Below are 288,358 nucleotides of genomic sequence, written 5' to 3'. Positions count from 1 at the left end.
CAACCAGAGGGACAGTTACAGAATTTGCTCTCACAAAAATGGATACTGTAGAGAACAGCTCCCCACAATGATTCAGCACTCACATATGCATCTCTGCCAATGTATATTGCTGGGGTACAGGTCACCCAGCAGTACTATACTTTGGTGTTATACATTACTCACTGTGTAACTGTCCAGATTTACTGTTTATTCAGCAGGGTAAAGGGAACAATTTTGCAAACTAGCTATCATGGTTCAGAATTTGATGTTACAGCCAGCTATATCGAGAATCTGGGCAGAGGTGCCTGTGCAAGCTGCGTGGTGTCCTCCCCATAATGTACCCATTTGTAAAATTTGCTCCTTGATTTGAAAACTATGCACATGAGCAGGAAAGGAGTGTAGGATGATGAAGTAGAGTTTAAAAGGAGCAATAGGGGTTTCGGGGACTGATGAGCACAGTACCGTTGATGAAACAGAGGGAGAGACAAGAGCCCTGTTTGTAACTCGGAACAAGCAAAGACCGTGAGGTCACTGGGCTGAGTGTGATCCCCGCAACCTTGACACAAGGCTAAGGTGGTATGGGATGAGCGAATGCAGCAAAACAGCCCCCAGAAGTCGGCTAAGTAGACTTGGCAGGGGAATGCAGGAATAACAAAGGCCATGACTGGGGTAGGAGGGAGAGTAGGGGAAGCCTAAGGTTTACAAGGAGGGTTCAGAGGAGCCCTCCTTAGTTGCAGGATTCCCTAGAGAGGCTGACATCAGGTTCCCATCCCATGACACAAAGTTAAAATAGTATATCAGATCCGATTGATGCCACTAAACCCCAATTTCTTAATTCCCTAGGAGGTTCTTTACACCCCACCCCCACCACCCCCCCCACCCGCCCACACACCCCCCCCCCCACCCCCCCTTGGGCAAAATGTTTGCACATTCAAAATGGTTCTGTTAAAACACACATGTTAAACACACAGCTTGGCTCCAATTTTTGGCCAATATGTTAAAACCATCACCACGTTCAGCCCACATGCTGCCTTCATGTATGGGGGGAAGGGGAGGGTAAGGATATGTGCTCAAAATTGGAGCAGAGAGGTTGTGATGTCCCGAGAGAGATTGGAAGCTGGAGGCAGAATTTGAAAAGGTGGATAGAGAGAAACTACTTCTCCTGGGGGGGAGTGGAGGGTAGAGCCTTCAGGCCATTCAGGGGCGATGTCAGAAAACAATTCTTCACTCAGATGGTAGTGGAAATCCGGAACTCTCTTCCCCAAAAAGCTGTCAATGCTGGGGGTCAATTGAAAATTTCAAACCTGAGTTTGATAGATGTTTGTTGGATAAGGGAATTAAGTGTTATGGAACCAAGGCTATAGTCTGGAGTTAGATCCAAATCAGTCATGATCTAATTGAACAGTGGAACAGGCTTGAGGGGCTGAATGGTCTCCTTCTGTTCCAATGAAAGGAGAAGTTCCAGATATTCGGAGTGAATGATCAGCTTTAATACAATTTCATGATAGCCTTGAGAGTTGATTTGACGTTTATATTGGCCCACAGTATGTTCTACAATAGAATTAGCATCAAAATGAGGGAGCACGGTTTAATTAACAACTAGCTTAGTGCCAATTTGATATGTGTCCTGTAATTGGCCAGTTACCTGTCAGGCTTCTGGTGAGTTTTATCTCTGGACTGGGTGACTACCATTAAGAGGTCATCAATCCATGGCAGGTCTGCACTGTGGACATGAGGGTCAGCAGGTCAAGTGGTCAAAGCCAGCGTGAATCTACAAACTATACCCACACCCTCTGCTGACTGTCTTGACTCCAGCATCTATTGTTTAATGTTGTGAATATAATTTCACCAACTGGCCTTTATCCCCAGTCCCCGGCAAATGACCAAATGAATTTGTGCATTCCAACTACATGGATACATAGAGCTTCCACCCTAAATGGACCCCCCGCCCCCACCCCTCTGTAGAGTTGCATTGGTTGCATGTAATCCTGGGGATTCCATCACGTGATCTTCTTCATGGAGCCCATCCCCACATTCCTGGCATTGGTCACCCAACATAATGGACCAATGAATAATATCAGAGAATATAGAGTCAGGGGACAAGGGACAGAATGGATTGCTAGCTGGCTTCAAGGCAGAAAGCAGGGAGTGGGAGGAAAGAGTAGTTATTCAGACTGGTAGAGAGTGGGGACCACTGGGACCACTGCTGTTCACAATTTACATTTATGATTTGGATTTTAGAATCAAAAACACAATTTCTAAATTTGTGGATGACTCCAATTTGGGGACATAGTCAATAGAGGAGCTCTGCAACAAATTACAGGAGGACATTTATAAACTTACAGAATGGGCAAATAAACAACAAATGAAGCTCAACACAGATAAAGGTGGGCTAGCACATTTTGTTAGGAAAAATAGAGAGGTCACATTACTTGGAAGGTCGAGCTGGTGAAGAGATGATGGGCTGAATGGCCTCTTTCTGCACTGTAACTTTTCTATGCTTCTATGGTGTGAATCTGGGTGGGGTAAGGGAACAAAGGGGATCTCTCAGTACAGACACACCAATTACTAAATGTTGTGTCACAGGTTAGCACGGCCAGAAAAAAGCAAATTAAGCACTAGGTTTTATTTCTAGTGGGATAGAATTGAAAAGCAAGGAAGTTATGCTGAACCTGCATTGAACCTTGGTTAGACCACACTGAGTACTGTGTGCAGTTCTGGTCACCATATTATAAAAAGATATAGAGGCACAGAGAAGATTTACAAGGATGATACGGCAAAGAACAGTGGGAAACCAGGGGATTGGGAAGCTTACAAAGACTAACAGAGGACAACTAAAAAAGAAATAAGGAGGGAGAAGATTAAATATGAGGGTAAACTCGCCAGTAACATAAAGGAAGATTGCAAGAGTTAATTTAGATATATAAAGGGTAAGAGAGAGGCAAAAGTGGACATTGGGCTGCTGGAAAATGACTTTGGAGAAGTAGTAGTGGGGAACAAAGAAATGGCAGAGAAACTGATTAGGTACTTTGCATCAGTCTTCACAGTGGAAGACACGAGTGACATCCCCAAAGTTCAAGAGAGTCAGGGGGCAGAGGTGAGTATGGTGGCCATTACCAAGGAGAAGGTGCTAGGAAAACTGAAAGGTCTGAAGGTGGATAAATCACCTGGACCAGATGGATTACACCCCAGAGTTCTGAAGGAGATAGCTGAAGAGGTAGTGGAGGCGTCAGTGGTGATCTTTCAGGAATCACTGGAGTCAGGGAGGTCCCAGAGGACTGGAAAATCGCTAATGTAACCCCCCCTGTTTAAGAAGGGAGTGAGGCAAAAGACGGGAAATTACAGGCCAATTAGCCTGACCATTGGTAAGATTTTAGAGTCCATTATTAAGGATGAGATTTCAGAACACTTGGAAGTGCATGGTAAAATAGGGCGCAGTCAGCATGGTTTCATCATGGGGAGGTCATGCCTGACAAATCTGTTAGAATTCTTTGAGGAGGTAACAAGTAGGTTAGACAAAGGAGAGCTAATGGATGTTATCTACTTGGACTTCCAGAAGGCCTTTGACAACACAGGAGGCTGCTCAGTAAGATAAGAGCCCATGGTGTTAGAGGCAAGGTACTAGCATGGATAGAAAATTGGCTGTCTGGCAGGAGGCAGAGAGTGGGGATAAGGGGGTCCTTCTCAGGATGGCAGCCGGTGACCAGTGGAGTTCCGCAGGGGTCAGTTTTGGGACCACAACTTTTCACTTTATACATTAATGATCTAGATGAAGGAACTGAGGGCATCCTGGCTAAGTTTGCAGATGTTACAAAGATAGGTGGAGGGACAGGTTGTATTAAGGAGGCGGGGAGGCTGCAGAAGGATTTGGACAGGTTAGGAGAATGGGCAAAGAAGGGGCAGATGGAATATAATGTGGGGAAGTGTGAGGTCATGCACTTTGGTAGGAAGAATAGAGGCATAGACTATTTTCTAAATGGGGAGAGAATTCAGAAATCTGGAGTGCAAAGGGACTTGGGAGTCCTAGTCCAGGATTCTCTTAAGGTTAACTTGTAGGTTGAGTTGGTAGTTAAGAAGACAATGCAATGTTGGTATTTATTTCGAGAGGACTAGAATATAAAAGCAGGGATGTGCTATATGAGGCTCTGGTCAGACCACATTTAGAATATTGTGAGCAATTTTGGGCTCCGTATCTCAGGCAGGATGTGCTGGCCCTGGAGAGGGTTCAGAGGAGGTTCACGAGAATGATCCCAGGAATGAAAGGCTTAACATATGAGGAATGTTTGAGGACTCTGGGTCTGGGACGATGGAATTTAGAAGGATGAGGGGGGATCTGATCGAAACTTACAGAATACTGAAAGGCCTGAATACAGTGGACGTGGGGAAGATGTTTCCATTAATAGGAGAGACTAGGACCTGTGGGCACAGCCTCAGAGTAAAGGGAAGACTTTTTAGAACAGAGATGAGGAGAAACCTCTTTAGCCAGAGAGTAGTGAATCTATGGAATTCATTGCCACAGAAGGCTGTGGAGGCCAGATCATTGAGTGTATTTAAGACCGAGATAGATAGGTACTTGATTGGTAAGAGGATCAAAGGTTACAGGGAGAAGGCGGGAGAATGGTGTTGAAGAACTTAGCAGCCATGATTGAATGGCGGAGCAGACTCGATGGGCCAAATGGCCTAATTTCTGCTCCTATGTCTTATGGTCTTAACTGTGGGTTTACAGATCAGGAAAGGATTGACAGGCTGGGTCTGGCTGAAGGGTGGCCTAATGGAGGTTTTTAAAATTTTGATAGGTTTTGATTGAGTGGATACAGAGAGAATGTTTCCTCTTGTGGGGAAGAGCAGAACTAAAGGTTATCAATATAAGATAGTCACCAAGAAATCCAATAGGGAATTCAGAAGAAACTTCTTATCCAGAGAGTGGTGAGAATGTGGAACTTACTACCACAGGTAAAGCAAATGGTATAGATCTATTTAAGGGTACACTAGTCAGGCATGTGATGGAGAAGGGAATCGAGGGTTATGAAGATAGATTTAGATGAGAAAAGATGGGAGAAGGCTCGAGTGGAGCATAAACACCAGTATGGACTGGTTGGGCTGAATGGCCTGTTTCTGTGTAATTCTATGAGAAATGCCCATTCTTATGAAACTCCTCTTTCCCAGCTAATTGGAAAGCAAAAACACTGGTTACCAGATTGAATGATTCTTGGCTGTCAGTCAAGCAGCCTTTTCTCCTCCCACCACATCCAATATTTCTGTAACTAATAAACAAAAGTGTTCAAAGAAAAGTTTTTTTTAAAGTACAAGGTTTTAAATACCCCTATATGATTCTAGAAGGTTGGCAACCATACCCTCACATTAAAGGGCATGAGATCACACCAAAATTTATGAAGTAGGAACAGGAGTCGGCCATTCGGCCCATCAAGCCTGCTCCACCATTCAATAAGATCATGGCTGATCAGATTTGTGGTCTTAACTCCACTTTCCTGCCTGCCCCCCATTATCCTTTACTCGCTTGTATTTCAAAAAATTGTCTGACTCAGCCTTGAATATATTTAATGACCCAGCCTCCAATGATCTCTGAGCTAGAGAAATCCAAAAATAAACCACCCTCTGAGAGAAGAAACGCAAAGAGCCACATCCACATCCTGATTCCCCAAAGCCTGTCCACCATCTTCAAGGCACAAGTCAGGAGTGTGATGGAATACTCTTCATTTGCTTGAATGAGTGCAGCTCCAACAACGCTCAAGAAGATTGACACCATCCAGGACAAAGCAGCCCCGTTCGATCGGCACCCCATCCACCATCTTCAACATTCACTCCCTCTACCACCGATGCACAGTGACATCAGTATGTACTGTCTACATGATACATTGCAACAACTTGCCAAGGCTCTTTTGACAGCACCATCCAAACCTGCAACCTCTACCACCTAGAAGGACAAGGGCAGACGATGCATGGGAACACCACCATCTGAAGTTACCCTCCAAGTCACACACCATCCTGACTTGGAAATATATCGCCATTCCTTCACTGTCGCTGGGTCAAAATCCTGGAACTCCCTCCCTAACAGCACTGTGGGTGTACCTACACCACATGGACTTCAGCGGTTCAAAAAGGCAGCTCACCACCACCACCTTCTCAAGGGGGCAATTAGGGATGGGGAATAAATGCTGGCCTAGCCAGTGACAGCCACATCCCAGGAATTTTATTACCGTTCATTGCACCGGAAACAGAAATGAGGAGAGAAACAGTCTGCTAATATGTTGTTACCCATTTTACATTGTCACAGAGAATGAAGATCTATCCCAGGTGTCCATATCACTGACCATTTACTTCCCATGCCTCTGACCACAGCAACACAGTAATAACTGGGCCGTTTGGACTATGTGCCCATTGCTCGGTAAAGATATTATATATGAGGACCTTTAATCAGACATGAAGAGAGCATGGTCACTTGTATGGAGTTGTAGGGATTTTATTTCACTATGAGAGAGCAGGCTATCATGTGACATTTTTTATCCATATTTTGCAGACTTTCACAGTGAATGCTGTATAATTTTGGGTTTGATGTTTGTGAGTTTCAGTCCATGAACTATAATTAGCTTGAAAGCTCAATGCATTTTTCAGGCCTCCAACAATGATTTTTTGACATGTGGCGGAGATGCTCAAACAATCTCAACTCAACTAGATGTCTGTATTTGTGTCTATCAGTTTGTGAGCTATAATTAATGGCACAATACACTATGTCACTCTGGGCCGTTGAGAAACTATCCCATATCCATTTTAAACAGTGGGATACTGCCTCCTCGATAAATGCCCTATAGTCTTGGTGTCAGCTTGGCCCTGAAGATTTTATTGTCATGAAGTATCATCCATTTACCCTTGTTGGTATCTGTAACAGGGTCTGGCTCTTTCAGAAGGCTCCAAACAAGAAATTAATAGCAAGAATGAGAGAGCACAATGAAATGTCTTGCCCTGAATTGTCAGACTTGAATTGTTCCAGTTCTTACATTTTACATTCTAACCGTGTATCTTGATCACGGAGGAATTGGCACCCTCTCTAATGACTGTTGGAGCATGGTAAATGGAGACGTTACACTGTGCCATCATGGAACAGAGCCTCCTGATCTCATGTGAAAGAGAGGAAGAGCCAACAGCCACAACAACTTGCATTTACATAGCACCTTTAACATTGTAGAAATCCCAAGGTGCCTCACAGGACTGATTATCACACAAAATCTGACATTGAGCCACAGGAGATATTAGCTCAGATGACCAAAAGCTTGGTCAAAGAGGTTGATTTTAAGGAGCATCTTAAAAGGAGGAGAGGGAGAGGTGGAGAGGTTTAGGGAGGGAATTCCAAAGCTTAGGGCTGAGGTAGCAGAAACCACTGCTGCCAGTGATGGAGGGATGAGAATTGGGGATATGCAAGAGGCTGAATTGGAGAAGCATGGAGATCTCAGAGGGTTGGGGGCAGGAGGAGCTTACAGAGATAAGGACGATTGTGGCCATGGAGGAATTTGAAAACAAAGATGAGAATTTTTAAATGGAGACCTTGTCAGATGGGGAATCAGGTCAGCAAGCAAATGAGGTGATATATGAACGGGACTTGGTGCAAATTAAGAAAGGGACAACAGAGTTTTGGATGAGCTGAAGTTAATGGAGTGTGGAAGGTTGGAGGCCGACCAGGAGAGTATTCGAATAGTCAAGTCTAGAGGTAACTCAGGCATTGATGAAGGGTTTTGCAACAGATGAGCTGAGACAGGGGTGGAGATGGGCAATGTTATGGAAGTGGAAGTAGATGAATAAAAAAAGACAAAGAAAGAATTGCATTTCTATAGCAACTTTCACATCCTATGATGTCCCAAAGAACTTTACAATAAATTAGTACTTGTGAAGTGTAGTCACTGTTGTAATGTAGGGAAATGTTGGAGTCAGTTTCTGTACAGGAATATGCCACAAACAGCAGTGATTTAGGAGTTGGTTGAGGAATAAATATTGACCAGGGAGAACTCCCTGACTCTTCTTCAGATAGTAGGTGTGGAATCTTTTGCATCCACCTGAGGGGCCAGACAAGGCCTCAGATTGGCGTCCCATCCGAAAGACAGCAACTTCTGACAGTGCAGCGCTCCATCAGCCTGGATTTTGTACTGAGGTCTCTGGCATGAGTCCTGAACTAACAACCTGCTGACCCAGATGCACAGGAGTGTTATCCACTGAGCCAAGGCTGACAGAGTAACCACATGAATACAAATCATCTTAACATAGGGGATCTGGGGAAAATACGAAGAGCTTACTTCTTCATGAAGCCCCTTTGTTAGTTAATATTAAATCATTCTAGAAGGAGTTTGAAGTCGAAAAATATTAAACATGTTCGTACATTCTCCTAGGGGTAGCATGAGCAGGGCTGTGTTTAAAAACAACTGACTTGGAGGCATCAAGACTATGCTATTGACTTTGAAATTCTTTATTTGGTTTACATTTAGGTGAACACTAGTGACTTCCATCGTTTGCACCATGCTGGATCCAAACACAGCTTCAGCGAGAGTAACCCTTTCACTGAGATAGCCATGACCAGCTGCAAGTATAACGGAGGGGTGGTGAGACCCCTCAGCAGCCTCGGCACCTCGCACAGGAACCTTCATGATCTGGACTCAGAGACTCAGCCTCTACAGACCAACTCGGGCCTGGAGGTGGTAGTCTCCAAACCAGACCAGAACAACATCTCCAATGACAGTTTGGTCAACGAAGGAAGAAAATCGCCCAAAAAGTCGCAGAATATCGGCCATAAGCTGGGACATAGGAGGGCCCTGTTTGAGAAAAGGAAACGCCTGAGCGACTATGCACTGATATTTGGAATGTTTGGGATTGTTGTTATGGTGACAGAAACAGAATTGTCATGGGGAGTTTATACCAAGGTAAGTCTAGCTTCCTTCTCTTAATGACATCGTTCCTGAAAGACTTTCCCCGGACCCAGGATGCAGCCTGTGTGCTAAATCTAACAAAACAGGCTTCAAAAGCACAAGTAAGACCCTGGATTGTGTAAAAGCTTAGCCCTAGGTCTCTGAACTGGTCTCAGATGTTAAATTGAGTTCAATAAATAAGGTAACTTGTTGGCAAGCATCAGGAAAATGACTAGGAAAGTTGTCAAATTGTCATACAAACCCAACAGGTTCACGAATGTCCTTTGGTGATAGGAATCTGCCATCCCATCCCCAGCAGCTCTGGTTTACACAAGAACACAAAACCACAAGAGATTGGAGTAGGAGTAGACCATACGGCCCCTCAAGCTTTCTCCACCATTCAGTACAATCATGGCTGATCTTGGACTTCAATTCCACTTTTTCCCCTGCTTTCCATATCCCTTGATCCCCTGAGAGACTTAGGCTTGACTCCAGCCCCACACTCTGTGGTTGACTCTTGGGGCAGAAAGCACTTGCCAGTGTCACCCACACTCCCCAAAAAATATATGCAAAAATGTTCACTGGAACTCCTGGTTGTCAGTGTAAGGGTTTTTACAATGTTTCATATATTTAATATCTAATGGTGTAGCAGACACATTCGTTAAGATGTGAGATAAAGCCAACCAGATCAGAGTAGCAAATTTAATTTCTGATAATTTCTGTGGAAGATGCAGCATTTGATAAATGGTGTTCCTAAACTAAGATTGATAAGTTTTGTTAGGCAAAGCTATCGAGGGTTATGGAACCAAGGCGTTTGAAAGGTGTTAAGATACAGATCAGCTGTGATCTCACTGAATGATTAAAGAGGCCCTCGATGGGCTGAATGGCCTCCTCGTCTTCTTATCTCCCTCTGTCCTATGTGGCAGTGAGCCATTCGGACCAGAAAGGTCCCAGGTGCGTATCTGGTCTTTACCTGAATCAGCTGATCTCCATCAAGATGCCATGAGCAGGTGGGGTGAGTTTGGTAGGGACATAATTGACCTCATGACTGAAAGCTTGGGAGGAGAAAGTAAGTGAAATGGGACCTGCAGTTCTGATGGTTACGAGTGGTCTTGTTGGGAAGTTTGCTTGTGAGTACGTCAGGTGGGATTTACCTCAGCTATGATGTTGATGCTCACTCTCTCACGTCGAGTATGAAGAATGATATGTCTGACAAGGTTCTATATAGTGGTCAGCGCAATCCAATAAAACCTTGTGGAATCCAAGATGGAGAACCCCTCCCCTCAATGTGACATTGCCTGTTTCGAGCCGTTGTTCCCAGAGGCATATTGTCCTCACAGCGGGGATAGAAACTCTTGGTTTTAAACCATTAAACCAAATGGGCCAAAACTCCCTGGAGTGAGGGATCACAAGGCACACATCATTAGACTTCCTCCATCACCCTTCAGCCCAAAATGTTTTGCCCTAGAATTGCTGAAAGTACTAATAGCGGCATGGCAGGGGCTATGGGGTACCTGAGATTTCAGTGAACGACAGGACCAACAGCCTATCAGGCAGAAAGGAAAAGTAAGAAATAAGTGCAAAATTTTATAGTGTAAAAGAAAAATTTAATCACTCAGAAGAAATTTCTATCTGCAGGAATGAGATTAAGCTGTTTAAATTCTTCTCTTTCTTGGCTGGAGAGGTTGATTGACATTGTATTGTTAATGTTCATGCTGTTAAAGAGGTATTTACACTGTTCAATTCCAGCCCGAACTTTCTGCAGGAAGTTTAATTTGTGTTTGATGTGCCATACCTTAAAAATAATGGGGAGGCAGAGGGGGGACATACCATTTTTGTGAAGCCAACTGTGGAGTGATGTAAATCAAGCAGCAAGTTCTGAAGACCTGCAACTCTGAGTGTAACTCTTGTAACTCGCTGACCAATTCGTGGATTAATACCGGTGGTCATCGTAAACCCAGCATTTAGCTTTCCAGAAAGCCACTGATTCTGAAATTAGCATTTCAAAAAGTATATCTGGAGCAGGAAGAATGGTGAAGATGAGCGAGGGACCTACCAAGTTGAAGAGCTTTGTTCCAGACTCAGTGGGGGTAAAACTGGAATTCCCCATAATATAATTTTGCACTATCCAGTCCAATTTTACCCCTATTGAATGGACACCTGTGGCTCAGTGGATAGCACTCTCACTTCTCAGTTTTAAGGTTGTGGGTTCAAGTTAACCTTTCAGGGACTTGAGTGCAAAATCCAGGTTTATACTCCCAGGGCAATGCTGAGGGAATGCTACGCTGTTGGTTGTGTTGTCTTTTAGATAAAACATTAAACCGATACTCTGTCTGCCCTCCCAGTAGAAATAAATAATTCCTTGGCACTATCTCAAACAATCCTGGCCAATATCTAACACTCAACTGGCATCACCAAAATTATTTCCTCATTAGCTCATTGCTGTTTGGGAGATCTTGCTGTGCACTAACTAGATGTGCTGTTGCCAATGTTACAACAGTGACTACACTTCAAGCTATCCAGCTCTACCTGTCCCACCTCCCTCAACCAGCTTATATTTCACCTCATTTCTATTTTTCCTCAGTTCTGATGAAGTATCATACAGACTCGAAATGTTAACTGTACCCGTCTCCGCAGATGCTGTCAGACCTGCTGAGTTTTTCCAGCTATTTTTATTTTTGTTTCAGATTTCCAGCATCCGCAGTATTTTGCTTTTATCAAGATGTTCTTCATTAGCTGCTAAGTGTCTTGGAATGCCCTGAGGTCATGAAAGGCGCTGTAAGATTGTAAGAGCATAAGCAATAGGAGCAGGAGTTGGTCACTCTCCCCATTGAGCCTGCCCTGGTATTCAATAAGATTATGACTGATTTGATTGTGATCTTAACTTCACTTTCCTGTTTGTCCCCATAACCTTTGACTCCCTTATCATACAAAAATCTGTCTAACTAAGTCTTGAATATATTTAATGACCCAGCCTCCACTGCTCTCTGGGGAAGAGAATCCCAAAGACTAATGACCTTCAGGGAAGAAATTCCTCCTCACTTTCTTCTTAAATGGGAAACCCTTATCTTTAAATTGTGCCCCCTAGTTCTAGATTCCCCCACGAGGGAAACCATCCTCTCAGTATCTACCCTGTCAAGTCCCCTCAGAACCTTATATGTTTCAATAAGATCACATCTCATTCTTCTAAACTCCAATGAGTATAGGACCAACCTGCTCAACCTTTCCTCATAAGACAAACCCTTTATCTCAGGAATCAGCCGAGCAAATCTTCTCTGAACTGCTTCATTGCAAGTATATCCCTCAAGTAAGGAGACCAAAACTGTACACAGTACTCCATATGCGGTCTTACCAATGTGTTCTACAATTGTAGCAAGACTTCCTTACTTTTATATTCCATCCTCCTTGCCATAAAGGACAACATTCCATTTGCCTTCCTACTTACTTGCTATTTTTGCATGTTTTTTTGTGATTCACATACCAGGACACCCAAATCACTCTGTGCTGCAGCATTCTGCAATCTGTCTCCATTTAAATAATTTGCTGCTTTTCTATTCTTCCTGCCAAAGTGGACAAGTTCAATTTTTCCCACATTATACTCCATCTGCCAAATTGTTGTCCAATCACTTAAACTAGCTGTATTCCTTTGCAGACTCTTTGAATTCCCTTCACAACTTGATTTCCTACCTAACTTTGTATTGTCAGCAAATTTGGCTACAATACAGTCTGTCCCTTCACCCAAGTCATTAATATAGATCATAAATAGTTGAGCACTGATCCCTGTGGCACTCCATTAATGACAGTTTGCCAATCTGAAAATGACCCATTTATCCTGATTCTCTGTTTCCTGTTAGTTAGCCAAACCTCGATCCATGCTAATAAATCACCCCCAACTCCATGAGCTCTTATTTTGTGCAGTGACCTTTCATGTGGCACTTTATTGAATGCCTTTTGGAAATCCAAATACATTACATCTACTAGTTACCCTTTATCCACCCTGCTTGCTACATCCTCAAAGAACTCTAATAAAATTTGTCAAACACCATTTCACTTTCATAAAATCATGTTGACTCTGCCTGATTGCATCATGATTTTCTAAATATCCTGCTACTACCTTCTTAATAATGGATTTTCCAATGACAGATATTAGGCTTACCGGCCTTTAATTTTTGGTCTCTGTCTCCCTCCTTTCTTTTGCATAGAGGTGTTACATTTGCAATTTTCCAATCTTCTGGGATCTTTCCAGAAATGGGGAATTTTGGAAGATTACGACCAATGCATCCACTATCTCTGCAGCCACTTCTTTAAAGACTGTTGGGTTCAGGCCATTAGGTCCAGGGGACTTGTCAGCCTTTAGTCCCATTAGCTTTCCTGGTACTTATTCTTTATGATTGTTTTAAGTCCCTCCCTCCCTTTTGCCCCCTGCTTTTCTACTATTCTTGGGATTTTTGGGGGTTTTCTACTGTGAAGACAGATACAGAATACTTGTTCAAAGTCTCTATCATTTCCTTGTTTTGCATGATTAATTCCCCAGTCTCATTCTCCAAGGAACCAGCTAATCTTTGGCTACTCTCTTCCTTTATATATACTTGTAGAAGCTTTAACTGTCCATTTTTATATTTCTTGCTAGCTCCCTCTCATGCTCCAATTTCTTCCTGCTTATTTTTTTAGTCATCCTATACTGCTTTGTTAAATTTTCCCAATCTTCTGGCCTACCAATAATCTTTGCAAGATTGTGTATCGTTTCTTTCATCTTGATGCCATCTTTAACTTCTTATATTGCTATATGAATGCAATCATTCTCTTATGATACTGGAATGTACATATTGTACAATGAATATTCATGGCACAATATAGTACAGAAGATTCACTAAAAACCAAATGCACATATGCTTAAATAGAAGTTGAGTGTAAGCCATATCCTAGTTCCTGATTGAGCTGGCAGAAATTTTTGTGATTGTGACAAATATTAAGCAGTTCCATCTCATTTTGCCTCAAACATGGTAATAGGGGCCCGTGTGTTAACCCCTCGAGCCTGTTCCACCATTTAGTTAGCCCATGGCTCACATGTCCTGTTTTATTTTGTCAAAAAAACTTAGCTATGAGGAGAGATTAGGTAGGCTGGAATTGTTTCTTTGGAATCGAAAAGGCTGAGAGGAGATTCAGCTGAGGTGCATAAAATTATGAGGGCATAGACAGAGAGAATAAGGAGGGTTTATTTCCCTGAACATAGAGGCCAATAACCAGGGAAGAGATTTAAAGTAATTGGTAGAAGGATTGGAGGGGGCTTAAGGAGAACGTTTCACCCTGAGGCTGGTGGGACATCCAGAACTCACTAGAAAGGCAGAATCCCTCATCGCATTTAAAAAATACTTGAATATGTATTTGAGGTGCTGTAACCCACAGGGCTTACAGACCAAGAGCTGAATCATGGGTTTAGACTGGATAGCTTTTTCTCGGTTGCCACAGAATGATGGGCCATATGGCCTCCTCCTGTGCCAGAAATTCCCATGATTCTATGGGCAGAATTTCATGCCCTGCGGGTGGATGCGCGCCTGATCCAATCGGGCATAAAATCACGTGACATGACGCCGGGTAAGCGTCCCAACGTCTGCACGCACCCACGCGATATTTTGCTCGGTGGGCGCGTGAAAAAGTCGGAGGCGCCCGCCGACAATTAAGAGGGCAATTAAGCCCATTAACGGCGCAGTTGGCTCTAACTTTTCATGGCCCCTCCCACCTTACGGTTGGCGGACTGGCGAATCAGTCAGGAGGCCTTCATATTTTTCATCAAACCTCATCCAAGGGCAGGATGAAATGAAATAAAAATAAATATCTGTGGACAGCATTTTTATGAGGTGTATTTTCAGGTGCTTGATTGTGAAGCATGGACATTTTTTTTTGCAGCTTTTTAAACCTTTATTTTGACACGTGGATGTCTGCAGCTTCCTGAGGTAGCTGTCTGCCTTCAGGAAGCTCTCTCGCAGCCCTCACCCATGCCCGTGGTGATGTCATCGCCCGCCTGCTTCCTGTCCCCACCCAGGCAGCGCTGAGCTTTTCAGCACGCATTTCACGCTGGCTGGCCGTCAATTGGCTAGCCAGTGTGAAATCGTGGTTGGGGGATGATCGCGGTGAGCAGTCCGTTTCCTGGCCGCTCCTGAGCCCGCTAATCATGCCCGCTAAAGGTAAAATTCATGCCGATGATTCTGTATCTCTATTTCATCTACTCGCCCCAGTTCAAAACTCCCTTGCCCAACAAAACTCTATCAATCTCAGTTTTGAATGATTGGTAACAAGCTCCTCCCAGTCGGTAATGTCAGTGCTGCCCCCTTGTTCTGGACTCTGCCCGCCATGAGAAATACACCCTTTCTTGTGGTGGGCAGAAACCAGAACAAGGGGGCAGAATCTTGAAGTTAGCCAGGCCGTTCAGGGGCAATGTCAGGAAGCACTTCTCCACATAAAGGGTAGTGGAAATCTGGCTTCAAGAAGGACATTAGTGTTTGTTCGATCTTAAACACTTTGATTAGCTCACCCCTTAATCTTCAATATGTAAGGGAATACAAACCTAGTCTATGTAACTGGCCCTCGTAATTTAACCCTTTTCGCCTCAGTATCCTTCAGTTTTGAAATTTTCAATTGACATTCCAGCCTCAATATTCTTTTATGGGGAGGGAGTTCCAGTTTTTCATTATCCTTTGCGTGAAAGATGGCCTCCTGACTTCATTCCTATACACGAATGGTGAAAGATGCCCTTCACTTTGGAGTTCCAGGGAACATCTATCACATTCTATCAATCACTCCATTTATCCCCACACCCTGTCCCTGAAATGCCACTCTCTTTTGTGCCACCTTATCAAATGCTTTCTGAAAATTCATATAAGTAACATCCATTGACTCTCCCCTGTCCACGTGCTAATAACCCCTTCTAAAGAATTCAACTAGATCAATCAGACATGACCTATCTTTCACAAACTCAGACCGAATCATTGTCCAGGTTCATTACAAAGTATTTACAGTGTAGAAACAGAAAGATATGTCAGCCTTACTGTGAATGCAGTGTCGGATTACCAGAATGATACCTGGGCTCCAAGGATTAAATTTTGAGGAGAGATTACGCAAACTAGGATTTTGTTCCGTGGAATTTAGAAGCTTAAGTGATGATTTGATCAAAGGTTTCAAGATATTAACGGTAACTCATAGGGTAGATAGAGAGAATATATTTTCACTAGTTGGGGAGTCTAGGCCTAGGGGGGCATGGTTTAAAAATCAGAGACTGATCTTTCAGGGTTGAAATTAGGAAACACTTCTACACACAAAGGGTAGGAGATGTTCCACAAATGGCATTTGATTCTAGATCAATTGTTCATTTTAAATCTGAGGTGATTAGAGTTTAATTCACCAGAGGCATTAAGGAATTTGGGGCAAAGGTAGTCGAATGAAGTTAGGTCACTGATCAGCCAAGATCTCACTGAATGGTGGCACAAGCTCTAGGGCTGAAAGGCCTCATATATTCCTATGCTCCATGAGAGTCTGCTCCCACACGATCACAGGGTTGGGGATAGGGGCAGGAAAGGCAAGTGGAGCTCAAGGATCAGCTCTGGTCCTATGAATGGCAGAGCAAATTCAAGGAGTTGAATGGCCTATTCCTGCTCCTATTTCTAATATTACCTGTATTGTTTTTTACTTGTTCATGGGAGATGGGTGTTGCTGGCTAGACCAGCATTTATTACCCACCCCTAATTGCCCTGGAGAAGGTGGTGGTGAGCTGCCTTCTTGAACCGCTGCAGACCATGTGGTGTTAGGGAGGGAGTTCCAGGATTTTGACCCAGCAACAGTGAAGGAATGACACTATATTTCCAAGTCAGGATAGTGAATGATTTTGAGGGGAACTTCCAGGTGGTGATGTTCCCATCTATTCGCTGCCCTTGTCTTTCTAGATGGTAGTGGTCGTGGGTTTGGTAGGTGTTGTCAAAGGAGCCTTGGTGAATTCCTGCAGTGCATCTTGTAGATGGTACACACTGCTGCTACTGTGCCTCGGTGGTGGAGGGAGTGAATGTTTATGGATGGGGTGCCAATCAAGTGGGCTACTTTGTCCCGGATGGTCTCGAGCTTTTTGAGTGTTGTTGGAGCTGCACTCATCCAGGCAAGTGGGGAGTATTCCATCACACTCCTGACTTGTGCCTTGTAGATGGTGGACAGGCTTATGGGAGTCAGGAGGTGAGGGACTCTGACCTGCTCTTGTAGCCATAGTATTTATGTGTCTAGTCCAGTTCAGTTTCTGGTCATTGGTAACCCAAGGATGTTGATAGTACGGGGTTCAGTGATGGTAATGCCATTGCATGTCAAGGGGAGTTGGTTAGATTCTATCTTGTTGAAGATGGTCATTGCCTGGCATTTGTGTGGTGCAAATGTTACTTGCCACTTATCAACCCAAGCCTATATACTATCCAGGTGTTGCTGCATTTGGACATGGACTGCTTCAGTATGTGAGGAATCGTGATTAGTACTGAACATTGTGCAATCATCAGTGAACATCCCCACTTCTGGCGTTATGATGGAAAGAAGGTCATTGAGGAAGCAACTGAAGATGGTTGGGCCGAGGACACTACCCTGAGGAACTCCTGCAGTGATTTCCTGGAATTGAGATGATTGACCTCCAGCAATCACAACCATCTTCCTTTGTGCTAGGTGTGACTCCTATCAGCGGAGATTTTTCCCCAATTCACATTGACTCCAGTTTTGCTAGGGCTCCTTGATGCTACACTCGGTCAAATGCAGCCTTGATGTTAAGGGCAGTCACTCTCATCTCACCTCTGGAGTTCAGCTCTTTTGTCCATGTTTGGATCAAGGCTGTAATGAGGTCAGGAGTTGAGTGGCCCTGATGGAACCCAAACTGGGCATCAGTGAACAACTTATTGCTAAACAAGTGCCACGTGATAGTACTGTTGATGACCCCTTCCATCACTTTACTGATGATGGGGAGTATACTGATGGGATCGTAATTGGCCGGGTTGGATTTGTCCTGCTTTTTGTGTACAGGACATGCCTGGGCAATTTTCCACATAGCCGGGTAGATGCCAGTGTTGTAGCTGTACTGGAACAGCTTGGCTAGAGGTGCAGCAAGTTCTGGAGCACAAGTCTTCAGTATTATTGCCAGGATATTGTCAGGGCCCATAGCCTTTGCAGTGTCCAGTGCCTTCAGCTGTTTCTTGGTATCACGTGGAGTAATTCAAATTGCCTGAAGACTGGCATCTGTGATGCTGGGAACCTCCAGAGGAGGCTGAGGTAGATTATCCACTCAGCACTTCTGGCTGAAGATTGTTGCAAATGCTCAATGATGGGAATATTTGTGGAGCCTCCTCTCTAGTGAGTTGTTTAATTGTCCACCACCATTCACAACTGAATGTGAAAGGACTGTAAAGCTTACGCCTGATCTGTTGGTTGTGGGGTCATGTAGCTCTGTCTATCACTTGCTGCTTCTGCTATTTGGCATGGAAGTAGTCCTGTTTTATAGCTTCACCAGGTTAACACCTCATTTTTAGGTATGCCTGGTGCTGCTCCTGGCATGTCCGCCTGTACACTTCATTTAACCAGGGTTGATCCCCTGGCTTGATGGTAATGGTAGAGTGAGGGTTATGCCAGACCATGAGGTTACAGATTGTGTTCAAGTACAATTCTGCTGCTGCTGATGGCCCACAGCGCCTCATAGATGCCCCATCTTGAGTTGCTAGGTCTGTTTGAAACCTATTCCATTTAGTATGGTGGTCGTGCCACACAATGCGATGGAGAGTATTCGCAACGTGAAAATGGGGCTTTGTCTCCACAAGGACTGTGCGGTGCTCAGTCCTACTAATACTGTCATGGACAGATGCACCTGTGGCAGGCAGATTGGTGAGGTTCAGGTCAAGTATGTTTTTCCCTCTTGTTGGTTTCCTCGTTGCCTGCTGCAAACCCAGTATAGCAGGGTCTAGCAGAGTCTTAGGACTCAGCCAGCTCGGTCTGTACTAGTGCTACCGAGGGACTCCTGGTATTGGACATTGATGTCCCCCACCCAGATGACATACTGTGCCCTTGTCACCCTCTGTGCTTCCTCCAAGTGGTATTCAACATGGAGGAGCACTGATTCATCAGCTGAGGGAGGGCGGTACGTGGTAATCAGCCGGAGGTTTCCTTGACCATGTTTGATCTGATGCCATGAGACTTCATGGGGTCCGGAGTCGATGTTGAAGACTCCCAGAGCAATTCCCTCCTGACTATATAGCACTGTGCTACCACTTCTGCTGGGCCTGTCCTGCCGGTGGGACAAGACATACCCAGGGATGGTGATATTGGTGTCTGGGGCATTGTCTGTAAGATATGATTCTGTAAGTATGACCATGTCAGGCTGTTGCTTGACTAGTCTGTGAGACAGCTCTCCCAATTTTGGCACAACCACCAGACGTTACTAAGAAGGACTTTGCAGGATCGACAGGGCTGAGCTTGCCGTCGTCCTTTCTCATATGGTCTATGCCAGGTGTCTGCCCGATTTCATTGCTTTTAGGCTTTTTGATACAACTAAGTTGCTTGCCAGGCGATTTCAGAGGGTGTTTAAGAGTCAACCACTTTGCTGTGGGTCTGGAGTCACACGTAGGCCAGACCAGGTAAGGATGACAGATTTCTTTCCCTAAGGGACATGAGTGAACCAGATGGGTTTTTACAACAATTGACAATGGTTTCATGGCCATCATTAGGCTAGCATTTAATTCCAGATTTATTAATTGAATTTAAATTACACCAGTTGCCATGGGCCTCTGGATTATTCGTCCAGTGACATTCCCACTACACCACCACCTCCCCCAAAAATTTACAGTAAGTCATAACAATTCCAGACTCTAGAGAATTATGACTGCTGCATCTGCAGTTTCCTGAGGTTTTTTTTTAAACTCACTGCATTGGAAACCATAATGTCCTGAAGATTTATCTATCTTTCATTTTTTATTACTTTTTTTCTGCCACTCTTTTTTTTTATAGATTCCAGCTTCCTGGGTTTCCATTTTTCCTTTCATGTCAGTCTCTTCTTGATCACATAATCATATGAACATACAGCACACAAGGAGGCTCTTCGGCCCATCAGGCCTGTGTTGACTCTTTTAAAGAGCAGTTGTGCTACATCTCACACCCCCTGATTTTATCCCATAATACTGTAAGTTCCTCACCCTTGGGTATCTGTCCAGTATTGCTGTTAAAATCTTGTCTACTTTGTCTGATTGAAAGCATAACTGCAAGGCCTAAAGAGAACAGCTTCATACTTGCCACAGTCTTGACCAAAGAATCTTCACTCTTTGTAGACTGATGTGTAAGAACATTGTTGGGACCAGTTAGATGGGGCTTTTCTAATCCCTGTCCTGGGATGGTTTGATGGGGACAGTGTAGGGGGAGCTTTACTCTGTATCTAAACCCGTGCTGTACCTGACCTGGGAGTGTTTGATGGGGACAGTGCAGAGGGAGCTTTACTCTGTATCTAACCCCGTGCTGTACCTGTCCTGAGAGTGTTTGATGGGGGCAGTGCAGAGGAGCTTTACTCTGTATCTAACCCCGTGCTGTACCTGTCCTGGGAGTGTTTGATGGGGACAGTGCAGAGGGAGCTTTACTCTGTATCTAACCCTGTGCTGTACCTGCCCTGGGAGTGTTTGATGGGGACAGTGTAGGGGGAGCTTTACTCTGTATCTAATCCCGTGCTGTACCTGTCCTGGGAATGTTTGATGGGGACAGTGCAGAGGGAGCTTTACTCTATATCTAACCCCATGTTGTACCTGCCCTGGGAGTGTTTGATGGGGACAGTGTAGACGGAACTTGACAATTGACTCTTTTGACCTTTTCAACAGTCTATTTAAAACCTATGTTGTGACGATGTTTTGGCTCCCTCCACATATCCTCCTTTTTAAGTTTAATGTCCAATCTCGTGTGAGATAGTTTTGGATTAGGTAACGGACAATTGTTGCCATGTCCAGATACTTTGTTGTCCCCATTCCTCATCTGCAGTGCCCGGTGAAGACAGTACTGTCTGTGATAGGAGAATGTACCTTTCCCCGGGCTTTCTTGTGCTATCATGACTGAGGTGTACGACCCCTAGTCTACTGATCCCACAGAAAGTGCAGAACATGATGTTACCCCATTCGATGTTCAAAGTGTTTCAACCACTGGGAGGGCCTATTGGGAATTCTGATGTGTATTCCTGACTTTTTCCTATTGCTCCACCACTGGCGGCCATGCCTGCTGCTGCCTGGACCCTAACCTCTGGAATTCCTTCCATAAACATCTCCATCTCTCTCTCCTCTGTTCAGTCTTTTTATAACCTCTTTGATCAAACATTTAATCAACTGCCTTAATATCTCTTTCTTTAGCTCGGTGTCAGTTTTTTTTGTCTGATTCCATCCGTATGAAGCACCTTGGGATGTTTCGTATCTTAAAGGTGCTACATAAATGCAAGTTGCGCTGTGATTTCCCATCCTGGGTACATGTCTGCCAATCCAGCATTACCCTCCGATGGGTTCAGTTGTGAGCCAGGGACCTGCGTTATGAAATTAACTCTTCATTTCCCCTCTCCAGAACCAGCACTTAGAAGAAAGCCTCCGCCTCTCTCCCCAGCTCCAATTTGTAGCTGAAAGTGACAAAGACACCAGCCCCCTTCAATGGCCTCAGCTATTAAAAAGTGTGAGTCCACACAACGTGACTGTGGGGATGGGGGTGTGATTGAGGTGTTACATTGATACTTGCCAGTCTGGAGGTTCATTATAACAATCATTAGTGAGAAGCTTGGCGCATTTCTCTAAACTCATTAAGCCAAGGCCAATATTGTGTCCTCTATCACCAAGATCAGCTGCCTTGGCACATTGAACCTGGATGTTTTCTGATCTGTTTGGCTCTGCTCTGCTTTTAGATGAACCAGACACAGTGATGAGTAGGGACTGTGATGGATGAGGTTTAGGAAGAAGATGTGCATTTATATATAGCATCTACCACAGCCTCAGAACACCCCAAAGCATATTAGAACCAATTAAATACTTGCAAAGTGTCGTCACCTGTTGTGATGTATTGAAGCGCAGCAGCCAAACTGTGCACAGCAAGGTCCCACAAACAACAATGTGATAACAATCAGATAATCCGGTCTAGCTGGGGGTTGGTTAGCTCAGTTGTTTTGCAGCGTGACACCAACAGTGTGGGTTCAATTCCTGTACCAGCTGAGGTCATCATCCTTCTTGACCTCACCCTCACCTGAGGTGTGGTGACCTTCAGGTTAAGCTCACCACCAGTTGTCTCTCTCTAATAAGAGGGCAGCCTATGGTCCTCCAGGACTATGGAAACTTTCATTTCATTTTTTTCAATCTGTTTTAGTGATATTGGTTGAGGGATTAATATTGGCCAGGACACTGGGGAGAACTCCCCCTGTTGCCCTTTGGAATAATGATGTGGAAGCCTTTACATCCACCTAAGAGGGAATATGGGGCGTTGGTTTAACATCTCTCCCAAAAGGTGACACCTCTGATAGTGTAGCACTCCAGCAACACTGCACTGCAAGTCTCTGGAGTGGGACTTGAACTCATGACTTTCTGATTCAGAGGTGAGCCACAGATGTCAAACCCATTCCGTTGGTTCAATAGCCACACAGGCCTGCAAACTGATCCCAGAATTTGAAGACAGGCAAACTTGAGACAGAGGTGTGTCCCTCAAAACCATGTTGCTCAACCTCAAAATGACTTGGGACCGTCATGACCCCTGACCTTCACTGACTCTGCCATTGCATTCCATTGCTGTTTGCAGAACCTTACTGTGCGTAAAAATGGATTCTACTCTTGGCCACCTAACAAATCACTGCATTTTAAAGTAATTCCATTTACATGAACCCTCTTGAGATATTTCTTAGCGACGTGCAAGTCTTTTAACTAAGAAACTGTACAGTCTTGTCCCTCTTTGCCAAGTAATCTCTAATGTGTCACACTTGGAGTCTCCAGCTATAACACATGATCTCTATGTTATACTCTATAGGGTACAGAATATTTCAGGTAATGTCACTCATTCATTGATCTGCAAAGCTCCAGAAAGACTGTTTTCACTCAGGGTCTTTAAGAATGCTCCAAAGATGCTCATTCTTTCTTAAAATAAAGTACTTACAAACAGCAATACAATAATGACCAGACAACCTGTTTCAATATTATGATAGTTTCTGCTTAAACAGAGGTCACAGGAAGCTGCTTGGGTGTTTGCAAGAGAGGGTAAGACAGAGAGGGTGAGAGACAGAGAGAGAAGTTGAGGTGGAGAGAGAGGATGAGAGAGAGGTAGAGAGATAGTAAGTGAGAGAGAGAGAGAAAGAGAAAGGACAGAAGGAGAAGAATAGAAAGAGAAAGGGGAGAGAGTGGGAATGAGAGGGCAGGTGAGGACCCGGAAGGTGTGTGTGAGAACGAGAGCGAGAGAGTGAATGACTGAGGGAGAGAGGGAGCATGAGTGAGAGACAGTGTGTGAGGTGGAGCAGAGGGTGAGGGAGAGATAGAGAGAGATAATACAAGGCTGGACTGGGAACCGAACACTTGTATCAAGTTTCCTGGTGGTTAGTTAATGGTTGGATGAGGTGTCAGGAGTACCAGTGAACTGACACTAAGTACTGTAACCAGAGACCCTGACATCCTGTCCCTCAGTCAAGGGAACAACAGACGGGGATTTTGTGCAAAAAACAAAATTAGTAGAACAGGAAAACTCAAAAAGAAGATAGCGAAGAAACTCAGCAGATCAGGCAGCCTCTGTCGAGAGAGTACACATCAGATTTTCATCTAAAGTGTAAGATGTTACAGATAAACAACATTTAAAAAGAAATGGAACAAAGGGGAAGCGGAGAAGAAACACAAAACCATTGCATCAAGGGTACCAACTCTGGTTGCAAGGATTCCTGGAGTTTCTGGTACATGAGGAAAGACCTGTCTGCCTGGTGAGCTATTGTGATCTGGAACTTGCTGTCTGAAAGGGCGGTGGAAGCAGATCCAACGGAAACTTTCAAAAGGGAATTAGATAAATACTTGAGTGGGAAAAACATTACAGGGCTACGAGGGGAGTGGACCTAACTGAATAACTCTTTCGAAGAGCCAACACCGGGACAATGGGCTGAATGGCCTCCTTCTGTGCTGTAAGATTCTATGATTTGCTACTGTAAGGAGCTCTCAAAAAAAGCATGGGAGGGTCATTAAAAATAGTTGTTTTTTTCATTTCGTTGAATACTGATGTATTGGGAGATGGGAAAATGAGGCCAGTTGACAGTTTTGCATCAAGCAGTGTGGTAATGAAAAGGCCTTTTGCTTTTCAATTAGCCGTATTTGGGGAGGATGCATGAGGATGAACATGTCAAGTGGGATTGGAGCATTGGGAGGAAGCTGGGTGATGTTAAAGCTTCCAGGAATGCATCCAACCGGAGGTGGGAGCACCAAAATTGCATCTTCTTTCACTCCTAGGGTGGAATCTTGTGGAGTTAACAGGGGTCTCAGCCACCAGCTGGAGAGCCAGTGAGAACCCCTGTTGCCTCTTTTCAAGAAGGCCCACTGCGTCCTGATCCACTGCGTCCTGATCCACCGCGTCCTGATCCACTCTGGCACTTGACAAGCCAGCAGCAGGGCCCGCTCCCGGGATCAAGGACCCCAAGGACAGAAGTCCCACCCACTGAGAGCTGCCGACCAATCAGAGGCTGGCAGCTCTGTTGAACAGCAGCGCCACTGGAGAGGCGGTGGCAGCCACCAACACACCCACCCATTCTACCATCGTTGCTGGACCCCAGGCCACAGGTGAGTGATGGGGATGGTGGGGTTCGGGTGGGTTGGGGCTTATGGGGGAGAGTGGGTTAGCAGCAAAGGCAGGGGTTTGGCTCTCGATGGCCCCTCCCCACTTCCCGATGCCGGATCTGAATGATGGACCTCCTTTGGGAACCCGCAGGTAACCCTGCGTAGGTTTGTTTGTTGTGCCCCCAGCCTGGCAAACCCCCTACCCACTGTTGGGTTAGTACCAGCGGCTGTGGAATGAGACCCTTTAATGGGCATTAATTGCCCACTTAAGGACTTCAGTTGGCAGTGGGGCAGGGAGCCATCCACGGGCATAATTGGGGTGGAGGTGAGTTTTTGGCGGGGTCCCTACCCACCACCCTCCTTCCTGATTAAAGGACCCCCCCCACCTCTCGTCACTGGGAAGAGCACAAGATTCCGTTCCTACAAAAGCAAAATGCTGCAGATGCTGGAAATCTGAAATAAAAGCAAAATAATGGAACCACTCAGCTGGCTGGGCAGCATCTGTGGAGAGAGAAACAGAGTTAATGGGGAGGACTTTTCCCTTGTCGGGCGGGCCTGGCAAGAGCAGGAGGGGGCGGTCAGGAAGCTGACCGCCGCCCACAATTGGGGCTGGACTGAGATTACACGCTGGTGAGCCAATTAAGGCCCGTCCAGTGTGAAGCGCGAGCGGCGGCGCTCGGTGCTGCCTGTGGGGGAGGGGGAAGGGGGGAGGAGGGCTAGCGCGAACTTGGCGCATGCGCGGGGGGTGAGCGCTGGAAAAGCCCCCTGAGGCAGCACAGAGCTGCCTCAGGGAAATGGACAGTTTAAAACATTAAAAATAAAGATTTTAAAGGTGTTATAAAACATGTCCCCTCATCATGAGCAGGGACATGTTATAAACGAAATGTTATAAATTTTTAGTTTAACTTTATTTCCTGTCGGAAACCTCATCCCGCCCGTGGTTTGAGGTTTCCTAAAAAAATGTAAAGGCCGGTTGGCCTTTTCACCTGCCCCGCCAACCATAAGGCTGGACGGGCAGAGAAAAATTTATTTCAGTTATAACTTTAATGACCTTTAATTGGCTTTTAATTGTCGGCGGGCACGCAGCCGACTCCCACGCCCGCCCGGCAACCAAAATATCACGTGAGTGGGCGACGACTTCGGGACCCTTGCCTGGCGTCACCGCGCGTCATTTTACGCTCGGTCAGGTCCAGCGCATGCCCGCCCGAGCTGATCGTTCTGGCCAATGTTTCAGGGCGATGATCTTTCATCTGAACTGGACAAAGTTAGGGATGTAACAGGTTTTAAGCAAGTGCAGAGGCAGAGCTGTGGGTGGGGGGGGAAGGTAGGGCTGAATAAAAGGGAAGGCCTGTGATATGGTGACAGGCAGGAGAGATTAGATAACAAAAGGTATGTTGGTGCAAGACACACAAGGAGATGGGAATGGGATAAGGAAAGAGTCCACAGAGGGAGGAGTAAGTGGGAAAGGCAGGATCATCGCCACCAGCCCCCATCCAAAAACAAAAGAACATAAAAAATGAGGCAGAGGCTATGATCTGAAATTGTCGAACTCAGTGGGTGGGATTTTACGGTCCTGTCACGGTGAGGATGGGGCTGTAACTTGTCCATTGACTCCGGCAGGATTTTCCAATCCCGCCAACGTAAAACTCCAACCCTCCCCCCCCCTCCCCAAATGTTGAACCTGGAAACACTTCAAGACTTGCTTAAAATCTGTCCCACCTCTAACTTTTTCCAGTTCTGATGGACGGCTATTGACCCGAAACGTTAACTCTGTTTTTCTCTCTCCACAGATACTGCCAGACCCTGCTGAGTGTCCAGCATTTTCTGTTTTTTATTTCTTTTCACTTCTGTTGGTGGACCTAGCCCAGTGTCGAGTGAAGGCCAATACTGTACCAGAGTGTCTGTTATCAGTTTCCTTCTGAGTTGTGTCTTCCCCACGAGGACACAACTATAATTGGGAGATAAATCCCTCCGTTAATAAGATCAATCGCTGAGTTCTGACTGCTGCCAATACACAGACTGAATGTCAACGCTGACAAACTTCTGTCAGGGACAAGTGAACCTGTGTAGCAACTGAGGCCAAAGGCATAAGCACAATGGGCGAATGGGGAGAATGAGGAGGCAACACCAACAATAACTTGCATTTATATAGCGCCTTTAATGCAGTAAAAAAAAACCAAAGACATTCATAGGCGTGATTATCAAACAAAATTTGACACTGAGCCACATAAGGAGATCCATTAGGACAGGTAACCAAAAGCTTGTCCAAAGGGGTAGGTTTTAAGGTTTAAAAGTGTGCTTAAAACCTGTTGTATCTGTAAACATTTCCCAGTTCTGATGAAAGGTCATCAACCTGAAACCTTAACTCTGCTTCTCTCTCCACAGACGCTGCCTGGCCTGCTGAGTATTTCTGGCATTTTGTGTTTTTATTTCAGACTACCAGCATCCGCCGCTTTCTGCTTTTGTATAAGTTATTTCACACTTGTTTATTCCTAGTCCCAGGGTTCCCCTCCCCCTGCCCACTGACAGCATCCTTTCAAACCGGTGCTGTGACCGTTTGGAATTCAAATAGGGTTCGATTATCAGGAGCAACTTGTATTTCATGGATTATAGAAGATTAAGAGTTGATTTGGTTGAGGTCTTTTTAAGCTTTTCAAAGAAATTGATGGGGTAGGCAGAATTTTTTTTTGCAGGTGGGGTAAGTCCAGGACAAGGGGACATGAGCTTAAAATCAGATCCTGGCCAATCCGGAGAGAAGGTAGGAAACGGAAACAGAAAATGCTGAAAAAACCCTGCAGTTCTGGCAGCATCTGTGGAGAGAGAAACAGGGTTAACGTTTTGAGTCCGTATCTGAAGCGGAGTCATACGGACTCAGAACGTTAACACTGCTTCTGTCTTCACCGATGCTGTCAGACCCACTGAGTCTTTCCAGCATTTTCTGTTTCTGTTTCAGATTTCCAACATCCGCAGCATTTTGCTTTTATTCGAGAAGTTAGGAAACACTTCATCACACAAAGTGTGGAACTCTCCCACACAAAAAAAGATGCTAACTTAATCATTTTAGATCTGAAATCAAAAGGGTTTTAGACAAGGCTGTTAAAGGATATGGAACCAATGCAGCTGGATGATGTTAGGATACAGATCAGCCATGATCACATTGAATAGTAGGACAGTCTTGCAGGGCTGAATGGCCTCGTTCTGTATGTTTCTAAGTCATTGAGTTTTGTCACGGAGTTCACATTGCTTGGCACATTGCTGAACGGGTGTTGATGTTGGGATGGGACTTTTCAGCAGCTACTCTATGCGACACCTCCCGGACCAAGAAGGAGGAAGACCCTATCTTTGCATGGATTCCACACAATGCCATAGAGTGAGAGAGGGAGACCCCTCTCTCAAAAGAACTTAGAAAAAACAACAGGAGTTCAACCCTTCAAGCCTGCCCCGCTTAAGTAAGATCATGGCTGTTCTTCCACATCGACTGCCCAACCCCTTAGTACCCATAAACCTATTCATCTTCATCTTGAATATTCTCATTGACTGAGCATCCACCTTTCTCACAACCCTCAGATTGAAGAAATTTCTCCTCAGCTCAGTCCTAACTGGCCGACCCCTTAACCTGAGACTGCCTCCCCTCGTTCTGAACTCTCCAATCAGGGGGAAGCAGCCTCTCAGAACTGACCCTGTCACACCCTTGCAGGTGCTGAGATCTGTTTCCATGGATTGAAGGTTGACCTCCAGAAACTGTTTGTGTGACAAGCATCTGGAGAAAGATCATAGGGAGGGGGCATTGAATAAATAGTGTGTTTTCTTTTCATTTTCCTTGAATAATTTTGCTTATTCATCATAAAAATATTAGGAATGGAAGTTAAAGCTGTTTGACTGACATTTAAAAAACATCCAGTTGGGTGATATCTGGTTGCTTTCCAATTGGCCCAGGGGAAGACGGAACTCCACAAGACAACCAATGGTGGGAGTGGGGGATGGGAGTGGGGGTGGTGGGAGGGAGGACATTTGATGAAACATCCAGGAGAACAGTCAATCACCCCTTAGCCCCACCCCTTTACAACTGACCCCTGACCCCAGCCAACACAGCAGAGCCCAGGGTGAAAATTAATAGAAACGAAGGGTGTGGTCCACTCAGAACCTGAAGCAGTTGGGCAATTCTGATGGTTTTATTTTAAACAGGACAATTCTTGTGTGTTTCCTCTGCAGAACATATTCTCTCTCCACCCCCACACACACTCTTAGCTGGTTTATTAAAGCTGATTTCACAGCAAGGTTCTTTAGACTTTCCTTAAACTGAGTTTAAACTTCTGACTCCTGATGGCTTTCCTGCAATTTGGCTGCACATTGTGGCTCCATCACCGACTGACTGATTTAAAAATCTATTTATAATTCTAGTCAGAATATGTCAGGAGACCAAGACAAATTATTGAACAATTTATTTTTTAGAACATTGAATCTGCTGCGGAGGCTTCGGGAGCATATTAGTTTCTGGAATTGAATAAATTATGCAAATAAAAGATGCACTGATAACAGAAAATGTGTTCAGTGATTTGTGTCAGAACACAAGCGTTAGAAACGGGAATATTTAGCCTGTTCTCAGTATGTTTTCTGTAAATGTTTATCCTTACTGTTGTTTTCTCAGTCTCTATCTTCTCGTTGCTGTCTCTGTGTCTCTCTGTTTTCTCATTTTTCTTCTTATCCCAAAGTGCTTGAAACTCTCCATTCTGCCCTCCAACACTGTGCTCAAGTGTGTGTCTGAGGTTAGTGTTCTGACTGCTCAAGTGTGTGTCTGAGATTAGTGTTCTGCCTTCTCTAGTGTGTCTCTGAGGTTAGTGTTCTGTCTGCTCTAGGTCTGTCTGCGATTAGAACTCTGTCTGCTCTCGTGTGTGTCTGAGATTAGTGTTCTGTCTTCTCTAGTGTGTGTCTGAGGTTAGTGCTCTATCTGCTTTAGTGTGTGCCTGATGTTAGTGCTCTGTCTGCTTTAGTGTGTGCCTGAGGTTAGTGCTCTGTCTGCTCTAGTGTGTGCCTGAGGTTAGTGTTCTGACTGCTCTAGCATGTGTCTGAGATTAGTGTTCTGTCTGCTCTAGTGTGTGCCTGAGGTTAGTGCTCTGTCTGCTCTAGTGTGTCTGAGGTTAGTGTTCTGACTGCTCAAGTGTGTGTCTGAGATTAGTGTTCTGCCTTCTCTAGTGTGTCTCTGAAGTTAGTGTTCTGTATGCTCTAGGTCTGTCTGCGATTAGAACTCTGTCTACTCTCGTGTGTGTCTGAGATTAGTGTTCTGTCTTCTCTAGTGTGTGTCTGAGGTTAGTGCTCTGTCTGCTCTAGTGTGTGCCTGAGGTTAGTGTTCTGTCTGCTCCAGTGTGTGTTTGAGATTAGTGTTCTGTCTGCTCTAGTGTGTGCCTGAGGTTAGTGCTCTGTCTGCTCTAGTGTGTGTCTGAGGTTAGTGTTCTGTCTGCTCTAGTGTGTGCCTGAGATTAGTGTTCTGTCTACTCTCGTGTATCTGAGATTAGTGTTCTGTATGCTCTCATGTGTTTCTGAGATTAGTGTTCTGTCTGGTCTAGTGTGTATCTAAGATTATGTTCTGCTGCTCTAGTGTGTGTCCTGGACAAGTGTTCTCTCTGCTCTAGTGTGTCTGGGATTAATGTTCTGTCTGGTCTAGAGTATGTCTGCGATTAGTGTTCTGTCTGCTCTCGTGAGTGTCTGAGATTAGTTTTCTCACTGCTCTAGTGTGTGTCAGAGATTAGTGCTCTTCCTGCTCTCATGTGTGTCTGATATTAGTGTCCTGCCTGCTCTTGTGTGTCTGAGATTAGTGTTCTCTCTACTCTAGTGTGTCTGAGATTAGTGTTCTGCCTGCTCTCGTGTGTCTGAGATTAGTGATCTGTCTGTTCTAGTGTGTGTCTGAGATTAGTATTCTCTCTACTCTAGTGTGTCTGAGATTAATGTTCTGTCTGCCCTAGTGTTTCTGATATTAATGTTCTGTCTGCTGTAGTGTGTGTTTGAGATTAATGTTCTGCCTGCTCTCGTGTGTCTGAGATTAGTGTTCTGTCTGCTCTCGTGTGTCTGAGATTAGTGATCTGTCTGTTCTAGTGTGTGTCTGAGATTAGTGTTCTGCCTGCTCTCGTGTGTCTGAGATTAGTGTTCTGTCTGCTCTTATGTGTCTGAGATTAGTGTTCTCTCTACTCTAGTGTGTCTGAGATTAGTGTTCTGTCTGCTCTCGTGTGTTTGAGATTAGTGTTCTGTCTGCTCTCGTGTGTCTGAGATTAGTGATCTGTCTGTTCTAGTGTGTGTCTGAGATTAGTGTTCTGCCTGCTCTCGTGTGTCTGAGATTAGTGTTCTGTCTGCTCTTATGTGTCTGAGATTAGTGTTCTCTCTACTCTAGTGTGTCTGAGATTAGTGTTCTGTCTGCTCTCGTGTGTTTGAGATTAGTGTTCTGTCTGCTCTCGTGTGTCTGAGATTAGTGAGCTGTCTGTTCTAGTGTGTGTCTGAGATTAGTGTTCTCTCTACTCTAGTGTATCTGAGATTAGTGTTCTGTCTGCCCTAATGTTTCTGATATTAATGTTCTGTCTGCTGTAGTGTGTGTTTGAGATTAGTGGTCTGCTGCTCTTGTGTGTCTGGGATTGGCGTTCTGTCTGCTCTAGTGTGTGTCTGAGATTAGTGTTCTGTCTGCTATAATGTGTCTAGGATTAGTGTTCTGCCTGCTCCAGTGTGTCTGCGATTAGTGTTCTGTCTGCTATAGTTTGTGTCTGAGATTAGTGTTCTGTCTGCTCTAGTGCATTTCTGAGGTTAGTGTGGTCTGAATGGGCTGTTTCTGTGGTTATAAATATTGCATATTTTATTTAAAAAGACAATTGAAAGCTTATTTGGAGACAGAAAGAAGGGCTGAAGGGGATGATGAGAAGATGGGTATCGCTTGGTTGTACAGACACTTGCCCAGGACAGGTATTTGCAAAAGCCTGTAACCACAAGTTGTCAAATGGTGCTCAGTAGGTAACCTTTCTGCCTCCGAGTCCGAAAGTTGTGAGTTCCAGTCCCACTCCAGAGATTTGAGCACAGAATTCAGTCTGACATTGCAGAGCAGTACTGAGGGAATACTGCACTATTGGCAGTGCTGTCTTTTAGATGAGATATTAAGCCGAGGCCCTGACTGCCCTCTCAGCTGGTAAAAGGTCCATGGTGTGACTCAACTTAGGGGAGTTTTCCCTGGGTTCTTGGCCAACGTTTATCCCTCAAACAATATCGCTTATACAAACCTGATCACCTGGGCATTTACTGTATTGCTGTTTGTGGGATCTTGCTGTGCGCAAATTGTACAGTCGCATTTCCTACAATACAACAGTGACTATAATTCCAAAATACTTAATTGGCTGTTTAACGCTTTGGGGCGTCCTGAGGTTGTGAAAGGTGCTATATAAATGCAAATTTTTATTTTTACAATACCTTGTTTACCCAAGTGTCAGATAACCTTGATGGTCACCCAATGAGACAGTGAGTAAGTACATTTCAATACAGAGTGCTCAATTATCAACTTTTTTATTTAACCGTTTTACATGATGCCTCAGCAAGACTCGATTGATTGTGATCCTAGCTACTGAAAAGTGATTTATGACGAAAGGTTAAAGAAGTAAGGTTTCTTATCTGTCACTGTATAACACTGGGGTACAGTACTTGTGGGGACAGGTCTGTCACTGTATAACACTGGGGTACAGTACTTGTGGGGACAGGTCTGTCACTGTATAACACTGGGGTACAGTACTGGTGGGCACAGGTCTGTCACTGTATAACACTGGGGTACAGTACTGGTGGGCACAGGTCTGTCACTGTATAACACTGGGGTACAGTACTGGTGGGGACAGGTCTGTCACTGTATAACACTGGGGTACAGTACTGGTGGGCACAGGTCTGTCACTGTATAACACTGGGGTACAGTACTGGTGGGGCATAACACTGGGATATGCACTGGTGGGGACAGGACTGACACTGTATGACACTGGGATATGCACTGGTGGGGACAGGACTGACACTGTATAACACTGGGGTACAGTACTGGTGGGGACAGGACTGACACTGTATAACACTGGGGTACAGTACTGGTGGGGACAGGTCTGTCACTGTATAACACTGGGGTACAGTACTGGTGGGCACAGGGCTGTCACTGTATAACACTGGGGTACAGTACTGGTGGGGACAGGTTTCTCACTGTATAACACTGGGATACAGTAGTGGTGGGTACAAGGCTGTCACTGTATAACACTGGGACACTGTAATTGTGGGGCAGGTCTGTCACTGTATAACACTGGGGTACAGTACTGGTGGGCACAGGTCTGTCACTGTATAACACTGGGGTACAGTACTGGTGGGGACAGATCTGTCACTGTATAACACTGGGACACAGTACTGGTGGATACAGGTCTGTCACTGGGGTACAGCACTAGTGGGGACAGGTTTCTCACTGTATAACACTGGGATACAGTAGTGGTGGGTACAAGGCTGTCACTGTATAACACTGGGACACTGTAATTGTGGGATAGGTCTGTCACTGTATAACACTGGGGTACAGTACTGGTGGGCACAGGTCTGTCACTGTATAACACTGGGGTACAGTACTGGTGGGGACAGGTCTGGTATTGGGAGATGGAGGAACTTAGGGTGCTGAGTTAAAAAGATAAAACTTCATACAGTGTTTGTTTATGTATAGTGTTGGTACGGAACAACATCACAACTTTGGATAAGGAAAGAAGATGAGTAGCCGGGGTTGAGGTATTTGAGGAGAATGTGGTTACGTGACGTTGAGGGGTATGGGGAGAAGGTGGGTAGATAGTTTTGAGGAAAATGGGGAGAAGGTGGGTAGATAGTGTTGAGGACAATGGGGAGAAGGTGGGTAGATAGTGTTGAGGACAATGGGGAGAAGGTGGGTAGGTAGTTTTGAGGAAAATGGGGAGAAGGTGGGTAGATAGTGTTGAGGACAATGGGGAGAAGGTGGGTAGATAGTGTTGAGGACAATGGGGAGAAGGTGGGTAGGTAGTGTTGAGGACAATGGGGAGAAGGTGGGTAGGTAGTGTTGAGGACAATGGGGAGAAGGTGGGTAGGTAGTTTTGAGTAAAATGGAGAGAAGGTGGGTAGATAGTGTTGAGGACAATGGGGAGAAGGTGGGTAGTTAGTGTTGAGGACAATGGGGAGAAGGTGGGTAGATAGTGTTGAGGACAATGGGGAGAAGGTGGGTAGATAGTGTTGAGGAAAATGGGGAGAAGGTGGGTAGATTGTTATTCTCCATAAGCCAGGTGGTGAAGGATTGAACTGGAGCAAATCTTTACATACTTTGATAAGCTTTTATTTACAGGGCTATACATACATTAGCAACATGTACCTCCTAACCCAACCACCACCATTTTGGTCTGTTCCTACTTATAGGAGCACCAATGAATCCCCAGTTAATGCCCACAACCTGCATACAATTAAACACAATTAATACAGAACTAACTAAGTGGGATTGAGGGTTGGTGCTAAGGTGGGTAGGTGGGATTGAAGGATGAGGTTTATTAATCCAAATAGCCCTTTCTTGTTCTTAGAATACTTATCTTTGTAGCTGAAGTTGTCTTTTAGAGAGAGTCATTCCGAGATTCCTGTCAGCTTTGCTAATTGGGTTCTCTATATAAATGTAACCAGTTTTCTCTGTTGTCTTGCAGGCGTCTCTGTATTCCCTCGCACTCAAATGCCTTATCAGCCTCTCCACTGTAATATTACTGGGTCTCATTGTTGTGTATCATGCTCGAGAGATTCAGGTAAGGACCTAACCTTTCTTCCAAGTCTTTCCCCCTTACTCCTCCTCTTCCTTTTGCCTTCCCCTTCTCCCAGGCTTTGACTGGGGTCCAACAGCCTCAGCACATGGTACAGCTGACCTTTTCTCAAGTGTGGGACTGGATAGCGAGTTGTCGGTAGGTTATTTGACCAGTCAAAGCATTACGGTCAAGCCTTGGTCTAACGTGCTTGCGTTCGAGCTCTATTGCTCTTTCTGAAATGCTGCTCCTGTGTGTGCTGTGGTGCTGTGTATTTTACCTTTGCATGTTATCGCCACGAATTACTCCGTTTTTTTTCCAAAGGTCACAGGATGAGGATACTTGGGAATTTGCTACTACCTAATGGAGAGCATGAAGCCACTTGCAGCATCTCTCCCAAACTGAGCTCAGCGGCACAGGAACCTTCTTAGTCTGTGAGTCCAGCATCATCCTGGGTGCAACAAGCCCTAAGTGAGTCAGTGGGGCCTCCCTGGGCTGGATTCCTCACAGCTAGAGCTGAGCGGGAGATCAGCAGCCTCTCATTGCAAACCAGTGGCCACATGGACTGCACCAGCCACAGAATGAGCTGCTTTTGAAAGGGGAACTAATCTTTACAAGTTCCTTTTGAAACCTCTTTTGGAGCTGATCCAGCCCAACCTCAATAATTCATTTCGGATTACCATGACTTTCTTCTTTCTCGTTCTCCTCCCATTTAATCATTTATTCTGTGACTGGATTCAAAGGAACAAAGGGCGCAGAGTGCGGCTTTGGACACTGTTCTTTCAGGGTGAGGGCACCGAGCACTGAAACAAAAATTTCCCCTCCAAACCACTCATCATCCTGACTTGGAAGAATATCGCCGTTCCTTCACTGTCGCTGGGTCAAAATCCTGGAACTCCCTCCCTAACAGCACTGTGGGCGTACCAACACCACATGGACTGCAGTGGTTCAAGAAGGCAGCTCACCACCATCTTCTCAAGGGCAATTAGGGATGGATAATAACAGCCCTCATCCCATAAATGAATAGAACAGAAGAAATGCGCAGCCTATGATTATTACTATTTCTCTGGTGCTAAATTTTAGCCCCTCCAATAAGCTGGGCCTCAGGTACTTTCTGAAGGAAGGACTCCTTCATGTTGTTGTGTGCTGTTAATCATGTGTAACGAAGGTACCAGAATGGCTTTAAAAAGATCATAACAACGGTTTGAATTTATATAGCACCTTAAACATAGTACAAAACATCCCAAGGTGCTTTGAGACTGAGTTACATAAGGAGATATTAGGGCAGGTGACCAAAATTTGGTCAAAGGGGTGGGTTTTCAAGAAACATCTTAAAAGAGGAAAGGGAGAGATGGAGAAGCTAAAGGAGGTAATTCCAGAGTTTAGGGCCCATGCAGCTGAAGACATGGCCACCAATGGTGGAGTGATGAAACTTGGGGACATGTGAAAGGCCAGAATTGGGTGGGTGGATTGATCTTGGAGGATTGTGGGGCTGAAGGAGGTTACAGAGATAGGGAGGCGGCAGGGGGTGGGGGTTGGGGGGGTGGGGGGTGGGGGGGTGTTGGTTTGTGGGAAAGTCATGGAAGGGTTGGAAAACAAGATTGAAAATTTTAAAATTGTGACATTGCCATGGTGGTGATGGGTGAACAGGGCTTGGTGTGAGTTATGATACGGGGGGCAGAGTTTTAAATGAGCTCAGGTTTACAGAGGGTGCATTTGGGAGACCAGCCAAGAGAATGCCGAATCCCACAGCACAGAAGGCTTGTCAGAAATTGCTGGCTGTTTCCTTTTATCATTTTTAAAAATTATGTTAAGTTATTTGTCCTAATTAAGTTTGCCATTAAGTTTGAATTTACCAGCAGAACCACTTTAAGAACTCTTGGGGCCTTGAGCCCCAAAAATACTGGTTGCCTCTGCAGTTGCCCCTAACAACCTCCACTCCGGATCCATCCTTCTTAGGCCTACAGTGTTCTTTCCCATCACTCAGTTGCAAAGGGATTTAAAACTAGACATCTTCAATATAACATGTGAAATATGTTAATCTATCCAGTGAAGCATTAAACTTCCAATGATTTATGTCTAAACAGATGCATTAATTGCAAAACATTCTTGTTAAAATAATTTCTGGTGGAACTATCTGACAACTCTTTTATTAGCATTTCTGAATTTTAACATTCAACCTGCATTAAATATTTATTTTCCTTTGTGTGAGGTGTCAACTTTGGTTCTGTGGGCTTCCCTCTTGCCTCTGTGTCAGAAGGTTGTGAGTTTGAGACCCTCTCCAGAGACTTGAGCACATAATCCCAGTGCCAATTCTCATCTTGTTCAGGCCAATATTTATCCCATAGCCAATATTACTAAAGTGGATTATCTATTGGTCAATTATCCCATTACTGTTTGTGGAATCTTGCTGTGCGCAAATTGGCTACTGCATTTCCGGCGTCAACCATGCTTCAGTAGTACTTCCCTTTTTTAAATTTATTCTTTCATGGGATATGGGTGGCGTCGCTGACTAGGTCAGTATTTATTCCCATCCTTAATTGCTCTTGAGAAGGTGGTGGTGAGCTGCCTTCTTGAACAGCTGCAGTCCCTGTGGTGTAGGTACACCCACTGTGCTGTTAGGGAGGGAGTTCCAGGATTTCTACCCAGCAACAGTTCCACGATTTCTACCCAGCAACAGGAACGGTGATATATTTCCAATTCAGGATGGTGAGTGACTTGGAGGGGAACTTCCAGGTGATGGTGCTCCCATCTATCTGCTGCTCTTGATTTTCTAGAGGGAGGACGTTGTGAGTTTGGAAGGTGCTGACGAAGGAGCCCTGTTGAGTTTCGGCAGTGCATCTTATAGTTGGTGCACACTGCTGCTACTGGGCATTGGTGGTGGAGGGAGTGAATGTTTGTAGATGTGGTGCCAATCAAGTGGGCTGCTTTGTCCTGGATGATGTCAAGTTTCTTGAATGTTGTTGGAGTCGCACTCATCCAAGCAAGTAGAGAGTATTCCATCACAATCCTGACTTGTGCCTTGTAGATAGTGGACAGGCTTTGGGAAGTCAGGAGGTGAGTTACTCACCACAGAATTCCCAGCCTCTGACCTGCCCTTGTAGCCACAGTATTTAGATGGCTGGTCCAGTTCGCATCCTAGTCAATGGTAACTCCCAGGATGTTGATAGTGGGGGATTCAGTGATGATAATGCTGTTGAATGTCAAGGGGAGATGGTTGGACTCTTTTTAGATGGAGATGGTCATTGTCTGGCACTTGTGTGGCGCAAATGCTACTTGCCACTTATCAACCCAAGCCTGAATATTGTCCAGGTCTTGCTGCATTGGCTGCAAGGTATTTGGGATGTCCTGTCTCTTTCATTTTTACTTGTGCTCTCCATCCTTCCTCTCTCCCTCTTTAACTAGCCCTTGGAAGGGACTTAACCATTCCAATTTTCAATGCAAGGCTCCCCTTCTGTCAGAGTTACAAACGATGCTTGGACAGATTCCAGGAGGTTCTGTCCCATTCCATCATCGCAGCATCCCAACATCCTACAGCCAATTTGGAAAAGAATGAAGTCTTGGATGGCCTGATTAGATGAATCATTTTTTAAAATTCTTTCATGAGATGTGGGCTTCATTGGCTGGGCCAGCATTTTTATTGTCCATCCCTAATTGCCCTTGAGAAGGTGGTGGTGAGCTGCCTTCCTGAACTACTGCAGTCCACATGGTGTAGATACACCCACAGTGCTGTTAGGAAGGGAGTTCCAGGATTTTGACCCAGCGACAGTGAAGGAGCAGCGATATATTCCCAAGTCAGGATGGTGAATGATTTGGAGGGGAACTTCCAGGTGGTGGTGTTCCCATCTATCTGCTGCCCTTGTCCTTCTAGTTGGTTGAGGTTGTGGGTTTGGAAGATGCCATCAGAGGAGCTTTAGTGAGTTCCTGCAGTGTATCTTGTAGATGGTACACACTGCTGTCACTGTGCATCGGAAGTGGAGGGCATGGATGTTAGAGGTGGATGGGGTGCCAAACATGCTTTGTTCTGGATGGTGTCAAGCTGCTTGAGTGTTGTTGGAAATGCACACATCCAGGCAAGTGGAGAGTATTCCATCACACTCCTGACTTGTGCCTTGTAGATGGTGGACATGCTTTGAGGAGTCAGGAGGTGAGTTACTCATCTCAGGATTCCCAACCTCTGACCTGCTCTTGTAGCCACTTTTGACCTTATGATGGAGGGAAGTTCATTGAAGAAGCAGCTGAAGATGGTTGGGCTGAGGACAATACCCTGAGGAACTCCTGCAGTGATGTCCTGGGACTGAGACGATTGACCTCCAAACACTACAACCATCTCCTTTGTGCTAGTTATGACTCCCACCAGTGGAGAGTTTTCCCACCGATTCCGAGTGACTTCAATTTTGTTAGAGCTCTTTGATGCCACACTCAGTCAAATACTGCCTTGATGTCAAGGGCAGTCACTCTCACTTCACCTCTGGAGCTCAGCTCTTGTTTGAACCAAGGCTGTAATGAGGTCAGCAGCTGGTTGGTTCAAGTGGAACCCAAACTGAGCATCAGTGAGCAGGTTGTGTCTGAGTAAGTGCTGCTTGATAGCACTGTCGACAACACCTTCCATCACTTTATTAGTGACCGAGAGTAGGCTGATGGGGCAGTAATTGGCTGGGTTGGATTTGTCCTGCTTTTTGTGTGCAGGACATGCCTGGGTAATTTTCCACATAGCCGGGTAGATGCCAGTGTTGTAGCTTTCCGGAACAGCTTGGCTAGGGGCACAGCAAGTTCTGGAGCACAAGTCTTCAGTCCTATTGCCAGAATATTGTCAGGGCCCATAGCCTTTGCAGTTTCCAGTGCCTTCAGCCGTTTCTTGATATCGCGTGGAGTGAATTGAATTGGCTGAAGACTGGCATCTGTGGCGCTGGAGCCCTCCGGAGGATGCTTTCTCTCCTGGGTGGCATCTGCTGTGATGTCCTGGAGGTGAATCTTTAATTGCTAGAGATTCCAGGTCAATCCTGGAGTGTTGGCAACCCATACCTAACACATTAACTCATCCCTGTCTCTTTCCGAAAGACTAGCTTTGTGTGTCCCCAGCACCTTCTGTTACTAAAATTTAGATTTTTATCATTGATTGACCACAGTGAGGGAAGATCCTCTCAGCCACTCCTCGTGTGTGAAACTATTTGTGGTGCTTTAGCGCTGCGTTGAAATCTCTCTGAATTGATTACATTATCTACAGGGGCAACCTCAGGCGCTGGGATGGAAGTTGCAATATATGTAGGGGTGAGAGGGAAGGAGTGAGGGATGGGGATGGGTGGGGAAATATGATAGCCTAGAAGATTCTAGAAGCAACCATCAAACTATCAGCATTGTAAGAGCTGTGTCAGAGAGTGTTAGAGGCAGACTCTTTTGCATTGTGACCAGGGCTGCTCACTACAATAAATAATTGAGAACATTGCTTACGATTGAAACAATGCTTTTGAGTTTTAAACTCGGATCAGGGATTTCTCACAATGGGGATTGAAAGGGAATTGATTTATTTGCCCTCGCCCAATTAACAAGCTGGTTCCATGTGTTGGATTCGATACAAGGCCTCCGAGCCCTAGAATTCTTGGAGATAATTGATCCCAATTTCTCTCTTATGGTACCAGGCAGTTTTTACTTTTAATTCTGTCGGGCCAACACCTGAAAGAAAGAGGGGGGACAAAAAGCTAAAAACAAAATACAGTGGTTGCTCTAAATTTGAAACTCTCAGCGGGTGAGGTAACTTTTACGGAGAGAGAAACAAAGTTAGCGATTCGGATCAATAATTTTTAACCAGAACTGGACAATGTTAGAGATTTAACCATTTTTAAGCATGTACAGAGCCAGAAAAAAGAGAAATGTTCTACGATGTTCATTTTTGATTTTTAATCACTCTTTCCCTACAGCCTATGACAGACTGTTCCCTTTTTGCAATCTAATTGTTGATTAAGGGATTTGCTTTGGTAGAGAGAAACTATTGCCTCTGGCTGAGGAGTCCAGAATAAGGGGGAGAAACCTTCAAATCCGAGCCAGGCCGTTCAGGGGTGATGTCAGGAAGCGCTTCTTTGCACAAAGAGGAGTGGAAATCTGGAACTCTCTCCCCAAAAAAGCCTTTGATGTTGAGAGGGGTCTATTGAAAATGTCAAAACAGAGATTGAGAGATTTTTGTTGGGTAAGGATATTAGGTGGTTTGGAACCAAGGTGGGTTAGATACAGATCAACCAAGATCTAACTGAAAAGTGGAGCAGTCTCTCGAGGCAGAATGGTCTTCTCCTGTTCCTATGACTTCCTCAGGCCTAATCCTGCCATCTGTTTCTTGCCTTCCAGCTCTTCATGGTTGACAATGGAGCTGATGATTGGAGAATAGCCATGACATATGAAAGGATATTTTTCATCTGCCTGGAGCTGCTGGTGTGTGCAATCCACCCAATCCCTGGGCAGTATATCTTCACATGGACTGCACGTCTCGCCTTCACTTATGCGACATCAATGGCCAATGCAGACGTAGACATTATCCTCTCCATCCCTATGTTCCTAAGACTCTATCTGATTGCCAGGGTGATGTTGCTCCACAGTAAACTATTTACGGACGCCTCGTCTCGAAGCATTGGAGCTCTAAACAAGATAAACTTCAATACTCGCTTTGTAATGAAGACTCTCATGACAATTTGTCCAGGGACCGTGCTCCTGGTCTTTAGTATCTCTTCGTGGATTATAGCTGCCTGGACTGTACGCGTGTGTGAAAGGTAAGGCAAACACTCGCTGTTTCAGTCCTGCTGACCATTACCCCATCCTCCAGTACCTCATCCCAGGAATATTCTTTATTGGGAATCTAGACATGGAACTTCAATGAGGGTTCGAACTATGGCCAAAGGGGCACAAACACAATCGCAAGGTAGAATTCAGGTTAAACCCTTTTCCTTCCCTTGCAAGTGTATTTTCACAATTCTAAGTTCTCAGTGGGGGGAGGGCTGCAAAGGGGACCATTCGGCAAGATCAGCAGCTCCTCAATCACGGAATGTTAACAGGCCACTGGCAGTGTCGTGCTTGAGGAACTTACCTTCTGGTGCTTATTTATTGAATTTTATGTTTGTCAAGGTGATGTTAGACTCTGGGAAGATTTTGCATTTTTGACAACTGGTGAGAACACTAAAGATTAAAACTGTCCCCATCAAACACTCCCAAGGCAGATAGAGCACAGGGTTAGATACAGAGTAAAGCTTCCTCTACACAGTCCACATCAAACACTCCCAGGACAGGTACAGCACAGGGTTAGATACAGAGTAAAGCTCCCTCTACACTGTCCCCATCAAACACTCCCAAGGCAGATACAGCACAGGGTTAGATGCAGAGTAAAGCTCCCTCTACACTGTCCCCATCAAACACTCCCAGGACTGGTACAGCACAGGGTTAGATACAGAGTAAATCTTCCTCTACACTGTCCCCATCAAACACTCCCAGGACAGGTACAGCTTGTAGGTGTGGCTGGAAGTGTGTTCTTTGATGAAGTAACAGAGTGGGTGAATGACGGCAGTGTCACTCATGTTGTTTATATGGAATTTGAAAAGGCATTTCACAATGTACCACATAATAGAGTCAAACTTGGAGTACTTGGGATTGAGGGGACAATGACTGCATGGACACAAAATAGGCTAAGGAACAGAAAGCAGAGAACAGCGGCAAATGGTTGTTTTTCAGACGCTGGAAGGAAGTATATAGTGCTGCTCCCCAGTGGCTGGTGTTGGGACCACTGCTCTTTTTGAAATATACCTTAATGGCCTGCACTTGGGTACACAGGGAATAGTTTCAAAGTTTGCAGATGACACAAAACTCGGAAACGTAATAAACAGCGAGGAGGATAGTAACAAACTTCAGGAAGACATAGACTGTGCAGACACATAGCGGATGAAATTTAATGCTGTAAAATGTTAAGTGGTTTGTTTTAGTCGGAAGAATGAAGGGAGGCAATGTAAACTGGAGATAAAAATAAAAAAACTGCGGATGCTAGAAATCCAAAACAAAAACAGAATTACCTGGAAAAACTCAGCAGGTCTGGCAGCATCGGCAGAGAAGAAAAGAATTGACGTTTCGAGTCCTCATGTTCTGTCGAAGGGTCATGAGGACTCGAAACGTCAACTCTTTTCTTCTCCGCCGATGCTGCCAGACCTGCTGAGTTTTTCCAGGTAATAATGTAAACTGGAGGTATGGTTTTAAAGAGGATGCAGGAACAAAGAGACCTGGAGTGTACATACACAAATCATTGGTCAAATTGAGAAAGCTGTTTTAAAAAAATACAAGATTCCTGGCTTTATTAAAGCATAGAGTACAAAAGCAAAGAAGTTCTGGTCGAACAACAAGCTAAACAAGGTAAAAGGGCTGGGATTTTCCAGGGGCCGGTAGTGGGACCCACTGTGGGAGATTCGGTGGTCCAGCCAAAAGTCCAATGACTTTCTGCCGGACTGGATGATCTTGGCAGTGTACAGGGCCGGAAAATCCCACCCAACATCTTGTGTTAATATAGCACCTTTCACATTGTATAACGTCCCAAACTTCTTTCCATGGGCATTAGAAAACATAATTTCATACCGAGCTACATGAACTGCTATTAGGACCTGTGACCAAAAGCATAGCCAAAGAGTTAGGTTTCAATGGACATCTTGAAGGAGGAAAGAGAGGCAAAGAGGCTTAGGAAGGGCCAAAAAGATAAAAACAAAAAAACCGCGGATGCTGGAAATCCAAAACAAAAACAGAATTACCTGGAAAAACTCAGCAGGTCTGGCAGCATCGGCAGAGAAGAAGAGTTGACGTTTCAAATCCTCATGACCCTTCGGCAGAACGGGTTCTGTTGAAGGGTCACGAGGACTCGAAACGTCAACTCTTTTCTTCTCTGCTGATGCTGCCAGACCTGCTGAATTTTTCCAGGTAATTCTGTTTTTGTTTAGGAAGGGCCTTGGTAGCTGAAGGTGCAGCCGCCGTTGGCAAAATGATTAAATAGAGGCAAAATACTGCGGCTGCTGGAAATCTGAAATAAAGACAGAAAATGCTGGGAGTACTCAACGGGTCTAGCAGCATCTGTGGAGAGAGATACGGAGTTAATGTTTCAGGTCATGACCTTTATTTGGAACTAAGCTTCATCTGATGAAAGGTCATCAACCTGAAATGTTAACTCTGTTGCTCACTCCACAGACGCTACCTGAGCTGCTGAGTACTCCCAGCATTTTCCGTGAAACTGTTAAAATCTGCGATGCTCAAGAGGCCAGAATTGGAAGGAGAATGGAGATCTTGGAAGTTTATAAAGGGGTGGAGGAGATTACAGAGTTAGGGAGGAGTGAGGCCATGGAGAGATTTGAAAGTGAGGATAAGAGTTTTAAAATCAAGGAGTTGCTTAACCAGCAGCCAGTGTAGGTCTGCAAACACAGAAATGATGGATAAATGGGACCTGGTGCAAGTTAGGACAGGAGCAGGAGAGCTTTAAGTGACACCAAGTTTATGGAGGATAAAATGCGGGAGCGGTGTGTTGGAATAAACAAATGTAAAGGTAATAAGGGCATGGATCAGGGTTTCAGCAGCAGATGAGCTGAGGCAGCAACAGGGACAGGCGATAATACAGAAATGAAATAGGTGGTCTTAGAGATGGCACAGGTTTACAGTGGGAAGCTCATCTTGGTGGCAAATATGACATCAAGCATGCAAACAGTCCGGTTCTGCCTCAGACACACGACAAGAAGAGAGATGAAGTCAGTGGATTAGGAATGAAGTTTGTGGTGGAGATGGAAAACAATGGCTTCAGTCTTCCCAATATTTAGTCAGAGGAAATATCTGCTCATCCAGCCCAGACAGGCAGACTGACAAAGGGTGGTGTAGTGGTAACGTCACTAGACTAGTAAACCAAAGGCCAGGTTAATGTCCTGGGACAGGGGTTCAAATCCTACCACGGCAACTGGTGGAATTTAAATTCAATTAATAAAAAAACCTGGAGTCTAAAGACTAGTCTAATGGTCACTATAAAACGATTGTTGTAAAAACCCATCTAGTTCGTTAATGGCAATTAGGGAAGGAAATCTGCTGTCATTACCTGGTCTGGCCTACATGTGACTCCAGTCCCACAGCAATGTGGTTGACTCTTATGGCCTAGCAAGCTACTCAGTTGTATCGAATCACGACAAAGGCTGAAAGGAATAAAACTGGACAGATTATCCAGCATCAGCCTACGCACCGGAAATGACAACAGCAAAACCAACTCTGTCGACCCTGCAAAGTCCTCCTTATTAGCATCTGGGGGCTTGTGCCAAAATTGGGAGAGCTGTCTCACAGACTAGTCAAGCAACAGCCTAACATGGTCATACTCACCAAGTCATACCTCAGACAGTGTCCCAGATACCACCATCACCATCCCTGGGTATGTCCTGTCCGACCAATAGGACAGGACCACTAGAGGAGGTGGCACAGTGCTAAACAGTCAAGAGGGAGTTGCCTCAGGAGTCCTTAACATTGAGTCCGGACCCCATGAAGTCTCATGGCATCAGGTCAAACATGGACAAGGAAACCTCCTGCTGATTACCACGTACCACCCTCCCTCAGCTGATGAATCAGTGCTCCTCCATGTTGAACACCACTTGGAGGAAGTACTGAGGGTGGCATGGGCGCAGAATGAACTCCTTGTGGGGGACTTCAATGTCCATCACCAAGAGTAGCTCGGTAGCACCATTACTGAATGAGCTGGCCGAGTCCTAAAGGACATAGCTGCTAGACTGGGTCTGCTGCAGGTAGTGAGGGAACCAACAAGAGTGAAAAACATACTTGACCTCATCCTCACCAACCTGCCTGCCACAGATGCATCTGTCCATGACAGTATCGGTAGGAGTGACCACCGCACAGTCGTGTGGAGATAAAGTCCTGTCTTGATATTAAGGATACCCTCCAACATGTGTGGTGCTATAAACATGCTAGATGGCATAGATTTTAAACAGGTCTAGCAACTTAAGACTGGGCATCCATGAGGCATTGAGGGCCATCAGCAGCAGCAGAATTGTACTCGAACACAACCTCTAACCTCATGGCCCAGCATATCCCCCACTCTACCACTACCACCAAGCCAGGGGATCAACCCTGGTTCAATGAAGAGTGCAGGAGGGCATGCCAAGAGCAGCACCAGGCATACCTAAAAATGAGGGATCAACCTGATGAAGCTTTAACACAGGGCTGCCTGTGTGCCAAACAGCGTAAGCAGCAAATGATAGACAGAGCTAAACGATCCCACAGCCAACGGATCAGATCTAAGCTCTGCAGTCCTGCCACATCCAGTTGTGAATGGTGGTGGACAACGAAACAACTCACTGGAGGAGGAGGATCCACAAATATCCCCATCCTCAATGATGGAGGAGCCCAGCGCATCAGTGCAAAAGATAAGGCTGAAGCATTTGCTACAATCTTCAGCCAGAGATGCTGAGTGGATGATCTCGGTCTCCTCCGGAAATCCCCACCTTTCACTAATGTCCTTTAGGTAAGGAAATCTGCCGTCCTTACCTGATCTGGCCTACATGTGACTCCAGACCCACAGCAATGTGGTTGACTCTTAAATGCCCTCTGAAATGGCCTAGAAAGCCACTCAGTTCTCAAAGGCAATTAAGGACGGGCAATAAATGCTGGCCTAACCAGTGATGCCCACATCCCATGAATAAATAATAATAAAAAACAGTAGTGAATGGTGGTGGACAATTAAACAACTCACTGGAGGAGGAGATGCCATAAATATCCCCATCCTCAATGATGGAGGAGCCCAGCACATCAGTGCAAAAGATAAGACTGAAGCACTTGCAACAATCTTAGCCAGAAGTGCTGAATGACTGATCCATCTCGCCCCCCTCCGTAGGTCCCCAGCATCACAGATGCCAGATTTGAGCCAATTGAGTTCACTCCACATTATATCAAGAAACGGCTGAAGGCAATAGATAGTGCAAAGGCTATGGGCCCTGACAATATTCCGGCAATAGTAGTGAAGACTTGTGCTCCAGAACTTGCCACGCCCCCAGCCAAGCTGTTCCAGTACAGCCACAACACTGGCATCTACCCGGCTATGTGGAAAATTGCCTAGGTGTGTCCTGTACACAAAAAGCAGGACAAATCCAACCCAGCCAATTACTGCCCCATCAGTCCACTCTCGATCATCAGTAAAGTGATGGAATGGTTATCAACAGTGCTATCAAGCAGCATTTGCTTAGCAATTACCTGCTCACTGATGCTCAGTTTGGGTTCCACCAGGGCCACTCAGCTCCTGACCTCATTACAGCCTTGGTTCAAACATGGACAAAGAGCTGAACTCCTGAGGTGAGGTGAGAGTGACTGCCCTTAACATCAAGGCCTCATTTGACCAAGTGTGGCATCAAGGAGCTCTAGCAAAACTGGAGTCAATGGGAATCAGGGAGAAAACTGTCCACAGGTTGGAGTCATACCTAGCACAAAGGAAGATGGTTGTGGTCAATCATCTCAATTCCAGGACATCGCTGCAGGAGTTCCTAAGGGTAGTATCCCAGGTGCAACCATTCTCAGCTGCTTCATCAATGGCCTTCCTTCCAAGTACAGAACTTGAGCATTGCTGAAAAAAGGGACAATTTTTGTTGAAGCTTTCTGTCTTGCACGCACCAGGACAATTTGCAAGAATACCAATATGAGGGAAAAACAACAATTTATACTATATGTGAAGAGAGTGCTGATTGGTTGGCAAGTGGACTCTGGTACAAGTGTTGCCATGGAGAATGCATCAGTTGATGGTGACTGACAGTTAACTGCCAAGCATTTTTAAAATTTAAAATAGGCAGCTTGCCTTTGGTCAAGGCATTGCCCAGAGGAATGAAGCAGTGAATAGCTGTCACTTATTGTGCCTGTTTCAGCTAAACAAAATGTGTGTACATGTTCTTTCTGTCTGCAAAGGACAGGGCCCTGTGCATTAATATATGTAGCTTCCAGTGCACGCAAATGTGCCATATTGCGAGTCCGACTGACAATCTTAAATTATTTGTTAGCGTAATTCTTAGCACACTGAGGATTAATTGCAAATGTTGTCGTATTTCAGAATCACATCTAATGTTGGACATAGTGGTTGGAATTTTCTGCCCCCAATGGCATTGGACATCATGGTGGGAAGGCCAAAAATCAGTTTTATGTCATTGTGAAACCAGTTTGCGATGTGCACTCCACCTCTCAATGGCGGGGCTGTCTTTCCCGCCATCCAACATCGGGAACCTAATTTTAATGCATTTGTTTGCATCTCACCACCTTGACTGCTCGCTGGATCATCCCCCCACATCAAATTTACCACCCATGTCAGCAGGAAAACACACTGACCCAAAACACATCTGGACAAGTGTGACATACAGGAGTCGGGACTTGCCATAAGGGCCTTGCTCACATTGCAGACATCGGAGGAGGACAAGATTATGGAGCCCTACAGCTACCGGACCCTGGAGGAACATGTGCATTGCATGCTGGGTGGATTCTCATGGACATGGCTCCGCCACGAAGCAGCTCACGGGAGGTGGGGGGTCTCCGTTGATGTCTTGGGTCTGCCTTGGAACATCACGGTCTTGGCCATGGGGTGTGACAGATGATCGGCGATGGAGGGAGTTGGTGGGAGAGGAAGGTCTAGGTTTGACTGCGGGAGGAAGGTGTACCAGGGTGGGTGAGGTTGGGAGGTGGGAACTAAGGTATTGGAGGGTGGGTGAGGTTAGGAAGGGGGTGAACAAAGATGTCAGGGTGGGTGAGTTTGGGAGGGAGGGAAGGTGTCGGGCAGGGTCTAAGGCTTTGACGGGGGGGGAACGAAGGTGTCGGCGGATGAGGTTGTGAGGGGGGTGCATATGGGGGAAGAGGTTGCAATGGGGGACAATGCAGCAACTGGGGACGTAGGAAAAGAGGGAGGAAGGTGGAAGGGAAGGAGTTCAGTGGGGAGAAGTAGTCCAGGGGCAGGAAGGAGTCCAGTAGGAGGAAGGAGTCGGGGTGAATGAGGGATTAAGGGGGAGAGATGTCCAGATGAATGTGCAAGGGAAGGGTCTGTGGAGTCAATGACTGCCTCCTGGGGAGCAAACAGAGTGGGCGTGGTAGGATGGAATGGTGAGAATGAGAGAGGGCAGAGGGAGCCAGAAGGGTGGGAAGCTGAAAGTGCAACGGTAATTGTAGAAGGCTGGTTGGTGGGGTCTTGGAGGCAGACAGGGACCCTGGGTGTAGGAAGAAGGAGGTCGGGGAGGTCAATATGGATGGGGTTGGGATTCTCAGAAAGGTAGGGAACGTGCACATTCACAGAATCACATAGTGCAGAAGAGGCCCTTTGGCCCATCGAGTCTGCACTGACACGTGAGAAACACCTGACCTACCTACCTAATCCCATTTACCAGCACTTGGCCCATAGCCTTGAATGTTATGACATGCCAAGTGCTCATCCAGGTACTTTTTAAAGGATGTGAGGCAACCCACCTCCACCACCCTCCCAAGCAGCGCATTCCAGACCATCACACCCTCTGGGTAAAAAAGTTTTTCCTCACATCCCCCCTAAACCACCTGCCCCTCACCTTGAACTTATGTCCCCTCATGACTGACCCTTCAGCTAAGGTGAACAGCTGCTCCCTATCCACCCTGTCCATGCCCCTCATAATCTTGTACACCTCAATCAGGTCGCCCCTCAGTCTTCTCTGCTCCAACGAAGACAACTCAAGTCTATCCAAATTCTCTTCATAACTTAAATGCTTCATCCCAGGCAACATCCTGGTGAATCTCCTCTGCACCCCCTCCAGTGCAATCACATCCTTTCTATAATGTGGTAACCAGAACTGCACACAGTACTCCAGCTGTGGCCTCACCAAGGTTTTATACAACTCCAACATGATCTCCCTACTTTTGTAATCTATGCCTTGATTGATAAGGCAAGAGTCCCATATGCCTTTTTCACCACCTCACTAACATGCCCCTCTGCCTTCAGAGATCTATGGACACACAAGCCAAGGTCCCATTGTTCCTCAGAACTCCCTAGTATCATGCCTTTCATTGATTGCTTCCTTGTCAAATTACTCCTTCCAAAGTGTATCACCTCACACTTTTCAGGGTTAAATTCCATCTACCACTTATCTGCCCATTTCACCATCCTGTCTATATCTTCCTGTAGCCCAAGACACTCAACCTCACTGTTAACCACCCGGCCAATCTTTGTGTCATCCACAAACTTACTAATCTTACCCCCCACATAGTCATTTATGTCATTTATATAAATGACAAGTAATAGGGGACCCAGCACAGATCCCTGTGGTATGCCACTGGACACAGGCTTCCAGTCACTAAAGCATCCTTCTGTCATCACCCTCTGTCTCCTACAACTAAGCCAATTTTGAATCCACCTTATCAAATTACCCTGTATCCCGTGTGCATTTGCCTTCTTTATAAGTCTCCCATGTGGGACCTTGTGAAAGGTTTTGCTGAAATCCATATAAACTACATCAACTGCACTACCCTCATCTACACACCTGGTCACCTCCTCAAAAAATTCAATCAAATTTGTTAGGCATGACCTCCCTCTGACAAAGCCATGCTGACTGTCCCTGATCAAACCTTGCCTCTCCAAGTGGAGATAGATTCTCTCCTTCAGAATTTTCTCCAATAGTTTCCCTACCACTGGCCTGTAGTTCCCTGGCTTATCTCTACAACCCTTCTTAAATAACAGAACCACATTAGCTGTTCTCCAGTCCTCTGGCACCTCCCCCGTGGCCAGAGAGGAATTAAAAATTTGGGTCAGAGCCCCTGCGATCTCCTCCCTTGCTTCCCTCAGCAGTCTGGGACACAAATCATCCGGACCTGGATATTTGTCCACTTTTAATCCTGCCAACACCTCCAATACCTTGTCAATCCCTATATCAATTTGCTCAAGAACCTCGTAGTCTTTCTCCCCGAGTTTGATACCTTCATCCTCATTCTTTTGGGTGAAGACAGATGTGAAGCATTCATTCAACACTTTACCAATGTCTTCTGGCTCCACCCATAGATTTCCCCCTTGGTCCCTACTCTTTCCCTGGCTATCCTCTTCCCATTGATATACTTATAGAATATCTTGGGATTTTCCCTACTTTTACCAGCCAGAGCCTTCTCATATCTCCTCTTTGCTTTCTGAATTGCTTTCTTAAGCTCCACCCTGCACTTTCTGTACTCCACTAATGCCTCCACTGATTTGCTCCCCTTGTACCTGCTAAAAGCCTCTTTTCCTTCTCATCATATCCTGAATATCTCTGGTCATCCATGGTTCTCTGGGCTTGTTACTCCTTCCTACCACCCCAGAGCAAATCCTGTAACATCGTCATTTCCTTTTTGATCACCCCACACTGCTCTTCTGTAGATTTCCCAACAAGTAGCTGTTCCCAGTCTACCTTGGCCAGATCCTGCCTTATTTTACTAAAATCCGCTCTCCCCAATCCAAAACATTTTTTGGCAACTTGTCTATTTCTTTGTCCATAACAAGCTTAATCTATCTCCACTTGGAGAGGCACCTGGACTTCCAGGAAAGACGAGGGTTTGTGTTGGTAGGTGATGGTGGGGAGATGGAAGGTGGTGCCAGGGGAGTCAACCAGTGTTGGGGGAAAGGACACGGGTGTCTGGAGGAGGGGAAAGGATGGGGAGCTGAGCAGAAACGTGACGGCTACAGTTTTTCTCAAATTGAAAGTGAGCGGAGCCTCGTGTTGGACGGGTACAGGTGCTTCATGGGAGTGTGATCGGTGGGTGGGCGGAGATTCAGGTCAGCTCAGATGGACAACTGAGAAAGAACCCCAGCAGGCAGCATTGAAAATGCTCGGGACAGTGAGATGAGTGTGATAGAGGAAGGCTCTGTGTGTGTGGGAGAGTGCTCGCACAAGACTCTGAAAGGCCCTGCCACACACACACTTCTCCCTCCAGAATCATTCATGATCTGGCTGCGTGCATCTGAACTGCTAGTGGAGGTGGTGTGCGGGGAAGGGCTCATGAAGCCTGTAAATGAAGCTGAAAGATCCCATTACACATTATTCAGTGAAAGTGAATATAATTTTAGATCATAAAATGACAAAATGTGTTCACCTGTGCAACCACTTGTGATCAGAAATTTTTGATTCTTCTTGCCCACCACTTCTTCTAGGTGCTGCCCTGACATCTGCAGGAGGGGTGGAGACAGCTGGTGCAATGGTTGACCCTGTTGTCTCTGATGACTTCGGCATGCGTCGTCTGGAGATCTGAGGCCTTGAGGGTCCCAGCTTGCTTTGGCTGTCCTCCTGTGGGCCAGCTGCTCCCTCTGTGGTGACAGAGGATGAGGTTGAGCGGGGGGTCACAGGCAAAGGGGACACAGAGGGAGAGGGCAGCCTCTGAGATTCCTGAATGGATGACCCAGGAGTGTCCAACTGCTACTCCTCCTCCCTTTGGATGCCTGAGGGCCCAGGCTTGACTCCTTGAAGGGAAGGAGCACCTGGAGGGATGTTGAGGTACCTGTTTCTCTCTCACGTTGCCACTGCAAGAGCTCACCCATGGCTACCACAGTGGAGTACAGGTCTGTCTGTGCATCTCTGTGTTCTGCTGGACCAGGGTCTCCATAGCATCTGCTATCCTTCCCATGCAGACCTCCATATACACACATGTGGGCATGACTTCATCAGAGAGCAGGTGGATGCACTCCTCTGATTCACATGCCACTCTGTTGAGGGCTTCCAACAGCTCCACGTGATCTTCCCCCACCTTCTGCTGACTCTCCAGGATGAGTCCGAAGGCCGAATCCTAAGGCTTGTCATCTGACTCGGACTTCACAGATACCTCTTCTCCAGCAGTCCTCCAAGTGCCGGGGAGCTCGGCTGAACCTGCCTCCTTCTGCTGTGGACATGTGTCCATGCAGTGATCACCAGATTGGGAACCCAAGCCTGCTCTGGATCAGGGTCCCACTGAGACATGTGTGTCTCTGCGCCAGTGGAGGGTGTGGGTAAGCGCCATGATGGGTCTTCCAGGCTGCTTATTTCCTTTCTTCAATGGAGGAGGTATCGTCTTAGCTGGAAGTGATGATGTGAATGGAGCTGAGGGACTGGCTGGCTGAGGGTGTCGGTCACTTGGCAGAGCTCCCTGTGAACAAAAGTAAAGATAATTAGTGTATGGCAGCACAGTCAAAAGCAGGAGAGAGAGCGCTCACAGTTGCATTGAGAGGGGGATGATTGGGTGTTCGCTGCCAACCTCACTGTCGCTGCAGGCGCAGTCCACATCCTCACCAGTCAGCGCGATGGCACACTCCTCCAAGTGAGTGAGGGGCCTAATGTCAGCCACTCCACGCCCGGTCTGGGACCTCTCCATCCTGTTGTGACCGAACATCTCTTGCATAAAAACAGAAGGGGAGAGTGTGAGCAGGAGGCATGGCACTGTGTGGAATGTTTGTGTGTTGAGCGGTGCCATGGACAGGATGAGGACACGAGCTCTAGAGGATATGAGCCTGATGGAGATGTGAAGGTGTGTGAGAGAGAGTTAGTGGTGGTGTCCCTTGAGGTGTGAAATCCCTGTGGATGTGTGATGGGTTTGTGTGTGTGAGAGTTGAGAGTGATGAGGTGGATGACTTACCCTGGTGGAACGGATGAAATCATTCATCCTCTTCCTGCACTGGGTGCTGACCTCCCCTGTGCTCCGGTGGTGCTGACCACCACTGCCACTGCCCCCCAGGACGGATTGGTAACTCTGGTTGACCTCTTGCGGCCAGAGCGGGGGTAGGGGAATCGCAGTGACCTTCCACTGCATCCAGCAGGTACCCCAGAGGCATCACTAAAGTTAAAGCTGCTGTCTACTTTGCTTTTGAGGCTATCTGTTGCTTGGAGCAGTCTGGTCTCTAGACATGAAGTAGGCTGCGCTCTGATACACTTTAAATATGGTGCCTGGATCAAGGAAGCGCTGAGATCAGGGTGTGGCGGGCAAATCCAAGCACACCCGGCAGCAATCAGAGTGTTTCCTGTGAATGCACAATTATTGAGGCAGGATTTGCCGGGAATGGGACAAAACGGCGCAAAACGCCGCCATTTCAGCCGACGGATAAAACGTTCTTTTTCCTGCCCGCGAGACTGCGGGTGGAATCATCCCGGATTTGCACTGTGTTTTGAGTTTTGCAAGCATGGGCTGGTTGGGTATGGTCTGTACCCTGCCCATTGCAAACAGTGGCTGGGACATGCTGTTTGATATGCTCCGCCAGTCTTTGGGATGTACGGCCTACATACCTGGTATCACACTGGCACTGGCACTCCTTGACATTCAATGGCATTTCCATTGCTGAATCCCCCACTATCAACATCTTAGGGGTTACTATTGACCAGGAACTGAACTGGATAGGCCACATAAATACTGTGGCTACAAGAGCAGGTAAGAGACTAGGAATTCTACGATGAGTAACTCACCTCCTGACTCCCCACCTCCTGAAAGTGATGGCCTTGGGCCCATTCATGAGTTAGCGTGATATACAGCATGAAATGATCTGACCAGGGCAGCCATTATCCCATAAAATGTCTTTGATGTGCCCTGTCCCAGCATCAAGCTTGCATGCTGAGCAAATGGCTTGGGCCCTATTTACAAGGTTGCCGCTAAGGCCAATGTTATAGCACATGGAACTGTAAGAATCCCAATGCGTATATTGACCACTGAAGGTAGGCTTGTGGAAGACCATGGTAGAGAACCCCTTGGCAGATTTCTCAACAAGTACATTAAGAAAAAGGGAGTTCATTTGACTGCTCCATTTCAAAGGTGAATTTGAGCACAGGATGGAGCCCATTAAGAAATGTAAAGAAATTATTACATGTAGCTGCAGGCTTAAATATAGCAAACATATCATCCACATATTGGAAATATACTTGGCAGTTAACAGTCAGTCACCATCAACTGGTGCATTCACCACGGCAATGCCTCTACCAATCAGAGTCCACTTACCAACCAATCAGCACTCTCCTCATACAGTATAAATTTGTTGTTTCCCATACGTTGGTATTTTCTTGCAAATTGTCCTGATGAGTGCAAGACGAAAAGCTCTTTCTTTCAGCAAAACTCAAAAGTGAATCTAACCATCACTCCTTGACATTCAATGGCATTTCCATTGCTGAATCCCCCACTATCAACATCTTAGGGGTTACTATTGACCAGGAACTGAACTGGATGGGCCACATAAATACTGTGGCTACAAGAGCAGGTAAGAGACTAGGAATTCTACGATGAGTAACTCACCTCCTGACTCCCCAAAGCCTGTCCACCATCTACAAGGCACAATTCAGGAATGTGATAGAATACTCACCACTTGCCTGGATGAGTGCAGCTCCCACAACACTCAAAAAGCTTGACACTATCCAGGACAAAGCAATCTGCTTGATTGGCATCCCTTCCACAAATATTGACTCCCTCCATCACCGATGCACAGTAGCAGCAGTGTGTACCATCTACAAGATGCACTGCAGGAACTCACCAAGGCTCCTTAGACATCACCTTCAAAACACATGACCATCTAGAAGAACAAGAGCAGCAGATAGATGGGAACACCGCCACTTGGAAGTTCCCCTCCAAACCACACAATATCCTGACTTGGAAATATATCACCATTCTTTCACTGTCGCTGGGTCAAAATCTTGGAACTCTTACTAACAGCACTGTGGGTGTACCTACACTGCAGGGACTGCAGTGGTTCAAGAAGGCAGCTCACCACCACCTCCTGAAGGGCAGCTAGAGATGGGCAATAAATGCTGGCCTGGCCAGTGATGCCCACATCCCATGAATGCATATAAAAAAAAATCAGAGATGATGCAGGGGTTGAGAGAGGAGGTGCTAAGTTAAAGCTGGGTGTTGTCAGCGTATATGTGGAATCTGTTGCTTTGTTTTCAGATGATGTCACTGAGGAACAGAACGCAGATGAGAAATAGGGATTGATGATTTTGGGGACTCCAGAGGTAATGGTGCAGGAACAAGAGGGAAAGTAATTGCTGGTGATTCTCTGGCTGCGACTGAATGGGTAAGAATGGAACTAGCCAAGTGCAGTCCCACCCAGCTGGATGAGCAGTCACATAGAATGCCATTTGTGACTGGTATGGGCGGTTTCATTACAGAGGCAACTCCTTCAAGGATTTTGGAGAGGAAAGTGAGATTGGAGTTGGGCCATTTCCAAGGACAGAGGGATTAAGCGTAGGTTTTCTGAGGAGTAGGCTGATGACGGAAGTTTTGAAGGAGAAAAGATCATTCACAAAATCAGCTAACATGGGGGAAAGGAAAGGAAGTTGGGTGGTCAGCAGTTCAGCGGGACTAAAGCAGGTGGTGGGTCTCTTTCTAAAACCTTTATAGATCACTGGTCAGTTCCCAGCTGGACTATTGTGTTCAATTTTGACCATGACAGAGAGGATGCAGAGGAGATTTACTAGAATGGTTCCAGGGATGAGGGAATTCATGGAGAAACTGGAGAAGCTGGGATTGTTCTTAGGAAAGAGAAGGTTAAGGGGAGACTTGATAGAAATGCTCAAATACTTCAAAGGTAAATAATGAGAAACTATTTTTCAAGGGCAAGTAACAATGGGTAATGAATGTTGGCCTTGCCAGCAATCCCGTTCATGGATGAATAAATAAATGTTAAAAAAAATGAATGTATAAAATGAAATCTGAAATTCAAAACAGGTTAGCATTGGATTGGTAACCAGGGGACACAGATTTAAGGTGATTGACAAAAGAAGCAGAGGTAGCATGAGGAGAAGTAAGTTGTTGTGATCTGGGACATGCTGCTTGAAAGGGCGATGGAAGCAGATTCAGTAATAATGTTCAGGAGGGAATTGGGTAGATATTTGAAGAGGAAAGACTTGCAGGACTGTGGGAAAGAACAAGGAGTAGTTAGATAGCTCTTTCAGGGAGCTGGCACAGGCACAATGGGCCGAATGACCTTGTGTGCTGTATCATTCCGTGAGTTGGGGATTGATTTCTGCTTTGAGATACTCTTTGGTCACCATTAGTTGTAATTCAGTATTGAGTATGAGTTTGAATTGAAGGGAATATTGGAAACTATTGAGGTTACTGTTGGGTATAATTTGACAATGGAAAAGGGAAAGTTTGAAATTCATTTAAAAATAATTTAAAGGATAAAGATAAAGCCTGTTCTGTGTCAGGTGGTGCTTTAATTGTATACAGGTTTTTCATTCTCTCTCATGGTGAATTCTGGAGGCTCACAGTGTAGGTTAGAAGGAGCAAGGAAACAGAAAAATTAGAGAGTAATGGTTAGAAGACACAGGAGAATGAAAGAAAGATAGTGTGAGAAAGTAAAAGGTCTACCGACTTGCCCATGGCACCTCAAGCTAAAATGGAGCAGCCCTTCCTCCATTGTTGACATAGTGCTGAGGTCTTCCAGGAAATATGTACATTGGTGTTAAAATATCAACTCAACAGTTTGTTTTAGAGAATTTGCAAGGCTTCTTTGTCAGTGCCTCCCAAATCCTCAACCTCTACCACCAAGGGCAGCAGTCTCCATGGGAACACCAAGTCACACAACATCCTAACTTGGAAATATATCACCGTTCCTTCACTGTCGCTGGGTCAAAATCCTGGAACTCCCTTCCTAACAGCACTGTGGGTGTACTTACACTGCAGCGGTTCAAGGAGGCAGCTCATGATCACCTTCCCAAGGGCAATTAGGGATGGGCAGTAAATGCTGGCTTTGCCAAAAATGCGCACATCCCATGGATGAATAAATATGTATTTCTTAGATATCAATGTACAATAAAATTGGGACTTCACAGCAGGTTATTTGGTATATGCAGGAGAAGGGATTCAAGGTGACAGTCTTTGCTCAGTTGGTAGCACACTCAATCCTCAGTATACTTGAACGAGGGGAGCTGGACAATGGGCCAGGCTTCTTGCTCCTGATTGATATTCATGCTGGAAAGAGCAAGCATCATGGAAAGACCTGGATTCCTCCATGCTAACTCCCTGCAGTGGCCAAATTGAAAATAATGGAAATCAATCCAATTTTGACATTCTTTTCATGTGACAGGATTATTGAAGTTCTCCTTGATCTTGTTCAGTCAATCAAGAGAAACTGTGTTGGCTTTTCGTGTTCAGTGAGGCACTGGGTTTTGAGGAGTCAAATGCCAAGAAAGGAAATCAAAGGGGCTGTGAAGACCAAATCAGAACCTAATTATCTAGAAAATAATGGGTTCATTTTCTAAGAAAAATAGCAGCGTTTCTCATTATAGGAGCAATTCTCCAAGGGAACAACAGGAATGGTGCCAGTAACCAACACGTCCATTAAAAACTCACGATTAGTGCAACATGCCAAGAATATTTACAACAATGATCCCATGTTTCTTACTTGTGCAGGATTCTGGTGTCAGAACCCCAAACTGTTTCAGCAGTACCTTCAGTAACTGGATTTTCACTTCATCAGTGCCGGACCCTCATGTCATACCTGCACCCATCAGTACTATACCCCTGTGTTGTACAGTGACAGACCTGTCCCCACCAGTACTGTACCGCATCGTAATACAGTGACAGACATGTCCCCACCAGTACTGTACCCCAGTGTTATACAGTGACAGACCTGTACCCACCAGTACTGTACCCCAGTGTTATACAGTGACAGACCTGTACCCACCAGTACTGTACCCCAGTGTTATACAGTGACAGACCTGTACCCACCAGTACTGTACCCCAATGTTATACAGTGACAGATCTGTACCCACCAGTACTGTACCCCAGTGTTATACAGTGACAGACCTGTCCCCACCAGTACTGTACCCCAGTGTTATACAGTGACAGACCTGTCCCCACCAGTACTGTACCCCAGTGTTTTACAGTGACAGACCTGTACCCACCAGTACTGTACCCCAATGTTATACAGTGACAGACCTGTCCCCACCAGTACTGTACCCCAATGTTATACAGTGACAGACCTGTACCCACCAGTACTGTACCCCAATGTTATACAGTGACAGACCTGTCCCCACCAGTACTGTACCCCAATGTTATACAGTGACAGACCTGTACCCACCAGTACTGTATGCTCTGAATTGGCTGTGGAAGCCACTGGCCAGGACTTATTTCTAGCTGTGGGGGTCCAGTCTTGTATCGTTCAGCGGGTGAGGTACTATTTAACTCCCCTCAGGCACTTATCTGGTCAGTGTGGGACCCTCCTTACGATCAAGCCCCAGGTGAGCTACCGACAGCTCTCTGTTGCCATAAGCACCACCGGAGCTCTGAGCCGGCACTGCTCCCCTCCCTGTGCCGGGGCCCTCAATCAGGCACTGAGTTCCCTTGAACGAGGGGCCCCCACTGTAAGCTCACAAGCAAACCCCAAAGAGTTTACTTTTTGGGCTTCCCATGTGGCTCGTCTTCCGCCCACCATTGTGTTAATAACAATGGCAGTGGGATGAGGCCCTTTAATGGGCATTAATTTCCCACTTAAGGATCTCAACTGGAGGCTTCTCTGGGCCTTCCCACCATGGACTTAACTGTGTCAGTGATAGGAAGGCTCGGGGTCTCCACACACCATCCTCCTGCCCGATCAAGCATTAACCCCCACCACCAATCTCTCCGCAGAGAAGGGGATTAAATTCCACCAGTCTCCTCTACATTGGAGAGACCAAACGTAAACTGGGTGACCGCTTTGCAGAACACTTGCGGTCCGTCTGCAAGAAAGACCCAAAACTCCCTGTCACTTGCCATTTTAACACTCCACCCTGCTCTCTTGCCCACATGTCTGTCCTTGGCCTGCTGCATTGTTCCAGTGAAGCCCAACGCAAACTGGAGGAACAGCACCTCATCTTTCGACTAGGCACTTTACAGCCTTCCGGACTGAATATTGAATTCAACAACTTTAGATCTTGAACCCCCTCCTCCATCCCCACCCCCTTTCCGTTTCTTCCCCCTTTCTTTTGTTTTTTCCAATAATTTATATAGATTTTTCTTTTCCCACCTATTTCCATTATTTTTAAATCTTTTATGCCCTGCTAGTCTTTCCACCCCACCCCCACTAGAGCTGTACCTTGAGTGCCCTGCCATCCATTCTTAATTAGCACATTCTTTTAGATAATATCATCACCTTCAACATCTTTTTGTTCCTTTGTCTGTGACATCTTTTGATTATCTGCTCCTATCACTGCTTGCTTGTCCCTACAACCACCCCGCACCCCCCCACCACTTCTCCACCCCCCCCAACCACCACCACCACCACCTTAAACCAGCTTATATTTCACCCCTCTCCTAATATTCACTCAGTTCTGTTAAAGGGTCATGAGGACTCGAAACGTCAACTCTTTCTTCTCCGCCGTTGCTGCCAGACCTGCTGAGTTTTTCCAGGTAATTCTGTTTTGATTAAATTCCACCCTTGATTTGCAAAAGTTCACTGGCTGGATCAGAGGGACCACACAGGTGACAAAGCATAATCTGAGTCTGAGTCACTGCCTCCAGGACTGGAAGGGTAGGGAAGTAAATTGGAGCAAGGGAAAAGCTGAAGAGAAGGAAGATTGTAAGCAGAGGCAAAAGGGATAGATAGAAGACCCTCATTTCCAATTGCGAATTATTCTACAATTTCTATGAATACCACAACTTCTTCAAAATTATAAGCATCTGTGGAGATGCTTCTGAGCCCCGTAAACAATGAGTTCAGTTCTGGGCACTGCACCTCAGGAAGGATATTTTGACCTTGGAGGGTGTGCAGCACAGAATGACATTGAGTCTAAAAAGGTTAAATTATAAGCACAGGTTGCACAGACTATGCTTATATTCCCTCAAATTTAGAAGATTAAGGATGAGATTGAAGTGTTTAAGGTGATTAAAGGATTTGATAGGTTCGATAGAGAGAAACTATTGCCTCTGGTGGGGGTGGGGGTGGAGTCTAGAACAAGGGGGCAGAACCTTAAAATTTGAGCCAGATTATTCAGGGCTGGTGTCAGGAATCATTTCTTCACACAAAGGAGAGTAGAAATTTGGAACTCCCTCCCCCAAAAAGTTATCGAGGCTGGGATTATTTGAAAATTTTAAAACTCAGATTGATAGATTTTTGGTGGATAGGGGGACTAAGGATTACAGAGCCAAGGTGGATAGCTGGAGCTCAGATAGAGAGCAGCCATGAATGGTGGAACAGACTCAAAGGGCTGAATGGCTTCTTCCTGTTCCTAAGTCCCCTGAACCACAGTTTCCTGATTTACCTGATTTTCTCTCCCACTCCATTCAGCGTTATTGTACTGCACTCTGGGCTATTCATCCTTGGTGTGCCGCACTGCCAGCCTCAACTCTTCCATTAGATTCAGTGATGGAAAGGACATATCAGTTTTTTTAAAGTACCTGTTGGACTGGTACCTCAGATACTGCACTGGGATGTTTCTAATAGTCGTCTGCTCTGAACCCAAACAGATACCATGATAAACAGGAAGTCACCAGCAACTTTTTGGGAGCGATGTGGCTAATTTCTATCACGTTTCTGTCGATTGGATATGGGGATATGGTGCCTCATACATACTGCGGGAAAGGAGTCTGCCTGCTAACGGGGATTATGGTAAGATTAAATGATAAAATGACAGTGAACAACCAGCAGGATTCTACATAATGGAATGGGATTGAGGGATATGGAGAGAGGTGGGATATGGGGAGAAGGTGGGATGGAGGGATGTGGGGAAAAGATGGGAAGGTGGGGTTGAGGGATATGGGGAGAAGGTGAGAAGGTGGGATTGAGGATGTGGAGGGAAGGTGGGATCGAGGGATGTGGAGAGAAGGTGGGGAGGTGGGATTGAAGGAGGTGTGTAGACGGAACTGATCTGCTAAAAAGCATCTTGTTTGTCTATTAACTTTTTCCTGTTGATATAAATTCCCGTGTTCTGATGCCAAACTTTAAATAACTAATAAACTTAAAAATGACTTTAAAAACATGATGCAAGCATTAATTTTAAAGAGACCACACCTTCATTAAAATTTTGCACTTTATATCAGTCATTGCCCTGGTTGGTGTACCCCGGACCTCTTTGTCCTTGTCGCTCATCCCATTTCCCTTCCTGCATCTCTTCTCGTATTCCACCAGATAATTAACAGAATTGGTGACTTGCTCGACCCGGTACTTCCAGTTTGGCGTCAAATCTATTTACTTTCACCTCCAATATGTCTCCTTTTCCAACCCTGGCTTGATCCCATGGCCACTGAAACTCCTCATCCACCTCCTTGTCACCTGGAGGCCTGACAGTTTCTGTCTAAATTAACCCTCCATTAAAATAATGTAGGTGGGGAATCTTATAGGACTGCAATGATCAGTCTGGCACTGATATCTTCAGCAGCAATCTGGGCCTGTGCAATCTTCCTTCATAAGGCGTATGGGAGCTCCAGAGCTTGTAGAAAGAGAGTTGTTGGAGTTAAGCCAATGTCAGCCACTGTGAAGTGCTGAGATGCAGGATTTGGTTGATCTTTCAGAATGAATGGAACAGTCATTCAAAGATTAGCACAGAGCATCGGGAGCCACTAACAAGCCAGTGTGTAGAGGAGGAGAGGGTTGATGATTAGAACAAACAAGGCAGGCACAATAGCTGGGGGTAATGACCATCTTGAGGATCTTTACTTATTGCCAATAATGCACCAGTTGATTAAATGCAACTGTCAATGGAAAGTTAGAATAACCAGTGGGGGTGAAATTTGGTTAGGGTAATCAGAAATTGGCGGCTTATCCCTTTTATTCCTTCCCGGTTTATTTTTCCATTGAGTACATTTGAGGAATGTCTAAAACTGGCATCTGATTCACTGGTGTCCCTGCTGGGCTGCCTCCCAAGGCCAATTCCACACCCATTGAGGGTAGGAATTGCCACCAACTCTAGTTGGACATATTCCTGGAACTTTAATCGGACGATATTTTCCCTTCCAATCAGCCCATTCCCTCATACTCTCACTCGACATGCCCATCCTTACGACACTTCACCTCAGCACCAATCAGAAAGCCATTACCCAATCGATGGCTCTTGACAGTTGGTCAAACAACTAATTATTATAAAGAAAGACTTACATTTCTATAGCACCTTTCATGACCTCAGACCATCCCAAAGTGCTTTACAGCCAATGAAACACAGTCATTTTTTAAAATGTAAGCAAAATTGCTTTAAAAAAAACTAATGAACAAAAAGAATGCAAAGAAATAATAAAAATGCTTTTTAATTCCACCTACCAATATGATTTTTCTCCTGCTTTCCTCTCTGTGGGATCAACATCTATTTCCTGAAGACTCCAAGACAGCCCTGGAGTGTTGGGAGTAGGGAATGTGCTTGTTTACTTGTATATTTGTGTATTGTAATTTTGATTCTTTTGAAGGGAGCTGGGTGCACAGCGCTTGTGGTCGCTGTGGTTGCACGGAAACTAGAACTCACCAAAGCCGAGAAGCATGTGCACAACTTCATGATGGACACGCAGCTAACAAAGCGGGTGAGAGCTTGTCGTAACTGCGCACTGCAAGGGCCTGGAATCGCGTTTCCTGTTAAACACAGCACACCACCACCCCCCGCCCCACAGTGCCCACCCCCAACCCCCAAATTCTGTCTGTCTCACCCCCGAGCTGGAATCTTGCCCCCAAGCCAGCAGTCTATTCTGACCTCTGGTTGGCTGCCCAGTCCCAGGGAAAAGAGGCCCTCCACCCCTACCATCATTTGATGGGCCTTGGAGGGAGTGAGAATCGACACAAGGCACTTGTTGGCAGGATCAACATGGAGTAGGAGCCATGGCTCCTTCCTGGTCCAAAGGAGCAATAGAAGGAAAGAATTTGCATTTAAATAGCACCTTATTGCGTCCTCAGGAAATCCCAAATGTGGTATGACCAATGTAATTCTTTTGAAGTGTGGTCACTGTTGTAATGTAGGAAATGTAGCAGCCGATTTGCACACAGCAAGCGATCCCACAAACTACAACGTGATAAATGATCAGATAATTTGTTCCACTGAGGGAAGAATGTTAATCAGGATATCACGGATAACTCTGCTGCTAATTCATGCCTTCGGAAAGGAGGAGGGAGAAAATGAGAGTGAATAAATGGAACTTGGAAGCGGTAGGGCTGCACTCCAGGCACGAGTTGACCTCTTTTAAGCTTCTGTGCAAAAAATCTAAAAGATCCGTGCACCTAAACAAATTGGCCGCATGGTGCTGTACAAAAAGAACTCAAGGGTACTTTGCTTGTAACAAAGATTTCATCTTCCAACACTTGTCGCTGATTTCCAGTTCATTTCTTTCAGGTAAAAAACACTGCTGCCAATGTACTCAGGGAAACGTGGCTGATTTATAAACACACCAAACTGGTGAAGAAGATTGACCACGCCAAAGTACGCAAACACCAACGGAAATTTCTACAAGCCATTCATCAGTGAGTAGATGGCCTCAGAAGGCTTTCCTCATGTTGTTTTTGCTAACGTTTTGTAGAATTCCATCTCTCAGGCATTGACTTGTGGGGCCTCTCTCTCCCGGTATCACTGCTTCAATCAGCTCTCTCACCTTTTGTGCAGTTTCTAGGAGGTCACGGAATCTACTGTGTAATTTATCTGTCCCGCGAATGGACATTTTTGGAAATTCAACAGTAGAAAAACTCCATTGCTCCCCCACTGTCCACCCTTCAGTCCGACAGTGCTGATAATTCCTAACCTCGTTGTGTATCCATTAGCCCAGTTCTATAATCCCTGCAGTGGTTGGGGTAACTCCTAACCCTGACTCCAAATTTAAAATCTCCTTCATATGTGATTGATCTGCATTCACTGATTATTCTAGCTTTTAATTGACTGACCTGGGAATTCACCCATCTCTGCTTTATTCTCTGATTCAACTCTTTTTTTTTGCCTTGCCTTTCTATGCTTGCAAAAGCAAGGGCAGGAATTCACGTGTCTGACCTTGTGTGTATCTGTGTATCGTTCCATCTCTCAGTCTGTCCATTGAATGCATTTACTGGAAAACATTTAAATAACTCTTCAAATTTCAAGTTTCACAACTGGCCAGATTGAATCAGGAATGGTCAGGATCCATCAGTGGTACTCAGCAATTTTGTGTTTCTGATACTCATGTCACACTCACTGTAGCTATGTAAGCACACAAACTTTGAATGCTGGTCTCAGTGACTTGCATTGAAAATGGAAACAGAGAGAGTACTTTACAATGAAGGAGGATGAAGACATTACGGCCCCAATACTGACAGGGGCATGTGGGGGGCAGGTGCGATGGAGTGGGGAGAGGGTGTGGGGAGACTGGAAATGTCAGAGGAAGTCTACAAGTTAGGAAATGATGGATGTACTGTACTTAGATTTTCAGAAGGCATTTGATAAAGTGCCACATCAAAGGTTATCATGGAAAATAAAAAGCTCATGGTTTAGGGAGTAACGTATTAGCATGGATAGAAGATTGGAAGCAGAGAATTGGCATAAATGGGTCTTTTTCTGGTTGGCAGGATGTGATGAGCAGTGTGCCACAGGGATTAGTGCTGGGGCATCAACTTTTGACAATTCATATAAGTGACTTGGATGAAGGGACCGAAGGGATGGTGGCTAAATTTTCTGATGATACAAAGATAGGTAGGAAAGTAAATTGTGAAGAGGACATAAGGAGGCTACAAAGTGACATAAGTAGGTTAAGAGAGTGGGCAAAGACCTGACAAATAGAGTATAATGTGGGAAAATGTGAAATTGTTCATTTTGGCAGGAAGAATTAAAAAGAAGCTAATTATCTAAATGGTGAGAGATTGCAGAGCTCTGAGATGCAGAGGGATCTGGGTGTCCTAGTGCATGGATCACAAAAGGCTAATATGCAGGTACAGGAGGTAATTAGGAAAGCTAATAGAATGTTATCATTTATTGTGAGGGGAATTGATCACAAAAGTAGGGAGGTTATGCTTTAGTTAGACAGGGCACTGGTGAGACCACATCTGGAGTATTGTGTATAGTACTAGTCTCCTTATTTAAGGAAAGATGTGAATGTGTTAGAAGCTGCTCAGGGAAGGTTTACTAGACTAATACCAGGAATGGGCAGGTTGTCCTATGAGGAAAGGCTGGACAGGTTAGGTTTGTATCCACTGGAATTTAGAAGAGTAAGAGGCAACTTAATTGAAACCTTTAAGATCCTGAGGGGTCTTGACAGGGTGGATGTGGAGAGGATGTTTCCTCTTGTGGGAGAATTTAGAACTAGGTGTCACTGTTTTAAGACAGAAATGAGGGGAAATATTTTTCTCTCAGAGGGTTGTGAGTCTTTGGAATTCTCTCCCTCAAAAGGTAGTGGAAGCAGAGTCTTTGAATATTGTTAAGGCAGAGCTAGATAGATTCTTGATTAACAAGGGGGTGAAAGGTTATCGGTGAAGGCAGGAATGTGAAGGTTGCAATCAGATCAGCCATGGTCTTATTGAATGGTGGAGCAGGCTCCAGGGTCTGAGTGGCTGACTCCTGCTCCTAACTCGTATGTTCGAATGTATGTATTTTTCCCTCAGGTTTCCTACCTGCCCCTGGTCAGATGAATAGTCTGCTTGTCGGGCAGAAACCCAGCAGTAGGAGGGCCCTGGAGTCAGGCTCCAGTAATTGTGGAGGGTGGGGTGGGCTGTGGTTGTCTGGACAGGAGAAAGAACATTGTGGTTGGGGAGTGAGGAGGAGGCGCTGGTAGGAAGTATCTGGTATCCTTGTTCCGGCCATCATTGAGGCAGGTTTTTTATTCTTTCAAGGGATGTGGGCCTCGCTGGCTGGGCCAGCATTTATTGCCTATCCCTAATTGCCCTTGAGAAGGTGGTGGTGAGCTGCCTTCTTGAACAGCTGCAGTCCATGTTGTGTAGGTACACCTACAGTGCTGTTAGGAAGGGAGTTCCAGGATTTTGATCCAGTCACAGTGAAGGAACGGCAATGTATTTCCAGTCAGGGTGGTGAGTTGCTTGGAGGGGAACTTCCAGGTGGTAGTGTTCCCATGTGTCTGCTGCCCTTGTCCTTGTGGATGGTAGAGAGCGTGGGTTTGGAAGGTGCTGTCGAAGGAACCTTGGTGAATTGCTGCAGTGCACCTTGTAGATGGTACGCACTGCTGTTACTGTGTGTTGGTGGTGGATGGAGTGGACGTTTAAGGTGGTGGATGGGGTGCCAGTCGGACGAGCTGCTTTGTCCTGGATGATGCCGAATTTCTTAAGCGGTTGTTATTCGCTAAGCCATTCAGAAATAAATCAGTTGCAGTTTTGGACAAAATCCATCTTTCACATTCCACATCAGCACAATTGATCTCAGTTGGAAATCACCTTAATGCTGCCCTGAGCTTTGTGCTAAATGATAACTTCACAGATATCCCCAGGTTTGCAAGAGTCAGAGCTAATACACTGCAGAAGTTTCCATGTGTTCATATGCTGTTCCCAGACACAGGGAAGCTGTCAGATTGTAGCTGGTCACAATGAGTTGCAGCAAGTGGAAAATTCACAGAGCATTAAGCTCAGGTATTGCACAACCCAATACAATCAAAAACCCTTTCTTAGTAAAGAGAAAATAAAACTGAAAATTTGCAATAAAAACAAAATGTTTGAACCACACAGCTACTCCATTAGCCTTCAAGAAAACATCACAATGACAGATTGCATTTGTATAGTGCCTTCAATGTAATAAAACTGTCCCAAGGGGTTTCACAGGAACAAAATTTGACAGGAAGAGATATTAGGACAAGTGAGCAAAAGCTTGTTCAAAGATGTGGGTTTTAAGAGGTGACTTAAAAGAGGAGAAAGGTAGAGAGGCACAGAGGTTTAGGGAGGGAATTCGAGAGTTTAGGGCCCAGGCAGCTGAAGGCATGGCCGCTAATGATGGAACCATTAAAATTAGGGATGAGCAAGAGATCAGAATTGCAGGAGCGCAGGGATCTCAGAGTGTTGTGGAGCTGGTGGAAGTTAGACATAGGGAGGGGAAAGTCATGGAGGGTTTTAAAAACGAGAATGGAAATTTTAAAATCGCTCATCGTCAGCAAGCTAACCTGATAATATGATTATTGATCTCACAAAACACATCACAGCCAATGAATACTTTCATAAAATTCAGCCAATGTTGTTGCTCCAACTTGTGCACAGCGAAGGTCCACTTTGAAATGAGTGACCAGTTGATCTGTTTTTGGCGATGTTAGTTAAGAGAACAGAGAGGACCTTTGGCCAGGATACCAGGACAGCTTCTGACTCCTCCAGTAACACCATGGGCTGTTTGACATTTATCTGAATCACAACTACTCCAAACACCCTGGGTCTCAGTTTAATTTAAGGATGGCACCTCTGACATTGTAGCACTCTCTCCATTCTGGACTGGAGTGTCAAGTTAGATTGTGGCCTCAAGTCCTCAAGGGAAACTTGAACCCACAGTCCTCTAACTCAGAGGTGAGAGTGTTACCAAGTGAGTATTTGGGCTCATAATACTTTATTTATTTATCATAGCTTTTTTTACCATGTATAATCTAACATTCCAGCTTTTTCCAGTTTCTTTCCTTACATATTTCTCTCATTGTGTATGATTATAGCTCCCATTGTATGAAATGTTGCTATTCGTATATTGTACAGAAGCTCAATAAACTAGCATTAGAATTTCTAAGTTAATGTCCCAAGCAAGTCAGGCAGAGTGTGAAATGGTGTAAGTTTAACATTCTGAATAACCATGGACAGCACATTTTCATGAAAAGATTAACCCTGCTTCTTGGTTAATTCTTCAATCCAATCTTTATCTTGTTTGCCCACTTTCCACCTCCTTCAGCCTCCAGACATTCCACATATTGCGTTCCATACCTCATTTCCATCTAAGTTGGAATTCCCAGCATCATCAGTTCGTTTGACAGTTTGAACATGTGGAAAGACATTTCCAGCTTTGTTATTTAAAAGGAATTTGAGAGACAGAAATATTGAGTCAAAGTGTGATTCGTGTGAACTCATCCCTTAGGATTAATTTGAGTTAATCCTTCAAGATTGCGCAATGCTGAAATGGAATTTTGTGTTATTATTACAGACCATTACCAGTATTCCCAGGAGGAGACTCGTTCTGGGGCAGTGTGTTAGATATTAACCATGAATTCAGCTCAGACTGAGGCAACGACAGTCTTCTCTAGTTAATTATCTGAAGTGAGAAGATGTGAAGCAATTTCAAGCAAATTCCCAATGGGAAGACATTCAAAGAGTAGAACAATGCATAATTATGTTATTAATTGCTTGAAATTCAGCAGTTCTTCGAGAACCAGTGCAGCAGGAAATGGGAATGGGAGTGGGACATGGGAATAGAGTGGAGTAGAAGACACTTGTTAGAGCACTGTGTAGGGGGAACTCATAGCCAAACAAACCCCAGTGCATATGATCTTGTGATTAAAGCCAGGGAACACTTCCCTGCGTCATACTCAACAACTGGGGACGTACAGAATCAGAGGCTCCACTGAATCCAAGTGCTAATGCTCAGGGAAACGAGTATTAAATAATACACATCCTCTGGGAGCTTATTGTAGAACATTCCAACCATCAGTTCATGCCTTTGGGAGCTCTTGTGTTGAACTGTACCTATAAGACCACATCAAACCCACAGATTAAAGTTTAAGAAATGGTCCACTCACAAATGTACTCAGTATATCATGCAATAAATATTAAACCTATGCATTAACTGCAGGGGGTATTGTTCTCTGGGCTTACACATTACTATCAGATTGATGTTAAATGTTGGTTTAATTTAAACACAGTTTTACCCAGCAAAACACCTTAAAGAAAAGATTTCAAAGTCATGAAAGTTAACCATTGAAGCTCATTTAGGACCCAGGTTACCAGCCGAAATAACTTGCCATTATGCCATTTATTTTAAGTTCTTTTTTCCCTCTGTTATGTTGTATCACTGCTCTGTTACCACAGCAACAAGGCCTCTTTCACATGATATCCTAATTTTTTTTCAATTAGGTTTTTGTTTACAACATTCAAATGCAACCAAGAGGCTCTGACCTCTAGGCTTTGGTCAATTAACGTGATTTGAGATTTTTACCTCCCAATGGCTGTCAATCATTAATACCGCATTGTGGTATTGTCGCTGGACAGGGTAATGCCCTGGGGACCTGGGTTCGAATCCCACCATGCTAGAGGGTGGAACTTGAATTCAATAAAAATCCGAAATTAAAAGTCTAATAATGACCATGAAACCATTGCCGATTGTCCCATCTGGTTCACTAATGTCCTTTAGGGAAGGAAATCTGCCGTCCTTACCTGGTCTGGTCTACATGTGACAGCAATGTGGTTGACTATTAAATGGCTGAGCAAGCCACTCAGTTGTATAAAACCAATTTCCTTTCTCAAAAAAGGAATGAAACCGGACGATACCACCCGACGTTGACCCAGTCACTGGAAATTACACGGCAAACTCAGCCCTGTCAACCCTACAAAGTCTTCCTTACTAACATGAGGGGGGCTAGTGCCAAAATTGGGAGAGCTGTCTCACAGACTAGTCAAGCAACATCCTGACAAAGTCACCCTCACTGAATCATATCTTACAGATAATGGGTAGAATTTTCCCCCCGTTGGGAGGATTGTGCGAGGGCGTGGGCAGGCACGGACCCAATCAGTGCCCCCGATAGGGTCCGTGCCACGCACTTTACGTGGCCCGCCCAGCGTGACGCGTGCCCGGAAGTGCTGAGCGCTCCCTGAGCGGGTGGAGGTGGGGTGGGGTGGGGGTTCCTTGAGTCGGGGCCTGCACTCTTTCGCGCATGCGCCCCCCACCCCCACTCACCAAGCCGAAGATTCAGCCCAATGTCCCAGACACCACCATCACCATCCCTGGATACGTCCCGTCCCACCGGCAGGATAGACCCAGTTGAGGTGGCGACACAGTGGTATACAGTCAGAAGGGAGTTGCCCTGGGAGTCCTCAACATCAACTCCGGACCCCATGAAGTCTCATAACATCAGGTCAAACATGGGCAAGGAAACCTCCTGCTGATTACCATGTACCGCCCTCCCTCAACTGATGAATCAGTGCTCCTCCATGTTGAGCACAACTGTTCAGGAGCGCAGAATACACTCCGGGTAGGGGGCTTCAATGTCCATCACCAAGAGTGGCTTGGTAGCACTACAGACCGAGCTGGCCAAGTCTTAAATGACATAGCTGCTAACTGGGTCTGCGGCAGTTGATGAGGGAACCAACAAGAGGGAAAAACATACTTGACCTCATCCTCACTAACCTGCCTGCCGCAGATGCATCTGTCCATGACAGTATTGGTAAGAGTGACCACCGCACAGTCATTGTGGAAATGAAGTCCCTCCGTCGTGTTGTTTGACACTACTACTGTGCTAAATGGGATAGATTTCAAACAGATCTAGCAACACAAGACAGGGCATCCATGAGTCGCTGTGGGCCATCAGCAGCAGCAGCAATGTACTCGAACACAATCTGTAACCTCATGGCCCAGCATATCCCCCCACTCTACCATTACAACCAAGCCAGAGGATCAACCCTGGTTCAATGAAGAGTGCAGGAGGGCATGTCAGGAGCAACACCAGGCATACCTAAAAATGAGGTGTCAACCTGGTGAAGCTATAACACAGGACTACTTGCATGCCAAACAGCATAAACAGCAAGTGATAGACAGAGCTAAGCGATCCCACAACCAACAGATCAGATCTAAGCTCCACAGTCCTGCACATCCAGTCGCGAATGGTGGTAGACAATTAAACAACTCACTGGAGGAAGAGGCTCCACAAATATCCCCATCCTCAATGATAGGGGAGCCCAGCACAGCAGTGCAAAGAGTAAGGCTGAAGCCAGTATTGCCGAGTGGGTGATCCATCTCAGCCTCCTCTGGAGGTCCCCAGCATCACGGATGCCAATCTTCAGCCAATTCGGTTCACTCCACATGAAATGAAGAAATGGCTGAAGGCACTGGACACTGCAAAGGCTATGGGCCCTGACAATATTCTGGCAAAAGTACTGAAGACCTGTGCTCCAGAATTTGCTGTGCCCCCAGCCAAGCTGTTCCAGTACAGCTACAACACTGGCATCTGCCCAGCAAAGTGGAAAATTGCCCAGGTAGACAAAAAGCAGGACAAATCCAACCTGGCCAATTATCGCCCATCTGCCTACTCTCGTTCATCAGTAAAGTAATGGAAGAGGTCATCAACAGTGCTGTCAAATGGCACTTGCTTAGCAATAACCTGCTCACTGATGCCCAGTTTGGGTTCTGCCAGGACCACTTAGCTCCTGACCTCATTACAGTTTTCGTTCAAATATGGACTAAAGGGATGAACTCCCGAGGTGAGGTGAAAGTGACTGCCCTTGACATCAAGTCAGCATTTGACTAAATGTGACATCAAGGAGCCCTAGCAAAACTGGAGTTAATGGGAATCGGGGAGAACGCTCTCCACTGGTTGGAGTCATACCTAGCACAAAGGAAATGGTTGTGGTTGTTGGAGGTCACTCATCTCAGCTCCAGGACATCACTGCAGGTGTCCCTCAGGGATTTGTCCTAGGCCCAACCATCTTCAGCTGCTTCATCAATGACCTCCCTTCAATCATAAGGTCAGAAGTGGGGATGTTCGCTGATGATAGCACAATGTTCAGCACCATTTGCGACTCCTCAGATACTGAAGCAGCCCATGTCCAAATACAGCAAGACCTGGACAATATCCAGATTGGGCTGACAAGTAGCAAGTAACATTCACGCCACACAAATGCCTGGCAATGACCATCTCCAACAGGAGAGAATCTTGCCATCGCTCCTTGACGTTCAATGGCATTACCATCACTGCATCCCCCGTTATCAACATCCTGGGGGTTACCATTGACCAGAAACTGAACTGGACTAACCATATAAATACTGTGGCTACAAGTGCAGGTCAGAGGCTAGGAATCCTGTGACGAGTAACTCACCTCCTGACTCCCCAAAGCCTGTCCACCATCTACAAGGCACAAGTCAGGAGTGTGATGGAATACTCCCCACCTGCCTGAATGAGTGCAGCTCCAACAATACTCAAGAAGCTTGACACCATCCAGGGCAAAGCAGCTCACTTGATTGGCAAAATATCCACAAACATTCACTCCCTCCACCACCAACCGCACGGTAGCAGCAGTGTGTACCATCTACAAGTTGCACTGCAGGAACTCACCAAGGCTCCTTAGACAGCATCTTCCAAACCCCCAATCACTATCACCTTGAAGGACAAGGGCAGCAGATAGATGGGAACACCACCACCTGGAAGTTCCCTCCAAGTCGCTCACCATCCTGATTTGGAAATATATCGCCATTCCTTCACTGCCGCTGGGTCAAAATCCTGGACTTCCTCCCTAACAGCACTGTGGGTGTACCTGCACCACATGGACTGAAATTGTTCTTGAAGTTGTCTAAGAAGGCAGATCACCACCACCTTCTCAAGGGCAACTAGTGTTGCGCAATGATTGCTGGCCTAGGAAGCGAAGCCCACATCCCGTGAATGAATTTTAAAAAATTATAATTGGCCTTTGTGGCGTTAGGGTTGCCAACCCTTCAGGAGTGTCCTGGAGTCTCCAGGAACTAGGGATTCATCTTCAGGACACGACAATGAGCAAAACCCTGGGAGAAAAATTATAGCGTATTTCTTCGTTTTCTTTGAACAGTGTCACTAGTTGGAAAAATATTGGAAATGGGGAGAACTAGCCATTTGACCAAGAGTCAAGATTCACCCAACTAAGGCTCTGTTCTTTTTCCAATTGACTCTGGAAAGTGGGGAGACCATGAGGATGAACATGTCATATAGCTAATAGTGGGAGTTCGGGGGCAGGGTGGTTGGAAGTCATGTGATGAGCCTCCTGAAATATGTCCAAACAGAACTGGAAATTCCACCTGAGGCGACATCACTCGGAATGAGTGAGTGACCAACACTCTTCCTACTCGTAAGAGAAGTGTGCATTTGCAGAATGGCTTCACTGATAGATCTGTTGGTGAGAGCCCAGGCCCAGCATGACTCAGCACCTTTTAATTTAGAGTAAAGTAACTGCAGTGCATTGGCCACTACCTCAAGAACTGAAGGCTTCTTAGGCCAAGGGTCAGTGAATTTGCCATGGGCACAAGCAAGTTGTGTTCCAGCCAACCAAATGCCAGGAGATGTCTGCACATTGGTACACCTAATGACTCCAGTAACCAATTGGAACCATCAAGGAGTGAGCATTTCCAAGCTGCTAGGAGGGAAATACAGATTCCTTAATTCTGCTGGTCGTCATCATTAGCTGCAGTGTGCTAAGGATACCCGGGGTCAGGGTCACTGCTAATAAGCCAATAGTTTGTGATCAATTATCAACAGCTGATATTTGTTAAAACAGTGATGCCAAATGTTATTATGTCCCAGGGTTACTTTTAATATTGAGTACACCAAAATAGAATTAGCTTGCATTTTTATCACACCTTGCACAACCTCAGGATGTCCCAAAGTACTTTACAGCCAATGAAGTACATGGCAGAGTTTGCACACAGCAAGATCCCACAAACAGCAATGTGATAATGACCAGATCATCTGTTTCAGAGATGATGTTTGAGGAATAAGATACCTTTTCTTCTTCCAGATGATGCAATGGAATCTTTAACATCCATCTACGCGGGCAGACAGGCCTCAGTTTAATGTCTCATTCAAAAGATAGTACCTCTGACAGTACATCACTCCATCAGCACTGCACTGGGAGTGTCAGACTGGATTATGTACTTGTACCTCCTGAGCAGGATTTGAACCCACAACCTTCTGACTCAGAGGCAAGAACCTAAGTCATGGCAAATACATGTGACTCAACTTGAAGTGTGCTGTGGCCAGAGAGGTTCCAAAGTGCCAATGAAATTGTCACCTTGACTCCTATGTTGTTGGCGCTGGTACATTGAATCGAGTGTTAAATGGAGGGATCCCAATATCATTAGAGTGCCCTGCAGAATCTTGTGGGAATGCTATCAGTTGGGTCTTTGAATTAACTGGCACAACAGTAGAGGCAGCACAATTGCCCTCTTACCCTGACACAGGAGGGCAGCTGACTCTCGTGGAATTTTAACCATTGCAATAAGAGTCTTTGAGAAAGGAGAAGGGTGAACTTGAGTCAAGGGCGGTGGGGGCGGTGGGGGCGGGGGGGGGGGGGGGGGGGGGGGGGGGGGGGGGGGGGGGGGGGGGGGTGGGCGGTGATGGGAATACTTTGGATGCCTAGGTCCTTTGCTTTTCAGTCCAGCCCCTGGTACTTACACAGCAGCCAAATCAAGGTGCCTAAAGCAAGTTCCAATCTGGTACATGTCCCTTCCTAGCCACAGTACAAATCCTGGTCTCCTTTTGGACTGTTGGTTAGGAAGCTTCAAAGTCAGCTAAGAAGATTCATGTGAGAGCGGCTGGATTATTGTTAATTGTTGTATGTTCCTTTATCCCTGTGTCTTGTCGTATTAATCCTGTGATGTGTTTTTGTCCTTTTTTTCTGTTCTGTTTCGCTAACTCAATGCAGAGGCCAGAAGTAAGTTGTGTTTGATTTTATAATCTTCCTTTTCCTTTTGCATGGGGGGTTGGGGTACAATGATTAGGAGCTTGTGTGTGGCAGTAGGAACCAGTCGGATAGGTATGCCTGTGACCTTGCCATTCCTCTTCTACCCTGTTCATGCAGCGGGGTTGCTCTACCCTGTTTGAAAGTATGTTCTCCAGATGTGCCAACATGTTCTTGTCTCGCAACTAAATCAATTGAGGGCAAAGTTGAAAGTTTTAAATTGAATTCAAAGAAACAAAAATGGGATGGAGGAGGTGGGGTTGGAGGGAAATGAGTACCATCATCTTGGGGGAGGGGAAGGAAGCAGAGACCACCCAATGAGATGGCCCATGGTACATCCATACTAATTCCAAAATGGTTCCTACAGGCCTGATTTCCAATAATACGCCTCCTTGTACATTGATGTAGTAATGGGTGAAAAGACTAATCTTTGACATGGACTTGCCAACCTTAGTTTCCCAATTCTAAATCCCAGGTAGTCCCCTACCCAAAATCCTCTACCCTAGGGGCCCTTTTACACATTGAACTCCTCTTGTCTATTCAAAGGCTGAACAGTTGGGCCCTGAGTTATGGTTTACTGGAGAATCAAGGGTAAATCTCACCAGGCCTCGCACACGTACATGCTGCCCATGATTTTCCGCCCATTTGTTTCCATGCTCCAGCTATGTGCCTGCTATCACAGGCGGCACAGAGACTTGTGAAATTTACCCCTCTATGTGGCTTCATGAGACAGACCAAGGTCAACAAAGTAATGTTCATGTGTGGAGATCAAAGCAGGAAATGTACATGTGCAAAGTAACCAAGTCCGTTTCTTGGGCAGCCATTCAATCACAGTCAGCAATGATAATAAACTCTTCATACTCATAAACGCGGGAGGTAAGTGGTCCTTAGCTGAGTGTCATCAATGTCTCCAGGGCACTCGAACCCCATTGTTCCTTGATCTAAACAAGATATCAGCGATTCACACATTATTTCCAGGTTTGACCATGAATATGGAATATATTAATGGGCATGAGGAAATGGGAATTGAGCAGAAGGCTCCGAGGCAGAGCTAGCACTAGCATGATGGGTGAATGGCCTTCTTTAATTTGTATTTCTTTTGAATTGGAAGTTTGGTGGTCTTAGCAGAGAACACCAGTCTCAAACTAAATGTCCCTGGTGACTGAGGAGCCAAGGGCCTGAGTGGAAGCCCTTTACTGTAGGGTGAGTCTGTCTATTAAGGTAACGCTCAATTAGGAGAGGGTAGGACAACACTTATTCTCACAAGATACTAGAAGTGAAAAGTGGCAACTTAATTTAACCAGGTCTTATATCTCACTGATAATCTGCCCAAAGCACAGGGGTACAATTAGCAGAGACCCCCAATTAAACATGGTCAATATCTGAGCCTCCTTGACCTGGATTAACCTGAATTCCCATCCTCCAAATCCCCAACTCAGTCCATTCCACATGCCCAACACTTCTCCCACTGTCCCTGTGAGGAAGTGTACTGGAAAGAAGCAACAGGCACATCCATGGCTTTGACTAACATTCTGTTGCACTAAAGATGTCTTTAAATGTTTGCAAGTGGCTCTACAAGGCGGCAGTGACAGACAATTGATTGTGTCACATTGCTGGCCGAACAGGAGAAAAGCCTGTTGGTCCACTGACTGGATCAAGTGGTCTCCTGTATCAAGAAAGCATGAATGTGCCTTGGAGCCAGGAGAAAGTTGTCCTTTGCATCCTCATCGGGCTTCCCCCTTTTGTTCCTTGTGCCAGCACATCCTCAGACATGGGGGTCCTGGCCGATGGATACCAATGTCTGGAGGATAACCTCACCCACCTGACCACCTTCTGTTCTTCCTCTGCCTGCTCCAGGAAGCAAAGTTTCAAGGGGAATCCCCTAGGGAAATCCCATTCTGTGTCCTTTGTGAAATGGGTGGAGGTAACTCAGCAGGACTAAAGATAGAAAAGTAACTGGCAAAGCAAAAACTATATATATTTGGGGAAATAAGGAGGGAATTTTAACCTAACCCACTGGGTGTGCAGAGTAAAGGGTTAATGGTTATGTTAATGAGACAGTGATGTTAATGATGATGTAAGCATGACATCAGGGTCAGGTGACCAAGAGGCTCCAAGGGACCAAGACAGAAAACAGTCTGTGTCCAGAGAACTATATACTTATCACCAGGTCGTGAATGTAAATAGTTCTAAATAAATAGTTTCAAGATAAAACTGGATACTGACTGACTATCTCCAAGTCACTCATAGAGTAAGAGAAACCTCATCCAGCCAAAAAAAACCAAACAAATAAAGGGCAACAAGCACAAGCATGGTGACAGCCCAAAACATGGTGGAACGCCCTGTTCCATATTACTGTCCGTCAAGTTCAGTGGGGAATGAAATCAGGAGTTGAGAGTGCAAACCAGCATTGCACCCAATTCATTCCATTTCCTAACTCTGTAGTTAGATTAAAACTGGTCCCAAGAAGAATTCTGCAAAGCTTTCTGATATCGTTGCTTGGCTCCTTAAATTTACTTCTGCCTTTTCTCCTTTTCTTAGTAATTGTGGGCAGCATCAACAATTAGTGCTGGGCATAAATGAGGCAGGAATTTTTTAAAAATTGAGTGAAATATTAACGACTTCATTTAAATGTGACAACCCAAGAGAGGCCAAGGGTGGGGGTGAGTGGGGGTGGAGTTCCTGCTGAAAATGGGAGGGAGTTAAAGTGAGCAGGGATCCCACAGAATAAAAAATTTCAGCCTTTCCCACCTTCTCCTTCCTGAATGTTGCCTATTGCAAGTGGGAAGAGCAGGGAAATCAAAGCAATGCTTGGATAAGAATGACATCCTAGCAAGGAATTGAGGCTCAAGGAACTGTACACAGATATTCAGGGATTAGGGGCAGAGGAAAAGGTTACAAAAGGGGAGAGAGAGAGAGAGATTACCAAAAGAGAGAAAGAAGGGATAGGTGAGATTACCAAAGGAAGGGGGAAAGGCTATCGAGGGAGAAGTTTCAAAGAAAGAGGGAGAAATTACTGAGGGAGTAGAGAGAGGCTACAAAGGGAGAGGTTACCGAGGGTTTGAACTGGAGGAAAAACATTTCTGAACAGTTCGCGATGCATATCAAGGGTTTTGATAGAGTATATAAGGAGAAAACATTTCCACATGTTTAGGAGAGTCAATAACAAGAGGTTTAAGGTAATTGGCAAAAGAACCAGAGAGGAGAAATTGTAACGAGTTGTTAGAACCTGGAATGCACTTCCTCCAGGGCGATGGATTTCAATAGTAACTTTCATTCAGAAATTGAACAAATACTTGAAAAGGAGAAATTTGCAGAACTATGGAGAGAGAGCAGAGGGGAGAATCAGATAGCACTCTCAAAGAGGCATGGGCACGTTGGTCTTTTGTTGTGCTGGCCTCATTTGACAATGTAATTTAATTTAACCTCATCTCTTAAGCTTCTAAACATTAATCATTTAAAAATTATCTTTTATAATTTGAAGTTTACTGGCATCTGAATATTTGCATAAACAGGAAGTTAGCCTGCATCATAACAGAGAGTTACTGTGAGGCTTGAATAGGAAGTTATGATTAAAACCAAAACAACAAGTTTATATCTTTTGGTTCAATCCAAAAAAACAGGACAAGGTTGGGATGGAGGGGAGAGGGGCCGGGAAGTGAAAGAAGGTTTTGAGTGCAGAATTTACTGAATAGGAAAATTCATTGGGAACCTCAAAGACTAGCCCTCTGTCCCCTCACTTTGTGGGGAGGTTTAAGACAAACATAGACCTAGACTTTCATCAGCATGCAGATGTGAAAAGTCGGGAGAATTTCCGGCTCCGTGAACCCGACTTCTAAAACGTCTGACCAAACAGCAGATTTTGGTTCTGGGGTGCCAGTCGGGCCAGGTGTCCTGGGATTCGGGCCAGGTCTCCTGGGATTCGGGCCAGGTGTCCTGGGATTCGGGCCAGGTGTCCTGGGAACAGGTGTGGAGGCAGGCTGGGCAGAAAGCCTGCCTCGGTGCTCCAGCACTGCGGTGAAGTTTAATAAATAAAACAAAAAAACATAAAGCAGCCCTCATCCTCCCCTACATGCTCCCCATGCCCCATCCATACCACCTCATGCCCTTTGACCACCCACATGGTCCCTCATACACACCACGTCACCTATGCTCTTCTGCCCACCCCTCAAGGCCCTGTAAAGCCCCTGTGCTAACCAATGTCCTTCTGCCACCCCCTTGGCCTTTTTAGCCCCTATGCCAACTCTTGCCAACCCATGACTCCCCATCTATACCCCTTTTCCCTTACACTTACAATGCCAACTAACCATATATCTACCATGGGCAGACCTCAGGACCCATGCTGGGATAAAATAAAATTCCATTTATCTATTACAGACTTTATATTAAAAACTCATTCATAAAAAAACATTTACTACATTTACATTCCTTCAACTACATTATTCCTTATTACAACAAACATTTCATTCACTTGCGTAATCCCATATAAAAACAAGCATTGGAATTCATTGTCCCACTTCAAAGCTGTCCCATGGCCATATCCAAAGGGGTGCCTTACCTCTCCAAAAGGATGCCTTGGCTATCCACTTGAATCCACAAAGTTTAGATCTGTCCCTATCTGCTTCTAATCTGCACATTTTGTCCAGCTTGCATTTTAGAAATTTCTAGATGACCTACTCCAAAAACAGCAACAAAATTCCAAACGCAAACAGGATGGGAGATGGAGGGCAAGTGACCCTGTGCTATATTATTAACAGTTTTAAGCTGCTTACATTCTGCAGCGCACTGCTTACCATGCAATTATTGAACATTTTCAGAGAAGAAATATGAAAGACATGGGAACCCAATAAGAATGAGATTTGTCTCTGTGTTAAATATGAAAACATTTTAATATTCTTGACAATAATGCTGAAGGTTTAGTTCAGTTAATTTCTGTAAATATTTCCTCATAAAATGTGGTGTCACTGACAAGACTAACAATTATTGCCTATCCCTTCAGTTGCCCTTGAGAAAGCGATGATGGGCCATCTTTTTGAACCGCTGTAGTCCGTGTGGTGACAATGGTGTTAGGATGAGAAATGCACAATATTGAACCTGCGAATAGAAGTCTCCCCTTAACCTTCTCTGTCCCAAGGAGAACAGGATAGGAAACAGGGCAGGAGTAGACCAGACGACCCCCACATGCCTGCTGCACCATTCAATAAGATCATGGCTGAACCTCTAGATCAACATCATCTTTTCACCCTATCCCCATATCCCTTGATTTCATCAGTGCCCAAAAATCTATCAATGTAAAGAGGACAATCCCAGTCTCTCGACATACCTGAATTCTCTCATCCACGGCACCACTCTAGCAAAATCTCCCCTCCATCCTAAAGTTTCATGCCCAGAATTGAACACAATAATCCAGCTGAGGCCTAACCAGCAAAGGTTTAGCATAACATCCTTGTTGTTTTTAACAGCCTAATTGACTTCTCCTGCCATCTTCAAAGTCATCTTTTGTTATCTTTATTGGTGCTGGAGATTCACTTGAAAACCTTCAAACCAATTATACAAGAAGGACAGGAAAGACTAATTAAAATTGGATTTGTAGGTTATCGATATTTTCATGCCCATCAGAGCACGTGGCTACATAATCTCTTTTTACCCAGAGGGTGGTGACAATGTGAAACTCAGAGAAATGGTTGAGGCAAATAGTATGGATACGTTTCAGCAGAAGCTGGTTAAACACATGAGGGAGAAAGGAAAATGCTGATGGGGTGAGATAAAGAGAGGTCAGTGGTGGCTCATGTGGAGCATAAACACTGGCATGGACCAGTTGGGCTGAATGGCCTGTTTCTGTGGATGAGCGGGAGCAGTAAAAATGCCAATTAAATGGCTCAGCCAATAGGAATTGCCTGCTTGAGTTGAATTTTGGGCCACAAGTTTCCTACAAGTGTCTGTTGGGAGGAGCCAGAGAGCGGGGTATTCACTGGGGACATCAGCCATGAACATAAGGATTGTGCAGTTGAATATGTCTGCTCACATGACCTGAAATTGTTGATTAAATCTGTCATGCCCAATGTGACTTACTCCAAAGAGGATTCTCGCTTCTGCCCCAATATCCCCTTCTCATGGGAGGTTGTCTCGTGACCCCTGACCCCGAGCTGTTGAGTGCAGAACAGAGGCTATCAGAATCCCCAAAACTGTTCAGTTAACGTCACGCCTAAGGCACAGGGAGGGTTAATCAATCTTTCAGGAAAGAGAAATGACATTAAACCCTAGACTAGAATCCAACTGCTTGTGTCTGGGGCAGATGCTGCTTGCTGCCTGTGCCTGTAGTTTCCTTTTAGTCATTTCTGCATGGCTGTGATGAGAATTGTTCGGCATAAAATTAATGCTGCGTTTCCCACACAGATTAAGAGGTGTTAAAATGGAGCAGAGGAAATTAAACGACCAGGCGAATACACTGGTGGATCTGGCCAAGGTTGGTAACAGAATGAACTGTAAGAATCCCTGGGGAGAAATGGAGAGGATTCCCCATCAACTAGGGATTGCCAGCTCTGATTGAACTCATTCCTAGAGGTTTCATCACATGACCTCCTTCCTCCAACTGCTCCGCCCTCACACTCCCACATTGGTCATCTGGCATGTCCATCCTCATTGGCCTACCACAGCCAATCAGAGAGCAAATAGACTGGTCCTTATCTAACTGGATGAATCTTCGCCATCAATCCAGCAGCCTTCATTTCCACGTCTGATAAACTAATCAACGGGGTTTTTTTTAATGTTCCTGTGATTTTTCTCCTGAGGGTTGCTCGCAGGAGTATTCTGGAGGTTAATCTTCAACTCCTGGAGAAACCAGAGCAATTCTGGAGGGTTGGCAACCACCACCCTCAAAGAGGAGTCAGTATTCGGATCAGGTTCAATTCCCAGGCCTGTTGGGAATTCACTTGGTCAAGGGATGGCTCCAAAGGCTACAATTAGCCTCAATACTCCTGGCCTAGGCAGGGGTTGCACAAGTCACCCAGGTTTCCCGCTCTCTGTGGATTCCTGCAGCAACGTGTGGGTGTAGGGTGTGGACGTAGAGGGGATGGGGGGCTGATTGTTGGGCAAGGATAAGATTGGATTTGGCTGCGAGCCCCTCCCAAGGTTGGGTAGTTGTCAGCACTCAGTGTACACTCACGCATCGAGGCTGGTCATTATGGCAAGGCCTCGATGGGATGTTGGAACCCAACTCCAGTATAATTTAGCACCTTTGGGAGAGGGGTAAGGGTATCACAACAATGTGCATTGATATTGCCCTGGGTGTTTTACATGAGAAATTATCAAGTAGCAATTATCAAATAACATTTGACACTGAGCCACATCAGGAGATATCAGGGCAGGTGAAGAGGTCCGTTTTAAGGAGCATCTTAAAGGAGGACAGAGAGAGAGAGAGGTTTAGGGAGGAAATTCCTGAGCTTAGGGCTGTGGCAACTGAAGACATGGCCCCACTGCAAAGGCCAATGAAAATCAAGGAGGCTGAAGGAGTTAGAATTAGGGGATTGCAAAGCTTTTGGAGATTAGGAGAGGTGGAGGTGATTTTGTTTTATTCGTTTTACAGGATGTGGGTGTTACTGGCTGGGACAGGGTTTATTGCCCATCCCTAATTGCGCATGAGAAGGTGGTGGTGAGCTGCCTTCTTGAACCGCTGCAGTCCATGTGGTGTAGGTACACCCACGTGCTGTTAGGGAGGGAGTTCCAGGATTTTGACCCAGCGACAGTGAAGGAGATAGGGAGGGATTGGAGGGATTTGAACACAATTGACAGAATTTAATCAAGGTGACAGGGGTCTTGCAGGTGGAGTGGTAGCTGGCAGCAATGTACCCACTACACACCCAGGATCAGTGAGCCAGGCCTTTGGAGAGTGAGGGCGATTCAGGGACTGCAGCAAGGGCGGGGAGGGGGGTCACCGGCTAATGGGGGTCGGGAGGGCAGAAGAAAGGGCAGGATGGTGGCTGTCAGCTGGTCCCCCTTCCTGTTGCCAGGTGCCTTGATCAAGCACTAAGTGCCTTTAAATGAGGCAACACCCCCCCACCCCAATCCACTACGGGAGCCCACAAGCAAACTCAACTGAACAGGCTCCCCACATGGTGACTCCCCCAAACCATTGCTGGTTAATACCAGTGGCGATGGGATAAGACCCTTCCCGTATGGGCCTTTCCACCGCGGACTTAACCGAACCAGAGGCAGGAAGCTGACGGGGTCCTGACCCAGTTACCTCCTGCCCAACTAAATGCCCCCTCGCCTCCTAACTCACCTCGAGGCAGGGCATTAAATTCCGTCCACCGTCACCATATTACAGAAAGGTTAATGACTCAGCTGTACATAGAAACATGGAAAATTCTGGGTCCATCTAAATTGTCTTCTACCAACCTGGTAGTCACGTGATAAAATGACAGTGGAGTTGTTGACTCAACGCAGTAATCAATCTCTTAGAATTAGTTCAGGGAAGGGAGCCTGCCATCCACATGCAATCTCGGTCTATATGTGACTCCAGCCCCAAATCAATGTGGTTGACTCTTTACTGCCCTCTGAAGCAGCCTAGCAAGTCCTTCAGTTACATTAAAACCAGCTGGACAGTGGTTCAAGAAGAAAGTCCAGCATCACCTCAGGGTACAAATGAATGAAAACAATCCCAGACCCTGAGATGAGGAATCTTCCCCCTTCCATGGTGGGGAGTTTTGGGAACCATAGGCCTAAATTCGTACACATTCACAATGTGTCCCTGTCTTTTTGACATGTGTTTCTTTGTACCTCCTGTTCACAGACACAGAACGTGATGTACGACATCCTGTCAGAACTGCAGGAAAAGAATGAAGACTTAGAGAAAAGGATTGTGACGCTGGAGACCAAACTGGACTCACTAACTGTCAGCCTCCAGGCATTGCCCGGACTGATCACCCAGGCTGTTGGCCAACAGCAGCGTGACTTCTTTGAGACTCAGATGCACAGGTTTAAACCGGTCACATATAGTTCGGAAAGGTCGTGGACGCCAACGCGAAGGCGTCGATCGCCATCGACAGCACCGCATACATCTTCTGACAGCAGCTAGGGGCCTTCAGAAGTAGATGATCTGATCTCACTTGGCCATTGTATGGCTTACAATGTTAGCTTTTTTCTATAAAGCCATCTCTAATTTATAAGTTTGGTTTTAGGATACCAGAGTGAAGCTGCAGGTTACCATTAATATTTAAAAGGGTAAAGCAGCTCCCTAGGCTTCTGCCAAGGGGTTTGGGCCAGTATATATAGGTTGAAGCCATCTTCCTCAAGCCTCCTCTTCTCCACCCCTCCCTTCTCTTCCCTCCTTTCCCTCCCTCCAACCTGCCCACTGACACATGAGTTTTGGCTGTCCGGGGTTGAGCATTGTAATCCATGAGCGAGATCATCTCAGTCCCATAGTAGAACTCAGTGCAAGACCTGACAGACCTCAACTCAACTATGTGAATTGTTAGGCATGATTAAAGAAAGAATGTGGGAAGATCCCATTATCCTTGGGCTCTAGAAAAAACCACTGTGGAATCTATCCTATTTATAGTACTCAATGGACTTTGCGGGTTTCTGGGTAATTGGTATATGGACAGTCTGCAGGTGGTTTGTGAGCACGAGACTGCCTCTGCATAGCCCCAATACCTTGTATTCAAGCACAGCTGATAGCTCCCACTATGGTCAAGTCGGTATAAACTATCCCTAAGTGGTATTGTTTTATGCCCAGGTTCAATCTGTAGTCTGAGCTGAGGTAGCAGGGCCTCAGCTGTAGTAGGCACTGGAGTGGGCCTCAGCAGACCCTTGGCTCAGAGGGTAAAGGTGAGCCAGGGTTCCTCCTCCCAATTGTGAATGAGTGGCCAGCTCCCCAATAGATGGGGAACATTTGTAGAGATTGAGTAACTGCCAGGATTGGGCTGCAGTGTTGTGCTCCCCTGTTCAATACTTAATGCCTAGACATGCAACAACAACTTGCATTTATATACCATCCTTAACATAGTAAAACATCCCAAGGCACTTCACTGGAGGGAAAATTTGATGCCAAGTCTCAAATGGACAGCTAACTAAGAGCTTGCTCAAAGGGATCGGTTTTAAGTACCAACTTAAAGGAGGAGAGAAAGGTGGAGAGGTTTAGGGAGAGAATTCCAGAGCTTAGGTAGAGTCAGCTAAGGGGAAATCCTGCCAATGGTGAAATGATAAAAAGCAGGGTTATGCAAGAGGTCAGAATTAGAGGAGTGTACAGATCTCAGGGAGTTGTGGGGCTGAAGGAGGTTATTGAGAAAGAGGGTGGTGAGGCGACAGACGGATTTGAAAATAAGGATGAGAATTTTTAAATCGGGGCAATGCTGGACCGGGAGCCAATGTAGATCAGCAGGCACAAAGCTGATGGGTGAACAGGACTTGGCGTGAGCTAGGATAGGTTAATGACCATTTGGAGCATTACCAGAGACTTTCCCACAGTTGCTAGCCCAGAATAAGTGAGTGTGGGGTGAAATTGGTCTTCAGCGACAGCGAATCAGCAGCCTGCTTTACACTGCATCCGGTTTGCTACTTCCTGCTTTACGCTATCATCGTATCAATTTCACTCCCAGTGTCTTTGGGAGAAGAGAAATAGAAAAATAAAAATAAATTGGGCTTTAGGCACAGCTTGGAACTGAAATAGTTGGAAAATAATGATCTGGGACAAAGTTAATTTTTTAATATTGTGGGATTTTGCCATTTGTCCAACAACCTGTGACCAAGAAATAGAAAACATTAGGGAGGCTATAATGGCATTAGCTAAGTCCATAATGTTTACCACATGGACTGCAGCGGTTCAAGAAGGCGACTCACTGCCACCTTCTCAAGGGCAACTAGGGATGGGCAATAAATGCTGGCCTAGCCAGCGACTCTCACGTCCCAAGAATGCATACATAGTATTGGGACCATTGGTATAGCCAAATCATTGGTGCAGTCAGTGACTGGGAAGAGTAACAGTTTCTACTGCAGGCTATTGAGTTGGCCATCCCATGTGTCTCCTAGTAATGACATTGGTAGACATCCTTCAACCCACATTAACCCAAATCACCATGGGCTTCTGGGGGATATGGTTCAGGAGTTCTGGGAGAACAAGAGGAATAATAACTGTTATTAAAACAGATGGTAGGTGATTTTTTTAAGGAAAATATTATTCAGGAAAATCTAAATTTAGCACAGGTGACCAGGATCAATTGAAGGTCACTGGATTCATTTCTGCCACAGGTATCAGCAAATGTCAATGTTGAAAAGAACAAGAGTGGTACTTTCTGCTCTGGGTTTAACAATACTCTTAAAATAGCCAATTCTTCCACTGGAAAAACAGGAATCACCCCCAGAACCCCCCATCTCCCCTAGAATGCCCTCTATACTCACAACCCTGCCCCCATTACCCCTCCCGTCACTTCATTCACCAACAAACCCAATGAAATGGCCACCTGACCTGTCCATGCAAAGTGAAGTGAAATTAAAATTATTCCATTGGTTCCATTCTCCTCCCATCCCCCACCCCCTATCCTTCGCCTTCTCCATCCTACGCTTCTCAACTCTCAGCTCCCTCCTTTCCCGCTCACACTATGTCTTCCCTCTGCCACCACCTTCTCCCCACCTCCTAGCTTCCCCAGCCCCAGCCCCACTTCCCCTCCCTTTCCTCACTCTTATCCTCCACCAACCCCACTCTCCTATCCTTCCACTTCCATTCTCCCTCCCCTCTTACTCCCACCCAACTTTTCCCCTCCCCACCACTTTCCCTAACCCATCCCAACCCCTCACCCTCCCCTAACCTCTACCTCTTGGTCCAACTCACCTTAATCTCCTTTAACCCCTTCCTCTCACTTTCTTGTTCCAAACAGTGCTGCAGCCTCTGTTGATGCTGCATGATGCTCGTCTGACCCATCTGTTAATCATTCCAGTGAACCAATGAAAACTCAAATTGGCATGCTGCCAGGGTCAGGAATAAACCAATAGGAAATTGGGTTAATTTGATGCCTCCTAAAAAAATGTCAATGCTCAATAAAAATCCCAAATGTCTCAATAACTGGCTCGGTGTGTTTACTACCTTAGCTGAGAATGTGTGTAGTGATAGTAATGATTAAAGTCCGTTCTTACCCATTTCTGTTGAAAAATTCATCACTCTAATTTTTATACCTGGGCAGTTAATCAACTTAAAACCAACTTCCTCCCAAACCTGATTGAAAAGTCCCCCTTCCTCAACCTCCCCCCCACCCCACACACCCCCCACCCACCCCCGCTCCCCACCAACAATATTCCCCAAAAAGCTGGTTCTGGAGTTGTAACGCCACATCTGTGACATCAGCATGTGACTACAAAGAGCACATGTTGCAATGACATCACCAGAATGATGCAGACTCTCTCCGGATCTAATTCTGAAAAGAAAAAGATTAAAAAAAAGAAAGTGAATTCTGTTTTTAAATGGAAACAAAGCTTGTTTATATTGTGCCGTAAGCATTCAACAAGAACTTGCATTTATATAGCACCTTTAATGTAGTAAAACATCCCTAAGCATTTCAAAGGACAAAATTTGACACTGAGCCACCTAAGGTGATTTTAGGACCAATGACCAAAGAGGTCAAAGAGATAGGTTTTAAGGAGCATCTTAAAGGAGGAGAGAGAAGGGTTTAGGAAGGGAATTCCAGTGCTTAGGGCCCAGGCTGTAGAGGGCACAGTTGCCAATGGCGGAGCGATGGAAATCAGGGATGCACAAGAGGGCAGCATTGGAGGAGAGAAAATATCTCGGAGGGTTGTGGGGCTGGAGGAGCTCACAAAGACAGGGAGGGGGAGTGGGGTGGGGTGGGGTGGGGCAAGGCCATGGAGGGACTTGAAAACAAGGCTAATACTAAGAGGCTGTTTCTCCTGAGTGGGGAATCTAAAACAAGGGAGCATAGTTTCAGGATAAGGGGCCGATCATTTAGGACTGAGATGAGGAGAAATTTCTTCACTTGGGTTGTGAATCTTTGGAATTCTCTATCCCAGAAGGTTTTTTTTTCATTCATGGGATGTGGATGTGGGTGTTGCTGGCAAGGCCAGCATTTGTTGCCCATCCTTAATTGCCCTTGAACTGACTGGCATGCTAGGCCATGTCAGAGGGCATTTAAGAGTCAACCATTGCTGTGGATCTGGAGTCACATGTAGGCCAGACCTGGTATGGACGGCAGATTTCCTTCCCTAAAGGACATTAGTGAACCAGCAATTGACAATGCTTACCATTACTGAGACTAGCTTTCAATTCCAGATTTTTAATTGAATTCAAGTTCCACCAGCTGCTATGGTGGGATTTAAACCCATGTCCCCAGAGCATAAGCCTGGGCCTCTGGTCTAGTGATATTACCAGTCCCCCACCATCTTCCCATATTGTTGTAGATGTGGTATTATTGAATCTATTTAAGACTGAGATAGACTGGTTTTTGGTCTCTCAGTGGATCTAGGGCTAGGATTTTACGGCCCCTCCCACCTGGCAGGATATTACAATCCCACCAAACTGAATGGAGATTTAAATGGCTCACCGCATCCACCAGGGGAAGATAGGCTGCAGCAGGACCTGGCCTAGCGATCTAGGGAGTGGGCCAGGAAGTGGACTTGTAACCCAAGATCAGCCATGATCATATTGAATAGTGGGACAGCTCAATGGGCCATCTGGTCTACTCCTGCCCCTATGAAAATTTTAAATTCGAGATGTTGCTGGTCCAGGAGTCAGTGTAGGTCAGTGAGCACAGGAAGTGATGGCTGTATGGGACTTGGTGCAAGTTAGGATACGCGCAGCAGAATTTTGGAGAGTTTAATTTTTATGGAAGGTGCAAGGTGGGAAGCCAGCTAGGAGAGCATTGCAATAGTCAAGTCAAGTTTAGAGGCAACAAAGGCATTCCTGAAGGCTTCAGCTGCAGATGAGCTGAGACAGGGACATAGTCAGGTGATGTTACAGAGGTGGGAATTGGCAGTCATGGAAATGGAAATAGTATGGGGTCAGAAACTCATCTTAGAGTCAAATAGGACACTAAGATTGAAAACAATCTGGTTCAGCCTGAGACTGTGGCCAAGGAAAGGGATGGAGGTGATGGCTAGAAAATGGAATTTGTGGCAGAACCCTTCCTTATTGCAATAAACATCAGTCTCCAATTTCTTGTTACACTGGGAGTAAGGCAGGGCAAAAGTGGTTATGCTGCTGGACAGATATGCGGAGAAGGTAAGTTCAAATCACACCCATTAAGAAAACTGAATTCAGGTAAAAAGTGAAGTCTGGAGATGGAAAGAAAACCTCCATAAAATGAGTAGGAAGCTGTCAGATTGTCACAAAAACCCAGCCAGTTCACTAAAGTCTCTTTAGAGAAGGGAACCTACCATCCTTACCCAGTCTGTCCCTAGATGTGACTTCAGGCCAACATGGTTGACTCAACCAACAGGGTTGACGTTTGGCTGCCCTCTTGAAATGGCCTAGCAAGAGATTTGTGTAATTAGGTGGTCTGGTGAGTGACACCCACATTCCAAGTCTGAATAATCAGAAAAAGGACCTCACTTACCACCTTGATAATTCCCAAAAATTGAAGCCCTCACATCAAATCTCCCTTGTGCGTAATATTCTAACAATTTTTATTATCCCACTGTGATAGTGGCAGGTAAGTGGTTAAAGCCACAATGATTAACATTGATTTAGCTTATAATTGTAAAATCACTAGAGGTTTGGAGAGTGACTGGCGATGTGACCTCTGAAAGTGGTGTCCATGCACTGTGTAAAAATTGTGAATTTACCATTGAATGTACATTTTTAAATTGTTTGCTTGTTTTCTTGAGTTTTAACAAAGTTCAAAATGGAAAAACTTTTTTTTTACTTATTTTCTTCAAAATTAAACTGGATCTTTCATGGATGCAACATTTTTTTCTCTGATAGTCTTTTCTCTTAAACATTCAAAAAAAAATCCTAAAAACTCTGCATTTTAAATTTGGCAAAAACAGCTGATGTTAACCATCATTATTTACTTATTCCTCTTACAGAGTTTATTGCGCACAAAAAGTAAAAAAAATGTCTCTTGGATTCTTTTCAACACAACAACTGGGCAGGAGGTGTGAGGAAAAATTAGCATCTGATCAGGAATCCCGCTCTCTAGCCTCTGTCTTTCACTGTTGCACACTCCCTTATTTTATCAATGTTATATTCCTGAAGATTCTCCTGAATTTTCATGTTCCATTCAAGTTTGAAATGCGGCTCTGAAACAGCTGGGATTTATATAGCACCTTAAAAAGAGGAAAGTATCTGAAGGTGCTTCACTGGGAGTTATTATCAGACAGAATTTGATACCGAGCCAAATATTGGTGCAGGGTTTGGTCAAAGTGTAGGTTTTAAGAAGCATCTGAAGGGAGGAGAGAGTTAGGGGGAGAGGTTTAGGGAGGGATTTTTTTTTTGTTCATGGGATGTGAGTGTCGCTGGCTGGGCCAGCATTTATTGCCCATCCCTAATTACCTTGAGAAGGTGGTGGTGAGCCGCTTTCTTCAACTGCTGCAGTCCCTGTGATGTAAGTACATCCACAGTGCTGTGAGGGAGTGAGTTCCAGGATTTTGACCCAGCAACAGCGAAGGAACAGCGATATATTTCAAAGTCAGGATGGTGAGTGGCTTGGAGGAGAACTTCCAGGTGGTGGCGCTCCCATGTATCTGCTGTCCTTGTCCTTCTAGTTGGTTGAGGTCGTGGGTTTGGAAGGTGCTGTCAAAGAAGCCTTGGTGAATTCCTGCAGTGCATCTTCTAGATGGTGCACACTGCTGCAACTGTGCGTCAGTGGTGGAGAGAGTGACAATAAAGCTGGTTGCATGTTGTTGAGTATTATTGGAGCTGCACTCATCCAGGCAAGTGGGATTATTCCATCACACTCCTGACTTGTGCCTTGTAGATTGTAAACAGGTTTTGGGGAGTCAGGAGGTGAGTTACTCACCACAGGATTTCTAGCCTCTCACCTGCTCTTGTCAACACAGTATTTATATGGCTAGTCCAGTTCAGTTGTTGGTCAATGGTAACCCCCAGGATGTTGATAGTGGGGGATTCAGCAATGGTGATGCCATTGAATGTTATGGGGAGATGGTTAGATTCTCTCTTGTTGGAGATGGTCTTTGCCTGGCGCTTGTGTGGTGTGAATGTTACTTGCCACTTATCAGTCCAAGCCTGAATGTTATCCAGGCCTGGCTGCATTTGGTCATGGACTGCTTCAGTATCTGAGGAGTCATGACTGGTGTTGAACATTATGCAATCATCAGCAAACATCCCCACTTCTGACCTTATGGAGGTTAGAGCCCAGGCGGCTGAAGGCACTGCCATCAATGGTGGAGTGATGTAAATCAGGGTTGCATAAGAGGGGATAAATGGAAGAGTGGAGAGATCTCAGGGATTTGTAGGGCTGCCAGAGAAATGGAATTGTGAGGTCCCACACACTCACTCTCCTCCATGCATCCTCATTGTGTTGCAATCAAGAACTGGCACACAGCCTCCTTTCTAACCAAAATCCACATCCCTCGGTCTTCCCTCCTACCCACCACCCTGCAATCCATACACCTGGTCCTGAATCTTTAGGATGGCGGGGACTTGCTCCCACCATCCAGAGTCAGCGGGGATCCGACTGTCCCACTGCCATTTTACGCTCTAACAATTGTTGAGTGGCACAATGCAGAACGTCCGCCCCTCACTCGGGATGAAGTCCTGCCCTGGAGAGCTGCCACTCAATCAAATTGGCCAGCAGCCCTCCAGTCCCTCCAGCAACAGCGCCGCAATGGCCGGAAGAGGCACTGCGCGGAGCTGCCTGAGACTAAGTCCTGGGAACCGGGGAAAGAGGTAAATGCCTTGGGTTCCAGGGTAGCAAGGGTGGGAAAGCCTGGGGGATCACGAGGTCTCAAGGATAGGTCAGGGGGAGAGGAAGGTCCAGAGGTCACCGGGCCAGAAGAGGGCTTATGATGAGGGTGCCCCACCTCCTTTCTGCCTGAGATTGAACTCTCTTTATTTCCGGGCTTTTCCCCCCCCCCCCCCCCCCGAGCTCTCATCCGCCTGCCAGCCTAAAAATTGAGGCTGGGTGAGAAATGGCCATCAAGTGGCCACTTAAGAGCTTTAATTGGTGTAAGGCCATCCGAGGCCCTGCCCACCCCAGTATAAAATCACTGCGAGGTCAGGGTGGGTGGGAGCCCAGCGGGGATCCGATCAATGCAATTTCACACTCTCCGCCCCCCCCCCCCGTCTTAGAAACCGCCGGGGGTGGGAGGGAGCGTAAAATTCTGGCCATGGCGTCACTGGTGTTATACTTTGGGCTGGGCCCCATTGCACAACACAAGAAAAAATTCCCTAAGTTCCATATCTCCTATAAACTGGAACTTGTTGTTTTAAGCGAGCTGTGAATATAAGAAATAGGAGCAGGAGTAGGCCATTCAGCCCCTCGAGCCTGCTCTGCCATTCAATAAGATCAAGGCTGATCTTCTACCATAACTCCATCTTCCTGCACTATCCAATTTTCCTTAGTACCTAAAAATCTATCGATCTTGAATACACTGAGTGACTGAGCATCCAAAGCCCTCTGGGATAGAGAGTTCCAAAGGTTCACCATCTTCTAAATTAAGAAATTACTTCTTATCTCAGTCCTCAATGACCATCCCCTTATTCTGTGGCTTTGGCCTCATGTTCTGGATTCCACAACCAAGGGAACATTTTCCCCTGGGATGGGATTGCACTATTGCTGGATACAGACAAATCCTCACCACATCACACATGAGATTCACATGTCAATATGATTCACACCAGCCCCTTCCCCACTCCCACCCACCCACACTGAAAAGCAGGAAACACCAAAACACGAGACTGTGCTCTACAGGCTAAAATCAACAGTGAAATTTATTTACAAATAACATTTAGAATGGTGACCCTGAGGATAAAACTGATGCTGACACTCACTGTACAGTGCTGAGGGAGTGCTGCGCTGTCAGGGGTAGGGTCCTTTGAGTGAGACGTTAAATTATGTCGCTGTCTGCTCTCGCAGGTAGATAGAGAAGATCTATTTATCCCTCAACTTTTATCTTCAATTTGGTCATTGTCACATTTCCTGTTTGTGGGAGCTTGCTGTGCACAAATTGACTGGCATATTTTCTATGTTACAAGAGTGACTACACTTCAATAAGTCCTTCATTGGCTGTAAAGCACATTGGGGCCATCTGAGATCATGAAAGGTGCTAGAGAATGCAAATTCATTTTCCGTTTTCTGCCTGGACTTTTAAATTTATTCGGATCATTGGGGTTTGCAATTCAACCTCCGGATTTACTGAATCTTGTCCCGTACTTTATCCAAATGGGACAGTGTAGAGGGAGCTTTACTCTGTATCTAACCCCGTGCTGTACCTGTCCTGGGAGTGTTTGATGGGGACAGTGCAGAGGGAGTTTTACCCTATATCTAACCTGTGGTGTACCTCTCCTGAAATGCAGTATTGGGATATCTTCCCCATGCTCCCCTGCCACACAACTATTTGTGCCTTACAGGCAGAACTGTGCAGCAAGTGCAACGGGTTTTGACTCCCCACCCCCACCTGCCCCCTGACCCCTCCCCACCTCCACCCTCACCACCCCAGAAAATTACTGCGCTGAGTTCACCTGAGAATATTTATTGGGTCTGGGAAATGGAGATTTCTCCAGAAGTCTGCTTGCTCGGGGGGATTGAGAAGATTAATGGGAGCCATTGAAAAGCCATTTGCAAATAAGACATGAGCTAAATGGCTTTGTATTCTGCTTCTAATTCATGGCCTCTCTCCATCGAAGAAGCTGAAGGGGCAGAAAATATCATGGAAGGTTTGTCTTCCGGATGCTGCCTGTGGAATTTCTTTATGGGCTGAACTCCTGGTGGGTACAATTCCTCAGGATCTGTGTGTGAGTGTGTTTGCGTTAGTGTGTGTTTGTGTGCGTGTACAAGTGTGTGTGTGTATGTTTGTGTATGTGTGTCTGAGTGTGAGTGTGTTTGTAAGTGTGTGTATGAATGTGTGAGTGCATGTGAATGTTTGAGTGTGTGTGTGAGTATGTGTGTGAGTATGATTATGTGCGTGAGTACGAGTGTGTGTGTGAGTGTGACTGTGTGTGTGAGTAATAGTCTGTGAGAGAGTGTATGTGAGTGTGAACATGAGAGTGTGTGCAGGTGTGAGTAATAGTGTGTGTGTGAGTGTGTGTGAGTGTGTGTGGATGTGAGTAATAGAGTGTGTGAGTAAGTGTGTATGTTTTTGTGGGTGTGAGTAGTATGTGTGAGTAAGCGTGGGTGTGTGAGTGTGTGCGTAAGGGAGTTTATGTGTGCGTGTGTGATGATGTGTGTGTGTGTGATAATGAGTGTGTGTGTAAGTTTGAGATTATGTGTGATGGTGATTGTGTGTGTGTGAGTTTGCAAGTGTGTGTGGAAGTGAGTTTATGTGTGTATATGAGTATGTGTGTGATGGGGTGTTTGTGTGTCTGTGTGTGTGTGTGTGTGTTTGTGTGAGTGTGTGTAAGTGAGTTTGTGTGTGTGTGTGTGAGTATTAGTGTCTGTGATGGTGTGTGTCTGTGTGTGTGTGTGTGTGTGTGTGTGTGTGTTAGGCTGATACAAGCTAACTGTGTACTGACCTTTGACAGCTGTACCCACCGGGGAGGCAATTGGGAGGGTGGGGGAAAAAACACTCAGAAGAAAGAGTCTCAGCGGGAGAGAGTGGAAACCGTCCTTGTTTAACTTGCTCTGCCAATTTGATGGCATTAATATGCAATGTTCATTGCTCACAGCTGTTTAAGAAGTATTTCAGAGCCAACTCCAACCCTTTGCATTTTCTCTCTGTGGGATTTAACCTGGTTTCTCCCCACACTGTTACTATTCAATGTGTCAACTTGGCTCAGGGATAGGTGGCACTAAGGCCTCAATCAGGAACTTGTAGCTACGAGCTTCACTCCAGGGTTTGAGTGCACAGGAACACAGAAATTGCTGAACTAAAGAGAAACACCAGCGTCTGTCTTGTTCACCTTCTACCATCCTGGTCATCACGTGATACAACAATACTGGAGTTGTTGACTAAGCAGAGCAATCAATCTCATGAACCTCAGCTCATCAGCTGCTGAAACTCTCATCCGTGTCTTTATTATCTCTAAGCTCGACTATTCCAACGCACTCCTGGCTGCTCTCTCACATTCTACCCTCTGTAAACTTGAGGTCATCTCAAACTCTGCTTCCCATGCCCTAACTCAAAGTAAGCTCTTGCACCTATCACCCCTGCGCTCACTGTCCTGCATTGGCTCCTGGTTAAGCAATGTCTCAATTTTAAAATTCTCATCCCTGTCTTCAAATCCCTCCATGGCTTTGCCTCTCCCTATCTTTGGAATCTCCTCCAGCCCCTCAAACCCTCCAAGATATCTGCACTCCTCCAATTCTGGCACCTTGCACAACACTGATCTTAATGGCTACCCCTTTGGCAGCCATGCCTTCAGCTGCCTGGACCCAAGCTCTGGACTTCCCTCCCTTATCCTCTCTCCCTCTCTCTCCTTCTTCAAAATGATCCTTAAAGCCGACCTCTTTGACCAAGCTTTTACAACATGTCCTAATTTCCCCTTATGTGGGTCAGTATCAAATTTTGTTTCACAATCACTCCTGTGAAATGGCTGGGGATGTTTTATTACGATATAGACGCTATGTAAACGTAAGTTTTTGTTGATGTCAATCTCTATTAATGGGCTGCATGTGACATAAAATCGGACAGGTGCCCACCCTACCACCAGCCCACCTACCCCTGAGCTCACTCCATAATACCAAAATCGGCAGCTCCCCCCTCATCATATTTACTGATAATAAGCCTGGGCAGGAGCAGGCTGTCCAATTGTTAAAATACACCTTCAGAGGGCGGGAAGAATGAGGAGGTTTGATCCTCTGGGGCTGCCCTTTGCAGGTCGGGTGGGTGCCCCCCCCCCACCCCTAAAATGGAACTCCCGTTTTCTTCCTACCTACTCACAGCCTTAAACCCACCATCCCCTCCCTGAGTTACCTAAACCCTCTGTACCCAAGACCCTGGACTTACCAGTTTTGGAGATTCGTTGGGCCTTCTTCACTTTCTTGCAGGCCCAGCAGCCCCCACAAGCACGCTCTTGGCGCTACCAGGGCTGAAGCAGCTGCTGGCCAATCCAATTGGCCAGCAGTTCCCCAGGGTGGGACTTCCTCCCCAGTGAGGGGCAGAAGTCCCACTTGGACCTTGTTAAGTCTGCCTGCAGCATATTATGGCCGTGGGGCGGGCTGGAGTGGAGCGGGTCAGCTCCACGATGACTTTGCCTTGGGGGGATGGGGGTTGCTAAAAGTCCGCACCCCACCCCAGCCCTATAAGTCTACAAGAGATCCAGACATGAGGCACGGAAAAGCCCCAGTGGTGCAGAGTTTTGGGAACCATAGGCCTAAAGTTACCTGTTCCTCCCAAGCTTGTCACAATGGCCACATATCGTATCTCATACAGATTAAACTGAGGCCCTGGCTTCTCTGATGGGTTTAAAAGATCGTGTGGCACTATTGGAAGATTAGGAGAGTTCTCCCCAGAGTCATGCCCCAATATTTATCCTTTCATTAACATTTCTTAAATTGGATTATTTGGCCATTTCTTATATTGCTACTGTGGGAGATTGCTGCGCGCAACTTGGGTGTCATGGTTGATCACATTACAACAGTGACGACACGCTTACTGGCTTCACAGCTTTTTGAAATATATACTGGTTATATAAATGCAAATTCTTTCTTTTGTAGGTGATCTCTCATGTCTCTGATCTCTCTCCTGACCAATTTGACCACTTCTCCCCTGCACTTCCTTTTTTAGTGACGTCGCGTCTCCAGATATCCTGAACTACAGAAGCATCGGATTTGAAGGAGGCCATTCAGTCCATTGGGCCTATTCCACCATTCAATTAAAACAAGGCTGACCTGTATCTTAATTCCATCTACCTGCCTTTGTTTCATCTCCTTACCCAAAAAAAGTCTACAAATCTCAATCTTGAAAATTTCCAATTGACCCCCGGCATCCACAGCCTACTGGGGGAGAGAATTCCAGGTTTTTCCTACTCTTTGTGTGAATAAGGGCTTCCTGACATCACCCCAAAATGACCTGGCATTCAAGAGGGCATTATATAATTATTTGAATAGAAACAATGTGCCAATGGTACAGGGAAAAGGCAGGAGAAGGGCACTAATTCAAAATGCTCAGTTGGAGAGCCGGTGCAGACATGATGGGCCAAATGGCCTCCTTCTGCATCGTAACAATTCTGTGATTCTGATTCTAATTCATTTTAAGGTTCTGGCCCCTTGTTCTGGATGCCCCCCCACCCCCCTGCCCCCTTCCACCAGAGGAAATTGTTTCTCTCTATTGATTCAATCAAATCCTTTTATCATTAAAAAATAACCTCAATTATATCACCCCTTAATCTTCCAAACTCAAGGGAATAAAGGACAATTTTGTGCAGACTTTACTTGTAATTTAACACTTTCTGCCCTGAATCATTCTCGTGATTCTGCGCTGCATCCCCCCTCCTCAATTCCCCACAACCCACCTTCCCTCCAAGGCCTATATATCCTTCCTTTATACTGAGGCACAGTGCCCAGAACTGAACACAATTACCCCAGAAGGGGGTCTGGACAAGGCTCTGTACATCTGAAGCATTTTTAGCATGTGGACATTGTGATTCTGGTTGGAAACCTATTGATGGAAAAGCGCATGCTGCCAACTCTTCAATGTATTTTCTATTTGTATATCAGATATTCACAGCAGTCCACTCTGTGAGATGGCTGCTACACACAAAAGGAGGCTCAGTAGAATGAGGAATCACAGGCCAGGTGTTTGAGAGTTGAGACCTAGTCAGTAATGATGAGTTCATCATTCTTCATCCATCACTGTGAATGAAATAATTTAAAACTCTTTAAAAATTCATTATTTCAATAATGCCATGATCTTTTTAAGGCTGCAAAAGGAAGGAACAGTTCAGAAAAAAGTATCCAGGGCAAGTATTTTTTTTAATTCCAATTTTTCTCTGCCACTTTCATTAAGTTACTGACGCTCTCTCTGGAGTATGTGACCTGTCCTCATAAGTTAACCCTTTCATTCTTGATTTCAATGAAGAGTGCAGGAGGGCATGCCAGGAGCAGCATTAGGCATACCTAAAAAGAGTTGTAAACCTGGTGAAGCTATAACACAGGACCACTTGTGTGCCAAACAGCATAAGCAGCAAGTGATAGACAGGGCTAAGCGATTCCACAACCAACGGATCCAATCTAAGCTCTGCAGTCCTGTCACATCCACTCATGAATGATGGTGGACAATTAAACAACTCACTGGAGGAGGAGGAGGCTCCACAAATAGCCCCATCCTCAGTGATGGAGGAGCCCAGCACATCTGTGCAAAAGATAAGGCTGAAGTATTTGCAACAATCTTCAGCCAGAAGTGCCAAGTAGATGATCCATCTCATCCTCCTCTGGCAGTCCCCAGCATCATTGATGCCAGTCTTCAGCCAATTCGGTTCCCTCCACATTATATTAAGAAATGGCTGAAAGCACCGAATACTGCAAAGGCTGTGGGCCCTGACGACATTCCTGCGATAGTACTGTGCTCCAGAACTAGCTGCACAATTAGCCAAGCTGTTCCAGTACAGCTACAACACTGGCATCAACCCGGCAATGTGGAAAACTGCCCAGGAATGTCCTGTACATAAAAAGCAGGACAAACCCAACCCAGCCAATTACCGCCCCATTGGTCTACTCTCAATCATCAGTAAAGTGATGGAAGGGGTTATCAATAGTGCTATCAAGCAGCACTTACTCAGCAACGAGCTGCTCACTGACACAGTTTGGGTTCCACCAGGGCTACCAGGCTCATTCCAGCCTTGGTTCAAACATGGACAAAAGAGCAAAAGAGCTGAACTCCTGAGGTGAGGTGAGACTGACTGCCCTTGACATCAAGGCAGCATTTGACCGAGTATGGTATCAAGAGCCTTAGAAAAACTGGAATCAGGGGGAAAACTCTCTGCTGGTTGGAGTCATACTTGGCACACAGGTTGTGGTTGTTGGAGGTCAATCATCAGAGTCCCAGGACATCACTACAGGTGTTCCTCAGAGTACTGTCCAAGGCTCAACCATCTTCAGCTGCTTCACCAATGACCTTCCTTCCATCATAAGATGAGAAGTGGGGATGTTTGGTCATGATTGCACAATGTTCAGCACCATTCGTGACTCCTCAAATACTGAAGCTGTCCACGTCCAAGTGCAGCAAGACCTGGACAATATCCAGGCTTGGGCTGATAAGTGGTAAGTAACATTCACACCACACAAGTGCCAGGCAATGACCATCTCTAACAAGAGAGAATTTAACCATCACCCCTTTATGTTCAATGGCATTACCATCACTGAATTCTACACTATCAACATCCGAGGGTTTATCATTGACCAGAAACTGAACTGGACTAGCCTTATAAATACTGTGGCTACAAGATCAAGTCAAAGGCTGGGAATTCTGCAGAGAGTAACTCACCTCTTGACTCAAAGCCTGTCCACTATCTACAAGGTTCAAGTCAGAAGTGTGATGGCATACTCCCCACTTGCCTAAATGAGTGCAGCTCCCACAACACTCAAGAAGCTTGACACCAGCCAGGACAAAGCAGCTCACTTGATTGGCAGCCCAACCCCCACATTCAACATTCACTCCCTTCACCACTTATGCACAATGGCAGCAATGTGTACCATCTACAAGATGCACTGCAGCAACTCAGCAAGGCTCCTTGGACAGCACCTTCCAAACTCGTGACCTCTACCACCTAGAGAAGGTCAAGGGCAGCAGATGCATGGGAACAACTGCATATTCTCCTCCAAGCTACACACCATCCTGACTTGGAATTATATCAATGCTCCTTCGCTGGGTCAAAATCCTAGAACTCCTTTCCTAACAGCACTGTGGGTATACATACACCACATGGGCTGCAGCAGTTCAAGTAGGCAGCTCACCATCACCTTCTCAAGGGCAATGAGGGATGGACAATAATTGCTGGCCCAGGCAGCGAAGCCCAGGACCTGTGAAAGAATAAAACCAATCCTGGTGGATCTGCACCACCGCAACCCCACCTCCCCTGCCCCCCCCACCCCCCACAACACCCCCCAACCTGCCAAGTCCCTTCCTGAGGTGTAGTGCCCAGAACTGAACATATTTCCTCCAGATGGGGATCTGTACAACTATAATCTTATAATCCAGCCCTTTTGAGATAAAGGCCAACATTCCATTGACCTTCTTAATTGTTTTCTGTTCCTGTCCCTAGCTTTTTGTAATTTCTATAGTTGGCCTCCTCAAAACTCTCTGCTTCTGCATCATTCCCAGCTTCTCACCAAAGTACCCAGAGCAACTTTCCTCTTCTACTAACACTACTCACTTTGTCACATTAGTGTCAACAGCAAACTTGAATCTATGAATCTCTATTGTTTCATCTCAATCATTGATAAATATGGTGAAAAGTTGAGGTCCCTGTATAGCTTCCTGGGGGTACACCGCTTGTTACATCCTACCAATTAAAGGATATGGTAACACAGTGGTTATTCTATGGGGCTAGTAATCCAGAGACAAAGACAGAAAATGCTGGAAATACTCAGGAGGTCTGGCAGTATCTGTGGAGAGAGAAACACAGTTTATATTTGCTTTATATTCATTCAAGGGATGTGGGTGTCGCTGGTGAGGCCAGCATTTGTTGCCCAACCCTAATTGCCTTGAGAAGGTGGTGGTGAACTGCCTTCTTGAACTGCTGCAGTCCTTGTTGTGTAGTTACATCCACAGTGCTGTTAGGGAGGGAGTTCCAGGATTTTGACCCAGCAACAGTGAAGGAACAGCGATATATTTCCAAGTCAGGATGGAATGGCTTGGAGGGGAACTTCCAAGTGGTGGTGTTCCAATGCATCCTCTGCCCTGGTTCTTCTAATTGGTAGTGGTTTTGGGTTTGGAAGGTGCTGTCTAAGGAGCCTTGGTGAGTTGCTGCAGTGCATCTTGTAGATGGTACACGCTGCTGCAACTGTGTGTCAGTGGTGGAGGGAGTGAATGTTTGTGGATGGGGTGCCAGTCAAGCAGGCTGCTTTTTCCTGGATGGTGTCAAGCTTCTTGAGTGTTGTGAGAGCTGCACTTATCCAGGAGTATTCCATCACACTCCTGACTTGTGCCTTGTAAATGGTGGACAGGCTTTGGGGAATCAGGAGGTGAGTTACTTGCCACAGGATTCCAAGCCTCTGACCTGCTCTTGTAGCCATAGTATTTATATGGCTAGTCCAGTTCAACTTCTAGTCAATGGTAACCATCAGGATGTTGATAGTGGGGGATTTGGTGATGGTAATGCCATTGAATGTCAAGAGGCGATGGTTGGAGATAGTCATTGCCTGGTGCTTGTGTGGTGCAAGCCTGGATATTGTCCAGGTCTTACTGCATTTGGACATGGACTGCTTCAGTATCTGAGGATCACGAATGGTGCTGAACATTGTGCAATCATCAGCGAACATCCCCACTTCTGACCTTGTGATGGAAGGAAGATCATTGATGAAGCAGCTGAAGACCGTTGGACCTAGGACACTACCCTGAGGAACTCCTGCAGTGATGTCCTGGAGTTGACCTCCAACTACCATAACCATCTTCCTTTGTGCTAGGTAAGACTCCAACCAGTGGAGTTTTTCCCGATTCCCATTGACTCCAGTTGTGCTAGGGCTCCTTGATGCCACACTCAGTCAAATGCAGCCTTGATGTCAAGGGCAGTCAATCTCACTTCACCTCTGGAGTTTAGCTGTTTGGTCCATGTTTGAACAAAGGTTGTAATGAAGCCAGGAGCTCAGTGGCCCTGGCGGAACACAAACGGAGCGTCAGTGAGCAGGTTATTGCTAAGCAAGTGCTGCTTGATAGCACTGTTGATGATCCCTTCCTTTACTTTATTGACGATCGAGAGTTAACCTTTCAGATCTTCGTTTTTATTCTTTCACAGGATGTGGGGGTCGCTGGCTAAGCCAGCATTTATTGCTCATCACGAATTGCCTTTGAGAAGGTGGTGGTGAACTGCCTTCTTGAACCGCTGCAGTCCATGTGGTGTAGGTACACCCACAGTGCTGTTAGGGAGTGAGTTCCAGGATTTTGACCCAGCGACAGTGAAAGAACGGCGATATACTTCCAAGTCAGGATGGTGAATGGCTTAGAGGGGAACTTCCAGGTGGTGGTGTTCCCATGTATCTGTGTGATCTTTCATCAGACGCCAGGAATCCAGAGGCTTCGGTTAATCATCTAGAGACATGGGGCTGAATTTTACCTTTGATTTTGGGACTCTGACCTCAGGGTAAAAAATGGGTCCTGAACCCGCACTTGGCAGCCAGACCAGCTCAGCAATTTTAACACAGGCAGCCTCCTAACTGGCTGCCTGCAGGCCCGTTGTCCAATAAGGACAATAGGCAAGCTCCCTGTTGGACCAATCACGGCCTCAGCAGCATCACCGGGAAATGTGAGCATTGCTGAAACAGATCAGAGGACTTGGAGCTGTAGGGGAGGAGCAGTGGGCTAAAAAGGAGGTGTCCTTGGATAGGTACTTAGGGGGCGGAGGATGATAGGCCCTACAGAATGGAGGGGGAACCCTACCCGGGGATTGTTGGGGTCACAGGATTTGGTTCACCTGGTCTGGCCCAGAGGTGATTCTCGATTCATAGAAATCTGGTTGATTTTGCAAGAACGTAGCTCCGCATGTTTTCAGGGGCAATTAGGAATGGGCAAGTAACGCTGGTCTTGCCAGGAAATTGCCTATTCCCTACCTCTTATCTGCTAACCAATTTGTTGCCTGACCCTATGTGTTTGCTGAAACACTGGTGAATCTCTAGAGGGCACCTTCAAGGTGATTGTGTGCTTAATGTAGGACACCAGTTAATTCTGTGAGATTAATCAGGAGTGGGGAAAGGAATATGAAACTCAAATAAAGATTGAAGACAGAGATTCACATTATGAAACGTGAACCAGGTCAGATACTAATTTCAACACAAAAATAAGAAACCCATTTTCACTCTGACTCTGAATTCCCCGATCTGTAGCTGACTCTGCTTCAAGACCAGGTCTGTCACTTTATTCTCCCGTCTCTGCTCCCTGCCTCCAACGCCGTAGATTTCTGGGTCAACTAAGCCACTGACTTTAACAAGCTCAATTTCTTGGTTCATTATTCCCACAGAACTCCCAAGGTAATGTGACAGTTCTTTTTACCGCACTCTCTTTTCCTCTGGGTGTTGGAGTGAACTGTTCCATCTGCACTCAGTCCTTTCTCTTTATGAATCATTTTAATTTTGTCCTTGAAGCAAATCCACAGAAAACTCCAGGTGTTCCCATCGGATCTTTGGCCAATGAATGGTCTCCCTCTCTCTGAATCATCTTTAAGAGGGGTCAGAACTCTGCAGAACTGTGGAACCCGTACCCCAGTGAAAGTCAGTGTTTGTGGGATCCGTACCCCAGTGAGAGTCAGTGTGTGTGTGTGTGGGACCCGTACCCCAGTGAGAGTCAGTGTGTGTGTGTGTGTGTGGGACCCGTACCCCAGTGAGAGTCAGTGTGTGTGTGTGTGTGGAACCCGTACCCCAGTGAGAGTCAGTGTGTGTGTGTGTGGGACCCGTACCCCAGTGAGAGTCAGTGTGTGTGTGTGTGTGGGACCCGTACCCCAGTGAGAGTCAGTGTGTGTGTGTGGGACCCGTACCCCAGTGAGAGTCAGTGTGTGTGTGTGTGGGACCCGTACCCCAGTGAGAGTCAGTGTGTGTGTGTGTGGAACCTGTACCCCAGTGAGAGTCAGTGTGTGTGTGTGTGGGACCCGTACCCCAGTGAGAGTCAGTGTGTGTGTGTGGGACCCGTACCCCAGTGAGAGTCAGTGTGTGTGTGTGGGACCCGTACCCCAGTGAGAGTCAGTGTGTGTGTGTGTGAGACCCGTACCCCAGTGAGAGTCAGTGTGTGTGTGTGGGACCCGTACCCCAGTGAGAGTCAGTGTGTGTGTGTGGGACCCGTACCCCAGTGAGAGTCAGTGTGTGTGTGTGGGACCCGTACCCCAGTGAGAGTCAGTGTGTGTGTGTGTGAGACCCGTACCCCAGTGAGAGTCAGTGTGTGTGTGTGGGACCCGTACCCCAGTGAGAGTCAGTGTGTGTGTGTGGGACCCGTACCCCAGTGAGAGTCAGTGTGTGTGTGTGTGGAACCTGTACCCCAGTGAGAGTCAGTGTGTGTGTGTGTGGGACCCGTACCCCAGTGAGAGTCAGTGTGTGTGTGTGGGACCCGTACCCCAGTGAGAGTCAGTGTGTGTGTGTGTGAGACCCGTACCCCAGTGAGAGTCAGTGTGTGTGTGTGGGACCCGTACCCCAGTGAGAGTCAGTGTGTGTGTGTGGGACCCGTACCCCAGTGAGAGTCAGTGTGTGTGTGTGTGTGTAGGACCCGTACCCCAGTGAGAGTCAGTGTGTGTGTGTGGGACCCGTACCCCAGTGAGAGTCAGTGTGTGTGTGGGACCCGTACCCCAGTGAGAGTCAGTGTGTGTGTGTGTGGGACCCGTACCCCAGTGAGAGTCAGTGTGTGTGTGTGTGGGACCCGTACCCCAGTGAGAGTCAGTGTGTGTGTGTGTGTGTGTGGGACCCGTACCCCAGTGAGAGTCAGTGTGTGTGTGTGTGTGGGACCTGTACCCCAGTGAGAGTCAGTGTGTGTGTGTGTGTGGGACCCGTACCCCAGTGAGAGTCAGTGTGTGTGTGTGTGTGTGTGGGACCCGTACCCCAGTGAGAGTCAGTGTGTGTGTGTGTGGGACCCGTACCCCAGTGAGAGTCAGTGTGTGTGTGTGTGGGACCCGTACCCCAGTGAGAGTCAGTGTGTGTGTGTGGGACCCGCACCCCAGTGAGAGTCAGTGTGTGTGTGTGGGACCCGTACCCCAGTGAGAGTCAGTGTGTGTGTGTGTGGGACCCGTACCCCAGTGAGAGTCAGTGTGTGTGTGTGGGACCCGTACCCCAGTGAGGAGGATGAGTTGAAAATCAGAGTGGGGACATTTTCTCTGAACACTGTTGCTAAGCATCAATTATAAATCTCCTGAGAGTTCCTGATTCAAATTCTGTGATCTGAGTTGGTGGGATTACGATTCTAGTGATTATTGAACCTATCCATCTCATCGTCTTTGCACACACTGATAGAAGCTAAGCTGCTGAAAGAAGTTGATGCCTACCCTCCCCCTTCCACCCACCACCCCACCCTCACAGCCCACAATCACTTACTCTGCGAACTCCTTTGGCACTCTTGACAGAGATGATTCTGCAGCCTCAGTATATCAGTCCTTCAGTGTTTGCAGGGTCAATACCAGTTACACTACCTCCAAGGAAGCTGGTAATCCCCATCACTCAGTTATAACTGCTGATTCAGCGAATGCAGAAAACATAAGTTCCGTATGGAGATGAGGTACAAGAACATGGAATGGAAAACCAGTCCAACTGGCACCAGGGAATTGAAGAACTAGACTACATCAACATACAGTGCCTAGAGAGATGAGAAGGTTCTCCCAGGTATTCCAGTTCCTAACCAGGACTCTATCTGCCTCCATAGCCACCAGCTGAGGATGAACTAGACTGTTCACAAGCTTGTCTTTCCGCTGGGATCCTAAACTGAGCTTTCAATCCCATATCTGCTCTACTACTAAGATTGACTATTACTGCCGCTATGATATTGCCTGACTTCGCCTCTACCTCAGCTCATCTGCAGTTGAAACCCTCATCCATTCCTTTCCTATCTCCAGACTCAATAATTCCACCCTCTCTGGGCCAGCCTCACATCTGCACCCTCTGTAAATTTGAGATTATATGTCTACTGCCTGGTTGTACCCTAACTCGAGTCAAGCCCTGTTCATCCATCACCCCTGTGCTCATTGACTTACACTGGCTCTTGGATAAGCAAATCCATGATTTAAAAATGTTCAATCTTATTTTCAACCTCCTCCACCCCCCATCTCTGTAACCTCCTCCAACTCCACAAGCCTCTCAGATCTTTGCACTCCTTCAATTCTGGCCTCTTGAGGATCCCCAGTTTTAATCACTGCCCTATTGGTGGCCATGTCTTCAGCTCCTAAAGGCTTAAGCTCTGTAATTCTCTTCGTAAAACTCGCAGCCTGTTTCATCTTTTAAGATGCTCCTTAAAACCTACCTCTTTGACCAAGCTTTCTGCGGCCTGTCCCAATATCCCCTTCTTTGGCTAAGTGTCATATTTTGTTTCACAACGCTCTTGTAAAGCACCTTGGGATGTGTTACTACATTAAAGGCACTAGATAAATGCAGGCTGTTGTTACTTGCACTCTCTGATGGAAGCTTTCTGCAATATTTTAGCCTGGCTGTCCTTTCAGTGTGTGAACCTCAGACTGTACTCTTTGCCCTTGATGGGTATCTAATGAAGGTCTGGTGCATACAGAGCTGGTCAGTACTAAAATAGAGAGGACGTGATTGTTGTAAATCTGAAAGAAATAACAAGAAATGCTGGAGATGCAGATCAGGGCCATTGCAGTCTGAAAGAGAAGGTGGATTAGAGTTCATGTGCTTCAGAGTCTTCCTCAGAGCCACCAGTGTTCCTGACAATAGATCGAGCAAAACAAAGACTCGAGTGGACAACAATTACCAGTTGAGATCTGAAATCCGCTTATTGCAATAAATGGTTTGGAGAGAACTGTGTATATTGTTTTTCATTCACACATGGGATGTGGGTGTCACTGGTGAGGCCAGAATTTATTGCCCATCCCTAGTTGCCCTTGAGAAGGTGGTGGTGAGCTGCCTTCTTGAATCGTTGCAGTCCATGCGGTGTAGGTACACCCACAGTGCTGTTAGGGAGGGAATTCCAGGAATTTGACCCAGTGACAGTGAAGGAACGATTATATATTTCCAAGTGAGGATGGAGTGTGACTTAGAAGGGAACTTGGACAGTGCAGCATTCCTTCAGGAGAAGGCTGGCATTGCTGGATTGGATTATGTGCTGGAGTCGCTGAACTGGGAGTTATCTACCTGAGATCAACATATTCAGTACAAATTGTGGATGCAATTTTCCTGATAATCTTTCACTATTTCTTTCTTTATCTATCCTGTCCCTCAGACTGGCACTCTCTGTTCCTTTTTGTTTTTCTCTCTTCTTTCCCTGTCTCGATCTGTTTCTCATTCTTTCTCTCTTCTCTCTGCCTCCCCTCTCTCCACCTGTCTCTGTCCCATTCTCTCTCTGTCTCACCCTGTCTCTCTTTCTGCCTCACCTTGCATCTGAGTTGCCTGCCTCTATCTGTCTCTATCTGCCACTCTGTCTCTGTCCCTCTCTCTATGTTTCTGTCTGCCTCTCCCTCTCCTGTCTCCCTCTCTCCCTGCCTGCCTCTATTGCTGGAGTTCTCTGGTCACATTGGCTGCAGGAGTCTTGCCAGGGGTGGAGGGTGGTAGAATTCGGCAGATGGGGCAGAAATCGGTTTCACGCCGATGTGAAATTACAACGGGATCATCCAATGGTGTTACGAGTCCCGCTGGGGGCTAGCATGAGTCCAATTTGCATCCTACTAATGGGATGCAAAGGAAGGCCCAAGCAGAATCATCCCCCATGCCCAATTTACCATTACGCCAGAGGGAAAACACATTGGCTCAGAACATGTCTGGGCAAGTGTGACGTGCAGAAGTCGGGACTTACCACTAGGGCCTTGCTTACATCGCGGACATCCGAGGAGCAGAAGATGCTGGAGCCCTTCAGCTCCGGACCCTGGGAGGAACATGTGCTGGATGGATCCTCATGCACATGAGCTCCACCATGGAGCAGCTTTCGGAAGGTGGGAGGTATCCCCGCAGCAGCTTTGAATTTACTGAGGCTTTGGAACCTCACGGACTTCGCCATGGACTGGCACAAATGATTAGTGTTGTGGGGGAGGGGGAAGACAAAGGTCTAAGTGTAAATGGATGAGGAAGGTTTATCAGGGGTGGGGGGCGGGTTGGGGCGGGGGGAGAGGGTGGGCGGTGAGGTGAGGTTGGGAGTGGGTTGCCAAAGATGTCAGGAGGGTGAAGTTGTGGAGGGGGGTTGGTGCGAAGGTGTCAGTGGGGGTAAGGTTGGGAGGGGGAGAACCGAGTACGTGGGGAGGACGGTGTAATGAGGGAGAATAGTGCAAGTGGGGAGGTAGGTGTAAGGGGGGAGGAAGGTGTAAGGGGGGTGAGTTCAGAGGAGGGAGGTCAGCGCAGGGTAAGTGTCCGGGGAGAGGGGGGAGTTCAGAGGGGGGAGGGAGTATGAAGGGAAGGGTGGAAGAAGGAGTAAGGGGGGGTGGTGGAATGTGTAAGGGAGGGGTCTGTGGAGTCAATGTGAGTCTCCTGGGGAGCGGACTCAGGGTGGGTATGGTATGAGGGAATGGTGAGTGTGAGACGGGGCAGAGGGAGCCAGTAGGGTGGGAGGGTGTGGATGCATCAGTACCAGTAGAAGGGACCGCAAGGGTGGTTGTTGGGAACTCAGAGGCAGACACAGACCTTGGGGATGGGAAGGAGGGGGTCAGGAAGGTCAATGTGGATGGGGGTGGGATTCTGAGGAAGGTAGGGAATGTAAACGTTTACCTGGACTCCTGAAAAGAAAAGGGATTGGGTCGGTAGGTGATGGTGGGGAGGTACAAGGTGATGCCAGGGTGTCGGTAGCAACAGAGGAAAGGACATGGGTGACTAGGGGAGGGGATACATGGAGAAGCTAGCAATATACTTGATCACAACCATGGTTGTCGAAATTGAAAGTGAGCAGAGCCTCATTTTGGACGGGTACAGGTGCTTCATGGGAGTGTGATCGGTGGGTGGGCGGAGATTCAGGTCAGCTCAGATGGACAATTGAGAGAGACCCAGCAGGCAGTATTGAAAATGCTCGGGACAGTGAGATGAGTGTGATAGAGGAAGGTTCTGTGTGTGTGGGAGAATGGTTGCACAAGACTCTGAAAGGCCCTGCCCCACACACACTTCTCCTTCCAGAATCACTCGTGGTCCTGCTGCGTGCAGGGGAGGACTCATGAAGCCTGTAAATGAAGCTGAGAGACCCCATTACACATTATTCAGTGAAAGTGAATATAGTTTTAGATCATAAAATGACAAAATGTGTTCACCTGTGCAACCATGTGATCAGAAATTTTTAACATTTCTAGCCCACCACTTCTTCTAGGTGCTGCCCTGACATCTGCAGGAGGGGTGGAGACAGCCGGTGCAATGGTTGACCCTGTTGTCTCTGATGACTTTGGCATGCATCGTCTGGAGAGCTGAGGCTTTGAGGGTCCCAGCTTGCTTTGGCTGTCCTCCTGTGGGCCAGCTGCTCCCTCTGTGGTGACAGAGGATGAGGTTGAGCGGGGGGTCACAGACAAAAGGGACACAGAGGGAGAGGGCAGCCTCTGAGATTCCTGAATGGATGACCCAGGAGTGTCCAACTGCCACACCTCCTCCCTTTGGGTGCCTGAGGGCCCAGGCCTGACTCTTTGGGGGGGAAGGAGCACCTGGAGGGATGTTGAGGTGCCCTGTTTCCCTCTCATGTTGCCACCGCAGGAACTCACCCATGGTTCCCACAATGGAGTACAGGTCTGCACACATCTCCACGTTTTGCTGGACCAGGGTCTCTATGGTGTCCACCATCCTCCCCTGGAGACCACACATGCGGGCACCACTTCATCAGAGAACAGACAGATGCACTCCTCTTACTCATGTGCCACTCTGTTGAGGGCTTCCAACAGCTCCACGTGATCTTCCCCCACCTTCTGCTGACTCTCTAGGATGAGTTGGAAGGGTGAATCCAGAGGTTCGGCATCTGACTCAGACTTCACAGATACCTCTTCCCCAGCGTCCTCCGAGTCCCTGGAGAACTCAGCTGAACCTGCCTCCTCCTGCTGTGGACATGTGTCTGTGTGGTGACCACCAGACTGTGAACCCAAGCTAGCTGTAGATCTAAGTGCAGCCGAGGTGTGTGTCTCTCCGCTGGTGGAGGGTGTGGGTAAGCACTGTGACAGGTCTTCCAGGCTGCTTATTTCCAGCTCTTCAATGGAGGAGGTGTCCTCTAGGCTGGAGGTGAGGACTAGATGGAGCTGAGAGGCTGGATGCTGAGGGTGTCGATCGCTTGGCAGATCTCCCTGTGAACCAAAGTAAAGAGAATTAGTGCATGGCAGCAGAGTCAAAAACAGGAGAGGGAGAGCACTCACAGTTGTGCTGAGAGAGGGATGATGTGGTATAGGATCCTCATGTAGCTGCTCGCCACCGACATCAACATCGCCACAGGCACAGTCCATGTCCTCACTAGATAGCGCGATGGCACACTCCTCAGAGTGAGTGAGGGGCCTAATGTGGGTCACTCCACCCCCCCAGTCTGGGTCCTCTCCCTCCTGTTGTGAGCCAGCTTCTCCTGCATAAAAAGTGTGAGCAGGACACATGGCACAGTGTAGAATGTTTGTGTGTGAGCAGAGCCATGGACAGGATGAGGACGTGAGCTCCAGAGGATATGAGCCTGATGGAGATGTGAGGGTGTGTGTGAGAGAGTTAGTGCTGTTTTCCTTTGAGGTGTGAGATCCCTGTGGATGTGTGATGGGTTTGTGTGTGTGTGAGCTGAGAGTGATGAGGTGGTTGACTTACCCTGGCGAAATGAATGAGATCATTCATCCTCTTCCTGCACTGGGTGCTGACCTCCCCTGTCCTGCGGTGGTGCTGACCACCACTGCCACTGTCCCCAAGGCCGGATTGGTGACCCTGGTGGATCTCCTGTGGCCAGAACGGGGGTAGGGGACATCGCAGTGACCTTCCACTGCGTCCAGCGGGCACCACACAGAGTGGGCTACCTTCACCTTTGCTTTTGGGGCCAACTGTGGCCTGGAGCAGTCCTGGTCTGTAGACATGAAGTTGGCCGCACACTGATGCACTTTAAATATGGCGCCCAGAGTGAGGAAGCGCCGAGGTCACGGTGTGGCGGGCAGATCTGAGCCCACATGCAAGCAATCCGGCGTGTTTCCCATGAATGGGTTATTAATTTCACACCAGGAAGGGGACGATATGGCGCAAAAATCTGCCATTGCAGCCAGTGCGTAAAACATTGTTTTTCATGCCTGTTACCGCACTTAGTGCAAATCTGGGATGATTCCGCCCTATCTCTCTCTTTCGGTCACTCTCTGACCCTCTCTGACCCTCTCTATCCCTCTCTTTCTCTCCATCTGTCTCTCTCTCTGTCTCTCCCCCCTCTCTCCCTCTGTCTCTCACTCTCTTTTTTTCTGTCTCTCTGTCCCTCTCCCTCCCTTGCTTTCTCTCCCTCTCTCCCTCTCTCTCCCCCCTCTTCCTCTGCCTCTCTATCTCTCTCTCCCTCTGTCTCTCTGTCTCTCTCTCTATCCTTCACTCTCTCTCTCTGTTTCTCTCTCCGTCTCTCTCTCTCTCCCTGTCTCTCGTTCTCCCTGTCTCTCTCTGTTTCTCTCCCTCTCTCTCTCTCTGTCCCTCATTCTCTCTTTCTCTCTTTGTCTCTCTATCTCTGTCTCTGCCCCTCCCCCCTCTCTATCTCTCTCTCTCTCTCTCTCCCTCCCTCTCTCTGTCTCTCTCTCCCTGTCTCTCTCTCTCTCTGTCTCTCTCTCCCACCCCCACCCCCACCCCCCATCTCTGTTTCTCTCTCTGTCTCTCTCGTTCTGTTTCTCTCTCTGTCCCTCATGTTCTCACTGGCCAATTATTACTTCCTCTTTATCCATTATTTGGATCCTTCCATAAATTTTCCAGATTCAGAAATAACTGCTTCAATTTTACGGCCAATCTGTTAAAAGTGGTTTGTGAAATAAAGCGGAAAGTTCCTTAATGAGGAGATTAACTCTTCCAGATGCAGCATCACAGGATGGGGAGTGGGACTGCAGCAGACAAGGACTGTCAGCAGTGAGAGATAGCTCCTCACTAACCATTCGAAATAATGGAACAGCACAAAGGGAGATGAAATCAGACTGCAAATCAAGACAGAGAGATAGCAGAGAACAAAGCAAAGTAAGATTATACACGACACATAGACAGACAGGAACACACAGACTGACTGGAACACACAGACAGACAGGAACACACAGATAGACAGGAACACACAGACTGACAGGAACACACAGACTGACTGGAACACACAGACAGACAGGAGAAGCACAAAGGGATTTGGAGCAAGAAATAGTCACAGGATAGGATATCAGAATGGAGAGACACAGGGATAGGGAGAGAAAGACACAGAGATAGAGAAACACAGGGATAGAGAGAGAGATGGAGCAATAGAGAGACAGGAATAGAGATACAGGAACAGAGAGAGAGAGAGAAACAGGGATAGAGACACAGGGATGGAGAGACAGGCATAAAGAAAGATACAGGGACAGAGAGGCAGGGGTAGAGAGAGGCACAGGGATAGAGAGAGACAGGGATGGAGAGAGACACAGTGATACAGACACAGGGATAGAGAGAGACAGGGATGGAGAGATACACAGGGACAGAGAGACAGGGATAGAGAGACAAGGATAGAGAGAGACACAGAGTTAGAGGGAAACACAGGGTTTGAAAGAGACATGGGGAGAGAGAGACATCGGGATAGATAAAGACACAAGGATAGAAAGAAACACAGGGATAGAGACACAGGGAAATATTAGATGAAATTAACATAGAGAGAGGAGGTACTAATGGGTTTAGCGGCCTTAAAAATGGATAAATCCGCAGGCCCGGATGAGATGCATCCCAGGCTGTTGAGGGAGGCAAGGGGAAAGGTATCAGGGGTCCTGGCAGTAATTTTCAAATCCTCTCTGGCCACAGGTGAGGTGCCAAAGGACTGGAGGACTACTAACATTGTCCCATTATTAAAAGAAGGAGGAAGGGATAGAATAGGAAATTACAGACCAAACAGCTTAACCTCAGTGGCAGGAAAGTTACAAGAAAGAATTCTGAGGGACAGAATAAATCTGGACTTGGAGAGACACGGATTAATTAAGGATAGTCAACATAGATTTGTTAGGGTAGGTTGTGTTTGACAAATTTGACTGAATTATTTGAGGAGGTAACCAGGAGTGTTGATGAGGGTAATGCATTTGACGTGGTCAAGAAAGTAAGAGCCCATGGGATCCAAGGCAAAGTGGCACATTGGATCCAAAATTGGCTGAGAGGCAGGAAGCAGAGGGTGATGGTAGAGGGATGTTTCCGTGACTGGGAGTCTGTTTTCAGTGGGGTTCCGCAGGGCTCAGAGTTAGGGCCCTTGCTGTTTGTGGTGTACATAAATGATTTGGACTTAATTGTAGGGGATATGATCAAGAAGTTCACAGATGACATGAAAATTGAGAGGGTGGTAAATAGTGAGGAGGATAACCATAAACTGCAGGAGGATATCAATGGTCAGGTGGGTAGAGCAGTGGCAAATGGAATTCAACCTGGAAAAGTGTGAGGTAATGCATTTGGGGAGGGCTAACAAGGTAAGGGATTACACTATGAATGGTAGGACCCTGGAAAGCACTGAAGATCAGAAGGACCTTGGTGTGCATATCCATTGATCCCTGAAGGTTGCAAGGCAGGTAGATAAGGTGGTTAAGAAGGCATATGGGATACTCGTCTTTATTAATCGAGGCATAGAATACAAGAGCAAGGAGGTTATGCTGGAACTTTATAAAACGCTAGTTAGGCAACAACTGGAGTACTGTGTGCCGTTCTGGTCACCGCATTATAGGAAGGATGTGATTGCGCTGGACAGGGTGCAGAGGAGATTTACCAGGATGCTGCCTGGGCTGGAGGGTCTGAGCTATGAGGAAAGATTGGATAGGCTGGGGCTGTTTTCCTTGGAGCAGAGAAGATTGAGAGGGGACCTGATAGAGGTGTATAAGACTATGAGGGGCATAGATAGGAAGGCATTTTTTCCATTAGTAGAGGGGCCAATAACCAGGAGGCATAGATTTAAGGTAAGAGGTAGAAGGCTAAGAGGGGAGTTGAGGTGAAATTTTTTCACCCAGAGGGTGGTTGGTGTCTGGAACTCACTGCCTGGAAGGGTGGTTGAGTCAGAAACTCTTGTAACATTTAAGAAGTACTTAGATATTCACTGGCGTTGCCATAGCCTCCAGGCTATGGGCCAAGCGCTGGAAAATGGGATTAGTGTAGTCAGATCTTTGTTGACAGGCGTAGACAAGATAGGCCGAATGGCCTTCTTCTGTGCTGTAGACGTCTATGAGTCTATAAGAGAGATACAGGGAGATAGAGAGACAGGTAAAGAGAGAGACACACAGTGATAGAGAGAGAGAGACAGGGATAGCATCACAGGGATTGAGAGACACAGGGATATAGAGATACAGGCATAGAGAGAGAGAATGTTAGGGATAGAGAGAGATACAGGGATACTGAGAGGGATATAGGGAGCGAGACACAGGGAGAGAGAGATAGGGATGGAGAATGACACAATGCTAGAGAGACAGGGATAGAGAGAAACACAGGGCTAGAGAGACTCAGGGAGAGAGACTCAGTGAGAAGCACACACAGGGATAGAGATACAGGAATAGAGACACAGGGATAGACAGAGACAGGAATAAAGAGACGCAGGGAGGGAGACACGGAGAGAGAGAGATAGAGATAGAGAGAGACACAGGGATAGTGAGAGAGATGCAGAGATAGTGAGAGAGACACAGGGTTAGAGAGATACAGGGATAGAGAGACACAGGGAGAGAGAGAGGGATTCAGGGATAGAGTCACAAGGATAGAGAGAGACACAAGGAGAGAGTGAGAGGCAGGGATAGAGAGCCACAGAGAGAGAGCGACACAGGGATAGAAAGAAAGACAGGGTTAGAGAGACTGAGAGAGAGAGAGACAGGGAGAGAGAGAGACAGGAATAGAGAGAGAGACACACAGGGATATAGGGGGACAGGGATAGAGAGACAGGAATAGAGAGAGATACAGGGATAGGCAGAGACAGGGAAAGGGAGACGCAGGGATAGAGACACAGGGAGAGAGGTACATACACGGATAGAGAGATAGGGAGATAGAGAGAGATGGACACAGGGATAGTGAGAGCGACAGGGATAGGGAGAAAGAAAGGGATTGAGAGACACAGGGATAGAGAGAGACACGGGGATAGAGAGACACAGTGATAAAGAGAGAGACAGGGAGAGAGAAAGAGACAGGGAGAGAGAGACAGAGACAGGGATAGAGAGAGGCACAGGGATAGAGAGAGACACGGGGATAGAGAGACACAGTGATAAAGAGAGAGACAGGGAGAGAGAAAGAGACAGGGAGAGAGAGACAGAGACAGGGATAGAGAGAGACACAGAGATAGAGAGAGACACAGGGATAGTGGAAGAGACACACAGGGATAGAGAGACACAGGGATAGAGACACAGGGAGAGAGGTACATACACAGGGATAGAGAGATAGGGAGATAGAGAGAGAGGGACACAGGGATAGTGAGAGCGACAGGGATAGGGAGAAAGAAAGGGATTGAGAGACACAGGGATAGAGAGAGACACGGGGATAGAGAGACACAGTGATAAAGAGAGAGACAGGGAGAGAGAAAGAGACAGGGAGAGAGAGACAGAGACAGGGATAGAGAGAGGCACAGGGATAGAGAGAGACACGGGGATAGAGAGACACAGTGATAAAGAGAGAGACAGGGAGAGAGAAAGAGACAGGGAGAGAGAGACAGAGACAGGGATAGAGAGAGACACAGAGATAGAGAGAGACACAGGGATAGTGGAAGAGACACACAGGGATAGAGACACAGGGAGAGAGAGAGACACACAGGGATAAAGACACAGGGATGGAGAGAGAGACAGGAAAAGAGAGAAACAGGGATAGAGCTAGAGACAGGGAGAAAGAGAGAGAGAGAGACAGGGATTGGGAGAGAGACACAGGGATAGAGACACAGGGATAGAGACACAGGGAGAGAGCGACAGGGAGAGAGAGAGACGCAGGGCAAGAGAGAAACAGGGAAAGAGAGAGACAGGGAAACTTCCTACCAGAAGACAAATTCTCTGATGATTTTTTTTTTCATCGTTTGGAGCAACTGCAGAAATTGACCTTGAGTGAATCGTCCAACTTGCAAATGTGAAACAGGCTGATTATGTGGAAAATCGCAGCAGACAACTCACCAAATGTTCACAACCATTAAAGCCAATGCTCAGAGGGAAGGGCTCTTGCTTCTAACATAGAAGGTCATGGGTTTAAGTCTCACTCCAGATATCTGAGCACAAAATCTAGGCAGACGTGCCCAGTGCAGTGCTGAGAGAGTACTGCACTGTCAGAGGTGCTGTCTTTCAGATGAAATGCTCAACTGAGGATTTGACTACCCTCTCCTGTGCTGTAAAGGATCTCACAGGTGCAGTTTTTTAAAAATTCATTCATGGGATGTGGGTGTCATTGGCTAGGCCAGCATTTATTGCCCATCCCTAATTGCCCTTGAGAAGAAGAGCAGGGGAGTTCTTCGCAGTGTCTTGGTGAATATGTATCCCTCAGACAACATCTAAAAAATACAATATTCAGTCGTTTATCACTGTTTGTGGGATCTTGCTGTGCTTAAATTGGCTGCCACGTTTCTTACATTACAACAACAACTGCACTTCAAACATATTTCATTGGCTGTAAAGCTCTTTGAGTTGCTTTTGTTCTATTTTAAAGCTGTGATAAGATTGCATTATGTGAGCGCCAGCAATGTTCCAATCAGGTAGATGTCTGTCTGATAATGAGCCAGCTAACACTGTAGGGTTAAGTTTTGTGCCAGTCGCAGTGAAGGCTGCTAAGTTGACCTGAAAATCCTTGCCAGTATGAAGAGGACAAGGCAGCTAGGCCTCCCTCATCTGTCCAATTTACTTAGCCTTTCATCATAGAACAACCCCCCCCAACCCAGGGACCAATTTAATGAACCTTCTCTGTGACCTCAGCATTCATGGATGTGGGTTTGAGCTCAGGATGGTGCTTTTCTGTGTGGTTCCCATGATGAAATGTCTTGCCTAGACCTATGGGCAAGGAGTAGCCTCTGGAGTGAGACATCTGTGGGTGTATGGCACCCATCGAACTCATGCACCAGGCAAGAATCAGTTTCAGGAGAGAAGATAAATGGCAAATTAATTTCTATATCCCTCAAGGGTAGGAGGAGGTTTATGTTGAGTATAAACAGTGCCATTGACCAGTTGGGCTGAATGGCCTGTTTCTGTGTTGTATATATAACTTGGTGCAATATAGGCAGACATGAGGTGGTGTACTTGGTAAATAGAATAAGGAAGGCACACATTTCTTGAATAATAAGAGACTAATTAGAGTAGGAACAAAGAGGGATCTGGGGGTCCAGACACTCAAGAACATGAGAAATAGGAGCAGGAGTAGACCATATGACCCATTGACCCTGCTCCGACCTTAGACTGACCTTAAATTTCAACTCCATTTTCCCACCCGATCCCCATATCCTTTAATTACCTGAGAGATGAAATATCTCTCTATCCCAGCCTTAAATGTATTAACGATGGGGCATCCACAAGCCCCTGGGGTTGAGAATTCCAAAGATTCACAATCCTTTGAGTGAAGTAATTTCCCCTCATCCAGCCCTAAATGATCGGTCCCTTATCCAGAGACCGTGCCCCCGTGTTTTAGATTCCCAGATCAGTGGAAACAATCTCTCAGCATCTACCTTATCAAACACCCTCAGAATTTTGTAGGTTTCAATAAGATCGCCTCTCATTCTTCTAAACTCCCGAGAATATAGAGCCAATTTGCTCAGCCTCTCATCATAGGACAACCCCCTCATCCCAGGGACCAATTAAGTGAATCTTCTCTGTACCACCTCCAATACATGTATACCCTTTCTTAAATGTGGAGACCAGAACTGTGCACAGTGCTCCAGATGTGGTCTCACCAAAAACCCTGTACAACTGGGGCAAGAAGCATTAAGAATAGCAAAGCAGCTTCATGAGACCAGATAAAAAAAAACAAAGCATTGGGATTAATCTCTAGAGGAATTGAACTGAAAAACAGAGAAGTTATGTTAAAATTATATTGAACCTTGTTTAGACTGCACTTGAAGTCCCCCACCAGATTCTGTTTTCTCAGCTCTCAAGTAGCCAGTGTTCTGAGGGAGAACAAAGAAAACGAGTCAAAGACACTCTGATGCTCCCCTTGAAGCGTGACCACAGTGACATTAATGACTGGGAGGAGCTTGCTACCAATCGTTCAACATGGTGACACATTCTCCATCAAGCTGCATCACGCTTCGAGTCACAGCTCCTGCTGATGAGGCAGAGAAGGAAAGAAAAGGAAGCAAATCCTGCACTCCAGATCCCACTACCTCATGGGATGTCCCGCGGCTCGAGAATCGGCGTGTTCAGTCACATGAAGACACATGGCTGATTCCCGTGACCTTGAATAGACGTTATCTTCGAATTGAGAGACAGCCAACGATGACTTGGAGTCCTGAAAACAATTCTGACCCTCATATTATAAAGAAGGATCTAGAGGCACTGGAGGAGGCGCAGAAAAGATTTATAAGGATGACACCAGAACTGAAAGGTTATACTTCTCAGGAAAGTTGAACACGCAGACTCTTTTCTCTCAAAGAGGCTGAGGGGTGACTTGATAGAGATCTTGAAAATTATGAAAGGGTTTGTTGGGTAGATGTAATGAAGATGTTTCCACCTGTGTGCAAGGCCACAACTAGAGGCTATAAACATAAGATAGTCACTAATAAATCAAATAGAGAATTCAGGAGAATTGTCTTTATCCAGAGAGTGGTGAGTATTTGGGTTTTGAAATGCAACATTACTACACGTCCTATCTGGCTTGCTGTAGTCAGGTGACCTCTGCCATGAGGGACTCTCTGCAAGTAGCCATCTTACAATCAGTTCAAAAAAGACTATGCACGAAGAAACACTGCAGTCTTTGAAACATGGACCTGAATCGTACGTTCGTCGGGCACACACGATCGGCAGGCCCGGAGATGGATGCGAAATGCGCTTCCGCCCGCGATCGGCCCCAGAGCACAATTTCACACTGGCTGCCTAATTAATGGGCGGCCAGCGTGAAACGCGCACTGAGGAAGCCTCAGCACTGCCGGGGGGGTACGGGGGGCGGGAAGAGGGTGGGCACCGACAAAACAGAGGGTGCGGGTGGGTGCTTCTAGCGAGCTCCCTGATGGCAGACAGCTGCTGTGAAGTTGCATCAGGGAGCTGCAGACCTGGGCAGATTAAGTGGCAAGAAAAAATGCACCAAACTGTATCTATTCAGCACATTCAAGCACATAACAGCGGACCTCAAAAAACATCTGTCCCTGATATCATTTTTTTATTATATTTCACCCCAGACATTTTATCCTGCCCTGATAGAGGTTTCAGCAAAAATGAAAAGGCTGCCTGGCCAATTGGCCTGTCTGCCAACCGTAAAATTGGACGGGCCATGTGAAATCAATTTCAATTTCTTCCTTAATGGGCTAACTTTCCTGCTTAATTGTCAGCAGGCACACTTCCGACTGCAGCGTGTGCTTGTCAAGCAAAATATCACGCGGATGGGTGATGCCATCAGGACACGCACCTGACCTCTTATCACCCAATTTCATGTGTTGTCGGCTCAGGCACGTGCCTGCACAACCAGCATAGAATTCCGGTCCATGGTATCAGAGTGGAGCTCGAATAGAGTTTGAAAACCTGGAAAGTCTGCTGAAAAGCCACAACAACAAAAAAAGGAACACAGAAAGATTTAAATCTGCTAAAAGTTGCTGAAAAAGGACAAGGAAAAGCAAACAAAACTGAAGGCTACAAGTAAAATATTAGGTGAATCAACATAGCTGTGAACTTTCCTCTCCCTGATCCAGTAGAAATGAAAGATGATAGATGGAAGAACTGGCAGTTTTTTCACTTGCAGTGACAGGAAGGAAGATCTAGAGTTCCAGGTCATAGGTGATACTCAACAGCCACTCATTTCAGCTGGAGCAAGTCCAAAGCTTGGACTGGCAATCCTAAATGTGCCAACAGAGGTTTAAAACATGTCACAGCACACAAATCCATTGATTGCTGAACAGATCCTAGAGGAGTACAAAGATGTGTTTACAGGGTTGGGATGTCTATCTGGAGAATATCAACTCAAAGTAGATGAGATCGTAAGACCAATTCTGCATCTGCTGAGAAGAGTTCCAGCTGTCCTCAAGTCGGAGCCTAAAAAACAAAATAGAAGAGCTGGAAAAAAAGGGAGTAATCAAGAAAGTGACAACTCCTACAGATGGGATTAGCAGCACGGTAGCAGTGAAACAACCTGGAAAGCTGCGAGTATGCTTAGACCCAAAGGAAACAAATAAAGCCCTGAAGAGATCTCACTATCCCATGCCAACCATCGAAGGAATTTTGTTGCTACTTGCCAAGGCAAAGATCTTCACTATCCTAGATGTGAAGGATGGTTACTGGCGAGTGAAGCTGGATGAAAGCAGCAGCTTTCTAACAACATTCTGGACACTGTTTGGGAGATACAGATGATTGCGCATGCCAATTGACATTTCCACAGCTCCAGAAGAGTATCAGCACAGGCAGCATGAGGTAGTCAGTGATCTTCCCAGATTGGAAGCCATAGTGGGTGATCTGCTGGTCTATGGATGTGGAGACACAATGGAAGAAGCCAGAGCTGACGATGCTCGGAGTCTAGAGCTCACCAGATGAACCTGAAGCTGAACAAGAAAAAATTGCAACTGAAGATGCCTGAGGTCAAATACGCAGGTCATGTACTGACAGCAAAAGGTCTTCATTCAGATCCTGGTGAGGTGAGAGCTGTAGCTGCAATGCAGTGGTCAACAGAAGTGAAAGCAGTGCAACAATTTATTGGATTTGTGAACTATTTAACAAAGGTTTTGCCTAATTTCTCATCAGAGTATGAACCATTACACAAGTTCACTGCCAAGGATGTGCCTAGGTATTGGGGAACAGAACAAGAAGCAGCGTTCACTAAAATCAAACAACTAGTGATGACAACACCAGTGCTGAAGTACTGTGACGTAAATGATGAAGTCACCTTGCCATGTGACACCAACAAGACAGGTCTCAGAGCAACCCTCATGCAGCAACCCTCATGCAGCAACCCTCCTGCAGCAACCCTCATGCAGCAACCCTCCTGCAACAACCCTCATGCAGCAACCCTCATGCAGCAACCCTCCTGCAGCAACCCTCCTGCAGCAACCCTCATGCAGCAACCCTCATGCAGCAACCCTCCTGCAGCAACCCTCCTGCAGCAACCCTCATGCAGCAACCCTCATGCAGCAACCCTCCTGCAGCAACCCTCATGCAGCAACCCTCATGCAGCAACCCTCATGCAGCAACCCTCATGCAGCCACCCTCCTGCAGCAACCCTCATGCAGCAACCCTCATGCAGCAACCCTCCTGCAGCAACCCTCCTGCAGCAACCCTCATGCAGCAACCCTCCTGCAGCAACCCTCCTGCAGCAACCCTCATGCAGCAACCCTCATGCAGCAACCCTCCTGCAGCAACCCTCATGCAGCAACCCTCATGCAGCAACCCTCATGCAGCAAGGACAACAAGGTGCATTCAACGCAAATAGAATGACGCTATACTCAGATTGAGAAAGAGTGCCTGACTATTGTTTTTACTTCAGAGAGACAGAAGAACAGCAGAGACCAACCACAAGCCACTTTAAAGCATTTTTCTCAAACCACCAATATCTGCTCCAAAGCATCTGCAAAGAATGTTACTTCGTTTACAGAGATATCAGCTGGACGTGAGGTACAAACAAAGAAAACAGATGTACTTTGGAGACATGCTGTCAAGAACAATACTCCCCATGAAGAAAGTTGAGGGTGCTACAACAGAATGTGCAGTCTTCCAGGTTCAATGTGAAGCAGCAGCTCGACATAATCTGGAAGTCATTAACCCGGCAGAGACACTGAATCTGACAGACAAGCCCCTTGCTCAAATCAAGAGCAATACCCAACAAGATGCAAATCTCCAAGTGCTACAAGAAGTAGTGATGAAAGGATGGCCTGAGAGCATCAAGGACACACCGGTGGTCACAGGGCATATTGGGCCTACTGAGATGAATTGACAGCCCAGGGTGGCACCTTGTACAAAGGAAATAGAGTCAACATCCCTAAGGAGATGAGAGGAGAGAAGCTGAAGCGCATCCATGCAAGGAATTGAATCGAGTCTGGAAAGGCAAGAGAAGTGCTCTACTGGCCAAAAATCAGCAATGAAATTAAAGATCACTTTGGCCAGTGCAGTGCTTATAACGAGTACCAAGCTAAACAAGCTAGAGAGCCATTGATGACGCATGACATCCCAGACAGACCATGCATGAAGCTGGGAGTTGAGCTCTTCAGTATTGCAGAAACTGATTATCTTGTCATTGTAGATTACTAATCTGAATACTGGGAGAAAGACCAGCTGACTTCAATGATGACTGGTGAGATAGCACAATGCCTGAAAGCACACTTCAGTCGCTACGGCATTCTGGAAATTGTGATGAGTGACAATGGTCCTCAGTACACGAGTAAGAATTCAGCAACTTCACAAGGGATTGGGAAATTTAATACTACACATCATCTCTCACTATCCCCAGTTGAATGGAAAGGCTAAGGCAGCAGTGAAAATCACCAAAGGAATCATCAGGAAATCAAGCAAATCTAGCACAGATATATACAAGGCAATCTTCGAGTGGAGAAACACACCAACTGAAGACATGGAAAGTAGTCCAGTCCAAAGGCTAATGTCACACTGCACCCAAACTATTCTTCCAATAGCAAAAAAGCTGCTGAAACCAGAAATGGTAACAGGCGTGAGTGAAAGAACCTAGGTGAAACAACAGAAAGACAAATTTCATTTTGACAAGACTGCCAAACCATTGCCAGAGCTGAGCAATTTTTTTTAGTTCACTCACGGGATGTGAGCTTTGCTGGCTGGGCCAGCATTTATTACCCATCCATAGTTGCCCTTGAGAAGGTGGTGGTGAGCTGCCTTCTTGAACTGCTGCAGTCCACATGGTGTAGGTACATCCACAGTGCTGTTAGGAAGGGAGTTCCAGGATTTTGACTCAGTGACAGTGAAGGAAAGGCGATATATTTCCAAGTCAGGGTGGTGAGTGACTTGGAGGGGAACTTCCGGGTGATGGTGTTCCCATCTATCTGCTGCCCTTGTCCTTCTGGGTGGTAGTGGTCATAAGTTTGGAAGGTGCTCTCTAAGGAACCTTAGTGAATTCCTGCAGTGCATCTTGTAGATGGTACACACTGCTGCTAGTGAGCGTCGGTGGTGGAGGTAATGAATGTTTGTGGTTCGGGTGCCAATCAAGTGGGCTGTTTTGTCCTGGATGGTGTCCAGCTTCTTGAGTGTTGTGCACTCATCCAGGCAAGTGGGGAGTATTCCACCACGATTCTGACTTGTGCCTTGTAGATGATGGACAGGCTTTGGGGAGTCAGGAGGTGAGTTACTCACCACACGATTCCTAGCCTTTGACCTGTTCTTGTAGCCACAGTATTTATATGGCTAGCCCAGTTCAGTTTCTGGCCAACGGTAACCCCCAAGATGTTGATAGTGGGGTACTCAGTGACGATAATACCATTGAAAGTCAAGGAGCCATAGTTGGATTCTCTCTTGTTGGAGATGGTCATTGCCTGACACTTCTGTGGTGTGAATGTTACTTACCACTTCTCAGCCCAAGCCTGGATATTGTCCAGGTCTTGCTGCATTTGGACATGGATTGCTTCAGTATCTGAGGAGTTGCAAATGGTGCTGAACATTGTGCAATCATCAGCAAACATCCCCACTTCTGACCTTATGATGGAAGGAAGGTCATTGATGAAGCAGCTGAAGATGGTTGGGCTGAGGACACTACCCTGAGGAACTCCTGCAGCGATGTCCTGGAGCTGAGATGGCCGACGTCCAACAACCACAACTACCTTCCTTTGTGCTAGAACAAAAACAGAAATACTGAAAAACTCAGCATCTGACAGCATCTGTGGAGACAGAAAAACAAAGTGAACATTTCGAGTCCGTATCACCCTTCTTCAGAGCAGCATATGGACTCGAAACGTTAGCTTTGTTTTTCTCTCTCCACACTTGCTGCCAGACCTGCTGAGGTTTTCCAGCAATTTCTGTTTTCATTTCAGATTTCCAGCATCCACAATATTTTGCTTTTTTACCTTTGTGCTAGGTATGACTCTAACCAGTGGAGAGATTTTCCCCTGACTCCAGTTTAACTAGGGCTCCTTGATGCACACTTGGTCAAATGCTGCCTTGATGTCAAAGGCAGTCACTCTCACCTCACCTTGGGAGCTCAGCTCTTTTGTCCATGTTTGAACAAAGGCTGTAATGAGGTCAGGAGCTGAGTGGCCCTGGCGGAACCCAAACTGGGCATCGGTGAGCAGGTTATTGTTAAGCAAGTGCCACTTGATAGCACTGTTGATGACCCCTTTCATTACGTTACTGATGATGGAGAGGAGGCTGAAGGGCTGGTAATTGGCCGGGTTGGATTTGTCCTGCTTTTTGTGTAGAGGACATACCTGTGCAATTTTCCACATAGCCGGGTAGATGCCAGTGTTGTACCTGTACTGGAACAGCTTGGCTAGAGGTGCATCAAGTTCTGGAGCACAAGTTCTGGAGTACTATTGCCGGAATATTGTCAGGGCCCATAGCCTTTGCATTATCCAGTGCCTTCAGCCATTCCTTGGTATCATGTGAAGTGAATCAAATTGGCTGAAGACTGGCATCTGTGCAAATGCTTCAGCCTTATCTTTTGCACTGATGTGCTGGGCTCCTCCATCATTGAGGACGGGGATATTTGTGGACCCTCTTCCAGTGAGTTGTTTAATTGCCCACCACCATTCATGACTAGATGTGGCAGGATTGCAGAGCTTAGATCTGATCCGTTGGTTGTGGGATCACTGAGCTCTGTCTATCACTTGCTGCTAATGCTGTTTGGCACACAGGCAGCCCTGTGTTAAAGCTTCACCAGGTTGACACCTCATTTTTAGGTGTGCCGGGAGCTGCATCTCTCATGCCCTCCTGCACTCTTCATTCAACCAGGGCTGACCCCCTGCCTTGATGCTAATGGTAGAATGGGGGATATGCCAGGCCATGAGGTTACAGATTGTGTTTTGAGTACATTTCTGCTGCTGCTGATGGCCCACAGCGTCTCATTGAATGCCCAGTCTTGAGTTGCTAGATCTGTTTGAAACCTAAACAAAAACAGAATTACCTGGAAAAACTCAGCAGGTCTGGCAGCATCGGCGGAGAAGAAAAGAGTTGACGTTTCATATGTTCTGTAGAAGGTTCATGAGGACTCAAAACGTCAACTCTTTTCTTCTCTGCCGATGCTGTCAGACCTGCTGAGTTTTTCCAGGTAATTCTGTTTTTGTTTCTGGATTTCCAGCATCCACAGTTTTCTGTTTTTATCTGTTTGAAACCTATCCCATTTAGCATGGTGGTAGCACCACTCAACACAATGGAGGGTAAACTCAATGTGAAGGACTTTGTCTCCACAACGACTGTGTGGTGGTCACTCTTACCAATACTGTCATGGACAGATGCATCTGCGGCAGGCAGGTTAATGAGGATGAGGTCAAGTATGTTTTTTCCCTTTTGTTGGTTCCCTCACCATCTGCCACAGACCCAGTCTAGCAGCTATGTCCTTCAGGGCTTGGCCAGCTCAGTCAGTAGTGGTGCTACCAAGCCACTCTTGGTGATGGGCTTTGAAGTCCCCCACCCAGAGTATATTCTGCACCTTTGCCACCCTCAGTGCTTCCTCCAAGTGGTGTTCAACATGAAGGAGCACTGATTCATCAGCTGAGGGAGGGTGGTACGTGGTAATCAGCAGGAGGTTTCCTTGCCCATGTTTGACCTGATGCCATGAGACTTCATGGGGTCTGGAGTTGATGTTGAGAACTCACAGGCCAACTCCCTCCTGACTGCATGCCACTGTGCCACTATCTCTGCTGGGTCTGTCCTGCCGGTGGGACAGAGCATACCTAGGGATGGTGATGGTGATGCCTGGGATATGATATGTAAGGTATGATTCCATGAGTATAACTATGTCAGGCTGTTGCTTGACCCCTTGTCTGTGAAACAGCTCTCCCAGTTTTGGCACTGGCCCCCAAATATTAGTAAGGAGGACTTTGCAGGGTCAACAGGGCTGAGTTTGCTGTTGTCGTTTACGGTGCCTAGGTCGATGCTGGGTGGTCCATCTGGTTCCATTCATTTTTTGAGACTTTGTAGTGGTTTGATACAGCTAAGTGCCTTGCTTGACCATTTTAGAGTCAACCAAATTGTTGTGGGTCTGGAGTTACATGTAGGTCAGACCAGATAAGGATGGCAGATTTCCTTCCCTAAAGGACATTAGTGAACCAGATGGGTTTTTACAACAATCGACAATGGTTTTTAAGGTCATCATTAGACTTTTAATTCCAGACTTTTATTGAATTCAAATTCCACCATCTGCCGTGGCAGGTTCGAACCTGGGTCCCCAGAGCATTACGCTGGGTCTCTGGATTACTGGTCCAGTGACAATACCACTACCCCATCGGCTCCCCAAAAGGGAGAGCCAGTCAGGGTGCAAATCTGCAACGCTTTCAACAGGAGTCAGCCCACATGGAAACTTGGCACATGCGTAGAGAAATTGTCACCTCGATTGTACCAAGTGGAAGTGAACAACCAAATATAATGGCACAGCCATAGGCATATCTGAACAACTAGCAAAGTTGTTCCTTCACTGCAATCGGATGGTCAGGAAGATGGGATGTCACTAGCTATACTGAGTATGGAATTATCATCAATCCCAGAGGTCCACAGGTCCCCAACAATGGCAATAGAACAACAACAGTTACCACGGCAACAAGTGCCACGGGAACGACACTCCCCGGACAAGGAACATCACCCAGATGAACAGCCAATGACAATGCACACGTGTCCAGTTAAGAGACCTGCACAATTTAAAGATGATGTATGCAATGCAGGTGAACAGACTGACAAGTAGAACAAGCAGTTGTTAATGCATGAGAACAGTTGATACATGGTAGGTAACTTGGGGAACTCACAGTTACACATGATCATACATGCATATGTGTCTTCTGTTCGTTAGGAAAAGGGGGAATGTTTGGAACTTTTGGTCATTAGGGAAAAGGGGAGGTTTGTATCTTTTGTTTGTTATGAAAAGGGGGATGTTTGGGTTTTGAAATGCAACATTACTACATGTCCTATCTGGCTTACTGTAGTCGTGTGACCTCTGCCATGAGGAACCCTCTCTGCAAGCAGTCATCTTACAATCAGTTCAATAAAGACTCTACACTAAGAAACATTGCAATCTTTGAGCTTGAAATAGTGAGAATGTAGAACTCAATACTACAGGGAGTGGTTGAAGTGAAGTGTGGATGCATTTAAGGGGAAGCTGAACAAATATATGAGGGAGAAAGGAATAGGAGGATAGGTTGATGAGCGAGATGAACAGGAGGTGAGAGGAGGCTCGTGTGAAGCATAAACACTGGCAGAGCGCAGTTGGGCTGAATGGACTGTTTCTATGTAAATTCTATGTAACACCAGAGAAACAAATTGGGGAAAGGAAATAATATATGCTTTAAAGCCTGAATAACAAAGAGCTGGCATCACAATGGCCTTCTCAAATTGTTCCACTAATTATGCTTCAGGCCTGATTGAACAGGCTCCGAGTATAGTGAGCAGCAGAGATCTGTGACAGTCACAAGTCCAATTAATCAGTGTAACAACGGGGAGCAAAGCCAGCGAACCCTGCTGAATGAGCAAGACCTCCCTCCATCTGGCAGTAACAGAGGGCAAGGCAGCAAACTTACCACGCTAGAAGACATGTTGGGGGTTTAATGATTTACTGAAATGAGTGAATCAGTGAGAAATAGTCAGTGCCACTGCCTCAGCTCACCTGCTGCTGGAACCCTCACCAATTCTTCCGGTATCTCAAGACTCAACTATTCCAGTGCTCTCTCCCACTTTCCACACTCTCTAAACTTTAGCTCATCCAAAACTCTGCTGCCCATGTCATAACTCAAACCAACTCCTCTTCACCCATCACCCCCTGACCTACAGTGGCTCCCAGTCGAGCAACTTCTCAATTTTAAAATTCTTGTGTTTAAATATCTCCATGTCCTCACCCCCTCCCTATCTCTGTAATCCCACCACCCCCTCCCCACCCCACAGCCCTGCACCCTCCAAAATCACTGTACCCCCAAAATTCTGGCCTTCTGTATGCCCCTGATTTTAATTGCTCCACCATTGGCCAGGCCTTCAGCTGCTGTGGGCCTCGGCTCTGGAATTCCCTCCCTAAACTTCTCCAATTCTCTCTCCTCCTTTAAGATTCTCCTTAAAATCTGACCACTCTAACCAAGCTTCTGGTCATGTAATATTTCTTGATATGATTCGGTGTCAAACTGTGTTTGCTTTTGCTCCTGGGAAGCACTCTGGATCACTTTGAAGGTGTTAAAGGCGCTATATAAATGCAAGTTTCAGTCGTTGTACTAAAAAGGAAGATCCCATGTTCCCCCGCACTCTTGCAGGTAACTCATCTGCTATTTGTGGGATCTTGCTGTGTGTAGTTGCCAGACCTTTTTCCTACATTATAACAGTGGCCACACTTCAAAAGTACTTCATAGACTGTAAAGCACTTTGAGACGACCTGAGGTGGTGAAAGGTACTAAAGAAATACGGGATCTTTCCCTTCTTTTAAAACAATGGATATTTGATTCTAAAGCCTCAAATTACATTTCGGTTTGTGACTGAAGCTCAGACTGGACGTTCAATCATTGACAGTAACTCTCTGAGGGATTCTTGTCTGAGAACCAGAGTCAGTGCAGAGGATGAGTGGAAATTCCTGTCGACTGAGGGGAAAACAGATAAGCACATGAGGGAGAATGGAATAGAATGATATGCTGATGGGGCGAGATGAAGAGGGGTAGGAGGAGGCTCGTGTGGAGCAGCACAGAGAAGGTGAGCTGAAAAACGGTGTTTCTGAGCCGTACGTTCTCTGAAATTCTAAATGGTCATCAACTCTCTAGGAAGTGAATCCTTGTGGTTTTGAGAAGCACCTGAGAAGTGGCTGTTTTATTATATAATCATCACATTCCTGGTCTATTGTTGGAGTTCATGGACTGTCCATGACAGCTGCTCATTAATGAAACACTGAAGCACGGATCCTCCCGCACATTTAAATTTGTTTTTTTATAATTGAAAGCACTTAAAGCAAAATAATCTCCCAAACTGAAGCTAAAGGAACAAGACATCTGCTTCTGTCATCAGACAGTACTCTGAGATCACGAGCTCCGGCTTCACTGCTTACTCGCCTTACACTGTCAGACAGAGTCCGTTCCCAGTTGGTCCAGGTTCCATTAAAGATTTATATTTGAAAGCCTTTGGGAACAAAATCCTAATGGCCTCATCAATACCTGGCCAAAATACCCCAAACTAACTCCTTTCCCATCCCAAGGGGGAAATGAGTGCAACACAAAATACAATCAATGGCAGCTAACCGCTACAGTCCTGAGAACTGAGAGTCTTATACTGAGGGTCAGTATAACAGACAGTGTTATAACTGGGTGTCTTATACTGAGGGTCAGTATAACAGAGTGTTATGACTGAGTGTCTTATACTGAGAATCAGTGTAACAGGAGAGTGTTATAACTGAGTGTCTTATACTGAGGGTCAGTGTAACAGAGAGAGTGCTATAACTGAGTGTCTTATACTGAGGGTCAGTGTAACAGAGAGAGTGTTATAACTGAATGTCAGTGTAACAGAGAGAATGTTATTACTGAGAATCTTATACTGAGGGTTTTATAACTGAGAACCATGTTCTGAAGGTGGCGTTTTGATTTTTTGAAGTTTTGAGTAGAATGGAGGTTGGGACTGTGGCCAGGGGAGCATCGGAATAATTGCTGAGGCGGATACTGATGTTACAAAACTGAAAGTAGGTGGACTTGGCGGACAGAGAAGATTTGGGATATGGGGTTAGCTGATGTCAGGATAACAAACATTGAGTCTGAGATATTGCCAAGGGAGGGGGATGGAGTTAGACACAAGGGTTTGTGGTGGGGGTGAGGGTAAGGCTTTAGCCTGAGGAAGTAGCAATGCAATGGATCTGGTGGATGAAGAGGTAATGACAGGTGTGGTTCAGGGGATCTTACCCTCTCCTCTGACGTAGACATTTCTGTGATCGAGCCCTCACTCCAGAGACTTAAACATGTAATCTAGAACAATACTCCCAGTGCAGTACTGAAGGAGAGCTGCATTGTCTTTCAGGCAAAACATTAAATCAAAGTCATGTGTCTGCTTTCTCAGGTAAATACCCCATAGGAGTCATCTCCAGTGTCCTGGACCGATAATTACCCTCAAACAACATAACTAAAGCAGTCTGCTCATTCTCACATTGCTATTTGTGGGAATCATGCTGTGTGCAAATTGACTGCCCCATTTTCTACATTACAACAATGATCACATTTCCTAGGTACTTCAATGACTGGGCAGTGCTTTGACATGTCCTGACGATGTGAAAGGTACAATAAAAATGATATTCATTCTTTAGTCGAGGCAGGTCATGTTGAGGTCGAGCTGAGTATCCTCAGCATATATATAAACACAATGTCTGTAAATAACATCGCCAAGGAGCAAAATGTAGACGAGGAAGAGAAGGGGACCAAGGACGTGTAAAGGTTCAGGGGCAGAATGAGAAGCCATTGTGGGAGACTCAACGACAATAATTGGATAAGAATGTTTTCAGACAGGGGCTATGGCAGAGGACAGGGTGGTCAACTGTATGCAGAGGTGGGCATGGATTTGGGCGGTGACAGCACAGCCAAGGACTTTGATTGGAGCATTCGTTGCTATCCTAGCTCCATTATAATGAAGTCCAAGGCCTAACATCAAGATAATCTTGGCTCTCAGCATCTAACCACAAGAACGTAGGCTGTGCTGCCTGTGCCTGCCAGAATTTCTGGAGTTAACTTTACCCGCTGCCATAAACTCCATTCTCACACCATCGACTATATTGCCCTCCCTGCCTAAGGCTGAACCAGGACCATTCACAACCCTGGTGTCCTATCTGACACTGAGCTGACCCCATAATCCCCTCTGTCTCCAGGCAGGCTGACTGTCGCCTCCATGACATCGCCTCTCTGCACTGCTCCTCCGTTTATCTGCTGCTGGCGTCTTCACCCAGGCCTATGGTACCTCTAAACCTGACTATTCTCCTACTTGGCACCCCAGTCTTCCACTGTCTGTAAATTTCAGCTCATCCAAAACTCTGTTGCCCATATCATAACTTGCAGCAAGTCCCACCGTCGTTCCCTGTGCTCACTGATCTAACTGGTGTGGTGATGTTTCAATTTTAAAATTCTTATTGTTTTTAAATCTTTTGCAGTCTCCCTCTCTGGAACCTCCTCCTGCCCCACATGTCTCCAGGATCCCTGCCCTCTGCCAATTTGGCCTTTTGAACATAACCAATTTCCATCATTCCACCATTGGTGGCCAGGCCTTTCAACAGCCTGGGCTCTGAGCTCTGGAATTCCCTCCCTAAGCCTCTCTGCCTCTCTTTTGTCCTTTAAGATGCCCCTTAAAACCTGCCCCTTTGAGCAAGCTTTAAGTCACCTGTCCAATATCCCTTTATGTGTCTCTGCGTCAAATCTCTGCCTGATAACTCAACGGTGAAATACTTTGGGGCAGTTTACTATGTTAAAGTTACTAAAGATGCAAAATGTTTAGATTCCCTAACAGTGCTTAAAGTCAGTGAACGTGTTAGGGTCTAATGGACGATTTTGACTGTTAAATTGAAGGGAACAGAACACAATTATCAGGATTATAAGCAGATCAATAACCATAACTACTGCTGAAAAGAAGAGACATGTCAAAGGTTTTCATCTTGCACCTGTCAGGACACTTTGCAAGAATACCAATATAAGGGGAAACCAACAAATTATACTGTGTGTGAAGGGGGTGCTGATTGGTTGGCAAATGGACTCTGATCAGTAGAGGTGTTGCCATGGAGAGTGCACCAATTGATCGTGGCTGACAGTTAACTGCCAAGAATTGTTTATAATTTAAACCAGATAGCTTGACCCTGATTGGTCAAGGCATTGTCCTGAGGAATGAGTCAGCAAATGGCTGTCACTTATTTTGTTTAGCTGAAACAGGCGCAATGTGTGTTCTTACTGTCTGCAAAGAACAGAGCCCTGCGTACTAATACAAGTAGCTTCCAGCACATGTAAATGTTCCACACTCCCAACAATCTTAAATTGGTTGTCAGTGTAATTCTTAGCACATTGAGGATTATTTAGCAAATGTTGTCCAATCGCGGATTCACATCTAATGTTGGACACAGTGTTTTGTGTTTTGCAAGCATGGGCTGGTTGGCCATGGTCTTTACCCTGCCCGTTGCAAACAGCGGCTGGGGCATGCTGTTTGATACAATCCGCCAGTCTTTGGGACGTATGGTCTACATACCTAGCATCACACTGGCACTGAAATTCATACACTACATTAGAGAGGGGAGTCGGTGTTAGAGGGGAGTCGGTGTTAGAGGGGAGTCGGCGTTAGAGGGGAGTCGGCGTTAGAGGGGAGTCGGTGTTAGAGGGGAGTCGGTGTTAGAGGGGAGTCTGTGTTAGAGGGGAGTCAGCGTTAGAGGGGAGTCTGTGTTGGAGGGGAGTCGGCGTTAGAGGGGAGTCGGCGTTAGAGGGGAGTCGGTGTTAGAGGGGAGTCGGTGTTAGAGGGGAGTCAGCGTTAGAGGGGAGGCGGTGTTAGAGGGGAGTCTGTGTTAGAGGGGAGTCTGTGTTAGAGGGGAGTCGGTGTTAGAGGGGAGTCGGCGTTAGAGGGGAGGCGGCGTTAGAGGGGAAGCGGTGTTAGAGGGGAGTCTGTGTTAGAGGGGAGTCGGCGTTAGAGGGGAGTCGGCGTTAGAGGGGAGTCTGTGTTAGAGGGGAGTCGGTGTTAGAGGGGAGTCGGCGTTAGAGGGGAGTCGGCGTTAGAGGGGAGGCAGTGTTAGAGGGGAGTCGGCGTTAGAGGGGAGTCTGTGTTAGAGGGGAGTCTGTGTTAGAGGGGAGTCTCTGTGTTAGAGGGGAGTCGGCGTTAGAGGAGAGTCGGCGTTAGAGGGGAGTCTGTGTTAGAGGGGAGTCGGTGTTAGAGAGGAGTCTGTGTTAGAGGGGAGTCGGTGTTAGAGGGGAGTCTGTGTTAGAGGGGAGTCGGTGTTAGAGGGGAGTCTGTGTTAGAGGGAAGTCAGTGTTAGAGGGGAGTCTGTGTTAGAGGGGAGTCGGTGTTAGAGGGGAGTCTGTATTAGAGGGGAGTCGGTGTTAGAGGGGAGTTGGTGTTAGAGGGAAGTCGGTGTTAGAGGGGAGTCTGTGTTAGAGGGGAGTCGGTGTTAGAGGGGAGTCTGTGTTAGAGGGAAGTCAGTGTTAGAGGGGAGGCAGTGTTAGAGGGGAGTCGGTGTTAGAGGGGAGTCTGTGTTAGTGGGGAGTCGGTGTTAGAGGGGTGTCGGTGTTAGAGGGGAGTCGGTGTTAGAGGGGAGTCGGTGTTAGAGGGGAGTCTGTGTTAGAGGGAAGTCAGTGTTAGAGGGGAGTCTGTGTTAGAGGGGAGTCGGTGTTAGAGGTGAGTCTGTGTTAGAGGGGAGTCGGTGTTAGAGGGGTGTCGGTGTTAGAGGGGAGTCTGTGTTAGAGGGGAGTCGGTGTTAGAGGGGAGTCTGTGTTAGAGGGAAGTCGGTGTTAGAGGGGAGTCTGTGTTAGAGGGGAGTCGGTGTTAGAGGGGAGTCTGTGTTAGATGGAAGTCAGTGTTAGAGGGGAGTCTGTGTTAGAGGGGAGTCGGTGTTAGAGGTGAGTCTGTGTTAGAGGGGAGTCGGTGTTAGAGGGGTGTCGGTGTTAGGGGAGTCTGTGTTAGAGGGGAGTCGGTGTTAGAGGGGAGTCTGTGTTAGAGGGAAGTCGGTGTTAGAGGGGAGTCTGTGTTAGAGGGGAGTCGGTGTTAGAGGGGAGTCGGTGTTAGAGGGAAGTCGGCGTTAGAGGGGAGTCGGTGTTAGAGGGAAGTCGGTGTTAGAGGGGAGTCGATGTTAGAGGGGAGTCAGTGTTAGAGGGGAGTTGGTGTTAGAGAGGTGAATTTTTTTACTATTCATTCATGAAATATAGGTGTCGCTGGCTAGGTCAGCATTTATTACCCATCCCTAGTAGCCCTTTAGAAGGTGGTGGTGAGCTGCCTTCTTGAACCGCTGCAGTCCATGTGGTGTAGGTACACCCACTGTGCTGTTAGGGAGGGAGTTCCAGGATTTTGACCCAGCGACAGTGAAGGAACGGTGATATATTTCCAAGTCAGGAGGGTGAGTGACTTGGAGGGGAACATCCAGCTGGTGGTGTTCCCATGTGTCTGCTGCCCTTGCCCTTCTAGATGGTAGTGGTCGTAGGCTTGGAAGGTGCTGTCTAAGGAGTCTTGGTGAATTCCTGCAGTGCATCTTGTAGATGATACATACTGCTGCTACTGTGCATTGGTGGTGGAGGGAGTGAATGTTTGTGGATCGGATGCCAATCAAGTGGACTGTTTTGTCCTAGATGGTGTCCAGTTTCTTGAGTGTTGTTGGAGCTGCACTCATCCAGGCAAGTGGCGAGTATTCCATCACACTCCTGACTTGTGCCTTGTAGATGGTGGACAAGCTTTGGGGAGTCAGGAGGTGAGTTACTCGCTGCAGAATTCCCAGCATCTGACCTACTCTTGTAGCCACAGTATTTATATGGCTAGTCCAGTTCAGTTTCTGGTGAATGGTAAGCCCCAGGATGTTGGTAGTGGGGGATTCAGTGATGGTAATGCCATTGAATGTCATGGGACAATGGTTAGATTCTCTCTTGTTGGAGATAGTCATTGCCTGACACTTGTGTGATGCAAATGTTACTTGCCACTTTGTCAGCTCAAGCCTGGATATTGTCCAGGTCTTGCTTCATTTAATATGGACTGCTTCAGTATCATGAATGGTGCAGAACATTGTGCAATCATCAGCAAACATCCCCATTTCTAACCTTATGTTGGAAGGAAGGTCATTGACGAAGCAGCTGATGATGGTTGGGCCTTGGACACTATCCTGAGGAACTCCTGCAGTTATGTCCTGGAGCTGAGGTGACTGACCTCCAACAACCACAACCACCTTCCTTTATGCTAGGAATCACTCCAACCAACCAACAGTTTTCCCCCTGATTCCCATTGACTCCAGTTGTGCTAGGGCTCCTTGATGCCACACTCGGACAAATGTGGCCTTGATGTCAAAGGCAGTCGCGCTTACCTCACCTCAGGAGTTCAGCTCTTTTGTCCATGTTTGAACCAAGGCTGTAATGAGGTCAAGAGCTGAGTGGCCCTGGCGGAACCCAAACTGGGCGTCAGTGAGCAGGTAATTGCTAAGTAAGTGCCGCTTGATAGCACTGTTGATGACCCCTTCTGTCACTTTACTGATGATCAAGAGTAGACTGATGGGGTGGTAATTGGCCGGGTTGGATTTGTCCTGCTTTTTGTGAACAGGACACACCTGGGCAATTTTCCACACAGCCAGGTGAATACCAGTGTTGTAGCTGTACTGGAACAGCTTGGCTAGGGGCGTAGCAAGTTCTGGAGCACAAGTCTTCAGTACTATTGCCGGGATATTGTCGGGGCCCATAGCCTTTGCAATATCAGTGCCTTCAGCCGTTTCTTGATATCACGTGGAGTGAATCGACTTGGCTGAAGACTGGCACCTGTGATGCTGGGGACCTCCAGAGGAGGCTGAGATGGATCATGCACTTGAGCACTTCTGGCTAAGGTTATAGCAAATGCTTCAGCCTTATTTTTTGCACTGATGTGTAGGGCTCCCTCGTCATTGAGGATGGGGATATTTGTGGAGCCTCCTCCTCCAGTGAGTTGTTTAATTGTCCACCACCATTCATGACTGGATGAGGCAGGACTGCAGAGCTTAGATCTGATCCATTGGTTGTGGGATTGTTTAGCCCCGTCTATCACTTGCTGCTTATGCTGTTTGGCACACAACTAGTCCTGTGTTATAGCTTCACCAGGTTGACACCTCATTTTTAGGTAGGCCTGGTGCTGCTCCTGGCATGCCCTCCTGCAGTCTTCATTGAACCAGGGTTGGTGCCCTGGCCTGGTGATAATGGTAGAGTGGGGGATATGCCAGGCTATATGATTACAGATTGTGTTAAGTACGATTCTGCTGCTGCTGATGGCCCACAGCATCTCATGGTTTCCCAGTCTTGAGTTGCTAGATCTGTTCAAAATCTATCCCATTTAGCAGGGTGGTAGTGCCACACAACACGATAGATGGTATACTCAATGTGAAGGCAGGATTTTGTCTCCACAATGACTATCCGATGGTCACTCCTACCGATACTGTCATGGACAGATGCATCTGTGGCAGGCAGGTTGGTGCGGATGAGGTCAAGTATGCTTTTCCCTCTTGTTGGTTCTCTCGCCATCTGCTGCAGACCCAGTCTAGTAGCTATGTCCTTTAGGACTTGGCTGCTCAGTCAGTAGTGGTGCCACTGAGCCACTCTTGGTGATGGACATTGAAGTCCCCCACCCAGAGTATATTCTGCACCTTTGCCACCCTCAGTGCTTCCTCCAAGTGGTGTTCAACATGGAGGAGCACTGATTCATCAGCTGAGGGAGGGCGGTACGTGGTAATCAGCAGGAGGTTTCCTTGCCCATGTTTGACCTGATGCCATGAGACTTCATGGGGTCCAGAGTTGACATTGAAGACTCCCAGGGCAACTCCCTCCCGACTATATACCACTGTGTCGCCACCTCTGCCGGGCCTGTCCTGTCAGTGGGACAGAACATACCCAGGGATGGTGATGGTGGCGTCTGGGACACTTTCTGCAAAGGGAATCAGTGTTAGAGAGTGGAGTCAGTGTTAGAGAGGGGAGTCATTAATAGAAAGGAGAGTCTGTGTTAGACTGGGGAGTCGGTGTTAGTGGGGGGAGTTGGTGTTAGAGAGGGAAGTCGGTGATGGGGGGAGTCAGTGTTTGAGGGGGGAGTCATTAATAGAAAGGAAAGTCTGTTTTAGACAGGGGAGTCGGTGTTAGAGGGGGAGTCAGTCAGAGAGAGGGAAGTCTGTGATAGAGGAGGGAGTCAGTGTTAGAGTGGGGAGTCGGTGTTAGAGAGGGGAGTCAGTGTTAGAGAGTGGAGTCGGTGTTAGAGAGGGGAGTTGGTGTTAGAGAGTGGAGTCGGTGTTAGAGAGGGGAGTCAGTGTTAGAGAGTGGAGTCAGTGTTAGAGAATGGAGTCGGTGTTAGAGAGGGGAGTCAGTGTTAGAGAGTGGAGTCGGTGTTAGAGAGGGGAGTCGGTGTTAGAGAGGGAAGTCGGTGATAGAGGGGAGAGTTAGTGTTAGAGAGGGGAGTCGGTGTTAGAGAGGGGAGTCAGTGTTAGAGAGTGGAGTCGGTGTTAGAGAGGGGAGTCAGTGTTAGAGAGTGGAGTCGGTGTTAGAGAGGGGAGTCAGTGTTAGAGGGTGGAGTCAGTGTTAGAGAGGGGAGTCAGTGTTAGAGAGTGGAGTCGGTGTTAGAGAGTGGAGTTGGTGTTAGAGAGGGGAGTTGGTGTTAGAGAGTGGAGTCAGTGTTAGAGAGTGGAGTCGGTGTTAGAGAGGGGAGTCAGTGTTAGAGTGGGGAGTCGTCAATAGAGAGGGGAATTGGTGATAGATGTGGGAGTTGAAGTAAGGATTAGTCAGTATCTGGACATTGTCCTTCAGAGAGAGTCAGAGTTTAAAGGACAGAGCAGCAGAACTGGGTATCTTATTAAAGTGCAAAGTTAATTAGTTCATGAAATTGAATACAGATTTTATCTGGCACTACAGTTTATATCCTGCCGACACCCATGTTCCCTCACACTCTCCCCATCTCTGCATTCGTTTTTCTCCAGTTTATGTCATTTTTATTTTCTCCGTCTTTTTTGCACCTTCACTTTCAGAATTTCACTTTCACTCAGAATTCATCCTTTGTGTTTTTTCTCTCCCATTCCCTCCTGCTGCCCCCTTCTCCATTTCCCCCTCTCTCCTGCTGTATCATTATATCTCTCTTTCCCACCCTTCTATCTTTTCCACACAATCACTTCTTTGCTCCCTTCCACCTTCTCTTTCTCCGTATTTCTTACAGCACTTCCTCTTTACTCTCTCTTTCCTAACCCTCTCTTCTCTCTACATTTTTCTCTCCCTCTCCTTAGACTTTTTTTCATGTTGTTCTGTGATTATTTTATGACTTTCTTCCTGTCCCTTTGATTTTTTGCTGTTTCTAGTTTATCTCTTTATCACATACGCAATTTCCTCTCTCCATCACTCTGGTTCACTATCTCATCTCCCATCTCTCCAGTTTCTCAATGCATTTGATTAGCATTGCGTCTTTGCTCTCTCCTTCAGGCCCATAAACTGACACCTCAGCACATTCAATCATTCCAACATTTGTCAAGGTGACTCCTTGAGTTTGTACCAAAGGATAAAAATACCAGTTCTAGCGCCTCTCTCTCTTCACCACCACCACCCCCCCCACCCCCCCACCCCCCCACCAACCCAAGCACTGGCAAAGACTGGACATCATTAGTTGGTACACACTGCCCTCTGGTGTCCACTACAGAGACTTCTGCCCCATAATCCCAGAGCAACACTCCAGCACTAATACTGTGTGAGCGCCACACTGTTGCAGGTGCCATCTTCCAGACGAGACATTAAACTGAGGCACAGTCTGCCCTCTCAGGTGGATGTGAAATATCGCACAGCTATTATTTTTAAGAAAAAGCAAGGGTCAATTGCTGCTGTCCTGGGCCAATACTAATCCCTCAACCCACATCAATGAAAAAGAAATGACCTGGTCATTTGATAATTGATTTAATTATTGTTTGTGGGGACTTGCTGTGCAAAAACCAGCATTTTCTCCATCCCAACAGTGTCCACACTATTGAAAGGGTATCTCATGGGATGTGTTGAGATTCAGAAAGGTGCTTTCAAAATGCAAGTCTTTCTTTCTAATTACTATTTATCTATCACAGGCTGACTCAGGCTCATGAATGACATCAGATGGAAAATCAACAAAGTACTTGGCTGAAAAATCAATTTTATTTTACACCCTCTGAATAAACAAAAGTCAAAATTGTGGTTTACATTTCTGGACTAATAATCCAGAGATTGTGAGTTCAAATTCCACCAAATGTTTCTTCTTTATTGTTCAACAGTGAGTTAGAAACCCAAGCAACAATCTATCAAGGCAGTGGGATCAGCTTTTGATTCTGTAAAGAAAGAGCTATGCACAGACACAATGGGCCAAATAGCCTCTTTCTGTACTGTAAATTTTGATTGTTCTCTAACCCCATTGTTGTCCAATAGGATTTTGATGCTCGTCAAACTTGTGGTGATCGGTTCACCATATTCGCCGCATGATACAAAATATATGCAATATTCATAAAACAAATGTGTCATTTTTGAAAATCGGTTTGAGATTTTAAACTGCCTGAAATCAAGACCAATACACTCACTACCAGAGCCAGGAGGACAACTTCAAAAAGCTTTTGCCCCCCCCAACTGTTCCACAAAACAAGCCTGATGTATACTTGTCAAAGGGTGGTGACAATCTGTGAACTGAAGTCTTCTGTTTGTGACAGTGTGCTCCAGTTTATTTCAAAGAAACAAATTTCTTCAACAGTAAACTATATCTACATCATCAGAATTAACGTATTAGGAGACTTGGAAAGGGAAAAGAATTGACGAACCTTAACACAGTGGCTTTTGCACTCTGTCTTGCTTAGGCTCCATCGCCAGCCATTTCTGAGCACAGTGTTTGGACATTTAATAGATCCCCTAGCTCACGGCCAACCTCCTGTAATCTCTCCTTTTACACCATTAACTCCCTAATCCTTTCAATCACCCATTTCAAAGATCTAATGAAGATGAAGGTCGAACACAATTGGATGTTGCACTGCTCCCAGCTTACCACAATTGCACATTTCAGCCCTCCTTAGGAGCGATACAGCCCCGTCTATCACTCACACCTCTCAACTGTTTTGCAAAAACTGTCAACTACCAGCCATACAAAAGTTCTTCAGTTCACATCCCCTGTGTCACTAGATTAGAAAAAAACTTTGAGAGCTGTTCTTCTGAATTTCGGCCCTGCTTTTACAGCATTTCACAGAGATGTCCCACAGAACTTAACGTATCGTCATTTAGAGATACCCAAAGAGAACAGGAACAGAGATGATAACAAACAGCAAGCAATTTATCTTGTTTCAGCGGTAGCCTTTCATCTTCCAGATCACTAGGAACCTGACGACTGAATGCTATTCTGACAAACATGCTTGTGTCTGACCAAGATGTGACTCCTGCCTAAGTGGTTGATTCTATTAGGGACAGAAGGAAAATAGTGATCCAGTGAGCAACACCCATACTCATTCCCACTTCTGCAACTTTAACACAACTCAGTATTGCATAGCTCCAAAAATGAACAGCATCAATTTGCCAATTGCCTGACTGATTTGCTGCGCGTGCCAAGTATATTGGGCGATGCTGCTCTAACACAAGAAGAAGGGGAGAGCAGACGAGCCAAAGGATTACTGATCACATCCACATCAGGCTGAATTTTTCCGGCCCCAGGATGCCAGGCTTGGAGCTTGGAAGGGGGGGATGGGTGTGGGGTGGCAAGAGAAGATAGGAAGCGGGAGCTGCGCTCGGAAAGCGCCCAGATGCATTTCCGTCACGAGAGAGCTTTCTCAGGGACCCGTAGGCGAGGGGACTTGGCTGCCCACACCGCAGAGGTGGGCAGCTGATTTACATAATTAAGACTCCAAGTAGTAGCAATTGCAAGCATTTTGCCCGCAGCAGAGAGGTCTCCACCAGCTTTATGGTGGGGCCCATGATGAGGTGCCCTCGTGTTCTCCTAACTACCTCAGCAGCACCCACCTCTCTCAATGGGTCTGCCACAGATTCAGAGCTGGAGGTTCTCTGATTGGCCCAGCAGCATCAGGAGCCCCTCCATCGCCCCGTCCCTGATTGGATGGCCAGCTCGGAGGCAGCCAATCAGGAGACACCTCCAGGAAAATCACTGTGCCAGTCTCGCTACTAGCAAGTGTGGAACTGGGACCCAACATCAGGGTCCTAAAGCCCGTTGGAAAATCGTGCCCATAATGTCTTGTCTAGCTCGCTGCAGCATCAGAGATAATATCCCACAGAATATCTTTCCACAGATAATATTCCACATGCTGGCGTGTGTCCAGCACTTCTCACTGAGTGTATTATAGTGTTCAATTCTGGAACAACAAATACAAACTTACTGTACAGTGGGAGGAGAACTCACCACAATGTGAAAGAACAAAGCTGAAAGAAAGGATGAGCTGACATTCTTACAATATCTTTTACACCATCAGGACTTCGCAAAGCACTTTACAGCCAGTGAAGTACTTTTCCTTCAGTGTAGTCACTGTTGTAATTTAAGAAACACAATAGCCAATCTAGACACATCAAGGCCCCACAAGCAGCAATTTGATAGACCATAAGACCATAAGACACAGGAACAGAAGTAGGCCATTTGGCCCATCGAGTCCGCTCCGCCATTCAATGAGATCATGGCTAGTCTTTCCTACCTTTTCCCTATAACCCATGATTCCCTTACTGATTAAAAATCTGTCTATCTCAGTCTTGAATATACATAATGACCCAGCCTCTACAGCCCTCTGCGGTCAAGAATTCCACAGATTCAACTTCATTGCTTTCCATTTCTCTCCTGGTGTTTGACAAGGTGTTTGCTAAAACCGCTTTCACAGCCATATTTCCTTCCTCAGTGACTGTCTCTGTCTCTGACTTACCCCACATGGATTTCAATTGAAGTTCCATCCCTCATGTTTCGAACCCACCCAGGATTACAGGTATCTCCGGGACATACAACGCTCCTCAGACTGCTGTTCTCGTAGCATTCTGAGATCCACACTTAGTGCCATGCGCTGCCACATGAACACACTCGACCTCTCCCCACAGCAGCACCGCCGCACCTTATTTCTAAGCTGCACATGCCCCCAGTTTCATTTTATTCTTCGTCTCATCCAACGCTTCATTGAGAAACTTTGTCTCTTTCTTTCAGGTGCAAAGGAACACAAGCTTCAACAACCCACCGACACCAACACCCTCCACCCCTGCCTGTCCCTCTGTCCCCATCCACTCTTCCGATCACAGTCCCGGCCGTGTATTCACTATACCCCCTGACCTGCCCTCTCCGACGCTGAACTTTCAGTGCTCAGCAAAGGACTTAGTTTCATAACCTTACGCCCTCATCTCAATGAATTTCGGGCTCGGCACGATGCTGAACTCTTCTTCCACCGCCTTCGTCTCCGTGCTCACTTCTTTGGTCAAGAGTCCCCTTCCCGTTCAACGGATCCTTTTACCCACCTCCAATATTCTCCCTCCACCTGGACCCCTCCCTCTGGATTCTTTCCTTCTCTTGATCTTTTCATCGAGAACTGTCGGCGCGACATTAGTCGTCTCAATTTCTCTGCTCCTCTCACCCACTCTAACCTGTCTCTCTCTGAACATACTGCACTCCGTTCTCTCAGGTCCAACCCTGACATTGTCATCAAACCCGCTGACAAGGGTGGTGCTGCTGTTGTCTGGTGCACTGACCTCTACCTCGCAGAGGCTGAGCATCAACTCACAGACACTTCCTCCTACCTCCCTCTGGACCATGACCCCACCACTGAACATCAAGCCATTGTTTCCAGGACTGTTACTGACCTCATCTCCTCTGGAGATCTTCCTTCCACAGCTTCCAACCTCATAGCATCCCAACCTCGGACGGCCCGCTTCCACCTCCTACCCAAAATCCACAAACAGGACTATCCCGGCAGACCGATCGTGTCAGCCTGTTCCTGCCCCATGGAACTCATTTCGTGCTATCTTGACACCATTCTCCCTCCCCTTGTCCGCTCCCTTCCCACCTACAACCGTGATTCCTCTGACACCCTACATCATATCAACAATTTCCAGTTCCCTGGCCCCAACCGCCTCCTCTTCACCATGGACGTCCAATCCCTCTACACTTCCATCCCCCACCAGGATGATCTGATGGCTCTCCACTTCTTCCTCGAACAGAGGCCTGAACAATCCCCATCCACTACTACTCTCCTCCGTCTGGTTGAACTTGTTCTCTCACTGAACAACTTTTCCTTAAACTCCTCTCACTGCCTCCAAATAAAAGGTGTGGCTATGGGTACCAGCATGGGCCCCAGCTATGCCTGTCTCTTCATGGGGTATGTGGAACATTCCTTGTTCCAGTCCTACTCCGGCCCCGTCCCACAACTTTTTCTCCGGTACACTGATGATTACTTAGATGCTGCTTCATGCTCTCGTCTGGACCTGGAAAAATTCATTAATTTTGCTTCCAATTTCCACCTCTCCGTCATTTTCACATGGTCCATCTCTGACACTTCCCTTCCCTTCCTTGACCTCTCTGTCTCAATTTCTGGTGACAGACTCTCCACCAATATTCATTACAAGCCTACCAACTCCCACAGCTACCTCGACTACAGCTCCTCACACCCCGCTTCCTGTAAGGACTCCATCCCATTCTCTCAGTTCCTTCACCTCCGTCTCCTCTGTCCTGATGATGCCACTTTCAAGAACAGTTCCTCTGACATGTCTTCCTTCTTCTTTAACCGAGGTTTTCCACCCACGGTGGCTGACAGGGCCCTCAACTGTGTCCGGCCCATCTCCCGTGCATCCGCCCTCACACCTTCCTCTCCCTCCCAGAACCATGATAGGATCCTCCTTGTCTTCACTTATCACCCCACCAGCCTCCGCATTCAAAGGATCATCCTCCGCCATTTCCGCCAATTCCAGCATGATGCCACCATCAAACACATCTTCCCTTCACCCCCCCCGGCGGTATTCCACAGCGATCGTTCCCTCCGGGACACCCTGGTCTACTCCTCTATCACCCCTTACACCTCAACCCCCTCCCATGGCACCTTCCCATGGAACCACAGAAGGTGCAACCCCTGCCCCTTTACTTCTCCTCTCCTCACTCTACAAGGGCCCAAACACTCCTTTCAAGTGAAGCAGCATTTCACTTGCACTTCCCTCAAATTAGTCTATTGCATTTGCTGCTCCCAATGCAGTTTCCTCTACATTGGAGAGACCAAACGCAGACTGGGTGACCGCTTTGCAGAACACCTTCGGTCTGTCCACAAGCATAATCCAGACCTCCCTGTCGCTTGCTATTTCAACACTCCACCCTGCTCTCATGCCACATGTCCGTCCTTGGCCTGCTGCATTGTTCCAGTGAAGCTCAACGCAAACTGGAGGAACAGCACCTCATCTTCCATTTTACAGCCTTCCAGACTGAATATTGAGTTCAACAATTTTAGACCATGAGCTCTCTCCTCCATCCCCACCCCCTTTCTGATCCCCCCTTTTTCCAATAATTTATATAGATTTTTCTTTTCTACCTATTTCCATTATTTTTAAATGTATTTCCATCCATTGTTTTATCTCTACCTTTTAGTCTATTTCAATCCCTTCCCCCCACCCCACCCCCACTAGGGCTATCTGTACCTTGCTAGTCCTGCTTTCTACCCTTAAATGTCACCTATTATCACATTCCTTAGATAATATCACCACCTTCAACACTTCTTTGTCCTTTTGTCTGTGACATCTTTTGGTTATCTCCACCTATCACTGGCCCCCTATCCAGCTCTACTTGTCCCACCCCCCCTTAAACCAGCTTATATTTCACCTCTTTTCTATTTTTCTTTAGTTCTGTTGAAGAGTCATACGGACTCGAAACGTTAACTGTGTTCCTCTCCGCAGATGCTGTCAGACCTGCTGAGTTTATCCAGGTATTTTTGTTTTTGTTTTGGATTTCCAGCATCCGCAGTTTTTTGCTCTTACCACAGATTCACTACCCTTTGAGCGTAGAAATTCCTCCTCATCTCTGTTTTAAATGGGCGCCTCCTTACTCTGAGATTATGCCCTCTGGTCCTAGACTTTCCCACAAGGGGAAATAACCTCTCAGCATCTACCCTATCAAGCTCCCCAAGAATCTTATCTGTTTCAATAAGGTCGCCTCTCATTCTTCTAAACTCCAGTGAGTGCAGGCCCAACCTACTCAACACCTTCCCATAAGAAACTCCCTCCGTACCCAGAATCAATCTAGTGAACTTTCTCTGGACTGTCTCCAATGCTGGTATATCTTTCCTTTGATAAGGGGACCAAAACTGTTCACAGTATTTTAAGTGTGGTCTAACTAGTGCCTTGTATAGTTTTAGCAAGACTTCCCTATTTTTGTACTCCATTCCTTTTGAAATAAAGGCCAACATTCCATTTGCCTCCCCTTACCCATTGAACTTGTGTGTTAATTTTTTGGGATTCATGCACGAGGACTCCCAAATCCCTCTGTACTGCAGCCTTCTGCAGTCTTTCTCCATTTAAACAATATTCAGCTCCTCTTTTCTTCCTGCCTCTATACTTCAAAGTGCATAACCTCACATTTTCCCACATTATATTCCATCAGCCAAGTTTTTGCCCACTCATTTAACTTGTCTATATCCCTCTGGAGACTCTTTGTGTCATCCTCACCACTTGCCTTCCCAATTATTTTTGTGTCATCCGCAAACTTGGCGATAGTACATTCACTTCCCCCATCCAAGTCATTAATATATTTTGTAAATAATTGAGGCCCCAGCACTGATCCCTGTGGCACTCCACTAGTTACAGGTTGCCATCCTGAAAATGTCCCCCTTATCCCAACTCTGTCTTCTATTAGTTAGCCAATCTTCTACCCATGCTGATATACTACCCCAACAACATGTGAGGTACCTTATCGAACGCCTTTTGGAAATCCAAATATATTACTGGTTCCCCTTTATCTATCCTGCTTGTTACATCCTTAAAGAATTCTAATAAATTTGTCAGGCATGATTTCCCTTTCATGAAGCCATGCTGGCTCTGTTTGATTATATTATGCATTTCTAAATGCTCTGCTATTACATCCTTTATAATAGACTCCAACATTTTCCCAATGATGGATGTTAAGCTAACTGGCCTATAGTTACCTGTTTTTTCATCTCCCTCCATTTTTGAATAAGGGTGTTACATTGGCTGTTCTCCAATCCTCTGGGACTTTTCCAGAATCTAAGGACTCTTGGAAGATTACTACCAGTGCATCCATTATCTCTGTAGCTACTTCCTTTAATATCCTAGGATGCAACCCATCAGGTCCAGGGGACTTTTTGGTCTTCAGCCCCATTAGTTTCCCTAGTACTTATTCTCTAGTGATAGTTATTGTATTTATTTTCTCCTCCACTTTTGCCCCTTGATTATTTTGTATTTTTGGAATGGTACTCGTATCTTCTACTGTGAAGACTGAAGCAAAGTATTTATTCAACTCCTCTGCCATTTCCTGGTTCCCCTTTATTATTTCCCCAGCCTCATTCTCTAAGGAGCCAATGTCCTCTTTGGCCTCTCTCTTCCTTTTTATCTATTTAAAGAAGCTCTTACTTTCTGTTTTTATATTACTTGCTGGTTAAATCTCAAAGTTTATGTTCCCCTTTATTATGTTGTTGGTTTTTAAAATTTAAAAATTTAAAAGCCAATTCTCTGGCTTACCACTGAACTTTGCCACATTATATGTTTTTTCTTTCAATTTGATACTGTCCTTAACTTTGATTAACCATGGTTGGTTTATCCCCTTCTTTGAATCCTTCTTCCTCACTGGGATCTATCTTTGTTCAGAGTCATGAACTATTTCTTAAACGTCTGCCATTGTTCATCAGCTGTCTTTTCCGCTAACCTGCTTTCCCAGTCCACTCCAGTCAACTCTGACCTCTTTCCATTGTAGTTACAATGATCAATGAATCGATATAGTGATGTTAGTTGAGAGATAAACGATGGCACCAAGTGAACAACTTTTCTGTAATAAAAGCAAAATACTGCGGATGCTGGAAATCTAAAACAAAAACAAAAATTGCTGGAAAAAGTGACAGCATCTGTGGAGAGAAAGACAGTTAACTAATCGAGTCTGTATCACTCTTCTTCAGAGCTAAAGAGAGGTAGAAATGAGGTGAAATATAAGCTGGTTGAGGGAGGTGGGACAGATGAAGTTGGATAGAGGGCCAGTGATAGGTGGAGGCAAAGGAGAGATTGCCAAAGATGTCATAACCAAAAGATCGAAGGGGTATTGATGGTGGTGATTCTGGCTAAAGGAGGTGCTAATGGTGACATTAAGAGTAGAAAGCAGAACGAGCCAGTGACAGATGGTCCTAGCGGGTTTGTGGTGGAGGGAAAAAAGATGTGGGAAAAAAGATCTAGATAGGCTAAAAGGTGGGGATAAAACAATGAATGGAAATAAATTTTTAAAATAATAATAGAAATAGGTGGGAAAAATATATATATATGAAAATTAAAGAATAAATATTTGAAAAAAGGGGATCAAAAAGAGGTGAGGATGGAGGAGAGAGTTCATGATCTGAAGTTGTTGAACTCAATGTTAAGACCGGAAGGCTGTAAAGTGCCTAGTCGGAAGATGAGGTGTTGTTCCTCCAGTTTGCGTTGAGCTTCACTGGAACAATGCAGCAAGCCAAGGACGGACATGTGGACATGAGAGCAGGGTGAAGTGTTGAAATGGCAAGCGACAGGGAGGTCTGGCTCATGTTTGTGGACAGACCGAAGGTGTTCTGCAAAGTGGTCACCCAGTCTGCATTTGGTCTCTCCAATGTAGAGGAAACCGCATTGGGAGCAGTGAATGCAGTAGACTAAATTGAGGGAAGTGCAAGTGAAATGCTGCTTCACTTGAAAGGAGGGCTTGGGCCCTTGGAGAGTGAGGAGAGGAGAAGTAAAGGGGCAGGTGTTGCACCTTCTGCAGTTGCATGGGAAGGTGCCGTGGGAGGGGTTTGAGGTGTAAGGGATGATGGAGGAGTGGACCAGGGTGTCCCGGAGGGAATGATCCCTATGGAATGCTGCCGGGGCAGGGCGAAGGGAAGATGTGTTTGGTGGTGACATCATGCTGGAGTTGGTGGATATGGCGGAGGATGATCCTTTCAACGCAAACTGGAGGAACAGCACCTCATCTTCCGATTAGGCGCTTTCCAGACTTCCGGACTTAATGTTGAGTTCAACAGCCTCAGATCATGAACCCTCTCCTCCATCCTCATCCCTTTTTAATCTCCTTTTTTCAAATATTTATTTTTAAATTTTCATATATTTTTCCCACTTATTATTATTTTTAAAATTTATTTCCATTCATTGTTTTATCCCCATCTTTTAGCCTATTTCAATCTTTTCTCCAACATCACCCCTCCCCCGACCCCACCCCCACCAGGAACAACTTTTCTCTTCTTTCAAAGAGTGGCATGGGATCTTTACATTCACTGGAGATGATAAAAATGAGGAATTATTTTAATATCTCTTCTGAAAAATAGCACCCCCAACAGTGCAGCACTCCCTCATTACTGACCTTCTGACAGTGCAGTGCTCCCTCAGCACTGACCCTCCAACAGTGCAGTGCCCCCTCAGTACTGACCCACCAATAGTGCAGTGCTACCTCGGTACAGACCCTCCGACAGTGCAGTGCTCCCTCAGTACTGACCCTCTGACAGTGCAGCGTTCGTTCAGGACTGACCCTCTGACAGTGCAGCACTTTCTCAGTACTGACCCACCGACAGTGCAATGTTCCCTCAGTACTGATCCTCTGACAGTGCAGCGCTCCCTCAGTATTGACCCTCCGACAGTGCAGCGCTCCCTCAATACTGACTCTCTGATGGTGCAGCATTCCCTCAGTACTGACCAAGTGAACAACTTTTCTCTTCTTTCAAAGAGTGCCGTAGGATCTTTACATTCACAGGAGATGATGGGAATGGGGAATTATTTTAATATCTCTTCTGAAAGATAGCCCCACCAACAGTGCAGCACTCCCTCATTATTGACCCTCCGACAGTGCAGTCTTACCTCATTACTGACCCTCTGACAGTGCAGTGTTACCTCATTACTGACCCTCCGACAGTGCAGCGCTCCCTCAGTACTGACACTCCGATAGCGCTGTGCTACCTCAGTACTGACCCTCTGACAATGCAGTGCTCCCTCATTACTGACCCTCCGACAGTGCAGCGCTCCCTCAGTACTGAGCCTCCGACAGTGCAGCGCACCCTCATTACTGACCCTCCGACAGTGCAGAGCTACCTCAGTACTGACCCTCCGACAGTGCAGCACTCCCTCATTACTGATCCTCCAACAGTGCAGTGCTACCTCAGTACTGAGCCACCAACAGTGCAACACTCCTTCATTACTGACCCTCCGACAGTGCACAGCTACCTCATAACAGACCATCAGACAGTGCAGCACTCCCTCATTACTGACCCTCCGACAGTGCAGGCTCCCTCGTTACTGACCCTCCAACAGTGCAGTGCTACCTCAGTACTCACCCTCCGACAGTGCAGTGCTACCTCAGTACTGACCCTCTGATAGTGCAGCACTCCCTTAGTACTGACCCTCCAACAGCACAGTGCTACCTCAGTACTGACCCTCTGATAGTGCAGCACTCCCTCAGTACTGACACTGGTAGTGTCCGCTCAGAATTTTGTGCTCATGTCTCTTGAGTGGGATTTGAATCTCAACCCTATGACTCAAAGACAAGAATACTAACCACAGCACCACAGCTGATACCTTTGGTATATGTTGTATGCTCCTCGCAGTGTCCTCACTATTTGTAACACCAAAAACATTTAAAGTAATAGCATTGGACAGCTGGTGAATTACAGTCATAAAATTGGAAGTGTCAGGCTCTCCAAGTCTGCTTAAAAGTGATTCACACAGCACACCTAATGCATTAACCTCCAGTCTGCTCCAGCATGAGAAATCATTCATGGAGCTATTAAGGAGAATCTACTCCTTACCGAGATTAATCCTCTCACTTACCCTGCAGAATGCCACCTGATCCATCAATGCGTGTGGGTGGGTGTGTGCTGGATGTGTGTGGAGACCTTAGCAGCTCATTTTCAATATAGCACCCTGGAATCTTCTGTGTTTGCCTGAAAGAGCCTTGGTTTGATGAATGATTTGAAAGATGGCACCTCTGACAGTGCAGCACTCCACCTGTACTGCACCAGGAATGTCATCCTGGATTACTTGCTCAATTATCCCTGAAATAGGTCTTGAGTCCACAACCTCCTGACTTGAAAGTGTTTATGCTTCAGTTTTACAGAGCATTGATGAGACCACACCTGGAGTATTGTGTGCAGTGCTGGTCTCCTTATTTAAGGAAGGATGTAAATGTGCTAGAAGCAGTTCAGAGAAGGTTTGCCAGACTAATACCAGGAATGGGTGACAAAAACAGAAAATGCTGGAAAAGCTCAGCAGGTCCAGCAGCATCTGTAGAGAGAGAAACAGAGTTGACGCTTTGAGTCTGTATGACCCTGTTTTGTATAACTGTCCATATAACGCTGTATAACTCTGTTTCCCTCTCCACAGATGCTGCCAGACCTGCTGAGTTTTTTCTACATTTTCTGTTTTTTGCTTCAGATTTCCAGCATCCGCAGTATTTTGCTTTTACCAGCAATGGGCAGGTTGTCTTATAAGGAAAGGTTTGTATCTGCTGGAGTTTAGAAGAGTAAGAGGCAACTCGATCGAAACATATAAGATCCTGAAGGGTCTTGACAGGGTGGATGTGGAGAGGGTGTTTCGTCTTGTGGGAGAATCTAGAACTAGGGGTCCCTGTTTAAAAATAAGGGGTCACCCATTTAAGACAGAGATGAGGAGAATTTTTTTCTCTCAGAGGGTGGTGACTCTTTGGAATTCTCTTACACAAAAGGTGGTGGAAGCAGAGTCTTTGAATATTTTTAAGGCAGAGGTGGCTAGATTCTTGATTAACAAGGGGTTGAAAGGTTATCGGGGTAGGCAGGAATGTGGGGTTGAGGTTACATTCAGATCAGCCATGATCTTATTGAATGGGGGAGCAGGCTTGAGGGGCCAAGTGGCCTACTCCTGCTCTTAATTTGTATGTTCGTAAATTCATATGTTGAAAATAATCGGTTATCTCCCTGCGTTAATAATAATCGATTACCACACTCCCCTCGAGGCCCTAAGCTCCGGAATTCCCTCTCTAAATTTCGTTGCCTCTGGCTTTCCTTTTTGGGATTTTCCTGCCTCTTTGATGAAGATTTTGGCCACATGCCCTGTATCTCCTAATGTTGCTGGTATCAAAATTTCTGTCAATCGCTTTGAGGGTTTTCTTAGTTTAAGGCGCTATAAAAATGCAAGTGATTGTTGTAATTAATGTATAATTTCCTCCTTCCTATTTAACATCCAATTCTCTCCCCTTCTCTCTCCTTATTTGTTGTTGTGTTATCTCTTTCTCTCTCTCTCTCTCTCCGGTTAATAACTAATTCCCTCTCGCCCTGGTTAATATCTAACTCGGTTTTATTGATGGTTCATGCGCCATTACTTGTGTCAGAGTTTCTCTCAGACTCCCGCCCATCGCATTGAGTCAGACTCGGGAGAACGGATTTTATCCCGGGCCAGGGAGCCCCCGTCAATCCGGATTAAGCCGGTGGGTAAACATTTGCGGCTCATTCAGTAAATAAACTCGGAGCACCGCTGGAGGAGATGGCACGGCTGGTCTCGGTCGAATTCTCCTCGGGCATTCCTTATATCATCAGGTGGTCTGGCTGAATCTAGGTGTTTCCAACGCCTGTTTCTCTCTCTCTCTCTCTCTGCAGTAACGGGTTTCCTTTTGACAAAGTTACTTGATTGTGGATGTGACTGGCAATGAATCCGGATTCGCCCGGGTGGGCGTTAACAACCCACCCTGGGGTAGGTGGGCATGGGGAGGGGTGGGCATGGAGAGGGGTGGGCATGGAGGGGGTGGGCATTGAGGGGGGTGGGCATGGAGGGGGTGGGCATTGAGGGGGGTGGGCATGGAGAGGGGTGGGCATTGAGAGGGGTGGACATGGAGAGGGGTGGGCATGGAGGGGGTGGGCATTGAGGGGGGTGGGCATGGAGGGGGGTGGGCATGGAGAGGGGTGGGCATTGAGAGGGGTGGGCATGGGGAGGGGTGGGCATGGAGATGGGTGAGCATGGAGAGGGGTGGGCACTGGAGGATGGGCATTGAAAGGGGTGGGCATTGAGGTAGGTGGTGGGCATTGAGATAGGTGGGCATTGGGAGGGGTGGGCATGGAGAGGGGTGGGCATTGAGGGGTGGGCATGGAGAGGGGTGGGCATTGGGAGGGGTGGACATGGAGATGGGTGAGCATGGAGAGGGGTGGGCATTGGAGGATGGGCATTGAAAGGGGTGGGCATTGAGGTAGTTGGTGGGCATTGAGATAGGTGGGCATTGGGAGGGGTGGGCAGGAGCTGAAGCTGGAACATGAAATCATGGAAATTTACAGCACAGAAGGAGGCCATTTGGCCCATTGTGGCTGTGCCAGCCAAGAAAGTGGGACTTTCCTATTGAGGAAAGGGTTTGCTGTGTTGTGCGGGTTCCAGTGGGCTGTTCCTGAATCCAGCAAAACAATGGACCGAGCTCGGTTTCAGATCCTTGCTCAGCGATGCTAACTGGCTTCTGCCAGGGTCTCCGTCTTTGTCTAGCCTGACCCTCCAGTCTAGTACTGGAGACAGCAGTTGCCAACCCTCCAGGATTGACCTGGAGACTCCAGTGTTTGCAGCTTAACCTCTGGTACACTACAGTGAGCGACACAGAAGAAAAATCACAGGAGTGTGAAAGAAATTGTGCTTTTTTACGCTTTATTTGACCATTGTTCAACTGGGTTGGGCAGCTGAAGCAGGGGGTCATGTGATGGAGCCTCCAGGAATACGTCCAACTAGAGCTGGAAACAATAACTGTAGGCAATGATGCATTGTCAAAGGGTCAGGATGCCATCTGTCCTCAGATTGTTGGGGCTTTGATTAAATATTCCTCAATTCCATTCAAAGAGGAACTTCAGGAATCGATTCACTAATCATTTGTGCTTTTTAATTCATTCACAGGTGTCCTGGACATTACTAACAAGGCCAGTATTTATTTTCCATCCCTAATTGTTCTTAACTGAGCTACAGCCAATTTACACACAGCAAGCTCCTACAAACAGCAATGTCATAATGACCAGATCAGCTGGATTTTTAGTGATGTTGATTGAGGGATAAGTATTGGCCCCAGGACACTGGGGAGAACACCCCTGCTATTCTTCAAAATAGTAGCTAAAGGAGCTTTTGTATCCACCTAACAGATAGAACCCTCGGTGAGCGTCGTTCTAGAACTGTCAGAAATAACAGTAACGAGTCCTTCCTGCCGTGCACCGGTGTACCTGCTCCCTCAGTATCGGGGCACCCACGTACCTGCTCCCTCACTATCAGGGCACCCATGTACCTGCGCCCTCACTATCAGGGCACCCGTGTACCTGCTCCCTCACCACCGGGGCACCCGTGCACCGGCTCCCTCACTATCAGGGCACCCATGTACCTGCGCCCTCACTATCAGGGCACCCGTGTACCTGCTCCCTCACCACCGGGGCACCCGTGCACCGGCTCCCTCACTATCGGGGCACCCATGTACCTGCTCCCTCACCACCGGGGCACCCGTGTACCTGCTCCCTCACTATCAGGGCACCCGTGTACCTGCTCCCTCACTATCGGGACACCCGTGTACCTGCTCCCTCACAATCAGGGCACCTGTGTACCTGCTGCCTCACTATCGGGACACCCGTGTACCGGCTCTCTCACCATTGGTGCACCCGTGTACCAGCTCCCTCACCATCGAGACACCCGTGTACCTGCTCCCTCACCATCGAGACACCCGTGTACCTGCTCCCTCACCATCGAGACACCCGTGTACCTGCTCCCTCACCATCGGGGCACCTGTGTGCCTCCTCCTCCATGCCATTATTTAAAACTCAAATATGTTGATATGTTGTTGCCTTTGTAATATTATTTTGGAGTCAGCGGGTTGCTCTATATGGCCCCAGACTGTGACATATCAAACCAAGGGCAAGAGTGGCCTGTGTCCCATTTTTATCCCTTGTTCAGTATCTACTGTTCTGAGGAGAAAGTGTGTGTGTGTGCCTGTCTGTGTGTCTGCCTGTCTATGTGTCTGCTTGTCTCTCTGTGTGTGTCTGTCTGGTTTTGTCTGTCTGTCTGTGTCTGTGTGTGTGTGCCTCTGTATGTCTGTGTCTGTGTGTGTGTCTGACTGTGTGTTTCAGTGTGTATGTGTCAGGGTCTGTGTATCTGTGTGAGTGTATGTGTCTGTGCATGTCTCTGTGTATGTGTGTCTGTGCGTGTGCGTGTGTGTCAGGGTGTGCATGTGTGTCAGGGTGTGTGTGCGTGTCTGTGTGTGTGTGTATATGTTTGTTTGTCTTCTGTGTGTGTATGTGTGTGTGCGCACATCTATCCGGTGAGGATATCAAGCAGACAGAAACAAAAATAAGTTAAAAATCCAAAAATCAAAGGAATTTTGTTTTGCTTCTGTTTGGTTTAGGATTAATGCTCGACTTCTGACACACCACAAAGGAATTGAAGTCATTGAGGGCATCGTGCCAAACTCACTCTCAGCCTGACATCAAAGGAGCAGAAGTTCACCAAGGTGACGTTCTGAAGTGGTTAAAGCAACCAACAGATTTGTTAAATTGAACGTGGGAAAGGCAGTTCTATTTGTGCTGATTGAACACTGTGGCTCCCTTTGGCCACCCCCTTCTCTTTGTTAAGTTGGAGTGTTCAAACAGGTGAAAGAGTAATGATGTCTTCGGATTGGAGCACTGTAACCTATGGTTACGGCAGGAACCGGACAGTAGCCAATGACGAAGAGGCTGAGTATTCTGACCCGCAGAGGCAGATGCTGCCCTCACACTTGATGTCAAACACAGAGACAAGCACCAGCAACGAAAGTGACACTTTCAGAGCAATGGGTGAGCCCCCTCCTTTGCCCCTACAGTTGCCAGTGGGTGAACCAGAAACAGAGATGCCCGTGCCCGACATCAAACCAAAGAGAAGATTCATCCCCGACTCTTGGAAGAATTTCTTAAGGGGCCGCCATGGGCGTGCGAAGCAGATGTTCAACTTTAAATTGGCATGGGGAGTGGAGGAGGATTCACCCCCAGTGTCACCTCTTCTGAGCCGGCGCAGGACCGCATCGATTGGCAGCGGTGCCTCTGAGGAGGATTCCCAGCAGGCAGCCAAAAATAAGAACTCGAGGATGTTCGATTGTGGGACATGGACAGAAAAGGAAATGGAAGCAGGAACAACATTTCGGAGTGATTTCACGGAGAAGCAGCCCGAATCAGCCCAGAGCTACATGGAGAGAGTTCACGTCTATCAGTTGAAACATGCTTACATGAAGTCGTGGCCAGGGTTGCTGCGGGTACTGGGAGTGATAGAGCTGCTCTTCGGAGCAATGGTGTTTGCCTGTATATGTGCATACATTCAGAAAGACAACCAGTGGTACAATGTCATTGGGGGATCTTTGCCAAGCTATGGGTTTGGGAACAATTATTACTACAGCGGACCCAAAACCCCTTTTGTCCTGGTCATGGCTGGCCTGGCCTGGATTGTCACAGTGGGACTCCTGGTCTTGGGACTGACACTCTATTATAGAACCATTCTCCTTGACTCAGATTGGTGGCCTCTGACGGAATTCATTATAAACACTTGCCTCTTCTTTTCATACATGGCGGCTGGCATTGTCTACATCAATGGTTTCAGTCTTGAGGGTCTGTGCTATACCATGATGGCCAACAGCCCCCTGTACTACCAGCTGTGTCAGGTGCTGAGTGGGCAGATTGCAGCCGCAGCCTTCCTATTCGTCAACATGCTCCTGTACCTGATCAGTGCAATTGTGTGTCTCAAAGTGTGGCGTCATGAACAGACCAGACGGGAAAGAGAAGCCTTTAGGAACAAGGTACACTCTGCTACATTAGTAGATGAGGCAACAGTGTCTAGTCTTAAGTCACCCGAAGATATTAGCTTGTATAAGGATGGTATTACTTCTGGACAGATAACTCTTGCACCCTGAACCAATTCTTTACAACACAATTTTTGGTAAAAAAGAGAAGTAAACACAGATATACATTGACACAGGACTGAAACGGTTCTTGTCAAGGGTCACAAATGACATCCTACGTGAGTGTGAGCATGGTAACTTTTCCTCCTTGTACTGCTTGACCTGTCTGCAGCTTACATGGTTGACCCCACCATCCTCCTCTCACACCTCTCCACTGTCATCCAGCTGGGTAAGACCACTCTCACCTTTTTCCATTCTTATCTGTACAGCCATAATCAGAAAATCGTCTGCAAAGTTTCTCTTTCCACTCTTGCACTGTTACCCCTGGTGCCCCACAGGGATCTATCCTTGCCCCCTCCTATTTCTCATCTACATTCTGCCCTTTGACAACATTGTCCAAAAGCACAATGCTAGTTTTCAAATGTACGCTGACGACACCCAGCTCTACTTCACCACCACCTTTCTCAACTCCTCCACTGTTGCTAAATTATCAAACTGCTTGTCCAACATCTGGTACTGGATGAGCAGAAATTTCTTTCAATTAAATATTGGGAAATCTGAAGCCATTGTCTTCATTCCCTAGTACAAACTCTATTCCCTCACTACCAAGTCCATCCCTCCTCTGGAAACTGTCTGAGGCTGAACCAGATTATTCATAACCTTGCTAACCTAGTTGACCCAGAGCTGAGTTTCCAACACCACATCTTCTCCACAAGACCATCTGTCTCCACCTTCGTAATATCTCCCATTTCCGCTCTGCCTCAGCATGTCCGCGACTGAAACTCTCATCCAAGCTTTTGTTGTTTCTGGACTTATTTTCAACATTCTTCTAGCTGCAGTCCTATCTACCACCATCCTTAAATTTGAGGTCATTCAAAACTCTGCTTCCCATTTCCTAATTCGCATCAAGCCCCATTCACCCATCACTTTTGTGCTCATTGACCTACATTGGCTCCCAGTCCAGCAATGCCTCAATGTTAAGATCCTCATCATTGTTTTCAAATCCTGCTATAACCTCACCCCTTCCCTTTGTCTGTAACTCCCTCCAGCTCCACAGCCTGCTGAGATTTCTGCACTCCTCCAATTCTGACCTGTTTAGCATCCCTGATTTCCATCGCTCCACCATTGGCACCTTCAGCTGCCAAGACATAGGAATAGGGGTAGGCTATTCAGCCCATCGAGCCTGCTCTGACATTCCATTAGATCACGGCTGATCATCTACTTCAATGCCACTTTCCCGCACTGTCCCCATATCCTTTGATGTCATTAGTCTCCAGAAATCTATCACTTTCTGTTTTGAACATACTCAATGATTGAGCTTCCACAGCCCTCTGGAGTAGAGAATTCCAAAGATTCGTCACTCTCTGAGTGAAGAAATTCCTCATCAGTCTTAAACAGCCTGCCCCTTATTCTGAGACTGTGTTCCCTGGTTCTAGACTCACCAGCTGGGGAAACATCCTATCCACATCTACCCTGTCAAGCCCTGTATGAACTTAGTAAGAATTTAGTAAGACCCTCTGGAATTCCCTCCCTAAATCTCTCCATCTCCTTTCCTCCTTAAAGATGCACTTTAAAACCTACATCAGCACCTGTCTTAATATTATTTGTGTTAATGTCCAGGTTTATCTCCTGTAAAGCACCTTAGAGTGTTTTGCTACATTAAAGGTGCTATATAAATGCAAGTTGTTTCTGTGTTTGTGTCTTTATGGGCAACAAGGGAAAACTGGATTGTGGTGGAGTAGGGTAGGGAGTGAAAACCAGGCTTACTGTTCCTTGTGGTTATCCAGTCCCCTTTTGCTGGAAGATGTGTATGGATATGATGTGAGGACATGATTTGCCAACACTGCGATCCAACGAAGTTTAAGTATTAGGGTTATTCACTCCAATCCACCCCCACGGCTCCAGTGAGCATGTAAAACAATTGCTTTAGTCCATCGGGGCCGAGTTTCCAGTCGACTTAACTTTGTGTTTTCTCTTGTAGCGTAAAACAGGTGCAGTGATTGGACAGAAACGGTCATTCTCATTCAAGCGCATGTCATTCAGAAGAAAGACACCACAGACCCTGGAGGAAGGGGTCACCAAAAACATCCAGCTCTGCTCCAATGGTCCCAGCGCCCTCAACAAATCTATTCCAGCCGGATATATTCCAAAGCCCCTCATCATTCCTGATTATGTAACGTAAGGATATTTATTTTGTTAGTAAACACAAAGTTATTATTAACAGTTAATAATATCTTCACCTGGAGGTCAGTATAACTCCAGTTCTGACCTCTTATTTTCATTGTTCCACCATTAACAGCCAGGCCATCAGCTGCCTGGGCTCTAAACCTGGGAATTCCCTATCTCTCGCTCCTTAAAGCCTATCAAGCTTTTGGTCATCTGACCTAATATCATCTAACGTGTCTTGGTGTCAAATAGTGTTTGATAATCGCTCCCGTGAAGCATCTTTTGACGTTTTACTATGTTAATACTGCTCCGTAAGTACCAGTTGTAGCTGAGTATAACTCAGTAATACCCTCATTTTATCAATGAGTGTAACCCAATTGAACCTTTGCTGCAGGTATAACCAAGACATGTGACAGCATGATGGAGAGTAAGCGCAGAGGCTGATCCATCCCACTGTAAGCTGTACTTTGTTCTCTCGTAGAAAGTACCCAAAGATCGAATCTGGGGAGGAACGAGAGCGTTATAAAGGAGTGTTCAACGACCAGTATGCCGAATACAAAGAACTACACTCTGAGATCTATGCAGCCAACAAAAAGTTCAGAGAGCTGAAGGATCTGATAGAAAAACTGCCTCGATACACAGAGAGTTCAGAGGTCAGTGAACACACAGTTCAGACACAGATTGCTCCCATTTCTGGGTTAGGGTTTACCAACTCTTCAGGATTACCCTGGAGTCTCCAGGAATTGGGTATCAATGTCCAGGACACTGCTGTGAGCAACCAGGGAGAAAACTCATAGAGACATTGTAAGTTTTTAACTTCCTTTGAACACTTTTGCGTATTAGTTGTAAAAAATATTTGAGCTGTGATGAAACCTCTAAGAATATGTTCAACCAGAGGTAGAATCATAGAATGGTTACAACACAGTAGGAGGCCATTCAGCCCCTCCTGCCCATGCTGGCTCTCTGTAGGAGAAATTCACTTAGTGCCACTCCTCCACCTTTTCCCCATAACTCTGCATATTTTTCTTCCTCAGATAAGATCCAATTCCCTTTTGACTGCCTTGATTGAACCTGCCTCCGCCACACTCTCAGGCAGTGCATACCAGATCCTAACCATTCGCTGCATGAAAAAGTTTTTCCTCATGTCTCCATTGCTTCTTTTGCCAATTACCTTAAATCTCTGCCCTCTCGTTTTCTATCCTCCCACCAATGGGAACAGTTTCTCTGTCCAGGCCCCTCATGATTTTGAATACCTCGATCAAATCTCTTCTCAACCTTCTTCAAGGAGAAGAGTCCCAGTAATGCAATCTTTCTACATAACTGAAGTTTAAGCTTTGTGTCGTGCACTGATCAGGACAGATTATGATTGTGCTAAGAACTACACTGAAAACAGATTTAAGATTATCAGTCGGGCTCGTGGTGTGGCTCACTTACGCATGCCTTGACCTTTGTAGACAGAAGGGGCATGTCACGCATAGCGCCTTTGTCAGCTAAACAAAAGCTTGGGGGGAAAGCCATTCCCTGGCTCATGCCTCATGCCTTGACCAATCAGAGTTGGCCTGCCTGGTTTGAATTTGAACAAAAGCTTGGCAGTTAATTGTTCCATGCTGCATTCTCCATGGCAACACCTCTGCTAATCAGAGTCCACTTGCCAACCGATCAATGCTCTCTTCTCATGCAGTATAAATTGTTGTCCCATTTGCTGTTGGTAATTTCCTGTGATCTGTCCTGATGAATGCTAGATGAAAAGCTTTGGCAGCTTGTCTTTGTTTTCAGCAATACTCAAGTTCCATACTATTGAATGATTATTTATAATTGAAGTTCCTCATCCCTGGAAATATTCTTGTGAATCTTTTCTACACTCTCTCTAATGTCCTCACATCCTTCCAAATGTGTGGTGCCCAGAACTGGGCACAATACTCCAGTTGAGGCAGAAAAAGTGTATTATAAAATTTTAACATAATTTCCTTGCTTTTGTACTCTATTCCCCGATGTATGTATAGCCCAGGGTGCTTGGCAACAATTCTCAAGAACAAAGTAAAAACATAGGTAATTTAAATTTTCTCAATAACCCACAATGTACCAACATGTGAACATATGAAATAGGAGCAGGAGAAGGCCATCAGCCCCTTGAGCCTGCTCTGCCATTCAATAATATCATGGCTGATCTGTTTGTGTTTTGAATTCCACATTCCCATCTACCCCTGATAACCTTTGATTCCCTTGCCTAACAGGAATTTATCTACCTTTGCCTTAAAAATACTAACTCTGCTTCCACCGCCTTCTGAAGCAGAGAGTTCCAAAGTCGCACAACCCTCTGAGAGAAAAAATTTCTCCTCATCTCTGTCCTAAAAGGATGATGCTTAATTTTAACACAGTGCCCCCTAGTTCTGGACTCACCCACCAGAGGAAACATCCTTTCCATGTCCACCTTGTCTAGGCCGTTCAGGATCTTATATACTTCAATCAAGTCACCCCTCACTCTTCTAAACTCCAGTGGAAACAAGCCCAGCCTGTCAAACCTTTCCTCATAAGACAATCCGCTTATTCCAGGTATTAATCTAGGAAACCTCCTCTGAACCGCCTCCAATGCATTTACATTCTTCCAAAACTGTACACAGTATTTAAGATGTGGTCTCACCAATGCCCTGTATAACTAAAGCATAACATCCTTACTTTTGTGTTCATTTCCTTTCATAATAAAGCATAGCATTCCATTAGCCTTCTTAATTACTTGCTGTACCTGCATACTAACTTTTTGTGATTCATGCACAAGAACAGCTGGAAATCTATGTATTTCGGAATTCTGTAGTTGTTCTCAGTTTAAGTAATAATCTGCTTTTTTATTCTTCCTGCCAAAGTGAACAGTTTCCCACATTATACTCCATCTGCCAGATGTTTGCCTACTCACTCAACCTATCTATATCTGTCTGCAACCTCCTTATGTCCTCTTCACAACATACTTTCCTATCTATCTTTGTGTTCTCTGCAAATTTAGCTACCATGTCTTCACTCCCCTCATCTAAGTCATTGATATAAATTGTAAAAAGTTGAGGCCCCAGCACAGACCCTTGTGGGACCCTACTCATCACATCCTGCCAATCAGAAGAGGACCCATTTATGCATACTGTCTGTTTTCTGCCAGCCAGCCAATCTTCTATCCAGGCTAAAATGTTACCCTCTACACCATGAGCTTTTATTTACCACAATAATCTTTGATGTGGCACTTTATCAAATGCCTTCTGGAAATCCAAGTACAGTACGTCTACAGGGTCCTCTTTATCCACAGCAGGTGTTACTCCCTCAAAGAACTCCAATAAATGGGTTAAACATGATTTCCCTTTCACAAAACCTTGCTGACTCTTCCTGATTACCTTGAGTTTCTCTAAGTGCTCGGCTATAACCCCCACGACAGACATCAAGCTAACTGGCCTATAGTTCCCTGTTTTCTGCCTCCCTCCCTTCTTGAATAGAGGGGTGAGATTTGCTACTTTCCAGTCTGATGGAACCCTTTCAGAATGTAACGAATTTTGAAAAATCAACACCAATACCTCTACTACCTCATTAGCCAACACTTTTAAGACCCTAGGATGAAGTCCATCAGGACCCGGAGACTTGTCAGCCCGCAGCTCTGTCAGTTTGCTCAATATGACTTCCCTAGTGATTGTAATCTCACCAAGTTCCTCTCACCCTTCCATCCCCTGATTTATAGCTATTACTGGAATGTTTTTTGTATTCTCTGTTGTGAAGACAGAAGAAAAATATTTGTTCATTTCATCTGCGGTTTCCTTATTATCTACAATTAACTCCCCATTGTCACTCTCTAGAGGACCAACACTCACTTTACTTATTCTTTTCCTGTTTAAATACCTGTAGAAATTCTTGCTATCCATTTTACATTTCTAGCTTGCTTCCTCTCATACTCTAATTTTTCTCCTGATTAACCTTTTAAGTCATTCTCTGCTGTTCTTTATATTCTGACCAATCAGCTGTCCTGCCACTCATCTTTGCACAGTTATATGATTTTTCCTTAAGTTTGATGCTTGCCTTAACTTCTTTAATTAGCCACAGATGGTGATTCCTCCCCTTAGAATTTTGCTTAATAGTAGGAATATACTTATTCTGAGTATTCTGAAATATCCCCTTAAGTGTCTGCCACTGCTTCACTATTGATCTATCCTCTAGCCTAGTATCCCATTAACTTCAGCTAGTTCAGCTTTCATGCCCACATAGTTGCCTTTATTAGGTTTAAAATGCTAGTCTTAGACCCACTCTTCTCCCTTTCAAACTAGATGTAAAATTCAATCATATTGTGGTCACTGCTATCTAGGGATGTATTTACCCTGAGGTCATTAATTAATCCTGTCACATTACACAATACCAATTCTAATATAACCTGCTCTCTGGTAAGTTCCAGAACATGCTGCTCTAAGAATCTCTCTCGAAAGCATTCTATGAACTCCTCCTTCAGGCTACAACTGGCAATCTGATTTTTCCAGTTTATATGTAGATTAAAATCACCCATGATTATTGCTATCCCTTTATCAAAAACACCCAATATTTATTTTTGTATACTTTGTCCTACATTGTGGTTACTGTTAGGAGGCCTGTAGACCGCTTCCACTAATTACTTCTTTCCCCTACTATTCCTCCTCTCCACCCAAACCGATTCTACATCCTGATCTCCTGAACCAAAGTCATCTCAAACAATTGCACCAGTGCCATCCTTGATTAACAATGCTACCCCTCCACCTTTACCTAGCTTCCTATTCTTCTTGAATGTAATTTACCCCTCAACATTCAGGACTCAATCCTTGTCATTTTGCAGCCACGTCTCCATAATGCTATCAGATTATATTTATTTACTAAAATGTGCGCTAACAATCATTTACTTTATAATGAATGCTACACGCATTCAAATACAAAGCCTTTAGTTTTGTTTTTTTGTTATCTTTGTAACATCTAGCCTAGATTGTTGGTGTATTCTTAGGTTTTTTGGCTCTGTCCATTCCCGCCATTCTCTGACCCTCATTTCCCATGTTATATTTTGCTCTCCTGCCTTGATGTTACCCCTTAATTTACTACCTGTACCCAAGCTTGATTCCCCTTCACAAAAACAGAATTACCTGGAAAAACTCAGCAGGTCTGGCAGCATTGGCGGAGAAGAAAAGAGTTGACGTTTCGAGTCCTCATGACCCTTCGACAGAACTTGAGTACTCGAACTCAAGTTTTGTCGAAGGGTCATGAGGACTCGAAACGTCAACTCTTTTCTTCTCCGCCGATGCTGCCAGACTTGCTGAGTTTTTCCAGGTAATTCTGTTTTTGTTTTGGATTTCCAGCATCTGCAGTTTTTTTTGTTTTTATCTCTTGATTCCCCTTGTTCAGTTTAAAGCCCTCTCTACATCCCTTGATATGTGGCTTGCTAGAACACTGATCCCAGCATGGTTCAGACTGTCCCAAGGTACAGTCCCTACTTTGTCCAGTACTGGTGCCAGTACCCCACAAACCTGAACCCACTTCTCCCACACCAATCTCTGAGCCACACATTCATCTCCCTAATATTATTTACTATTTGCCAATTTGCACATGGCTCAGGTAATAATCCAGAGATTATTACCTTTGAGGTTCTGCTTCTTAATTTTGACAATGCAGAACCTCTTTCCTTGTCCTACTTATGTCGTTGGTATCTACATGGACCACGACCACTGGATCCTCCCCCTCCCACTGCAAGTTCCTCTTCAGCCCTGAGCAGATGGCCTGAACCCTGACTTTGTTTGTTTGTTGCCTTGCCCACTATGTTACTTTTTCTTTCTCTTCCTTTTTTCTCTCTCTGTCTCCCCTGTCTGTCTTTCATTCTCTTTCTCTCTCCCTTTCTCAGTCTCTTTCTTTTGTGCTCAGTTCAGAGACTCAGTCAAATCCCAGTGAACATATATTGACCAGACAGAATTGCTGTCGAGGTCAGGACATAATAACCATTGAAAAGGCTGTGACTGCTAAGGGTCTGACTTTTGAGTTTTTGCACCGCTCAGTATTGGATGCGATTGTGCCTGATTCAGGTGCCAGGAGTCCGAACAGCTGCAATAATAACACGGCTCCAAAACCCTACACCGATTCACAAATCTTACCATTCTGATATGCATCCCTCCTGAGGAAAGATTCACTACATTATGGTTTTGTGTTGTTGCATTTGCCAGACAGTTAGGAAGTATGTTACTGGCCTCAGAATCCAGGGACAAAGAGAGGGAATGAGCTGGACTTCCAGCTTCTGGAACCAATCACCAACACTCGCTGGGAATTGTGTGCAGTTCGTGAGTGAGAACAAAGAAAAAGACTTGCAAGATCCCACAAACAACAATGAAACAAATTACCAGATGATCTGATTTTAGTGATGTTAGTTAAGGGTGAAATATTGTCAGGACATTGGGGAGGCTCCTATGCTCTTCTGCAAATATTGTTGCTGGATCATTTGTTTCAAGTCCAGGTTCACACCTGGGTGCAGTACCGAGGGAGTGTCGCACTGTCGGACGGTCAGTAGTGAGGAAATGCTGCACTGTCAGAGGGTCAGTACTAAGGGAGCGCTGCACAATTGGAGAGTTGGTACTGACGGAGTGCCACATTGTTGGATGGTCAGCAGTGAGAGAATGCTGCACTGTCGGAGGGTCAGTACTGAGGGAGTGCTGCACTGTCGAAGGGTCAGTATTGAGGGGGCGCTACACTATCAGAGGGTCAGTACTAAGAGAATGCTGCACTGTCAGAGGGTCAGTTCTGAGGGAGTGCCGCACTGTTGAATGGTCGGTATTGAGGGAGTGCTGCAGTATCGAAGGGTCAGTAATGAGGGAGTGCTGCGCTGTTAAATGGTCAGTATTGAGGGAGCACAGTACTGTCAGAGGGTCAGCAGAAAGGGAGCTCTGCACTGTCGAATGGTCAGTACTGAGGGAATGCTGCTCTGTCAGAGGGTCAGTACTGAGGGAATACTGCGCTGTTGAATGGTCAGTACTGAGGGAGTGCTGCACTATCAGAGAGTCAGTGCTGAGGGAGCACTGCCACTGTCAGGGGTTCAGTGCTGAAGGAGCATGACACTGTCGAATGGTCAGTATTGAGGGAGCGCTGCACTTGTCGGGGAGTCAGTGCTGAAGGAGTGTGGCACTGTAGGAGGATCAGTGCTGAGTGAGTGCTACACTGTCAGAGGGTCAGTATTGAGGGAGCTCTGCACTGTCGGAGGGTCAGTACTGAGGGAGAACTGCACTGTCGTATGGTCTACTGAGGGAGCACTGCACTGTAGGATGGTCAGTACTGAGGGAGTGTTGCACGGTAGGAGGGTCAGTATTGAGGGAGTGCTGCACCATCAGAGGGTAAGTACTGAGGGAGCGCTGCACAGTCAGAGGGTCAGTACTGGGGGAGTGCTGCGCTGTCGAAGGATCAGTACTGAGGGCGTGCTGCACTGTCGGAGGGTCAGTACTGAGGGAGTGCCGCACTTCAGGAGGTGCAACTTCAGGTGGATGTGAAAGATCCAGTGGGCCCAGTCTTTGAAGAACTGGGGAGCTCTCCCCAGTGTCTTGGCCAATATTTATCCTTCGACCAATATCATTAAAAATGGATGTCATTATCTCATTGTTATTTGTGAGATCTTGCTGTGTGTAAATTAGCTGCCGTGGTTCCCGCATCATGGCAATGCTGACACTTCACACAGTAATTGTGTTGCCCGTAAACCACTTTGAGATGTTCCAAGGATATGGAAGTCGTGACAGAAATGCAAGCCATTCTTTTCACTCACCATGGGAAAGACTCGTGATTAGTCAGGACCCAGTGTTTGAGGATTGTTTAAGGCCTCACCTGCACCAACTGTTAGCAGCAAATATTTAACAGCTCTCAGCTTTTGTTTCATCGTCTCTAAGCTGCTGATAAGGAGTTGATAAGAGCGAGAAATATTCCACTGATTTCAAAAACTACATGTTGCTGTGAGCTTGAGAGTTTGTTAAAGTATGTTGAGGAGGGGTCCAGAGTGTTTGCTGGAGTGACTGCCCCAACCTGTGGCACACAGCTGGAGGTGCCAACAACCACTGAGGTAGAGGTCCAACCAGCGCCAACAAGTCTCTGATCAGGCAGTGATTGGTGGAACAAAATTCAGCCTTGGATGTGAGTCAGATTCTGCTCTCGCCCAACAGCTACTTTCCAGTTAGGTTAACCGGATCAGGGAACCATGACTGAAATCTTTTGTTTGCACTTCCCCCATCTCCAGCCCTGGTCCTTCGCCAAGGGTTGCTAACATCAATTGTAGCAGTCCAGTAATGCCCCAGCCAAGATCAGCTGACCCTGGTACCTACATGGCCTGCAAGGCTCAATATGATATAGAGCATTACTTTACCCACTGAATCCTCCCAGGGACTCAGTCCCAAACGTTAGTGTGCCTCACTGGGCCATGAGGAGATAGTGTGGAGAGTCTGAGTGAGAGAGGCTGTAAACAAAGGGGGCTGAAGGAACAGATGGTAAGAGGGGTTGTTCTCCAAGGTTCCATGTGCATGGAAATAATGTCAGTGAGCTGATGACTCAGGCGGTTACACTCAGTAAGGACTGAGTCCAGTTCAGGTTTGCAAGCAATGACTGAATGCCCTGGACCAAAGAATCGTCAGCAGGCTGTGCTGTTAAATCCTGCTCCCATCACACTGTGATCCCAATCAGCCACCAACCTTTGCCTCTCCTGTTCCAGGAACACAAGAGGATAATGAAGATTGTTGAAGATTACAAGGAGAAGATCAACGTGAGTATTCACCTTCACAATGGGCAGAGGGAATAAATAAATAGCACTAGTCAGTCCCTTGAGTCTGTTCCACCCGCCATTCAATCAGACAATGGCTGATCTTTATCTTAGCTCAATTTAGAAAATGTTGAGTCAGAGCAGAAAATCACATTGAGGTGAAAGAAAATGAAAAGATGGTGCCCACCTTATAAGGGTTTCTAGAATTGATTCTTCATATCTGATTGGTCAGACTGGCTTTATGAACAATGATATCTGTGGCTGGCTTTGACCAATCATGGACTCAACTCTTACATAAAATGTTTAAATTAATTGGTCAAATGTTTATGTTCCAGATCCAACATTTCAAACCTCACACCGTCTCTATTAGCTGAGTCTATCACAGAGTGAGCTACCTAGAATTAGTGTTCTTTATTAACTGTTTACAGCACCTCCCATATTTGACTTAACTCGGTCTGTTTTGCATTAAATTTTCTCAGAAACACAGAAAATTCATGACACAGAAGGAGGCCATTCAGCCCATCACGTCTGTGCCAGCCTAAAAAGAGACTCCAAACCTAATCCCACTTTCCAACTCCTGGTCCGTAGTCCCTTATATTTCAGCACTTTGAGTTCATATCCAAGTGGTTTTTAAATGTGGCAAGGGTTTCTGCCTCTACCACCCTTTCAGACAGTGAGTTTCAAATTCCCACCAGCCTCTGAGTGCAAAAATTGCTTCTCAACTCTCCTCTAATCCTTCTACCAATTATATGAAATCTATGCTGCATGGTATTTGACCTCCATTTAACAGAAGTAAGCCCTTCCTATCCATTCTAGTCCCCTCGCAATGTTTTACACCTCAATTAAACCTCTGCTCAGCCACCTCTGTTCCATAGAAAACACCCGCAAATCCCTGTCAATTACAGCCCTGGTAAATTTCTCTTTGACACCTCAAAGGGAATGAAGCAGAATATCAGGATAATAATCTAGCCTCATGACCCAAACGGACACCTTAATCCAGATACATCTCACGGCTCATTCACTCAGTATTCCAGGTACCACTGAGTTCGGTAGAGAATTCAAAAAATGATTCCCATTTCTAAAGCACATTTCATAACATGCTAAAGTCAATGAAGTATTTTTGAAGCATCATAATTGTCGTAATGCAGGAAAAGTGGCAGCCAAATTATGCACAGTGAGATCCCATAAATAGCAAAGTGCCAACACCCAGATAATCTGTTTTGGTGACATTTGTCGAGCTACAAATATTGGCCCCGGAACACTGGGAGGAACGCCCCTTTCCTTCTTTGACATAGTGTTATGGGATTCTTAACATCAAACTTTGATTTAATGTCTCATCTGAAAGAAGGCATCTCTAACAGTGCAGTATCCCCTCAGTACTGCGCTGAAAGTGTTGGCCTAGATTATGGAGTAGGATCTGAACCCACCATCTTCTCACTCAAAGGTGAGGAAGTGTTAGCCTACAGCTGGCTCTTTTTTAATTCTTAAAATCCCCTTCAAAGTACATTCAAGTCCTTTCTGAAGGTGTTAATTGAGGCAGAAAGAACTCCTTTAGCTGAGTTTCCGATCCATGTGACAACTGTTCGTCCATCTAATAAAGGTTTATTTTATTAAGCAGGACCCAACATTTGTGGAGAAGAAAGAACGATGCACGTATTTGAAGAATAAGCTCTCATACATCAAACAACGAATCCAAGAATATGATTTCGAATGCAGCTCCAGGGACAGTAACTGAGAGTTTGATTGGAATAATATAGAAGAAAATAAACATTTGCATTTATATAGCACCTTCCTCAGCCATGAGCCATTCTGTAGCACTTTGCAGTCAATAAATTGCTTTGGAATTCTAGTTGCTATTAAGTAGCCATTCCTGACAGTCAATTTTAGTGCAATGAAGTGGCAATGAAGTGTGTTAGCTATGTTACTGGATAAGGAATATATCAACCTCAAACTGAGGGATGACAATGAGGACAATTAGGCATCCAGAGAATGTCCAAATCAGTTTGAGAATTTGGATTCCATTTAAAAGTAGTAAAAGTGACCATGAACCAGTTGAAAAAACTCAACTGAAAGTTCACTTTAAGAGATATAAACCCAACGTCCTTACCCAATCTGGGTCTATGTCTGCCTGTATCTAACAGTGATTGACGCTTTGCCCTTTGAGGTGACCCTAGCCAAGTTGTATCCAGGACAAGTAGGGATAGGAAACAAATGCTGGCCTTGTTAAGGATACCCACTGAGAGCGAGTCAAAAATTTAAATGAAATAAACAATTATATGGGTTTTTTTTGAGTGGTTTTGGTCTTTGGTCTTTCACATTCATCCTAGTAAATACATGGGGCCTAGATTCAATGTCCTACCTGAAATATGACATTGCACTGAAGTGTCAGCCTAAATTACATGTTCAACCTCTAGTTTGCAGCTCACAGTTATGTTGGGTTTCTGTGGTGAGCTGCAGCGCAGCAGGTAGTATGTTCAGCTCTGAGTCACATGGTTGTAGGTACAAGTCCTGCTCCAGGAACTAGGGCCTATAATTCAGGCTGACATTCCCAGTGCCAGTACTTGGGGAGAGCTACACCGTCTTTCAACTGAGATATTAAACTCAGGTCCAGTCTGCCCTCTCAGCTGCATATACCATATAAACTCGAGTAATAGTCCACCCCAACTTTCCAATAGGAGACCCTGCTCTGATGCAGCTTTCTGCCCCACTCTGTGTTCAGAGTAACACAGGAAAGACCAGGGGCTGGATTTTACATGCCCTCACCAGGCGTGTTTTTAGTGGAGGGACACGTAAAATAGGTCAGGGGCCGAGCCCACCCTCTTCCCACCCACCCTGAGCTCATCTCCATAAGACATGAGGTGGACAGGCACCGAAATCAGCAGCCCACCCGTCATATTTAAATAAATAAGCAAGGGTCAACTGAGCTTGTTAACAAGCCAATTGACCTGGGTAATACATTGCCCATGCCATAACACAGTTGGCATGGGAAGTTGGGCAGGAATGGGCAGGCCATTGTGCAAAAAACATTTTAACAAATCAGTGGGGGCAACGCTCCCTAAGATAGTACCCCCCCCACTTTCTTCCACCTGCCTACTTTCCAAAACCCACCACCCCCATTCCCCTCCCCCAAACTCCCTCCCTAAGCTGGCCAATAACCAGACTGACCTTGTTCCAGGATCCATTGGACCTTCTTGGGCAGGTTGGAGCCTGGCAGCACCCACTGGTGAGTTCTGGTGTTGCCGGGGCTGCCGGAGCTGCCAGCAAATCAGATTGGCAGGCAGCTCCTGAGGGTAGGACTTCCTCCCCAGTGAGGAGCACAAGCCCCACTGACAGACAATTTAGCCCACCTGCAGTGTGGTATGGCTGCGGGAGGGCGGGCTGGCGTGGAGCAGGTCCGGGGGCAGAGCACGGGGGTGGGCAAGCCCTGGGATTTCAAGCAAGAGTTTCCTGATCTTTGCGTATCGGTGCTAGATCACAGAATGCAATTTGCTCACGGAGATATCAGGGAATTTTAATGAAAGTTTAATTTCTCATTAAAATGGTGGAAGTAAGAGTGGGACAAGTGCAGTATGCACAGTGTGTGTGAACCACGAGCATATTAAACTTTCCCTCACTGAGCTGTCAGTCATAAACAGCCCTATAACCCCACAGGAAAAGAAAAGGGATTATTAAAATTTTACTTTTTTAGGCTTCCTTCTTGCTCCACTACCCCTGGTGAGCCACAAGCAGCTGTAACTGAGAAAGTGAAAAGCCAGCACAGTTCTCTCCTGGCTGTGTGAGCGACTCAAATCAGTGGTTGAAAGTGAGCCGCTCGAAAACATTACCTGTACAGAATCTTTTGCTTAAAAAAGGGTCTCAAAAATGTGACTTTTACACAAGTATTTATGGTAAAAAAAAAATCCTGTTGCGCTGTTTTGAAGAGTATGGGAGTTCTCCTGGTATCCTAGCTAATATTCAGCCCTTAACCAAAATCACTGAAAACAGATTATCTGGTAATTTATTTCAGTGCTGTTTGTGGGATTCTGCTGTGCACAAATTGGCTGCCACGTACTCTACATTAAGCAGTGACTGCACTTCAAAATTTACTACATTGAAATTCTGTGCCGTGTTCTCAGATTGTGAAAGGCAATATAGAAATGCAAGACTTTCTTTTCTTTTATGACTTCATTCTGGATTCATAAAGTGTAAATTGAAAATAAAAGTGCTGTGCAGTGTCTGCATCAAACAATGTTACCGCAAGGATAGCATGGGGTTAGATAAAGAGTAAAGCTCCCTCTACACTGTCCCCATCAAACAGTACAGGTACAGCACGGGGTTAGATACAGAGTAAAGCTCCCTCTATACTGTCCCATCAAACGCTCCCAGGGCAGGTACAGCACGAGGTTAGATACAGAGTAAAGTTCCCTTTACACTGTCCCATCACTCTCAGGACAGGTACAGCACTGGGTTAGATATAGAGTAAAGCTCTCTCTACACTATCCCCATCAAACACTCCCAGGACAGGTATAGCACGGGGTTAGATACAGAGTAAAGCTCTCTCTACACTGTCCCCATCAAACACTCCCAGTACAGGTACAGCACGGGGTTAGATACAGAGTAAAGCTCCCTCTATACTGTCCCATCAAACGCTCCCAGGGCAGGTACAGCACGGGGTTAGATACAGAGTAAAGATCCCTTTACACTGTCCCATCACTCTCAGGAGAGGTACAGCATAGGGTTAGATACAGAGTAAAGCTCCCTCTATACTGTCCCATTAAACACTCCCATGAAAGGTACAGCACAGGGTTAGATACTGAGTAAAGCTCCCTCTACACTGTCCCCATCAAACATTCCCAGGGCAGGTACAGCATAGGGTTAGATACAGAGTAAATCTCCCTCTACACTGTCCCCATCAAACACTCCCATGAAAGGTACAGCACAGGGTTAGATACAGAGTAAAGCTCCCTCTACACCATTCCCATCAAACACTCCCAGGGCACGTACAGCACAGGGTTAGATACAGAGTAAAGCTCCCTCTACACTGTCCCCATCAAACACTCCCAGGGCAGGTACAGCACGGGGTTAGATACAGAGTAAAGCTCCCTCTACACTGTCCCTATCAAACACTCGCAAGGCAAATACAGTGGAAATAACTTCTAATTTCCCATTCCTGGCACCATGATGAATCAAAACTATTCATTTTCAGTAGCTTTCATTTTCTTTCTGCATTGGGACTCTCAATATGCAGCTTGTACTGTAAATATCAATATTTTGTATTGCTTTACTTATGTGCTCTATGTCCCTATTTTTTTGTTGTAACATCCAAATTGCTGATGGGGTCTGTGGATTTATCTCCCTGAGCTCACTGTCACGGAATTCTGTTCTGAGCTTCTTGGTCTCTGTACACTTTTACCCTTTTGCATCTCCACACCCTCACCTTCCTTTCCAACTATGTCTTCCCTCACATGTATACACGTTAAATGTTGTTTGTGGGATTGAGACTTGAACTAGAGTTCGGAGGGCTTTCAAATGGGTCTTGGTTAAAAACCTTCCAGGCACGATATTGTGTGGTGTTAGATAAATGGATTTCACCACTCTCATTAACATTTCCCCTCATCTAATATTCCCAGACTGAGGGTCATTGAGTGATGTGCCAACACTGATCTGTAACCAGCCACTAGGAGGTAATGAAGAGCAGGCAGTCAGAGACTCATCCCTCACCCCCTGAGTTGTTCACTTAAAATTGAGAGCTTAATGTGAACTTATAGGAGAAAGGGAGGCAAAGAGTGTGGAGCAGTGCCACAGCTGATCAAGCTTTCCATTCTTTTTAATTGTTTCCCACTGGACGTTTTCTTGTAACACTGCACCACCCCACCCCCCCCAACCCAAGTTCCCCCATTCCCCAAAAGCACTGCCCTCACTGGGGCACTAGTCGTCATGTGACCCCTCAGGGTGAGTGTGAATCTGGCAAAGTCAACCCTGGGATTGATCTTGGAGTGACACATTAACGCATTGCCCTTTTTGGGAATGCTGGGTCACTTCAGAGGGGCAGTTAAGAGTTGACAGCATTGGTGTAGGACTGGAGTTATATGTAGGCCTGTAAGGTTTTTGGAATACAGGGATCTTAACCACTCTTTGACCCAACTGGTACGAACACTGCTTCTATTAGCAGCAAGAGTTTATTAAGTTCAATTAACATACATAAAACTGATACTTAACAATGGCAGTATTTGTAACAGCGATCTCTGGTCCTTGCTCTCCAAAGTCACTGGGGCATCAGTTCCTGGGTTGTGTCCTGTTGACTATAGTCCTGTCTTCTCTTGAATTATGCCAATGATGCTTGCATGTTTCCTTCTTTTAATCCGTCCAGAGACCCTCCCCATGCCATATTAAGCTGTAGTTATCTCTGGTCAGCATGATTGGGCCACAGTTGTCCACAGACATGCCCCAGGCCAACACATAGGTCCTCAAAGATGTTTCCTGTTCCCCCCTTTTTTACAGACAATCCAAAGCTCAACTATTTTCTGGCATTTTACACTTTTTCAATTTCTATTAATACCATTGTTCTTAACATAGAAAATGAAAAACATATTTTCCAGCACTTACTCTGGCAAAAGCCAAGGCCCAATCTCAATCCGTACATTAACAGGTAGAGATACATCTTGTCACATTTATATGTCCTAACACTCGGCAAAGCTTCGTCAACCTGCCTTGTAGTTACACCAATGTATATATTCCTACAAAAGAATCAGGATATTGAAAAAGAAACCACTTGACCTTTGTCTCACTTACAATCCAGGTTAGAAAACTCTGGCTCAGCCGTCTTATCTCACTCCCCCTTCTACAGTTGTTGAGCTGAGTATCTACTAATAAGTGAGCAATGTTATAATTATATCTTAGCATTTTGTCAACAATCTTAACCATCATGTTTTGTTGCTTCGCTTTTAACCATATAGTTATTCCTAAACAAGTTGTTGTGTAGTTGTTGATTAAATCTGATTATTCAAAGATACCTGGATCCTACGGGCCAGACCAGATAAGGACAACAGGATTCCTTCCTGAAAGGACACCAGTGAATCAAATGGGTTTTTACAAACAATCTGACATCTTCAGGGTCACTTTTTGCTAATACCAGATTTTTACTTCACGATTTCTTTTTTAACTGAATTCAAATTCGCAAACTGCCCTGGTGGGATTGTGAGCTCACATTTTCTTTTGGGTGGGGAATGATGGCATAGAGATAACAACACTGGACTAGATAATCCACAGGCTAATGCTCTGGGGTCATGAGTTCAAAGCCATGGAATTTCAATTAATAAATCTGGAATATAAAGCTAGTCTCAGTAATGGTGATCATGAAACTATCATTGATTGTTGTAAAAAAAAGCCCCATCTGATTCACTAATATCCTTTAGGGAAAGAAATCTGCCATCCTTACCTGGTCTGGCCTACGTGTGACACCAGACCCACAGCAATGTGGCTGACCCTTAACTGTGCCCTGAAATGGCCTAGCAAGACACTTGGTTGATGTGCAACAAATTCTAGCATTGCTATTGACCCCCACACCCCATGAAAGAATTTTTTAAAAGTCCAGAAACATTCTTGCGCCCTCGAGTCTATATCTCCAGATGTTTTCAATATAAATATAATCTGATGCTTATGGACAGAGTCAACTCCAAGCACGTTCAAGGCCGCTGAGCAGACATAGGGTCTGGGGTTATAGTACACCCACCCTGAAGGTTTATGACCAGGTCCATGAGGTTATTATGAATGCAATAATTAAATTAAAGGAATAATTAAATATAGAACAAAAATACGCCTCTATTTGTACAAGTCAGACAGATTGAGAATGTTGGTGTTTTTTTTGATCCCCTCACATGGTGAGTGTCAGAGTGGCCTTGGAAAAGGTTTGGGGAAAGTCGGTTACATTAATATTTAAACCAAAGAGTCCTCAGTTATTGGAGTAGGCAAAGATCTGAGGCTCTTTCAAAAAGGTAGAAAGGAGGAGGCAGAGAGAAAGAGAGACAATGAAAGAAAGTCAATGAAGTACATTTGATACTGTTATAATGTCAGAACTACAGCCAATTTGCACACAGCAAGATTTCACAAACAGCAATGAGATCATAGTTGAGGAATAATTATTGGTCAGGACATGAAGCAGAACTCCCCTGCCTTTTATTGAAAATAGTATCATGGGATCTTGTAAATCCATCTGAGAGGCAGGCGGGACCTTGATTTAGCACCTCATTTAAAAGACAGACAGCATCTCTGACAGTGCAGTATTCCTTCAGTACTGCACTGGAATATCAGGCTGGATTTTGTCACTGGGTCTCTGGGGTGGTGCTCAAACAAATAACTTTCTGACTCAGAGATAAGACACTACTCACTGAGCTGTAGCTACACCTTCTAGGAGGATTGACTGAGGTCTTCAAAATAATATGGGTAAACTGTTTAAGTTTGCTAGATCAGGATGGATTGGAGACAGAAGTACAATAGTTAAGTTTATTAATTGGCTTTTTTTTTCCTTTTTATGCATTTCTTGGGGGATAGTGATGATTGGGGTAGCAGTGTGTGTTTGTAGAGTTTGTGTGCGTGCAGAGTTTCTGGGTGTGTGTGCGTCTGTCTGTAGTTTCTGCATGTGGGTGTATTGTGGCGCCACAGGAGCAGCTAATCTTTATCTGTTCAGTTTGGTTTATATATTTATTTTTGGAATCGGTAATTGATCATTGACTGTATGGGACTTTGATATAACGCAGATCAATAAAGCTCTCTCTGAATGTTTGAGTCTGAGGCTGTTTACTATGGTTTGTGAAAGTGGAGAGGGTGAATGGGTTAAATCCGCTTCTGCAGCATTTGCAATATTCCTTCTGCATTTTGTAAATTAGAGGCGGGGGGGGGGGGGGGGTTACTAATTTAATCCCTTCCACCAACTTCCTAGAGCAAAGCTCAGTTTGCAATTGGCAAGGGCGCTGGGGGAAGTCAGAATGAGTGATCCTGAACTTTCGCCTTCTCTGCCTGTTGTTTTTCTCGGGTGAATGATTAATCCTTTCTCGCTGCCATTTTCCTCCAGTAACGGACTGAAACTCTCAGGAGTCGGAGCAAGTGGGTGTAAACTCTTACGGTGGGAAGGAAAGTTTTGGATCCTTGCTGCACCTGCCCGGGTCAGAGAGATCAAACATTTGTTTTAATTCGACTTGTTCTCAGGGAAAAACAAAGCAATTGCCTCCAGGGCGCTCAGGCTGACAGTCTTTGAGTTGAAAAGGTAAGACTTTCAGAGTCGGGGTGAAACGTCCGCGTTAAGTGCGAGTTTGGGGATCTCCGGATAAATTGAGATATTTACATTTGTCTGTTTTAAGTCCCGTCTTTTGAGAGTTGCCATGGTAATTAAATGCAAATTAAGTGCACAAATAAGACGTAAAGAGTGGAAAGGCTGAACAGGTGGTAAATGTAGGTGAGTGACTCGGGAGGCGGCGGGAGATAATTGTGTTGCAATTTGGGAATAATTGGCGGCAGAGAGAGACAAAGAATTTTATTCAGTGGGATATTACTGGTGTCATCGCCCTGGAAATAAAACCTAGTTTCTGTGATGTGTGTTGGGGCGATTCGATACTTCCGAGGCCGAAAGGGGTAAACTTCGTTTAATTTCTGGCAAATGATAAAAAAATCTTTTTTTTTAGGGCTTTGGAGAATTATATTTGTGTGGTTTTGTTTTATAAATATTTTCCCCCTCAGTCAAAAGTTAGGGCTTTAGGTATTAACGTTAGTTTGTTAATCATTCTGGGAAGGTTAAAATTAATAGCCCTGATTAACACGGGAAGCTCTCTGGAAAGAATTTACTACAAGTGGCTTAGGGCAGGTTTTTATATTTTACAATCCAGAATCAGAAGCTGTTCTGGAGTAAATTGGATTGAGAGTCTGTGCTTCAGTTAATACCCTGACAGGGGATTTATATCACGAGGGAAGAGGATTGGAATCAGTTACTGGTGTCTGAGGTCTGTAATTTAACAGGATTACCATTTTACCTGTAATGCTCACCATGAATTTACCAAACACATTCCTCAAACAAATCCCCCAATCCCAGGGAATTCCTGTGTTTTTTTTTGTTTTCTAATTGAATTAGGAATTAGATGGAAGCTCAGAAATCTGTCAGTCCTTTTAGTTTCATTCTAGATTCAGTAGGTGCCAGCTGTGGCAGTTCTGGTCCTTTGACTCAGAAGGTCCTGATTTCAAAGTCCAACTCCAGAAACTTGAGCCCATGATCCAGGCTGACACCTGATTTTTTTTATTTAAAAAACCTTACATGTGGCTGCTTCTAGTTGCCCTGAGAAAGTGGTGGTGAGCTGACTTTTTCAACTACTTGTAATGGCTTTGATACAAATGAGGGGGTTGCTGGACCAACTCAGAGGAGAGTCAATGAGTGGGATTGGAATCACATACAAGTCCAGATGGAGTGAGGACAACAGGTTTCCTCCCATAAGGAAGAGGAAAGTGATTACTTTATCAATGACTTCAGCAGAAGGTAAAATGAACATATTGGATCCCAACTCAACTATTTCCAGTAATATTTCATTTGGGGAACCCAATGAATAAAACACCTTTGCTTTGAAATGGAACCTGCAACATTAGAATGAAACTAGTTTGATAAGAAACATAAGTTTAAACTAGTTTAGGTTGGCAAATAACTAACAAGCCTAAACTACTGCTTTCTCCACATATGTTGACTGACCTGGTGAATATTTCCAGCACTTTCTGTTTCAGCAGTTAAGTTTTGTAAATAACTAGCAACATTTGAAGTACATTTGATAAATGACAAACTAAACTACTACAGATTTTAAATCTGATGAATTAACTCAGCTAAACTGGCAATTTAAGTTTGGTAAGAAATGATCAAGACTAAATTAACAAATTGGTTTTGGTAGGCACATAACAGACTCGCAAAGCACAAGTTTAGTCTTGATCAGTTAAGCTATGTTAAAATTGGTAAATAGTACCAAGGCTAAACTAGTAGTCAATTATTTTGCTCTATGACTAGTTTGTAAGGTGATGGAGAAAGTGTAGGGGAGTGAAACCAATTGCAACCAATTTCAGTGAGCCAGCACAGACCTGATGGGCTGAAAGGTTTCCCTCTATGCTGCATATTTCTATGACTTGCATTGAATTCTGGCTTTCTCAAACTCAGTTTGAAAGCTTTTCATTGTTAATTGGGTAATTTTAAAAACATTTCACATTAGACTGAAGGTGTCCAGATCCCACCTCTCACCTCATGGATATTGAAGTCAGCTAGTGCCCAGGTCTATGGCACTAAGTCATCTGCTGATGGACACAGAGACCATTCACATCTGGGATTACTCAGCATCTAGCATCTGGGATTACTCAGCATCTAACATCTGGAGTGAATCTGAATTCAAACAGAGTGGGTGGCTAAGTAGCTTCAGCCCAAGTTAAATTCAACATGGTTCCCATCTCTGAACTCACTGACTTGATCTCAGCCACAGTCTCTGCCTCTTGATACAGTGCTGTTGACTTACTGGTAAATTTTCTTCCTTTTTTGTGTTCATTTCCAGGTCACGTAAACCACCTTTAAAATAATTGCCTGGGACTTACCGTCACGATGTATCAGAACCGACCATTGGGGAGCCCGCCTGCCTATAGCCCAAGTCATTTCACCCAACCCATCCTACACGGACCCTCCGTTGTCAGTTATGAATATGATGTGCGTTCCCCTCCACCAGGCTCATTCTACATTGAGGATAAGCCACAACACTTCTACAAATGGAGCTCCCCACCTGGGATTGTCCGTATTTTAGAGGGCATTGTCGTACTCCTGTGTCTCACAATTTTTGCATGTGTGGCATCTACGTTGCAATGGCAGTATGGTTACAACTATGGCATGGGCGGAATATTGGGAGGAGGCGGGTATTACCCTGGGATGGGAGGCAGCTATTATCCTGGGATGGGGGGAGTCGGTAGTGGCAGCTATTACCCTGGGATGGGTGGCTATGGTAGCCACACTGACCCCAGGGCTGCCTCTGGCTTCATGATTGCAATGGCAGCCATTTCCTTTATTGTTGTACTGGCCTTCTTCATTGCCAGCGTTAGCAAGTCCCAAAGCTCCAGAAGCCGGAAGTTTTACCTGTTGTTGCTGATATTCAGCGCTATCCTGGGTGGGTTGGAGCTGATTGCCAGCATTGTATACATCATGGGGGTCAATCCCACGGCCGGGAGTGGAGGATCCATGTACTATTCCCAGATAAGGATGATGTGCAACCAGTTCTATTCTGGAGGTGGCATGATGATGGCTAATCAGTATCTATATCACTATTGTGTTGTGGATCCTCAAGAGGTGAGTCACGTTTTATTGAGGTGGTGCCTCAGCCTTTGGCTAAAACGTAAATTTGTTCTTCCATTTCTGTTCCAGTTTATTGCTAAAACATGATAAAGTTTATGATTTCACAATGGCTGAATTATAAACTTCACCACCCGAAGTTGTAAACTCTAGGAAGGGCCTTGGTTTCTGCTCTACGTTAACCCACTCAATTGTAGGAATGGAATTTTAGGAGGAGGCCATTCTGCCCCTCAATCCTTCTCCACTAATAATTTAACTCATAGCTGATCTGTACCTCGACTCTCTTTACCTCCCTTTGCTGCATATTGTTTATACCCATACCTAACAAAAATCTATCAATCAGTCTAAAAATGTTAAATTGTCAGTTTTTTTTCATTCTTTTAGGGGGTGTGGGTGTTGCTGACTAGGCCAACATATATTGCCCTTCTCAAGGGTAATTGGGGATAGACAATAAATGCTGGCCTAGCCATCAGTACCCACACCCTGTGAAATTTTTTTTTAAAAAATCCACTGCCTTTTGCAGGGAGAGTGTTCCAGTTTTCTACTCCCTTTTGTGTGAAGAAATGATTCCTAACATCACCCTGAATGGCCCGGCTCGAATTTTAAGGTTCTGCCCACCACCACCCCTCTCCGAGGAAATGGTTTCTCTCTCTTTACTCCATCGAATCCTTTCATCATCAAACACCTCGTTTACATCACATCATAGTCATCTAAGTTCAAGTCCCATCTATATAATCAATCCTCATAATTTAACCTTTTGGGCTCTGCTATCATTCTAGTGGATTTGTGTTGCCTCCTTCCTGGGTCAATATCTCCTTCCCAAACTGTGATATCTAGAAGTTACTCCAGATGGGGTCTGAACAAGACTCCACAAAACAGAAATATAACTTTCTCCCCTTTTAAATTTCAGGTCCCTTGACATAACAGCCAACATTTTACTTGCCTTTTGGATCTTTTTTTTCCACCTGTGCACTAGTTGCAGTTTGTATGGTGTAGGTACATCCACAATGCCCTTAGGGAGGAAGTTGCAAGATTTTGACCCAGTGACAGCGAAGGAGCGGTGATATATTTCCAAGTCAGGATGGTGGTGGCTTGGAAGGGAATTTGCAGGTGGTGGTGTTCCCATATGTCTGCTGCCCTTGTCCTTCTGGGTGGTAGAGATTGTGGGTTTGGAAGGTGCTGTCAAAGGAGCCTTGGTGAGTTGCTGCAGTGTATCTTGTAGATGATACACACTGCTGCCACTGTGCGTTGATGGTGGAGGGGAATGAATATTTTGAAGTGGTGGATGGAATGCCGATCAAGTGGGCTGCTTTGTCTTGAAGCTTCTTGAGTGTTGTTGGAGCTGCACTCATCTGGGCAAGTGGGGGAGTATTCCATCACGCTCCTGACTTGAGCCTTATTTGCTAATCTCTTATGTGGAAACTCGTCAAATGTTTTCAGGTATACTGCCACCAACTGCAGACACACCCTTACACAACAGGTTAATGGCTTCAATAAAAGTTCAGTTAGATTAATCAGATTTGACTTATCCATCACAAATCCATATTGGTTCTCTCTGGTGCTGTTTTCAGATGGTTTATAAAAATATTTTCTTTAGCTATTTCCATTTATTAGTTCTAAAGAGATTGGAGATGGGGCAAAATGCAAGTTGAACATTCTTAAATTGTCAGCCAAATGGATAGCAAAGTCTGAACACTTTCCAATTGGTTATAGGAAGGTGGAGCATCACAAAGGTGGACTTGTCAGGAGATCTGTAGTGGGAGTGTGGGGTGGGGCATTTGGAGGTGGGTGAGATCATACGATGAACCCTCCAGGAAATGACTAGCCAGAGTTGGTAACCCTATGCTGGGCTAATCCGGATCGAACTGCTTTGGGTAGATGCAAAACAATCCATGCTGAAAGGAGAAAGGTGTGTGGGTGACCATTGCTAGAAATGTAATTGGTCAACCTTAACCTGATATAGACAATGCCAAGAGGATTTAATCTTACTCTTGGATCCTGCCTCGTAATCCAACCCAAGCAGGGAATGGCCTCCATCCTCTCAATGGAAAATGATCGCAGTTATCACCCAAATAGCACTCATTGCTATTAGTGGAGTATCGTAAGAATATTCAAAGACTGGTTGCTTTAATTCTCTGAGGCCACTATTGATCATGTTGAATTTAGACACTTGGCTTCATAAAACTAATTGTTAGAGAAGATCGAGGAAAGGAGCAATGATGTTTTTACATGAAGTCCTTGTACCATGTGTTTGCTGTCCTACATTAGCACTCAGTCCAGAAAAACCTCAATTTTTAAAATTCTCATCCTTGTTTTCAAATCCCACCACAACCTCATCTCTCCCTACCTCTGCAACCTCCAGTTCCACAGCCCTACGAGGTCTCGGTGAACCTCCAATTTTGGTCTCTTGAGCATCCCCAATTTTAATCCCTCCATATTGGTGGCCTTCAGCTGCCTGGGTTCTGGGCTCTGGAATTCCATCCCTAAACATCTCTGCGCCTTTACCTCTTTGTCCTCTTTAAAACCAACCTCTTTGACCAAGCTTTTAATCACCTGTCCTAGTATTCCTTGTCAAATTTTAAATAATAAAGCCCTTGTGAAGCACCCTGGAATTTTTAAAGGCACTCAATAAATACATGATGTTGTTGCTGCCTCCTATTCACTTTCTGTTATAGGTAATGAGAAAGAGTGGTAGGAAAAATCTGAGAGACAGAATGAAAAAAACATCAAGAGTGGTGGAAGAAGATGGATACTGAAAAGCAGAGCAATGCAGACAGAAGTAGAGTGAGATAAAGACAGGCGCAAGCAGAGCAAGATGGAGAGAGACAGAAGCAAAATGAAAGAGCCACACTACTTGGAGAGATGGCAAGGGAGAATGACAAATGGAAAGAGTGAGATGCTGACCAACACATAGGCACAGAGAGACAGAGTGAGGAGAAAACAAAGATACACAGACATAAAAGGGAAGAGGTACAGAGGCAGGCACCAGGGAAGAGAGAAATGGGACACAGAGAAAGAAAGAATGAGTCAGACAAACCAAGAGAACAAGAGTGAAAAAGAGACACAGGTACCCAAATACACATAGAAAGAAAGGTGGAGTAGAGACAGAGAAATATGGAGAGACATTCAGGACAAAAGGAGATGGAGTGACAGGTGGAAAGAGCTGATAGGAAAACAAAGACAGATCTGGAGTAAGAGACTGAGCCACAAACATTCAGACTGAGAAAGAGACACGGACATATCTAAATAGGTTCAGAGACTGAGAGAATGAAAGGAAATGGAAAGCATCAACAGTTTGAGATTAACCCTGTACGGTATGGAGACAATACTAATCCCGTTCCTGTCTGTTTCCTGCCGATAGGCTGTGGCGATTGTTTGTGGATTCCTGGTGGCGTTGACGTTTTGTATTATTGCTTTCTTCGCTCAAAGAGTGCGGCAGAAAATCTGGAAATACGGGAAGCCAAATATCCTCTGGGGAAAAGGTTTTGCTGAAGAAGAGGTGGGACCGAATGTGGAGGAATGGGTAAGCAAGCCTGTGAAGAGTTCCTAGTTCAATTGTCGGTCAGTCCTGAGATAGTGAATCTCAGTGGGACAGTTTCAATTGGCTCAGGGTAGAGTTGACTCCCAAAATGAGAAGTTCACAAAGCGACCTGACTGGATCGAACTGGGTGTGTTGTGTTCTGCCCAGCCACACCAACAGGAGAGGTCAGTCGAGATGGATAAATATTGAGATTAAAGGGTGGAGAGATAGAGCAGATACCATGGTGGACGTGCTGAGTCTGGCTTTTGGCAGAAAGAGACATTTAAAGGAATGTTCTCTGTTGGCCAGGATCCAATATTTGACAACTGGTGAATTTCTGGAGTTCTGCTTTAATCCTTTTGGGAATCACAGATTATTTACTCGAACTTTGTCTCACAAGATAAATGTCTGGGTAGAGTTCATGATAATACTGAGTATACGTGGAGTAGGGAGGAGATTTAATGGGTATACAGATTGATAGGGCAGAGCGAACGTGGGCTTTGGAGAAAAGGGGTTGAGGGCCAATTGGACTTTTTCAGTCCACGCTTTCGGAAATTTTGTGCATGAGGCTGCTAATTTATGCTGAATTCTGTTCACCAGGAATGAGTTGAGACCACCTCATCTTTTACTTAGGACCCTTACAGTTGATAGGGGAAGAAAACTTCCATCTTGATTGTGTGATGAATTCAGAGTCAGATCCAAAAGGAGAAAGTACCCTGTCTTATGCCATTGAATCACCCAATACCCAATGTAGAGACTTTTGAACAGAAACATTTATTGGTCTTTGCACCTTGTTCAACTTGAGGACCCAGTAGTAATTTTTTGAAGTCCTTTGTTATTTGAGAACTGGCACAAAGGTCAATGCACAGGGGTTGGATTTATCAACTGACGCACACAGGTGAATTTAACCATGCACAAGGACATGCTATCATTTAGGTGAATGATCACATTGCAGATCCCTATTGTCAACAAGTTACAAAATAGTTTTCCCACTCATAAGGGTGAAACTAAAGGTGTTACAACTCTGAAACTGCACATTTCATTCTGGTATCTTTCTAAAGCAATAACTCCTCAGTCAGGGCAGAGGGTGTCTGGAATTCACAGCCCAAGTTGGTGGTAGAGGCAGAAACATTAAACTCCTTTAAAAAGTACTTGGATCTGTACCTAAAGTGCTGTAAGCTGCAGGGCTATGGACTGGGTGCAGGAAGGTGGGATTAGCAAGGGCACCTGGGTGTCCTCGGGCTGTCATGGACAAGATGGGGCGAATGGCCTCTTCTGTGCTGTAACTTTTCTATGGTTCTAATGGACTGGTCTCTCTGATTTTCATTATCTACCATTTCTGAAGTCACTGTTGAAGATATTATTCCACAGCCTCCAGCTGATCCTTTGGTACCTCACCTAGAATAGTGTGTGGATTATTGAACCACCACCACAACAATTTACATTCTTATAGTGTATTTAACATAGTAAAAATGCCACAGGAGCATAAAACGGACAAAGATTCAGACATAAATAAAAGCAGGAAATGTAGGAAGTATTCAGATCTGGCAGCATCTTTGGAGAGAGAAACAGAGGTAATGTTTCAAAACAAAAATACCTGGAAAAACTCAGGTCAGACAGCATCTGCGGAGAAGGATACAGTTAATGTTTCAAGTCGGTATGACTCTTCATCAGAACTAAGGAAAAATAGAAAAGAGGTGAAATATAAGCTGGTTTAAGGGGGGGGTGGTGGGACAGGTAGAGCTGGATAGAGGGCCAGTGATAGGTGGAGATGGACAAAGAGGTGTTGACCACTCTGTCCTTTTGTCTATGACATCTTTTGGTTATCCCCGCCTAACACTGGCCCTCTATCCAGCTCTACCTGTCCCACCCCCCCTTTAAACCAGCTTATATTTCACCTCTTCTATTTTTCCTTAGTTCTGTTGAAGAGTCATACCGACTCGAAACATTAACTGTATTCCTCTCAGCAGATGCTGTCAGACCTGCTAGTTTTTCCAGGTATTTTTGTTTTTGTTTTGGATTTCCAGCAGCTGCAGTTTTTTGCTTTTATCTTAGAGGTAATGTTTCAGGTCGTTGATGACCCTTCATTCGAAAGATTGAGACACTGAGCCATGTAAGGAGATAATAGGACAGGTGACCAAAAGTTTGGTCAAAGAAGTAGGTTTTAAGGAGCATTTTAAAGGAGGAAAGCAAGGTAAAGAGGCGGAGAAGTTTAGGGAGGGAATTCCAGAGATGTCATGGTGAGCTAGATCCTGTCCCTTGCCTGCTGTCCAGGTATGTACGCTTTACGAAAGCCACTGGACAGTAGGAGTGCAAAGGTCAGTTGTAATAGCTTAAGCACTGCCCTGGCTGCGATGAGTTCCATTCACATTGTGGATGGAACCTGGGGTTCTCTTAACCTGTAAGAAAATAGTTGGGCAGTGACAATATTGGCTGAGCAATTTGCCAAGCCCCTCCCTACATCCCTGCCTTTTTCCACTGGCAACCCTCCTCCACCAATCAGATTTAAGCAGCACAGCCGAGAGGTACCCAAGGAGGGTCTCGGACTACAGCGAGGTGAGATGTTTCCCCCACCAGCTTTTTGTTTACTGTTTGGTGCTGGAAGATATTGAACAAGACTCGTGTTGATGGAGCTTGTACTCACCACGCAATCTTATCAGGCTGAGGTGGAAAGCCTGCCAATTGCCCCATTATAACACACAGCTCTATTTGCTTTTTGATAAGTTTAGTTTCGGTTCAATTACTCATTAACCTGATTGTTACTTTGGTTTCACTCACTCACTTGCCTCATAAGTAATTAAATCAATTCCCACTGTTGACCCATATTGTGCCATTTTAAAATGGTGTCAAAGCACAGCGACTGTGAGCTGAAAGGTCAGCGAAGAGTTGCAGTTTAACAGCTGCTGTTTAGAAGGTTCAGTCCAGGCCTCCTTCGCCCAGTTTACAGTTCTCCAGTTAACACAAGTTGCTTTCATTTTAAAGGGTTAAGGCACGTGAGATATCAACATGCTTAAATAGTAGAAGACGACAAATTAAATCAGGTGGCAGTGATTGGGAGCAAAGTGCTGGAGCTAAGAAAGATTGGGGGAGGTGAGGAGTGCTGTAGTTGATAGAATCAGAATGAGTACAGCACAAAGGCTTGTTGTCGCTACCAGAGCAGTTCACCTAGTGCCACTCCCCTGCCTAGTCCCATTGTAAAACTCATAAATGCAAGTTGTTGTTTTGTTATATCACCTTTAACTTCATAAAATTTCCCAAGGCGTTTCACAGCAATGATTATCAAACAAAATTTGACACTGAACCATGTGGAGATATTAGGGCAAGTGACCATAAGCTTGGCCAAGGGAGATTTTAAGGAATGTCTTAAAGGAGGAAAGAGAAATAGAGAGGTTTAGGGAGGGAATTCCAGAGCTTAGTGCCCAGGAAGCTGAAGGCATGATTGCCAATGGTGGATCGATTTTAAAATCAGGGATATCAAAGTCCAGAATTGGAGAGCACAGAGCCCTTGCAGAGTTTTGGGCCAGAGGAGGTTCCAGAGAAAGTAAGGGGGTGGGATTTGAGCATAAGGATGAGAATCTCAAAATTGAGATGTTGTCGGACTGGATCAGGGTGGTGGATGAATAGGACTTGATGTGAGTTAGGATACATGCAGCAGAGTTTTGGGTGAGCTGAGATTTACAGAGGGTGGCTGGTGGGAGACTGGCCAGGTGAACATTGGAATGATTGAGTTTGGAAATAATAAAAGCCGGCATTAGAATTTCAGCAGAAAATGAGATGAGGCACGGGTGGAGACGGGGAATATTCTAGATGTAGAAGTAGGCGATCTTTGTGATGATGAGGATCGGAAGCTCAGCTCAGGGTCAAATAGGGCAGCAGGTTTGTGAATAGCTGGCAGGGACCAAAGATAATGACTTCTGAATTCCCAAAATTTAACTGCAGGAAATTGCCAGTGATCAGAGACTGGATGTCACATGCAGAGAGTTCAGTAGAGATGGTGTAGAGGGAGAGCCGAGTGCTCTCAGCGTACATGCGAAAGCTGACCCCTTGTCATAGGATGATGATGCTGGGGGCCATCGCACAGATGAAAAAGAGGAGAATGTTCAAATCTGTTGGGAACATCAGAGAGAATGGTGCAGCAGGAAGAGGCAGAAACAGTGAATTACCTTTATAACACTAAAGGCACTATATAAATGCAAGGTGTCATTATTGTAGCATCTAATGGCTAATTGGGTGAGGTGCCAGAGGGCAATTGGGGCCCATGGATCAGTCCGTGGGGTAGACGTCAGTTAGCAGCTCTGGGAGTATCCTGTTCCTTTCCACAGTTCAGGGTCTGAAGCTGAGCCTGATTAGTGTTTGATGTCGCATTTGAGTCTTTTCTCTGATCCATTGGGTTTCAAAGGAGAACAGTCCAGCACCTCCAAGCTGATTTGGCTCCTTCAGGCCTGTGCAAGAAGGGTAAACACTGGCTTAGTTGTACATTAACATCCAGTCACCAAATATATTACCTCCAACTCTTAACACACCCTGTTCCAGGATCCCAAAAGGAACTCCTCAATTCAACCCCAATTCCAAAGAATCGCTCTGTTCTCAAAGCCACCTAGATTTTGTAACACATATAAGCACTTTTTACAAATACTAAGGTGACCATGGTTTAGTGGGTAACACTCTTGCCTCTGTGTCAGGTTGTGGGTTCATGTCAGAGACTTGAGCACATCACCCAGGCTAACACTCAGTGCAGTACTGAGGGAGGGCTGCACTTTTGGAGTTGCCGTCTTTCAGAATAGGACATTAAACAAGATCCCACCTGCCCCCTCAGGTGGACATAAAATTCCCATGGCACTATTTTGAAGAGGAGCAGGGGAGCTCTCTCCATTGTCCTGGACAGGATTTATTCCTCACCCAGAGCCATGAAAACCAGATGATTTGGTCATTATCACATTGCTGTTTGTGGGATCTTGCTTTGTGTAAAATGTTGCATTACAACAGTGACTACATTTCAGAAAGCATTTCATTGGCACTTTGGGGCTTGCCAAGACTGTGAAAGGCACCCAACAATTTTACAATTTGTAAAATTCAAGTTTGATGTCACCCTTCGATCCTGATCCGGGTTACTCTGCAAGACACTTTCCGGGTAGCTGCTACCCGTTGGATGGGCACTGCCTCCACACCTCAGTTAAATATAATGCCACCAACACAATCACATTCACCCAGCACTGAGCGTCCATCACATGACATGGCGGGGATGAGATTTGGGAAGCTGCTTGGTCTATCTAGCCACTCCCACTGTGGTGAGGAAAGCCCTGCTTTCTTTCAATTGAAGTTTGTCAATTCTCTTCATAATGTTGAACTCTCTCTCCTGTGGGGAAGAATTTTAAGTCTCAGGACCACAGTTTCACAATGAAGGCACGAGGGGTAAGAAGGACAATCTTATGAGACCTTTTCGTACAAATGGTGGTAAAAATGTGGAATTGGATGTTGAACCAAGGTGCTGACACTTGAGGATTTTGTGACTGTGATGTGTGATGTTTTTGTTCAGTAAACGTGTCAAAAGATACGAGGTCAAGGTGCAAAGCAGCTCTGACCTAATTGATTGGCGGAGCAGGCTCCAGGATTTGAATGGCCTCCTCCTGTTCCTATTTTTGTTGAAACATTTCATCCAATAGGGATCGAGAAGAATATGCTTCCAGGGAAGGACCTTTGAAAATGACAGTATAAATAAGATTAAAAGAGAGAAGGTGGGATCGAGGGATATAGGGAAGTGGTGGGCGAACGGGATTGAGGGACGTGAGGAGAACAAAAGCAAAATACTGTGGATGCTGGAAATCTGAAATAAACACAGAAAATGCTGGAAATACGCAGTAGGTCTGGCAGCATCCGTGGAGTGAGACAAAGTTAACATATTGGGTCAAGATTTCTTTGATGTTTACTCTGTTTCTCTCCACAAATGCTGTTCAATTTGGGGAGAATGTGGGTGGGTTGGTATTAAGGATGTGGTGAGAATCTAGCTATGGGTTGGTGGGGTGGTAATATGATTAGAATCTCAGAGAGGGCCAGTTTTGTTTTGACTTTCTCACAAAAGTGAGTCACAAAACTCACTGAACTCTGTCTTGGAGCAATAATCATTCATAGGACTGACTCAAGTCCACACACCAATAAATAACGGCATTATTGTAGAATTAAAACTGTGCTACTCCCCTGAGTTCTGACTTTAATTAATGTTGGGACAATCTCAGGTTAAATCAGCTGATCTTGACTTGGTCAAGAGGAGCCAATTGAGAAAGAGAACAGGGAAGATTCCTACTCCTGATTACCCTCAAGTGACATCAGGCTGATGCATACATGGTGTGACAACTGGGCTGAGCTGTAAGGCATCATGACGTTGAATAGTCCATTACTAGTCACTGTCTAGTTTCACTCGCAGTAGAGGCCTGTACTTGATTGAGGTACAAGGTGATGGCCAACAGTAGTACTGACCCCAGGAGAGAGTTAGGAACAGAGGGAAAGGAAAGTGGCTCATGGAGGGAACACCTTGATTTTAAAATTCTCATGCATGTTTTCATTGGCCTCAACCCTCCCTATCTCTGTAACCTCTTTTAGCCTCACAACCCTCTGAGATATCTCTGCTCTTCCAATTTTGGCCTCTTGCATATCCTCCATTACCATTGCTGTGTCATTGGCAGCCCTAACCTCTGGAATTCCCTCCCTAAATGTTTCTGCCTCTTGTTCCCCCTTCAGGACCTTTTTAAAACTTACCTCTTTGACCAAGCATGTGGTCACCTGTCCAAATATCTCCCTTATCTGGTGCAGTGTTAGATTTTGTTTGGTAATCACTCCTCTGGAGCATATTGGAATGTTTTTGTTCCATTAAAGATGCTATGTAAATGCAAGTGGTTTCAGGTAACAATCCAGCTGAGTGCTTGCTTTGCTCAGTGGACAACACTCTCACCTCTGAATCTGTTGGTTGTGGGGTCAAGTTTCACTCCAGAGATATTGAATCTATAAACCAGACCAACAGTTAAAGTGCAGTACCACAATGAGTGCTGCACAGTCAGAGGTGCCATCTTTCAAAATGTTAAAGCAGGGCTCCCTCTGCTTGTTCCAGTGTTTCAAAGAGTTTTTAAAAGGTTCAAGGGCACTGGAGAAGGAGAGCACACGGTGGTCTACTGGTGTCCTGGCCAACGTTCCTCAGTCAAGCAACCTGACCCCAAACAGATTAACTGATCACTCACTGAGTAAATTGTGGGTGTAACATGCATTGAAATGTGATGAAAAACTGTATAAATACAACTGTCTTTCTCCAGTTTAAATTTTGGTCTGAATTACAGAATGTTCCAGAATAGAAAATGTCATTCATCCCATTAAATCACAAACCACCCAGTTTAATCCCACTCTTCCCCTTTGTTACCTACACACTTTAATATCTGATCTATCACACTCTCCTGCTCACTCCCCATACCCTTTAATACTCTGCCCAGTCTAATCCCACTCTCCTGCTCACTCCCCATACCCTGCCCAGTCTAATCTCACTCATTCCCCATCCATAATCTATCTCCCACTCCTACCTTTCACAATTCATCATCTTAATCAAAATACAGCAGAATGATTCTGAAGGGGCCACTATGTGAAAGCAATTGAAGCTAAGTGATCTATCAGTCATTCACTCCTTGTATCTTTCTGGTCTTTCAGGTGAAGACTGTTCCAGACGGAGGTCATGATGACATGGAAGCAGTTCAGTACTTTGATAAACCAGCCAACGGTATCAATACGATGAGCACCAATGAGTATAATTCACAGCCTATCACACATAATTTGGAAAATCACAATCAGTAAGTGAAAAGTGTGACCAAATGTTACAACTAATAATCATGTAGCACAGGAGGAGGCCATTCAACCCATCATGTCTGTGCTCACTCTTTGGTAGAGCTATCCAGTTAATCCTACTTCAATGCTCTTTCCCCACAGCCCTGCATATTATTTCCCCTTCAGTTCCCTTTTGAAAGGTATTATTGAATCTGCTCCCACCACCTTTTCAAATCATAACAACTCATTGCATAAAGGAAATTTGTCCTCATCTCCTCTCTGTTCCTTTAACACGATGTGTTATAATCGAGTGGGATGGATGGTGGGGGCAAGACTTTGGATAGTTAGATATGAGGATGAAATTTTAACCTCAGCTTACCTTGCAGGAAACTGATAGGCTTGGTTTGGCAACTAGTTTTATACCTGCCCAATTTTTACTCTCCACTGGAAACACTTTCTCATTTACTCAATCAGAACCCCTCATGATTTTGAACACCTCTATCAAATCCCCCCTTAACCTTCTCTGCTCTAAGGAGAACAATCCCAGCTTCTCCGGTGTCTCCACATTAACTGAAGCCCTTCATCCCTGGTACCAGTCTAGTAAATCTCCTCCACAACCTCTCCAAGGCCTTTATATCCTTCCTAATGTGCGATGCCCAGAATTGACTACAATAGTTCAGCTTAGGCCTCACCAGTGATTTATAAAGGTTTAGCATAACTTCCATACTTTTGTACTCTTTGCCACTCTCCGCCCCCCACACACACACCTTAAACCAGCTTATATTTCAACTCTTTCTTGGACTCGAACTTAAGTTCTGTCGAAGGGTCATGAGGACTCGAAACGTCAACTCTTTTCTTCTCCGCCGATGCTGCCAGACCTGCTGAGTTTTTCCAGGTAATTTTGTTTTTGTTTTGGATTTCCAGCAACCGCAGTTTTTTTGTTTTTATCTCTGTATAAATCTAACCTGGGTCCCAGCAAACAGGCCACACATTCAGAAGCAGAGAACACTAACAAGAACGAGTCTTGGTGAAGACTCTTTACTTCTGTAGCGTCTCTGATGGGGTATTATAGTATAGGGATAAAAACAAAAAAACTGCGGATGCTGGAAATCCAAAACAAAAGCAGAATTACCTGGAAAAACTCAGCAGGTCTGGCAGCATCGGCGGAGAAGAAAAGAGTTGACGTTTCGAGTCCTCATGACCCAGTTCTGTCGAAGGGTCATGAGGACTCGAAACGTCAACTCTTTTCTTCTCCGCCGATGCTGCCAGACCTGCTGAGTTTTTCCAGGTAATTCTGTTTTTATTATAGTATAGGACTTGTCATAATCTTTACCCTGGGAAACATTGCCTGTGATTATGAAAACCAGTGACAATTTTATTGTTTGATCTCGGTTGCCAGGTACCATCCTGCCTCCTGCCCTTCGAGGAACTTCAACTCGACTCCATCTGAAGACGCAGTGAAGAAGCTTCCAGCCAGTCGAAGGAAGAGAAGGAGACGACGTGGTAGGTCTGATGTGGAGGAATCTCAATACGAGACTGATTACACAACAGGAGCAGAATCCTGCGATGACATGGATGATGAGGAATGGGAAAGGTAGGCTGCAGATTCTTATAGGAACAGGAGAAGGCCATTCAGCCCATTGAGCCTGCTTCACTATCCAATACGATCATGGCTAATCGAACACTTCAATGCCTTTTACCCACGCTATTCCCATAACCCTTTACGTTATTGTTAATCAGAAATCTGTCAATCTCTACCTTAACTATACTCAATGACTGAGCTTCCATGGCCCTCTGGGGTAGAGAATTCCAAAAATTCACAACCCTCTGAGTAAAGAAATTTCTCTTCATCTCAGTCCTAAGTGGTTTCCCCCTTATTTTGAAATTGTCCCCTGGCTCTAGACGCCCCTACCAGGGGAAACACCTTACCTTACCTGCATCTACCCTATCTATTACTTATTAGTATTTTGTTGGTTTCAATGAGATTACCTCTCATTCTTCGAAACTCTAGAGAATACAGGCCCAGTTTCCCCAATCTCTCTTCATAAGATGGTCCTGCCATCCCGGGAACAAGTTTGGTGAACCTTCATTGGACTCCCCACTATGGCACTAATATCCTTTCTGAGGTAAGGGGACCAAAACTGCACACTGTACTCCAGGTGCAGTCTAACCAAGCTTCTATACAACTGAAGCAAGACTTCACTACTCCTGGACTCAAGTCCTCTTGGGGTAAAGGCTAACATTCCATTAGCCTTCCTTGTAGCTTGCTGCACCTGCATGTTAGCCTTCGGTGACTTATGGACAAGGACACCCAGGTCCCTTTGTACATCTACACTTTCTAATCTCTTACCATTTAGGAAATACTCTGCACATCTGTTCCTTCTACCAAAGTGGATTACCTCACATTTTTCCACATTATCTTCCATCTGCCATGTTCTTGCCCACTCATTAAGTCTGTCCAAATCCTCCTGTAGCTGATGTACATCTTCCTCACAACACAGATTCCCACCTAGCTTTGTATCATCCGTGAACTTAGAAATATTACATTTGGTCCCCACATCCAGACCATTGATATAAATTGTAAACAGCTGGGGCCCAAATACTGATCCTTGTGGTACCCCACTAGTCACAGCCTGCCAATGTGAGAATGACCTGTTTATTCCTACTCTGTTTTCTGCCAGTTAACCAATCCTTAATCCATGCCAGTATATTACCTCCTATCCCATGTACTTTTTATTTTATTTTGTGGGGGACTTTATCAAAAGCCTCCTGAAAATCCAAAGGGCCCAGATGTTTCCAGTGTTTCTTTAAGCCTCATCTTGTAGCCATAAAGCAGGCTTTAAGCCTCATCTTGTAGCCATAAAGCAGGCTTTAAGCCTCACCTTGTAGCCATAAAGCAGGCTTTAAGCCTCACCTTGTAGCCATAAAGCAGGCTTTAAGCCTCACCTTGTAGCCATAAAGCAGGCTTTAAGCCTCACCTTGTAGCCATAAAGCAGGCTTTACGCCTCACCTTGTAGCCATAAAGCAGGCTTTACGCCTCACCTTGTAGCCATAAAGCAGGCTTTACGCCTCACCTTGTAGCCATAAAGCAGGCTTTAAGCCTCATCTTGTAGCCATAAAGCAGGCTTTAAGCCTCATCTTGTAGCCATAAAGCAGGCTTTAAGCCTCATCTTGTAGCCTTAAAGCAGGCTTTAAGCCTCATCTTGTAGCCTTAAAGCAGGCTTTAAGCCTCATCTTGTAGCCTTAAAGCAGGCTTTAAGCCTCATCTTGTAGCCTTAAAGCAGGCTTTAAGCCTCATCTTGTAGCCTTAAAGCAGGCTTTAAGCCTCATCTTGTAGCCTTAAAGCAGGCTTTAAGCCTCATCTTGTAGCCTTAAAGCAGGCTTTAAGCCTCATCTTGTAGCCTTAAAGCAGGCTTTAAGCCTCATCTTGTAGCCTTAAAGCAGGCTTTAAGCCTCATCTTGTAGCCTTAAAGCAGGCTTTAAGCCTCATCTTGTAGCCTTAAAGCAGGCTTTAAGCCTCATCTTGTAGCCTTAAAGCAGGCTTTAAGCCTCATCTTGTAGCCTTAAAGCAGGCTTTAAGCCTCATCTTGTAGCCTTAAAGCAGGCTTTAAGCCTCATCTTGTAGCCTTAAAGCAGGCTTTAAGCCTCATCTTGTAGCCTTAAAGCAGGCTGTTAAACACATGGTCTGTCTCAAGCTGATCCACATAGCTGGCTGTTAACCATGTGACAGAAGTTTGCACTTTCACAGCTTGGCTCCGTGGGTAGAAACTCTCATCCCTGAGTCAGAAGGGTTTGAGTTCAGTTCCAGAAACTTGAGCTGTTAATCCAGACCATCACTCCCAGTGCCAGGACTTAAGGGAGTACTGCATTGTCAGATCTGCATCTCTGAGACTTTCCCCAAAGACTCATCTGTCCTCTCAGGTGGATATAAAAGATCCCAAAGCCTCAATTTTTGAAGAAGAGTGGGGGAGTTCTCCCCAGTGTCCTGACCAATATTTATCCCTCGACCATTATCACTAAAACTGATGATCTGACTGTTATCACGTTGCTGTTTGTGGGATCTTGTTATGTTTACATTGGCTGCTGCATTTCCTACATTACAACAGTGACCACATTTCCAAAAGTACTTCATTGACTGTAAAATAATTGACATCCTGAGCTCATGAAAGGTGCAATAGAAATGTAAGTTTTTTTTTTAGAAAGCATCATTCCTTGTGTTGGAGGTTTTTTACCCATGAAAGAAGCTTCATCTTTTTCCAGATAGAGGGTTCTTACCTATATAAATAGCATCATTTCAATATCCAGGATAGAGTTGCCAACTCTGGACATATTCCTGGAGGAACTCCTGCCTCCAATTTTGAATAGTGGCTGTTGAATCTATTCTACCTGCTGCCCCCCCCCACCCCCGAGGGCCTCAGATTAACAACTCATCTGAAAGATGGCACCTCTGACAGTGCAGCACTCTACTGGGACGTCCTGGATTGTGAAAGGCACTAGATAAATGAAAGATCTTCATAATGTTGAGCCTTGCCCTCCCTTGCTTTGCCTTTTCCCTTTTATATTAAAGATGCTGGGTGATAGTGGGGTGGGGGGGAGCTGCTAGCAGCTTTAGAATGGATCGTGTTCTAACCCCATATCATCATGTCTTATCAGCTTGTACCCTCCCATAACCTCTGACCCCATACGGCAGGAATACAAGTGGGAATTTGATGCTGATCTTCGGGAATATAAGCAGCTTTGTGCTGAAATGGACGAAACCAACAATCAGATTAATTTCCTGAGCAAGCGGCTGGACGTCTTGACTGAGGAGAACGCCAGCTATCAGGTAAGAACACTGCCCCTCACCCCTTCCCCCTCCCTCATTTCCAGTGTAAGGTGATGGAAGGAGCCAGGAGAGCTCCAGTCTAAATGCTGTAACTCTGGATTGTGTTCTCGATCACCTGGGAACTCACGCAATCCAACCCCAATCCCAAGTCACACCGCTCGATGTATTCTCCTATTTCCTTTTTGTTGCTTTGTCACTGTTTGAAATCTGAGAGATTGGAAAGGGGGCGACCTCAGTGTTGCTGCTTTGTTGGGGGATAATTCCAAGTTCAAGTCACCAAGATCTGCTCTTGTCAGCACTTGACATAAATGCAGATCAATGAGGACTTTCCCCCCCAGTCCCTCTGCCCCAGCTGCCCTTCACCCCATATCCCAGGCATTGGGATCATTAGTCCAGTAACATAATAGAAACATTGAAAATAGAAGCAGGAATAGGTCATTTGACAATTCGAGCCTGCTCCGCCATTCAATATGATCATGGCTGATCCTCTATCTCAACACCATACTCCTGCTCTCTCCCCATACCCCTTGATGCTTTAGGGTCTAGAAATCTATCTATTTCCTCCTCAAATATATTCAGTGACTTGGTCTCTACACCCTTTTATGGTAGAGAATTCCACAGGTTCACCACCCTTGGAGTGAAGAGGTTTCTCCCTCATCTTGGTCTTAAATGGCCTAATCCGTATCCTGAGTCTGTGACCCCTTGTTCTAGACCCTCCAGCCAGAGGAAACATCATCCCTGCATCCAGTCTGTCCAGCCCTGTCAGAATTTTATATGTTTCAATGAGGTTCCCTCTCATTCTTCTAAACTCCAGTGAATACAGGCCTATTCGGCCCAATCGCTCCTCGTACAATAATCCTGCTATCCCAGGAATCAGTCTGGCGAACATTCACTGTGCTCCCTCTATGGCAAATATATCTTTTCTTAGGTAAGGAGACCAAAACTGTACACAATACTCCAGGTGTGATCTCACCAAGGCTCTGTACAGCTGCAGTAAGACATCCTTGCTCCTGTACTCAAGTCCTCTCGCAATGAAGGCAAACATACCGTTTGCCTTCTTAACTGCTTGCTGCACCTGCATGCTTGCTTTCAGTGGTGTACAAGGACACCCAGGTCCCTTTGTACATCAACATTTCACAATCTATCACCATTTAAATAATACTCTGCCATTCTGTTTTTCCTACCAAAGTGGATAACTTCACACTTATCCACATTATCCTCTCTTAACACACTCCTCACCATTCTCATTCCCACCTAGTTTTGTGTCATCAACAAACATGAAAATATTACATTTGGGTCCCTCCTCCAAATCATTGGTATATATTGTGAATAGCCGGGGCCTAACCACTGATCCCTGGGGTACCCCACTAGTCACCACCTGAAAAATATCCATTTATTCCTACTCCGTTTCCTGTCTGCTAACCAATTCTCAATCCAAGCCGATATATTACCCCGATCCCAGTTGCTTTAATTTTGCACACTGCATTGCCATATAGACTTATTATAAAAGTCCCTTTTCCGGTCTGTTTTAATGCTTATGTTGCTTTCTTTCAGGGAGTTGCTGAGGAATACAACAGATTAAAGGACTTCAAAAAGGTAAGTGTATCTCTCATAGATCCCATTCAACTTGGTGCAACACAAAATACTGCAGATGCTTGAAATCTGAAATAAAAAGAGAAAATGCTGGAAAAACTCAGCAGGTCTGGCAGCATCTTTGGAGAGAGAAACTGCGTTAACGTTTCAGAACAATGACATGTCATTACAATGGAAAATGGAGTTCTGATAGAAGGTCACAGACCTGAAACGTTAACTCTTGTTTCTCTCTCCACAGATGCTGCGAGTGTTTTCAGCTGCTTCTGTTTTTATTCCCATTCAACTCATTGCTCAGTCTGCAGTGCACCACATCCAATAATATTCCCAAGAAACAATCTCCCCAGTATGTGGTTCATGGCTCAATGTCATAATGAACCCAGCAAATCAAAAATGGCAGATGTGTGCTCAGCCAACTGGCCTGCATGGTTTAGTGGGCAGCATGCTCACCTCCATCTGAAAAGTTGTGGAGTCACCACAGAAACTTGAGCTCAAAATCCAAGCTGACCCTCCCGGAGCAGTACTCAGGGTGGAAGCACTATCTTTTAGATGAGATGTTAAAGTGGGACCTTGCCTGCCCCTCGAGTGGAAATGAAAGTTCCTAGGGCTACTATTCAAAGAAGAGAAAGGGAGTTCTCTTTGGTGGCCTGGCCAACATTTATCACCCAACCAACATCACTAAAAACAGACAAACTGTTCATTTATCATTTAAGTGCACAAATTGATGGCCAGTATCCCTCCATAGCAGAGAATGAGATTACCTCGTAATCTAACCCCGTGCTGTACCTGCCCTGGGAGTGTTTGATGGGGACGGTGTAGAGGGAGCTTTACTCTGTATCTAACCCCGTGCTGTACCTGCCCTGGGAGTGTTTGATGGGGACGGTGTAGAAGGAGCTTTACTCTGTATCTAACCTCGTGCTGTACCTGTCCTGGGAATGTTTGATGGGGGTCAGCGGGTGCTGGAAATAGAAATACTCGATTCTCCATCGCTGAGGTGCTTGTCTTCATGAGTATTAAGCCACTGTTATAGAGGAAAAACAAATATTAAAAAGAAGACGACCTGGGAACTGAGTTCGGCTTTCCTGATATTTTGTTATCTTTTCTGTTGTTCCCAGACCTCTGAGTATCAGAGCAAACGACTGAAGAGCAAGCGGCTGAAGAGCAAACTATCCCACATTAAGCAGATGGTCAGCGATTATGACCGTCAGCGAGAGTAACTTTTGAGAGGAGACTCATCATCCTTCAGTCTCTCCTGCCTTTTCCCCCTTCTGCCCCTATCCCCATCCACAGCTCACAACATGAAAACTGGGAAATGTCCTGCAGATTTTAGTGAAGATTCCAAACTCCAGTCAGAAACTCTACCTGTGGGAGCACGATCAGGACTGGAATGCTACAGCTTTCACAGTGAGTCTGAATTGACACCAGACTTCAAGCAGGGGAAGGCTGAGTCGGGCTGACTCCGTTCCTACATTAGTTTATATGACAGTTTTACTCTGCACGAGGAGGAGGATCTATGTGGTATTCAATGCATGATCAATCGATAAACAGACTGTCAACACTTGGGTGAATAAAACATGGGAGGAGTCCATCCACAACTCCAATCACAGCATTCAACCTCTGGAAGAATTGACCCACAATCATCCATTACATGGGAAAAATGAATCATCATTAAAATATCAAATTATTTGAGATCTTTCCTCAGCTGCTAACAACAACGTGCATTTTACGATTAGCGTCTTTAGTAAAACAATCAGGTAGCTTCACCATGGCGTTGAGAGGCATAGATTGACACCAGTCCACAGAAGGTGATATGCGACCAATATAGGGAGGATTTAAAGAATTTTTTAAAAGGAGAGAGACAGAGGTTTAGGGAAGGGATTCCAAAGCTTAGGGCCCAGACAGCTGAATGCACAGCTGCCAAGAGTGAAGCGATAGAAATCAGGGATGCTCAGGCGGTCACAATTGGAGGAGTACAGAGACTTTATGGGTTGTAGGGTTGGTGGAGATAGGGAGGGGGCGAGGCCATGAAGGGATTTGAAAATTGCTGAGAATTTTAAATTTGAGCATTGCTGGAATGGGAGTCAGTAAAGGTCAGGAAGTACAGTGTCGATGGGCTAGGGCAGAATTATGGATGAGCTCAAGTTTGGGGTGGAAGATGGGAGGCCAATCAGGAGAGAATAGTTGCGTCTAAAGGTAACAGGAATGAGGATTTCAGCAGCAGACAAGCTGAGGTAGTGGAGACGGGCTGTATTACAGAGGTGGAAAGAGGCAGCCTTCGGGTTGGAGATTAAATGGGGTCAGTAGTTCAACTCCAGGTTAAAAAGGATGTGGAAGCATTGGCTCAGCCTCAGACAGAGGCGAAGGACAGAGAATCTGAGGTGAGGGAACTGAATTTGTGACAGGGATCAAAGACAACAACTTCGGTTTTCCTTATATTTAATTATTAAATGCACGAGCGTTCATTATCCAGCATTCAATCCCATGAGAGGAGCTGATCTACATCGCACTCAATTCCTGTGGAAGTTGGAACTTGAGTGATTGTTATACAGGGGAAATATTGTGGACTGGAGAGGACAGATTCTGACCAGTACCAGAGTATTATCATTTTCTGAAACAATAAGTGCTGGAAAAACTCAGCAGGTCTGACAGCATCTGCGGCGAGAAAGACAGTTAACATTTCGAGTCCAATGACTCTTCTTCAGAACTAAAGAGAAGTAAAAATATGGTGAAATATATATTGTTTAAGTGGGGCGGAACAGGTGAAGCTGGATAGGAGGCAAAGGAGAGATTGCAAAAGATGTCATAAACAAAAGGTTGAAGGGGTGTTGATGGTGACATTAAGAGTAGAAAGAATGAGCCAGTGACAGGTAGCCCTAGTGAGTGTGGGGTGGGGGAGGGGACGGTGTGGGGAGCAAGGATCAAAATAGGTTAAAAGGTGGGGATAAAACAATGAATAAAAATGGAAATTTAAAAAAAATAATAGAAATAGGTGGGAAAAAATAAATATTCATTTTTATTCATTGTTTTATCCCCAAGTTTTAGCCTATTTCGATCTTTTTTCCCCACACCCACTAGGGCTAACTGTCACTGGCTCATCCTGCTTTCTACTCTTTTATTGTCACCATTAGCACCTCCTTTAGCCAGTATCACCACCATTAACGCCCCTTCGACCTTATGTTTATGACATTTTTTGCAATCTATCCTTTGCCTCCACCTATCACTGGCCCTCTATCCAGCTTCACCTGTCCCATCCCCTCCCCTCTTAAACAGTATATATTTCACCATATTCTTACTTCTCTTTTGTTCTGAATAAGGGTCATATGGACTCAAAACATTAACTCTGTCTTTCTCTCCACAGATGCTGTCAGACCTGCTGAGCTATTCCAGCACTTTTTGTCTTTGTTTCAGATTTCCAGCAGCCACGGTATTTTGCTTTTATGATCGTTTTCTGTGTCGGGAGCTGTTCCCCAAATCTTTGCAATCGGAACAGCTTCACTAATCTCTTTACCAAAGCTTTACTGTACTGCCAATGATATGGGACTCTTACTTTGAACCTTTCTTATCATTTTGAGTTATTTTTTGCTCTTTGATTATTTGCGTTGTGATCTAGAATTTTAGAAATAATTATAAATGTAATCGATTTAAAGGAATAGTGTTAAGCCACTTTGGAGCCCAGGCAAGCCAGTCCGGTTTCCATTTTTATATACTCTGATTAATTCTGTATAAATTCTTTTGGGCCTGGAGGAATGAAAAGGGCAGTTCTTAGGTTGTCATATTGGTCAAAAAATCCAAAATCGGAACACCGAGTTCATTTTGTATTAGCAAATTGAAATATATGGGAGTTAATGGGAACAGGAATTTAAACTACACCCATGGTCCCTAAAGTTCTGAGGTATTGGGCTAGATTTTGTGGTCGGCAAGCAATGATTGATTTGGTACAAGCCTTTCATTCCACAGGCTAACTGACAGAATCTCTAGGGCATTTTGTATTGGGATGCTACAAAGCAGTGTCCTGTACAGGGATCTGGGACCTGAGTGAACAGGGCAAGCAACTGTATGCCTCTTTAACCAGACTGAAAAATTGTTAATGAACAGTTCAGAAACTAAACCAGAAATGTCAGTTAAATTATTTATTTCAATGTCAAAATCAGATACAGAAAGCAAAATAAAGGGAAAGAAAAGCGGGGTTACGAGAGATGGAAAAGTTTTGTAAAATTTTTTTAAAATCTCCAACAATGATTGCTATCTGAAGGAATGGGACTTCATATGTATAAGTTAATTTCCAGTGCTAGAGAGGTTGCTCTTGTAATGGTGAGCACAGATACACTCAATTATAATAAAAACAGAAAATACGGCCAGACCTGCTGAGTTTTTCCAGCATCTGTGGAGAAACCAAGTTAACATTTCAAGTCTGTATGACTCTTCATCAGAGCTAAAGAGAAAGTCAACTCTCAACTATAATTTGACCACAGAATTTGGCCCAATTTTGAGATGTTAACCCACTTTAACACTCAGTCCCTCATATTGCTATGGTGTGACTCCAAAGCTTGAGAGCTGTCTTAAGGTGATACCCAATGGTTTATTGCAATGCTTTGACTATCCTATTACACATTATTTGTACAGCAACTACTCCCAATCATTGTAAAGTTGTGCTTTAATCTGATTCTGCTTATTATGATTTTTTTAAGGAAGTCTTTTGTATCTTTAAATATATTTAATATTAAGCTCGTTCAACAACAGTGACTATGACTTACTGTGTTCAAAAGCTCAGTCATAATCCTTAATTGATCCCAATGTGTTTAACTGGTCATAAACTGAGTCAAATAATAGAAGCACAATGCTGCAGCACAGAAGGAGGCTATTCAGCCCATCATTCCTGTGGCAACTCTTTGAAAGAGAGATCCAATTAGTCCCACTCTTCCTGCTGTGCAAGTTTTCCTTTTCAAATATTTATCCAATTCCCTTTTTGAAAATTACTATTGAAGCGGCTTCCACTGCCCTTTGATAGTGAATTGGTAAAACCAAGTTCTCTATCATTACTAGTTCTTTTGCCAATAACCATAAATCTAGGTTCTCTGGTTATTGACTCTTCTGCCAGTGAAAACATTTGCACCTTACTTACTCTATCAAAGCACCTCATAATTTTGTCAAATCTCTATATCTAGTAAAACTTTCTTTAACCTTTGCTGTAAGCAGAACAATCCCATTCACCAATCAACACTGTCGATATAACTGAAATCCCTCATCTCTGGGACCATTCCAATAAGTCTCTGCATCCTAAGGCCTTAACATCCTTCCTAAAGTGTAGTGTCCAGAGTTGGACACATGAGACCTCACCAGTGTTTTATAAAGATTAAACATGAAAGGATGGACTCAATTTAGTTCCTAGGGAGGGATAACATGCCTGTGTACTCTTCTAATGAGAAATAAGGTTCTGTGATACAGAATTCAATGTCTATGGGATCTGCAGGTGAATGCGATGGTTGGCACTGAGACTCTTGGCATCTGTCAGTACAGGTGGGGAGGGTTGTGCCTCACAGCTATGTGACATGGTGATCTAAAACTGACAAGTATTTTAGTACCAAAAGGAACTTTGCAGTTTATTATCTTGTAAAATAAAACATCACCAAAGCCCAGTCCCATTACCCATAGCAGGAGACATCCAGATTAATATAAAACAGAACTTTCTTCAAAAAAACACTTTTTTGCAATCTTGTGTACATAACAAGGAGGTAAAAATTTGACTCCCAGAGCAAACTTAGCAATTGCAATACAGACAAACTAGAGCTGGGCGGTGGCGGGGGCATCACAGGAACTGGTTGGAGGGGCTTCAACTAGTCATATAGTGATTCTTTTGAGAAATTCCACCCCCTCTCACTCTAAAAGCTTACTATAGGGTTGTCAACTGTGGTTGGGTATATTCCTGGAAGTTTCAGCATATGACCTCCTGCCTCTAACAGCCCCTCTCCCACCACTTGTTCCCCCATTGGTCAACTGACATCCCCATCCTCCCACTGCCCCACCAATAGCCAATCCAAGAGCAATAAGACTCTGACTCTCGAGAATCATCCAGCTGGTCAAGAAACAACCTTTGTCCCCATGTCCAAAATTTTTTGTAACGAGTTAACAAAAATGTTCAAAGCAAAAGAAAAACATAAACAGTTAAAACCCCTACGATTTTTCTCCTTGAAAGTTGCTGGCTGCAGTGGCTTGGAGATTAATCTTCAACTGCTGGAGATTGCAGGGCAATCCTGGAGAGTTGGTAACTCTATCCCATTGGGGTACAGCTTCCACAGGTCTCCAATTCTTTGTCTGTGTGAGTTCCAATATTGACCATTAGAAGGCCCTCTTAACCAAGCTGGTGGAGGTCCCTCACCTGCCTCATTCTGGGCTCCACTGTTTGAATTTTCCACAGGGTTTAGATGGATAGCGATGAAGGGTGTGAGACTGGCCTGACCTTTCTCCCCCCTTCTCTGTCCCTGGTTCAAGGACACTGAGCCAATTGTGGCATTTCAGCTGTCTGAGGTTCATTCTCCACCACCGACCACCACCACACACCCCCGCCCCCGGCCATGATACATTGGCAAGCTTTAACTACCAGGGGATCAATCCTTTGAACTGTATCAGGGTCCCATGGGAATTCCATCTGCAGCCTGAAGATACAATGTTGGATATTTTGGACAGGTGCCCATTCTTTGTCCCAGTAAAGCCTTAACCTTCTCACGAATCATTGACCAATACAGCCCAATGGAAGGAATGCAGATTGGCTTCATAGGAACAGGAGATGACCATTCAGCCCCTCGAGCCTGTTCCACCATTCAGTTAGACAATGACTAATTTGTGCCTTCACACCATCTGTCCACCTTGGTTCTGTAACCCTTAATATTCTTACCCAACAAAAGTCTATCAGCCTCAGATTTGTCATTTTCAATCAACCCCAGCCTCAACTGCTTTTTGGGGGGGAGAGTTGCAGGTTTCCACTCCCCTTTGTGTGAACAAGTGTTCCCTGTCGTAACTTATGAATAGGATTGGCCACCCTCCAGGATCAGTCTGGAGTCTTTAGGAATTAAAGATTATTCTGCTGAATACTGCTGCAAGTAACCCTGGACAAATATCGTAGAAGTACTCAAAACACTGTGTGTGAGTGTGTGTTTTAGATTTTCTTTCAATACATTCGTTAATTAGTTATTGAAGTATTGGAGATGGGAAACAAAGGTTGTTTGACCAAGTCGAGCAGTGCATTTGGAGAACTTTTAAAGATCCCTCCAGGAATGTGCACACATCGAGCTGATACCCTACCCCTGAATGGCCTCACTTGAGTTTTAAGGTTTTCCCCACAAACAATGTGGTAATGACTAAATAATCTGTTTTTGCGATATCAATTGAGGGGTAAACATTGGCCAGAATGCTGAATATAACTCCCTTATTCTTCTTAAAAACACCCACCATGGGATTTTTTTACATCCACCTGAGAGGGCACTCAGGGCCTTGGTTTAAGGTCTCATCCAAAGGTGGCACCGCTGACAGTGCAGCATTCCCTCAGAACTGCACTGAAGGATCAGCCTAGTTTATGTGTTCAAGTGTCTGGAGTGAGGTTTGGAACCACAACCTTTTGGCTCAGAGGTGAGGGCGCTATCCACTTGACTATGTTTGACACCTCATTTAACATCATTTCAATTATTTTAACAGCAGCAACAGTTGTGATCACCCTCAGCTTTTGCTCCACTTGGCCTGCGCTCTTAGTTAACTTTCTTCTCCATCTCCTCGGTATTTCTGGGCATGCCTTTCAGAAAGAAGTTGGAGCATGTGACGCAGCGGAATGCCAGGAGCTGAGCGCCAACAGCGAAGAAGATGTTAGTGTAGAGGAAGGATGGTACAATTTCCTGGGGGATACGGTATGTGAAGGAAGTACGTGGGTGTAACGATGCACCAACATAGGAAAACTGAGCCTGGAGGTGGGTGGGTGGTGGGGAAGGAGAGAATGAAAAAGGCATTAAATCTCAAAAATCTGAGGTATTTCCCCAGTACCACACAACAACAACTTACATTTATATAGTAGCTTGAACTTATTCCAAGGTACCACACAGGAAGGTAACAAAATTGACACTGAGTTACATTAGAAGGTAGTGGGGCAGATGACAAAAGCTTGATCAAAGAAATAAATTTTAAGCACTGTCTTAAAGGAGGAAAGTGAGGAAGAGAGGATTAAGGAGGAAATTCCAGAGTTTAGGGACCAGGCAGCTGAAGACACGGCCACCAATGGTGAGGTAATTAAAATCAGAGATGCTCAAGAGGCCAGAGTTCGAGGAACACGGAAGTCTCAGAGGTTGTACAGCTAGAGAAGGTTACTGAGATAGTGGGCAGTGGGGGAAGGCAAGACTATAGGCGGATTTGAAAAAGAATGAAAATTTTCAAATTGAGGCATCGCCAAATCAGGAGTCAATGCGGTTAGCCAGCACAGTGGGGATAGGGGAACAGGTCTTGTTCAAATTAGGATATGGGCAGCAGAGCTTTGGATGAACTCAAGCAGTTGCAATATGGAAGGCTGACCAGGAGAGCATTGGAATAGTTAAGTCCAGAGGTAACAAAGGGATGGAGAGGAGCGATGTTATGGAGGTGGAAGTAGATGGTGTTCATGGTGGAAGTGTTTATGAGGTTGAAAGCCAAAATAGCAAACCAACTGATTCAGCTATTTACAAAGATAAGTTTCCTTTATGAGTCTGTTTTCATTGGGCCTGTCTTTCCAAAAAACATGGCTGACTCTCATTTACGACCTTTGGCCTTTGATTTTATTACAGTCAGGACAAGAGTCTCTCTATCTCCCTCTCTCTATGGCTTTCCTAAACAGGTAGAATCTGCCCCTCCATTTCTTCCTCAGCCTCCCAATGGCATTGACTATGAAACACTGCACCTATGACTTACCTGGGCTATGGCTCCTGCAAACACCACAGTCAGATCGGGCATCCACTCACAACCGGGCTCAATCAGGCCATAGAGTGCCAGGCCAAAGAATGGCACCAGGTAGAACATGTTGACCAGCACCTGAAAGAGAGCAGTCAACTTCAACCTATTCTTTAAAGCAAACTCCCAACAAACAGGCACAAGTGTCAGAAATCCTGACCTACTAAACGTCAGTGAGGGTTGTGAATATGTGCGTGTGAGCAAAAGGATTTGTGAGAGTGAGAATTGTGTGTGGCAGTGAGAGTTTATGTGAGGAGCGCGAGAGTATGGGCATGAGTGTGAGAGTTGTGAGAGTGAGAATTGTGTAAATGACTGCGTGAGAATGAAAATAAATGTGTGAGAGCAAGAGTCTCAGTGTGAGTGAGAATTGTGAGTATGAGAATTGTGTGTGTGAGAATTGTGTGTGTGAGTGAGAATTGCGTGTGCGAGTGGAAGTAAATGTGTGAGAGCAAGAGTGTGTGAGTGACAGTCAGAGTGTGGACCAGATTTTAGCTACCAAGTCAGGAAATATTGCAACTTACCAGATCTGCCTCACTAAAAAGTACCCCAAGATCCAGAATCTTTGCTCAGGGTTCAGGGAGGGTGGGAGATGGTGGGTCTAGGTGAGAGGTGGAGGGTGCTGGGGGTGGGGGGGGGTGTTGGTGGTGTGTGGTTGGGGGGGGGTGGTGGATGGGGCAGGTGCAAGATACAGTCGGGCCTATTGACCCCAGAAGCAGGGCATAGGCAACCATGAGGTGCCTTGGTTCTCTGGAACTTCATCCATGTTGTCAGGCCTCTAGCCCTCACCCCTCCCACCTATCCCCATTGACCCCATGCCCTCTATACCAACTCATGCCCCCCCACACCCTCATGGCTCCTCATACCCTCCATGTAAAATCAATGCCAACTCATCAATGCCCCTCACCCACACCCAATGGCCTGGCATAACCTCCATGTCAATTCCATAGCCACTTAACAAGTATCCACCATGGGCAGACTTCAGGAGCCATGTGGAGATGAAAAAAATAAACTTCTTGCAACCTAATACAGCTTTCACTCCTGCATGATTGATAGTGAAAAAACTCCCTTTCATAAAATCCATTCAAAGTTTTTAAATCTCAAGTGGCTAATCTCTTGTAAAAACAAACAAACCTCTATTCAAAACCCACATAAAAGACAGTTAATCCTTTAATAGGTTCTACTGAAACTGACCAGATGATACAAAGGAAGGTGGTTGTGGTTGTTGGAGGTCAATCATCTCAGCTCCAGGACATCACTGCAGGAGTTCCTCAGGGTAGTGTCCTAGGCCCAACCATCTTCAGCTGCTTCATCAATGACCTTCCTTCCATCATAAGGTCAGAAGTGGGGATGTTCGCTGATGATTGCACAATGTTCAGCACCATTTGCGACTCCTCAGATACTGAAGCAGTCCATGTCCAAATGCAGCAAAACCTGAACAATATCCAGGCTTGGGCTGACAAGTGGCAAGTAACATTTGCACCACACAAGTGTCAGGTAATGACCATCATCAACAAGAGAGAATCTAACCATTGCCCCTTGACATTCAATGGCATTACCATCGCTGAATCTCCCAATTTCAACATCCTGGAGGTTACCATTAACCAGAAACTGAACTGGATTAGCCATTTAAATACAGTGGCCAGACAAGCAGATCAGAGGCTAGGAATCCTGCAACAAGTAACTCAGCTCCTGACACTCCAAAGCCTGTCCACTATCCATGAGGCACAAGTCAAGAGTGTGATGGAATACTCCCCATTTGCCTAGGTGAGTGCAGCTCCAACAACACTCAAGAAGCTTGACACCATCCAGGACAAAGCAGCCCGCTTGATTGGCACCCCATCCACAAACATTCACTCCCTCCACCATCAACGCACAATAACAGCAGTGTGTACCATCTACAAGATGCACTGCAGGAATTCACCAAGGCTCCTTAGACAGCACCTTCCAAACCCATGACCACTACCATCTAGAAAGACAAGGGCAGCAGACACATGGGAACACCACCATCTAGAAGTTCCCCTCCAAGTCACACACCATCCTGACTTGGAAATATATCACTGTTCCTTCACTGTCGCTGGGTCAAAATCCTGGAACTCCCTCCCTAACAGCACTGTGGATGTACCTACACCACAGGGACTGCAGTGGTTCAAGAAGGCAGCTCAGCACCACCTTCCCAAGGGCAACTAAGGATGGGCAATAAACACTGGCCCGGCCTGCGAAGCCCATATCCCATAATGGACAAAATGCAACTTTTTTTGTATCTCATACCTGTCAATCAAAGCAGTTCAGCAGAGGCTTTTTTTTAAGTCTTACTGACGCTGAAGCCTTATTATAAAGTTTAAAGCAGGGCATTTAAAAATCTTCAGACCATTACAGTTATGCAGACCTTATCTGTCCTTCCGCAAATTCATTACTCCCACAATCTGGGCTGAGGCCCTGGCACCAGCCAAAATAGGGTCTGTTTGATCTCAGCACTAAGTTCAAATGGTCCTGCTTAATTCAGGTCTGAATCATGTCCTAATCTCCTTCCCCTACCATCAAAAATGATATCTGTCAGAAATAGTGCAGGACGTCTGCAGGTAGGTCCCACCGCCAATTTCAAAGGCCTGCGAAAATCTGGCCCAGTGTGAGAGTGTGTGTGTGTGTGAGAGAGTGTGTGTGAGAGAGAGTGTGTGTGAGAGAGAGTGTGTGTGAGAGAGAGTGTGTGTGCGAGAGAGTGTGTGTGCGAGAGAGAGTGTGTGTGCAAGAGAGTGTGTGTGCAAGAGAGAGTGTGTGTGCGAGAGTGTGTGTGCGAGAGAGAGTGTGTGCGTGAGAGAGTGTGTGTGCGTGAGAGAGTGTGTGTGCGTGAGAGAGTGTGTGTGCGTGAGAGAGTGTGTGTGCGTGAGAGAGAGTGTGTGTGAGAGAGTGTGTGTGTGAGAGAGAGAGTGTGTGAGAGAGTGTGAGAGCGTGTGAGAGCGTGTGAGAGCGTGTGAGAGCGTGTGAGAGCGTGTGAGAGCGTGTGAGAGCGTGTGAGAGCGCGTGTGAGAGCGCGTGTGAGAGCGCGTGTGAGAGCGCGTGTGAGAGCGCGTGTGAGAGCGCGTGTGAGAGCGCGTGTGAGAGTGCGCGTGTGAGAGTGCGTGTGAGAGTGCGTGTGTGTGTGCGTGTGAGAGTGTGTGTGAGAGTGCGTGTGTGAGAGTGCGTGTGAGAGAGTGCGTGTGAGAGAGTGCGTGTGAGAGAGTGCGTGCGTGAGAGTGCATGCGTGTGTGTATGTGAGAGTGCGTGTGTGAGAGTGTGTGTGTGAGAATGAGTGTGTGTGTGAGAAACGTGTGAGACTGAATCTGTGTGCGTGTGTGAACATGTGTGTAGGAGTTTGTGTATGAGTGAGATTGTGCATGATTGAATGTGAGTGTGGATGCGAGTGCATGAATGTGCGTCGTAAGAGAAAATAGTGCAAATCTGGGACGATTCTGCCCAAGTGCGGTAGCAGGTGGGATACACAATGTTTTACTTGCTGTTGGCATTGGCAGTTTCTCATGCTGTATTGTCACAAACCCGCCACATTAATTATGCATTCCCGGGAAACATGGCTCTCATTTGCCCGCCATGCCATCCCCTCGCCGTTTCATCACACTGGGGACCATATTTAAAGTGCAGCCGCGCGCGCACCTCTCAGGGCTTCCAGCCCATGACTGCTGCATAGAAGACAAGGCCCTGAAAGGCAAGAAGACGGCAGCCCCCAGGTTCAATGACACATCCCATGAGCATCTTTTAGTGCAGTGGAGGCTCGCCGTGATGTCCTCTACCCCTGCTCTGGCCGCAGGATGGGCAGCACCGTGACCAATCCGGCTTGGGAGGTGGTGGCAGCGGTGGTCAGTGCCAACACCCCGCAAAAGAGGACAGCCACCCAGTGCCGCAAGAGGATGAATGATCTCTTCCGTTCCACCAGGGTAAGTCACTCTTCTCATCACTCTCATCTCACACACTCACAAACCCATCACACACCCACAGAGCCCTCACTCACTGCCAGTGCAAGGGACATCACCATACACACACACACACACCCACAGAGCCCTCACTCACTGCCAGTGCAAGGGACATCACCATACACACACACACACACACACCCACAGAGCCCTCACTCACTGCCAGTGCAAGGGACATCACCATACACACACACACACACACACCCACAGAGCCCTCACTCACTGCCAGTGCAAGGGACATCACCATACACACACACACACACACACACACACACACACACACACACACAGTGTCCTCAACCCGTCCTTGGGACCACTGACCAACCACACAGGCCAGGCATACTTATCATCTGGCCTGGCAGGCGTCCTGCTTACACTCTCCCTATCTCTATTCATGCAGGACAAGCTGTTACACAACAAGACAGAGAGGTCGCAGACCAGTGGCACAATGCCTGAAATCAAGGTCCTCATGGACTTTGAAAACAGAGCCATCCAGCTGGCGGGGGATGACCGGGACCGGTCCTGTGCTCTACCTAGTGAGGATACAGCAGTGCAACATCCATCAGACAACCATGCTGTGAGTGATGTGTCCTGTTTCACAGGCCATGGCCATGTACTAATTATCTCCCCTTGCTTTCACAGGCATATCTGCCAAAGAGCCAAGAGAGTCTGCAACCCAGGGCCTCCGATCGAGCTCCGCTCAGAACAGGAATCCACTGAAACCCTCTCTGAAGTCCCGTCACAGCACTCACCCACACCCTCCACCAGCACAGAGACACACACCTCAGTGGGACCTAGCTTTAGAGTAGCCCCAGGATCACAATCTGGTGAGCACGTCGCACTGTCTGATCCACTCCGAGGACTGCTGGAGGCCAGAACGTTGCTGAGTCCAAGGCAGATGACGAGCCTCTGGACTCGGTCATGTCGCAGTTGCTGGAGCTGCAAAGGCAAGCTTGGGAACATCAGGAAGGGATGTCCGCTGCACTCCTCAGATTGCAACGCACGATGGAGGAATCTGTCCGTCTTCAGGCTGAGGTGATAGCGCCGGCAATGCAATGCACCGAGGTCAACACTGGTAGGGTGATAGCCGCCATGGAGACCTTGGTCCAGGACATCGCTCCTGCACTGCTTCGCGGGCTTAACTCCATCACTGATGCCAAAATTGGCCTCCAACATTGTGTACATGAGAGGGGTACAGCGCAGCTCAACCTCACTCCAGCTACCCCTTCTCTCACGGAGTCAGCCAGCGGCCCTCAGGCACCCATAGGGAGGAGGGTCAGCAGGTGCACACCCCAGGGCCATCTATCCAGGTGAATCCAGGACTGTCCAGTTCAGCCGAATCCCCTCTACCTGTGACCTCAGCAGCTCCAGTTTCACAGGTCAAGGAGGGGGCCACTACCACACAGCAGGACCCTGAAAGCAGGCCAGGGCCCTCCAAAACTCGGCCCTCCAGAGGACGCCCACCAAGGGCATCACAGACAGGGTGTCGCAGTCAGCAGGCTGTGGATGTCCGGGGAGCACCAACATGTAGCGGCAGGGTTAGGAAAGTTAAGAAGATGGAACTCTTGAGTACAAACACGTTTCCATCTGTTTCAGATGAAGTTACATTGTTTCATAGTTTGCCATTGTGAGATTTGAACTCTTGATAATCTTTTAAATGAAAACCAAATCAACAAAATTGGGATAAATCAGGCACAGCCCCTATTTCAGGTCAGCTGTAAAACCAAGAACAAAGTTTAAAGGAAACTTACAAACTTTAAATCAAAATGTGATTAAAGGGGTCAACAAAACACCCCAGTCCCCGCGGTGCCCACCGAGCACGGAAGGCCTCGAGAGTGTCAGCAGACACCGCGTGCTCCTTCTCCAGGGACATCCGGCAGCGAACATAGCCACGGAAGAGGGACAAACAATCGGGCGGGACTCCCCCGTCGATCGCCCGCTGCCTGGACCTGTTAATGGCCAACTTGGCCAGGCCCCGGAGCAGGTTCAGGAGGAGGTCCTCCTCCTTCCCGACCCCCTTCCGCACCGGGTGCCCATATATCAGGAGCGTGGGGCTGAAGTGCAAACAAAACATCAATAAAAGGTTTTTCAAATAACTAAAAAAGGGAGTGCAGCCTACAACACCCTATGTATACATGGTCCACGGACTCCACAAGACCGCAAAAAGGGCACGTGTCCTGAGAGTCCGTGAACCTATGCATCCTCTTATTATAAGGGACTGCTGCATGCAACACCCTCCAACCCAGGTCCCCGAAAGAAACGGGGAGGACACCTCCGTAGAGGGCCTCCCATCGGGGGCCTCCGCTGCCGGACGGCAACAAGGCACGCCAGGGCGTGTCCGGTCGACGGACAAGGGCGAGAAAATGGAAGGTGTGCAGCAGCAGTCCATACAAAAAGCCCCTCTTTGCCGTGCCAAAAGGCACAGAGGGCATGTCCCCGAGGCGGCTCATATTGCGGGGCACCAGCACCCGAGGGAGGGTTCGGGGCTTGGGGCCAATGTGGAATTCCATCCGAACAGGGGAACGCTCAGATGGAAGACCACCGCGCACCTGGGCCACCTCAAGACCCAAAATAACGTCGGGTCCGAGCACGACCGTTCTCAGGTCTTGGATGGCATCGGCTGCGACCTGGACACTCACAGACGCGCGTCGCGCCAACTCCTGCGGGAGCATCCAGCCCAGTCCTCCGCCACCCAGCACGTCCCTGATCCTGGTCACCCCTGCGGCCACAGCCCTCCTCTCCGCCAACCACTGAAAAGGACGGAGGGGCGGATTCCTGAGCAGCGGCTCTCTGACGATAACCGCTACTCCTGACGGGGGAGAGCTGCGTCGCGAGGCGACCACTTTCCAGACTTTGATCAGGTCCTGGTAAAAGACGGGCAACGCCTGCAAGGAGCCACCGAGGCCCAGCTGTTCTATAAACAGGAGCTGCACGTCATAATTCAGGCCGTGCACCTGACGGAAGAAATACGTCATCAGGGCACACCATCTAGGAGGAGGCTCGACGTAGAGGTATCGCTGCAGGGTCTGAAGGCGGAAAGTCGCCACCTGTGTGCGTAGGCACACTAGCGCCTGACCACCCTCCCTAAGCGGGAGACTCAGAACCTCGGCAGCGACCCAGTGCAATCTTTTGTCCCAGAAGAAGTCGACTAACAATCTCTGGATTCTTGTGACAAAGTCCGGGGGAGGGGTCAAAGTGACCAGCCGATACCACAACATGGCGGCGATCAGCTGGTTTATGACCAGAACTCGACCTCGGTAAGATAGCACTCGGAGCAGTCCTGTCCAGCGCCGCAGGCGAGCGGTGACTTTCGTCTCCAGTTCCTGCCAGTTTGCCGGCCAGGATTCCTCAGCGGGGCAGAGATGGACCCCCAGGTAGAGGAGGCTGGTCCTGCTCCAGGTGAAAGGCCTGAGCTCCTCGGGTAGGGGATCCATCTGCCACTGACCGACCAGGAGTCCAGAACATTTACCCCAGTTGATCCTGGCAGAAGAAGCGGCAGAGTAGACCTCCTGGCACTCGCGCATCCTCCGCAGGTCAGCCGGGTCACTAAACATAAGGAGCACGTCATCGGCGTAAGCCGAAAGGACCACCCCGATGCCCGGCCCGCGCAGAACCAATCCCGACAACCTCCTCCGCAAGAGGCGCAGGAAAGGCTCCACGCAAATAGAATACAACTGGCCAGACAGGGGGCAGCCCTGACGTACCCCTCTCCCAAAGCGAAGGGGCGCCGTCAGGGACCCGTTAACCTTCACTAGACACTCCGCGGCGGTGTACAGAAGTCAGATCTGGGCGACAAAATGCGTCCCGAACCCGAAAGCTCGCAGAGTTCCGAGTAAGTATTCGTGATCTACCCTGTCGAACGCCTTCTCCTGATCGAGAGACAGGAAGGCGCTCGACGGACCAGCCCTCTGGGAATGGTGGATGATGTCCTGGACCAGATGGATGTTATCATAAATGGTTCAGTCCGGGACGGTGTAGGACTGGTCAGGGTGGATCATGTGGTCCAGCACGGTGCTGAGCCGAGAAGACATGGCTCGGGCGAAGATTTTGTAGTCCGTGCTGAGGAGGGAGACTGGGCGCCAGTTTTTAAGAAGGCGGAGATCCCCCTTCGTCGGCAGCAGGGCAATCACGGCCCTGCGCCATGAAAGGGGCATCTCCCCGGTAGCAATGCTCTCCCCCAGGACCCCCGCGAAGTCGCTCCCCAAGACGTCCCAGAACGCCCTGAAGAACTCCACGGTCAGCCCGTCTAGTCCCAGGGTTTTGCCCCAGAAAGACCGTCGAGTGCGCCGGTCAGCTCCCCCAGACTTATAGGGGAGTCGAGCTTTCTGGCGCACTCCGGGCCGACCTGCGGCAGGTCCTCCCACAAAACTCTGCAAGCTTCCTCACTGGACGGATCTGGAGAGAACAGGGCAGTGTAGTAATCTCGGGCAATGGCCCTGATGCCCTCCGAATCCGAGACAAGGGATCCGTCGTCGGCCAGCAGCGTAAAGAGCTGCTTACGGACCCTGTGCCTTTTTTCCAGCGAGTAGAAGAAGGGGGAGCCACGGTCCATCTCCTTAAGGAAACAGATCCGCGACCTCACGAACGCGCCCCGAGACCCGACCAGTTGCAGGTCCCGCAGCGCGCCCTTCTTCTCATCGTACACCGACCGCAGGGCCGGGTCCGCGTCAGGCTGACGGAGACGTGCCTCCAGGTCGAGCACCTCCTTCTCCAACTCCTCGACCCTGGATTTGCGTCTCTTTGTCGACCCCTTCGCGTACTCTTGACAGAAAACTCGGACGTGAGTCTTGCCCACGTCCCACCATAGCCTCAAGGAGGGGAAGCCTCCCCGCTTCCTTCTCCAGCCGGCCCAGAAGCGACGGAACGAGTCCAGGAACCGCTGGTCTTCCAACAACAGGTTATTAAAATGCCAGTACGCGGACCCCGTCCGAGCGCAGAACGAAGTGAGCTCCGCCCACACCAGACGGTGGTCCGTGCACGGAACCTGCTGTATAGAAGCAGCCGGAACGCAGGACACGTACGCCTTCGAAACGTAAAGGCGGTCGAGTCTGGACGCTCCGACTCCAGGTGACACAAAGGTGAACACGCTGGAGTCAGGATGGAGATTTCGCCAGACGTCCACTAAGTCGAAGGACCTGACCAGGTCCCGCAACTTACTCACACCTCGCGTGCAGTGCGGGGTACCGTGACGGTCCCGGACCCCGAGGGTGCAATTGAAATCCCCCCCGAGGACGATGCACTCGCCAGCGTCGATGGAGCCGAGATGAGTGGACACTTCTTCAAAAAAGCTTGCTTGCTGCTGCGTGCCTAGGGGAGCGTACACATTCACAAAGTGAAGCACTGCCCCCCCCCAGACGCACAGTCAGGTGCAGCAACCGGCCTGGCACCGGCTCCTTGACCCCCAAGATCTCCGGCTGAAAATGCAGGGCCAACAAGATAGCCACCCCGCCCGAATTGGAGGCTAGGTGACTCATGTAGACCCCCCCTCGCCACTCCAGGAGCCACGTGGCTTCGTCTCCCGGAACGGTATGGGTTTCTTGCAGGAAGCACAACGCATACTTCCCGTCCCTGAGGACCGAGAAGTTCTGGAACCTGCGCTGTGCGCCTCTGCTGCCGCGGAGGTTGAGGCTGGCTATAGTCGTCTTCATTGTCAAAGGTACATCAAACCTTCACCTTAAGTCATTAAAAAGAAGAAGAGGACTTTTTAGTCCTTCCTCTCCTTCAGGAGCCCAGCGAGAAACGTTTGGACCCTCCGCTGTGCGTTCCTATCCAACTCGGGAGACTTGAGAGCCTCGCGAGTGGACCAGAACACCAGCGGAAAAGAATGCCACCGGTCCAAGGCCAACTGAACCCTATCTCGGCGACCGCGATGACTCGCCAAAAAGTCCCGGAGTTCCCTTGGGGGGATGAGGGGGGAGTCAGTGGAGGGCACCAGGGGATCCACCGCCTCGCTTGAGAGCGACTCAGCGTAATCTCCAGCGCTCACCACGGACACCCCGTCCTCCTCCAGGTCGTCGCCTCCAGCGTCCGACCCCTCCCCCGCATTGAGTACGGGGGCTGATTCGGAGCTGCCAGCTGGCCCCACCTGTACCTCGATCCCACCCCCAGGATCAAGGCCAGAGGAGTCCTCTCTGGTCTCCTCTAAAGGTTTTGGGTCAGAGGGCAGCGGCAGTTCTGATGCCCGCTCTCCTCCCGGCACCGGGTCGTCCGGGGAGCTCAGGACAAGCTCCTGATCTAAAACTAGGACGCCCGGTGTTAAGGTTTGGGAGGGAGCGGGAAGGCCCTCCTTTTCGCCGCCACCCAATGACCCGTTAACATTTGTTAAATTTTGAAAGCTACAGTCCCCCGACGAGCCAGAAGGTACCTCGGGGGTATCGAGGGTTCCTGAGTCGGGCACCACCTCAAGGGAGGTGCCTTCAGTGACCCCTGAGGGGCCCTGTTCAGGGGACTGCAGCAGGTTGACGGGGGTAACAGTGGTGGGAGTAGGTGCAGGGGTTTTGGGTTCCCCCAGAGGACAGGGCGAGATTTTACTTGGTGGAGTCGCCACCACCTCTTCATCGGGGGAAGGGACACATCCAACTACTTCAGTTTGGGCATCACCCACTTCCTCTTCCGAAGCATGACGTCTCTTCCGGGTCAGGCTGGGGGCTAGGGAGACCTCCATTTCTGAGGCCCCCTCCTCCTTGTCCAGCCCTCCCGGACACTCCACCCTCTGCGTTTTGGATGTTTGATTCCCCGGCTCGGGGTCCCGCGTCTTTTCCCCGCCAGCCTCGGGAGCACGCGCAGGGACAACGTCGGGCCCAGCACTCGGCGCCTTAGCGCCCACGGACCCGGGAGCACACGCGGACACGACGCCGGGGCCGGATGATGTTTTTTCCCCCGAGCCGGTGCCTGCAGGTGTTTGGGGGCTTTGGGGCGTTTCAGGGGTCGCCTCCAGGTTGCGGGTCTTCCTCCGTGCCTTCTTACGGCGCGGGGGCTCTCCCCCCACCTCACCGGCAGCCGAGATGGCAGTGGCTGCCGGCGTCACCTCCCCTTGCGGGGAGGGAGATGGAGTGGTGGCGGGGGGAGGAGGGGTGGTGCCAGCCGCGGCCGCTTGGGTGGGTCTTGTGGCCTTGGAGGCGGGGCAGTTCTTCCTCACGTGCCCCTCCTCCTTACAAGCATGGCACCGCACGCCCTCCACGGTCCAGAAGACCCGATAGGCGGTCCCCTCAAAATTGATAGTAAAGGCCCCCTCCAGGCACTCCTCCTGGGCCAAGCGGACAAATACCTGGCGCCGGAAGGAGTACACATGGCGGAGGGCCGAGTCTTTGAGGCCGAGCGGGATTGGTGCAACCCCCGACCTGACCTCCCCTAATTTATTAAGGTGGGAGAGGAGGAGCTCACTGGATAGAATAGGTGGGACGTTCGAAATAATAATTCTCTGGGCGGTGGCCTCAAGGGGGTCCACCGCCAGAAAAGTCCCGCCCACAGTGAGTCCTTTTTGCAGGGCGAGGTGCACCGCCCGCTCGGACCTCAAGAAGAAGATGGCCTTCCTGTACATTTTAGAGGCCGCGACAATGGCTGAGGGGCCGACGACCCCAGCCATAGCCTTTACGCAGGCCTCTATTGTCATTTCAGGGTGAGCATAGCTCTTTACCCCAAGGGCCCTGGTGAGGAGGCGGAATGGTGACAGGGCAGCAGGAGCAGCTGGAGCCGCAGAAGCAGCCACCCCCGCAAAGGTTTTCTTTTTTTGAGGCCCTGCCACCGGTGACAAAACTGCCTCCACATTAGCCCTCGAGGGCCCGGCCACAGGCGATGGTGAATTGGCCTTAGGGCCAGAGCCACGCCCACCCTGGGAAGGATTGGCCATTTTGTTTTTTTTATATATATATTTTTTTTTCAAAAAAAAATATACGTAGTGTTCCTCCCTAGGGAGGAAAGGGGGTGGGGGAGAGAGGTAGAAACAACCTCCCCTCTTTTAGGCAGGAGAGGAGAGGAGGGAGAGGAGTAAAAGACAGGGAGGCACAGGAAGGAAAGAGGTAAATGTCCAGGTGGGTGTCCTCGATGGTGGATGGACGGTGGGTGGGGGCCTGATGTTCTTCAGGTAGGGGGAGGCGATGTCTTCACCAGCTACTGCTGGCCTTACCGGGGAAAAGGGCTGGGTTGGGGGAGGGGCGGCAGAAAGATGGTTTCAGCACACACACTCACCCTCCCTCTCTTCCTTCCCCAAACCCTCTGGCAGTCTTCTTGCCTCCCCCTACAAAACACAGTCCTTTATTGCCCCCACCTTACACAAACAATAACGTTGGACACCCACCTAGGATGTTGTTTTTAGACACAGTCCTGGCCTTCCTGTCCTGTAACAACAGAAACTGTTCTTCTTCTCTCCCTTTACTCCACACGGGCAGGTCCAGCAGCAGCAGCAGCAGCAAACACCCTCGAGTGCAGGTCCAGCAGCAGCAAACACCCTCGAGTGCAGGAGCAGCAGCAGCAGCAAACACCCTCGAGTGCAGGTCCAGCAGCAGCAAACACCCTCGAGTGCAGGAGCAGCAGCAGCAGCAAACACCCTCGAGTGCAGGTCCAGCAGCAGCAAACACCCTCAAGTGCAGGTCCAGCAGCAGCAGCAAACACCCTCGAGTGCAGGAGCAGCAGCAGCACACAGCAGAAACAACAACCCCAAAGGCAGCAGCAGAAACAGTTGAAACACTGAGGAGCAGCAACACCAACACCACACACCTTCTCTCCTCAGTATCAGGAAACAAACTGAATCCACAATTACCTCCACGAGATCGTTAAGAAAATGAACTCTTGATACTCTTTTGAGTAAACCTGTTTCCATCTGTTTCAGATGAAGTTACATTGTTTCATAGTTTGCCATTGTGAGATTTGAACTCTTGATCTGGGGGTTACAAACCCAGTACCATAACCACTTGGCTATTTAGGCCAAGCCCAAAATGGTTTTCATGGTAACTCTTTCGAGTACAAACCTGTTTCCATCTGTTTCAGATGAAGTTACATTGTTTCATAGTTTGCCATTGTGAGATTTGAACTCTTGATCTTGGGGTTACAAACCCAGTACCATTACCACTTGGCTATTTAGGCCAAGCGTTAAGAAGATGTAACTCTTTCGAGTACAAACACGTTTCCATCTGTTCCTATTCAGATGAAGTTACATTGTTTCATAGTTTGCCATTGTGAGATTTGAACTCTTGATAATCTTTTAAATGAAAACAATTAAACCAAATCAACAAAATTGGGATAAATCAGGCACAGCCCCTAATTCAGGTCAGCTGTAAAACCAAGGACAAAAATTTAAAGGAACCTTACAAACTTTAAATCAAAATGTGATTAAAGGGGTCAACAAAACACCCCAGTCCCTGCGGTGCCCACCGAGCACGGAAGGCCTCGAGAGTGCCAGCAGACACCGCGTGCTCCCTCTCCAGGGACATCCGGCAGCGAACGTAGCCGCGGAAGCCATTGTGAGATTTGAACTCTTGATAATCTTTTAAATGAAAACCAAATCAACAAAATTGGGAAAAATCAGGCACAGCCCCTAATTCAGGTCAGCTGTAAAACCAAGAATCTTTGAACTCTTGATAATCTTTTAAATGAAAACCAAATCAACAAAATTGGGATAAATCAGGCACAGCCCCTAATTCAGGTCAGCTGTAAAACCAAGAACAAAGTTTAAAGGAAACTTACAAACTTTAAATCAAAATGTGATTAAAGGGGTCAACAAAACACCCCAGTCCCCGCGGTGCCCACCGAGCACGGAAGGCCTCGAGAGTGCCAGCAGACACCGCGTGCTCCTTCTCCAGGGACATCCGGCAGCGAACGTAGCCGCGGAAGAGGGACAAACAATCGGGCGGGACTCCCCCGTCGATCGCCCGCTGCCTGGACCTGTTAATGGCCAACTTGGCCAGGCCCAGGAGCAGGTTCACGAGGAGGTCCTCCTCCTTCCCGACCCCCTTCCGCACCGGGTGCCCATAGATCAGGAGCGTGGGGCTGAAGTGCAAACAAAACATCAATAAAAGGTTTTTCAAATAACTAAAAAGGGAGTGCAGCCTACAACACCCTATGTATACATGGTCCACGGACTCCACAAGACCGCAAAAAGGGCATGTGTCCTGAGAGTCCGTGAACCTATGCATCCTCTTATTATAAGGGACTGCTGCATGCAACACCCTCCAACCCAGGTCCCCGATAGAAAGGGGGAGGACACCTCCGTAGAGGGCCTCCCATCGAGGGCCTCCGCCGCCGGACGGCAACAAGGCACGCCAGGGCGTGTCCGGTCGACGGACAAGGGCGAGAAAATGGAAGGTGTGCAGCAGCAGTCCATACAAAAAGCCCCTCTTTGCTGTGCCAAAAGGCACAGAGGGCATGTCCCCGAGGCGGCTCATATTGCGGGGCACCAGCACCCGAGGGAGGGTTCGGGGCTTGGGGCCAATGTGGAATTCCGTCCGAACAGGGGAACGCTCAGACGGAAGACCACCGCGCACCTGGGCCACCTCAAGACCCAAAATAACGTCGGGTCCGAGCACGACCGTTCTCAGGTCTTGGATGGCATCGGCTGCGACCTGGACACTCACAGACGCGCGTCGCGCCAACTCCTGCGGGAGCATCCAGCCCAGTCCTCCGCCACCCAGCACGTCCCCGATCCTGGTCACCCCTGCGGCCACAGCCCTCCTCTCCGCCAACCACTGAAAAGGACGGAGGGGCGGATTCCTGAGCAGCGGCTCTCTGACGATAGCCGCTACTCCTGACGGGGGAGAGCTGCGTCGCGAGGCGACCACTTTCCAGACTTTGATCAGGTCCTGGTAAAAGACGGGCAACGCCTGCAAGGAGCCACCGAGGCCCAGCTGTTCTATAAACAGGAGCTGCACGTCATAATTCAGGCCATGCACCTGACGGAAGAAATACGTCATCAGGGCACACCATCTAGGAGGAGGCTCAACGTAGAGGTATCGCTGCAGGGTCTGAAGGCGGAAAGTCGCCACCTGTGTGCGTAGGCACACTAGCGCCTGACCACCCTCCCTAAGCGGGAGACTCAGAACCTCGGCAGCGACCCAGTGCAATCTTTTGTCCCAGAAGAAGTCGACTAACAATCTCTGGATTCTTGTGACAAAGTCCGGGGGAGGGGTCAAAGTGACCAGCCGATACCACAACATGGCGGCGATCAGCTGGTTTATGACCAGAACTCGACCCCGGTAAGATAGCACTCGGAGCAGTCCTGTCCAGCGCCGCAGGCGAGCGGTGACTTTCGTCACCAGTTCCTGCCAGTTTGCCGGCCAGGATTCCTCAGCGGGGCAGAGATGGACCCCCAGGTAGAGGAGGCTGGTCCTGCTCCAGGTGAAAGGTTTGAGCTCCTCGGGTAGGGGATCCATCTGCCACTGACCGACCAGGAGTCCAGAACACTTACCCCAGTTGATCCTGGCCGAAGAAGCGGCAGAGTAGACCTCCTAAAATAGGTGCAGGAACAGAGCCTTAATATGTGTAACTCTTTTGAGTACAAACATGTTTCCATCTGTTTTTTCAGATGAAGTTACATTGTTTGCCATTGTGAGATTTGAACTCTTGATCTTGGGTTTACAAGCCCAGTACCATAACCACTTGGCTATTTAGGCCAAGCCCTAAACACATTTCCATCTGTTTCAGATGAAGTTACATTGTTTCATAGTTTGCCATTGTGAGATTTGAACTCTTGATCTTGGGGTTACAAACCCAGTACCATAACCACTTGGCTATTTAGGCCATGCCAAATTTATCTTTTGTAACTCTTTCGAGTACAAACCGGTTTCCATCTGTTTCAGATGAAGTTACATTGTTTCATAGTTTGCCATTGTGAGATTTGAACTCTTGATAATCTTTTAAATGAAAACCAAATCAACAAAATTGGGATAAATCAGGCACAGCCCCTAATTCAGGTCAGCTGTAAAACCAAGAACAAAGTTTAAAGGAAACTTACAAACTTTAAATCAAAATGTGATTAAAGGGGTCAACAAAACACCCCAGTCCCCGCGGTGCCCACCGAGCACGGAAGGCCTCGAGAGTGCCAGCAGACACCGCGTGCTCCTTCTCCAGGGACATCCGGCAGCGAACGTAGCCACGGAAGAGGGACAAAAATCGGGCGGGACTCCCCCGTCGATCGCCCGCTGCCTGGACCTGTTAATGGCCAACTTGGCCAGGCCCAGGAGCAGGTTCACGAGGAGGTCCTCCTCCTTCCCGACCCCCTTCCGCACCGGGTGCCCATAGATCAGGAGCGTGGGGCTGAAGTGCAAACAAAACATCAATAAAAGGTTTTTCAAATAACTAAAAAGGGAGTGCAGCCTACAACACCCTATGTATACATGGTCCAAGGACTCCACAAGACCGCAAAAAGGGCATGTGTCCTGAGAGTCCGTGAACCTATGCATCCTCTTATTATAAGGGACTGCTGCATGCAACACCCTCCAACCCAGGTCCCCGATAGAAAGGGGGAGGACACCTCCGTAGAGGGCCTCCCATCGGGGGCCTCCGCCGCCGGACGGCAGCAAGGCACGCCAGGGCGTGTCCGGTCGACGGACAAGGGCGAGAAAATGGAAGGTGTGCAGCAGCAGTCCGTACAAAAAGCCCCTCTTTGCCGTGCCAAAAGGCACAGAGGGCATGTCCCCGAGGCGGCTCATATTGCGGGGCACCAGCACCCGAGGGAGGGTTCGGGGCTTGGGGCCAATGTGGAATTCCGTCCGAACAGGGGAACGCTCAGACGGAAGACCACCGCGCACCTGGGCCACCTCAAGACCCAAAATAACGTCGGGTCCGAGCACGACCGTTCTCAGGTCTTGGATGGCATCGGCTGCGACCCGGACACTCACAGACGCGCGTCGCGCCAACTCCTGCGGGAGCATCCAGCCCAGTCCTCCGCCACCCAGCACGTCCCTGATCCTGGTCACCCCTGCGGCCACAGCCCTCCTCTCCGCCAACCACTGAAAAGGACGGAGGGGCGGATTCCTGAGCAGCGGCTCTCTGACAATAGCCGCTACTCCTGACGGGGGAGAGCTGCGTCGCGAGGTGACCACTTTCCAGACTTTGATCAGGTCCTGGTAAAAGACGGGCAACGCCTGCAAGGAGCCACCGAGGCCCAGCTGTTCTATAAACAGGAGCTGCACGTCATAATTCAGGCCGTGCACCTGACGGAAGAAATACGTCATCAGGGCACACCATCTAGGAGGAGGCTCGACGTAGAGGTATCGCTGCAGGGTCTGAAGGCGGAAAGTCGCCACCTGTGTGCGTAGGCACACTAGCGCCTGACCACCCTCCCTAAGCGGGAGACTCAGAACCTCGGCAGCGACCCAGTGCAATCTTTTGTCCCAGAAGAAGTCGACTAACAATCTCTGGATTCTTGTGACAAAAAAAGGCAGATGTAACTCTTTCAAGTACAAACCCGTTTCCATTTGTTTCAGATGAAGTTACATTATTTCATAGTTTGCCATTGTGAGATTTGAACTCTTGATCTTGGGATTACAAACCCAGTACTATAACCACTTGGCTATGTAGGCCAAGCATTAAGAAGATGTAACTCTTTCGAGTACAAACACGTTTCCATCTGTTCCTATTCAGATGAAGTTACATTGTTTCATAGTTTGCCATTGTGAGATTTGAACTCTTGATCTTGGGGTTACAAACCCAGTACCATAACCACTTGGCTATTTAGACCAAGCGTTAAGAAGATGTAACTCTTTCGAGTACAATCCTGATTCCATCTGTTTCAGATGAATTTACATTGTTTCATAGGTTGCCATTGTGAGATTTGAACTCTTGATCTTGGGGTTACAAGCCCAGTACCATAACCACTTGGCTACTTAGGCCAAGTGTTAAGAAGATGTAATTGCACAGCCTGGGCACGGGTGTTATTCACTTGTACACAATGTTCACTGTTGTAAATAAACTCCCAAGAATTTCTCCTTGTCTATGGCTCCTTGTTCTGATGAGCATTGTTCTTGTCACTCGGATGTGAAACCTTTCTACACAAGATAAAAAGAGGTGTCTCAATCCAGGTCCTCTTCCCTGTGATTTGTGCAGCCTTCAGGCCAAAGTTATGGTCCAGCCTCACAGTCCCTGGCGACGTTACTGATGTCTGCACTTCAGAGCTGCTTGTCATTGCTGCCAGAATGTTGTGGGCAGGCGCCAGAGAGATCTCTCATTCTCTCTGTGTGCTCTCAGCACTCAGTGTCAGGTTGTAAAGGGTGCAGCAAACAATGATGATGCGTGACATCTTCTGCAGACTATATTGCAGGGCTCCACCAGTCCGGTCCAGGCACCAGAACCACATCTTCAGCATCCCAATGGTCTGCTCCACCAAGTTACGAGCTGCAGCATGAGCCTCATTATAGCGTCGCTCTGCTGCAGTCTGAGGTCGCCACACGGGTGTCATCAGCCACAGCCTCTGCCCCCAAGGAGCCAACCCTGCAGCTTCTGTGGACCCTGGAAGACATCAGGATCCATGACTGACTGAGAACGTAGGCATCGTGCACACTCCCTGGAAACCATGCTCACACCTGCAGGATGTTTGTGGTGGTCGCACACCAATGAATGGAAGCCCTCACGGCCGACATAATTGACCGTGTGTTGTGATGGAGATCTGAGCACCACATGAGTGCAGTCGATCGCACCCTGCACCTGTGGGAAACCTGAGATCAGGGATAATCCAATCGCTCTCGCATCCTGGCTGTGCGGTCCCGGGTGAAATGCACAAAGTTTTGTGACCCTCGGAAAGATGGCATCCGTGACGTCATGGGTGCCTTTGTGGGTGGAGGCTTGTGAGATCCCACAGAGGTCCCCTGTGGAGCCCTGAAAGGAGCCACTGGTGTAAAAAATGAGCGCCACGGTCACTTTCACAGCCACTGGCAGTGGATGCCCTCCATGTCCCCGTGGCACCAAATCCTGCAGCAGGCAGCAGAAATGACCCACCAGTTCCCTAGACATGTGCAGTCTTCAGCGACACTGGTTCTCAGTCATCTGCAGGAATGAAAGGCGGAGTCTATAGACCCTGGGTCTGGTTAGATGCCAACCAGCAATGGCTCGCCATGACTTGTCAGCAGTCACAATGACTCGCTGTGGCTCTTCAGCGGCTTCTGCAGGAACCCCAGCCGCCCCTTCTTCCTGAGGGTGCTGCTCCTCCCTCTGCGCAGCCAGGCACCTCCATCACTCTCTTCTCCATTGTAAGCCACGAGGCATACAGCTAGGTCACCAGGCTCCATGAACCTGATGTACTCCTCCTGCAGGATGAAAGAGAGAGACGGGTGGGTTAGCTTGGGTGTACTAAGAATCTCTCTTAGTTAGTCTGAAGGCCCCTTAACACATCCCGGAGAGTGCTGGCCACCACTTGGATGGCCAGAGTTTAATGTGCTGCATGGCTGCCCGAAACCCCACCCCCTCTCAGCTCAGGCACAGCATTCTCCTAACCCACACTGCAAGTCTGCACTGTTAGCTTGAACCATGGGGAGGACCGGCCCAAACCGGGATGATGACATTGCAAGGGGCGGTGAGCATCTCCACCAGTGACTGCTCCATGGCCAGATTTAGCAAGGAGATCATATAATGTGTGCAGTTGTCCAACTGTTCTGCAGTCCACTAAAACACTCATTAGTTTGCAGTCTGTGCCTGAGGGGTGAAAAGCTCTGGAGCACTTGGTGGCACTTTGATGCCTCTGCATTGCTTGAGTGGGCAGATAAGCTAGAAGCTAGAAGCCCAACTCCGATCATATCAATGTGGCTGCACCTGAACTGTCTCAGCTGTGGAGGAATGGTCGCTTTACACAAGGTGTCCCAAATGCGTGGCCACTTCCTTCCCCCTGACCCCACACGTGGTTGTGAGCTACCTTCGATCTCATGGCTCTCCTTGCCCCCAACTCCAACATACCTCAACCTTGAAGGCCAACAGGCGACTTGGGCAAACACTGCACAATGATACTGTGCACTCACCTCCGAGTTCCCCTCAAAGTGTAGCCCGCCAAGTACACACCTTAAATATGCTGTTGTGAAACACGTCAGCGTGAGAGGGCAGATGATCCAGCAAGGGAGGCTGATTCGGTTGGGCTGGCCTTATAATGCTATGCAGATGTATTACTATGAGGTTCCCGAATCTGATGGTTGGAAACACAGCCCATCATCAATGGACTGAGCGGATAATTGCAAACTGGTTTCATGACGTTGTGAAAATGACTTTTGGCCTTCTCACCATATTGTCCACTAATGCCACTGAACACACCTGATGCCAGCAGGCCCAGAAATTCCGCCGTGTATGCGTGTGTGTGAGTGAGCTTGCAGGTGTGTGTGAGTGAGCGCGCGTGTGTGAGTGAGCATGCATGTGTGTGTGAGCGAGCGTGCGTGTGTGTGTGTGTGAGCGAGCATGCATGTGCGTGTGAGCGAGCGTGCGTGTGTGTGAGCGAGTGTGCATGTGTGTGTGAGCGAGTGTGTGTGTGAGTGAGCGTGCATGTGTGTGTGAGCGAGTGTGTGTGTGTGAGCGAGCGTGTGTGTGTGTGAGCGAGCGTGCGTGTGTGTGAGCGAGTGTGCATGTGTGTGTGAGCGAGCGCGCATGAATGTGTGAGCGAGCATATGTGTGTGTGAGCGTGCATGTTTGTGTGTGAGCGAGCATGCATGTGTGTGTGAGCGAGCGTGCGTGTGTGTGAGTGAGCATGCATGAGTGTGTGAGCGAGCGTGTGTGTGTGTGTGTGAGCGAGCGTGCATATGTGTGTGTGTGTGTGTGAGCGAGCATGCATGCAAGCGAGCAAGTGTCCAATTGGCAGGAGTGTCAGATGGACAATAAGTGTACAGGAGCAGATATACAATTGTTTGCATTTATATAGAATTTTTAGTGAAGGAAAATATCCCAAAGGACTTCAGAAGAACAATTATCAATCAAAATTTAACATCAAGCTACAAAAGGACAGATGACCAAAAGCTTGGTCAAACAGGTAGGTTTTAAGGAGTGTTTTAAAGGAAGAAAGTGAAGTGGAGAAGGTTAGGGAGGGATTTGCAGAGCTTGGGGTCCAGGCAGCTGAAGGCACAACAAACAATGGTGGAGCAATTAAAATCGGAGCTGCACAAGAGGCTGGAATTGGAGGAACACAGAGATCTTGATGGTCGTGGGGCTGGAGATTTACAAATATAGGGAGGGGCGAAGTCATGAAGGGATTTAGACATGAGTTGGAATTTTAACATCATATCTTTGGCATACTGTAGCGTTCAGCCTATCACAGACTCTACCCACCCATTTGGTCTTCCCCACACCGCATGTACACTCTACCCCACAGCAGTCAACCACTTGCCTGGATCTTGGCATACATCACCGGGTCCAGCAGGTAGGGCTCCTGATCATAAGCGTAGCTGTCACAGATGTCAAAGGAACACTCAAGGGCAATCTAAATCAGACAATTACAGATCACAAGCAAATCCCAATTACACCAAACATACTCTAGTTGTGGGGGGACGGGGGTTAACTTTAATCTAACTCACTACACAGGAAACCCATGGGATCAGGTTTTACATTCTGCCCAATTTTGCTCTCTGTTGACTTCAATGGATCGAGATATTGCACAGGGTAGAAAGCCAAAATTGTCCTTGATCCAGTCAGTTTCCCACAACAGATATGATTAAAAACCCCACAACCTGTCAGTAAATGGGGCTAATTAACTGATCCATGATATAAACAGAGTAACACTGCACAACCTCTGGATTGTACACAATGGATTTCCCAGGCTAATGCTCTGGGGACATGGGTTCAAATCCCACCAAGGCAGCTGGTGGAATTTAAATTCAATTAATAAACCTGGAATTGAAAGCTAGTCTCAGTAATGGTGACCGTGAAGCTATCATGGATCATTGGAAAAACCCATCTGGTTCACTAATGCCGTTTAGGGAATGAAATCTGCCGTCCTTACCTGGTCTGGCCTATATGTGACTCCAGACCCACAGCAATAAGGTTGATTCTTAAACTGCCGTCTGAAATGGCCTAGCAAGCCGTTCAGTTCAAGGGCAATAAGGGATGGGCAACAAGCTGTCCCCTCCCACTTCCATTTACCCCCATCCTGATGATATTCATTCTCTCGCTCAAGTGATAATTCACCATATGTCAGCCTCAGCAGTGAATCCAACAAGGCACTTGGACTCTGAGGGCATTGCCTTCCCTCTGAAATCTGCTTCCCGGGAATAGCCACTGGATAGTGAGTAGTGATCAAAGATTTCTCTTACTGAGGCTGACCGAGCAGAGGTAACTCACGGTGTAATAGCCAGCAAGTATAATTTGCTTTTTAAAATGAGTCATTGTCAGAACCAAGGTAAATGTTTCATTGGGAAATAAATCAAACACAGAGCGATGAATTGCTGAGAAAAGAAACATGTCGAAGTTATTCATCGACATCGCTGCTAGTCAGAGTCCACTTGCCAACCAATTAACACGCTCTACACATACAGTATAAATTGTTGTTTTCTTCTTATATTGGTATTCTTGCGGAGTGTCCTGATGAGTTCTAGATGAAAAGCTTTGACATGTCTCTTTTTTCAGCAATACTCAACTTCTGTACTGCCAAACGACTATTTGTACACAGAGATGTTCAAGAATGGGGACTCAAGGAACAATACACAAAGCTTGTCTTAAAAAAAGTAGCTATAGCATCTTCTCACAACTTCAGGATATTTTAATTGTTTTTGTGGATAGCAGTTCAGAGAAGAGTGGTGACAAGACCACCAGGAGAACGGCCCTTGTTCTTCTTCCAATAAGATCATAAGATTTTAAAGAAGGGGCCTGAGCTGAATTTTTCATCCAAAAGATGGTACCTCTGACAGTGCAGTACTCCCTCAGTACTGACCATCTGACAGTGCAGCATTCCCTCAGTACTGACCCTCTGATTGTGCAGCACTGCCTCAGTACTGACCCTCTGACAGCACAGCATTACCTCAGTACTGACCCGCTGACAGGGCAGCGCTCCCTCAGTACTGACCCTCTGACAGCACAGCATTACCTCAGTACTGACCCTCTGACAGTGCAGCATTCCCTCAGTATTGACCCTCTGACAGCACAGCATTACCTCAGTACTGACCCTCTGACAGTGCAGCATTCCCTCAGTACTGACCCTCTGACAGCACAGCATTACCTCAGTACTGGCCCTCTGACAGGGCAGCGCTCCCTCAGGACTGTGTAGAGGTGAGAATGCTACCCAGTGGGACACAGAGGTGTAAGGATGATGTGTTTGTTGATTAGCCTAAAGTTTCCCTGCAGGAGCTGCAAGCAAATACACCCTGAAAATGTGAAACCATCAGGAGTGGGAGTTAGTAACATTAAGAGGCGGGTGCCTTCGAAGGGGTGAATTAAACAGCGTCCGTCTAGCCAGCCAAATTATCCTGACCCCAGAACATTCGATGGCCAATACTCACAAAGCCTTTGAAGAGTATGTAGGCAGCAGCAAACAGCAGGTAAATTATGAAGCACACATCCAGGGGCCGTCGATACAACCACTTCCTCTGTTCCGCAGCAACCTGAGGAAATGGATAGAACAGCCCATAAAGAAATAGTCAATTCAGATTAACAACTGATCAATAATCATATGTTTACATCACACCACTGAACAGAATCACTAGAAATAGAAAACCTGCAAATTTAATCATTGACCCCCAATGATTAGCTAGTAGTCATATAATAATTAAAATAATATAATGCATAATGAAACTATAGCCAATCAAACACAACTGGCTGTTGATAACGAGCTATAAATATCCAGTAATAAGTCATTATTACAACTATTCCAAACTTAATAACTCTGATTACATAAAGAATAAAGCTCCCTCTACATTTTCCCCATCAAACACCACTAGGACAGGTACAGCATGGGGTTAGATACAGAGTAAAGCTCCCTCTACACTGTCCCTATCAAATACTACCAGGACAGGTACAGCATGGGGTTAGATACAGAATAAAGCTCCCTCTACACTGTCCCTATCAAACACTCCCAGGACAGGTACAGCACGGGGTTAGATACAGAGTAAATCTCCCTCTACACTGTCTCCATCAAACACTCCCAGGACAGGTACAGCATGGGGTTAGATACAGAGTAAATCTCCCTCTATGTAACTCAGGCCTGTTACTTGCCCTCCATTTTCAGAGAAATGAATGCTAAGATCTCTCCAGGTTATTCCACATGCTCCTCACCTGCTCCGCCATCACCTGTGGCAATGCTCTGGGCATCCTGTAGATTTTCTTTCCAGCCCAAATCGGAATCAACACATATGGAACATTCAGCAGGAAAGCAGGACGGATTTCGGTTCCAAATTTACCTTCATGATTAGATACAAAAATTATATGCCAAGATGTAGGAAAATCACAAATCTTTCACTAATGTTCCTTCCGTAAATCAATGCTTTTTGACTATCACATATCTCTATGTTTCTTTCCTCCTTTAAAAACGCTTTATCCTCTACCTCTTTGACCAAGCTTTTGTCATTTGCCCTAGTATCTCCTTATGTAGCTTGGTGTCCAACTTTGCTTCATAATGCTCCTGTGTCGCGTCTTGGGATATTTGGATGCTATATACATGCAAGATGTTGTGATTTACTTACAATATCTCACGCCATATTCTCTTTCTCCCAGTTTGGTGCAAGTTTCCTGTGAATAACCTGAAGCAACAACATTCACTCACCTACAACGGTTCCAAGTAAGAGGGTGACAAGACTCATGATTATGGAGCCCAGCCAGTAAAGGCCAACACTCCGGTACCTCCACCTGTGGGTGAAATTACAATGTTTAGTGATTATGTGACATCCACCCTCACTACTACACATTTCCATTCCAATACAAGCCCAGTTCACGCATTCGGTTTAAGCCTCAGTAACGTTCTTGTGAATCTGTGCTGTTTCTTCTCCAGGCTCAGCATATCCTTCCAGAGATGTGGTGCCCAGCACTGAACACAAGTACTTCAGATGGGATAAGTCAGTGTGAGCTGCTGTTTGATGCCTTACCTCAGTGTTATGGCTGCTATCATCATCAGGTAGAGTGCATAATGGACTGTCCCATCCCAGTAACAGATCAGTATTCCATAGGCAGTGCGGAGATATGGCTCCCCCTGTCAAAGGAGCCAAACATTAGTATGAGCCATCAATCCCCATGCTATTAACCATCCATCCATCTCCACTCTAACCGTCCAACACTAGCCCCAGGTACCATCTGCACTGCCAGGTTACGAACATACAAAGTTGACCAAAATTGATGAAACAGTAGAACGCAGGAGATAACATATTATCAACACTGAGGCAGTGGACAGCCATTCAACAAACACACATCTCATTGTCGTACAGAGCAACAGAGTTTCAGGCTCCACCCCACCCCACTCCACCTGGGTCTACATTGAGTTGATGATTGGAAATACGGGCCTCAGCATTCCTGGATTTGGGAAGGGAAGGTCAACCGGATTTCACATTCCCTGTCACTAACCAGTAACCTTATATCCCCTGCAGATGAGATCTGGCTCTCCAGGGTCAAAGAGCCAGTTTCACCCTTCCCACCTCCCCTACTGTCTCACCTTGCAAGGAGTGAGTAAACTTTCTCACCATGTCAAGGTACAGTCCCCAGGGAAGGTGGGGAAGGGTTGCTGAGGTTTGTGGTGTCGTGTGGTGGGGAGCTGAAACCGCAGCAGTAGAAAGAAGAGTAAAGAAGGAACTTGCATCTGTATAGTGCCTTTCACATCCTCTGGACGTCTCAAAGTGCTTTACAGCTGATGAAATGCTTTTTTGAAATGTAGACACAGTCATAGGGGCTCAGTTAGCTAGGTGACTAGTGTGTGGTTCAGAATAACACCTGCAGTGTGGGTTCGATTCTCATCCTGGCTGAGGTAGATTTGGGACTTACCTCCTTGCCCAGGCCCTGAGAGTGGAAGTCATTGACAAGCCACCACTGCTGAAAATGGCTCAGGATGAAGCATTTTTGGTCACACATGACAGGAAGGACATAATTGCTCTAGAGTGAGTGCAGAGGAGATTTACAAGAATGTTGCCAGGGCTTGAAAATTGTAGCTTTGAGGAGAGATTGGATAGGCTGGGGTTGTTTACCTTAGAACAGAGGAGGCTCAGAGTGACCTAACTGAGATGTAAAAAATTATGAAGGGCCTAGATAGGGCAGACAGGAAAGACTTGTTTCCCCTAGCTGAGGGGTCAATGACCAGGGGGCATAGATTTAAGGTGATAGGTAGAAGGATTAGAGGGGACATGAGGAAAAGCTTTTTCACCCAGAGGTGGAGGGTGTCTGTGATTCACTGCTTAAGTTTGTGGTTGAGGCTGAAATCCTCAACTCATTTAAAAAATACCTGGATCTGTATCTGCAGCGCTGTAACCTGCAAGCCAAGGACCAGGTGCTGGAAAGTGGGATTAAAATGAGCGGCTAGTGTCTTTTTCATCTTTTTCTGCATGACACAGCCATGATGGGCTGAATGGCCTCTCTCTGCACTGTAACTTTTCTATGGTTCTATCAGCAGACAATGAGCCAAGGGCCTGCCTTTGGGCAGAGCACACATGAATGAATGAGGTAGAGTCATTACAGCCCAGGAGGTCACCATCTGGCCCATCAAGTCCACTGTTGCAATGTAGCGAACACAGCAGCCAATTTGTGCACAGCAAGATCCCACAAACAGCAACGACCAAATTATCTGTTTTAATGATGTTGTTTGAAGATGAATATTAGCTCAGAATTCTTGTGCTCTTTGAAATATTGGCCATGGGATCTGTTATGTCCACATGAGAGGCCAGAAGGGGTCTTGGTTTAACAACTCAACTGCAAGATGCACCTCCAGCAGTACCGCACTGGAGTGTTAAAATGGATTATGGTCTTGAATCTCTAGAGTAGAAGGAAGAATTGAGCATGGAGCTCATGGGAGATTGATGGAAACACCAGAGAAACAGACTGAATAGCAGCAAGAGATCGAGAGAATACAACAAAATTCTCCCCAGTATCAGTAACAGAGATTTTTGAAGCTACCTCCTTCATGTAAAATCCCATGAATCCATTGATGTAGCCATCCTGCTCCAGGGAGATAATTAAATCGATGACACTTGTGAAGGAGAACACAGCGAAGGCTGCAATAAAAGGTAAGAAGTTACTCAATACTCCCTGTCACACTATTCCTCTTCATATTACTCCACCTCACACCACTACCTCTCCACTCCACTTCCTTCACGCTACTCGCATGTTACCCACCCCACATGCCCCTCCACTATCATACTGTTTCCCCATGTCAATATGAAGTTGATTGGCATGGTACTGATTGGTCCCTATATCTATTAGTCAATGGGAATAAAACAATTCTTCTTGGTGGTTACTCAAGTTGAAATGTCCCCAAGTTCAGTGATCATAGTTTATATCACCAACGTTCATTATTCATGGCCCCTCACTATGGCTCACTGCTTCAGTTTTTGGGGTTAATCAGTTGACCCAGATTTGATTCTGCAGCTGGTAATACTCCTTCAGAAACCCGATGAACCTCAGCACTCTCCACAGATGATCAAATCAACTGTCCCCACCGCTTACCATAAAATAGGGGGTCCGTTGGGGGTCTTCCTATGACAAGCAGGTACAACACCAACAACAGGCCGAGGAGAACTCCAGCACCAGTAGCAAACACCACCATAGGACTTTAAATGGAAAAGGGAGAAAGGAATTAATCACAGGAGCTCCCGTGAAGGAGACGGTAACTATTGGGAAAGGTTAGACTGGCTGATATTCATCTAAAAAAGAAAAGGCTGAGGATTGGCCTGATAGAGGTTTTTAAGATGATGGAAGGGTTTGATAGCGTACTCAGAGAAGAACCAGAGGCAATAAACTAAAGATAGTCACTAATAAATCCAATCGGGAATTCAGGAGAAACTTCTTTACCCAGAGAATGATGAGAACGTGGAACTCGCTACCACAGAGAGTGGTTGCGGTGATTTGTATAGAGAAGGAGAATAAAGAGGAGAAGCTGCATAAACACATGAGGTAGAAAGGAATAGAATGATATGGTGACAGAGTGAGATGAAGAGGGGAGGTGGGAGGAGGTTCTGTGGAGCAGAAACACTGACATGGACCAGCAGGCCTGAATAGCTTTTATTGTTGTAAATTAAAATTTAATTCTATAGTAACAAGAATCCAAATAACTGCTGTGATTACAAAAGACAAAATCACAGAGAGCCAAAAATCATCAATTTAGATTCTACACCTTTCTCAGGTTTGTGGACATGTTTCTAACAGTCACTTCAGATTATTGACAAAACTCCATCAAAAATTTCAGGAATTAGAGTCCAGTCCCATTCTGACTGCAGGCTGGGGTTAATCCACAAACATGGGCACCTGTCTGCGCTCAATAAAGGATAAGCTCCAACAAAAACAGAAAATGCTGGAAAAACTCAGCAGGTCAAACAGCATCTGTGGAGTGAAAAAAAAGAGTCAATGTTTCGAGTCCATATGACTCTTCTTCATAATCTCCAACTCTGAGCTCAAGGTTTAAAGTCAAGACTGACATCAGAGTGCAAGGATCGATGTGACGTTGCAGAATCTGCTGATAAATGGAACTGGCTGCATGAGAAAATGATGAAAAATGGTCAGCCCAACTCTAACAGCCCTCACAATAAAAATCAATTGCCTTTCCCTAACCACCTGCTCTGTGTAGCCTGCTCAGTCTTTTGTATGAATTTGATGAAGATTTTCTTGCTACATTGCATCTCTGAAACTGTTATATTCACCCTGGATATTAAACACCGAGTGCCCTATAGAACCTGAAGCTGCCTTAGCTACACCATCTCACTGTGACACCAGTTCAACCATCTCTGACCTCTGAACATTGACAGACAGCCTGGCACAAAGGGGCTTTTACATATTAACTTATTTTAATTTCTTCTTCACTCCCCTCCTGAATGTGCTGACACTCACAGGGGTACAGGGTCCCCTCCTCTCCTGAAGGTGCTGACTCTCACTGGGGTGCAGGTCCCCCTCCTCTCCTGAAGGTGCTGACACTCACTGGGGTACAGGGTCCCCTCCTCTCCTGAAGGTGCTGACTCTCACTGGGATACGGGTCCCCCTCCCCTCCTGAAGGTGCTGACTCTCACTGGGGTACAGATCCCGCTCCTCTCCTGAAGGTGCTGACTCTCACTGGGGTACAGATCCCGCTCCTCTCCTGAAGGTGCTGACTCTCACTGGGGTACGGGTCCCCCTCCTCTCCTGAAGGTGCTGACTCTCACTGGGGTACAGGTCCCCCTCCTCTCCTGAAGGTGCTGACTCTCATTGGGGTACGGGGTCCCCCTCCCCTCCTGAAGGTGCTGACGCTCACTGGGGTACAGGTCCCCTCCTCTCCTGAAGGTGCTGACTCTCACTGGGGTACAGGTCCCCCTCCTCTCCTGAAGGTGCTGACTCTCACTGGGGTACAGGTCCCCCTCCCCCCCTGAAGGTGCTGACTCTCACTGGGGTACAGGTCCCCCTCCCCCCCTGAAGGTGCTGACTCTCACTGGGGTACAGGTCCCCCTCCCCCCCTGAAGGTGCTGACTCTCACTGGGGTACAGGTCCCCCTCCTCTCCTGAAGGTGCTGACTCTCATTGGGGTACGGGGTCCCCCTCCCCTCCTGAAGGTGCTGACTCTCACTGGGGTACAGGGTCCCCCTCCCCTCCTGAAGGTGCTGACTCTCACTGGGGTACAGGTCCCCCTCCCCCCCGAAGGTGCTGACTCTCACTGGGGTACATTTCTCTCCTCTATACTATGCAGAGACAGAACTGTACTCACCATTCCCGTCCCCACTGTACAGTGACTGACCTGAATGAAACACTTACACATGAGTCTGACTCTCAGATCTCATTCACGCCGGCTCCCAATCTCTCACCTGTCCATGGCCGACAACTTGTTCAGCAGGTATGAGATGGGGATCGCAGTCAAAGACAGGAGGAATCCCGCGGCTCCGGCGGCCACCCGCATCCTGGCGGCGGCCGAGAGTCGGCTCCGGTTCCGGGACTGGAGCTCGGGCTGTTCCGGCTCTGGTTGCAGCCGCTGTTCGTTTGATAGAGGCTCTGACTGAGAGGAGGCAAAGGTCGCCAATCAATCACACAGAGAGAGGGAAAGAGAGAGAAGCATAACAACCAGGAACAACACAGGGCCAGGAACGCCCACTCCCGGGATCACATCACCCACCTCCTCCAGAGAACACAGCACCCGCCCCCTCCCGGGAACACAGCACCCGCCTCCTCCCGGGAACGCAGCACCCACCCCTTCCCGGGAACGCAGCACCCACCCCCTCCCGAGGACATAACACCCACTCACCCACTCCCTCCCCAAGGTCACAGCACCCACCCACCCCCTTCCTCAGGGACACAGCACGCACCCACTCACTCACGATCCAGCACACACACACTTCCTCCCAACTCTGCAAAGGAACACAACCAAAATCCGCAGGAACATAAAATCCAACCACACCTCCACCAGGAATATAACACTCAACCCCAGAAATAGCCAGCCCCTCCCCCCTACCGTCAACTGCATCAAATCCCCAATGCCTGAAAAGAACATTTGACCTCCATGTGCATCAGGGCACTGTTGAGTGTTGATGGGATTGTTCTATTGGAAAGGGATTGCAGATGAGAGATTGGGCTGGCTAGGCCTGTATTCACCAGAGTTTAGAAGAATGAGAACGGGATCTCATTAAAATGTATAAAATTCTAACAGGGCTGGACAGAATAGATGCAGGGATGATGTTGCTTCTGGGGGGGGTGGGGGGCGTGGTGCATCTAGAACAAGGAGTCACAGTCTCAGGATACAGGGTATACAATCCAGGACTGAGATGAGCAGAAGCTTCTTCATTCAGAGGGCGGTGAACCTATGTAATTCTCTACCACAGGGGGCTGTGGAGGCCAAGTCACTGAATATACTTAGAAGGAAATAGATTTCTGGACTCTAAAGGAATCAAGGGGTATGGGGAGAGAGCGGGAGCATGATGTTGAGATAGACGATCAGCCATGATCATATTGATTGGCAGAGCAGGCTCGAATTGCCGACTCCTGCTCCTATTTTCCTATGTCACCAACTCCTTCCCCCTCCCTGATAAGCGTCACAAAGACTGCCCATTTCTATCTTTCTAACATGTCCATCTGATGCTGATGCCCACCTACAACTTTGTTACCTCCAACCTTGGTTATTCCAACACACTGCTGGCCAGCTTCCCACATTCTACTTTCAGTTAATCTAAAACTCTACTGCCCATTTCTTGCCTCTCGTCTAGTCCCATTCACAGACGTGCTTCCAATCTGGTAACGCTTCCATTTTAAATTTCATATCCTTGCTTTCATATCCCTTTATGGCCTGGCTCCTCCCCATCTCTAATCTCCTCCAGCTCCACAACCCTCAGTGAGGGTCTCTTATTTCTCTCAGGGAATTGAGGGATATGGTTCAAAACACTGGAATTCCGTCCCCAACAGCATTGTGGCTGCGCCTACACCACATGGACTGTAGCGGTTTAAGAAAGCAGCTCACCACCACCTTTCTCAAGGGCAATTAGGGATGGGCAATAAATGCCAGCCTAGCCAGTGACACCCATGTTCTGTGAAAAAAATATATCTGCACTGGTCCAATTCTGGCATCTTGAACATTGCCCTATTTTGAGCACTCCACATTGGTGACCATGCCTTCAGCTGCCTAGACTTTAAGCTCTGGAACTTCCTCCCTAAACCTCTCCGTCTTCCCCTTTAAAAGCATTCCTTAACACTTATCGCTGACCAAGCCTTTGGTCACTTACCAGATCATCTCCCTACATGCTTCAGAGTCAAATTTTGATACTGCACTTCTGTGCAGTGTCCTGGGATGATTTACTACATTTGTAAAGTACCGTTATTGTAAGTTATTGCTATTGTTGGGCAGAGGGCAGTCAAGGCTCCTGCCCCAACTCACTGAAAAGTGAGCTGGTGTATTTGGGTGGACAATGGGTGATCTTTTTCCCACTCAAGAGCATTATGAATCTTTGGAATTCTCTACTCCAAAGGGCTGTAGATACTCCATTGTTGAGTATATGCAAAGCTGAGATAGATGGATTTTTGGTCTCAGGGAATTAAGGGATATAGGAAGATGGCAGGAAAGTGGAATAGAGGTAGAAAATTAGCCACGATCGTATTGAATGGCAGAGTAGCCTTGATGGGCCATACGGTCTACTCTGGTACCTATTTCCGCTGATCTTGTGACAGGATTCGTCTCTGTGTTGTCCCACATAGTCCAATAACCTGTGAACATTTTACGGTCCTGTCAGGATAAATCAGTTCCAGACATTGGTTGGGCCATATTTAGAATTGGGTATCTAATTGCCAAGCCTCTCTGCTGCTCCCACAGAAACCAGCTCACCCAACATGATCCAGGAATCAAACCTGGGTCTTTCTCACCTGCGAGATGCAGTTACATAATGTCCAATGTAAAAACTGGCTTCCTTAAAAAATAAAAATCAAGACTCACGTGATGTTTAGAAGGATAAAATTTATTTAAGCACAAACATGCAGCAGTTCCTACATTTTGCAAGAAAATATTTGAATGACCTTCTTCTAGAGATTAAAAGGTTACTGAGCAACTATCAGAGATGTCCAAAACGGTTGAGATTTCTCTTGCCGGATGTCAGGGCCTCAGTAACATATCCTCAGGTTTCTCTCCAAGTGTTTAAAACAGCTATACAGGGAAGGCAAAGAATTCCCCTCCCTCAGCCACAGGCCCAAGACACACAGAGCAGAGTGAGACACACTGCTGTCTCCTCTTGCACTGGAATCTCCAGAGTAGCCATATGAGGAAGGAGGAGAGGGTTGGAAGGTGCTCCCCAATCTACCAAGACTCTCCATTGTTATAATCTTTTCTGCTTACTGTCAGATTCAGCAGGAATTGAACAAGGCATTCAAAAAAACTCTTCATTTTGGGATCTCCTTTTCTCTGCACGGTCCTCATCGCTGTGTGGTGAAGGAAAGGGATCCTTTGAGTCCAGAAAGGTAATTGGGAGGAATGTGGCCCAATAGCAGTGGTACAGAAAGTTCCGGCATTGTTTTTCAGGGAAATCCAACTCGAGTTCATCCCTCGCAAGCACGGTCATCTGAACACTGCACCATTGAAGAACCAAACTAAACATCACAGCCAAGGATTGAATGGTAAAGTCTCCTTGTATCTGTGTGTGCAGGTGTAGGAGTCAGTAATAAGGCCTCCTCGGGTTGTTCTGAAACAAAGGAAGGTCCAGTGTTACTTCATACAGGAATGTCAGGCAGCAAAAAGAACAAATGGCCCAGTAAACCTGGCTGAGACACCAGGATGGTTGGAGCATGACCAGCATTGCCTATCCCTCCACATCACTTTCCCTCTAGAGTCATATAACCTCCTAGGAAAAGGCAAAAAAAGGGAGAAAAACCCAGAGACAATAAGGGGAAATAATAATCTGGAAAATGTTCAAGTCAGCAGCTTCATGGGAAACTCTCAAACCTTAGACAAGTACAGCCACTATAACAGAGCAAGACAGGACAGAGCATTCCGCCTGATTGCCCTGTGGACTCGATATCCTCCATCACCCTTGCATAGTGGCTAGAGTCTGAACAAACTGTGGGATTCACTGCAGCAACTCGCCAGTCACTGCAACAGTACTGCTTCCCATGCCCTCCCACTGAGGATAAGGGCAGCAATGCAGTAAGAGCACCATCAGCTCCCAGTCTCTCTCAGAATCAAAGAATAATATAGGACAAGGAGGCCAATTGTCCCAATGTCCTATCCAATTAGGAACAGGAACAGGAGGCCAATCAGACCCTCAAGTCTCTTCTATCATTCAATCAGGCCATTCAGCCCCTCAAGACTGTTACCTCAACCAAAAGGAAAGCAGCATCTTTTATTTTCAAATTTAAGATCCCAAATCCAGAGATCATGGTCTTTGCAGAGAATAGGTGGTTTTCAGGTGATCTGAATAAATTCATAAAATTGGAACGTTGAATTCAGTGCGCCCAACATTGACAGTGGCGAGAGTTCTTGGCCCTTCCTCCGCCTCATGTGCATGTTGTGATCACCTACCAGCGGGTTGGGCCTGAACCTGTAGGCCAGCATCATCCGCTTGCGGAATGCCTCATACTCGTCATCGTCTTTATTCAGCTCTGCTGGTCGATCGATACCAAAACCAGCTCCGTCAACTGCTGTGGTGCCTCTGCAGGCAAAAAAAAAGAGGGAAGTGGAGAGGCTAGAGAAGCTGGCATTTATCTCCTTAAAGCAGAGATAGGTAGAAAGATTTAAAATCAAAATTGCTGGGGTTTTGAGAGAGTAAATGTGGAGAGGCAGTTTCCAGTCATAAGAAGGTTGGAAAGGGGAGAGGAGAAGAATTTTTTTTTGTTGCATGAGCTGTTCCATTCTGGAATTAGATTGCGATTAAAAAGCATTGGATTCTGGAGGATTGACGTGTGAGGGAGATTCCCTCCAGCTAACCCTGCAAGGAATAACTTTGGCTGTGTTGAGATTATAACTCAGGCAGTGGTCTGATGCTTGATTTCCCGCTCGAGTCTGTTGGCCATCTCGTCGTTCACACTAGCTTCGGATGGGTATCCGAATTGGAAAATTAAAATGAGGATGGGGGATTAAGATCAGCCACTTTGCGGGATTGGGGGGGCGGGATACGATACTGAGGAATGCTGGTTGCAGAATGGTGCGCAGACATCTAAAAGCTCCCTTCCTTTCCCCCAGTTTAGGCAACAGAATATGGGATTATTTCATATATCAGAGCTTAGTTGGCCTACTACTATTTTAGTACCTGGGAACGGGAGCTTTGATGCCTTGTCCCTCTGAGCCCAATCCATCGCCCTCCTTCCAGCCCATTTTCATCAGCATCTGGTAACCAATGTTCTCCACAGTAATTTTGAAATCCTTGTAGTCGGAGTAATCAGGCTCTCTCCCTTCCTGTGAAAGACAGACAAGAAAGTGTTGAAGTATTCAGACACATGGAATAATGGCAGGGGAAGTGCGTGTGCGCGCACTTCAACCCTGCGCTCACTAACCTACATCAGCATCCGGTTCAGCAACCCCTCACTTTTAAAATTCTTATCCTAGATTTTCAAAACTCTCCATTGCCTCCCCCATTACTATCTCTGTAATCTTCAGCCCAACAACCCTCCCAAGGTCTCTGCGCTCCTTCGATTCATTTGCAATGATTTTCTTCACTCCACAACTGGCAGTAATGTGCCTTTAAATTTTTTCTGTAGTGGGTGACTATTTGTTTACATGCGTCGGCCCTTGAATTTTTATGCTCAGCCACATGTGCAGTCACTTAGAGGGGCCAAATTGTGCGCAGCCTACGTGGGGACCTTTGGGTTGCTACATGATCATGCAGCGTGGAGGAAACATTGATTGGCAGCCAATCCTCAACAATCTAGTCCTGAACCACTGGAATTCCCTCCATTAGCCTGTCAATCTCCCTCTCTTCTTTCCTCCAAGATATTCTTCAACATTAAAATCTTTGACCAAGCTTTCAGTTCAACTGTCCTAATATTGCCTTAGATGGATCATCATCAGATATTATCTGATGATGCTTCTGTAAAACACCTTGGGATGTTTATTTATGTTAAAGGCACTACATAAATGCAAGTCCATACATTAGTGGTATGTTACATGGAATATCATATGTGTACAGCCTGTACCTTTCTGTTGTGCACTAGCTACAATCAAAGTACTATTAGCTGTGCAGGACCTTGCAAAACTCACTGTTTTACTACATGCGCAAGTCCAAACCATATCAACATACTTCATCAATAGAAAAGCCTGGCTCCCCAGTTATGGCTAGCTTGAATGAACCGAAATGGAATTGGAAAAACACAAGCAATGAACCTTTCCCCTGTCTACTGACGTGTGGAGTATAGCATGAAATGAGTTGGGCAAGTCTCAGTCCAGTTCCTATTAGATATAAGCGCACAGCATAGAACAGCTCCTAATTTGGCCCTAAATCTCACTGTCAGAACACCAAGGCAGCTGGTGTGGAAAAGAAAATGTCACACCGATGCAGTGGGGCCCTCTTTGGAATTTGACCTGAAGCACATTTGTTGGGTCAATGTAGAGGGGGCTTTACTCTATATCTAGCCCTGTGCTGTACCTGTCCTGGGAGGGTTTGATGGGGTCAGTGTAGAGGGAGCTTTACTCTGCATCTAGCCCCATGCTGTACCTGCCCTGGTAAAGATAGGAAAGAGTTATTCAAAGTAGCAACAGCCATATTCCACTTAGTATTAATTCTGGATAAGCTAACGTACCTTTAGAGCTTTGAATGTCTCCATGAATTTGTCCAGTTCATCAGGGGGTAGGAAGTCTCCAATGAAGTGCTTCCCGCGACCCATCTCGGTCAGTTGTTCTGCCCATTCTATTAACAGAACAGAACAAACCATGATGTAATATAGGCAACTAGCTGTGTGAATCACTACCAATGCTGTGCTCTTCCAAAGGCCAGATGACTTCAAGAAGTAGAAATGGGGATAGACCAATCGGCCCCTCGAGCCTGCTTTGCTATTCAATAAGATCATGGCTGATCTTCTACCCTAACTCCACCTTCCCGTACTGTCGCTATATCCCTTGATAGTATCCAAAAACCTATCTCTGCCTTGAACGTACTCAACAACTGAGCATCCACAGCCCTCCAGTATAGAGAATTCCAAAGATAGTGAAGAAATTTCTCATCTTAGTCCTAAATATGGCTGACCCCCATTATGAGACGGTGATCCCTCTTTCTAGACTCGCCAGATAGGGGAAACAGACTCTCAGCATGTACTGTGTCAATCCCCTTAAGACAACAGAGAACATGACCAGAGGTTTTCAAACAAGGAAGAACATATAAGAATAAGATCATAAGAAATAGGAACAGGAGTGGACCATTCGGCCCCTTGAGCCTGCTCCGCCATTCACTAAGATCATGGCTGATCATCTTGTGTTTCAATTTCACGTTCCCATCTACCCCGATAATCTTTGACTCCCTTGCCTAACAAGAATCTACCTACGTCTGCCTTAAAAATATTCAATGACCCTGCTTCCACCACCTTCTGAGGCAGAGAATTCCAAAGTCGCACAACCCTCAGAAAATTTCTCCTCATCTCTGTCCTAAAAGGGCGACTCCTAATTTTAAAACCCTGCCCCCTAGTTCTGGACTCTCCCACAAGAGGAAACATCCTTTCCACGTCCACCTTGGCAAGGCCGTTCAGGATCTTATATACTTCAGTCAGATCACCCCTCACTCTTCTAAACTCCAGTGGAAACAAGCCCAGCCTGTCCAGCCTTTCCTCATAAGACAACCCACTCATTCCAGGTATCAATCTAGTAAACCTCCTTTGAACCGCCTCCAATGCATTTACATCCTTCCTTAAATAAGGGGACCAAAACTGTACACAGTATTTGAGGTGCAGTCTCACCAATGCCCTGTATAACTGAAGCATAACATCCTTACTTTTATGTTCAATCCCTCGCTTAATAAAGGATAGCATTCCATTAGCCTTCTTAAATACTTACTGTACCTTCATACTAACTTTTTGTGACTCAAGTACTAGAACACCTAGATCCCTCTGCACCTCAGAATTATGCAGCTGTTCTCCATTAAGAAATACTCTGCTTTTTTTGAATTCAATCCCAATTCGGTCCGTAACCGTTTCCCCCAATGCAGTATTGTCAGAGCCCTTGAAGGCAATTGCACTAAGTAGAAAGGAAGAGAAAACCTGCACTGATGACCCCAGGATGTCTCAAAGTGCTTCACAGCCAATGAAGTATGTTTGAAGCGTTGTCTTTTGGATAAGCTCAGATCACCAGAAGACTCAGCACATCTAGGCATCACCCGTGGTGATGCCACCCCACCGGTTAAATCCTTTACAATCTGCTTAAGCCTGAACCACTGCAGACTGCCATGTCCCTATGTTTATCTCTGACCGCTATAGACTGTTGTGATCTCATGTTTACCTCTGGTCTTCTCCATCTCCATATGCCGCAGACGATGTTCCCAGGTGCCAGCATCACCATCGATTTCCTCGTCGCTGTCATACTCGTGTCTGTGATCTTGAATGGCTTTCTCCCACATCATCTGCATCTCCTGCATGGCTTGCTTGTGCTTCATGATCATGTCGTACATTTGCTGCATCTGCAAACCACCCAGAATTCACTTCAACCATCCTGCCAAATGTCCACAGGTTGCTTCAGTTCCCTCATGTACAACCTGTCCAATATTTCTCTCCTTAAATGGTAATCTCTTTCCCTATCGCCCTGCCTGGTTCCTCTGTTAGTGCCTCTGTATAGCTCTCCCATGCTCTCTGTAAACACCCCTACCTCTCCAGCTCTCTCTAACTCTGCTGGGCTGCTTCCCTATTCTGGTGATATTGCTGCACAATCCCTCTGCCTCTCTCTGTAAGTGACCCTGCCTGGTTTCTGCCCCTTTGTAAATAACACTGCCTGGTTCTCCTCTCTCTCCCTCCGTAGCTACCATTTTCAGTGTCAGTTTCTCTCTTTCTCTGTGTCTGCCCTTCCCCATCAGCATCTGTGCCCGTCTCCTTTCTTTAGGCGATTATCATTAATATCTGTATCCTGTATTTCTCCCTGTATTGACCTAGTGATTCTCTCTTTCTCTGCAAATGCAACTGTACACCCTCTCCCCTCTCCAAGCATCGCAGCTCACAATCCCTAGTACAGTTCATTTCTCTAATCTTACATTAAATCAGTAGCTTCTCAAGGACAATTAGGGGATGGATAATAAATACCGATCTTGCCAGTGACACTCATGATCCATAACTGAACTTTCAAAAAAGCTTTACTTTTAGGTCAGTTTTGGAGAGGTTGCCACAAAACGGGCACATTTTGAAAAGCAAAAGAGGCTTCATTTCTTCAAAGTACTAATAAGGAAGGAGTGAGCAAAGTAAGAAAAGTCAGCAACCTAGTACCAGAGTGTTTAATCAAAGGCGACTACCTTCAGCTAACAACGCTGTAGGTCAGAAGCAAAATAGGACAGAGTAATAGTGCCTAGAAACAGGCAGCCTCCAACCCCTGCTGCTCCCGCAGAAATGGTGGTGTCCTGCATGATTGCAGGGCTGCACTCCCCTTGGCCACACCCTGCCATTAAAGATCATCTCACTGGAATTTACCTCCTGCTGTTCCTTCAACTGTTTCTTCTGTGCATCACTGAGCTCGTTGACTCCCACCAATCCGACCGGCTTACCTTTCTGATAGCCAAGCCCCTTCAAATCCTGAGCTGCAATCACACACACATACACACAAGAGCCATTACTTCAGCATGAGTTAATAGTTTGGCACCTAAAACAAAATTCAGGAGCCCGCGTATCCCTTCACAATGATTCGACATGACTCTGGGCCTCCATTCCCCCAGCATATAGCCCAGGCTGGAATTTCCCATCGCTTCCCTCTCCCAACAGAAAAGGAAGACAACGGGAATGTTGTTCAGAAGCAAGGTGATCGCAGCTTTCACACAGTGTCGGAAAGAACTGCAGAATCATACAGCACGGATAGAAGCCAATTCAGCCCTTTGTGTCTATGCCAGCTCTTTGAAGGGTTAATTTCCCTCTTCCTGCTCTTTGCCCATAGCCCTGCAAATTTTTCCCCTTCAAGTATTCACTACAGTTTTCTGGTGTCTTTGCTTCCACACTTTGCTGTGTGGGAAGCAACGAGCACAAACCCAGGAACTTGCAATCGACGGCTCACTGTGTGGAGCATTATTTGGGTGAGGTCAATCCCCCAGTGTTGCTCAGTGTTCAAAGTACCACTAACTTTGAGCCCCGCTTTGGACCATGTCCTCTGATGCAAAGGTTAGTGACACTCCAATTTAACCATCAATCATACAGTGATAATCCACTAATACAGAGTGCAAGAAAATTTACTCAGTACAAACTGATTGGCATTGGGAAATTGGGGTACCAGGGTTCAGGAAGGCACGTGTTCAGGCTCCAACAACTATAGCTTTAAAAAGGATGAAGGCCCTGCAATCGGAGGAACATAGCTACCGATCAGCACAGAAGGCCATGTTCCTTTTGTACCTGAGCACCAATGTAGAGCTGACAGGGATTGTATCCCCACTACAAGAGTCAAAGAATTTTTAACAACAGGAAAAGACCATTTGGTGCAACAAGCCCATCCCTTTCCTCACACAATGACTCCACCTATCCACTTTCTCCCCATATCTCTCAACCCAACCTTCTTTCTCCAGAAACGCAGCCACTTTCCCCTTGTACCTGTTTATACTGTCCACCCTCCTTAGCACTACTGTGCCACTCTCGGTTGCACCTCAGCCCGGTCTTACCCTTGACTTTGTGCCATGGGACTGACGAGACCATTTCCTTGTTCACAGAACTTACTTGTTAAGCCGGGCACTTGCATCGATAATGCCAATTCAGGAGGAGGAAGCTCAATCTTGTCATCCTCTGGGCCCCATCGGCTCTTCTTTTTCTTTTTAAGCGAAGAGGAGGAGGAGGAAGATGAAGGTGCTGGTATGGGTGCAGGCTCAGAGGGCGAGCCACTGGAAACAGGCTCAGGAGAACTCTTCCGCTTTTGAGTGGCGGGAGAGGATATTGCCATCAAGCTGGCTTGGACGGCCTTCTGCGCAATGGTCTTGACTTTACAGAAGACTTCAACTGTGTCCCTGTAGTATCGATATGCATCGCTATTCTGGTCATACAGAAACCTACAGTGACAAAAAGAGTGTCTGGTGCTTCAGTGCTAGAGAACTGCATGCTTAGAATCACAAAGATTAACTTTACAGAAGGAAAGAGATCGTTCAGCCCATCTGCTAATACCGGTTCTCTGAAGGAGTTATCCATCAAGACCCCTGTCCTTTCCCACATCCTTTAAAATTCCTCTTTTCCAAATATTTCTCTACATCCTTTTGAAGGCGGCTCTTCGGCCCATCGTTCCTGTGTGGAAAGCTATTAGATTCTACTTCCATCACTACTGCTGATGGGGCTTCTCATATCCCAACAACCCTCTACGCAAAAGAAAAATAATTCTCCTAAAGTCCCCACTATCCTTGGGTGATAATATAAACCACACGCCCTCTGATTTACTAACCGCTGGAAATAGTTTGGCATTTTACCTTATCAAAACCATTCATACTTTGAGCGCCTCTATCAAGATTTTACTTTCCCGCTGTCGGCAATGGGATTTATAAAGGCCCGCCACATTTTATGGCTCTCTCCCCGCCGAAACAGGGCTGTACAATATCTCCCCTTTGGCACCCTAGAAAAGCTCAACACCCTCACCTTCACATCATTCCTAAAGTAAGGCTCCGAGACTGGCCAGAACAACAGCTTGAACTTATATAGCATCTTTGATATAGTAAAGCATTCCAAGGAGCTTTCCAGGAATGATTATTGAACAAATTTGATAGAGCACAAAAGGAGATATCAGAACAGGTACCCAAAGTTTGGTTAATGAGATAGGATTTAAGGTGCATCTTGAAGGAGAGAGGTGGAGAGGTTTTGGGGGTGAGGGGGGTGGGGTAGCAGGGGATGGAATTCCAAAGTTTAGAGCTCAGCAGCTGACGGCACGGCCACCAATGGTGGAGTGATTAAAATCTGAAATGCTCAGGACATACTTAAGGGCATCAATTGGTGGCAGGGCCTTCCCACGACAGACTCAATCAAGGCAGAGGTGGGAAGGTGGCATGATTTCCCCCCAGCCCATTACCAAAGCTTCCTACAGCAGGGGCGAGGGCATTAAATTCTGCCCCAGGTATCTTAAAGACTCATCCACAGAAAAAGTGAGGAATCTATCCTTAAACTGTCTGGTCATTTATCCCAATCCTGTTTGTGGGACCTTGCCATGCACAAATTGGCTGATACCTTTCTTACATCAAGTGGAATGGGCCTATATTCTGTGGAGTTTAGAAAAATTAGAAACCTCATTGATACCTAAGAATTAAGTCTCATTGGTACATATAAAATTCTTAAGGAGCATGACAGGGTAGATGCTGAGAAGCTGTTTTCTCCTGGCTGGACAGCCTAGAACTACGGGGGTCATAGTCTCAGAATAAGGGGTCGGAAACTTAGGACCAAGAGGAGGAAACATCTTCACTTGGAGGGTCATGTATCTTTGGAATGCTCTACGCCAATGATGATGCTCTACGGATGCTCTGTGAATGAGTACATTCAAGACTGAGATTGATAACTTTTTCGGAAATAAGGGAACCAAGGGATATGGGATAGGGCAGGAAAGAGGAATTGAGGTAGAAGATCAGTCATGATATTGAATGTGCAACAGACTGAAGGGGACAAATGGCCTACCTAGCTCTTATTTTTTAAGTCTATTATGTTCTTATTCCAACAGTGGCTACAATTCAGAAGTACTTCATTGGCTGTGAAGTATTTTGGGATGCCCCAAAGGCATGAGGGGTGCTATTTAATTACAAGCTTATCTTTTCTTAAACGGCTACAAGCCTTACAAACCAGGCAGCATGATAAAATGGTGCTTACCAGAAGGCTGGATTGTCTCGATTGTCCCGAACAGCCATCTCTTCCACATCTGGACCCCCGTCAGCGACAAACTTCGCCAGTTTCTCAATCACACTTCGGATCTCCGGGTCCTCTGGGGGTGAAACTTTAAGCAGGCTATCAGTACTTGAGTTCAACTCACACACCCAACAGTCAACAGCCAAACAAGGTCTACAAGATTGGATGGGTAAGAGTAGGATACAGGGAGAGCATCGGTTAAATCACACTCAAGTGGTTTAATGGAGACAGTGTCCCACACAACTGCACTTAGCTCTCAAACCTCTGGGTGTTAACTGGTTGTTCTTTAGAGTGTTCCAAAAAATTTATGTCACTGAGACAGTGTAGAGGGATCTTTACTCTGTATCTAACCCCGTGCTGTATCTGTCCTGGGAGTGTTTGATGGAAACAGTGTAGTGAAAGCTGTACTCTGTATCTAACCCCGTGCTGTACTTGCCCTGGGAGTGTTTGATGGGGACAGTGTAGTGGGAGCTTTACTCTGTATCTAACCTCATGCTGGACCTGTCCACTCTATCTATGGCTCCATATTAATTCCTCCTCTCCAAAACTAATTTTTCCCTCCGACAAAACAATGCGAGGGGCAAGAGTCACTAATAAATCCAGTAAGGAATTTAGCAGAAATCTCTTTACCTAGAGAGTGAAATTCGCTACCTCAAGAAGTGGTTGAGGCAAATAGCATAGGTGCATTTAAGGGGATAATAGGAAACTCCTTGTGGGAGAAAGGATTAGGATATGCTGACATGGTGAGGTGAAGAGGAATGAGAGGAGAAGGGTGAGGAGCTTAAACACTTGCACAGACCTCTTGGGCTTATTTTCATTCACAAATTCTAAAACAGGAGAAAATAGCAAAAAGGAGAGTACTAAGAAGAATTCACAACCTCCTCCCATTGATGGACCATCTGTCCTGCATCCCTTCCATTCTCCACCCATGACCCCCACAAACTCTAAACTGTGAATCACTGTTAGTGTCACATCTTCAAATCTCATTAGCCTGTAGCTGAGTGCTAATAAGTGATCTGATTAGCTAACTGGAAAAAACTTTTGTTTAATTTGTAATTACAAAAGCAATCAGGTCAAAATAAAGAACTACTGTCTTAACAAGTGACACTGATCACCAGTAAATCAACTGGTTTTCTTTTTTTGTGGACAAACATGATTTGTGTTCCCTTAATTTAGATAGTTGAGAGGGTGATCTATTTGAGGTTTTCAAAATAATAAAGGGATTTGAGACGATAGATGCAGATAAACCATTTCCCATGGTGGAGGATTCCAGAACAAGGGGGCATAGTCTTAAAATTAGAGCTCAGCAGTTCAGAAGTGAAATCAGGAAGCATTTTTTCACACAGGGAAATCTAGGACTGTCACCGCTAAAAGGCTGAGAGTCAACTGAAATGGGAGACTGAGATGAGTAGATTTTTGTTGGGTTAGTGGTATCAATGGATATGGATCAAAGGTGGGTAAATGGAGTTAAGATGCAGCTCAGTAATGATCTAATTGAATGAAGTAACAGGCTCAAGGGGCTGAATGGACTCCTGTTCCAATTAAAAGTGGGATTTCTCTGGCTGTATCTTGGTACCAACAGGTCAGAAACCTTAGTGAAAACACTAAGAAAAAGTAGAGTCTTCGAAGGTGACAGGACAAGAAAGCTATACAAAAAACATATGAGATCATTGCTTTTATAAATAGATGCATAGAGAATTGATGGACCTTCTGTGTTGTGCCAGTCTTTGACTCTACAGAACAGCAAAGCAAGGAAGTTATGTTAAGCTTTTATAATAATGGAGTATTGCCTCAAATGCAAGATTGTAACCAATCCTGGGCACCACACTCTAGTATGGATGTCAAGGCCTTGGAGAGGGTGCAGAGAAGATCTACTGGAATATTTCCTGAGATGAGTGACTTCAGTTAAGTAGAGGGGCTGGAGGAGCTGGAATTTTTCTCTAGAGAAAGTTAAGAGGAGATTTACTAGAGGTGTTCAAAATTATGAGGGGTTTTGATCAGAATGAACAGGAGAAACTGTTTTCATTGGCAGAAGCCAGAGCACCGTAGATTCATGATTAACGGAAGAACCAGAGGTAACATGAGGAAACTTTTTAAAATGCTGTTATGATCTGGAACACAGCCTGTATGGGTGCTGGAAGTAGGTTCAATGGCATCCAAAATAGATTTGGATAAATACTTGCAGGGAAATATTTACAGTGCTATGAGGAAAGAGCAGAGAGAATGGGATTAATTGGATAGCTCTTTCAAAGGGTTAACACAGATGACAGGTTGAATAGCCTCCTTCTGTACAATTAAGTGTTTCCAGCATAGATTAAAGGCAAAAAGATGCACTGATCTGATTTTGCCAACATGGTTTCCCCTGTTCCAGAGGAAAATTAATGCAACTATTAAAGTAACAAACTTGGCTTCAGTGCACAAATAAAGAGGCACAGTGCATGCATGTTTTGTACGGGAGGGGGTGTGGTTAGAGTTGCATATGGGAGGGGCTATGAGTTTGCATGCCTGGGGGCGGGTGTGAGTATACTCTTTCATAGTTCAATAAACATAAAAATTTATGCAGGATTACACCATTCTGAAATCAACATCAGCCCTCCAGACAGAGATAGAACATGGATGCTCTACAGAGCTCCAACATTACCCTGAGAGTGGTCTTCCACTGTGGATTCAATCTCAGAAGACATGCATTGGTCAGTGTGCATACTGCATCTAGCTGAGGCATAGGCTTTTTTTTTTAAAAAAAACACATCATCCAATTAAGAAAAAAAGCTACTAGCTGTATTGGCTGAATTTCAATCCATTTCTAAGAGGTGAAAGGTCGATAGAACAACCCGCTTTGGAATGCTCGGCATCAACACTGCCCTCTGAACTTGGTGCAGTTTTAAACCTTTATGCATGGGATAAGTCTTAAAGACAGAGATTGTCCCCTTTCGATTCCCCTACCTTTTGGCACTGATGAAGCGGTGGTGGAGGTTGGCACAGGTGGCCTGGACACCGACAACCCAGACAGTTTTTCTCGTTTGATTTCAGCCACCTTTTTCTTGTAATAAAGAAAAGCTCGGCTATTGCGATCATACAAAAACCTGCAACAAAGGTGGAAATTATGTTTAGCACCTTTCTCTTGACGAAGAAATCCCAGCTTGCGATTCCCGCAGCGTTATATAGAACGCATACTGCAAGCTTCTTACAGAGGATTTATCCACCCACATTCTCATATGCCCCTTGGCCATCAGACCAGATAAATCAGCTCCATCAGTCTGCATTTCCCTGACAATACTGCCATCAGGCAGCTCTGGAGAGCATTCAAGGGACCGGGTCAGTAAACACTGGCACCGACACCAACAAGTACTGGCATTGATGCAGATCCTGCTCCTGTTTTATTTGAGCTGCATTATTGGCTGATGGAGGAGAGAGACGATACTCACGAGAAGGCGGGGTTATCCCTGTTGTTCTGAATGGCGAGCTTTTCAACTTCATGGCCCCCATCCGCTACGTATTTCGCCAACTTCTCAGCGACGCTCCGAACCTCCGGCTCCTCTGGGGGTGAAACTTTAAGCAGGCTATCAGTACTTGAGTTCAACTCACACACCCAACAGTCAACAGCAAACAAGGTCTACAAGCATGGTTGGGGGCAAGAGCAGGATACAGGAAAAGGACGGATTTAATGAAAGATGAAGCCAATATTGAGAACATTTACAATGTAAAAGACTCCGTGCTGGCACTGAATTTGTTAATTAGAGGAGAAGATAAAGTATTCTCCTCCAACCCTTCCAATACACACAAAGGATTGCTCCCCCGATGGCTTAGCGTAGATAAAGTCAATGCTTGTTCTGTTATAGAAACATGCAGATCCGAGCTCTCAGGTTCGATTTGCAGGCTGTGTGGTTAGCTGCTCTTAACCAGGGTAGTTGAGGTGGTAGAAATGGCCTCAGAACGTCTAGGGTGGGAAAAAGAAATGTTTCCTCTCTTGATCACTAATGGCAACCAATGTAGGGAAGAGGACACGTGCAAAACAAGGAGAGGATCACGCTTGTCTGTGATGCTCCTAATGGCTCAATGTCTTGCAGGTACTCTATCCAGCACATACATGTCACATCACTGAGATATCAGGGAGTGTCTGTGGGACTGAACCCTCAGCAAGAGTCAGGAACATCAGGAAAGTGGACATGGATATAAAAACGGAGAAACATAATGAAACCTACTTGCTCCTAATTTTTGGGGAATGTTTCGCCAGCACATAGAAGTAGTTGTCTCCTTTCACTACAGAGCTGTTCCCTTGCTATTAGCTCCACTGGCAATTTGCTGGAGAAGTATACTTTCCTGACCTGGCCATTGATCAGGGGCATCCAACCCAAAAAAATTCTACATTGGATTTCCATTGGCATATAATCCATACTGAAACTTTCCCAAATTCCCTTTGGCACTACATTTATATAGCACCTTTTACGACTTCAGGATATCCCAAAATACTTCCAGGCCAACTGAAGAATTCTGAAGTGTAGCAACTGTGTAATGTAGGAAACGTGGTAGCCAATTTGGACACAGCAAGCTCCCACAAACAGCAATACAAGAATGGGATCTGATGCTGATTGAGGCACAAAAGTTCCAGGATACTGAGGAGAACTCCCCTCCTCTTCTCTGAATGGGTAAATCCTAAACTGTAGGAATGATGCTTAGTCTTAATCCTTTCTTTCTGAACCTGCGGGAATTTGCCATTTATGGTCCCTGCAGGGGAGTCCATGTTTAATAATTAGTGTTAGTTTAGTTATGTGTGATTGATTTCCATGATAAAGTGTATTAATCAATTAAGTCAAAATGTAAGGCACTAGTATCACACCACATAAGCCTATCTTTAGGTGCATCCGTCCTCAACATGTGAAATATAGGCTTAGGCCAAAGTAAGGTTGTGCCTTATGGTTTTATTACAGGACAAGTGTTGGAGGAAACCCACTAGTACATTTTATGGCTTGATTACAGGACAAATGTGAGGTTACTTGTAGTCCAACTGTCAAAGCAAAGGCTCTGTGAAGTGGTTAACACTTATGCTGTATTCTTCTCAAAAGCCTATTGTGTGAAATAAAACAGTTTTAGGTCTCAAGCTATAGTTCTAAATTAATTCATCTTAGCTTTCTAACTTAAAGTGCCTTAAAGAGAAACAGTCACTTTCCTTCAAAGTATACAAAGACCTATGCCTTACTGTGGCTTTATATGTACTGTAGTAATTTTATAATTGCTGTATTAGTTTATGATTGTGTACCTCTTGGACTCTATAGTTTTTCTTTATAAGTAACTTGCTTCAGGCATCAGCAGTCAATAGGAAGTCACATATAGGAGTCTGAACTTTCCAGAACACCCAAGATCTATCAATTAGGCATTTTGGGGCAATAAGCCTGAAGCATCAATCATTAGGAAGTGACACCCTTGTAAATAAGCAGACATACAAATTACCTTGTGATGCCTCGTTATCTTAGTGGAAAGCTATAAACTTAATAAAATAACAGGGAAAATCTGCAATGAGTAGGATGCTCCCACAAGTGACTGACGTCTTAGGGAGCTAGTCAGGAGTTAATGGGAAGTGACATCAGTAAGGTGACCATCACCCTTAAGAGGTCAATCAGGCACTAATTAGACATCACCTAACCAATAAGGCACTGATCATGCGTTGCCTGGATATTGAGAACTCAGAGATACTACTGACCATGCATAGAGGTAGTGACTTAGCAAGAGTTAATAAACAGCAATTTGCAGCAGCTAAGTGCACAGCAAGAGGAAGAGGAGACAGAAGTTAGACTTCGGTCAACAGGACATTTCAAGACACAATGCTACAGTGGGCCGGAAGTCATGAGCCAGTGTTCCAGAGCGCACTGACTGTTCCACTGCCTTTGATAAGTATTGCATTTTGTACTTACTTCAATTAACTTAATAAATTCTGTGAAATTTGTGACAAAATACTCGTACACAGAGTGGTCTGTAGCTAGTTGGAACTGCAGGTTTCTTTTAGATCAGCTCTCCCAACTCATTTTAACAATTGTACTCAAGGTGTTGTCGAAGCTTTTGTCTTGCACTCATCAGGACAATTCACAGGAATACCAAATGTAAAAGGAACAACAATTTATACTTCATGAGAAGAGAGTGCTGATTGGTTGGCAAGTGGACTGATTGGTAGAGGCGTTGCTGCGGAGAATGCACCAGTTAACTGATGACTGACAGTTAACTGTCAAGCTTTGTTTCAATTCAAACCAGGCAGGTTGACTCTGATTGGTCAAGGCATTGCCCTGGGGAATGAACCACAAAATGGCTGTCGCCTACTTTGTTAAGTTGAAACAGGCGCAATGTGTGCACGTTCTTATTGTCTGCAAAGAACAGGGTCCTGTGTATTAATATATGTGGCTTCTAGCACTCCTAAGTGTACCACACTTCAAGCCCAACTGATAATCTTAAATTGGTTGTCAGCAGCACACCAAAGCGAATCTGCCTGGTTTGAACTGAAACAAAGCTTGGCAGTTAATTGTCAGTCATCAGTTCATTGGTGCATTCTCCATGGTAACGCCTCTATCAATCAGAGTCCACTTACCAACCAATCAGCACTCTCAAAGTATAAATTGTTGTTTCCTTTACATTGGGTATCCTTGTGAATTGTCCTGATGTGTGCAAGAAAAGCTCCACGTCTTTTTTCAACAATAATCAAATTCTGTACTACCAAATGACTAAATGTAATTAACTTTAATTGTAAAACTTAGAAGTTGGAATGAACCCAGGTCTTACAAAGGTTATAGGTTTGAGCCCCACTCCAGAGACGCAAGCACATAAACTGACATTTCCAGCGTCACACTGATGGAGTGCTGTACTAGTGGAGGCACCTGCTTCTTGATGAGACATTAAACTGAGGCTTTCTCTGTCCTCTCAAGTGGCGTAAAAGATCCAGAGATGAGAACAGGAGCTCCCCTGATGACCTGGCCATTATTTATCACTCAACCAATACCTTAAAACAGATGATTGGTTATCACATTGCTGTTTGTGGGAATGTGGCATGCACAAATTAGCAGCCGTGTTATCTACATTATAACAGCGACTGTACTTAAAGACATTAGCTGTAAAGCACTTTGGAAGATAGTGAAAGACACTACATAAACGCAAGTCCTTTCCATTTACCGACAGCAGTTTTTGTATACCCTCAGGGGAATCTTGTCTGATTTTCTATAGAATATGGTTACTGGCACAGAAACAGCACCAATAACAAATAATCTAATCACTGATTAGCTATAAAATAATAGTCTGCCCTTCCTCCCCAGGTCCCTCTTCTTCTGTAAGTTTCTCTTAGGCTATAATGGAACTGTAGTAAGCAAGTCCCCACTGTCTTTCCCAGGTGACTGCTTTACAGCCAATGAAATCCTCTTGAAGTGCAGTTGGTATATTAATGTAGAAAATGCAGCAGCCAATTTGCATATGATAGGGTACCAATGTGGAAAAGACATAAGCTATGGAAAGTCTTTGGCACTCTCTTCCTCAAAAGGTGGTGGAAGCAGTCTTTGAATATTTTTGGGGCAGAGCTAGACAGATTCTTGATTAACAAGGGGGTGGAAGATTATCAGAGATAGGCAAGAATGTGTGGTTGAGATAATATTCAGATCAGCCATGATCTTATTGAATGGTGGAGCAGTATGGAGGAGCCGAGTGGCCTACTCCTGTTCCTAATTCGTATGTTGATAAAACAAGACTGGATAGCAATCAGGTAGGATCCCAGCTGATTCTTTTTTCTTCTGCCGCAGGGAGCCAAGGGACTGGATTCCAGGGCGAGACAGCACCTTCAGATGAAATGGGGGTAAAAGAAATACCCTCTCAGCAAACCTCTCAGTACAGCAGCAACGGCTAATCATGAAGACACAATATCACAGTTTAAATAATGCTAGTTACCTTTCACTTCTGCCCACTGCTCAAGGTCCTCATCCTCCTCCTCTTCGTCATCTGGTGACTGGAAGACACTGGGGCGGGCTGCGATTGGCGTCTGCTTGGCATGGGTGTAGTTCTTCATCTGACCTAACGTGCTTCCCAAAGACGCCACTCCCAGGCCAGGGCGCTTCCCGATCAGAATCTGCCTCTTCTGTGCCTGGGTCCCTGAGGGGCTGGAGTTACTGCTGTTGCTTGGTGGCACCCCTTCAGGGGAAAAAAATAAATCGAGGATCAGTGCGTCGAACATTGCAATCAAAGGTGAACTTCCTTAAATCAAAAGTATAAATCAGAAAGTTACGCTGAAATGCCAAACATAGGACCCACCCTACCCCTGTCCAAGTTAAGTATCAAAGTGATTAACTTATCAGAATTCCAGGATTAAAATTTTTGAGCCCTACCCACATTCTGAAATGGTTGAATACACAGTTAATGGAACATGTTCTAATGCTATAGGATATTACAATAACTAATGCATCCTTAATTGATCATCCGCGGCTTTTGACACTGACAGTAAGGAGCAAGTGCAGTTTTCACATTAAGCACAGAGCGTGCAGACAATTGGACCAGACACACAGGCCTTTCTGTCCTTATTTTCATATTTCCATTAGAAATTTCTATATTCACATTTATAATCTAAGCTTATCAGATTCTAATTATACCCTTCTGCCGCAGTAATACTGCAATGCTTCTATATAGGAACAGGATGAGGCCATTCAACCCCTCAAGCCTTTCCCAACATTCGATTAGAACTACTTGGATCTACTTCCTAATCCGTCTACCTGCCTTTGTTCCACAAACCTTAATAGCCTTGTCTAACAAAAAATAATCAATCTCAGTTTTGGAGGTCTTGTGGCTCAGTGGGTGGCAGCCTGTGAGCCAGAAGCTCCAGGTTCAAGTCCCAGTCCAAGACTGGTCGGCCATGGAAGGAGCGTTCATGACAGTTCAACAGGCTGATAATCAATCTGCTAGTCCTTCCAACACTTCCCCATTATTCTCAAAGGGACAGAAAGAGTGTGTAAAGATATGAAACAAACAATCTCAGTTTTTTAATTTTCAATTGAGCCCCCAGTCTCAACATCCTTTTGGGGAGGGGTTGTGTGGGAGAGTTCCAGATTTCCATTACACTTTGTGTGAAGGCTTCTTCTTGGCATTACCCCTGAGCATCCGGGCTCTAAGTTTAAGGTTATACCCCCTTATTCTGGACTCCCACCCCCAGAGGAAATAATTTCTCTTTATCAACCATATCAACTCCTCCAATCATAAATATTTCAGTTAGATCACCCCTTAATCTTCTATCTGAAAAGGAATACAAGGCAACTGGCAGAACATCATAATTACAAAGCATGGTATCATAGACAGATTCAATTATATCTGGGGAGATGGGACTTTTAATCTGAATACAAACTGAAGACTTATATATATGGGCTGAAAGGCCTACTCCTGTTCCTATGCTTTTACATCCCCCAGCTTTCTGCCTAACTCACCTGATGGCACTGAATCAGAGTGCAGCACAGTTTCTGAGAAATCTGCTGCCCTCCAGTATCTCATTCAAGTGGGCATTCATTGTATACGAGACCAGGTCAATGTATGAAAAGAATTATTAACCATAAGTTTATAAGTAGGGCATGGGGTAAGAAACTGCAGTGGAGACCAAACCTGCACATATATTCAGCAGTCAGGAGCGGAAAAAGCCTGTCTGATCCTGACCAAGGGCATTGAGATGAACAGGAATATCCAAGCTACTGGTCCTCCTGAGATCTTCTCTGTACAGCTGATGTCTCTACAGCAAGTTAAGCCTGTCTGGCCTCCGCACACTTCTCACCTGTACTTGCTTTCTCCTTCTGCATCTTCAGGAACTGCTGCAGGAAACTCCCATCATTGGCAAACTTGTTGGATGTGTTCTTTTGTTCGTTATCTCTGTAGAATAATTAGAATGACGGTGAATTCCAGACAAACCAGCAAAAGCAAAGCCAGGCTGAATACCAGTCACAGAATTCAACAAGACAGCTCTGAAAATATAGTTCGCACACAACAAATAAAATGTCTGTTCAAAATCAATTCAACCTAACTAGAAAAATCATTAGGGATTTTGCCCATATTCCCAAATGGAGGATACATTGGGGTAACTGGCTTGTGCAGTGGGTTAAACACAGGCGTTGGGTTCAAACTCAAACCAGTCAATCAGCTGAACATCTTCTCCCCATGTACCTCAAAGGTTCTTTGTGCAATTAGTTTGGACAGCCTCAGCCTAGTTGTAGTGGAGAAGGGACAATAGAAACAAATAACACACCTAATTCAACACTCAGGAGGCTGCCTGAAAGGCAGTGTGGAACAGTAGAAAATTTTAAACTTGGTGCAGTGCGAAGCATGACTGAAGTGCATTAATGGGACTGTGTAGAGGGAGCTTTATTCTGTATCTAACGCACGCTGTACCTGATGTGGTATCAATTGATGCAGGCACTTGGAACCTGAAATGAAATGTGTTCCATCTGTACTACTAGCATTCCTCAGTTTAATAAGCTCAAGTTAAAATTGAAGTGAACGGCATACTTGTGAGAAGTAATAATCACCACATACTGAGCAGGCGTCACTTGCAGCTTTGTGAAGCTATCCTTTTTAGCTCTCTCCATTTTGGCTTCGATTTCCTTTTTCTTCTGTGCTATCAGCTCCTCTTGTTTCATTAGATTCACGTACAATTTATTGGGTCTGTTGGAGGAGCCCAGACGCTCCAGGCTGAAGGATCGCTCACTGCTGGATTTTGTGGCCCCACCAGCCTTACCTACAATAAAAAAAAATGAAAACACACAAATGTATCAATCCAAGAAACATTTATAAAAGGGAAATGGCAAAGCTAATCCTGCTTATCAATTAGTTTTGTACTAAAAATTTTAAATGTATCGCGCATTGAAACAACTGGACACACAGAGTAATGAAGGTTTAAAGGAACATTTTCTCGAAGCATTTTAAAAGTTTCAATGAGATCATCTCTCATTCCTTTAAATTCCAGTGATTACAAGCACATTCAACTTAATCTCTACTCTTGTGATAACCTTTTCATCCCAGGGATCAAGCTGGTAAACCTTCATTGCTTCTCCCAACATGGCAAGTCCAGGGACTGTGGATGCTCAGTTAATCAGCATATTCAAGACAGATAGATAAGATTTTTGGGCACTAACAGAATCAAAGGGTTTGGGGATAGGGAAGGAAAAAGGAGCTGATGTAGAAGATAAGCCCTGATCTCACTGAATGGCAGAGTAGGCTCAATGAGCTGTATGGCCTACTCCTGCTCCTATTTTTATTACTGACATTGGCGATGGTTTATTAAGCAACATTCAGGGTCACTTCATAGATGTGTCTATGTATCAGGTCAATCAGGGACTGTAAAGGGGGTAAGTTGAAGCAGAGGGCATATGCTTGCAACTGAAGCATTGCTCACCTCAGGAGCAAGTGGTGGTTATTCACCTGGTGGGGGGGGGGAGACACAGCTCTGGATGAATAAAGGGGTTGGCTGAGGCTGTAGCAGGAATTGAACGAGATGGAGAGAGCGCATAATTAAACAATTTCTCACTCGAGAATGTGGTTTCAGCACTCAATGGGCTAAATGCAATCCATCAACGGGTTTGCTGTCCAGATTGAATGTTGTGACTCTTTTATGTGGACAATGATACATCACAGTTTACCAGTGAACTCCATGAGGGTGCAATACAGTACTCTCAAAGGACAGTGAGTCCACACACAATGACATCCATACTCAGCTTTTCATTGGCTTCTGAGCACTACACGCAAGTGATAGGTTCCTTGGCGGTGAATACTTTGCACTATTGGGGCCCTCAGTAGTACATTGTTAAAAGAAAGGGAAGGCCAAGCCCTTGGATACTGCTCCACAAACATAAAAACATCCACACATATTTCATGGATGTTCATAGGTATTACCAAGTGAGGTCTGAGCCTCAGGAACCAGGAATTGGCCAGGTCAAGATTGCCCTTCTCCCATATGTTCACTATTCAGAAAACACCCTGATCCTTGCTACTGCATTGAGAGACACCAAATTAAAGTCAAAAAGGGCTGAAGCTACACAACAGACTAGTCAGTAGCTACAAAGAGTAAAGACAGGATACTGACATTTCAGGCATGTAACTCTTCATCAGAACACTACATCAATAGAATCAATGTATCATTGTGTGCTGCAGTAAATGCCATAAGCAGAATGCATAACCCTGGCCAACATGTAAACAATAATAAAATTATGCAAATAAAGTATGACATCTGACATCCAAATTTGTGCACAATGGGGTGGGGGAATGGTAAAACCTTCAAAGTGCACAAGACAGCCAGTGGTTGCATTTAGAAACACCAAAGGACAGAGTGCTTATGCACCGAAGGTGACATTTTCTTAAGATGACAACTCCTGAAGTCTAGACAAGAGCAAACTGAATGTCACATTAACCAAGAATTGAAACTCTGGTTAAGCAATGACAGGTTTGCAAATTCAAACAGGTGATAAGTGTCTGCACAAGCAATAATTAGTTCCCCATCAGTGACTTGGGAGCTTGGCCTAAATAGCCAAGTGGTTATGGTACTGGGCTTGTAACCCTAAGATCAAGAGTTCAAATCTCACAATGGCAAACTACGAAACAATGTAACTTCATCTGAATAGGAACAGATGGAAACATGTTTGTACTCGAAAGAGTTACATACGAGGCAAAAACACGTGGAGGAATTGAAATGTAAAACTGCAAGAATATCAAGAGTTCAAATCTCACTATGGCAAACTATGAAACAATGTAACTTCATCTGAAACAGATGGAAACAGGTTTACTCAAAAGAGTATCAGTGACTTGGGAGCTTGGCCTAAATAGCCAAGTGGTTATGGTACTGGGCTTGTAACCCTAAGATCAAGAGTTCAAATCTCACTATGGCAAACTGTGAAATAATGTAACTTCATCTGAAACAGATGGAAACATGTTTGGCTTGGCTTAAATAGCCAAGTGGTTATGGTACTGGGCTTGTAACCCCAAGGTCAAGAGTTCAAATCTCACAATGGCAAAACTATCAAGAAAGTCAAGAGTTCAAATCTCACAATGGCAAACTATGAAACAATATAACTTCATCTGAAACAGATGGAAACGGGTTTGTACTCGAAAGAGTTACATCTTTAGGCTTGGCCTAAATAGCCAAGTGGTTATGGTACTGGGTTTGTAACCCTAAGATCAAGAGTTCAAATCTCACAATGGCAAACTATGAAACAATGTAACTTCATCTGAAACAGATGGAAACAGGTTTACTCAAAAGAGTATCAAGGGACGTTCGCTGCCGGATGTCCCTGGAGAAGGAGCACGCGGTGTCTGCTGGCACTCTTGAGGCCTTCCGTGCTCAGTGGGCACTGCGGGGACTGGGGTGTTTTGTTGACCCCTTTAATCACATTTTGATTTAAAGTTTGTAAGTTTCCTTTAAACTTTGTTCTTGGTTTTACAGCTGACCTGAATTAGGGGCTGTGCCTGATTTATCCCAATTTTGTTGATTTGGTTTTCATTTAAAAGATTATCAAGGGTTCAAATCTCACAATGGCAAACTATGAAACAATGTAACTTCATCTGAATAGATGTTTGTACTCGAAAGAGTTACAATGCACCAACAGAACGAGCACCAGAAGCAAAACCATCAAGAGTTCAAATCTCACAATGGCAAAACTATCAAGAGTTCAAATCTCACAATGGCAAACTATGAAACAATGTAACTTCATCTGAATAGGAAAGGATGGAAACGGGTTTGTACTCGAAAGAGTTACTGGGCTTGTAACCCCCAAGATCAAGAGTTCAAATCTCACAATGGCAAACTATGAAACAATGTAACTTCATCTGAAAAACAGATGGAAACGTGTTTGTACTCGAAAGAGTTACACAACTGCAGGTACAAGGTAATAATAAACATCAGTGACTTGGGACATAGTAAGAAGAGGGGTGAGTAAACACTTCAGATAAGTGGGAAGAGGACAGCCAATGATGGAAAATTAAAGAAGATTCCCCACCTTAGGCCTCCAAATAGTCAGAGAAATAGAAGAGCAGATATTTAGACAAATTACAGAGAAGTGTAAAAATAATAGGATAGTAATAGGGGGGATTTCAACTTCCCCAACATTAACTGGGTTAGTCATAGTGTGATAGGTTTAGAGGGAGAGGAATTCTTAAAATGCATCCAGGAGAGCTTTTTAAGTCAGTACATTGAAGGTCCTACAAGAGACGGGATGGTCCTGGACTTAATTTTAAGGAATGAAGCCAGGCAAGTGGTAGAGGTATCAGTGGGAGCATTTTGCAGATAGTGATCATAACTCTGTTAGATTCAAAGTTGTTATGGAAAAGGACAAGGATGGGCCAGAAATCAGAGTTCTAAATTGGGGAAAGGCCAATTTAAATAAGATCAGATATGATTTGGCCAGAGTGGACTGGGGCCAGCTACTTTTAAGTAAATCTGCATCACAGCAGTGGGACTCATTCAAGAAGGGAATAGGGAGAGTACAGGGCCAATAATATTCCAGTAAATACAAAGGGTGGGACCAACAAATCCAGGGGACCCTGGATGTCAAGGGATATACAGGATTGGATAAAGAGAAAAAGGGAAGCTTATGGCAGATACTGAGGGCTCAAAACGGTGGAAGTCCTAGAGGAGTATAGAATGTGTAGGGGGGAACTTAAAAAGAAAATTAGGAGAGCAAAAAGGGGGCATGAAAAAACATTGGCAGGTAAAATCAAAGGAAAATCCAAAGTTATTTTACAAGTACATTAAGAGTAAGAGGATAACTAGGGAAAGAGTAGGGCTCAATAAAGACTATAGCGGTAATTTGTGTGGGGAGCCGGAAGATGTAGGTAGGGTTCTAAATGAATAATTTGTGTCAGCGTTCACAAGTGAGAGGGATGACGTGGGTATGGAAATCAGCAGAAGGACTGTGATATAATTAAAGAAATTAGCACAGAAAGGGAGGGGTTCTAAGTGGTTTGGCAGGCTTAAAAGTAGATAAATCTCCAGGCCCAGATGAAACGTATCCCAGGCTGTTGAGTGAGGCAAGGGAGGAGATAGGGGCACTGGGAATAATTTTCAAAAACTTGCTGGCCAAAGGAGAGGTGCCAGAGGACTGGAGGGCAGCCAATGTGGTACCGTTATTTAAGAAGGGAGGAAGGGATAAACCAGGGAACTACAGGCCAGTCAGTCTAACCTCAGTGGTGGGAAAACTATTGGAAGCAATTCTGAGGAACAGAATTAATCTACACTTGGAGAGGCAGGGATTAATCAAGGACAGTCAGCATGGTTTTGTTAATGGGAGGTCATGTCTGATAAATTTGATTAAATTTTTCAGAGGTGACCAGGTGTGTAGATGAGGGCAATGCATTTGATGTAGTCTACTTGGACTTCAGCCAAGCTTTTGATAAGGTCCCACATGGAAGACTGATAACGAAGGTAAGCGCCCATGGGATCCAAGCCAATTTGGATCCAGAATTGGCTGAGTTGCAGGGAGTAGAGGGTGATGGCTGAGGGGTGTTTTTGTGACTGGATGCCTGTGTCCAGTGGGGTTCCATAGGGACCAGTGTTAGGTCCCTTGCTGTTTGTGGTATATATAACTGATTTAGACATGAATGTAGGAGGGTTGATCAGTAAGTTTGCAGATGACATGAAAATTGATAGGATGGTAAATAGTGAGGAGGATAGCCTTAGATTACAGGAGGATATAGACAGGCTGATCAGGGGCAAAAAGAATTTAATCCAGATAAACGTGAGGTAATGCACTTGGGCACGACAAACAAGGCACGAGAACACACGATGAATGGTAGGACCCTGGGAAGTACCGAGGATCAAAGGGACATTTGGTGTGCATATCCACTGGTCTCTTAAGGTAGCAGGACACGTAGATAAGGTGGTTAAGAAGGCATATGGAATACTTGCCTTTATTAGCCGAGGCATAGAATATAACAGCAGGGAGGTAATGTTGAAACTGTGTAAAACACTGGTTAGGCCACAGCTAGGGTATTGCATATAGTTCTGGAATCCTCATTATAGGAAGAATGTGATTGCATAAAGAGAGTGCAGAGGAGATTTACCAAGATGTTGCCTGGGCTGGGGAGTTTTAATTACGAGGAGAGATTGGATAGACTGGGGTTATTTTCCTTGGAGCAGAGAAGATTGAGGGAGGGACATGATTGAGGTGTATAAAATTATAAGGGGCAGAGATAGAAGAGATAGGGTAGACAGGAAGGCACTTTTTCCCTTGGTGGAGGGATCAATAACCAGGGGGCAGAGATTTAAGGTAAGGTTGCAGTAGGTTTAGAGGGGATGTGAGAAAGACTTTTTTCACCCAGAGGGTGGTGGGAATCTGGAACTCACTGCCTGAAAGGGCGGTAGAGACAGAAACCCTCATAACATTTGAGTAGTATTTGGATGTGCACTTGCAATGGCATACAAGGCTATGGGCCTTGTGCTGGAAAACGGGATTAGAATAGTTAGGTACTTGTTTGACCGGTGCAGGCTCGATGGACCGACGGGCCTTTTTCTGTGCTGTAGATTTCTATGGTTCTAACTGGGGTTAATCTGAATTCTCAGCCCTCTTGGTGGGGACACTAACACCTAGATGGGACTAATCCCTTTCCTTCCTTCGCTATTTAAAGTTTAGTCCAAAGATAAAAAGTGCCTTTAGTTCATGGAAGCTTTTTCCTCAATTCTAACGCCCCTTGTCGAGCCCCTTCCTCACCCGTAATATATCGCAACACCAACCTGCATCTCCCTCCATGGCCATGGCTTCATATCCTAGTGCCGTCACTTCCGGCTAGCCGGATCATAACCGTCACACGACCGGAAATTTATCATCCCTCCGCGGGCGTTCTGGGAGTTGCAGTTTTCTGTCCTGTTGATGTCAATGGCAGAAGCCGGAAAAAACTACAAATTTGTGTATCATCTAGGAAATACAAGAAATTAATTTATCGTTCCAAATTTATGTATTTATTTATACATAATAGTATGCGAGATTATATATATATATATATTTAAATAAGGAATTTGAAGGACAGTTTTTTTTAATCAGAAGGTGCGGATTACTTCCGGTGGGGAAGGGAAGTGACGCGACGGCAGCAATGGAGGAGAGGTTTTGTCCAGGTTTGTGGGGCTGAGGTGGGGAAGGAGAGGAGATGGGGGAGAGATCGGGGATCACACCTGGGTCTGGGGACAAGGCCAGAGGTTTAAAGAGGGTGGGGGCTTGGAAACTCCCGCTCACCTGCGGCTCGGAGTGAAGCGGGTTCAGTGGCCGAAGCTGGGCCTGTAAGCGGTAACCAGGGGCAACCGAGCCCGGGGTTCGGGGGGAGAGATAAGGCCTGAGCCCCACTTTAGGACAACAAGGCCTTGTTTTGGGGAAAGATCTGACACCCCCGTCATCCCGGGAATGGCTGGATGTATTCCTGGAGGTTTCATCATGTGGCCTCCCGCCTCAGTCTCCTCCATTTCCAACATTTCTCTAACTACAAAAATTTTCAAGAAATATGAACAAAAACATCATTTTTTAAATATCCCTGTGATTTTTATCCTGGGGCGCTCACAGCACACTCCAGGAATTTAAACTTTATTTTCTGGAGACTCCAGGTTAATCCTAGAGCACCGGCAACACTAATCTTAGGGCATTTGATCCCTGCTGTGGGAGAGGAACTAATACCCCACCTGGGCTAGCTGGAAGCAACAAGGCCAGTATAGGGAAAGGGGTTGATAACTGCACCCAGGGTAACGATGCACTGTTTTCGTGACAGTCTGATACTTTGTCCCCCACCCCCTCGTGCAAAAAGGCCCTAGTATGAGGGGGGGACTCATACTCCTACCTCATAATGAGGTAGGAGTATGCTTGGTAAATGGGTAAAGGATCTGACACCTCCATCTGTCTTCTCAGAGCAACACCTTCTGACATTGAATGAGATCCCAGCTCTTAATCAGATTTAAAGAATCACTGCAAATGGTGGAGATCTAAAATAAATGCAAAAACCCCTGGGAACTCACAACTATCAGCATCTGACTGATTAACTTTATGGCACTTGTTTTCTCATGCTGACAAATCTGTTGTGCCTATAGAAAATGTTTTGTCATTATTTCTTGATAAAATTCTTTGTGCATATGTGTGTGGTAGATGTTTGTTCTCTTTAAGTTTGAACCTTCCTCCCTGTGGCTCTGTTCAACAACCATCTTATTGATGCAATCTTATTGACTTCTATTAAGACATAGGTTTGAGTTATATTAAATGTAAATAAAAATCCACTATGGTCTCTGTTGTCAAACTGCATGTTCACTACTGCAGTGAAAGGTTCCTTCTGCTAAAATAGTTGCTATCATCCATTGCTGTTAATAATATTCAGCCCATATAGTTATTTTTCAAATTAGTAAACCACATTGTCCACAGGTTTATTTCTTTTGGAATCATTGTATGACGTGAATTACTTGCCTTAATCTCTTTAAATTATACCCACTGCCCAGTGATCATCTTCCATGGACAGACTTGGATGTGCAGAAATTTCCCATGTTTAAACATACTGTATTAATTGTAAGCCTTTGGAACACTGATAGAAACAGCAGACTTGCAGGTCTTGCTGATGCTGCTGATCTGTTCTTCATTGTGTGTTTATACAGCTGTAAATTGCTTCTCCAGGCACAACACAAGTTTGGAAGGTCAGAACCAATAACTATTGCTGCTGAATAACTATTACAGTTCAAATGGACACAGCTTGACAATTTAGGCTGACTTACATTCGCTATCACAAAGAGCAGTTGAGTGGATAGTCTTGTTGCATTTAAGGGGAAGCTAGATAAACACATGTGAGAGAAAAGAATAGAAGGGTATGGTGAATAGGGTGAGATGAAGAGGGGTGAGTGGAGGCTCGTGTGGAGCATAAACTGGCATGGACCACTTAGGCTGAATGACTTGTTTGTGTGCTGTACTTGCTATGCAATTTATTTAAAAAAAAAGCTGTGTCACTAAACAACCAGCTGATCTCGTTTGTACCTGTAGAACATCCTGCTAAGTCAGTGACCCTGGCTAGTTTCTTCTGATTGTAATTGGTAACAGTAGCAGAGTAGGAAATGACCTCCTGTGCTTTTGATTAACACTGATTAAAAAGTGGGGAAATGGAATTATAAAAATCACATTGGTTGGATTTAGAAATGGAATCTCTATAATTAGAAGCCCAGGGATATTTTGATTGCAGTGGATGTAGTAATATGGGGAAGTACGGTGGCCATTTTTTGTTGAATTTATATGAATTCAGATGGAGAGTCATCTACCCGAAATCTCAAATTAATGAAATTGTTGATGCCTACCATTCATTTTTACCTGAGAAAGCAGTTTTTAAAAATATTCTTTCATGGGTTTTGGGCATCACTGGCAAGACCAGAATTTGTTGCCCATCTGCTGCAAGACTTTGTGCACAATGATGTAGCTAAAAGGAAAAAAATAGTCTCATATCTGCTGATTCCACTTTAAAATAAATTCAGGAAAATTATCTTTTTTTAGATCAAACCTTCCCTTGAACAGGTGCGTGCCTCATGTGGTTGCTTCATTATTAGCTTGCTCTGTGTATCCAATGCCATTTCGGTGTAAAGTAGCTCCAGATCAACTTTCAAACTAGTCCAGCATGACCATCCCCCCAACTACACCAAGCACTTTAATGTTGATGACCTCAGGGAACAGTCTAGAAGCAAGGAGACTGGTGGGCTGTCTGTAAGGTTAAAAATTCCAATTTCTTCAAAAAAAGCATGGATAGTTTTTCTTAGAATAGATTTTTTTAACTACATATAACGGGAGTGCTTTAAATGGAAAGCAACCTTAAGATTTCCCTTCTCCCTCTTTATATCAAACGAAAGAAGTGATTGAGGTTTTGGACAAAGTTATTGTACTTCTCCTTAGATCAGCAAAGGCTAAGAGGAGATTTGATAGAGGTGTTTGAAATCATGAATGGTTTAGTCGAGGAAATATGGAGGGTCTATCCAATGGTTGAAGTGTTGATAACCAAAGGGCACAGGCTTGAAAGTAATTGGCAAAAGAGCCAGAGGTTTCAGGAGGAAAATCATTTTTATGCAACTAGTGGTTAGGATAGTGCTTCAGGGTGGTGAAAACAGATTCAATAATAACAGGATTACTCTTTGAAGGAGCTGACACAGACTCGATATTCTGAATTGTCTCCTTCCATGTTGTACTATTCTGTGATATATGGTTAACCACTACTTGCGGTTCCCGATCATTAAAAGAAGATATGTACTGAATGATCTTCCAAAAATTCATACTCTATTACTAGGGAAAATGTGAAGTTTTGTGTCTTGAATGCTGTTCTTCCTTCCCTTTCCCATTCCTATTCCTAGTTTAAGAACGTTCCAGGCTGTTGAACGGTATCTATAGTATGGTTTGTTCTAGCTTAATCTTGAGTAGAAAGTGATAATAGTATTTGCCTTGAAAGCAAAATGCAAGTACTCACTGCTGCTCATGTTTTCTGGTGCATCCTTTCACCACAGAACCTGACTAACTGCTCTTTGATCTTATCAGGTGAGTAAGTATAAAGTGGGGCAATGAGGTGTGGGGAGGTGCTGGTGAGGAGAACCTCACTGACTCTCTGTTTGACATCAGGAGACCAAACCCATACTTGGGACATCCTGTTCTGATACCCTTAACAAGGGTTTTTGTGAGAAGGGATGTTGGATTGGAGTCCACTCTCAATGAACCACAGAGATGCCCCACGTCTGAAGTGATCCTGATGCTTTTTAATACCTTGCATGTTAAGGTGCTTGTTTTGAATTCACAGAACTTCCTCTTCACTTTCATTCCTGATACTGTAATGTCCCCTTCCACCTTAGCCAAGGGGGAGTGGTTTTAACCAGAACATCCTTTCCTTTTCTTCAGCTGTGGAGGGTGGTCCTGTGGCAGCCTTGCTTGTTTTTATTTCACATGGATTTCCTTGCACATTCTTACGTCCCCCCCTATTTTCTTTCTATTTCTTATGCTTCTCAGACATCTTTACAGATGCAGCAAGGGGCATGGTTTTCAGTCAGTCATCTCTGCATAGTAGTGCATTTTCCTTCATGATAAAGGGGTCTGACCTGTTCCTGACTTGCATTATTACTATTGCTGCTGAACAATGTGATCTTAGTAATTCCTAAATTTGATTTTGTTTTTCAGTTCTGATTCAAACAAATTACATTTAAGAGTTGGACTGAATGTGGGTAATTCATTCTTCCTTTGTCCTTGAGGACAACAATGTTTGCCAAATGGTCACAGCTTCTCCTTTGTGATACCATGTTTTAATACCCTTGAGGAATCATTTCTCTGTATTGTTTTCCTGCTCCTACGCCATACGCTATGTTTCAGGCCTCTGCTTTTCTTCCATTGGGAGGCTGAACTTAGCTGTTCTCATTCTGGTGCATCCAATTATTCCATATCTAGGAAGGTTGACCATCTGCTGTAGCAAGAGAACTGGCAGCTTCCAAGTTAGCAACATCCTGTAAAGCTGGTGGGATTACAAGGGGTCACCCTAGAAATGTTTCAGGTCCTATGCACATGACTTCCTCGGAAAAATACCAAAGAACATTTTGTAATTGTGAGAGCAACGATTGGGATTGCACACAAATGGGAGAGGCAAACTGCTGTTACAAAAGAAGCCTCCATCTAGATACACTCACGATATCATGGATGTCCATGTGTACTGTTGATACTGTACACAAATTGACTGCCACATTACCCACATTACAATGACTGCTCATCAAAAATGCTTCATTGGCTGCAAAACGCAATGGGATGTCCTGAAGTCATAATAGGTGCTATAGAAATGAATCTTTCTTTAATTATCAGCAATATATGCAAAACACAACTGGTCTCATAGTCATCTCTGAGCAGAATAAATTCACTTCTCCACGTATTCTCACTGAATGTTCTACCTGCACACCACCAGTGTAATTTTTCGAAGGGCTACATTGAAGATTGTTATCCGCACAGACTCACCTACATTCATTTGAGCTGCCATTTTGAAAATGTGATTTACAAATGGCAAAAAGTTAGATTCACATTTTTGTCTTGGTGCCAATCAGAATGTGTTACTGAAGTGGTGAAAGGTGGCACCTTTTTTCCAACATTGGTGCCAGTCCACATAGGATATTTCCTACTGGAATTTTATGTTTTGAACTTGTCTTGCATAATGTAAGTGTTGCTTATATTTCCATGTCCCCTTGAAAGCCTTATCTGACTTTCCTGCTGAGTCAGCAGAGACTTCTTGAAGACCGGAAACATCATTGGGGACAAAAGGCTTTGGAATATTTTACAAAATCATGAACCATTCAAAAATTCTTATCCTTCGTTTGTCTGTAAGGGCTGGTTTGGATGGTGGCTCTTTAGGCAGCTACATCTTCAGCTTTTAGCCAAATGATAAATTAAGCCACATCAATGTGTTGGACATGAAGCCACATGAACTTGCAGCTCCTCATATAAACCTTCACAGTGCTGCCTTTTGTGAGTCATAAAGGAGAAAATAATTAGCTATGGAATCTGCGCTGCTGAATTTGGTTCTAGGTGAGTGGATTACAAATGGCCAGTGTATCTTGGCTAGTATGATCCAAAATACCTATGTCTAAAATTGGCTTTTTTCAAGCTGTTTTCCTCTACTTGAGCAAATGGGTTCATGTCAGGGCATTTCATACCTCCATTCACCATACATCCTCAAGCCCAGTGGACAAAAGATGTGAGGCTCTCTCATTGTTTAGTATCTTGAGGAAGACACTGCACATCTCCCTTGATAGGACAAATGGTTCCTGTTTTTCTTACTTGCATCTCTTGGATTATGTTGGATTTCCCAAAAGCAGTTAGTCAGGTGCATTTTGTGGTTTAAAAACCCATCATGTCTTTCTGATCTTTGTGGCGTTATCAGCATGCCCAAGTGATCTCTAATACATTAGCTTTTACATGAAATATAGATTACAACTTTTTAAAACATTGTTTCAATTTTAATAAAAGAAAAGCTAAACACTTTTTTTCTTCCTTTCTTCCCCCCTCTGCCATTGAAGAAATGCTCAACTATGCACCCAGGCGATATCCCAGGGAATCTTATGAAGAAAATACACAATACGATGGCCTTCCCTATGGTGACTATGAATCTCCATCTCACAGATCGGAGAGATGGAGGAATATATCCAGTCAGGCAGAAATGCCTTCCGAAGATAATAGAAGATATTATGATGATGCTTCCTATTCTGCTTCAGGAAGAGAGAATTACTTGGAGCACCATGAGAGAGATGATCACCATTCACAGTATAACGAATTAAGGAGCCCCATTGAACCCGGTGGGAATCCAGGGTTATTTGGAAGACAAGCAAATTCCAATGACAGTCCTACCAGGAGAGGATCCAGCATCTACAGAAGATCAGTGAGCCCTATTGAGTCTAGAGATCGGTCAGGATCATACAGAAGGCAAACAAGCCCAAATAATTGGCAGTCTCGGAGTCCAATGCATGACTCAAGAGATTATCAATTCTATAGGAGATCCCAAAGTCCTAATGGCAGAGATGGTCAAAGTTTATACAATAGGTCCCAAAACCCTGTTGATAAAACAGGACACTCAGAATCTCACAGGAGATCCTGGAGCCCTGGTCATGAGTCCAGGGATCAAGGATCTAACCCTAGATCTAGGAGTCCTGTTAAGGCACCTGATGCAGAGTTATACAAGTTATTAAGTAATGTTATTGATAATGCTCGGCGTATGGCGGCTAGTAAGAATGATCCCTCTCACACATCCTGGAGAGACCCATCCAGGGACTGCTCTCAAATGGATTCTTCCATTTACCAGACCACTACACCTACAGATGGGTTCCATGTAGCAGAGGATTATAACCCTCGCTTGAACCAGCACAGTTCTATTCATAAAAACACAGAAGTTTCCAGAAGGGGTCATTCTTTTTCTAAAGTGCCTCCTAAAAATACAAGAGGGCCTTTGCTTAAGCGTCCAAAGGTTCAAGGGCGACAAGGCCTTCTAGGCAGAGCCCCTGGCCTTCTGGGGACAGCCCCTGGCCTTCTCGGGGTAGCCCCTGGCCTTCTAGGGACTGCCCCTGGCCTTCTAGGGACCGCCCCTGGTCTTCTAGGAACCGCCCCTGGTCTCCTAGGGACAGCCCCTGCTGGTTTAGTGGGGCCTTCTGTGTCCAGCATGCCAGTGACCACCTACAAAAATGTTTCCACAGACTCTTCTGCTCATTTGCATCCATTGGGGAATATATCTGCTCTAGGTAGTCAAATGGAACTGGGACAGCAAATAATAAAATGGGCTGGTTTTCATAGTGTTGCTGTTGACCGTTCCATAAATAAATTTGACCCCAACACAGATACCTATTCTAAGGTAGCAACGGCCTTCCAGTGCTTGATGGCAAAGCAACATCAGGATATCTGTGATTCGACATTAGTGGCACATTTAGGCCTCACATACCCTGTGATAGATAACTCTTTTGTGTCTCTATTGATAAGGAAGAAAGTCATTGCAAGTAGGTTAGAGTTGGATGATATTATGCAGAAAGAAGAATCTCTTTTACAAGAGATACAGAGCAAGCTGCTGGAATGCATAGGTCCACTTCTTGTAGCAAGCAGTAACCATGAGCTAAGCTCTAAGTCGCAAAGCTCACAGACCCCTGACAACGTTGCCAGTGAGCTAGAGCAGGCGATCATTGCTTGCCGCCAATCAATGGTGTTCATTGGGCAAATCTTTGCTTTTGTCAGCGAAGAAAGAAGGAGAAATCTGTTGGAGAAGACCGGGCTGATCTCAGTGGCTCCTAAGTACGATTATTTTATGAATCTGGAAAGCAATCAGCTGTTTGGGAACAAATACACAAATGAGCTGAAGAACCGAGTGGAGCAAATCTACCTCCCCCCATTATATAGCCAGGTTTCTTGTTCCAGTAAGTTCATGACAAAAGCGGAGGAACAATCAAAGAATGATGCAGCAATCAAGCCCTCAAAAAGTAAGTGCTCAAATCAATCTCTGAATTTATAATGATGCATAGATTGAATTAAATTTGAGATTACATTATATTCTAGCTGTTACTAAAAGTCTCTATTGGTGATATTTTGAATCTGCCATTATTGAAAGGTTAAATATGATTTTATTAAAATACATTGATGTCAATGAATTGAAGTTTCATCCCTTCTTTGCCCAGTTGCTGGCCTGGCTGGGACTTAGTGCCTCCAGCAGTTGGCTGCATTGACACTTTTTCAGTGATCTGGGAATGGGTCTTGCACCTGCTGTCTTGGTAGCAGAAGCCCGAATGCCTTGCCGAGGAGCAAGATTGCTGTTTCAATTTAGCTCCAAACACAAGGAAAGTTGGAACATTTCCTTTCCAATTTCCACTGTCTTGGCTTTGCTGTTTTGAGATTCCAATGTAACCTCCTGTTAGCTCACCTCCTTTCACAGAGATGGCTTGAACTATTGTGTTTTTTTAAGTTTCCTCTTTGGCAGATGCCAAAGCAAGCATGCAGACTGAGAAAGGTTCTTTAGCACTCACTGATGACAGTGGCATGTGCATGGCAGAGAAAGATACACCATCAGCAGCTGGTGAGAGCATCCACCCCCCAGAAGACACACAGGTCAAGACCATTATTGATAAACTGGCTATGTTTGTAGCAGAGAAGGGCGAAGCAGCAGAGAAAGTAGTCATCCAGTACAAGAAAGAGGACTCCAAATATCGGTAAGGACAACTATAGAATGTAAGACAAAAGCAAAATACCACAGATGTTGGAAATCTGAAACAAAAACAAAAAATGCTGAAAATACTCAGCAGGCGAAACACCACATGTGGAGAGAAAAACAGAATTAGCATTTCAGGTCGTGACCTTTCATCAGAACAGTTCTAATGTTAACTGTTAAAGGGGAGGTGGTGGCATAGTGGTGTTGTCACTGGACAAGTAATCCAGAGACCAAGGATAATGCTCTGGTGACCTGGGTTCGAATCCCACCACGGCAGATGGTGAAATTTGAATTCAATAACAATCTGGAATTGAAAGTCTGATGACCACAAAACCATTACTGATTGTCAGAAAAACCCATCTGGTTCATTAATGCCCTTTAGGGAAAGAAACCTGCCATTCTTACCTGGTCTGGCCTACATGTGCTTCCAGCCCCATAGCAATGTGGTTGACTCTTAAAAGCCCCTTGAACAAGGACAATTAGGGATAGGCAATAAATGCCCACATCCAATGAAATTAAATAAAAGTTAACTGTTTTTCTCTCCACAGGTGCCTCACTTGCTGGGTATTTCTAGCATTTTGTGTAGAACATAATATCAACAGCAGGAGTAAGCCCCTTGAGTCTGCTTCGGCCATTCAGTAAGAATGGCTGAACTTTGACATCAGCTCCACTTTCCTGCCCTTTCCCCACATGTATTGATTCCCTTAGTGCCCAAAATATGCTCAACTAAGCATCCACAGACCCCTCGGGTAGAGAACTCCAAAGGTTCAAAACCTTCTGAGACAAGAGAATCACATAAAGGAAAACAAAAAATGCTGGAAAAACCCAGCAGGTCCGACAGCATCCGTGGAGAGAGAGACAGAGATAATGTTTCGAGTCTATATGACTCTTCTACAGACCTAAAGGGAGGTAGAGATGTGGTGAAATGTATACTGATTAAGAGGGGTGGAACCGGTAAAGCTGGATAGAAAGTCAGTGATAGGTGGAGGCAAAGGAGAGATGGCAAAAGGTGTCATGAACAAAAGGTCAAAGAGTTTTTAATGGTGGTGGTTCTGGCTAAATGAGGTGCTAATGGTGACATTAAGAAAGCAAAATGTGATAATGGCCGGACCAAGGTAAGCACTCTGGAAAGTGATAGATGGCCCTAGTGGGGGTGGGGTGGGGGGAGGGGATGGGGTTAGGAAGAAAGATTGAAAATAGGCTAAAAGCTGGAGATAAAAGAATGAATGAAAATGGAAATACATTTTAAAAATAATACTGAAAATGAGTGGAAAAATAAAAATTAATAAAAATTTTAAAATATATATATGGAAAAAAGGGGGGTGAAAACAAGGGGTGGGGATGGAGGAGAGAGTTCATGGCCTGAAGTTGTTGAACTCAGTGTTAAGTCCGGAAGGCTGTAAAGTGCCTAATCGGAAGATGAGGTGCTGTTCCTCCAGCTTGCGTTGAGCTTCACTGGAACATTGCAGCAGGCCAAGGACGGACGTGTGGGCATGAGAGCAGGATGGGGTGTTGAAATGGCAAGCGACAGGAAGATGTGGTGAAATATATACTGATTAAGGGGAAGGTCTAGGTTATGCTTGCGGACAGGCTGAAGATATGATATCCCTACATCATATCAACAATTTCCAGTACCCTGGCCCTAACTGCCTCCTCTTCACCATAGACGTCCAATCCTGCTGCACCTCCATCCCCCACCAGAATGGTCTGAGGGCTCTCCACTTCTTCCTTGAACAGAGGCCCGAACAATCCCCATCCACCATCACTCTCCTCCGTCTGTCTGAACTTGTTCTCTCACTGAACAATTTCTCCGTAAACTTGTCTCACTTCCTCCAAATAAAAGGTGTGGCAATGGGTACCCGCATGGGTCCCAGTTATGCCGGTCTCTTTTAGCCTATTTTCAATCTTTCTTCCCACCCCTGTCCCCTTCCCTCACCCCACCCCCACTAGGGCCATCTGTCACTTTCCAGAGCATTCACCTTAGTCCAGCCATTATCACATTTTACTTTCTTAATGACACCATTAGCTCTTCATTTAGCCAGTACCACCACCATCAACAACTCTGACTTTTTGTTCATGACCTCTTTTGCCATCTCTCCTTTGCCTCCACCTATCGCTGGCCTTCTATCCAGCTTTACCGGTTCCACCCCCCCCCTTAATCAGTATATATTTCACCACATCTCTACTTCCCTATAGATCAGTAGGAGGGCCATATGGACTCGAAACATTATCTCTGTCTCTCTCTCTCTCTACAGATGCTGTCAGACCTGAGCTTTTCCAGCATTTTTTGTTTTCATTTCAGATTTCCAGCATCTGCAGTATTTTGCCTTTATTTTGGAATCACATAAAGAGTCTTACAAGACTAGATAGGCTAATTTATCCAAATAATTGCCCCCTTTTAATATGAAAAAATAATAATCCTCTTAAAATTTTTCTTGCCAGTTCAGGGGTCTCTCAGAGCCATTCTACTCTGCACCATCAAATAGAGATCATGTATTGAAAATAACGGATCACCATTTGAGTCCAATCTGATAGCCCATCTTCATGGTCGACTAGCTTAATAACATTTATATTTGTATACGAACGCTGTAACAGCCACTTGGGTAAAGTACAAGGCCTGTAGGTATCACAGCAAGAATTATTAGCAGCTTCAGAAGGGGCGGATTAAATTAATGATGTTAGCTATGCCCTGGGTACCAGCATTGGCTGATAGATGTCCGCCCCTTGACTGTAGTTAATGCCTGGCCCAGGGAATAGTGAGGAAGATAGAAAAGGGCGACATCTACTAATTTTTTAAATAAATCTTTATTTTAAAGGTTTTTGCTTGACACAAAAAGCAATGAATACAGGTATTACAAGCATAAAGTGGCACAGTTCTCTAGAGAAAACACCTGCCAGTCAAGCAAACCTGCTGAGAACAAAGGATCAGGGTACAAAGCATCCACAGACAACACAAGTGCACTCCAAAAAGAGTTCCTGATGAAAGTTGAGAATTCAAAAACATGTCCAACTACAGAAAAAGGTAGGGACAACATAACTGCTAATATAACTGTTGCAAGGAAAGGGTTAATCAGAGTGTCATGAAAGTCTATGAAAGAAAAAAATACTTGCATTTATTTAGCACCTTTCAGAACATTCCAAAGCACCTACAGGCAATGAAATATTTTTGAAGTACAGTCAATGCTGTAATGTGGAAAACAAAGCAGTCAATTTGTGCAGAGTAAGTTCCCTTGATAATGACCAGATAATCTGTTTTTTAGTGATCTTAATTGAAGGATGAATTCCGCTAGGACACCCACAGGGAACTCCCTACTCTTCTTCAGAATAGTACTGTGGGATCTTTTACGTCCACCTGAGAGGAGACAGGGCATCGATTTAATGTCTCATTTCTCTCGCTATTGAACTGAAGTATAAGCCTAGAATTTTGTGCTCGTGACCTTTTGAACCCACGACCTGATTCAGAGGCGAGAGTGCTACCACTAAGCCATGGCTGACACAACATTATGTTCTCCTACTATTGATTTATATTGTAGTAATGTTTGATGATAGATATTTTGAAGGGCCTTGGGATGCTTTACTATGTAGAAGGCATTACATAAATGCAGGTTATTGTTGTTGGCCATTAGTTTTTGCCTGTTCAGGGAATTTTAAGTCAGTTTCAAATACAACATTGAATCAGGGCTGACCTGCAGCATGGGTCAGCTTAGTCACCTAATTAAAAGGCCTGTTATTGCATATTGTTTCATCCTTTTCATTAGTTGATCACAATTGCAGGAAGAACACGGGAGAACAAGTTCTGCAAGTGAGAACATCTGGATGTAATCATCTTTAATTAAGGCTTGTTTAGAGGCAGGATATTGACTTCGTACTGAATCAAAAACAATTATAATGAATACACGATGGGAGTGAAGTTATCTACTAAGATAACAAAGTACAGAAGTTGTACTTGTTTTTTATTCGTTCATGGGATGGGGGCATCGCTGGCTAGGCCAGCATTTATTGCCCATTCTTAATTGCCCTTGAGAATTGAGTGGCTTGCTAGGCCACTTCAGAGGGCATTTAAGAATCAGCCACATTGCTGTGAGTCTGGAGTCACATTACGGCTAGACCAGGTAAGGATGATAGATTTCCTTCCCTAAGTGACAGGTTTCGTGGCCATCATTAGACTTTTTTAAATTCCAGATTTTTTTTTTCATTGAATTCAAATTCCACCATATGGAATGGTGGGAATTGAACTTGCATCCCCAGAGTATTATCCTGGGTCTCTGGATTACTAGCCCAGTGACCAAACCGCTATACTAACCCCTCCCACTGCTTAAGTGAAAATAGCTCATTAAGGAAAACCAAAGTTTTTGATCAGGAATAAGTCAGTTCAGTTCTCATTATATGAGGTTGTATTTTAACAATTATAAACATGATGTAATACAGAATTGTGTTACAGAATTGTGTTTATTGTCACATAGAGGGAGGAAGAGAATTGCTGGTTTGTAATAGTATTTGGATTTGTAATTTTCTGAAATACTGAGCTCAAAATTGTGACACCTTTTGAGTCCCTCAACTTAATTAGTAAGGTGATGTTGCAAGTACTGTCTGTTAAATATAAGCTTAATCACTGCTACGTATGCTATATGCTTAATAAATCTTTAATATCCATGTTTAGAATCATCTTGTTTCGAGGAATAAATTATAAATAAGAACCCTGTCCTCTAATGTTGACATGACAGAACTGTAAGCTATAAGACTTTGTTTTCACAGTTGCCTACTCTCTCCAGAAGATGCTCAGTGTCCCTGGGGTATGGTTCCTCAAAAGCTGTATGACCTCTGTGATCTTGCCATGTGGCCACGCTTCACATATTAGCCTACACCAGTGGTGGGCAACCTGCAGCTCGTGGGCCACATGCGGCCCATCAGGGTTCTGAGTGCAGCCCATCAGACATTTTGTTGACTTGCCCACACGCAGGGTTGCCAGATTCTGCTGGTTTCCATCCGCATAGTTTTCTTCCTGTGGTATTACTAAAGTGATGCGCACGCAAAGCAAGGGCACATAAAGTGAGGTGCATGCTGATCGCAGACAACATTGACTGTGAGAGCCGTGTGCTCCCTCTGCGTCCAATCAAAGTGCTGCTACAGTTCAATCAGCATGCCCCACAAATTCTTATTCATGGGATCATGGTTAGTGCACATGCCCGATTTCAATCTTGTGGCCCACTGAGCTGAAGGAGGGCCACTCGTGCGGCCCACTCACTAGCTAGGTTACCTGTCAGTGGCTTGGACAGTGAGTGCCAGTAGGGTGCTAAACTGAACAGTATTTCATGACCAAGACTGATCTTCTATCTGTCTTCTGTACACAATTTGCATTAAGGTTCCAGAACCGCATTGTGGGCTTGCCCATTTCTGATTTGGGGTGAAGTCAGCCAAGGCCTGGGAGCTGGTTGGCCTGCCTTAGTGCAAGTGTAGTGTGCAAGAGGGTCCATGATGAATTAGGTGAGGAAGTGTAGTGAGAATCAACAGCAAGTTGCTGTTCAGCAATTTGTGATTTCTGAAACTTAACATGTTTTTCTTGCAGATGATCCTCTCGGTGACACGAAGACGAGAACCACTGCGGAGAAGCTGGCCAAGTTTGTGGCTGAATGTGGCCCAGAGCTGGAAGAGATTGCCTTTGAAAACAATCGGGATAATCCAACCTTCTGGTAAGGGTACAGACACTGGCTGCTTGCTGGCATATCAGGGATATATCGGTATGGGACAGGGTTATTTTCCACCAGTAAGGGGTATCCTTGCACTGCCCGGCCCAAGAGTGCTTTAGATCAGTTAATCCCAAAGGTAATGTTTACTGTTTCTCAGGTCGGATACACTTCCCGGGAGGGGAAGGGTGGTGGCCATAGGCACTGCATTTTGTATGCTTCTTGTGTGCTCTTATCATCTGGCAGATGGAACAGTGGGGCATTTAATTCCTCACAGCTGGTTTGCTCTCTGTTTTTATTTGGAATTCCTTGAATCTCTTTGGGACATCCTGAAGTTGTGAAAAATGGTTTATAAATGCTAAATTCTTTTTGGATTAGGGTCAGAATCTACAATTTTAATGTGACTCCCCAAAACTGATCAGGAGAGGTAACTGTGTCTTAAAAAAATATATAAAAGGCTTGTGTTCACAACCTCAGGACATTCCAAAGCACTTTCCAGCAACAAAGTCTTCTTGAAGTGTAGTCACTGTTGTAATGTAGGAAATGAAGTGGTCGCTATTGACACAGCAAGATCCCAAAAACGGCAATGTGATAAATGATCAATTTTTAAGCTGTTGTTTGAGGGAGTGCTGCGCCACTGTAGATGCTATCTTTCAGATGAAGCATTAAACTAAGGTCCCTTTTGTCCTCAAGTGGCTATTAAAGATCCCATAGCCAATATTTAGAAGAAAAGCATAGGGGTTCTCCCCAGTATCCTGGCCAATATTTATCCCTTCGTCAATATCACTAAAACAAATTATTTGATCATTATCACATTGCTGTTTGCGCAATCTTGCTGTGTGGAAATTGGCTGCTGAGCCTCCTACATCACCACAGGTAACTACACTTCAAAAGTACTACATTGGCTGTAAAGCACTTTGGAACATCCTGAGGTTTAGTGTGTCGCTGTCCTCTCACAGTGGGCATGTGAGTGCACGTTGGCTGGAGCTTTTCACCATCCTCCTACTCGTAAACTGATGTACTGATTTGTATTTGGGAGGAGACGTGATCACAGTAGTTTCCTTTTTTTTTTGCACCTCTGCAGGTTTCTCTACGATGAGAACAGTTCGTACTTCAAATACTACAAGGAGAAGGTGAAGGAATACAGCAGGATGGTCGAGAAATCCAATACTTCCATAGATCCTGTACCAGAGCCGGCATCCTCGGGGCGTTCCGTTCTTCCCAGAAAACGGAAGGGACTGACATTGAAAGTTGGCATGCTGCCACCCAAAAAACTCCGCCCAAAGGCAACCTCATCACCGGGTAAGCATTGACAAAGTGAAGCCAAACTGTTTCCATTTCATGAAAGATGTATAGATCATTGAGGTTGCTAAACACAGTTGTTACCCCACCTGCCCTTCATTATCTTCCCTAATAGAGGTGCCCTGTCCATTACAGCTAGATAGTAGAAAATTAAAGAAATCAAGCTTTAGTGTGACATAGTGGTTTTTAACTTTCAATTGGTCTATTTAATTTTTTTTAGCAAATTCCCAGCTCAGACCCATAGCTTTTCATGTAAAAAGTGAAATATTCTAGGGAACTTTCTGACAGGTCCCTTGCTCATATCCTGGACTCTAAATCACTTCAGTGCTGCTCTGAAGTGTCAGCCTAAGTTATGTAGGCAAGTCCTGGAGTGGGGTTTGAAACAACCTCCTTCTGGCCCAGATGCAATAATGCTACTCAGCTCAAGCTTGTCACATCTAAAGTTGATCCACATGTATTCAGCATTTGATTGGAGGCCCCTTCACCAAATAGGGTTAGCACTTCAATGTACTTGTTACCCATTTGAGTTTGTCATAGATACCTTTGCAAGTTCAGTAGCAACAATCACTGTGTCTTTTATGGAAGTTGACTCACTGAGCCCTATATCTGCTTGGCAATTGGGGACCTAGAGGTTTAACAAGAAAACCTCCCTGTAATGCTGACACATCTCATGTCCTTTATACGTCTGTTTCTTCAATCTCTCCAAAGACACCAGTTTCACAAAGTAATGAATGCATGATGCTATCTGCCCTACAGTAGATTTATTACTTTCACAGTGTAGCCTCCCTGCATTCTGTCCTACATTCAAGAGCAGAACCAGCTCTTGACTTTTGCAACATTTTGGTTGTCTTCCTCCCTGTGCATTGTCCTGTTTACAAAGCCTCTCTCTGTTCCCCAAAAGCCTGTGTCTCTTTCATAGACAACATAGGTTAAAGGGTTTCCAACGCATTGGTGAGAGATGTTTACCGAAAACTTGTAAATAGTTGTTGTGGCATCTCTGAGAAACAACTTCTGATTAGTATATTTAACTGGCCTAATCTGCATCCCTTTAAAAGGACTGTCCTGGGAAAATTATCCCTTTGGAAGTGAGCCCAAATTTAAAAGTACTTTTTAAGATAACTGGTATCTACAACCTCAGTGAAAAATTATCTAAAAAATAAATTACTAACCCAGAAACATGACTTGTCATTCTGGCTATGTTGCTGTTGCTGTCCTTTTTCTTGTTGCTAAAATCACTAATAAATGTGTGCTGTCATTTCAGTCCGAGAGCTGAAGAGAATTGGCTATGACAGGCCAACATACAAACCGAAGAAAAAAACGGTAAGATTAGGAACCATCATATATGACACGCACTCAAGCCATCTCCACTGCTACATATTCTTCCTAATTATCAGTTCTGTTCCCAACCAGATATTCATTCTGCTGTTTTATTTTAAGACATGAATTCATATATTAATAATTGTTTTCCCTGGGAGTCCATTCCATGCATCCATGTTAGAGTGGATATTTTAAGTGCTTGCTAGTTAAATGCAGGTAAAAAGTTTAAAAAGAAATACCCATATTCTCCCAAACAACCAAAGGTATCAGCCATGGCTCAGTAGGCAGCACACTTTAGCCTCTGAAGGCCATAGCTTCCAGCCCCATTCCAGAGATTTGAGTCCCATAATTCAGTGCTGCACTGTTAAAGGTGTTGTCTTTCAGTTGAGACGTTAAACCAAGACCTTGTCTGCCCTGTCAGGTGGATGCAAAAGATCCCACAGCCATTATTTAAAGAAAAGAGTGGGGGAGTTCTTCCCGGTGTTCTGAAACTAATATTAATCCTCAGTCAACATCACAAAAACTGGTTATTGATTTAATTGCTATTTGCAGGATCTGAGTCAGAAGGTTGTAGGTTCCAGTCCCACTCCTGAGGCTTGAGCACATAATCTAAGCTGACACTCGCAGTGCTGTATTCAGGGAGTTCTCCTGGGTGCCCTGGCCAATATTTATCCCTCCACAACATCACTAATAACAGATAATCTGGTCTTTATCATGGAAAACTCAGCCCTGCTGAGTTTTTCCAGCATTTTTTGTTTTTGTTTCAGATTTCCAGTATCCGCAGTATTTTGCCTTTAGCGATCCAGAGGTTCAGGATAATGCCCTGGGAGCATGGATTCAAATCCCACCATGGCAGCTGGTGAAATTTAAATTCAGTTAATAAAATCTGCAATATAAAAACTAGGCTCATTAACAGTCACCATGAAACCGCCATCGATTGTTGTAAAAACTTGTCTGGTTCACTAATGTCCTGAGGGAAGGAAATCTGCGATCTTTACTTGGTCTGGCCTACATATCTCCATCCTCAGTGATGGGGGAGCCCAGCACATCAGTGCAAAAGATAAGGCTGAAGGACTTGCAACAATCTTCAGCCAGAATTGCCGAGTGGATGATCCATCTCAGCCTCCTTTGGAGGTCCCCAGCATCACCAATGCCAGTCTTCAGCCAATACAATTCACTCCATGTGATATCAAGAAATGGCTGAAGGTACTGGATACTGCAAAGGCTATGGGCCCTGACAATATTCTGGCAATAATAATGAAGACTTGTGCTCTAACAACACTCAAGAAGCTTAACACCAGGACAGAGTAGCCCACTTGATTGGCATCCCTTCCACAAACATTCACTCCCTCCACTACCGAAGCACAGTGGCTGCAGGGTGTACCATCTACATGATTCACTGCAGGAACTCACTAAGGCTCCTAAGGCAACATCTTCCAAACCTACGATCACTATCATCTAGAAGGACAAGGGCAGCAGTCACATAGGAACACCCCCACCTGGGAGTTCCCCTCCAAGCCACTCACCATCCTGACTTAGAAATATATTCCCATCCCTTCACTGTCACTGGGTCAAAATCCTGGAACTCCCTCTCTAACCACACTGTGGGTGTATCAACACATGGACTGCAGCAATTCAAAAAGGCAGCTCACCATCACCTTCTCAAGGGCAATTAGGGATGGGCAATAAATGCTGGCCTAGCCAGCTACACCCACATCCCATGAATTAATGAAAAAAATCATGTGACTCCAGGCCCACAGCAAGGTGGTTGGCTCTTAATTGCCCTCTGACATGGCCTAGTAAGCCACTCAGTCCAAGGGCATTTAAGGATGGGCAACAAACGCTGGCCTTGCCAGTGATGCTCACATCCCATTAAACAATAAAGAAAGCAGCTAACTCAGCACAGCCCAGATTCCAAACCAGGAACCTTCTGACCTGTCAGACTCCGGTCTGCATCAGATAGTTTCCTTAATCCACTGGGCCACTGAAGGCTGCTGACACTGGTTAAGTTGATCCACTGTGAGCAAATAAAAGGTTTATCCTGATCGAATGCTTCTCTTTCAGAAAAATGAGGATATAAATTACACTAAAAACAAGCTGGCGGTGGACAATGTTGGGTACAAGATGCTGCAGAGGATGGGCTGGAAGGATGGAGAGGGTCTGGGCTTAGAAAAACAGGGCATCAGAGACCCTGTTAACAGGTAAGAAACAGGTTGAAGAGGGATTGAGCTAGATTGGATACTGTTGTTTCATGTTTGGATCCTTGTTTCAAACCTAGCCAAAACTCCTGGGATGCAGCTTTGTCTCTCTGCTAGCCATAAGGATCCCAGCACAATCATCACCCTTGTTAATGAGATCAAATATTTGCTATCATGCAGTGCTTCGCTGTGAAATAGGAAACTGGCGTCTTGCACTTCAGTAATGCATGATGGCAAACATACAACATAGACAGGAGCTGTGAAATCACACTGCAATTTGAACTGTATAACACTGGGATACAGTACTGGGGTTACAGGTCTGCCACTGTATAGCACTGAGGTACAATACTGGTGGGGACAGGTCTGTCACCATACAACACTGGGGCACAGTACTGTTGGGGACAGGTCTGTCACTGTATAAAACTGGGGTACAATACTGACGGGGACAGGTCTGTCACTATATAACACTGGGAAACAGTACTGGTGGAGACAAGTCTGTCACTGTATAACACTGGGGTACAGTACTGGTGGAGACAGGTCTGTCTCTGGAGGTGGTAGAGGTGGAACAACTTTATGAATATGTTCAGTATCACACAACTTTAATCTATATGAGCTGCAATTTTTAATGTATTTTTACCAATATACTAATTAAACCCTGTAATAGCACTGTAAACCTTACAGAGTAAACCATTCTCCTCCATAGGGGTGTGACATCTACAGACAGGTCTGGGTTAGGAGTTGGCGTTACTGCAGAAATGGATGAGGCGGATAATGAGTTCGCAACTTTCCGTAAACGGATGATGGTAGCGTTCAGAACCAAGCTGCTGTCTAAATCCTAGGTACAAATGTCATACACTTGCAAAGCTGACCTAATATAATCTGTTGAAAAGCTGAAAAACAACCAAAGTTTATTAGTGGGAGCTTAGTTGTTAAGAATGACTTGTATTTATAAAGCTGATCACAGTTCTTGGGAAAGTCCAAAAGTGCTTAATATGCGTTCATTTACATTAAATTCACAGCACATGGGGAGACAGTGGTGTAGTGGTAATGTCACTGGACTAGTAATCCAGAAGCCCCAGTCTAATCCTCTGGGGACATGGGTTCAAATCCCACCATTCCAGCTAGTGGAATTTGAATTCAATAAATCTGATATATAAAGCTAGTCTCAGGAATAGTGACCATGACCACCATCATTGATTGTTGTAAAAACCCATCTGGTTCACTCATGTCCTTTAGAGAAAGAAATCTGCCATCCTTACCTGGCCTGGCCAACAGATGACTCCAGTGCCCTCTGAAATGGCCGAGCAAGCCACTCAGTTCAAGGGCAATTAGGGATGGGCAACAAAAGCTGGCCTTGCCAGTGAAGCCCACATCCCATGAAAGAAGAAAAAAAACCAGTTCATTCAGCTCAACTGGTATGTATCAATGTTTATGCACCACTTGAGTCTGCTCCTACCCCTCTAATCATAATCTTCTATTTATTTCATCTTCCCCTTAAATTTATCTGTACTATTTGCCTCCGCTGTGGTTGTGAGTTCCACATTCTAATCACTCTATAGGTAAAGAGGTTTCTCATTAATTCTCCATTGGATTGATTGGATATTATAGTGACTATATGGTGGAATGGTAGAGTAGAGTGAAGAAGTTACCTAACCCAGTGTCTGTCCCTTAGACTGAGAGGGGAAAACCAAAACAGGGTTCCCATTCCTGACCACTGTCCAGCAATTCACTGCATGAAGCTACATTTATGTGCAGATAACAGGTGAGCACAGGATCGGGCTCAGCTGTGATGTCCTCTGTGTTTGTGTAGCATGCCAGTCAGTCACTGGGTGAGTCACTGGGGACAGACAATTCTTCCCAAAGGGGCCTGTATCCCTGTGAGAGTCAGTACCTCCAGTGGAGGAGGGGACCGGAACCCCATTGAGACCCAGCGCCCTTAGATTAGGGAAACTGAGTTAGTGGGATAGGGAGGGGTTTGGAATTTATAAACTCCCAGGAAATAATCCCATCTGATTACTTTTGTTTCAGGTTAATTTTGGGCTAGTGATGCTGTGAGTTGCTGGAAAGTGGAGGATGGTCTTCATTGCACAAGCTGAGAGGATTTGAAGCCACAGGAAGTGAAATGACCTGAAAATTCAGAATGCTTAAAATGGAATCTATCCAGAGGATAAATGTATGATGGAGCCCATTATACCTGGTGACTTGTTATACCTAGTAACCTAGTAATTCACGATACTTGGTAACTCACTGACCACAAAACAACAAAATCCAGTGCTCCATTTGGATATTCCAAATTATCCAATCATTCAACTGGAAGCAAATGTTGGTGTATCTCATTGGTCAACCCAGATGTTTACACTTGGTTCTTTTGATGTCAGAAGATGAACTGTTATAGGAAATCTAAAATACACTTGTTTCATTTTCTTTTTTACAATGTGTCTTAACATACTCTCCATTTTAGATGTTTTTCATAGCAGACTAACTAGGCTGCCTGTGTCCTCTCTCTCTTTCTATATATACATATGCACACACACACACGTGTGTGTATATTTATATATACACAACCCAATTTCAGGTAATATTTTGGATTTTGCTGTTGCACACCCTGGTCTTAGGTAAGTATCTGTTTCGACCGCACGGCAGTTCACAGTTGCATCTTCAACAAGTTGCAGGTGGGAGACTGGGTGTCTACCCAAACATACGGTTGGTAGCACAGCATGCTTTCGGACTGCAGATGGAGACTCTCCTTGCACCTTGACCTTTGGGATAATGCAGCCAGCCATAGCCAAACCAAGTATTAATCTAGGGACAGTCTACATCACTTATTTTTGCTTGTGGGCAGAGTATCTCACCATCACAGGCAAAAACAAATACAAAATGGAGCACGTGGAGAGACAGTTATTCAGTTCTTCCAACAGCCAGAAGAAGATGTGTCAAGTGGAGGATCCAATAAGAGGTTAACTGAGTGTTGATATTGACGCTGCAGGGGCAGATTTGTAGTGAAACCGTAAACACATATATAGAACACACGTTTTAGAGCCTCACCACAGATTATGTCTTGCCCTTCACAATGCCAACAATTCCTGCACTGACCCCATTGTCATAAGGTGTGCCCAAAGCCCACTGGGCAATGGCACAGACGTGCAAGGACAATCCTACCAAGGGTGCATTCAAGCACAGAGGGTGCACCGTGGGGATTAGGAGGTGTTCTCATTTAACCACAAGCGTAGCTGTATGGTCTTGGTCAGATGTAAGCAGACAAGAGATGACAGCACGAGACTGAATATGCATCAAGAGCCTAGTAGGGTGACATGCCCTAATGAAAAATTCTTATAGCGCTATGAGTTGTAAAGAGTATTGTAGCGAACGTGCTTGTTCAGATTCCTGTGTTCTGTGCCGTTCTCTTTACTTAGCTATCGTGTTTGTCATGTTATTTATATCAGTAGTCAAACATTGTGAGATTTTGCTGAATTATTTAGTGTTGCTTTACTTAACTTGGTCACCGTGCATGCAGCACGTGGTGTGGTAGAATCATTCACCACTGGCCTCACCTACCCCGCACAGCTGAACTAAAGGTGCCACCTGAATATTATCACCTTTGGTAGTCAATGAGTTAAAGAGAGTGATGGTTTCTTACAGGTGAAAATTTATAATCTGGATATACTGAAAAAAAAAATAAAGCGTGTGTGCTTAAAACTTGCCTCATTGACACACTATGTTGTAATCACATGTTCCTCTGCTTGTAATACAGCAATTTTGTGCAAAACCTGATCTCTTTCTGCAGAGGCTCTTCCTGGCTCAATGCCCCCCTTCCTCCCCAATTTACTGATCTTTCAAACAGGATTCCTGCTGATTGTGACTCTGTCGTGCATGGGGTCACTTGAAGGTTCACTCCCCTCCCAGCATATTGCAACCCAAAGGAAATATTGGGTGCATACTGCAGACACCAAGGCTGCTTATGGAAAGTTCATTTACTC

At 45.8% G+C, this 288,358-nt stretch overlaps 6 protein-coding genes across 12 annotated transcripts; 4 read left to right on the top strand and 2 right to left on the bottom strand.

Annotated features, from left to right (window-relative positions):
* The first annotated feature begins 8,540 nt into the window (after window positions 1-8,540).
* Window positions 8,541-84,024, top strand: kcnn1a (potassium intermediate/small conductance calcium-activated channel, subfamily N, member 1a). Its single transcript, XM_041204778.1, has 8 exons — window positions 8,541-8,903; window positions 34,375-34,470; window positions 40,804-41,222; window positions 60,856-60,997; window positions 62,785-62,895; window positions 63,696-63,823; window positions 81,314-81,383; window positions 83,709-84,024. The coding sequence occupies exons 1-8, from the start codon at window positions 8,556-8,558 to the stop codon at window positions 83,991-83,993; spliced, it is 1,599 nt and encodes a 532-aa protein (XP_041060712.1). The 5' UTR covers window positions 8,541-8,555; the 3' UTR covers window positions 83,994-84,024.
* A 70,562-nt stretch (window positions 84,025-154,586) lies between these two features.
* On the top strand, window positions 154,587-178,335 carry LOC121287610 (MARVEL domain-containing protein 2-like). Its single transcript, XM_041205537.1, has 7 exons — window positions 154,587-155,784; window positions 157,919-158,024; window positions 158,494-158,665; window positions 166,720-166,770; window positions 168,386-168,494; window positions 175,951-176,008; window positions 178,311-178,335. The coding sequence occupies exons 1-7, from the start codon at window positions 154,587-154,589 to the stop codon at window positions 178,333-178,335; spliced, it is 1,719 nt and encodes a 572-aa protein (XP_041061471.1).
* si:ch73-61d6.3 (occludin) lies at window positions 175,107-198,523 on the top strand. Of its 3 annotated transcripts, XM_041204661.1 has the most exons (9): window positions 175,107-175,188; window positions 175,817-176,008; window positions 178,311-179,089; window positions 182,454-182,615; window positions 190,299-190,438; window positions 191,812-192,006; window positions 195,066-195,237; window positions 196,792-196,833; window positions 197,943-198,523. In XM_041204661.1, exons 3-9 carry the CDS (start codon window positions 178,358-178,360, stop codon window positions 198,042-198,044), a joined length of 1,545 nt encoding a protein of 514 aa, XP_041060595.1. In that variant the 5' UTR covers window positions 175,107-175,188; window positions 175,817-176,008; window positions 178,311-178,357; the 3' UTR covers window positions 198,045-198,523. The 3 variants fall into 3 exon arrangements, with proteins under 3 accessions (XP_041060595.1, XP_041060596.1, XP_041060597.1); XM_041204662.1 differs by lacking the exons at window positions 175,107-175,188; window positions 182,454-182,615 and having other exon boundaries at window positions 175,701-176,008; XM_041204663.1 differs by lacking the exons at window positions 175,107-175,188; window positions 197,943-198,523 and having other exon boundaries at window positions 175,701-176,008; window positions 195,103-195,237.
* Window positions 186,901-235,853, bottom strand: LOC121287112 (transmembrane 6 superfamily member 2-like). Of its 2 annotated transcripts, none has more exons than XM_041204667.1 (10): window positions 235,591-235,853; window positions 233,274-233,377; window positions 232,725-232,822; window positions 230,717-230,820; window positions 230,398-230,480; window positions 229,911-230,035; window positions 229,139-229,240; window positions 227,035-227,127; window positions 205,750-205,869; window positions 186,901-187,054 (listed from the first exon to the last, which is right to left on the bottom strand). In XM_041204667.1, exons 1-10 carry the CDS (start codon window positions 235,680-235,682, stop codon window positions 187,049-187,051), a joined length of 927 nt encoding a protein of 308 aa, XP_041060601.1. In that variant the 5' UTR covers window positions 235,683-235,853; the 3' UTR covers window positions 186,901-187,048. The 2 variants fall into 2 exon arrangements, with proteins under 2 accessions (XP_041060601.1, XP_041060600.1); XM_041204666.1 differs by lacking the exon at window positions 186,901-187,054 and adding an exon at window positions 200,943-204,776.
* Window positions 235,854-238,202: 2,349 nt separating this feature from the next.
* sugp1 (SURP and G patch domain containing 1) lies at window positions 238,203-264,985 on the bottom strand. 3 transcript variants are annotated; one of them, XM_041204353.1, is made up of 14 exons: window positions 264,924-264,985; window positions 258,740-258,941; window positions 257,985-258,079; window positions 256,127-256,366; window positions 251,638-251,761; window positions 251,156-251,295; window positions 248,177-248,300; window positions 246,065-246,390; window positions 244,841-244,947; window positions 243,669-243,846; window positions 241,985-242,091; window positions 240,499-240,644; window positions 239,772-239,901; window positions 238,203-238,935 (listed from the first exon to the last, which is right to left on the bottom strand). In XM_041204353.1, exons 1-14 carry the CDS (start codon window positions 264,943-264,945, stop codon window positions 238,909-238,911), a joined length of 1,968 nt encoding a protein of 655 aa, XP_041060287.1. In that variant the 5' UTR covers window positions 264,946-264,985; the 3' UTR covers window positions 238,203-238,908. The 3 variants fall into 3 exon arrangements, with proteins under 3 accessions (XP_041060287.1, XP_041060288.1, XP_041060289.1); XM_041204354.1 differs by having other exon boundaries at window positions 264,901-264,952; XM_041204355.1 differs by lacking the exon at window positions 264,924-264,985 and having other exon boundaries at window positions 258,733-258,751.
* A 259-nt stretch (window positions 264,986-265,244) lies between these two features.
* On the top strand, window positions 265,245-288,077 carry LOC121286913 (SURP and G-patch domain-containing protein 2-like). Of its 2 annotated transcripts, XM_041204180.1 has the most exons (10): window positions 265,245-265,301; window positions 271,221-273,158; window positions 273,638-273,881; window positions 276,697-276,902; window positions 279,447-279,570; window positions 280,649-280,866; window positions 282,128-282,186; window positions 284,248-284,384; window positions 285,085-285,220; window positions 286,410-288,077. In XM_041204180.1, the coding sequence occupies exons 1-9, from the start codon at window positions 265,280-265,282 to the stop codon at window positions 285,218-285,220; spliced, it is 3,084 nt and encodes a 1,027-aa protein (XP_041060114.1). In that variant the 5' UTR covers window positions 265,245-265,279; the 3' UTR covers window positions 286,410-288,077. The 2 variants fall into 2 exon arrangements, with proteins under 2 accessions (XP_041060114.1, XP_041060115.1); XM_041204181.1 differs by lacking the exon at window positions 285,085-285,220.
* Window positions 288,078-288,358: the final 281 nt, after the last annotated feature.

Source organism: Carcharodon carcharias, chromosome 14 (genome assembly GCF_017639515.1).
Source record: "Carcharodon carcharias isolate sCarCar2 chromosome 14, sCarCar2.pri, whole genome shotgun sequence".
NCBI lineage: Eukaryota > Metazoa > Chordata > Chondrichthyes > Lamniformes > Lamnidae > Carcharodon > Carcharodon carcharias.
This window is presented reverse-complemented; position numbering and strand designations above follow the sequence as displayed.

Bases quoted from the DNA above. Each gene is read 5' to 3' on its own strand.
- kcnn1a (XM_041204778.1), top strand. From the start codon at position 8,556: ATGACCAGCTGCAAGTATAACGGAGGGGTGGTGAGACCCCTCAGCAGC. The intron at 41,223-60,855 runs GTAAGGCAAACA...GAACCCAAACAG, and splicing joins ACTGTACGCGTGTGTGAAAG to ATACCATGATAAACAGGAAG. The intron at 60,998-62,784 runs GTAAGATTAAAT...ATTCTTTTGAAG, and splicing joins GCCTGCTAACGGGGATTATG to GGAGCTGGGTGCACAGCGCT.
- LOC121287610 (XM_041205537.1), top strand. From the start codon at position 154,587: ATGTCTTCGGATTGGAGCACTGTAACCTATGGTTACGGCAGGAACCGG. The intron at 155,785-157,918 runs GTCTTAAGTCAC...CCCTGGAGGAAG, and splicing joins AGATGAGGCAACAGTGTCTA to GGGTCACCAAAAACATCCAG. The intron at 176,009-178,310 runs GTAAGACTTTCA...GTTCATTTCCAG, and splicing joins ACAGTCTTTGAGTTGAAAAG to GTCACGTAAACCACCTTTAA.
- si:ch73-61d6.3 (XM_041204661.1), top strand. From the start codon at position 178,358: ATGTATCAGAACCGACCATTGGGGAGCCCGCCTGCCTATAGCCCAAGT. The intron at 182,616-190,298 runs GTAAGCAAGCCT...CTGGTCTTTCAG, and splicing joins GACCGAATGTGGAGGAATGG to GTGAAGACTGTTCCAGACGG. The intron at 192,007-195,065 runs GTAGGCTGCAGA...ATGTCTTATCAG, and splicing joins GATGATGAGGAATGGGAAAG to CTTGTACCCTCCCATAACCT.
- LOC121287112 (XM_041204666.1), bottom strand. From the start codon at position 235,682: ATGCGGGTGGCCGCCGGAGCCGCGGGATTCCTCCTGTCTTTGACTGCG. The intron at 233,378-235,590 runs GTGAGAGATTGG...TTCCATTTAAAG, and splicing joins AAGTTGTCGGCCATGGACAG to TCCTATGGTGGTGTTTGCTA. The intron at 227,128-229,138 runs GTGAGTATTGGC...TGTCTGATTTAG, and splicing joins ACATACTCTTCAAAGGCTTT to ATTGCCCTTGAGTGTTCCTT.
- sugp1 (XM_041204353.1), bottom strand. From the start codon at position 264,945: ATGGCCATGGAGGGAGATGCAG. The intron at 258,080-258,739 runs GTATGTGGTGAT...ATTATTCTACAG, and splicing joins CTGCAAGTGACGCCTGCTCA to AGATAACGAACAAAAGAACA. The intron at 251,762-256,126 runs GTAACTAGCATT...GCCTGCTTAAAG, and splicing joins GCAGTGGGCAGAAGTGAAAG to TTTCACCCCCAGAGGAGCCG.
- LOC121286913 (XM_041204180.1), top strand. From the start codon at position 265,280: ATGGAGGAGAGGTTTTGTCCAG. The intron at 265,302-271,220 runs GTTTGTGGGGCT...CTGCCATTGAAG, and splicing joins GGAGGAGAGGTTTTGTCCAG to AAATGCTCAACTATGCACCC. The intron at 273,159-273,637 runs GTAAGTGCTCAA...TGTTTTTTTAAG, and splicing joins AGCAATCAAGCCCTCAAAAA to TTTCCTCTTTGGCAGATGCC.